This window comes from Alosa sapidissima, chromosome 11, assembly GCF_018492685.1.
Source record: "Alosa sapidissima isolate fAloSap1 chromosome 11, fAloSap1.pri, whole genome shotgun sequence".
In the NCBI taxonomy this organism is placed as follows: Eukaryota; Metazoa; Chordata; class Actinopteri; order Clupeiformes; family Clupeidae; genus Alosa; species Alosa sapidissima.
The window spans coordinates 15,859,578-16,147,935 of record NC_055967.1 but is presented as its reverse complement, the minus strand read 5'-3'; the positions used below and the strand labels follow the sequence as shown (position 1 = coordinate 16,147,935).

The 288,358-nt window shown below is 42.8% G+C and overlaps 13 protein-coding genes and 3 long non-coding RNA genes across 29 annotated transcripts; 5 read left to right on the top strand and 11 right to left on the bottom strand.

The window, feature by feature from the left end:
* Positions 1–11,612: 11,612 nt before the first annotated feature.
* On the top strand, positions 11,613–30,748 carry fanci (FA complementation group I). Of its 2 annotated transcripts, none has more exons than XM_042110031.1 (38): positions 11,613–11,726; positions 12,969–13,145; positions 13,244–13,316; positions 13,398–13,528; positions 13,629–13,782; positions 14,903–14,960; positions 15,056–15,097; positions 15,251–15,374; positions 15,607–15,692; positions 16,023–16,155; positions 16,271–16,360; positions 16,485–16,621; positions 16,821–17,001; positions 17,255–17,342; positions 17,699–17,829; positions 18,698–18,768; positions 18,905–19,019; positions 19,114–19,236; positions 20,085–20,153; positions 20,260–20,361; positions 20,534–20,722; positions 20,829–20,950; positions 21,064–21,222; positions 22,183–22,362; positions 22,628–22,794; positions 23,782–23,855; positions 24,084–24,200; positions 24,584–24,635; positions 27,553–27,680; positions 27,951–28,016; positions 28,212–28,308; positions 28,596–28,777; positions 29,195–29,236; positions 29,367–29,426; positions 29,699–29,770; positions 29,892–29,987; positions 30,159–30,266; positions 30,377–30,748. In XM_042110031.1, exons 2-38 carry the CDS (start codon positions 13,053–13,055, stop codon positions 30,437–30,439), a joined length of 3,975 nt encoding a protein of 1,324 aa, XP_041965965.1. In that variant the 5' UTR covers positions 11,613–11,726; positions 12,969–13,052; the 3' UTR covers positions 30,440–30,748. The 2 variants fall into 2 exon arrangements, with proteins under 2 accessions (XP_041965965.1, XP_041965964.1); XM_042110030.1 differs by lacking the exon at positions 11,613–11,726 and adding an exon at positions 12,478–12,583.
* polg (polymerase (DNA directed), gamma) lies at positions 29,580–44,410 on the bottom strand. Its single transcript, XM_042110032.1, has 22 exons — positions 43,676–44,410; positions 43,361–43,556; positions 43,029–43,196; positions 42,592–42,738; positions 42,420–42,499; positions 42,102–42,284; positions 41,738–41,880; positions 41,418–41,541; positions 40,966–41,190; positions 40,733–40,850; positions 40,565–40,645; positions 39,658–39,774; positions 38,584–38,744; positions 38,366–38,419; positions 38,142–38,259; positions 35,025–35,160; positions 34,669–34,915; positions 34,270–34,392; positions 33,987–34,155; positions 31,331–31,539; positions 30,904–31,064; positions 29,580–30,582 (listed from the first exon to the last, which is right to left on the bottom strand). Exons 1-22 carry the CDS (start codon positions 44,245–44,247, stop codon positions 30,518–30,520), a joined length of 3,597 nt encoding a protein of 1,198 aa, XP_041965966.1. The 5' UTR covers positions 44,248–44,410; the 3' UTR covers positions 29,580–30,517.
* A 4,963-nt stretch (positions 44,411–49,373) lies between these two features.
* LOC121724256 lies at positions 49,374–56,955 on the top strand. The gene is made up of 4 exons (XR_006035171.1): positions 49,374–49,630; positions 50,926–51,122; positions 52,358–52,599; positions 56,631–56,955. It is a non-coding gene; the product is annotated as an uncharacterized LOC121724256 (long non-coding RNA).
* Positions 56,956–64,602: 7,647 nt separating this feature from the next.
* Positions 64,603–81,421, bottom strand: rhcgb (Rh family, C glycoprotein b). Of its 3 annotated transcripts, none has more exons than XM_042109508.1 (11): positions 81,400–81,421; positions 68,145–68,337; positions 67,845–67,995; positions 67,423–67,570; positions 67,097–67,263; positions 66,709–66,846; positions 66,091–66,227; positions 65,873–65,994; positions 65,715–65,788; positions 65,275–65,351; positions 64,603–65,013 (listed from the first exon to the last, which is right to left on the bottom strand). In XM_042109508.1, the coding sequence occupies exons 2-11, from the start codon at positions 68,315–68,317 to the stop codon at positions 64,980–64,982; spliced, it is 1,221 nt and encodes a 406-aa protein (XP_041965442.1). In that variant the 5' UTR covers positions 68,318–68,337; positions 81,400–81,421; the 3' UTR covers positions 64,603–64,979. The 3 variants fall into 3 exon arrangements, with proteins under 3 accessions (XP_041965442.1, XP_041965440.1, XP_041965439.1); XM_042109506.1 differs by lacking the exon at positions 81,400–81,421 and adding an exon at positions 71,133–71,499 and having other exon boundaries at positions 65,250–65,351; XM_042109505.1 differs by lacking the exon at positions 81,400–81,421 and adding an exon at positions 71,133–71,499.
* A 2,338-nt stretch (positions 81,422–83,759) lies between these two features.
* Positions 83,760–86,198, bottom strand: LOC121723640 (tubulin polyglutamylase TTLL13-like). The gene is made up of 3 exons (XM_042109510.1): positions 85,846–86,198; positions 85,155–85,311; positions 83,760–84,875 (listed from the first exon to the last, which is right to left on the bottom strand). Exons 1-3 carry the CDS (start codon positions 85,869–85,871, stop codon positions 84,696–84,698), a joined length of 363 nt encoding a protein of 120 aa, XP_041965444.1. The 5' UTR covers positions 85,872–86,198; the 3' UTR covers positions 83,760–84,695.
* A 17,059-nt stretch (positions 86,199–103,257) lies between these two features.
* On the bottom strand, positions 103,258–104,474 carry LOC121723641. Of its 2 annotated transcripts, none has more exons than XR_006034994.1 (3): positions 104,326–104,474; positions 104,019–104,120; positions 103,258–103,923 (listed from the first exon to the last, which is right to left on the bottom strand). It is a non-coding gene; the product is annotated as an uncharacterized LOC121723641 (long non-coding RNA). The 2 variants fall into 2 exon arrangements; XR_006034995.1 differs by having other exon boundaries at positions 104,028–104,120.
* A 130-nt stretch (positions 104,475–104,604) lies between these two features.
* LOC121723642 lies at positions 104,605–110,637 on the bottom strand. The gene is made up of 3 exons (XR_006034996.1): positions 110,518–110,637; positions 105,006–105,102; positions 104,605–104,699 (listed from the first exon to the last, which is right to left on the bottom strand). It is a non-coding gene; the product is annotated as an uncharacterized LOC121723642 (long non-coding RNA).
* On the top strand, positions 106,158–149,318 carry LOC121723637 (meckelin-like). Of its 4 annotated transcripts, none has more exons than XM_042109502.1 (30): positions 106,158–106,468; positions 141,268–141,588; positions 141,681–141,754; positions 141,909–141,996; positions 142,222–142,297; positions 142,401–142,467; positions 143,230–143,274; positions 143,389–143,454; positions 143,556–143,674; positions 143,782–143,860; positions 144,013–144,090; positions 144,182–144,247; positions 144,350–144,494; positions 144,610–144,715; positions 144,924–145,020; positions 145,140–145,196; positions 145,310–145,408; positions 145,594–145,692; positions 145,813–145,908; positions 145,993–146,083; positions 146,265–146,422; positions 146,937–147,077; positions 147,300–147,380; positions 147,476–147,592; positions 147,697–147,813; positions 147,955–148,053; positions 148,151–148,253; positions 148,509–148,598; positions 148,768–148,823; positions 148,902–149,318. In XM_042109502.1, exons 2-30 carry the CDS (start codon positions 141,408–141,410, stop codon positions 148,980–148,982), a joined length of 2,772 nt encoding a protein of 923 aa, XP_041965436.1. In that variant the 5' UTR covers positions 106,158–106,468; positions 141,268–141,407; the 3' UTR covers positions 148,983–149,318. The 4 variants fall into 4 exon arrangements, with proteins under 4 accessions (XP_041965436.1, XP_041965437.1, XP_041965435.1 ...); XM_042109503.1 differs by having other exon boundaries at positions 141,263–141,588; positions 144,368–144,494; XM_042109501.1 differs by having other exon boundaries at positions 141,263–141,588.
* On the bottom strand, positions 139,579–142,074 carry gdpgp1 (GDP-D-glucose phosphorylase 1). Its single transcript, XM_042109509.1, has 2 exons — positions 142,063–142,074; positions 139,579–140,857 (listed from the first exon to the last, which is right to left on the bottom strand). The coding sequence occupies exon 2, from the start codon at positions 140,840–140,842 to the stop codon at positions 139,697–139,699; it is 1,146 nt and encodes a 381-aa protein (XP_041965443.1). The 5' UTR covers positions 140,843–140,857; positions 142,063–142,074; the 3' UTR covers positions 139,579–139,696.
* Positions 149,319–152,692: 3,374 nt separating the features above from the next.
* urahb (urate (5-hydroxyiso-) hydrolase b) lies at positions 152,693–154,992 on the bottom strand. Its single transcript, XM_042110782.1, has 4 exons — positions 154,848–154,992; positions 153,665–153,821; positions 153,184–153,319; positions 152,693–152,980 (listed from the first exon to the last, which is right to left on the bottom strand). Exons 2-4 carry the CDS (start codon positions 153,799–153,801, stop codon positions 152,891–152,893), a joined length of 363 nt encoding a protein of 120 aa, XP_041966716.1. The 5' UTR covers positions 153,802–153,821; positions 154,848–154,992; the 3' UTR covers positions 152,693–152,890.
* A 535-nt stretch (positions 154,993–155,527) lies between these two features.
* On the bottom strand, positions 155,528–197,226 carry si:dkey-234i14.2 (RNA-binding Raly-like protein). 4 transcript variants are annotated; one of them, XM_042111060.1, is made up of 8 exons: positions 196,986–197,225; positions 188,129–188,204; positions 169,240–169,290; positions 166,974–167,149; positions 165,300–165,413; positions 164,366–164,508; positions 162,052–162,101; positions 155,528–156,284 (listed from the first exon to the last, which is right to left on the bottom strand). In XM_042111060.1, exons 1-7 carry the CDS (start codon positions 197,020–197,022, stop codon positions 162,066–162,068), a joined length of 633 nt encoding a protein of 210 aa, XP_041966994.1. In that variant the 5' UTR covers positions 197,023–197,225; the 3' UTR covers positions 155,528–156,284; positions 162,052–162,065. The 4 variants fall into 4 exon arrangements, with proteins under 4 accessions (XP_041966994.1, XP_041966993.1, XP_041966995.1 ...); XM_042111059.1 differs by lacking the exon at positions 162,052–162,101 and having other exon boundaries at positions 196,986–197,226; XM_042111061.1 differs by lacking the exon at positions 162,052–162,101 and having other exon boundaries at positions 197,048–197,226.
* A 7,239-nt stretch (positions 197,227–204,465) lies between these two features.
* LOC121724472 (fibulin-7-like) lies at positions 204,466–209,295 on the top strand. The gene is made up of 7 exons (XM_042111055.1): positions 204,466–204,685; positions 205,550–205,721; positions 205,990–206,160; positions 206,259–206,435; positions 206,644–206,781; positions 207,330–207,465; positions 208,237–209,295. The coding sequence occupies exons 1-7, from the start codon at positions 204,626–204,628 to the stop codon at positions 208,595–208,597; spliced, it is 1,215 nt and encodes a 404-aa protein (XP_041966989.1). The 5' UTR covers positions 204,466–204,625; the 3' UTR covers positions 208,598–209,295.
* An 877-nt stretch (positions 209,296–210,172) lies between these two features.
* glg1a (golgi glycoprotein 1a) lies at positions 210,173–238,934 on the bottom strand. The gene is made up of 26 exons (XM_042111049.1): positions 238,519–238,934; positions 229,100–229,129; positions 228,392–228,478; positions 226,821–227,036; positions 226,358–226,561; positions 225,847–225,918; positions 224,642–224,828; positions 224,284–224,495; positions 223,322–223,443; positions 223,007–223,108; positions 222,442–222,595; positions 221,697–221,834; positions 221,514–221,600; positions 221,295–221,357; positions 220,608–220,721; positions 220,298–220,386; positions 220,009–220,126; positions 219,291–219,383; positions 218,883–219,020; positions 216,822–216,945; positions 216,298–216,440; positions 215,107–215,208; positions 214,811–214,918; positions 214,364–214,484; positions 214,109–214,215; positions 210,173–213,937 (listed from the first exon to the last, which is right to left on the bottom strand). Exons 1-26 carry the CDS (start codon positions 238,834–238,836, stop codon positions 213,770–213,772), a joined length of 3,417 nt encoding a protein of 1,138 aa, XP_041966983.1. The 5' UTR covers positions 238,837–238,934; the 3' UTR covers positions 210,173–213,769.
* A 1,119-nt stretch (positions 238,935–240,053) lies between these two features.
* Positions 240,054–257,436, bottom strand: rfwd3 (ring finger and WD repeat domain 3). Of its 4 annotated transcripts, none has more exons than XM_042111054.1 (13): positions 257,419–257,436; positions 256,179–256,477; positions 253,470–253,825; positions 253,252–253,313; positions 252,567–252,767; positions 252,338–252,429; positions 252,089–252,203; positions 251,735–251,933; positions 248,387–248,537; positions 244,755–244,931; positions 244,292–244,506; positions 240,717–240,913; positions 240,054–240,371 (listed from the first exon to the last, which is right to left on the bottom strand). In XM_042111054.1, the coding sequence occupies exons 2-13, from the start codon at positions 256,457–256,459 to the stop codon at positions 240,228–240,230; spliced, it is 2,190 nt and encodes a 729-aa protein (XP_041966988.1). In that variant the 5' UTR covers positions 256,460–256,477; positions 257,419–257,436; the 3' UTR covers positions 240,054–240,227. The 4 variants fall into 4 exon arrangements, with proteins under 4 accessions (XP_041966988.1, XP_041966986.1, XP_041966985.1 ...); XM_042111052.1 differs by lacking the exon at positions 257,419–257,436 and adding an exon at positions 257,190–257,389; XM_042111051.1 differs by lacking the exon at positions 257,419–257,436 and adding an exon at positions 257,224–257,389.
* Positions 257,437–259,039: 1,603 nt separating this feature from the next.
* Positions 259,040–265,845, top strand: ctsd (cathepsin D). Its single transcript, XM_042111056.1, is given in 10 exon segments — positions 259,040–259,197; positions 260,270–260,426; positions 261,870–261,993; positions 262,858–262,976; positions 263,152–263,351; positions 263,526–263,541; positions 263,543–263,649; positions 264,296–264,440; positions 264,683–264,781; positions 265,253–265,845. Coding segments are annotated over 10 exon segments (1,191 nt in total). The 5' UTR covers positions 259,040–259,135; the 3' UTR covers positions 265,415–265,845.
* slc6a15 (solute carrier family 6 member 15) lies at positions 265,719–287,593 on the bottom strand. The gene is made up of 12 exons (XM_042111050.1): positions 287,436–287,593; positions 285,608–286,106; positions 281,904–282,061; positions 281,449–281,575; positions 280,442–280,623; positions 275,477–275,587; positions 274,066–274,307; positions 273,387–273,579; positions 270,736–270,928; positions 270,382–270,541; positions 269,111–269,273; positions 265,719–268,278 (listed from the first exon to the last, which is right to left on the bottom strand). Exons 2-12 carry the CDS (start codon positions 285,906–285,908, stop codon positions 267,898–267,900), a joined length of 2,211 nt encoding a protein of 736 aa, XP_041966984.1. The 5' UTR covers positions 285,909–286,106; positions 287,436–287,593; the 3' UTR covers positions 265,719–267,897.
* Positions 287,594–288,358: the final 765 nt, after the last annotated feature.

Sequence of the window (288,358 nt, the reverse complement as noted above, 5' to 3'; positions counted from 1 at the left end):
AAACCGAATTTAGCCTACTGGAGGAATTTACCTAGCGTTTTGTCATTCAATGTTGACACTTGCTCAGTTGCTTCTAGCGCCACGGTGGTTAAAAATGGTACGGTCCACAATAGGGGTTTCTGAAATCGCTTTACATTAAAATGTTCCTACAGTGAAAACAGGAGTTGACTTGTATTGTAACTGTAATGATATTTTTCACAATATCAGAAAAATTATCTGACCCCCCCAAAACTGATATTTCTGTCTCTTTGGGGGGGGTACTGAGTCTTCATTGGGGGGTATAGTACCCCCTGTAATTCGAACTATGCTATAGGCTACATTGTATTTGGGAAAAGCAGAAGGTAGCAGCATAATGTATTTATTTATTATTTATTTATTATTAAACAAAACAATCCCTGTCAGTTCCATGCAGTTTTCAACAGCTATCAAGAAGAGAGGTCATGTCATGGATTTTTGTGAATGTTTCTTCTTCTACATAATGCAAGAGTTTAGTCATCTAGTTCATATGATATTCAGCTTTATTGTCAATGCACAAATTAAATACCAGTAGTCTAAAACAAAATGCAGTTTTACCCAGTGGTGCAAATAACTGACATGTCCAAAAGGGCCTTCATGATGCGTCGCTAGACTATTCATACACATTTTAACGGGCCAAGTGTAAGAGCTGCTGTCCGTTATTGTTCGTGCAAATAATAGGCTGATTCATGTTCCCTTGCATCTTGCTACTGTGAGGTCCATGGTTAGTCTGGCTTTCGCCAGACCAAGCTCAATTTTTAAAGAAATCGCCGGCAGTAGTCCATGGTAGGTATGGATATCCACGCACTGGCGCCCCCTCTGCGACGTGTTCGCCCCCCGGTTTCAGAGCTATCACACCCTAAACACGCACTTCGAACAAACAAATAGCAGTCTCAGTCTCACGGTATAGCCATAGGCAAAACTGTATTGGACCGGTGTAACGTTGGTACTAAATCATCCATCGCAAATAATGATTTTTGTAGCACGTGCAACAAATATGTGTAGATACAGCCCTGCCCTGGATACATCTCAACGTGCGCTCTAAAACATTTGGTTTAAATGGAGATGTAGATCATCACGGGTGCGTTAATAAATCTACACTGCGGCGAGTTGACACAAATTCACTTTGACGAATTTATGTAGTTTCAGTCCTAGTTAGCCTACTTTACTTTGAGCCATGCTCTTCCTTACTTGAATCACCTTTGAAAATAGAGGATTGAAGTAGTGGGTGTTTGGGAATGAACATCGACTCAGATGCTTTTTGAGACTTTGAGCAGAAATGTCCCAGCCCGGTGATTAGGATGCATCATAGACAGGTTCTCTTTTAGGTAGCCTATATATTTTCCATTAGAAAACCATCACGTAGCGAACGTGTTGTGGCTAACTCACTTACAGTGTTGGGCAAGTTACTTCAAAAGCGTAATGCATTATTTATTACTTGTTACTGTCATCTCAAAGTAATTTGTTACATTACAATATTACTGTCTTTGAATTGTAAGGCATTACACTACGTTTACATTACTTTCACCAAAATAACAGGAAATATGGATTTGGTGTTCTCAATAGATCTTCATGTGTTCATGTGCAGCTCATTACACGGCAGGAGGTGATGTGGTATGGCATAATGACTGAGCTAGGCTTAAGGCTAACAAACAAACAATATAATGGTTGCAGTTATGGCTCATGGGACAATGTAGGCCCCAAAGGCCCAAAGGTCACTCACAACTTAATATAGTAAAATATAGCCATGGTAAAATATAGCCATAGTGAAATTGTATGTTGACTTTAAATGGTTCTCATCATTGCTGGTTGCCTTTCCTTCCACTTACAGTGGTGTAGACTTAATGCAAATAGTTTGAGAATAATGGCTATGATCTTTGTCTGTAAAAAAAAACATTTTAATTATTCTCACTGCTTGAAATGAGAAGTATAGCCTAACCATGTTAGATCTGTTGCATGAATGGCAGAGATAACTCAAATTCCCTTTCTACAGTCATCTAAACAAGGCAATCAAATTCCAGGACCAGCATAGATGACTTTTTTTAATTCTTGGATAATCTTCTCTGGTGCCAATTGAGTATTTCTCAATTTTGGATTAAAAAGCAAAGTAACTTCAGTTACTGAGAATTGTACCGAGTAAAATATTACTGAAATTTTATTGGTAATGCCTTCTATTACTGCATTACAGCAAAAAGCAATGCATTACTGTAATTACATTACTTTTTAAATGCATTACTCCCAACACTGCTCACTTAGCTCCTGTTAGTAGCCTAGGTTATGGTCAGAAGAGAATGAGATGACAGTCGAAAGATACAATTAGTGCGGTTATCAATTTGCTTGGTAGCCTATACCGCATTTATGGTTTTCTACAAATACATCAATAATCAAATTGGCCTCCATCACTGAACCAATGCTAACGGTAACATTATTTTACCTAGCCTACGTCCTAGGCTATAACTTGTATAAGATTAACGTAGCCTACCTGCAGTAAAAACCAATCATGTCCGATAAACATTCTCAGATTTATTTCGGCTTCAAGAAGAAATGGGAATTACATGTCACGCGGAAATTATACACTTATTAGAAGTTCTCTGCGGTAAACTACAGTGTTGTCCTTGTAGAAAGCGTCTATTGTCTTTCCAACCCACTTTAGATTAACTTCCAACAAAATTACGTCTCACTGCAACGATGCGCCATCTGGTGGACAAACGACTACGTAACGCCAATACTGGAAATTCAGCCAAATGATGATGAATATTTGGTTTTCCTTTAATCCTACTGAATTTGTAATTATGTATCGGCCGTTCTAATTGCCGATACTGATAGTATGTGCGTGCCTGTGTGTGTGTGTGTGTGTGTATATATATGTGTGCACCACCATCTACAGGCCAATGAGTGTACAGTCACTAAATGTACACATAACTTAATTTTTTAGACCCCCCCCCCCCCCCCATGGATGAAATTCTAAAAAACTTGGCATACCCCCAGAGAATGTCAGGTTAATCATACACATAACATTTGGTGCAGTTCTGAAAATTAACTGAAGAGAGGGGCGATTAAAGCAGAATAATATTGGATTTTCATTTTTTACTGGGGGGGGGGGGGTGCAAATCACAAATGAGTGATTATGGGCTAGGTTGATGTGGGCCCTTGAGACCAACATACCATACCATAAAAATTTCTTCATCCTCGATGCCACGGTTCAGCAGCGCGGGGGGGAGGGGCCCCTGGGGACCAAACAATTTTTTTCCGTAAAAGTGTAATGGGGCTACATACTCACCAAATTTCATGTGCCCCGGTGGTTCGGTGTCCCGGGTATCGTTGACCAAAAATTCAGGAAGTAGATGAGGGAAAGTTAACGTAACCGCCCCCTTCTCTTGCAGGTGTGTTCAGCTGATGATTTAGCCTCCGATACCTGGCCGCAGATTCGTCTGGTTAACTCAAGTTCAAATAGACATGTTTGTGATGCTCCACTTTGTTGTTTAATAAAGCTTTACAACACAATGTGTCGGCGTTGGAAGTGTCTGTAGTAGGCTAGGCTACATGCGCTGGACCGTGAATATGCCACCAAATAAATAAAACTAAATAAACTCCACGTGGGTCTTGAACCACTACTAAATTAAACTGCTTGCATGATAACCTGATATTTACCTGCTTGCGCCACTAAATAGGCTAACACAACCTAGTGAAATTGACCATACTTATTTACTAGGCCTACAAGTAAAAGATGGCTTTCCCATCCATCTTACTCACGATCGATGAGGGGATCTCACTCATTTTCAGGGGCCACATTACCCTCTGGTAGAGTGTAAATTGATAGCACCAGACCTTATACTTCCCAGGGAGTTGGCTTTGGTCGATCCATCACAGAGCTGTTTCACGACGGTTTTCCCCATCTGCTTGTCAGACAACTCTGTGGTGTACTGCCTCCCCAGGCTTTTGATGGATTGCTCTGCGAGGAGTGGTGTCTTCTCCCCTCCGACTACAAAGGTGGTGTTGTCGTTCCTGACTCCTCTCCTGAGTGACAGGCTGCGGGACTTGGAGGGCTTGATCTTCATTCTTGCCCATGACATCAGCTCATCCAACCTCTTCAGCAGTCTTGCTGTACATGCTGCTGTCTGAAGGAGGGTGGTGACGTCGTCCATGTAGCTCCTTAGTGGGGGAAGCCTCTGACCAGTTGGCAGTTTGATCCCTCCTACCATTTGCCTTGCGCCGATGAGGATTCAAATGCTTCTCAAGCTTCTCTTCAAATGCATCTCAAATGCTGCTATGAACAGTATCGGAGAAATGGCACATCCCATTGCAATTCCGACTTCAAGCCGCTGCCACCCAGTAGTGAAGTCCTGTGCGGAGAAGCACATCTGCAGGTTGTTAAAATACTGTGCTACCAAGTTCTTGACGCAGGTGGGCATGTGGAAGAAATCCATGGCATAGTTGATCAGCTGGTGCGGGACTGATCCATACGCATTGGCAAGGTCAAGCCAGATGACGCGCAGGTCGGTCTTCTCCCGCTTAGCTTTCTGGATTTGGTCCCAGATCATTGTGGAGTGCTCTATGCATCCGGAGAATCCTGGCACTCCTGCTTTCTGGCAGTTGGTGTCGATATAGCCATTCTCAAGCAAGTAGTTGGTCATCCTTCTGGCAAGTACTGAGAAGAAGATCTTTCCTTCTACTTTCAGTAGGGCGATGTTACGGAACTGGCCGATGTCTTTGGAGTTTGTTTCCTTGGGGATGAAGACTGCTACGGCTCTTTGCCACTCAGATGGAATGAGTTGCTTTTTCCAGGCAGTTCTCATTAGGTACCATAGCAGCTCTAGTACCTTGGGGCAGTTCTTATAGAGCTTGAAGGGGACTCCGTTGGGGCCTGGTGCAGAAGCGGACCTTGCCTTCCCCACGACTTGCCTGACCTCACTGAGCTTGGGAGGCATGGTGTTAAACGCAGCTGTTGGCTGTGCGGGCTGAGGTACGTATCCTGGTGTTCCTAAGGGGATGCTCCTTTGCGGATCACTGTACTGTTCTCTGACATGCTGTTCCAACTGCTCCCTGGTGGTTTCGAGCTTGCCAGTCTTCTTTTCCTCCAGCCAGGCGCGTAGCAAGCGTGGGGGATGTGGGTGTTATAACGTATACACTTTTGCTGGAACACGATTCTATCCCCCACACTTTTTGTCAAATTAAAATGAAAGTAAAATATAGAAATAAACGCTCCCGTAAAGAGTTGGAACCGTATCTACCATAACGCACACACAGAGACACAAATAGGTCTGTTGATTTGATTGAACGTCATCCAATCACATCAAATTAGCCACTGAAGAACCAGCGCCTCTCTGATCAAATTCAAAGTGTGCGTCTTTCAAGGCTGTGCTGCTGCTTGGGTCTGCATTATAACGTCTGCAGTGAGCAGATTTCAGGTAGAATTGAAATGATAATTGTTACCGCATTACGCTAATTTAGTAAACCAAAATTCACTGTCTTTATTCACAAGTTTTTGTCGTCACTGTCGTTATTCACAAGTTTTTGTCACAATGTAGAAATGCAGGGAGTCAAAGTGAAAGCGGGGGTGCGGGGGTGATCTTCTCATTTCCTGGAGTTCTGGTATTCTCGTAATCCATTTCCGTTGCCGTTGTCACCGTGTAGTCCGTCCTGTTGGGCCCATCTTTCATCCCGCCTCTCGGAGGGCCCACGGGTTGTTGCTTCTTGCGATTCTTCGTAGTTAGCGTTGGGTGTCTCTCTACTGAGAGACCAGTGGGTTGGGTAACTAGCCGCCCACGCCCGGTGCGGTCTTTCCATGCTGTCATCCAGTCTCTCCTCTGATATTACATATCTTTTGTGATATGTAAACTTTTGTGTAAAATGAAGACACATTAGACTTCTCCTCCACATTGTGCGTTTCAATGCGTGTTTCACGTTCGTTGGGATATGCATCAGGTTAATATGCAGATTATAGTTCAAGTTTTGTCATTCGAGTTCGAATCTCATAGTTTTTTATTTTATTTATTTGCTGGCGTTCATAATAAGACACTTCATAGAGGCGGCCACAGCCTGGCAGCAATCAGTGAAACGTTTGTAAACTGAACCATGATAGGCTACTTTGGGCAACATTGCAAGATAACACAGTAGCCAGTCACCATAATCCGCTGTGTTAACCTGCTAAACACAATAACATACTAGGTGTGGTGTACTAGGCGTACTAGTAGGCCTAGTATATATCACCAATTTCACTGAGAAGTATCAACTGGTTAGTGGCGCAAGCAGGTTGGTGTCAGGTTATCATGCAAGCAGTTTGATTTAGTAGTGGTTCGAGACCCACATGGAGTTTATTTAGTTTTATTTATTTGGTGGCATATTCATGGTCCAGCGCATGTAGCCTAGCCTTCTACAGACAACCTGACACTTCCAACGCCGACACATCATGTTGTAAAGCTTTATTAAACAACAAAGTGGAGCATCACAAACATTTCTATTTGAACTTGAGTTAAACCAGCGTTTCTCAAACTGTGGGTCGCGGAGACTTGCCAGGTGGGGCGCGAACTGACGTGAAAAACAGGAGTTTTTTTTATTTATCTGAAGCCTGGGCCCAGGTAGCACATGCGCAATGGACGCACTGTGTTATTCAGACACGCAGCGCTCGTGTCAAGGCAGCTTAGTTAGTCCCGACCTACATGAGATTTTGAGCGTTGTTGTGAGAGTGGTGAATTTCATCAAAACCCAGCCCTTAAAAGTGCGTCTATTCTCCGCACTTTGCGAAGAGATGGTAGCTGACCAAAAGCTACTGTTTCACAGCGAGGCAAGGTGGCTTTCCCGAGGTAAAGTGCTGTCGCGCGTGTTTGAGCTCCGAGTCGCCTCTTCTTGGAGGAAGAGCGCATGTTTGAATCTGCAAGCACGTTCACTAATGAACATTTCTTGACGAAGCTGGCCTATCTTAGCGATATATTTGATATATCTTAGCGATACATTTGAGTTAAATGTCCAGTTACAAGGCAAACACAAGCACCTACCTCACCTAGCAAATAAGACTATGGATCCATTTAATGCAGCATGTTGGTATTTCATTGAATATATTGTACAATGCTGTAAAATGGCCTATGTTGCTGGAAAACAGAAATATGTGTTATGTATTTATTTATTATTATATCTGCAGCACCAGCTGATTTTAACTCTGTTGAAGAGGATATATTTAGAACTTTAGAACTCTATATATAGAATTTAGAACCATTGACCATTTTAAGCTTGACCTACCACTTTCTTAAAGCGATGAGGGACCGGTGGGGCTCGAGAATGCCCCCTTGATCAAAGTGGGGAATGAAAGAAAAAGTTTGAGAACCACTGAGTTAAACAGATGAATCTGCGGCCAGGTATCGGAGGCTAAATCATCAGCTGAACACATCTGCAAAAGAAGGGGGCGGTTACGTTAACTCCAGAGGCAAAGTAAACAGTCCAGCCAGTTAACATGAAAGCCAGTTACCGTATAACACCGGGATTAGTGTGTGCTTCACCTCACTGTGTGCTGTGTGTGTTTCACTAATTCATGGATTGGGATAAATGCAGAGACCAAATTTCCCTCACGGGATCAAAAGAGTATATACTTATACTTATACCTGTAGTAGCTAGCCTACAACTACTGTAGGCCTATACTGTCTATACTGTCTCCAATATGCCAAGTAGGACTACAGCAGGCTTTCATGTGCTCACACAAACGTTTTTTACCAGCCACTAGAGATACAGTATGAACATTTGATGAAAAATCATGACCAAAATTATCACGGTTATTGGTATTATTACGATATGATTAAAATGTGCTGACTTTTTTTCTAAACCTATGCCATCAATGTTGGACAGAACTCATAATTGGCCTGCCCTTCATGCCCAGTAGCAACAAAACTAAAGGACAACAGAACAGCTAGTGTCATAAAAGTGGTGTGGCTCCTTTAAGACACAATCCACTGGTGTGAGTTCTGGAGCCATCCAACTTTATCTAACTCTATACCATCTAATTTTAATATTATATCTAGGCTATATTTAACATTTATTTTCTATTTGGCCTGTTATGAAATCATGCATTGCCCAATTTAAACACACTTTTTTAAGACACTTAAATACATGCATGCTTAGCATTTTGTGAAAATAAAAATCATGGCTCTTAGCTCTTAGCTCAACTCTTAGCCATGAGCTGTATATCCTCTGATTTTAATATTTACAGATATATAGGTATTTAAGCACAGCTCAGTTTTAAGACACTTAAGGCCCAAAGTTGGAGACCATATAGAAATTTGCTACCATTTCAAAACCTATTACTCTGGAATGGCTTATTGTACAGGGGATTGCATTACACCTTTGTGTTCGGTAAGCTCTGCTGTTTATTCTGGTTTACGGTTTGTCATGTAGTTGAACGAAAAGTTTGTGAGATATTCCACCTTATATGAATTGAGATGAGCGCAGAGCTGTAGAGTAATAGCCTATGATTATTTCTTGAAAGTTAATTTTCTCGCGAACTAGTGTTAATTTTGTCACCTATTTTTAATTTAGTCTTAGTCTTAGTCTTGTGACGAAATGTCCTTTTTAGTCTTTGTCATATTTAGTCATTCAAATATCATTTTTATTAGTCAAGTTTTAGTCGACTAAAAGTCTCGTCATTTTAGTCTAGTTTTCGTCAAAAGAAAACTAAAGGTATCTTAGTCTTAGTCAGTTTTAGTCAACACATTTTAGTCTTTTTTTATATAACAAATTATTTCTGATTACCATTTGAGTCAAATAGTGTTTCACACGTCTCAATTTTCCAACAATATTGTGTGTCCACAGGGCTACTCGTCTGTTATAATTACTCATTCTGATTTTTTGTCAGTCAGTATGTTTACATGCACAGGTAAGTCGAGCTACAGTTATAGCTCGGCTGGGATTTGACCATAGACAGTAAAAGATTTGACTGGACCACTGTCATATTCGTAGACCAGTGTTTCTCAAAGTGTGGTCCGGGAATCACTGGTGGTCCACAAGCTATCCCAAGTGGTCCGCGAGCAGACGTGGTAAAATATAATATAGATGAGTTGTTTGCAATATTGAGTATTAATGTTTTACTCCGCCTCGCTAGATGGCGATATGCGCCCAAACACAACACATTCCCCAAACAGACTCTCCATCTTAGCCATAGCTAACTTGCTAGCGAACTTTCCATATTAGCTTACTTGCTAGCAAACTTTGCATCATCAGTCTAACTAGTTAAATAGTTGACATTACATGATGAACATTTTCGTATGGACATTCTGGTGGATGTTAATTTGTATGAGAGAAGCTTCAACTTCTGGGTATGTAGCATTGTGGCATAAAGCTTAGGTAGTTAGTTTGCTAACTCTGGCAGAAATCTCCAGTGTTCTTGTTCCATGTAGTTTCGTGTTGCAGCCACAGGGTTGCAGCAACAGCACGTAGACTAGCCTACAGGAAAGCTGTTGCGTGTGAACTCATTCGGAATATTTTGAAAACGTAACAGCTAGATATTCTGTCTTCTCATTTTGTAGACGAAAATGAAGAGAGATTTTATCTTAGTTTTTATTTCATGCAAAACATTTTAGTCTCGTCTTTTTTCGTCAACAATAATTCATCTTAAGATAGTCTTAGTCAGTGTTTCAGGACATTACTGCCGTCTCGTCATCGTCTCGTCTTAGTCATGAAAAAAAAGGTTGTTGACGAACATATTTCCTCTCGTCTCGTCTGACGAAATTAACACTATCGCGAACCGTTTATCACAGCAAATAGCGGCTATAGCACCGTATAAAAGTTATTTAATGTGATATCTGTGTGATGACTAGGCTATGTGAGTAGTTCAACCGAGAAGAATGGGCGGCCACACTTTGCGTCCGTCTGCCTCATAGGTCTAACTAGATGTACCGCATAGCTGTAACTAACAAACTAGATCCTAATAGAAAGCTGTTAGCTTCCCTAAGCTACAGGTAGGCTTATAAGGTAGGCCTATTTACAACATAAATTGTCAATAGACTATGCTGGCGACACAAATAAAATCTCCTTTCCGCCACTTCTAAATGGGACCCACTACACAGTAGCTTAAGGTGTGTTGCTAAAGCAGCCATAATGAAATGAAGGTGTCATTGTTTGGATACTTCACACACACGTGCTTTAATTTCACAGACTACAACTACCAAGCTGGAATCAAAGCACATCGATTCCCCTCTCACACCCTGCACGCACTTAAAACAAAATAAACAGGCGTCTATATGGCTGGGTGCTGGATGGCTGGGTAGCTGGGTGCTGGGTAGCTGGGTGCTGGATGGCTGGGTGGCTGGGGTGCTGGATGGCTGGGTAGCTGGGGTGCTGCATGGCTGGGTAGCTGGGTGCTGGATGGCAGGGGTGCTGGATGACTGGGTAGCTGGGTGCTGGATGGCTGGGAAGCTGGTGGCAGGGTAGCTGGGCAGATGGTGGCTGGGAAGCATGGCGGCTGGGTGGCTAGGTAGCTGGGTGCTGGATGGCTGGGTGCCTGTGGCTGGACAACTGGGTAGTTGGGTGGCTGGCTGGGTAGCTGGGTGTCTGTGGCTGGACAGCTGGGGTGCTGGGTAGCTGGATGGATGGGTAGCTGTGAAACTGGGTGCTGGGCGGCTGAATGGCTGGGTAGCTGGGTGCTGACTGTATGCCATTATGCACTAAGAACAAAACAGAAAACAACCGGAAACCATGATTAGTTTAACTGCAGTGAAAGGGGGGGTACAAAAACGATGTTTTAGGGGCATGATTTGGAGAGTGTCTTTGTGCCTCTCAACAGACACAAAATGCAATTAAAATTTCTGTGCAACATGAACAGGGCCTTACATGACAACAAGATGCGTTTTAAACTCATACATTGCGAAGAAACCATAGGAACATAGGTCGGTGACAGTACAAACTTTGAATTTAAACGATTTCTTCGCAATGTATGAGATGAAAATGCATCTTGTTGTTCATGTTGCACCGAAATTTCAATTGCATTTTGTGTCTGTAAGAGGCCCACAAAACTGGCAATATAGCTAACTGGGAGCTCCCCGCTAACCCTGGCTATCGGCTCAATTACCTCTCTAAACCACAATCTTGTTTCGTAATAGGCAGGTATTTGCTATTTCTTTTTTATGCTATTAAAATTTTTTCTTTTTTTTCCAACCCACTTTTAACTTCCAACAAAATTACGTCTCACTGCAACGATGAGCCATCTAGTGGACAAACGACTACTTATCGCCAATACTGGAAATGCAGCCATGATGATGATGATGAATATTTATTTTGGCTTTTTTTTAATCCTACTGAATTTGTAATTATGTATTGGCCGTTCTAATACCGATAGTATGTTGGTGCCTATGTGTGTGTGCATGTGTATATGTATGTGTGCACCGCCATCTACAGCCCAATGAGTGTACAGTCACTAAATGTACACATAACCTAATTTTTTTTATTGCAAAAAAATAAAATAAAAATGGATTTGGCGTGACATTTCTTGCATGTGCGTGAAAGCGTGAGATTGGTGCTGAAAGCGTGAGTGTCACGCCAGATGCGTGAGAGTTGGCAACCCTGCAGTAGGCTAGTGATTCTTGGTTGAGGGCGGCTCTCTCACATGCTCATGAAGTTCTTCGAATGTGGTTGGCCTCCGATAACCACGAATGCGCTGTTCGACAATCTGCTGCCCTTATGCTTATAGCGCAGGGATGACTGAAAGTTTCCTGTTTATCTGTTATTGCAGGGTAAGGAGCTATGCATGTCTTTCTCATAATTGTGACGTGAGCTATTTTCAGACTTGGCATTACCAAGGGTGGTTCTGTCGCACACGAGCCTGTTCATTTGATGTATGTAGGCTATCTGTATTGCTTAATGTAGTGCTAGGTCAACTATGTCAATACTAGGAATCGCTCTGTCAACACAAAGCAAATTACACTGGCTACTCTCAAAATATTGTTGGTATTATATTAAATTACTGCAGATCATTATTTAATATAGCCTACTACTTAATAAAATGGTTTCAAGCCCGTGTCTACCCCATGGTCGTGTCTACCCCATGATCGTTTAGCTGGCAGTGATAGCTGGCGGACTAATGTGTAACTGACAGATAGGTGGCGCTGAATTCAATTGGTGATACCATAGACCTTCTGTGTCACTTGAGCATCTTTCATTGTAAAACAAACCAGTTTTTCAGATTTTCTTTCCTCAGGTTGAATATGAACACAAAAAGTTTTCGAGCCAGCCAGGAGTCGAACCTAGAATCTTCTGATCCGTAGTCAGACGCGTTATCCATTGCGCCACTGGCCCGATGATGGGCTTGAACATAGCATTAGCATTTAGCATCGGCAATGATTCACTATAAGTGGTGAATCGCTTTGAAATGACAGCACTTCACATAACAAATACATTGTTACAACATTATTCATACCGTTGTTGATACCATTTAAATCCCATTCGGTGTTAATACGTTAACATTAAATTAGAGAATCGTAGCCAATGGCACACATACCGGAAAAGGAAAGCTGTGTTCCGTGTTCACTTGAAGTGCTGCTGCTGGCGGGAGTTTGAAGTGGGTTGGTTTACAGAAGATATTGGAGATTTGGTAAATTATCTTAATCTATATACAAATGATATCAATGACGAATTATTCACAAATAATTTCTAAACTCTATATTGTCACATCCGTTAATGCTATGGTACAGGGTTGTTGCTGATTTGGCTACCCTGGCGAGTTCGCTAACTTGGCGATAGTTGCTTCAACTGCACTGTTCAACTTTATTAACGTTAGCTCAACCTGCTAGTGCTAGCCTGCTGTCTTATCTATCACTAGAACTAACAGGAACGTTATTTAACTCTCTTGACCACCCACATAACGTTTTAGATGACATTATCTATGTAGCAGTCTATAAAAGTAGAAACTAACGTTAACACGTAAGTTAGTTAATTTTTATTAAACGGTAATTGTACGTTAACGTTTTCATTCTCAGTTGCAGCACGTACGTCTCAAGTACGCACGGATGAACCATAAAATCAAAGCAGTGCAAAGAAAAATAGACCTATAGAAATTCAGCATGGATGTTGACATTGAAAAGATCACCAGCCTGTCGGAGAGGGACAGTACAGGCGAGCTACAGAAATACCTAAGCTCTGTGACGGCTGAGCAGGTGGGTGTCCCATACTGTGGTCAAAAGTTGCTAACCTTGCATGCATGCATTCATTTGAAGCACACTGAAAAATATCCTTTACTCACCATAATTTTCAGCTCACTACATTGATTACAAACACTGCACTTAAAGGCAAAGATATTGGGGCCCTCATCAAAGCCATCTTTAAAGGTAATACAACAGCACTAAATATTTTACAATTGCAGTGGATTATTATGCATTTGTGAAAATACCCAACACTGTTTTACTTAGGCTCTCCACCCAGTGTTGCTGATGGGGTGTCGAGGCGGGCTCTGCTGTACCAGCACTGCATCTCTCTGTGCGACTCAGGGGACTTGCAGACTGAGGTGGCCTCCGATATCATGGGCTTGCTGATGTTGGAGGTAAGTGTTTGATGGAGTCGTTTGCATATTCACCTTGATCACATTGATTGATTGATTGGTTGATTGATTGAAGTTTACAGACTCTGCCTCTGTTTCCTAGACACACAGCCTCCCTGGGCCTTCCCTGGCCCAGCTGGCTTCTCTGTATGTAGATTCCATCAAGGCAGGGATGATGGGAAATGGAAAGTCATTGGAGCTTTTTCCAACCATTTTAACCGCACTTGCAGGAACCGAGGCCCTCGCCTATGGCAAAGGTGAGAGTGCAACAATTACTTCAGACAAAATTTTAGGAGAACAAGCAGAAATTTAAACTGACCTGCAACACCGTTATTTACATTTCCCCCCATTTCAATTACTGATAAATGCTTTGAAATGGCAATGTGCTGTTAGTTCCAGTCAAACTATTTACTAATTCCACTGAGGTGGCAATATCTCATCCCCACTTTAACTGGTTTCCGCTAGTAATCACTCTGCATTTTCATTCCATTCATTCAAAACCAGAGAGCAGCAATTTCATAACATTACATTTGACAGTTTTGGAGGGAGAAAATGAAATAGGTTAGCCTAGAAATCTAGACGCACCCTAGCAGCAGCAAATATAATTTGAAGCCAGGGTAGTCTAGCAACTCTCTGTTGGCTTGCGAGCTGGAAAAATGAAACAGGCCAATCACATCGTTTATGGAGTCGGCGACAGTGAATTTCCTTGTGAATTTCCTGCTACTTGAAAACAAAGACGATGGATGCTGCTGCTGGCGAACAGCGGTCTTTGAATTGTGATTTGAGTTAAGCTTTTTTTCAAATTGGTAAAAGTTTGATGAACTAGCCAACTAGCTCTGCTGGTGGGAAAATGCAAGGGACTCATCTTGATGCAAAATGCAAGGGACCCTACATCTTGATGTGGGTCTGGCTTGTCAGGCTAGAAATAGGGTTCAGGTTTAAGGGAAACTTGGCAGGATTAACTAACTATATTTCCCCCTCTGCTGGAGAAGTTGTGCATTATGCTATTTCAAACTGTGGAAAAAGGTAACGCTAAAGCACATGGATTTATAAGCAAGCAAAACAGTTAGCATAAGTTCGGCAGAATAATGTGGATGTTACAAGGTAAGAAACACGATTTAAAACGAGTTTCTTGTTTATCACTTCTCTTACCGGGACGGTAGTCCCAATGTTGCAAGGTTGGTTTTCCACCTGGGGACGCTAGGGGGAGCTGGGAAAGTAATTTTCACTGGAACAGGTCATTTGACCATCCAAATGATTTCTAAGCGGGTTTATTAAGTTGAAATAGTTTCCAAGTTTCCCTTTAAAGGAGAAATCTGGCTGATTTTTACATGGATCTTGGAAAAATGGGGCTTCTTTTGTCATCTCTGTCTGTAGGAGAACTGAGTGGGGAGGAGTATAAGAAGCAGCTCATCAATACTCTCTGTTCTAGCAGGTGAGCACAGCCCCATTTCAAATACTGTGTTAGAACACTTTAGGTTAATAGAATATGCATAATGCATCTTCATATCTTGGTTGTGTCACATATAGGTGGGATCCACAGTGTGTCATACACTTGACTACCATGTTTAGGTAAGAGCCTAAGGTCATATGATTTCATTCTCCAATACTGCTTGAATCAACACAATGAACTGGCAAACAGGGGCTATTCAAAAAGTGTTGTTGTCATAAACATCATTTTTGTGTTGTGAATCCTAATTCAATGGTGACTTTTCCTGTGACCAGGGATGTGCCCTTGTCTCCAGAGGAGCTGCAGTTCGTTGTAGAGAAGGTGCTGAGAATGTTCCAGAAGATGGAGCTCCAGGAAATCCCCCCTCTGATCTATCAGCTCTTGCTGCTGTCGTCCAAGGTTAGGAAATTGCATTATTGTGACTGAGATAAGTTCTATATGCACGGTGTGTATATGATATTTATTTTTAGCATGTAATACAACCAAAACAATTTCTCTCTCTCTCTCTCTCTCTCTCTCTCTCTCTCTCTCTCTCTCTCTCTCTCTCTCTCTCTCTCTCTCTCTCTCTCTCTCTCTCTCTCTCTCTCTCTCAGTCTTTGAAAAGTCAGTCTTTTGCTCTTCTCTGTTTCAGGGTTGTAAAAAACAGATTCTGGAGGGAATTGTACAATATTTTAAGCACCAGGATGAACAGCAGAAATCAGAGCAGATGGAGGGGGAGTGAGTATTGCTCTGGGAGCTCTTACTTTTATTCTGTGTGAAGCTCTTGAAAGCTGTCACTTGTGCTGTTGACTCGTGAATACAGTGAGAGTACTGGATGGATTCTAAACTTTAAGGACAGCTGATGTCCTTTAAGTCACATACCATTTCAGTTAAATTACAGTAAATAATCTTTATGGTACCTGTATGTCTATGCTGTTCATGAACAATCTAGTATTAAGTTATTGTTGTATTGGCACCAGTTGGATATCCGTTCGTGTCCCTACTGTTAGGTGGAGGTTTTTCATTACAGGAAAATCTGTGAGTTCACACTAGGCTCATGTGTTACAGGAATCTGGATGTCGAGGTGCAATCCATCCCTCAGGACCAGCTGCGGCACGTGGAGGGAACGGCCATCTTGCACATCGTGTTTGCTGTCCGGCTTGATTATGAGCTCGGCAAGGAATTCCTCAAAACCATCAAGGTTGCATTCATTGTTGTTATATCTGCTGAACCAGCAGTCTGGCAGCTCCTTGTTCTGTTCATATGGGCTCAAAGGGATCTGTGGTCACAAAGTGTTAAATCTCTGATGTTTGCAGGCAGCTCTGGGTGAGCCGTCACGAGTGCTCTGCTCCTTCAGCATTGCCCTGCTGCTTTCCTTGTCTCGGATTCAGCGTCTAGAGGAACAGGTACTGATTCCATTCCTGCCACTGGCTTCTGTGCTGTGTAGTGCATTGCTGCCAGCACTCCAGCATGAGTGTGACATGATGATGTCTGATAAGCTGTGCGGGGTCCTTGTCTTTCCCTGGGCAGGTGTTTGACTTCCTAAAGGGGGCCATTACAAAGTGCTTCAAGGATGAGCAAATGCAGCAGGGCTCCAAGTTCTTGCAGGATCTGGTGGCTCCACCCTGTAGCGTGTCCAGCATGATCCTCGAGACTGTGAAAAACAGGTCAGAGTGATATCTTGAAAGCCAGTAGTTGTGGGGTAATTTAATGTGTAATTGAATGTTTAATGATTGTCATGAGGCTTCAAATCATTGGATTGATTAATTGATGCTAATTTTACCATCAATGTGTGTATTTATGTATGTAGATTTCTATATTACTGTGTAGGAAGGTGTGACGAGTCAGATCTCTTGATGTTTTCAGTGTGTTTGGTTGGGACCATGTTACCCAGGGACTGGTGCAATTAGGCTTCATCCTCATGGACTCATTTGGGCCCAAGTCTGGGCCCTTTGGAAAGACTGCAGAAGTCCCCAGCTCCTTAGCCAGGAGCCCAACTCAACTGGCCTGTCAGCTTGGTGGCCAGGTCCTCTTGGAGGGCTTCAAGGTAATACTCCAGTCTAATACTACAGAACCACACTTCTTCACTTAAATCTTTGTACGCATTAAAAACTCATTTAGCATTTTGAGTCAATAACATCTTGAGCAGTTACAAGGACTTTATTTTTACATATGGCATGTTTAGAAAAATACATACTCTACAGAACTTGTGGGATAGGCAGATTTACAATAATGAAAAAAGTAAGCTGCAAGTTAGTTATTGTATTTTTAGGTGTGAAATTGTTGTTGTGTGTCTGTAGATGCATGAGCAAATCAGAGGAGAGATTCTTGAGCAGGTCCTGAATCGGCTGGTCACAAAAACAGCATCTCCAGTAACTCATTTTATCGGTGAGGTTATCTTCTACCTCTACAATTGGATGTGCATCTGTTTTTTTGTTTTAGATTATACAGTGTCCATTTAAAAAACTGAGGGGGGGAAGCAAAAAAAAATGTTTGTGCCATGTTTAGGTCCACTGTCATGATAGATAGATAGATAGCCTTTATTGTCATTGTACAGTTGCTTGTACAACAAAATTTGTTTTGCTACATCTGATAAAGTGCATTTGGGATAAAAACAAGAATGAATAAATACTTAGGAACAGTGAAAGTGGTGTTGTAATAAATAAATAAAAATAGAGAAATAGATTGTAGCCTTTAGTACACTACTGTCACCCTTATTGCTCACCCATTGACCCCCATCCTAGATCTTCTCTCCAGCATGGTCACTTCTGCTCCCATGATCCTCCTCGAGTCCTCCTCCAAGGTGTTGGAGACTTTCGACCAGCTGTCTTACCTTCCACTTAGCACCGTGGAGGGGCTTCTGAAGGCTGTCCAGGTGAGGGCACATCCTCCATCTTGACATTTACTTCATGCCTTTGGAGAAGGTTAAAGGATTTTATCTGGAAAAATTTAACTGCATGACCAGGTTGGTCAGCAATGAAAGTTGTGTTAATTAGGTTTCAGGGCATTTCACAGAATTTGTTCTGTTAAAAGTAACAAATGATATTTTATGTAGTGCTAATTCTGGTGATTGTTCTATCTTGGTCTTGCTGGACTTGAGAGCTGCATTTGACACTGTTTCAAATGTTCAATGAGTACATCGTGGTCAACACTGTTGGAATCAAAAGTTTGTCTCTGAACTGGTTTAAGTATAAGTATATATACTCTTTTGATCCTGTGAGGGAAATGTTGGTCTCTGCATTTATCCCAATCCGTGAATTACTGAAACAGACTCGGCACACAGTGAACACAGTGAGGTGAAGCACACACTAATCCCGACGCAGTGAGCTGCCTGGGGAGCAGTGAGGGGTTAGGTGCCTTGCTCAAGGGCACTTCAGTCGTGCCTACTGGTCGGGGTTCGAACTGGCAACCCTCGGTCACAAGTCCAATGCGCTAACCAGTAGGCCACGGCTGCCCCCCAAATCTTCAAACACAGGACTTTTTTTCCCATTCCTCTTCTGCATCATCTGCTATTGTTTTTGTGTACACAACATTTCATTGAATTATTATGCAGATGTCTACAACAGTATTTACCTCTTAATCTTGCGAATCTTTAATGTGTCTGACAGGCCTCCAATGTGTCTGAAATACTGTGTGTGGTGTGGTTTCTCATTTATTGTAAAGCTCTTTGGTTTTACAATCGCTACATAAATAAAATGTAATTCCTTACTTAATTAATGGGGTTGTTTTCTCCCTTCTCCCAGCCACTTCTGAAAGTTAGCATGGCGTTGAAGGACTCCTTGATCATTGTGCTCAGGAAAGCCATGTTCTCTAGGTACTGAACTGCTTCTGTCATTTTGTCATGCTGCAGCTATATGTGCATCTCAACCATATATTAATCAGCTGCGTACTGTGTCTTTATAATTTGTCTTCTTTACTTTCTCTAAATGTTCTGCTATTGGCCTCTGTAGTCAGCTGGATGGGAGAAAGTCTGCTGTGATGGGTTTCCTCTTGCTGCTGAAGAACTTCCGGGTCCTGGGCAGCATAGCCTCCAGCCAGGCCAGCCAGGCTATCACATCCAGCCAGGTAGGCCATGGTGGCTCTGCTGGAGCTCTTGCTATGCTCCTGTTACCTTGACTCCAGTTTTACTTGGCGTGTTTTTAAATGGGTTTTCTCTCAGGTCCAGGCAGACGTCCACTCGCGCTACAATGCAGCGGCCAACGAGGCCTTCTGCCTGGAGATCCTCAGCAGCCTCCGTCGCTGTCTCAGCCAGCAGGCCGACGTGCGCATCATGCTGTATGAGGTCACTATCTATTTTATACAGTCCAAATTCTGTACCCCCTTATTTACTAGGGACGCATGTTATGAACGATATCGGTATTAGCAGATAACAGTTTCAGAATTGTCGGCATCTGCAAATACGAATATTTCTGCCGATATTCCTGGCAGGTAAATCTACAAGACTGTAGTTGGCACAGCCTATTGGGGTTTCAGTGGAAGTGTCATCATACAGATCTGTTCATGTTTCGTCAAAGAACAGAACACACTAAGCAGGAGCACAACCGCAGCTTTTCCAACTCCAGGCCTGAAGAGGGCAGAGAACCCAAATGCATGAGTGGACCTAATGATTTAGCCAGCACTGCTGGAAGGACTGCTTTTATCTGCGCACCTGCCAGATAAGCGTGGGTATACAATGTTTGGGGTTAGCTTAGCCACCCTTGTGCTTGGATTCCTCAACCTGAAAACAAGAAACACAGCTCATTGTTCAACCCTAAAGACGCAACTGGTTATCAACCTATTCCCTAGTCCGTAGTCCCTAATCCTATGTCATTCAATTCATTCAACTCTATTCAACAATTCAACTGTTTCAGCATATTACCATTGGCATCAAAACCATCTGGAAGAAAAATGCACCAAAAAGGAACTGAGTTGTCCCTTTGCATCCTTCATGTGTTGAGCAAGCCATTTTCAAGTTTGGGCAGAGCTGAACTGATTGTAACACCAGGACAACTTGACAGTTCAAATAGGATTCATTTTTATTTTCAAATGTCTTATATCAAATTACATATTTTACATCCAATATTCAATCCAATTCACTTCCTATTCTGGAGTCATTAAGATAAGTACATTAACATCAGGTGTCCTTCTCAGGGTTTCCATGATGTTCTGCGACGCAACTCCCAGCTGGCCAGCTCCATCATGCAGACCCTTCTCTCCCATGTGTGTGAGCTCTTCAGTTGGAGGGGGGGGGGGGTATTCAAATAGTTGTTGTGTATGTCATGGACAGGACAGCATGTTGATCTCCTTAATATTGACTGTGTTTCAGTTGAGACGCTACTATGAGCCAGAGCAGGACTTGCTTCCTCCAATGAAACTGGAGCCCTGTATTAGTGCACAAGGAGACCAGGTGTTCCTCCAAGAACCTCTGGTAATCTATAGCCACCAAGTCTCATATTTGTATTGACCACGTCTGTCTGTATATGTGTGCAGCTTGTGCCAGGCCACTTCTTTAAATTCTCTCATTGCTTAAACTGTAATGCAGTCCACTTTGGTCCACTCTGACTGCCAGGCCAATGACTTTCTGTCTTTCTGTCTGTCAGGCCCACCTGCTCTCTTGCACAGTCCACTGCTTGCTCTGGCACCAGGGGCTGCAGGCAAGAAAACCTTTAATAGAAGACGAGGAAGAGGACGACAATGATGATGAAGGAGGGTTTCAGGCAGAGCTGCAGACGATGCTGGAGAGCATGACCAGACGCATGGTGAAGAGCGAGCTGGAGGACTTTGAGCTGGTGTGTAGAGATGGTCTTCAAAGATGCATGAGGTGGTCAGTTGAAGTTAGAATAAGTGTTGCATGTGCCCAGCTTTACTCAGTGGAACGTGATGGTCTGTGTGCAGGACAAGTCAGCTGAGTTCTCCATGGCCTCCAGTGTGGGCGTCAGGAACAGCATCTTCGCTACGCTGCTGATGGGCCTCTATGAGGTTCTCATCGAGTACAACTTCACTACCGCCAACTACAAGTAACCCCCCCCCCCCTTCATGATTAGCTAGTTTCAACATAGTAGTGGTGATGAGGAGGAAGATGATGATGATGATGCTGATTATTGTTTGCTCTGTGTGTTCTCCTGAGCAGCAAGAACTGCTTTGAGGAGCTCCTGCAGCTCTTCAGCCGGTACCAGAAGCTGTGTGAGATCGTGAAGGAGAAGGCGGGAAAGGGCAGGGCGTCCAGCAAAGCCCCACGCAGCCTGCTGTCCCTGGGCTTTATCTCCTCACTGCTCTATGCTCTCTTCAGGTACCAGCCTCCGTTACTATTGTCTGCCTTCATATCACCACTGACTACATTATACTGTCTGCCTCTGCTTGCACGGGTGAAAGCTGGCAAAGTTAGAATCTGGTATGTTAGTTTGCATGAGTGTATGCATGTGCCAGCACTCCAGACTTGTAGTTAGGGATGTAACGGTATGAAAATTTAACCTCACGGTTATAGTGACCAAAATTATCATGGTTTTCGGTATTATCACGGTATTTCTAAAAGTGTGTTCAATATGTTAAGATAGCACTGATAGGCCTACACAATCTGAAATAGTTTCAAAAAGTCTCCCGTTCACTTTTTTCTTCATGTTTAATTGGCTATGTGCTTATAGCTTAACTTACCCTACCATAACTTGGAGTTTGATATTTCTGTTATTTGGATCCAATGAGTGAGACCAAAGTAAGCGTTCAAAATAAAACTTTGGGCTACTGTATTCTCCTGATAACGTGAGTGGAATGGATTTAATGTGGACGCAAACATAAAATGACGCAGAGTGGCTACATAATACAGTGCACATTTTGCGGTGAAAATGTTTCCCCTTTTAAAATCAGGTGTAGCCTAATCCGAATTGTAGTTAAAACCATCAATTAGGCAACAGAATCAGTAGGGTACAAGTTTTGTCTCATTTTACCAGGCCTACTGTATGTCAAGCAGGCTCGGATAAAGCTGGGAAGGATTAAACACACGGATTCCACACCGCGGTAATCAACCGTGATAATTATGATATTTGAAAAGAAAACGGTAATTGTTATCGTCAACATTTTTATTGCGGTTTACCATTATACCCGTAATCGTTACATCCCTACTTGTAGTATGTATTTCTATGTAGTTACTGTATATAGCCTTGCAGGCGCACGCATGTATGTGTTCAGTATGTGTTGTAATGTTATACATTTAGACTGTCAACTGAAAGTGTGTGTGTGTGTGTGTGGGGTACAGGGACAGCACTCAAAGCCGAGAGGAGAGTCTGTCCGTGCTGCGGGGTAGTGCGGACTTCATGCGCCATGCAGTGGGTGTGGCTGTGAATAAGATCCAGCAGCTGGAGGAGACTGGGCACACAGACGGCCCAGATGGACACCACGCGGACAAGACATTCCACCACCTCTGTGACATCACTAGGTCTCACTCACATCTGCAAACATACACACATATCATAGACATATACAAACATGGCCAAACAAGACAAAAAAAAGCATACAAGACAAAACAAATATTTATGGTCTCTATGGTTTTGAAATATATTGCCTCTGTTTTAGTTTTTTTCTTCAATATTATGCACTAGATTGTTTAGGATTATGGTTGCCCAAAACCACAACGTCAGACTGGGTAAACTATTAGAAATAGTTGAGCTCATGATGGCTGTCTCTCTTTGCCCTGGGTGTAGTGTGCTGATGTGGAGGTACACCAACGTCCCGCCTGCCGTGGAAGATGCTGGGAAGAAGGCTGGCAGCCGCAGTGTGTCTGTGCTGTGCCTGGAGGGGCTCCTGAGGGTCTTCACCACCGTGCAACAGCGCCACCCCGCCAGACTGGCAGAGCTGCTGGGCACCATTGGTCAGAGAGGCCGCCAATCTTCTCACACCTTGGCATCTCCATAGGCTCACACTCAATACCGTCAACTTAAAGGTTGTATCAGTGATAGCGGGGATACGTCACTTCTGTTGATGTTCAAACAAAACAGAGAGCTAGCTCGCTACTCCCTCCCCCTCCCCCTCCCTCCCGTGCAATTAAAACTCTCCTAAACATCTGCATCTCGTCGGTTATTGGTTGAAACACTTTATTTTGCCTTTGAGGGGTTGCCAACCCTTATTGGTAGCAATTGTTTCTGTGTACAGATCTCGGAGCCTAGGCTGCCTACAGAGACACGTTTTTTGATGGCCTGCTTGTGAGGCAGGCAGCTAGCAGATCGTTAGGAAAGATTAGATGAATGTGATCATTTATGTTTGGGCCTTTTTTTGGGCCTGAAATCGCTGATACAACCTTTTAAACCGTAAATGTTTTTTGTCCCCACTTCCCCTCTCTACTTCCTTCTCTCTCATTGCACCCTCCATTGACTGTGCTGAGTAAAGTAGAAAGTATGTGTGCTTAGTTGGCATGACTGAATACAATTCCAGTGCAGCATCAATACACAGGTCCTCCCAGTACATCCGATCCTCCTGATCAGAGACTTTCTAATGAGGAGACACAGCACTCAAAAAAGCCCTCCATAGAAATGCATGGGGCTAGATAACGCCAATATGGCCGTTGTCTACACATATCCCACCCCTTCCTCAGCAAAACGTCGACATGTGAATACATTGAGCCAATCATATGGTGTGTTGTGAAGATATCTTGCCAATCATGTCTTGTAAACTCGCCGCTGGAGCAAGATTGGTGTTGTGAAGCCTTGCGCACGTGCATTTCTGCGGAGTAGGATGCCCGATGAGTGCCCAAAAAGCGTTGCTATATGGCCGCCGAGTGGAGGGACTTGCCTAAAAGGATTTTGCTATAATGCTGCCCATGGACGTTTCTGTGACATACATTTACCTTTCTCCCCATCAGATGCTTTGGAGGAGGAGGGCGAGCCAGGCGAGGGCCTAACTGAGAAGCTGTCTTTCTACTTGCGCCAGTTTCAGGTGAGGTCATGGTTCAAACCGTCTGACAGAGGTGTGTTCAAATTCGCAAACATAGGTGAACGTTTGAAAACGGTTTTCTGTTAGTTCCCAAACGTTCGTGGAGAACTCGAGGCACTTCTTTACGCCACAAACGTTCCCACTGCCGAATTTGAGCACACCTCAGGTTTTGAAGCTGAGGTGTGCTTGTGCGTCTCGAGTGTGAGTTGTGTTTTGTCTGCCCTCCATCAGCGCTCCTTGCTGACCCAGCTGAGTGGAGGTGAGGAGGACTTCAGTAGTCGGGAGGCCCAGCTGCTGGTGGGCGTACTGGCCGCGCTCGCATCCCGGCTAGAGCCCGGATCCCCACAGGTACTGAATGATACAGTTAACCTATTAAAAGTCTCATCATAGATCACAGTCATCTCTTATTTGACCCAGTCACCTCATCTCCTTACAAATATGATGTTAAAGACCCTGTAAACTAAAAATAAATGTCTTTCTGAGTCACTCACATCACAGAAAAGGGTCATTAACCATCCAGACAAATTAATAAAAACATTGCCAAGTATTGTATCAGGTTTCAGAATCATGAAATAAATGGCCGGTATACTCTACTTTCAAATGCTGTGGGCAGGTCTGCTGACTGCTAAAGCCATGCCCCATTCCAAAAATTTTCTTAACCAACAGATTCTAACTATCACAACTCTTCTGAATGCTGAAGATGGGTCTCCTAATGTGTTTTCTGTTCTCAGTTGGACCAGATGATTACCTGGACACTTAAAATCTGCAAGGAGACCAGCTTTGGTAATTTCTCACCAACCTTAACCAGAATAGGCTTACGTTATTTAAAATAATTTAAAATCAAATGACAAAAAACATCTTATGTATGCTTAAAGGTACTCTAAGCGATGCCACGTGTTTTTTAGGCTAAAACATTTTGTCACTTACTGCCAGGGGCGGAGCCAGAGATTCGATTGGCCACCCCAGGTGCCACGCCCAAATCTTAGTCTACGATTGGCCATTAACATGGTCTAAGGCAGGACCTTTCATGATGCACTTGCAGCAGTTTGAAGTATCAGACGTCAGAAATGTAAGTGGCAACCACGCTTGCCTTTATTGGCCTACAGGCTACTGCTTGTGCGAACACGCAAAGATATCTATTTACCTATTGCATCTGCCAGTGCCTATTTATCTAATCACACACTTAAGACACATCGCTGACATTTGATAGGTCATTAAGTGTTAACTGTAGGCTAGGCCTATACTTTTGTAAAAGTGTTTAATGGCAATAATGTCCTAATGTAATGTTAAGAAAACTTTTCATTTATGGTTCATCAAGCTTAGGCCTACTCACTAAACACTCGTCGCATCTAGGCTACAGGTAGCGATATTCTGATGACATGTATGACCATTCAACCAGTCAAGCATTTGTTGTAAAATATTGAAATTATGGGAAGTTTACATAGCTTAGGCTAAACTAAGCTTCTTTCGTCCCCCATGCCTGTTTTATTCGTCCCAATCAGGAGGGATAAATGAAACATTGCGCACGTTCCACATTTGCTTAAATAATTCCTGAACGCAGGGCTGGACTGGCCATCTGGCTTACTCTTTTTCTTTTTTTGGCCGAGTCGGTCTTTATAAAGTTCATTTTCCATATTAGCGCGTGACAACAAAATCATATGCCTGCGTTCTGTTCCCGGAGGTTTCTCTGTCTATGATCTGCAGCATTTCTCAAATTATGAGCCTCCTTGACAAGTAGATTGCTGGTCTACGGAGTCATGAATTTAAATTACGCCCCACTTCTGTCTGTTATTTGCGGCACAATTTAATGATATTATAGAACCTCGGACCAAAAGGTTTCCCCGATCAGGAAATACTCTTTAATTTGCAACTTTTTGTAGGCCTAACAGAGGTAGCCTAAATATCGTAATAATAACATTTATTTCACTTCGCTGGATTGAACGCAGAATGTGAGCTGTTGCGCAAATACTGTAGATGAATGAGGGAGGGAGATTCAGTTAACAAAAACCTTAAGTTTTGCCAACATTTTCTCCATTATTATCGTAAAATATGTCTCCATGCAGGGCAGGGCTGGTTCTAACCTAGGCTAGGCTACTATATTTGGGTGGGCTGGTAGAAATTTTGAGTGGGCAACATAGCAAAGCTGTCAAATTGGATCAAAACTAACAAACACAAAACAAACACAAAACAATCAGTACTACCTAGCTTGAGTTGCTGCAGCCAACAGCCAGGGATAGGCATGTCTGATACATGTATTTAAAATACAAATTTGTATTTTATTTAGTTGGAAAAAATGGCATTATATTTTGTATCAAAATACGTTATAGGTTTGTAGTTTAAAAATACTGCCAAATACTTTTGGTAAAACCAATAACCTACTTTTGGTGATGTGATTATAAAAGTGCAAAACAATGAATGCAGCACTGGTAAAAGTAATTTGCCCAGAGTTGTTGTGATCAGAATATTGAGATTCAGGCAGATAAGTAACATGTAGGTTGCTCACACACACAATACACTCCCTCATACCAACCTCAAGTTTCTTGAGAACTTTAGTCATCCAATTCGAACACATGTGCAATGTGAACAATGTTTGCTCACATACACAATACACTCCTTCATACCAACCTCAAGTTTCTTGAGAACTTTAAAGTTCTCAAGAAACTGATAATTAATCATCCAATCGGAAGACATGGAACCGGTTATGTGGTTGCCCTGCAACAAGTTACCCCACGTGAAAATGTAATTAATAATTTGCCCACACTTGATGTGATCATAATATTGAGATTTAGGAAGATGAAATTGCTCACGTACACAATACACTCCTTCATACCACCCTCAAGTTTCTTGAGAACTTTAAAGAAAATAAACAAATAGACAAAAAAGCAGGTCAAATTATTTTAACAGCTACAAAAATAGATGTGCATAGATGTAAGTTATTGTGGGGGAAAATGTCTTGGATGAGTATATTTGTATATCTTCATTTAATAGAATAGAATACAATGGATTATATTTTAATGTCCCCATGATGGAATTTGTTTTAGCACAGCATAGCCCAGGAACAGACAACTTAGATATTTAACTTTTAATATGTTTGTATTATTTTATTCAAATACAAAGAAATTTTATGTAAGAGTAAGGTATTTGTGTTTTTTTTTCCTTTCAATTTATGAGTATGGTGTTTGTGTCTGGTTTCCCTAATGTATTTGTGCTAATTTCACATCTTGAGCGTGTTTCTTTTTATCTGGATGTTTTGCCTCATGCCACCCTTGAATTAATTAGTGCCTCACCAGTGCCATCCTTGTTAAAAATGTCTAGAATCGCCACTGCTTACTGCAAACATCACCTAACCATCCGTTAGCTGTCTGTGTCCTGAATACACTGTACACCGCAATCTCTGTGGACAGCCCAGGCTCCAAAAACAGCAACAAAAATAACCTGGGTAAACCTAGCCCATAAAAACATAACATACTGTTCCAGCAAATCACAGACAAGATGCGTGTTTAGGAGAGTTTCAATTGCACGGGAGCAGAATGGGAGGGAGGGGGAGGAAGTAGCAAGCTAGCTCTCTGTTTTGTTTGAAGGTCAACAGAAGTGACGTTACCCAGCATCGCTTAGAGCACCTTTAATGATCTTATCATTGTGTATAACTTGTTGAGAGTTGGGGTTAGCGGCACAGACTTAAGCTGTGCTCCATCCTTAGAGGACGTGGCTCTGACCAAGGGCCTGCTGTCACTGCTCTTCTCTCTGCTGGCGCTGCAGAGGAGCCCTGTGACGGAGCTCTGGGAACTCTGCCAGGACATCCACAGCCAACTGGGAGACATCGACCAGGTGAGCGACCGCTCTCCCGCCCACTCACTGGACACATGTTGGCCACATTACAGACACTATTGCACGTCCTCACCACTCTGTCATATGCTTTCATGAACTCTAGTCTGGATGTTGATGTAGGCTGTTCCACTTGCTCCACTGATCGCATACACTTGACATGAGAGAGTCTTAGCGCCTGTGGTTTTCAGTTCACGCTGTGTGTTGCAAACATGAGGAGGATGGATTATTTTGCACAGTAACTGGGACTGATTGTGGTCTTTTGTCTTCCAGGATGTTGAGCTGGAGAAACAGTCTCATTTTAATATTGTCTGCATGAAGACTGCTGCCCCAACAACAGTGAGCACACACTTCTACATAATCAGGATTACCTGAGGCCTTGTTCTTTATACTCGACACATGTACTTTCATGTGTGTTAAGTTAGATGAATAGCCTCATGAATTACTTCTGCATGAGTATCTCTGGATACACACACTCAATCTCTCTCCATCTCTTCCATTTCTGATTGGCGTTGTGTGATTGCTCTTTTGCAGCTGCTCGTGTTGGCGCAGGTGGGCCGTTTGCTGGATGAGGTGGACTGGCTCATTGCACTGAAGAAAAGCCAGGCAGCTGTGGACAAGAGCAATGCAGGTGAGTCTGACTATCTTACAGCTCTTTGCTTAGGGAAATATTTTCTATTCTGTCAGAGTGATATGAGCAAGGATGTAATCAGATGTTTATTGGCAGGGTGCTGATGTTAACAACGTTAATTGAGGTTTTCTTCTACATAGTGAATATCATACTAAAATATTTAGTATCACCCACTGAAAAGTTTAGTTTATTGCAAAGGTGTGCAAATGCATACTCATTTCACAGTTGTTCTATGGATACAGGTGTGTATGTAGGATTTTTATTCTGTGTGTGTATGTGTGTGACAGACCTCTCTCAGGCGCCGGGGCAGCAGGATTGTGTGCTGAAGGCGGTGACGCTACAGCTGGGCACGATGCTGACCGCCCTGCACGAGCTGCTGCAGACAGCGCTGCCCCCTGGTGTCTGCAGCGACACACTGCTGCGCGACCTGAGTCGCACCTACGGCCTCCTCACCGCCCTGCTCAAATACGTCAGTCACCTCATCTGTCTATAGAGCTCTGTAACACACCTGCCTTCTCCTCAGGCTGCCAGCTGTAATGCATTGTCAAATATGTCCAATATGCTGTCCAGTGTATGTCTGTAAAATCCATAAACTGAGACAACCATGGTTGTGGCACAGTTGGTGTGTACTTAATTTGAAATTTCTTAACCTATATTCCGGTAGTCTGGCTTCAGACATGTGGGGGATCATCTCAAGAAAAATACCCAGTTCCATTCATTTCATTTAACTCTGAACACCATAGTTTACATAAGACTAAATACAGATTGTCAGAAAACTTTCCCTAATGATTCATTATCAAATAAATATGGTTTTCACTGATCTATGATGAAATGTTATAGGTCTGTGGTCTACACACATCACGTGATTATGCTTCTTTTCTTGCAGTACATCCAGCTGTGCCAGGTTCCATCACGCCTGGAGAAACTGGTATGATGCACAATTTTGCCCACCCTATTTTTCCCTATTGAGTGTGTTGAGTTCAAAGTTTGATGGATATACATGAGTTCATGGTGGTAGCCACGATGTGTAATGAACCTGCGTGTGTGTTCTTCTACAGGTCAAACTGTCAGGGTCTCATCTGACTCCCCAGTGTTACTCCTTCATCACCTATGTGCAGGTAAGAATAGAAACCTGCACCTTTGGATTAATGCATCAGCCAAAATGTAAGAATAAATAAAATATATTTTAACTTGCTTTCTTACACCATGAAAATATGCACATTTTAAGTGCTATACTACTCCTCAAAATACTGACATCCAAAATGGAGAGGTCAAAATATATAGTTCTTTAATTTCTGCAACTTTAAACACAGTCGTTGTTTTTTTTGTTTTTCTTTAAATGCAACAGATTGGTTTTGACTTAAATGTGCATGATTAATGTCTCTTCCAGAGCGGTGAGGGGAATGGAGGAGGAGAGAAGAAAAAGAAGAAAAAAGAGGAGGATGCTATGATGGCAGCTTCTGTAAGGATCCCATCTCCACTTCTCTGTTTTCATTAGGGCTGTCCTAACTTGCTCCAGTAGTGGTTGTAATGTCTCTCTCTCTGCATCCTCTCTGGCTGTGTCTGTTTCACTCCCTTCTCAGGTGAAGGTCCTGCGTCAGACCAGAGCCATTCCCAACCTCATCTTCAGCATCGAGCAGTACGAGAAGTTCCTTATTCTCCTCTCCAAGAAGTCAAAGGTTGGCAGGCACTTCTCAATTCACCACATGTCTACAGTATTTAACAGTGCATTTGAAACACAGAAAATATCACACATTGTCCCCCCATTAAAAGGACACTCACACTTTTAATTTAAACATCAGTGTGCATATAAGTCAGATGTACACATCAGAGGTGTTCTTTTTCGGCAGGTAAATCTGATGCAGTATATGAAACTGAGTACTTCCAGAGACTTCCGCATCAACGCAGCAGCCCTGGACACCATGTTGCAGGAGCAGCAGGAAGCTGACAGTCAGCAGGTAAGTGCAAAGGTTTGACCTCACAACCGCTCCCTCCCTTGGCCTCTTCCTCATGACGAATGTGAAGAGGCGGTTTGACGGCTGTCTTACTAACACACCTCTTCCTCCAGACAACAGTCACCCAGAGCCCTGAAGTGAGTCAGCAGCCCAGGAAGAAGAAGAGGAAGGTGTGAGGACGCTCATGTCGTCGTCTTTACCCATCCGCCGCACTACACCTCAGTTACAGGAGGATCTGGTCCCGGCTCCTTCTCCTATCTGGCCTTCTCCAGTGAGCCCTTGGTGATCTCCATGATCTGGTAAATATCCAAGGCTTCACCTACAGAGTTTGCACCACAATATTAATTGTTTTGTCTGTGTGTTTCATTCATGGATTGTTGACTTTAAAAAATGTTCATTGTAGAACATTTAAAATATTTTATTGTAATAATTTTTTTTTCATGTATTTTCATTTTTAACTTAATTAAAAACATCCTAGTTCTTAAGAATTTGGTGTGCAGGACTTATTTGGTGTTATTGTTAAAATAAAACCTACTGAGACAGTTAATTCCCCAAGCTTATGCTTTCATCAACTAGAAATGCATGTGTTTTCCATTAGAAGTGGACTTGGGATCGGGGTAGGGTGCTCTATACTGCTCACCTTGGGCAAAGCCGTATCTGCGCTCCAGGCCCGTGGGGTTGGATGGAGTGACGCAGTCCATGGTCACCTCCTTCCGCAGACACTGGTCCACATCTACAGCACTGAAGAAGGCCACAGACTGGGGAAGGTCCTGCAGGTCCAGCTTATAGGCAAACATGCATCTACAAAAAGGGATACCACAGACTTCAGTACTAAGAGGTTATGGCAGAACAAGATACAGTGGGGTGATGATTATGATTTGAGTGGGTTGAGTTTAGGATGATGAAACTCAAGCAATTCTCAGAAAGTGCTTAAGGATGACATTATCGAAACACTGGCTGAACAAATCCACTTCACATGGTGGTGAGACATGGTCCAACAATGTCAATCATTCCTCCTGCATGTGGGACAAGGCTTGTGAGCATATTTTAAATGGTCAGGTTCTGACCTGGTCAGCAGGTTGGTGATCTGCAGGGCTAAGGCTGCTCGATAGCGGTCCTCGCTACACACCAGGTAGCGCACCTCATCGTGGATGCTGATGCAGAAACGGCCGTCGATGTCGTACTCCTCTAGTAGCCAGCGCATGGCAACCAGCATCAGGTGCAGATAATCCACGGCTGAGCTCTGGACTACCCAGTTCACTCGACTGGTAATGAACTGATGGCACAAAAACAACACTACTGCCATACCTTTGGCTACTATGTACTTACTGGACTACAGTTTACCTGTGTAAGGAATGGCATTCTTTATTACACATGATGTTTTCATTAGGGGTCCAAGCAGAGAAAACTGGGTTTTTCCCCCCCATAATATTATTCATATCTTTTTTGTCATGTGCTAAACATTCTTTAGACATTTTCAGATTTTCAATTTCATCCATAATAATCAGTTTTCACTATTCACTTCCATGCTACTCTATATATAGTCAAACACACAAAACTCAAAATTATGAGCTTGTCTGTGGTAATGTCTCATACCATGCCAGGTTTATATAGATAGATAGTAGTGCTGCCACTAACGACTAATTTTTCGATTAGTCGACTAATTTTAGTAAAAATCAAATATTTGTTATTTTGTTTTGTCCGTGTATTTTGAAAATGCTACCTTCAGATCTAATGTCAGACCTTTGATAGACTTTATTTGTATGCCAGTGTTGCCATGGACATAGACAACTTCTTTACCTGTGGCCCGGTCATGGCATAATTTGGGGTCATAGAGCCCACCTACATGAACCCACCTCCCATCAAATTATCATATCACAATTATTATTGTTATGCTATATTGCTATATTGCTATACATGCACTTCAAAGCAGCCAGTGTTTAAAGTGCTAACATTGTTTACAAAAAGTTTGTGAAAACATGCACATCAGAGCTTTACTAATTTAAAATATAATTACAATAGTTCCATTGCTGTTGCATGATAATACTTCTCAAAACAACAGCAATTATATGGGTGTCATCGTTTTGGGATGTTTCCCTCATGCAAGCATCATACACTGGTAGGCAAATGGAAAGAATATTGACATATTTAATTATGCCACAAGCTTTTGGCCACGTTATTCAAATTTGACTAATACACTATCTAGAGTAGGCCTATTGTATATAGTCTGTGCTCTGTTTTTTATGGAAGTTGCACAAATCCACATTGTTCTATTAAATGTAATTTCATAATTAAATAGCCTTCCAATAGGTTGAATTGGAGCTTTGCTACCAACGTTATCAAGTGGTTTCAGTTTCTCTCGCGCATTGAATGAACGCCCATACCACCATTTAATTGTATGCCTCTATTTTTGATGACAAAATTAGCAAGTATTTCCTACTGATTGCAGAAACGTTTGTTTTCTTTTTCTGTCGGTCCGCGGTTCCTTGATCAATTGCGCAGCAAATTATCAGACGAAGACCCGGGAATAATTTCTCTCCGCGGTTCCGGACCAGCAGTGTCCACGTTATGGCCGGTGCTGGTCCGCGCGGCCCATAGTTCGAGAAACGCTGGACTTTGAAAGGCGACAGTAGTTGAAGACTTTGCAAATGAGCAACATCAGCATGTTCAAAACAAGTAGGCTACAGGCACTTTGCGCGTCTTACCACATAGGTTACCTCACTTTATCAGTTGGCTTGAACGCTCTTTTTTTTTTGTATGAATGAATTACAGTAATGACACACCGTTGCGTTGTCAACGTGAGACACTTCACTTCATTTATTTCAATTTCCACAAAACTACTGTATATTAGTCAGAGTCTGGACTAGCGTAACCTACTAGCTCCCCCCACTTAGCTCTGCCTAATAATGAATTGGCTGAAAGCAGGCAGGCACGCAGTGTGCATAGCTGGGTTTAAAACATGACTGCTAAAGTCTTAGTAGCCTGTTTAACATCCAAAGACAGTCATTGTACTTTTCAAGAGTTAATAACATAGAGTTAATATAACATTACAGTGAGCCGTTTGAGACCAAAAATAAATAGGTGGTCAATAGTAAAACGACTCTTCGACTAAAAAAAATTGCCGTCGACTAATTTTCATGGTCGATTAGGTCGACTAATCGCGGCAACACTAATATATAAGATACTTTATTGATCCCCAAGGGGAAATTCAAGAAAACCCCACATGTCCTGGAGTGCTTTTTGTCTTACCCATTGATTTGTAAATGTCTACCATGCTAAGGGCCAAATGTTGCCATTGAGACAGTCTCAAATACCTCAATTAAGTCAAGATGCAACTGCGAAAATATTAAATTCTGGACCAATCTAGACAATTCTAAATACTGGTATATGCTCTCTCAGTGCCTTCCTCCTCTTTTGTGTGTGCCTTTGGTACGAAAGACTGTGTACTGCTCATCTGCAAATTGCTTTGTTATCAATGTTTACTCAATCATAAGGTGGTGCCTCTGAGAACGCAACATGCTTGCACCCTGTTAATCTTCCGTAAGTACAGTGTACTTACAGCCACTGAAAGACTGCAATGTTTTTTGTTCAGTTGAACAAACAGTGAGTTGAACAGAAGTGAGTTGGTAGGATATTTGCTTTGTTGCTGGTGGTAACTATTATAGAAAAGAGGCCTTGTAGATTAAAGAATGAGGAATTTGTTGGTATTGTTACTGATCTCACCTCGTCCCCCACTGCGGAAGGCTCCAGGGCTCGTGAGATGCGGCACCCCAGCACAGGGGTGGACGGCTGAGGGGAGTGGGCGATGCTCTCCAGCTTGTTGAACATCTCGGACTCCGTGCCTCCTCCCCAAACACGCTTACCAACTATATCCCACTTACGCCTGCGGGAACTGCAGAGCAAAGAAAAACTGCCATCATTCTCATGGGAGCACCACCTGCTAATCATCAGTCGGGTCAAGACCAGACCAGACTCTCAAGTATCTTGTCCTATTTGGGCCGCTCACCTCTGCGCTGCTGTCCGTTGGATCCTGTGCACGTCCTGCATGGAGACGCTCCCGTCCTCGGCTTTCTGCACATCCACGCCCAGCTTCTGCAGTAGCCACTCCCCCTCCTCATTCAGATGGCACCTGAGCACAGGGTCATCCAGGAATGTATGAAGCACATAAGACGATCTTATTATATTTATTATGACATGACCCAGAAATGGGTCAACAATCTATGAAAGCAGTGGAAGGCTGAAAGGGCCAAACTAGTTTTTTTCCCCCATTTCAAGACGATCATTTGGGCTTACTATCCCAAGATAACAAAAATGGCTCTTCTAGTATCTAAGCCTTTGTAGATTGGTTTGTTACAGTTTATTGGCCCATTTTAGGACCTTGAGACAACAACGGATGGAGTCCTACCTGCGTAATCCTTTGGTCAGCGCATACATGTGCCTGGCCTTGTCAGCGGCGTCGGGCTGACTGAGCCGGTGGTTGAACTGCATGAGCAGGCGCTCTGCAAAAGGCCGTCCGGCACCATAGATTCGGCCGTAGTTGAAAACCTTTGCGTGCTCACGGCTGATGCCCACAGCATCGGCGGTGCGGCTGTGCAGGTCTGTGCCCTGGCTCTTCTTGCCCTGGAGGGTCATCCAGCCGAATGCCGTGCAGCCTGGAAGCACGCGAGCAAAATCAGTTTAATTTCACTCACACTAATGAAGGCAAACTAAGCCAGACTGTAATCTGTGGAGATGACATGCTGTCCACTTCCAGCATCTCACCATGCATGGTGGCAAAGTGAGCCTCTCCTAAAACTGCCGCGATCCAAAGCTCCTGGGAGTCCACGTCAGCCCCCACCAGGTGATATCCTGGGGGTACCTGCACCATGGCCTTCAGCTCGCTGCCCACTCGGTCACGCTGATGGGCAAACATAAGACACCAAACGCTACCAGTCAGTACCTTGATATGGCCAGTAGAACCCAATACTGTAACAATTTCCCAATAATGTAATAACTCCCAATAATGTAATAAAAATCTTCTCTGAACTCCATCAAATGCCATGTAATAAAACCTGATCATATAATAATTTCCCAATAATGTATTAAAATGTTGGTTTTAGAAAACAATGTGATAATTGTAATAACTTGGTCAATGTGTTGGTAGCATGCCATCAATATTTAGGGGCCATCCATTGTTTGTCTACCTTATTCATGAGGGTCAAGCAGAGAAGTTGCCACCTTTTCTTCTACATTTATTAATTCACTTATCATTACTATTATACACCTTCTGCCATTGGATTTTATGGCAGGCTCTAGAAACGTATGGTAAATAGTACTTAAATAGTACTTAAGTTTCACCAAAGCTGCTTTAGACATAGATGTAAGTCCGCATGCTCTGCAGATATCAAGCAGTTGGGCCTTATATCTGAACAACATAACCGGACATTTGGAACTCCAAATTTAGCCGACTCTTACACTACTCCCTTCCTAGTATTTCGGACGGGCAGTATGTAAGCAAGCTATGTAAATGAGCTTATGTCTGAACAAAGCGAAGAACGTGCGGAGATTCTGTTCATGTGCACGTTCAACCACACAGAAATTCTGTTAATGTGCGTCGGTGTCATTCACACATAATGTCCGCATGTAAGCAATAAGCATCATATCTGAATCACCCCAAGGCTCATTCGTTTGACAAAGATCCGCATATAGTGCAGAGGACATGTCTGAAAACGGTTCAAGTATCATGTGTACACCTTGAGGGCTCCAGCACCACCATTTTGGAATTCACTAAAAGGTTTAAAATGTTAGTGCCTAACGAATGCAAGCAGCGATGGGGTGGCCACACTGCCCAGTAGGGCATAGTTGCTATAGAAATGTGATGCCAGCACATATAAAGACATCTTATTACATTATTGGGAAGTTATTACATTATCAGATCTTATTACATTTTTGATGGAGTTAAGAGGAGATTTGTATTACATTATTGGGAGTTATCACTTTATCGGGGAGTTACCGGTACATTATTGGGTTGTACATGGCAGTGTTTCCCCTACAATGTATTTAACAGCGGCGCAGCGCCGCCGCTGGATTTTCAGCGCCGCTGCAACATAATATCACGAGATTCACTTAACACACTGTAAAAGCACAATGGCCAACGTCATCTCGAAATTGTTTTCTGAAAGTCTTGAGTAAGTTAAGTGCATCAAATCCGCACTTAGCCTCTCATTATTCAGGACATATATGCGGCATGATGTGTCAGGTGATTACAAGCCCAAAGACAAGTCTGCAGCCCATATGGCTAGCCTACGTTCTGAACACGGTTACATTGTTTAGCTATCCGACTGATGGGGTCTTGCTCCGCCACAGTGTAGCCTATGGTGTCAACGTTCACTTGTAGGTTACACAATAAATAGCCTACTTATAGGCCTGGTGACAATAAAAAATGATATTAGTTATATTTCATCACGAAGCTGTTTGTATGCCGTGAATTCGCTTGTAGCCTATGCCATATGTTAAGCTTGAGCAATTCCTCTGATCCAAAGCCTGCTTTGACACATTGACACTAATGTGAAACATGCATCCTCCTCTCCTAGCCTACATCAAATAAAAGAAACCAATTCATGATTACCGAAATGAATTTAACATGGGGGGAAAAAAGTTTGTTGCGATTTAGCCTACTGTTGTGATGCGGTTCTTTCTGCTGATTGGATTTACCCCCCTGTCGTCAACTCTGAGAACTCTTGCTCCGGCTGACAATTTTATCCAGAGAGCTGATTTCCCAAAGATGAGCCTCCATCAACATTCAACGACAAATTATTAAAACGTAAGTAATGCAATAGAGTAAACCAATGTGCTACAAGGTGTATGGTCTTAACGTTAATTGTAGCCTAGACTTGTAACGTTAGCGTAGGGCTATATGTAATGTTTGCATGGGAAAGCTAGGCGAACACAGTCTAGGCCTGTTTAAACTGTCTGATAGTTAAAGGAAATATGAGCATATGTTGGCATATACGTATAGCCTAAATTCTGTCCACTTAGCTATAATAGGCTATCACAAACAGACCTTTTCTACGTTTACGGCATTAGACATATAGGAGCCTATATTCTCTTATCAGAAAGACATGTTCTCATAACTTCAGCGTTCTCTTGACGGTGAGACGAACGGTCGCACTTCAATCAAGTAGCCTAGGTCTTTTTCGAGTTAATTGTGAGTGAGTTGTATGGTAACTGTGGGAGTGATGTAGAAGAAAAGTGAGTATTTACTTTTTTATACGTGGGTTTGTTGTTTTGGGACTGAGAATTAGACTACAAGGAGAGCATCTGGCTACGTGCATGCGTGTCAGCATTAATGGCCCCCCCACAATTCAATTCAATGCCCAGAAAAATTAAGTGCTCGCAGATTGGGTGTGGCCTTTGCCATTAAGACAAATTTAAATAAATTGTAAATAATCTTTTAATTATTAAATGGTCATTAAATGGTTGTGCCATTTAATTTTTCTTCTATCATTTTTAACCAATAATGTAAAAGAAAGCTGAAAATGTCCACAAAAGAAACACGAAGGTATGATATAAAAAAAAAAAAAAAATGCGCAACAACCCCCCCCCCCCCCCGCCAAGTAATAGCACCGCTGCTGGAAAAAATTCTAGGGGAAACACTGCATGGCCTTCAGAGTTTTGATGGTGACCGTTTATATTACATAGCCCTTGTTATAATGTAACTGCTCTATGAAATGTCTAGTGATATAACAATAGATGAGTTAATGATCATACTTAAATGTAAGGTTATGGGGTAGGATTAGAACTGGGGCTATTGTAAGAGAGATTGTCAAAGTGGTTTTGATTGAAAATGTAAAAGTATTATGCATTATTTATATGTTACAGTAGTGCTCTGGACATTACCCGAGCATTGCTAGCCGTCAGCCATGTTGGTTCCACAGCTCTACGGGTCACCGTTCCTGCAGTGACGACCTGTGGCAGGATGGCACCATACTGGCCTTCATCATCATACTCTTTATGTCTGTAGAGGGGGTGGTTGGGGTGGGATTATTCACGGAGTTGAAGAACAGCACACCATTATTTAATTAAACTTGTGTTACTGCCAAGTCCTGATGGATATTACTGACCTCCTCACGGTGAGAGGAAAATCTCCCTTCCGCAGCCAAACCACCTTCTGGGAACTACAAGAGTGAGATAGGACGTCGATTTAACACAAAAAAGATGGCTGACTCATGTCCATCACATCATTTAAGACAAATTCATGAGCATTGGTGTCTAAATTTCCTCTTCCGTGAAGTGCTCAGGATCTATTTAAGAGGGCGGCTAACGTCTGACGGGTCGGTACCTGATACGGTTCTGGGCATTTCTCCAGAATGAGATCATCTTATTAATCTCGAGGGCCCGTGTGGCATTTGTGCCCCCTCTGCCTGCCTGAAGAGTCCCATCCTCCATCTTACTTAAGAAATCCTTGGAGAAAGGACTGCCAACATTGTTCTCATTCCCATCCTGTTACAGGTAAAACAATGAGAGCATATTACTTAGAACACCATTGTTGGTACCGGGTCATTGTACACACAGTACACTCAAGTACATTTACTTGATTACTGTAATTAAGTATGATTTTTGAGTATCTGTACTTTACTTGAGTATTAATCTTTTTGGAAACTTGTGACTTTTACTTAACTACATTTGAAAGACAAATACTTTTGACTCTAGTACATTTGAAATATGAGCATGAAATACTTGTTACTTTTAACCACATTTGATTCTATAAATGTAATAATGCGATAGACTATCTTAAAGTTATTTTTTTCAATAGTTCAATTTGAAGTTGGCTGAATTGACTGTGGTAATGACAACAGATTCTTCATCAGAACATCCTCCATGTAGCCTGGGAGAACCCAGATGAACCTGTTAGGAATTGAGATTTGAAAAGTGGTCTGGTGTTAACCAGGCTATCCTCCGATCATTGCGAAATTGGAATGAAATTAGACAATCATCTGACATTCACCACATTACTAGATCTACATCACAGAGCTACATTATTAAACGATAAATAATCTATTCATTATTGAGTTTTCTGGTTTTGTATTCGGGGGTGAAAATGTTTTAGATTTGTGAACAGAGAATGAATAATGATTTAAGTTATATTATTGCATCCATTTGAACAGTTGCAAAGTTATGAAAATAGGTGAAATGTTTTTGTTGGATGTAAGGAACTAAAGGTCTCTTGAAGTCCTATGACCGACCAAAGGATGTATACAACATTACATTTCAATACATTAGTAAAAATGTGACTTAGCAGTTTTCACTTGTTTTAGAGTAATATTTGACATGGTGTATCTATACTTTAACTTAAGTAAAGGAATTATGTACTTCGTCTTCCTCTGCACACCAGTACAGTTCATCAACAATATACCTTATGAGGAAGTTTGAAAAACCAGCACCCTGGAATATTGACATCATTATATGGACCATTTCCATGGTGATAAGGACACTGGCTTTCCTCTGGAGGACCATCGGGTAATCTGGATTCCTAAAACACAATATGAAAAGCTTCTGAATGGAAAAGACACAAAAAGATCATTTAAATTAGGGATGCAACGGTATACGGTATATTATCGCACCGAACGATATGCCCCCACGGTTCGGTGGCAGACGTGAACCGGTGGATCTGTCATTAATGATTTGCAAACATTTATCATTGTGCTGCAAACTACACGAAAGTTAGACATTCACAAAACACCTCCAGAGAACCCTGCTCATGTAGAAAAACACAGATAGGTTGATGCACTCTGTATGCAAATTAGTTCAACAAACAACAGCTGACTGCTCCAACGTGAATGGACTGAGCTTAGCGAGAGACACTAATTTTGCAAAGGTGCCGCCGTCTGTCATCCACTATAAGGGAATATTTAGAATTTCAGTACAAACTGAAGACCGTAAAGTTTAAACCAATAAAGCATGCTAGGCCTACAGCCCACAAGCATCAGGCCTGCTTTGCTAATGCAGGCAACCGGAGCAGGCACTTTTAAGTTCAACGTGATGTAGCCTATCGCTCAGCCGGATTCGTTGCTAGTAGCCTGCAACGAGAATCTGTTTCTCTCACTGTCGCTCATCAACAACAATTTGCGATTAAAATATACAAAATAAACGTTGTTCGCTGCCAAGACACGTCTTTCAAATGTATTTAAAGGGAAACTGGGAAGTTTAATGGATAGGATTTTTTTATCCTATGATACATACCGAACCGTGGGAACACTGTACCGTTGCCTACCGTTACCATCCCTAATTTAAATACAGGTCATGTTAGACTGCTAAAGTACCTTGACCTTCTTGACCCTTGACTTGCTCTTGACTACAAACTCATCCTCAGCCACATCCTCCAGACGGCTCAACTCCTCAGCCTGCTCAAACACACACACACACATTGTATTTTTAACCATTTCACAGTTGACAGAGAGACGACAGTTTCTATGTCCAAAATTGCTTACAGTCTGCCACACAGCGCTGTCACTCAGCATGAGGGCATCAGGCAGAGGTGTGTCCAGACACTGCGGCTGCTCCTCCCCCCTCTGCTCACAGTACTCTCTGTAGATGCTTTCGATGGCCCTGTAAGTAAGCATGTATTTTCAAGGTCAAAATCACAACGCTTCCAAATGCCAAGGCCACCATCCCTGCCATATCCTCACAGTGGAGAAGATCATGATGTTTCCCCATGGTTCACCTGTGGGGACACACTGGGCCAACTTCCTCCTCGTCCAAGTCCAGGTTGTCCCTGCGACCTGGCACCAGGTAGCCCCAGCCATGCTGGTCCGTGTAGTGCAGAGGGAAGCCATCCCAGGTCATCCCCATCAGCTTGGGGGTCACCCGCATCTGCAGACTGATCAGACTTGCTCCCGGTGACCAGTCCTCACTCTCCGACAGCTTTACACACAGCTTACGATACCAGCTTGAGTTATGTAAAGAGAAGAGGACAGTTGAGAGGACAGAGGACAGTTGACACTAGGTGAATGTCTCATTGTTTACCTATGAATTGAAGACTAGGGACACCAGATATGGATATCTGCTAAGAATAAATCTATTCATTGGAAATCAATGAAAATCTTTTCTTATACTTTTCCTATTGACATTTGCACTATACTGTATAGTGTGAAATGCAGGTCTGTAAGGACACACCTAGGATGACCAGGCAGATGTTGTCTCCTCTTTGGTAAACAGCTCACTGTTTGCTTCAGTTTGTCCAGCAGTTCTTTACTGGGGTCCACACCATTCAACTCCTCCTCAGACGGGGGGCCAGTGTCTGCCAGTACAGAAACAAGAACATTTTCACTCTCCCTCACAAGATGTCTCCTGAAAAAAATGAGGTTTCAGTATGTGTCATTTAGAAAATAATAGTTAGCATCCTGAGTAGTAACGTGTGTTCTCAATATACAAAAAGCTGAAGCTGTTACCACTACAATGCATTTGATGTTATTCTCTTTCTGTTTCTGTCTTACCCATGTCCCAGTCAACTGCTGAAATGGTAGGTGCTTTTGTCTCTTCTGCTTTATTTGCCTTTTTCTTTTTCTGAGGCACCTTCTTCTTTTTAAATTCCTGAACCTCCCAGTCCAAGTCCCACAGCCAGGGGTCGTCTTTGTATCTTATGGGATCAAATGGAAGAGACCCATGAGGTTTTTTCGAGGAACATTAAGTACTACCATGAATATCAGATTAGCAAGAATAAGAAGTTATCAAAGAGTAACTTCTCATAGTCAACAAGGGAATAGCAGGATGTTATGGAGAACTGCAATAAGTACAAGTATGAGTATAAGTATGAGTAAGTTTCAAAGACTTTCCATGAGCAAAACAAACAGCTTTCACCTCTGGCCTTCTAGAAGCTGACATGCATCATCTGCCAGCCGCATCAGGGACTTTTTCATCTCGAGCTGCAGTTCCTCATACGTGTCCTGGGCATCCTCTAAATAACGTTGCCAGTTCTGATTGACAGGCAAGTAACTCACCCCCATCTCCAGCATCCCGGCAAATGTGACCGGATGAGGGCATCTGAGAGCAGAGAGAGGAAGTTATGTAGTATTTACATAATTTAATAAAAATATGAGAATCATGGAAGGATACTACCCCAAGGATGCGAGAACATGCCATAGACAAAGAATATGGGTATTGTTTAAATGGCCTGACCTCTCCATGAAGAGGGGCAGCTGCTGGGTGAACACCTCATGTGTCGCCAGCACATCCAGGGCACAGTACTGCATGAGCTCCTGCCGAGGACAAAAATCAACTGTCTAAGCTGAGCACCTTCTTTTTGTATATCTGGGATTCGCCATTTTAAGATGTGTATGTAAACACCTACCTGAAAGTTCTCCCGCACGTCAATCATGCTGCCCTTCACAAAAATCTCCCGGGCCTCCTTCTTTAAGGGCTCCCCACCGACATACAGAGCATGGACATCACCTAAATTATTGATACTGCTGATCTCCACCCAATCCCAGGAGCCAATCTACAGGAACAAGGTAAAGCCATCCATACAGACCATAATGAGCTGTCTTTTCTGTTACAGCATTTGTGCGATATACTGTATTTGATTGGACTGTACGTGCATGGCACTATATGTAGTGCAAGCAGGTATGAACAAGCAAATAACTCTAATTCAAACTGCATTTCAAGAGCTGTAGATATAAAGCAGATGAGACAGAATTTGATCTAATTGTCAAAGGGTTAATGGAGGAGAAGAGGATGTCCAAAGTGCCGTGTGTAAGTAATTAAAAAACAAAATGCATGGGGATAAACCTTTGGCCCCTCAGTCCGCCTCCCTATTTTCTTCATATGTTCCTTGACTTCCTGCAGGCCTTTGCGCTTGCCATATTTGCTGGCCATCCAGAGGGAGCGCTGGAACCCAGTCAGTCCAGAGATGGCCATGTGGAGACTCATGGTGTCCAAGAACCGGACTTTGGAGCCCTGAGTTAGTCAGAAATGTTGTTCCTTAAAATATCTGAACAAAATCTTTCATGCACTTGAATCAGGGGATGAGTCAGGGATGAAACACTGAACTTCACATGGAAGTTGGTAAAATGGTTAGTAGGCATGTATGAGTGACCAGGGATCACAAAAATCAGACTTACCTTTAACAGGTACTGCTCCTTAATGTGAGCACGGTCAAAGCTGACATTGTGACCCACTACCAGTCGTTCCTGCCACATACCCCTTGGAGGTCGGCTGGAGTTGACGGTGGTCTCCAAAGGAATAAGGTCAGCTAGTGTGAGCTGATTAGACCAAGTGTACCTGTCCTCAACGAGCCGTTTACTGCACCATGAGTACCTGATGAACAAAGAAAGAACCGTTACAAACGACTAGAGTCTAATAGCTGTAAATATATTGTAGTTCAATCACAAACAGGCACACTGTCGACGACAGATAACTAGTCGAATGTTACTAACCAAGCACAGGGAGACACAGCTACGGCAAGTGTGGGACAGTGACCCTCTGCCATGCACACCTCCACGTCAAAAACAAGGGCCTTCTCGTCAGGAAAATCCACTTTTCTGCACTCCCCGTCCGGTCCATAGCGAGTCCATCCTACTTCCCATACCCAGGTACAAGGCATTGGGGGCAACTGCGTGAGCTGAAGCAAACTAGCCGCCTCCAGGTAAGGCAAACTCTGCTTCTGAGCCAAAATCCGGAAGTGTTCGTCAATATCGCTGCCATACATCTGAGGCAACTTCAGCTCAACGTCGGGAAGAAGCGCGGCTTCTTTGCCCCAAAGTTGATGCTCCTCCAGGTGCCTGACACTCCGCTCCACGTTCTCCTGCACGTACACTGGCTCCGTTCCGCGGAATATCTGCTCGTGTAGGTTTGTAGATAGCATCTGAATGTTGAGTGGGTTCACTCTCCTCTGAGGACAGTTGTGCGCTTGTTCCAGGTGAGGCTCTGTCGAGGAACTTTGCCACCTCCTCAGCTCCAGCGCAGGGTACCATCGTGGTCGACACCGGAGTAACAATAATCGCAACATCAGTTTTGTCTGATGCACGTGAAGTTCAGAATTTCATCCGCAAAAAGACCGCATCGTGTCCAACTGTAGACACGTTCGAATAACGGTTATCACAAAAACAACCTAGGACAGGGCAGAGAAAGGTTTACCACTCCTCAAACACGTTGGACATTATATCAACAAACGCGCTGAATCCAGAGTAGATCTAACCTTAAGTAGCATAACTAGTGACACCTTGTGGCGCGGATGTCTCAGAGAATTGTTACACTGTAACATGTTAAATTGTCTTCCGGGTAGAATATTCACCTTAATCCAATGTGAATTTTAAATATCCACACATTTATCACGCATTAGCCTACATTATATTTACCAATGAATAAAAAAGTGTGATTTGGATGCTGTGCATTGGGCCGCGTGGCCTAATGGATAAGGCGTCTGACTTCGGATCAGAAGATTGCAGGTTCGAGTCCTGCCGCGGTCGATTATTTTACCATAACTATTTGTGCAGGTGTTGCTGGGAAACATTGTGTAGAGTGCCAATGATGACGACGGAATAATCAGCCTGCAGATCACGCTCTAAAAACACGCTCCATTGTGAAGTTTTCAATAGATATTTAAGTCTAGACCAGAACCATTTTAAGAATGTATGTAGCCATACATCTGTAACATTAAATTAATATTGGTGATACCTTACAAATTGTAGCTGCGTTACATTTTAGCCTTTGGCTCCAAATCCGTTTCCCATTCAATCTTTAAACAACAACGGAAGCGGAGCGCATACACGCTGCTCGCATGCATAGACAGTAAAGGGGGGGAAAACTTGCTCGTCTGGTGTAGCCAATGGAAACATATCTTTGCAAAAGTTCTGTGGCCATTCCATGTTCGTCAAATACGGTTCTTGCATGATTGTTCAAGGACTGAAAAACAATTGCTTTAGCTCACAGGCCTTTTCTCCTCCGTAGGCTACTGCCGTATAACAGCGCTACAAATTGTGTGGCATGCATGACTGAGCAGGACTGTGCATGACCTTTTTTGTCAGATCATGGAGAGATTTCAGATGTGCAATAACTTTAAAAGGAGTTTTCATATGTTAGGGTGGAATGGGCGATTTCTATTGAAATGTTAAAACCGAATTGTCCACTGAAATCAGGACTTAAACAACCCCTGAATTCATATTGGTGGGTGGGTATAAATTGGGTACAAATTGTAACCCAAATTATTAATTGCACAAAAATATAGTTTTTTTGTTAAAGTGTTGCATAGGCTATTGATATTAGTCTATTAGTTTTGCATAGGCTATTGATATTAAAGTTGAAAATACAGTTGCTTAATATATAAAGACTTATAGGCCTACACAATATTGATAATTTAAAAGTAAAAATCACATAGGCCTAAGACTACCCTCTCAAAAAAGGGGTGAGGGTATGTTTGTTTCAAATGAGTAGCCCTCCATATGATTTCGGGTCTTCAGGTAGCCCTCATTCCCAAAAAGGTTGGAGACCCCTGGCCTACATCGTCTTGTAGATTTCTAGGCTAGGTGTTTGCATAACCTACAAGACGTATGCATGACAACTACTCGTCTCGGCTACAACCCCAGGTAAATCTATCTGAAATCTGAACAAGTAGGCCTAGCCTACGGCATTTTTTTTAACCAATTACCGTACTGCCCCCTAGTGGTTATTACGTAAATTGCTTTCAGAACTGAAGCAGTGGGCCTTCGACAAATATAATAGCCGAAAAGTCAAGTCAGAGACGGTTGATAAAGGATATTTGGTAAAGTTAAAGAACTGTGTTATGAGTAATGTTATGTAGGCCTATATTACACAGGCCTACATAAACTTAGTATGTTTTCCTGCTTGATGACTGACATGATTGGAGTGTAAATTTTAACTTTAGGCTACCCTGCATTTTAGGCCTCTCATTTGCGTGAAATAACGTTAGCCTCTCATGGATCATAAGTCTCTTATTAAAATGATATGCTGAGGAATATGATAAAACACTATGTTAACGTTACTATTTTATTTACCCTACATGATTTCAGTTCATCTTGAGCATGAAGATAACATTTGTGGCATAACTTCGCTTGCAAATGTAGGCTATAGTCTAATACCTAGGCCTGTATTGTCATTTTAAACATTTTTAGCTTTGAACTGAACAAAAAAATGAGATCTCTCCTGTACCGCACAGGGGAAATTGGGTCTCCTTTTCTCTGCCAAAAGTTAACCATTGTCAAGCACCTTGAGTCTTTCTTTCATGCGTTTGCTTGTCCTCCAAGTTCCTTATGACGGTTGTTTGGACCTGAAACCGGTCCACAAAGATCTCCATAATTGGGAGTAGGCCTAGGCAGTGAATAGCATTTCTGAGAATGTTAACTTTTATAAAATATTAGTTTTATTTAGATGGATTTTGATTCTGCAAAATGGAACTTACACGCACAGGTAGGCTACATTAATAACATTTGAGAAAACAGTTAATTGCCCTTAATTGTGTTGTCCGTCGCTAGGGGGCGGTATTGTCTTGTATTGCGGTGGATTTCATCCAGTTATTGAAAAACGTGAACGTGAGCGCAAACTATTTCCAATACACCTCTCTTTTTGTATGCTATTTATGCTATTTTATATGTAGGCTAAGATGGTATGGACTCAGTTGCTACAGTTAGCCTAGGCTACATCTTCTGACACAAAAGTCCAGATCCATTATGAGTAGTCATATGAGTTGTATGAGTACTTTACCATCAGATTGCACATAATTTTAAGGCAAAAGTATAAGCATAATTACACGCACACGTGTAGAATGTGCCTAAGCATAGCCTAGGCCTACTTCTTTATCAGACACCACAATTAACAAAAACATTACGATTTATGGAAGCTGTATCTTCTTGGCACGTAAGAGATTTGATGAGGGGCCTTACAAGCCAGTTTAACCTTTAAACACTGTTCGTTGCTACCCCCCTTAATTTACTGTTTGACCGGACAGTTTTAACTGCTCTTAAATACCAATACCATGACAAAAAATATTATTTAATAGAACATTTATTGTAAACAGAACCTTATTAGAACATTAACATCTGGGCAATTCCATGGAAAGTTATGTTTTTTTGTAACATCCATAAGGCCAATAAGTGATGGTATGATGATTACATGAAATTTGAGCATTTGCTATTTTTGGCTGAAGAATGTACATGAGAAAAAATGAATGTTATCATTCACATCATACAAATGCCAAGGCATTTCACTGGCATTATGGATGTGACAAAAAGTCAATTTTCCATGGAATTGCTCATTTACAACATGTGTGTTTGTGTGTGTGGGTGTGTCTGTTTCTGTATGTGCGTGAATGTGTGCGAACACTCACTGGTGGTTCACATGTACAAGTGGCAACATGACAATATGAACTGTGTATGTGTGTGTGTGTGTGTGTGTGTGTGTGTGAGAGAGAGAGAGGGGGTGTAAATGTGTGTGTGTGTGTGTGTGTGCGTGTGTGTGTATGTGTGTGTCTGTTTGTGTGTGTGTTTCTGTGGGTGTGAGTGTTTCTGTGTGTGCGTAGGCTACATGCATTTGTGTGCAAACATTGATGGTTCACATGCACATGTGACAACATGACAACATGAACTGACAACATGAACTGTGTGTGTGTGTGTGTGTGTGTGTACATGTTTGTGTATGTGTCTGTTTGTGTGTGTGTGGGTGTGTTTCTGTGTGTGTGTGCATGCATGTGTGTGCGAACATTGGTGATTCACATGCACAAGTGGCAACATGAACTGACAAACCTGAACTGTGTGTGTGTGTATGTGTGTGTGTGTGTGTGTGTGTGTGCGTGAGTGGGTGTACACGTGTGTGTGTGTGTGTGTGTGTGTGTGTGTGTGTGTCTGTTTGTGTGTGTGTGGGTGGGTATGTGCGTGAATGCATATGTGTGCGAACATTCGTGGTTCACACACACAAATGGCAACATGACCACATGAACTGACAACATGTACTGAGTGTGTGTCTGTGACTGGTTGTATGTGTGTGTACTTTATGTGTGTCTGTTTATGTGTGTGTGGGTGTGTGTGCTTCTGTGTATGCATGCATGCATGTGTGTGGGAACATTGGTGGTAAGTTGCAGGAGTGTGTGTAAGAAGTGTTTCTAAGTTGTATAAATCACTCAAAATTTCTTTTTGTAAAGGATATCATAAGATCTTGACACAATCTGATGAAAAATGCCATATTTATGGTACAGGGAATGTGTAAATCGGTCATTTTTGACCGGAAGAGTGTTAGAAGGTTAAGATAATCTCTCAAATATATAATTAAAGATGTCTTTTTTTCTTTCTTTCTTTCTCATTTGCTTGCCTGTTTTTGAGGACTTCTCACTGCATCAGACATGGAAGAAAACTGCTAAAGCCTACACGTGCTAATAGTCTATTAATTCAATTGATATTCTTTGTTTGGGGATAATCGACTAAGTCTTTATGCACAGTCATCCTGCTTAGACCTACTGAACAGAAACAAGTTATTGGGCTATTTTAAAATATGAAACAAGTTGACTAGAAGGCTGAGTGGCTTTTATATCGAGCAACCTCGTGTAAAAACGGTCTGTTTTTACAGCAGTCTGTGTTGCTTTTAGAAATAATGTGACAGGAATTCTAAATGACTGATAGAAGCGCAGGATAGGCCTACTGTAGCAGCTTGTTGTAAGCTTACACACACCCATAACTTTAAGCTATGATCAGGCTACGTGAAATGGATGGTTTTGAGCGCTTGTGATTTTATGTGTGCAATAGCTAAATAATACATAGACTAAAACGAAGAGCAGATGGCTTTGATTGGTTTGATAAAATTGAAGAAACCTATTAGTGAACCATATGATATTTTCTCATTGACAATTATACTCGTAGGCTACCATTAGTGGAGTAGGCTATGATATTAAATTGAGAATCTTTGAATTTCTGTCGACTCTGATTGGCCAAAAAGAACCTCTGTACTAAAATGACGTCACTACAGGCTAGAACTATCAGAGGAGGAGGCTTAAGAGTCGCTCGCAGAAGAGCCCATGAGCATGCAGCTCTAAAAGCAGAGACGCAAACGAACGTGGAGTGACAGGACCCTGGAGAGGGTTTGCGAGGGTGCTGGCTGTGTCTCCAGACCTGTTACACCTGCAAGTGTATGCCTGTAATGAGGATACGTTCCTTTTCTTCAGAAAAGATTACAAATAGAAATCATTAATCCCACAAGGAGAGACGCACCCTGGGTACAGAGGATGGACTGCACCTCACAAGACAGGTCCACGTGCTGCTGCCAAAGACACACCAATTCTGCTGGGCGCGAATGGATTCTAGTAGCGCATCTGTTACCGGTCACTTATGACCACAATTTTCATTATTGTCTGGATAACTGCAAGGAATGTACAACCTTCTACACAGTTGGTACGTTTTACAGAAGGTTTTACTTAATGGGATTATGGAAAATGTTCTGTAGCATCTAGCTCACTCACAAAACAATGTTCTTTCAAATAATTCATGTTTGAAGGGCAGTGAAGGTCCATTTATGGCCGTTAAAATTAAAATATGGGAAATATGATTTGGAGAAATATAGCCTGGAAATGTGAATAGGCTACTATGGGCAATGCATGTTAACCCTATACAGCGAGTCACGGGTGGTTGATCGGAGCTCACGAGTGCAAACATAGGCCTATGAATACAGTTATTTTCCAAATTGTATTTATAACATTACAAAGTATGTGAATGTAAGAGAAATGTTGGATCTGCCCAGTGCTGCTTTGTCATTTCTAAAGCTTTCAGGTTCATCTCCCTTATTGCTTAACTAAAATTAATATAGCCTACCCAAATCTGTGAGTAAGGGCCTGTGCGTTTTGTGTTTCGTAATTGTTTTAGACAGTTATTTGTACCCTAGAATAAACTTTGCTACATCTAAACGAAGGCCTAAATTGACGTAGAAAATAATGAATGCATGTCGGCTATTTGATAGTGATAGTGGTTTTTAATGAAGGACTTATGGATCATAGTAGACTACAGTATGATGAAATCCCACTGAAAACGGATCCTCTTGTATGCCATACAACAAAACATAATTTGCAATAAGTTGCAGCCATAAAACAGCCAGCCTCAGTGCAGTCTGCTTGAAGTGAAACTATCCTAATCAACTTTATCTTATTACAATAGACAAGCTGGAGCGAAATCGAATTGTTATCCTATTACTATGATGATTATTATCATTATTAGTAGTAGGCCTAGTAGTAGTAATGGTGATATTTGTTGTAGCAGAAGTCTGTTATAGGTATAGTCAAGTCAATTGGGCATTGGTCACCAAGAGCTAGGCAAGACCCATATTTTTCTTGAAGTCATTCTATCGTGTCAGTGATTTAAGACCTAAGAAATTAAGGCGATCATGGACCTTCTCTTACATAAATGGTAATGCTGCTGAATTTTCGATTTAGGCTTAAAAGCCATGGGACTATGCAGGCCTGTTATGCTATTTTGATATCTGGCCATGAAGCGACTTGAGAGTTAACTTTAAAGTGCGCTATTGTGCGTAAAGCCATACGTTGGGAAAAAAGGTGTTCAATTTTTAATTGTTAACGAGGGTGGCATGTTTATACGGGACCTTTCCTCCGTGCAATATCTTTATAATATTTAAGAATTAGTAAGGCTTTACGTTCCCATTTTTTGCATTCATTAATGCCTTCATGTTGTTCTTTCAGATGGCCAAGAGCTTTGTCTGTCTCTCAGCACCACAGAGCACCGAGAGAGTGGTTTCTATCTTTGGTTTTCTAGCTGTATGAGTGTACAGAACCTTTCATAAAGCTAGATAACCGAAAGTAGGAATGATTCTCATAGTCGCTTTATTTTACTGGAAATGCAGCTGACGAACATCTTCTGCGCTCAAGGCTCATCCAAGGTACGGTGGCTTTCAAATGTCAGTCGGCCTTTAATGACGAAACCATTTTTTAAACGGATACAGGCTTTGTTAATCATGTTAGGCTATACTTCATGGTTCTTTTTTTATGGCCGAATGCTTGTTATAAAATGAGGCCTAGGAACTAAATCATTACTTAGGCATATATAGATATATTCTCGTAAATATTATGCAGTGTTCTTTTCAAATGCATTGCGTCTGTAGGCTAAATTGGCTACGATGATACAAATTCTCATCAAATACAAAGTCTATTATACCCAAGTCGGTCAAAAAATCCCAGAGATGTTCGATGCATAACTACATGACCCAGCAACACGTTGTTCACATGGGCCAGTGATGTTGTTTCAGTCATTAGAATCTTTACCTTGATATATACATATAAATATATATTAGAATAACCATCTCACAAATCCAGAACAATTTTGTCGAAAGGCCTAACACCTGAACTAACACAGCCAAACAAACCAGAAAGCATTGTATCAGTCATTTAAGATAGCTTTAGCATAACTGACCAAACCATTCCAGTTGTTGAAACGAATGCAAAAATGGCAAAAATACAACGCAAGAAGAGATTTCTTTTGGCAATCAAAAATCACTTGCGAATGACGTGGCAATATAGGATTTGCAAATGGTCATAATAACACATATTTACAGGTTACAATGCCACAAACCTCACATTACATTTCTAAGTATTCAAATAATTGTTTAATGTAGGGTATGGTTGAAATTATCTAAATTAACTGGGAGCCCACTGTGGATTTGAGACCATAAAGAAGTCATTCAGCACCTGTAGTCTAGGTGCATAAAAGTCAAATATTTCTTGTGGGCATTGATAACAACATATCAGAATAGACATGTCTTGTCTTTGATGTAAACTTTATATTTCTATATGAGTTGATTCCATCACCATAAAATAAAATGTTGTACTGATGTGTTGAAGAATGTCAAATATTTTTTTGTTATTTGTGGTTGTGTAGAACAGTTATTTTATTTATCTCTGTATGTTTGAAGAGTGTATTGCAGACCTTTTTGCACCCATTTTAGCATTGCATTTCTTTGTTTACACCATGCTTATACGTAATTCAGTCAGCTGACTACAGTAGGCTACAATAAATATACTGTGTTAACTTGCACCTACTTGCAATCACAGAGGTTGTCATGACATGAAGATATGTCTGTATTTGTTATGTTTTGGCTTCTTCTCCCCTGTCTCACAGCTGTGCTAACCGTAGGAAGAGCCTGGCTGTGCTGGGAGAGATAGAAGGGAGCACATGTCTGTCCTCGGCTCTCAGCTCCTTACCCACAAAACCATGGGTGCCATCTGAGAAGAGAGAAGCTATGGCAATGCCACAGTGGGAGATACAGGCCGCCAGTCTGCGGGCATAGGGGTGCGGGCAAGGAGGCCATCTTATGTGGGAACGTCTCTGCAGTGTCTAAGATGGCTGAGCTGGCATCCGAGGTGCGTTGCTTCATAGTCTTTTCCGCCAAGTGTGTGTGTGTGTGTGTGTGTGTGTGTGTTTGTTGGGGGTTGTTCCTGATGTCAGTTTAATCGACAGTACATTATATGTCGTTTTAATTACCTCCCTATCTCATGGTGCTAATTATCTCAGGAGTCCTCCGTTAGGGCATTGCGGAAGCGAGAAGTAATAGAAAGAGCTCAGATCACAGTGAAGACAGGAAGCCATCTTTGTTTGTTTGGCTGGCCGGGCATGATCTAGAGGGAATGCTACCCTTTAGAATCAGATATATTCTAGAATGTAATAATATTCCAGAATTCTGTTTGCAGAATAAATCCTCTGCTAGTGGCAGCAGTTAGAAAGGATCATGGTAGCTTTTCACTGGTGCTGAATTTCAATATAGACACATACCACTTCTGAGAGAAATAAGAGTTGAAAGAGTTCCTTAATGCAACATGATTTGGCACATTGACCACATGAAAAGCATTGTAAATATGCTGCAACTTCTTTTTGTTGTGATGAAAGCTTCCAATTATTGTCAGAGTGATGTCTATTCCAGGTTCATACCTGTCTTTGTCTATGCGTCCTTTACTGTTATTTGGTTGGCTTCATACAGAAATCACATTGCATTACTCTCAATATAAGGACTCTCAACTGTATATACACTCTGTTAAACATATCAATAGTTCCTTTAATTTATGTTCTGCTCAAAAATATCTCTCTCTGTACTCTTTGTATGACTTCCATGTGAAGATCAAAGATGTCACTACTTCCAAATACTAAGTAGTAGAGAGATATGCATGTAAAGTCATATTTGCATTGTTTTTTGTTTTTCATTTATTTTACCAAGAATGCCGTATTGGAAGGCCGGAAGAGATGTGTTTGCCTATAAGAGATCCAGTAAGATCATGCTCATAATCAACATGTTTTTTTGTAAGCTAATCAGACTCAATCAAAAAATGGCAACAAAGTAGATATCCATGTGGAAGGAAGATACAAAAGGTTCAGCAAGCACAGCATAGTGAAAAATATATGTTGTGTATATCTTTTGTTCAGATAAATAATTTGAAATCTGTTTTTTGTTACTGGTGCAAAACCAGTTGTTTGAGGAAGATATTATTCTTTCATTACAGTTTCTAAAAATAAGCATATTACCAGTAGTTTGTCCTTATTGAACACAGCATTGTTCACATATGCACTTCCCCTAGGGATCAATAAAGTATCTATCTATCTATCTATCTATCTATCTATCTATCTACTTGACACAGGGTTTTTATATTTCTGAAGATGTGTGTGTTGTAATTGTTTTAAAACCACCTTTAAAAACCATTCATACTGCACTGACAGGTCATGGTCACCTTTTGCTTGTGGGAAGTTTCTCATTCTGGGTGTCAGGATGTCTGGTAATCTTGTGTGGCTATCACTGCGGCCAGTCCTCTGTTCTTAAGGTGGCCAGTACACCTGCTGCCTGCAGCCCTTACTCTACGGCATGTGATATTAGGGAAATTAACTGCTAATTTTCAGTCAGACCACTGTATTGTAATGTTATGATCTTAAATAAATGGGTGAACTGCACCCAGCTCTGTGATACATCGACGTTTGGCTATTATCAGATACTGCTTGACTGCAGTCACAAAGTGGATAGGGATGTACGTGCATCCACCATATGCCAATCGTGTGAATGTAACGAATGTACAGATGAAAATCCAAATCCGAGCCTGTTAACCTCATCTGGGATGAGATGGGGTGGGATTTGTAGACAGTGCTGTCGCTGGTGTCTGACGGAGGTCTGGCGTGGCTGAAAGGGTGCTCTGTGCCCCAGGTGGGCGAGCGGGCGGGCGGGCGGGCAGTCTCCTCGCGAGCTCCCCTCTGAAAGCGAGCGTGTGAGTGGCTGGCTGCCTGCACTCAGGCACGCCATGTGCAGCTGCACCCTGCACTGCCATGAACAGAGCCCCAGTGTCACATTATTATTCTGCCCCACTCGCGCCGGCTCCCCATCAATAGTACCCCCCCACCCCACCCCACCCCACCCCACTCCCCATGCACACACTCACTCACTCACACACTCACTCACTCGCTCACACACTCAGGGCTCTGTGTTCCCACCATTGTGAGTGCTAGCGCTGGCGCAGCGCTAAGGGGGCAGGGTGGGAAAACCCAGGATGAGCAGACGCGCGCGCATGCCAAAGAGACTGTTGGGTGCGAGAGGCCCCTTTGTGTGCGCATGTACACGGATAAGCGATGCGGAGTGCCACCTGATCATGCTAATTAGTCTCCTGCGTTCATAATGCGTGTCTGGGCTGCATGGAGATTTCAGTGGGGCCATTCCTAAGCTAATTCAGTGTCGTGTGATCCATCCATGTACCTACTGTAGTATTGTTTCAGATTTCCCACACTAAGGGTTGAATATAATGCCTTCATTTTACTAAACTGCGAGGTTTAGTATCTCTGTCTTAAAACCAGCTCCAGAATGAACACTCAATACACTCAACATTCAATACATTGTTTCAACCTGTGCTGTGTTCAATATTATTTGTACTGATAAATAGGCCGATTTTATTCTGCTCTGTTAAGTTCCAATACCGTTGAATCTGAATGGTGTCATGATGAAATCATGAAGTAAATAGTGTGAACGCAGGTGAAATTCTATTGCACCTCTAAATGATGTGTGGGAAAGCATGAGAGAGAGTGAACTGTAATGTGGTTTGATTTTGGGCAGTTGGAATGCACACAAAGTTAACATGCGTTGAGCAAGACAAAGCTGTGCAATGGAGAAGAATCCCAACACTTCTGAAAGGAACTCTGATGTATTGCAATGTGTCGTGCTTTCAGGATGCAGTCGAAATGCTCGGACTTCAACATTTCCAGTCAAGTTCAAGTTCAGGTCTGTGGACATGTCTAGACAGGGTCTGTCATTGCTGAAGTTTCTGCTGTCAGACGCTTTAGAGGGTGTGTTGAACTTTGACCCCCAAGGAGGTTGCTAGGCTGGCAAGGCCAGCCGGCTCAGTAATGTGCGGGTAAAAAGGCAGCGCTGTCAGAGTTGTGTGGAGGGACCGTCAGCCCCCCGCCGCTGGTGGGAACCTCAGCTCAGGGGGAGCACTTTAGACTCAGCAGACTCCATTCTCATTCCCACCCACAGTCTAGCCGCCACCACCACCCCCACCCTCACCCCCATCCCCCCTCAGAGAGCCTGTCTGGCCGCTCCTCATGCTGGCGTATAGCACCCCTCACCACCTCCACACAGTTCCCATCCCAAACTCATCCAGGCCACACAAAGGCGTGTACAGCAGCAAGCACCTCACCTTTTAGAGAAGTTCTGCTGTGAGATGCTAATGGGCTTCTGCAGCCCTGCGAGCAGCACTCTCTCCATGAGAACAGCCTCGTGGACCAGTGCCAGACAGCAGAGCTGCCCCACACACCCATTTGCACCAGCCGTAATTAGATATTAAATAATATACAACTCACTTATAGGTGTTATGAATTGGCATGTTCTCTCTCTCTCTCTCTCTCTCTCTTTCACTTGTGTGTGTGTGTGTGTGTGTGTGTGTGTGTGTGTGAAAGAGAGAGAGAAAGTTCTCCCTCCCTCTCTTTCTTTCTGTGTGTGTGTAATAAAAGGCTGCCTATTTGCATAAGCTGCATGCAGTCTAAAGATATCAGAGAACAACAAAGTGGGAGAGACAAATGTGCTTTGTGCTCCCTGAAAGGGAGAAAAGGAAACTTTGCGTGTGGAACTGGATGGAAATTCAATGAGTTTACAACTGCTCCCCTAGAGAGAGAAAGGCCAATATTGCCCACTGAGTGTAAATTTAAAGACTTTGAGAGAGCTGACACATTTGTTTGTCAGGCTCTATGTCAGGAGGAAAAGATTGATTGATTTTACTTTTAAAGCCTTACGATCAAGAAAAAATGGTCGAAGACTAACGCCATCTGCGCAATTTGCATCTACCCTTTTTGTACAATGTGCTACTGTTAATCAATAAAAAGAATAGACCAATTTGTGGTATGCTTACATTACACTATTTTTTTTCCTTAGGTGTTTTCCATTAGATTGATGGACATGACTTTTGAAGATGGACTGGACATGCTGGCCCTGTGATATGATGGAAAAGATGGACATGACAGGAGTGTGTGTGTGTGTGTGAAAAGACAAGATGAGACCAAAGACTATTCTCAGCTGCCCTCTCAGCCACCACAATTACAGCGAAGGATCAGGAAACTGTATTTTGTTGAATAACCAGCAGTTGTTTGTCGTCTATACAATACAATTACATAATTCTATGTTACTATATAATTTGAGCATGTTTTATGTTATCTTTTATGAATAAGTTAAATTTGAGACAGTTTACTGTCCTTGCATATGCAGTTGTATGAATGTGTTATTTTGATGCAAATTTCACAACTGTTGTAGTTATTACTTTATGTGACAAATGTCAAACAATAACAACTAATAAAAGTAATATACTGTAAATGAAAGTTTTTCTTTATTTTCCAATAAACTCTAGTCGGTGATTTAAATGGGAGTTGATGTTAAAATCCAGATTAAATAAACTGCATTACAGCATAATAACAAATTGACTAATTATTTGTTTGTAACACAGAAGGTTGACATTTTTCTTGGATTTAAAATTAAAGAGCAAAAAAAAAGATTTTCAATGAATAACAGAATGGATTTGGCAACACATTTGTTTAGGCTATCATGGTCACAACCCTATTGAGTTCAAATAGAAGGTCAAGGTATTCAATTCTTTGGTGGTCCAAAGGAGTCTGTTCATGACAAGATTACTGATTGGTTAGCCAAGTTCATTAACATTGGGTTACTTGGCCTCTGTCCATGCCACACAGAACACATTTGAAATCAAAATATGCATAAAGATGTATGCAAAAAAATAGAGAAGAAGAGAGAGAGAGCAATTATACCAATGGTCTACACTGAAAAAAATCCTTTTTTTTTTTTAATAAAATGGCCTTCAATGTATTTCTCAGTACATCAAAAGGTGCATGCCCACTGTATACTGGGTACTGTGATGTTGGATGTTGGCAACAACAGATACAACAATAGGTTAATACCATAATAGTAATAGTAATAAGAATAATATGCTAATAATTTCTGTATATTCAAATAAATAGGCTATATGATAATAGATAAATGGGTCTAAATTCCTTTGATGACGGAGGACTGATCATGAGAATCACGGAGGAGAGGTCATTCTCTTAACAGATGGTCAAAGAGCTATAAACAACCGAAAGGGAGTATCAGACCATAGGCCAAAGCTATAGGTCAAGAGCCAGTAATTAAAAAACAATATCCCCTTAATCCCTGGTGACCGCTTTCCCGATGGTTGGGGAGGTCATCTTTAGAGAACATTAGTTTGCGAGGTGTCCATCAGAGCATCTTAAAGAAGCTCTTAAAACGCCTTCGGTCGCGGTTATAAGGCTTTTGTCTGACCGTTATTAACAAGATCAAATCACAGGCCTACTCGAGACACAGATTAGACCAACTGATTTTGGATCATAAATTTGGGTCATCAGATTACATAGTCTAGTATGCAAATCATGCCAAAATCAGGTGACCGTCCACAGTATAGCCTAACCTTTAGATTTTCTCTTTTATGCTGTTCAGTTTGGGATTCTCCCTAACAAGTAGGCCTAACTAGTGTCCTCCAAATCATGCATTATTACGTGTTGGTGGTCTTATCAATTTGCAGTGGGTTATCTGATCTAGGAAAATTATAATCGATTACCCATTAACAGAAGTCAAGAATATCAAAGTATTTTTCACAATCCTCTAACAAAAATCAAAAGATTCGTTGTCATTATTACCTAATTCATTAGTTCGTTCGTATTGAACTTTTTTTCAATGTGTCAGCGCCTTTGCAAAAACATTTTGCAGGACACTGAATCATGGCAAGCATTCGATTATTAATTTTCTTTTCTATGCTATGTCCAAGCAGGGCCTTTAAGTAGCCTATATGTTGTCTAAGATCAGTGTCTGCAAAGTCCGGCGGCGTGGGGCCATGTAAGACAGATTCCTTCTCGTTATCGAGAAAATATAGGCCTACAATAATTTGATTGAGTTGAGTTGGGATTGAGTTGATATTAAATCTGTCTAACTAATCTCCAAAAAATATCGAATTTAATATGCATTCTTTTGTGAAATCAGGGTATTAGCGCTTTAGTCTCGGCCAAAACACAACACATGATGAATGTTTCAAAGACAATTCATGTCTGATTTGCAAAATATTCTGTGATTTGATCAATCTGATCAATCGTCAGAATCCATGCGCATTTTCTGCTTTGTTCATTATATGCTACAATCCTTTATTTTGTGTATAAATGTTTGCTTGAAATATAGGGTTCTCCCATATTTTAAGTTTGTTAAGTATTTCGAGGTAAACCTCCATGTCCACCATTACGTCGTTTTGTTCTTGCTGTCTATGATGGCGTTAAAGTCTTAAAAAGCCAGGCGCTAAAAAAGGCGCGTCTCTTTTTTTTTTTTTTGTCAAGAGCCAAATAAACGGTTCAATGGAGAGAGCCAACTTGACTGTAGGACTGAAAAGGATAAAGATGCCCTGGATCAAACTGCTTATGAACTAATAGTTCATATAGCACACATAGGCTATATAACAGGGATAACTTTGGTCTGGAAGGTATTGTTGGCTGGATTTTGGATTTTCTTACATTGAGGACACAAAGAGTCAGAGTAAATGGCCATTTCTCTGATCTATCTGTAACATCTACTGGCTCACCTCAAGGGTGCGTTCTCTCTCTCCCCTGCTGTACATAATGTAGGTACACAAATGATTGCCGTAGCAATTTTGAAAACCGTCATATATTGAAGTTTGCGGATGACACAGTTATAGTGAGCCTGTTAAATAGCACGGAAACATCGCATGGTCCTGTGGTTGATTACTTTTTAAAATGGTGTCAGGAATATTTTTTATCCTTAAATGTTTTAAAGACAAAGGACATGTGCATTGATTTTAGAAGTGTGCAGCATTCTCCGGATATCATAGTGATTGATGGTCAGACAGTCGAATCTGTAGAGTCTAGTATAAGTACTTAGGCACTTTTCTTGACAACAAGCTGACATTTGAGAAAAATACTGACTCGATCTATAAGAAAAGCCAGCAGCGTCTTTTTTGTCTTCGAAAACTCTCCAAATTCCAGTTTGACTCTATACTGATGACTATGTTTTATCGTTCTTTTATTGAGTCTGTTATTACGTTCTCCTTTATTTGTTGGTTTCAGTCCTTGAGGGTAAAGGAGAGGAACCTGCTGAACAAGGTTGTTAGTGTTAGTAGCAAAATGATTGGTCTTGGACAAGAAACTTTACAGGATCTCTACAACAAACAGCTATTTAAGAAAGCAAACTCCATCTTGTCTGACTGTTCTCATCCTCTACATCAACAGTTTCAGTTTCTACCATCAGGTTCATTGCTCAGACTCCCATTTGCTAAAATAAATCGATTCAAACACTCCTTTGTTCCTTCTGCTGTCTCCCTTCTAAACGCTATAGGAAAAGGTTTACCCACATGACAATGATGTGCACCATGTTATTTATTATATTATGTGTATTTATGTATTTTTTGTAATTGTGTGTGCTCGTACTGCTGCAAAACTAATTGCCCCACTGGGGGACAAATAAAGGCATTACATATGCAGAATTTGACAGGCTACAAATTCGAGTTTTGTGTTTTGTGCATCAACATTTTCTGTTCATCCTCCTATTCGTTCAGAATGATTGCTGTCTGCCAGTTATGGAAATATAGCCTACAATGGCAATTTACACACTAAAATTAGTGGATAATTCCAACCAATTTCGTTTTGATTTTTTTCCAAAATTACCAAACACTTTCCATTTCATACATCATTTTATGGAACAAAAATAAGATATTGCATAGTCAGTTTTGCATTAAGAATGAATGCCATTACCATTACCAATAAAAAAGTTGCATTATTATACATGTACTAAAAGATATGTTCTTTTCACCAAAGGGACATTATTTAGCAGTAGTTATTACTAAGAATAAGTTGTGATATGTTTGGAAGGAAACAGTGAGTATTCTTCACACCATTCCCCCTCTTTTAAATTCCACATTTAGTTATTTAGGCTATATTTTGAATACCTGTAGAGAAGTGTTCTCAAATGTTCTACTAGCCTTATTAAAATAGCCTACATTTGACAAAAGATGTAACAGTATTAAAAGGGAAATAGAGATTAAAATGTTCTTTCTTTCTCTTTCTTTCTTTCTGTCAGTCTTTCTTGACTAATCAACTTATTCAGCTTAGCCTAAAGTGTAATCACACACACACTAGTGTGTTATGATTGATAACAGAAAATTGGCTAAAGTGCAATATGTGGCACTTTATTGTGATGGATACACCATTTCAGAGAGATTTGTTGTATGTCTGTTGGTATGAAGTTGTGTGAATATTTAGGACTAATAGTTAGGACATTGCATTCCATCACGCAACCACTCTCATTTGAATACCTCACAGTCAAAACGACCTTTGACCCTGTTGTCTGGGTGCCTTGTGTGACGGAAGGTCAAGGTCATCAGTTGTCCTGTGGTGTGGAGTTCAGCAGAACAGAGCCAGATAGAACAGAGTGTCTGATTGAGAAAGTAACAATAACACCAGACATCCGTGCCCCACACAATGTCTGACTATTCCAGACCACAGAGGTACAGGCTCACACAGAACTGCTATGTTCATCTAGTTATTCATTTACATAAGTTACTTTTTTAAACTCCCATATGCCACTCTGCTTCCCAAAAAAGTAGCAAAATATTTATTAGAAATATTAGTTTGGTTGTGTTATTAAAACGGCATAGTATTTTTTATATATAGAGCACAGTTTCCTCTTTGCAAATATCTACCTGTCTGTTTCATTGTTAACGATTCTAATAGTATGATAATGTTTATATTAATTTTAAATCTTTCACCATAGCACAAGGATGAGCCTACATAATAGAAAATATTATATGGCCTTACCTTCCATACTGTAAGTATAATGAGCTCTGTAGATGTATTTACACTCAATCAGTCTTCAATCAGTGTTTGGATGAGAGTGTCATGTGTAATTCTTACTCAGAGGGACAATTCTACCATTTGCTCTGTATTGGTAGCACACACATTTCACCAATGTAGCAAATGGTCAAGCGCAATGCTGATAGGAAATTTCAACAAGTAATACACAGCACATGAAAATCCAGCAAAAATGTTTCCTCCATTACCCAGCAGCACATAAACGAGAGCAGAGGAGATCTGAGTGACCGGTGGGCTGGTGGTGGGTGAGACCTGGGAGCTGGATGGCAGATCGGGCACCAGTAAAAGGTCGGGTGGGAGACACCCCACAGGCCACACAGAGATGGAGCTCAAGCCTCCAGTTATCAGGGCACTCTCGCTCGACCCTGCCTATGAGAATGTGGTGGTGTGGCTTATCTGTGTCCAGATATCCATACGGCCATAATGATAATGCAATAGCTTATGTAGAGGTGAGTTCATCTGCATTGCATGTTCCTGCAATAGGCCTACGTGATTTTAACCTCCTGTCAGCAAGAGAAGAGCAGCTCTTTAGGTTTGAGGGTGTGTGCCACCCACTTGCACATGGTTCTGCCACATGTAATGGTCCAGTGTTAAGTTTTAAAGTGTGTATTGACATCCTTTGGCGAGAGTGTATGGTGGTCTTTGGGATGCCCTTAAATACATACATCATTCTGAGACACAGTTGTATGAAGCCTGCATGTATGTTAAATTCTGTAAAAATAAATTTGAAGCTTACACAAACAAAAAGTTAAAGAAAAAAAATATGCTAGGACAATGATGAGACAAACAATTGACATTATCTTAAGGAGGACTCATAATAGTCTATGTGTCTAAGTTCATTCGAGTTTTATAGACTTCAGTAACTTTTATGAGCATGTCAGTAACAGCAGGGAAGAAGGTACGTTGAGCTCTAACGTCCACCCTTTCCCATCTCATAAAGAACCAGCAAAAGATTACAAGTGAGCCTCTTAAACAAAATGAGTCGTAAACATTTTACTTACAATGACTTTGTATTCCTATTAATTGCAATTCCTTGGACAATTCAACGAATACATATTAATGCATTACATTATCAAAGATTCAAAGGATAACCTGAATGTCACTGTGCACTCTTCTAAGTTAAACATACTCTACAAAGTCATTTCCAATCCTATATCTTCACAACATTCCTTCTCTGTTCAGGCCTTCATTTGCATGTCATCTGCAACTCCCCCTCCCTTTTCCAGGAAAACCACCAGGAAGGCTGCAACACCAGGCATTGCTGTGTGTGTGTGTGGCTGGCCCCCTCGTTAACATGCTCATTGTGGGACCTCCATTCGGAGGGCTGTTTTCTCACACTCGTGGCCTCATCCCAGAGATGCACGCTCGGCCCCCTCCCTCCACAAGCCTGTCACTCACACACACACACACACACACACACGCACATACACATATACACACAAACATCCAGACAGGCAATCAGTCATCAGTGGTGAAAGGGGGGCCTCTCTTCTCCCTCTCCCTCCTCTTTTAATGCTCCCTGCCTCTTTTCTCTGGCTCTCTGTGTCTTTCTCTTTCTCTGTGTCTGGGCGGGTTAGCCTTAATCCCCTCTCTCTCTCTCTCACTCACTCACTCAGTTCCCGCCATTGTGACTGCGCCTCTTCCACTGGTCGGAATAGTAAACAGGGTCATGTGTCTGAGGTCTAGTCCAACCAACACCACCATCATCCACCCCGACCACCCCCACCTCATTCTCACAGGTTATGGCCCATCAGGACTACCGCCTCCTTGTCCTGCAAAGTCCTCTTTGACAGCCACAAAAGGATCATATCATGAAAGGGGCTTGATTTAGTTTTAACAGGGTCCTGTATCTTACCGTTAAGGGGCTAATGAATAAACATGTTGAGCAGTCATCTTAAGGGTGGGGTGTGTTTGTGTGTGTGTGTGTGTGTGTGTGATAGGAGTGGTGATTGGGGAGTCTGGGAAAAGAGGAGTGGGGAGACAGTATGGTTTAAATTGAGTACTTGTACCATACCTGCTTAGCTGAAATGGGTTAACACAGTATGAGAAAGTCCATCATTAAGCTTTCTGTAGATTATTGGAATTGAGGCCAGGTTTATACAAAGGACTCAGATAAGAGAATTTCAGCTTGATATGGTGTAGGGAACCTTTACGAGTTGAAGTTTAATTTTCACAAGCAAAGCAAATAGAATGGTAACTTGTTAAAGAGTTATAGTGAAATTATGCAGTATATTTGTGACCAGAACCAGACAAGTGTGGCTTACAAAGTAATGACCTGAATTTCACACGAGACCCAATGACTTTTGTACAAAAAGGTCATTAAAGTAAAAGTACTTCCTCATCCCATCAACTCAAACAGCCCAGAGGGACGGCTTTTTCACCTAACCTTGACCTGGGAGAGACAGCCCAGGAGGACAGCACAACCAGAGAAAACATCACAATATTTTAAAAGCCACTAGAGCAAGGACCAAAAAAAACAATGGACTGAACTTCAGAACAGCAAAGGAGTGAGAGCGAGAGAGCGGGAGAGAGAGAATGTGACTTTGCTAAATTTGGATGTAAACATCATTATATTTAGCATTATATAGAGGTTGGTATTCACTGAAGAGAACATTCTAGATTTTTAAAGGCTGAATGATAGAGGACTTTTGATCCAGTACTACGAACAAATAAAGCTGGACAAGACCAACACTTTTGAACCAGGTCTATGACTACATGTATTGATTGAATTGGTTTTAAACAGCAATAGATGCCAAGACAACAGGTCCTGGGGTTTGCCGATGACATTTTAATACTTCAGTAGTAGGACTTCTAATATTGAATTATTAATACTTCAGTAGTAGGACTTCTAATATTGAATTATTAATTATTTAATTATTAAGTTTTACATTCATATGAAAACAATTTACACATTTCAGAATGGTACAAACACACAAAATCAAAATTCCACCTCAAAGTATTTTAGATTTCATAATTTATATTGCAATTTTCAGCATTTCCATAATAGCAGTATTATCATTTGTAAAATCCTTGGTAAAAGGCTCCATTCAATTACATTCAAACAAACAAAGTGATTATTATATTCAAATATATTGCATTCAAAGCCACTTTGTTGTGTTACTCTTTTTGGTAGGCATACATTTGTGTTATTCTTAAAAGAAAATTCCAAGCAGCTGACAGTCTTGCACAAGGATCAGCATTGCAGCATGTATGTGTGAGTGCATAAGTGTGAAGATTGCATGGTGTTTATATGTGTGAGTGTATAGTGTACAGAGTGCATGGTGTTTATGTGTGTGAATGTGTGTTCAGATGTCTGCAGCATTCTGATGCTGCTTTAAGTTTGCGGTTCTGAGAAATTAGACTCCACCCTGTTAATGAGAAAGGCAGGTTAAGGCAATGACATCATGGCCCTCTTTCATACCAAGGGGATCTAGTGACACCTTGTGGAATGAAAGTGCAACAGATCTGAATAGATTGGACAGGGATATCAACAGTTAAGTTCTGAGTAAAACAGTAAGCCCAGATACAGGTTTTGTTGATATAAGGCAATTACAATAAGAAAATAGAAACAGTGGAAAGCTTGAAAAATATCAGTCTGGCTTACATGTCTGTCTGACAGTCAGACTTACATGTCTGTGCGCTTGTTTATCATCATGTGGTTGTTGTACTCCAGAACGGGATGAAGACTTTCTTCCTCTTCTGGCACCTATTCAGACAGAGAGACAGACAGACAGACAGACAGACAGACAGACAGACAGACAGACAGACAGACAGACAGACAGACAGAAACTGTATCAGGAATGTACTTCTCCTTTTGGGCCCTCATGTGCCTCTTGGCAAAAACAAATCCAAGGAACCATTACAACCATGACTGGACAGTTCTTTAAATAGTGGTGCACACAACAGAGTGAAGGACACATAGACACGTGGAAAGTTTCCAACAGGCCACCTGTTTATCCTGTAATCACGATCAGTGCTAGATCAGTGGCACGTGTTTCCATTACAAAGATGAACTCACTTCCATGAAAACACAAAAAAGCATACAGTCGGAAGCAGTTTGAAGCCCTACCTCCCAGTAAAACTCGTCATCAAAGCAATGTTCATCTGCAACATCGCCCCATATGGGCAACTTCAGGATACAACCTGTAGAGCAGAAACCCTTTTAACGTCATGCTTTTAATATGCTATTGAGGGGCTGCACCAAATTCTACTGAGACTGGTACCCACCTACAAAAATACCTCCACCAATGGCAAAGACTATGGCCACACACAGCCCTGCTGCCTGGTATCCTCCCTGAACCGTAGGCGATCTTTCAAAATGCCCCTCAAAGTCAAAAGTGTTTATCAACCTGCATCAACACAGAGAGGACACAAGCCATGCTGCTCTGAGGCCATCAGTCATCACTTATGAAAGCAAGCCGGCTCAGTGGCAGAAAGGCACTCACCCTTCTGTCCCATAGACTTCTTTGCTTGCTGCCGCGGCGGTGATGGCGCCAACGATGCCCCCGATCACGCCGGGCATGGCATGAAGGTTGTGGATGCCACACGTGTCTTGGATTTTGAGCTTTCGCTCCATGAAGGGCTGTAAGCCACAAATGTAGTAGTTTAATTACTTTAATTTCTTCAATCGCACAAAACCAACATGCTCTCAGTAGATCCTGAATTCAAACATAGGCCATTTAAAACATAGAAGACAGGAATCATTTATGCAATGCTATCCTCTGCTATTTTTGATGGGGTCCTGTGTCAGTAGTAAGTAAGTATAAGTACTCTTTTGATCCCGTGAGGGAAATTTGGTCTCTGCATTTAACCCAATCCGTGAATTAGTGAAACACACAAAGCACACAGTGAACACACAGTGAGGTGAAGCACACACTAATCCCGGCGCAGTGAGCTGCCTGCAACCACAGCGGCGCTTGGGGAGCAGTGAGGGGTTAAGTGCCTTGCTCAAGGGCACTTCAGCCGTGGCCCACTGGTCGGGGCTCGAACCGGCAACCCTCCGGTTACAAGTCCAGAGTGCTAACCAGTGGGCCACGGCTGCCCACTCACTGTACAGTACTCACTGTGAGGAAGATGTAGCCTAAAGTGGAGATGATCCCGCAGCAGAAGCCCACAATCAGAGACCCATATGGCATCAGCATGAACTCTGCTGCTGTGCCCACAGCAACACCCCCGGCCAGGGTGGAGTTCTGGATGTGCACCTAGGTGGAGGCAGAGAGAGAAGGATGAACTTCTCCACCGCTGGTAACAAAATTATAAGCCGACCATTTGGATTAAAGCTCCAGCAGTTTGTGCTTTATATTCATGGATTAGTGTTTGGTTTTATGGATGGAAAGTTTTTTTGTTTTTGGAAAGGGCACCCATTATACACGAAGAGGGAGAGTGTAGTGTTATTGTGTCATTGGCTAAATCGGCTAAATCAATCGGCTAAATCAAGGCAAAATGACTTACCATGTCAACTTTGCCTGTTTTCTGAAAGAGACTGGAGATGGCGAACGTGGTGAGCACCGTTGAGGCCAGGGACAGGTATGTGTTGATGGCCGCCCGGTGCTGCCCGTCCCCGTGGTCAGTGATGGCTGAGTTGAAACTGGGCCAGAACATCCACAGAAAAAGGGTTCCTGGAAAAATAGGGATATGAATGGTTCATATTTATGGCAATCAGTTTAATATACCTAGTACCTACACTATATCATTTCTATCATAAGGCAAAAACAAAATAGATGGTCCAAAGGTTTTCTGTTGAAGGTAAAATGTGCTCTTTATTTTCAGTAGCTCACCGATCATAGCAAAGACATCTGAATGGTAAACAGATCCATGGAGACGCTTGCTCTGCTCCAAATTTGGTCGGTATAGAACCCAGGAGATGGACAGACCATAATAACCTCCAAATGTGTGAATCACCATGGATCCCCCAGCATCTTTGGCCTGTGCATCAAACATATCCCATCATACCCCCTCAGACCCTGAATACATCCTCTAGCCTTAAAAGGTAACACCTTGTTTGATTTCTTTTGTAATTGAAAAATAAGAAAATAGGCTCATGAGACAGATGATCAATACACAGCTCAACATGTAACAGGAGACGGAGTAAAAGTGCATTCATGTGCAAGTGCATTTGATATCTATTGTATAAACTGTAGTCTCTCTGACAATCACTATAAATGATGTACCTGCTGAATATGTAATTGTTGGCACTTACATGGATGATGTTTAGGATGATGTATTCCTCTATGGCAAACAGTGTCACACCAAATAATGTCAACACCATCAGCTGAACTGGACTGACTTTTCCTAAGATGGCTCCGTAAGCGATCAAACAGCCCGCCACACAGAAGTCTGCGTTGATCAGGCTGTGGAACAACAAACTTAAATAAGCCAAATCGTAATGACTTCTGTGACAGACAAAGAAACCACAAAACAACAGCTATCAATCATATCCATTCCCAACCTATCGATCCTTCCTCCACCATCCCCTTTCATGGTCACAAACCAACCCTACCTCTCCACTCCAATTTTGATCTTGCCGTCAGTGTAGTCCAGAGAGTGGAACCAGCCCTGCATCAGCAGTGCCCACTGGATGCCGAAGGCGGCGATGAGGAAGTTGAAGCCCACGCCGCTGAAGCTGTAGCGCTGGAGGAAGGTCATGAGGAAACCGAAGCCCACAAAGATCATCACATGCACGTCTTGGAAGCCTGGTGGAGACAGGAAACAAGCAGCGCTCATTGAGCAATCTGAAGCAGGGGTCAAGGCAGGGATGTTTGACCCATATGGTGATCCATCTGACCAATCCAGACATGTGGAACTTATAAAGCATAACTTGTTTGTAAAGTTCCAATGACTTCGCAGATGGATGAAAGATAAATTGAAAATCTATTAACTGGAAGCACGGAATCTAGATAAGCTGTTTAGCCATGATGACATCATGTTTTAGTGTACATAGAGAGCCGAAGTCACTCCCTTCTACTTCCGGTCCATGGGACCTATCTTTCCAAAAAATATGAACGGGAGTTAATGGAGAGATAACAATTATTTTTTGGTCCAGTTTGAATTGTGCCACGAATTTCACATATGATGTGTGTGAATTTAATTCACGTCAAGAAAGTACTGTTGTTCGATAGACTTCAAAAGTTATGTTGGTTTTGTGCGAATCCGCTCAGTGGACTACATCTCTCGTCTCGAACGATGTACGTCACCAACGTAGGCTGTTATGGTAGTTAACGGTTGCATCTTGCTGCCTGCTATGTCACTTAACAGTATCTAATGTATAGTCTATGGACAAATACAACTTACCTGATGTGTTTAATCCTCTGACTCATGGTATTTTCATCGGCAAGGAAAGCCCAATTAAGATCTGTTGCTGGTATGCTTGTACAATCTACTGTGGCTGTGAATGAGCTAACGTCACTAGCGCGACTGATGGGTTTGTAGTCGTTGGAATTACGATCTTTCACAATGTTGTAATAGGCCTTTATCACGGCAGCCGAAGTAGGAAGTGAACAGCCCTGTTCCTGTGTGAGCACAGGTGTTTCTAATTAAGTTTCAGATTCGGCCACAGTTACTTCAACCAGAGGCCTCGTTAATGTTTTTAGGAACACCTGTGGTTTGCCTGCCAACAGGAAATTGAACAGCCCTGCTTCAGCTGCCCGTGGGCTGCCGTGATAAAGGCCTATTCTATAGTTACGAAACAAACTGCAAATGTCTTTAAAATGAAAAATTGTCTTTAAAATGGACAAACATCATATGGGTAATTCAAGGCACAAGTCAACCGGGACCAGAAAATAATTTCTTTTTCGCCATAGACTGGCGTTCAAATTTTTTTGAAAGATAGGTCCCATGGAGGCAAACGGAAGGGGCGGGACTTCGCCTCTCTATAGGGTACAATGCTTTACCAGAGAGGGTTAAAGCGGAGCGAGAGGCTAGTAATCAAGGATCTTTGGCTTTACTGTCTATGGTACAATGTCAGGAAGACAGGTGTGGTTGATGGCCATCACTGCAGTAGCCTTTCCAGAGTGTTTCAGTGAAAGGGGTCGAACTACCACAAAGAGGAAGGTTACAAAACTTTATCAGACTAATTCTACAGCATTTTATTGTCACAGGGTAACTAGTAGTGTTAGAAACCACCATGATAAGAGTAGCCATCTTGTCAAGCTTTGTTATGGTTATGGTGAGAGTTACTGTTACATATTAGGCCTCTCTCCATAATTAGGTGTATAAATGACATTACAGTGATCATGTGTATAAATGACATTAGTGATCATGAAAACACTGAGCACTTGAGTGCTCAAACATGATACACTACATTCTGTATCTGTTTGGGCTTTATTGCATTTGGCTACATTGCCATTACAGAAAAATCCAAGCTCATTAATAAAAAAATATCTTTCAATAGCCTACACATCTCCTATCAGTTACTGATTCAGAACGCTGCATACCTACACACAAAAGGCCACCTGTTATGCCACGTTCATACGTGGGGTGGGGGGTTGGGGTGTTGCACATTTTGTATCCTTTTACATTTGTCATTTTGTTTTCTGAAAGTAAATTGGTTCTGCCCAAGGTAAAAGTGTATTTCATCTTAATTTTGTTCTCTTTCATTTAATTATTATTTTCTAAATTATTAATTTTGTCGAACCTGGTAGTAGTACTACCATTATTCTCACTCAGAACATCAACAGTCTGGCCTGTTTACACAATACATCTCGTTACAGGTCCAGGGTGACTGGAACATGAGGGAGTGGCTGTATTTCACCTTTGTAGGATGAAACCTATACCTCAGCATTAAATTCAGTCCCACAGATGGGTAGTCTTTTTAAGTGATCTCAATAGTCCGCAGTGACCTGATGCTATATCTGAGATATAATCTTTATAATCTGACACTGCCACCAGAAGAAGTTAGCTGTGGTAGACCAGGTAGACCCACCACACCCAGTCAGATCTTGAACAAGCGGAAAATAACACCTACGCTTGTGCGAGGTAAAACACAGGCTGTGTTGGCAGTACTCCTGTGTATCACAAGCACATCATGTTAACACACAGTGGACCATAGTAGGTAGCATAGCATAGTCTTCACTTTCAACAGAGGTTAGGCTACTTAATAGCCTATGCTTATATAATTGTAGAAGGGTTCTCCAATGTTCTCTCAGTTAGCCATTTAAAATGATTTCAGATTAGTAAACAGAATGTGCCTTTGGAACATTGGATGAATAGTTGCTGATAATGGGCAATGTAGACATTGCATTAAAGATCAGCCATTTCTTTCTACAACAGTCAAGCACCCTGTCCAGAAAACTGCTGCCCCGATTAAAAAAAAACAATGCAACTGATCTCAGCTGGTATTCTGTCTATAATAGAGTGGACATTTCTAAGTGATCCCAAACATTTGACCGCGTATACTGTAGGCTATAGAGAGATATGAGAGAGAGAGAGAGAGAGATCGTTCATATTTAATTAACATAGGACTACGTAAGGTAAAAGGTAGGTTACTCACTTGGATATCTGAAGTAGAAATCATTTTCAGCATCACTCGTGATATTTTTTTCCTTTTTGTACTCTACCCAGTGAGTGTCGGATTCCTCATCATAACGGATGAAAACTCCAAAGAGGATAATCATCGCAGTCTGCCAAACGAAGCAGACGGCAGGGAAACTAATTCTAATATTTGTGTTTTTCGGCCTGTCACAGCATTCTCTCATGCTGTCCAAACACCCCATCGTTAATGGATCAGAGTGACTTGGAACAGTCACAGACGTCCGGCGTATAAGCTAGAATAGCAGCACTGGCGAGTCAAATCAAGTCTGATGACGAACTGGACAACCTGTTGCACGCTCACCTCGACTGTGAGACGTAGCCTATCATCATCTTTGACAGGTTAGATAGTGAGCAGGTTAACTTGTGATATTTGCATAAAATCCGTGAATATTCAACAAGACCTTGCCTACTTGTTAACAGCGCTTTGCTCTGCCTCCGCCCCTCGAGTGACGGGAGATTCACATTTTCACAAGCCCACAGTGAGACAGAATATGAAGAAAGATCTTGCCGAAAACAAACGGAAATCACCGGTTCGTGTATAATGCATGTCCGCTTAAGCATTATCCGCACAAAATGCTCTGCAAACTGCAAAGTGTCAAAGTAAAACAACGAAGGTTTTGTTGGGTTTCGAACAGGAGTCTCGCGGAGGCAAAATGTACATTTCAATCAGCACTACCACTACACCACAGAGACGGGCAATAACTTCAATGCCATCATCAACCATCTACCTAGCTACTGATGTCCATGATAACTGGTGACATGACATTGAATGCAAGCCTTGAATAATGCAGATTAATTTTGCCTCACATACCAAAACAGTTACAACAAACTGCATGCATGACCCCACTTCAGACGTTTTTTTGTGGGCAGGTCATCGTGATTATAATGCACAAAAATAATGATCACGTGTGGGCCTCGAACTGCTCACTAAAATAGCAAGCCAGCAATAGGCCGCCCTGCTAACCAGTTGCACCACTGGTCATTTAACATATAGCATGGTGTTCCCATTAAATGAATGGGTACGCCTATGTTGTCTTGTGACAGCTTATTTGTCCATCGATCAAGATATTCTTTATAGCAAACACATCTACGTGAATGTTTTGCAATAGGCTGCTGAACGAGCAGTAGGCTAAACTATTTTCTAATTTAGGCTATGAGGAAATCTGAAATAGCAACATCTGTCATCAAACTCTCTCATAGCTGCATCAAAGTTTTGTAATCCATAAATATGCTTCCATGATGTCCATTTTGTGTCGTCAAATTAGGACCAACAAATTAAACAATATAAGTCTAACTCGGAGAAAATAAATTTCATATGTTCACTTCAAATCACAGCTCACTGCATAACTTCACCGAGACTAGTAATAACACTAAGTTATGATAACTTTTGCACATAGATAGATAGATAGATAGATACTTTATTGATCCCCAGGGGAAATTCAAGGTCACAGTAGCATACAGACAACATACACACACATACACTAACAGCAGAAAGTAATTAAAAGTATATAATATAATATAAAAAACACAACTAAGCAATAAGGACAGTAGAAGATAAATATATACTAAATACTAAATATACTAAAATACAAATTATACTAAATAACACAATTCTAAAAAAACAGTATCCACATAGTGGGTGATTAATCAAACAAGATGCGCTTGCAATGACAGGCAGGGACTGAGCCTGTGATTCTCTGTGCATAAGGTAAGGTAAGGTGCTCTGTGTGAATCAGGGTGTGTCATGGTGATGGTGCAAATGAGTAAGTCAAACAGTGCAACAGTGCAAGAATAACGTCTATATATCTATATGTGACCCCTAGGGGGCCTTTTAACCAATTAAAGGTTGATAACCAACAATCTGAGTTTTTAGATGTTACAAGCAGGCTATCCCAATAAAGGGAAATAAATGGAGAGAGGGACTGGAGTATTATAAAAGTAAAAAAAAAAAACAGTTTATTTTATTATACACATAGATTACACATTAGCACACATTAGAACAGACACTAGATCTCTGGGCAGCAAACTCACAGGGACAACAACGTGCAAGATTAAGGTGTTTGGATAAGTAGCACTCAAAGATTCAGTAAGTTTCCATCAACAAACACAGAATATATAGATAGGGCAAGTCACAGGTCACACACACAGCAATTCATTTACTATACACAGCAATTCATTGACTATACACAGCAATCTAGTGGCCACACAACAAGATTGCTACCCCCCCGAATATTGCACTAACCCAATGGCCTAGAATACATACAACAGACAAACATGAAACATATAGCAACACACACAAGAGACTGATGGGCAGCACGGTGGGCCTCCCTCCCACACACACGCTCGCTCACACACACACGCACGCACGCACGCACACAACTGAATACTAAAACAGGGCACAGGAAAAACAGTGGCCAAGGTGGCGTACGACGGTCCTCCTGTATGAACACGGGCCGCGGCGTCTAGCCAGGAGCTTGTTTAGTTGTAATTCCGTAGCGATCACTTTAAGCCGTCTGTTTTTTTTTACTCGTACATACCCAGGCCAAAAGTTTCGGTACAACCAACAGCACTCAGCAAGTTAGTGGTCACTCTAAACCGGTGAATTTTCATTGACACACGCAGACACAATTTGTAGCCGGTGAGGGCTTGTGGAGACAAGGAGCTGGACGTCAAAGTCAAAGTCAGCTTTATTGTCAATTTCTTCACATGTTCCAGACATACAAAGAGATCGAAATTACGTTTCTCACTATCCCACGGTGAAGACAAGACATATTTTACTAATTTAAGTCCACAGACAAACATAACATTCAAGTAAACAAAAAAGTAAGTAAATAAGTAAATAAGAGGGCACATATAATAATGAAAAAATAAGAGCAGCAAAATTTGGTTGAAATTGTGCATAGACAGTCAATAAAATACTAGTGCAAAGTCAGGCCAATAAAAGGCTTGGGTAGTTCTGTTTGACCTAAGTAAGAAAGAAAGTGGCATAGTGGTGCAAGTTATGTAAGAGCAGCAGAAGTGTTGTGTTTTCAGGACAACAACAACAAGTTGTAAAGTGTACAAGTGTGCAAGTGTGCAAGTGGAGTAGTGCAGGCGGCCATTGTGGGTCCAATGTCCAGGATGTTATGTAGCTGAGGGTGGAGGGGGGAGAGGAGGGAGAGAGTTCAGCATCCTTACAGCTTGGTGTATGAAGCTGTTGGTGAGTCTGGTAGTGCGGGAGCGCAGGCTTCTGTACCTCTTCCCAGAGGGCAGTAGATCAAACAGATTGTGAGCGGGGTGACTTGCATCACTCACAATTTTGGTCGCCTTGCGGGTGAGGTGGGTGGTGTAAATGTCCTTCAGGGAGGGGAGTGAAGCACCAATAATCCTTCCAGCTGTGTTCACTATGCGCTGCAGGGCTTTCCTGTTGTATTCAGTGCAGCTTCCGCCCCACACAGCGATACAGCTGGAGAGGATGCTCTCAATGGTGCCTCGGTAGAATGTGGTCATGATGGCTGGTGGAGCACTTGCTCGCCTGAGTTTCCGCAGGAAGTACAGGCGGCGCTGAGCTCTCTTCGCCAGTGATGCAGTGTTGGTGGTCCAGGAGAGGTCTTCACTGATGTGCACCCCCAGGAATTTGGTGCTGCTCGCTCTCTCCACCACAGCACCGTCGATGGTCAGTGGCAGGTGTTGGGTGTGACCTCTCCGGAAGTCAACAACAATCTCTTTGGTCTTGCTGACGTTCAGCAGGAGGTTGTTGTCCCTGCACCACGTGGTCAGATGGTCGACCTCCAACCTGTATTGAGTCTCGTCGCCCTTGGACGTAACCACGGCACTAACCGCACAAATACCAGGCCAAGATTAGCTTGTGACCAACCAAGAGTCCAAGGAACCAAGAGTCTGGGTGGCGAGACACACTTATGAAACACTGGCATTTTGCTGGATTTAAAGGTGTAGCACCAAGCAGCCACCACCTGATTCAATTAAGGCATCCAATCAAGGTGCAATTTCCACTGCCTACGTCCTATACCGCTACATATATATATATATATATATATATATATATATATATATATATATATATATATATATATATATATATAACTATATTGCAAGGCAGTGAGCGAAGTCTCCAGCTGATCAGGCTCTTCTGCTTAACAATAGTGTTGTGGAGTGGATGACACTCATTGTCCAAGATGTTGATCAGTTTGTTCAAGGTCCTTTTGTCAGATATTGAAGTGATGCACTCCAGTTCAGCTCCCACTACAGAGCCAGCTTTTCTTGCCAGCCTGTCAAGTCGCCCCGCATCCTTCTTCTTTGTGCTTCCTCCCCAACATACCACTGCATAGAAGAGGACGCTGGCAACAACAGACTGGTAGAACATCCTGAGGAGCTTGCTGCACACATTGAAGGAGTGCAGCCTCCTCAGGAAGTACAGCCTGCTCTGCCCTTTCTTGTAGAGTGCGTCAGTGTTGGCTGACCAGTCCAGTTTATTGTCCAGGTGGAGACCCAGGTACGTGTAGGTGCTTACCACCTCGACATTGACCCCATCAATGGAGACTGGTAGCAGAGTGGGCTTAGACCTGCGGAAATCCACCACCATCTCCTTGGCCTTTGAAGTGTTGAGTTGGAGATTGAGTTTGCACCATTGCACAAAGTCCTCCACCAGGCTCCTGTACTCCTCCTCCTGCCCGTTCCTGATACACCCCACAATTACAGTATCGTCAGAAAACTTCTGCATGTGGCATGACTCAGTGTTGTAGCAGAAGTCAGATGTGTACAGGGTGAACAGGACTGGAGAGAGCACAGTTCCCTGTGGTGCTCCGGTGCTGCTGATCACAGTGTCAGAGAGACAGTTCTTCAGTCTGACGAACTGTGGTCGCTCAGTCAGGTAATCTGTAATCCAGGTTACCAGGTGAGCGTCCACACCCATCTGCAAGATCTTGTCTCCCAGTCTGAGGGGTTGGATGGTGTTAAAGCAACACCAAAGAGTTTTTTGTACCTTAAAATAATGTTTCCAAAATCGTTTCAGTGGTTCATCAACTCATAACAGGGTGAACGGCACTTTCTGCATTCCCTTTGCAGCCCTCTATTGGCTATAACCGCACTATGTAAGTTTGCCGGATCGGGTAGCGGATCTGTAGTTCGATGGAATGAGACATAAGAAACTAAAGTTTGACTTGCATCTAATGTCGCAATACATTATACTTTCATAAAATCATGCAACATGTTCTACCTTGTCTGTGGACATTGTTATTTGCAAAGCCGGTGCTGGATAAACAAATGGTGCGTGTGACAGAGGAAAAGTTCTTTGGTGTTGCTTTAAAAGCACTTGAGAAATCAAAGAACATGATTCTCACAGCACTTTTCCCCTTGTCTAGGTGAGAATGTGTCCTGTGTAGAAGATAAGTGATGGCATCGTCCACGCCCACTTTCTCCTGGTATGCAAACTGTAACAGGTCTAGTGCATGGCGTACCTGGGGTCTGAGCCTAAGACCAATCGCTCCATTGTCTTCATCACATGTGATGTTAGAGCGACAGGTCTGTAGTCATTAAGTTCACTAGGATGTGGCTTTTTAGGGACAGGGGTGAGACATGATGTCTTCCACAGTGTTGGAACTTGTCCAAGGCGTAGACTCAGATTGAAGATGCACTTCAGTGGCTCTCCCAGTTCAGCAGCACAGGCCTTGAGTAGCCTTGGACACAGTCTGTCAGGCCCCGCTGCCTTATTTGTGGGCAGTTTCTTTAGTTTAGCTCTCACTTGATTTGCTGTGATGATGGGGGTTGTAAGGGGAGGGAGGGGGAGGGGTGCATCTGGGATCTCTGTGTCTGATGGCTGTTGACTGAGGTCGTTGTCGCCTCATTTTTCGTGATGGCCATGTGGGGGAGGGGTGCAATATCCCGTGATGGTGGGGGTACGATAGCCTGTGATGGTGGAGGTGAGTGTTGCACTGGTATTGAGGGGGTGTGGTGGTGGGGGCTGGGGCTGGGGGATGACCACCTCCTTGATGTCTCTGTCAGGCTGCCAGAGTCGTGGACGCCTCAACAGGTTCAGGCAAGGAGGCGTCAGGCGGGGGCAGGGTGTGAGGTGATGGTGGCTTAGGTCATTGGGTGTCACCGGGATGCAGAGCTGGAGAGACTGGGAGGCTGGGAGGTGGGGGTAGGGCAGGCACGCAAACAAGAGCCGTGTTTGAGTCAGCCGGGGGTGGTGGACAGACCACTCCAATTGGAGCTGGAGCAGGGCAGTCAAACCTGTTGTAGAAGTGGTTCAACTGGTTCGCCCTGCCTAGGTCCCCCTCCACAGAGCTGCTGCTCTTCTTCAGGCTAGTTATAATTTTCATGTCGTCCCATGCCTCCTTCAACTTCTGTTCCACCTTCCTTCTGTAGTCCTCCTTAGCCTCCTTCAGCTTGACTTTGAGTTCCCCTTGCACGCGCCTCAGCCATGTCCCCCTCTCTGTACGCTATCTTTTTCCTATTAAGAAGGGTCTTGACATTGCTGGTTATTTAAGGCTTGTTATTGGGAAAGCAGCATACAGTTCTGGTGGGAACAACAATGTCCATACAGAACTTCAGGTAGTCAGTTGTGCACTGTGTGACCTCCTCTAAGTCCTCTCCATTCTGTAACACACTCCAGTCAGTGTACTCAAAGCAGTCTCTCAGAGCCTCATCCGCTTCAGCTGTCCACTTTCTGAAGGTGCGTGTGGCAACTGGTAGCCTCTGTACTTTGGACTTGTACATTGGCTGGAGATGAATGAGGTTGTGGTCTGACTTTCCCTGTGGAGGAAGGGGATTTGCATCTCCGTAAAGCATAGCAAACTACATTTCCTGTATAATCTCTGGTTTCTTACCAGGGCAGCCAGTTCGTCAGTCTTGTTAGCCAGTGAGTTCACGTTTCCCATCACAATTGATGGAACTGAGGGCTTGTATCTCCATTTCTTCTCCCGACGCCTCGTCTTCACTTTTACTCCCGCTCTGCAACCTCGAAAGCACCACAGTTCCTCTGGGATGTCAACATGACTGACGTGTTTCATATTATTAACCCCCAAAACGGAATAAAGTGTTAGTGGGGACATGCCAGTTTGTTGTACATCAGTTAGGTTTTGGTATGTGAGGCAAAGATTAACCTACTTTGTTGTTTTGAGGCTTGCATATGCCCATGTTAAATTGTGATAGCACCAGTTAACATGGGCGTATATTTCTCACATATGTTAACCTGTGTTAACTTTGACTAAAAGTGTAATATATACATAGAAATCCAGTATCAATTTCAACAGCTCGTAGTGTAGTGGTATAGACGATATAGAAACTAATCTGATCAACTTTCTTGTCCATGTGTTGTTCGAATCCCAGCTAGACCGCTAGTTTTATTTTTTTCCATTCATTCAGTATGTGTCATATTTGTGGATAATGCTTAAACGGACATGTATTAGACATACACTGGTGATGTTTTCAGCGATATCCATTATGTCTCACTTGCAAACACTTTGTGAAAATGTAAACCTGCACTATTGGAGGCAGAGCAGATAAGAAGTAGGCATGGTCTTGTTGAATAGTCACTGATTTTATGCAAATATCACCAGTTAACCTGTAGTCCTCCTTAGCCTCCTTCAGCTTGACTTTGAGTTCCCCTTGCACGCGCCTCAGCCATGTCCCCCTCTCTGTACGCTATCTTTTTCCTATTAAGAAGGGTCTTGACATTGCTGGTTATTCAAGGCTTGTTATTGGGAAAGCAGCATACAGTTCTGGTGGGAACAACAATGTCCATACAGAAGTTCAGGTAGTCAGTTGTGCACTGTGTGACCTCCTCTAAGTCCTCTCCATTCTGTAACACACTCCAGTCAGTGTACTCAAAGCAGTCTCTCAGAGCCTCATCCGCTTCAGCTGTCCACTTTCTGAAGGTGCGTGTGGCAACTGGTAGCCTCTGTACTTTGGGCTTGTACATTGGCTGGAGATGAATGAGGTTGTGGTCTGACTTTCCCTGTGGAGGAAGGGGATTTGCATCTCCGTAAAGCATAGCAAACTACATTTCCTGTATAATCTCTGGTTTCTTACCAGGGCAGCCAGTTTGTCAGTCTTGTTAGCCAGTGAGTTCACGTTTCCCATCACAATTGATGGAACTGAGGGCTTGTATCTCCATTTCTTCTCCCGACGCCTCGTCTTCACTTTTACTCCCGCTCTGTAACCCCGAAAGCACCACAGTTCCTCTGGGATGTCAACATGACTGACGTGTTTCATATTATTAACCCCCAAAACGGAATAAAGTGTTAGTGGGGACATGCCAGTTTGTTGTACATCAGTTAGGTTTTGGTATGTGAGGCAAAGATTAACCTGCTTTGTTGTTTTGAGGCTTGCATATGCCCATGTTAAATTGTGATAGCACCAGTTAACATGGGTGTATATTTCTCACATATGTTAACCTGTGTTAACTTTGACTAAAAGTGTAATATATACATAGAAATCCAGTATCAATTTCAACGGCTCATAGTGTAGTGGTATAGACGATATAGAAGCTAATCTGATCAACTTTCTTGTCCATGTGTTGTTCGAATCCCAGCTAGACCGCTAGTTTTATTTTTTTCCATTCATTCAGTATGTGTCATATTTGTGGATAATGCTTAAACGGACATGTATTAGACATACACTGGTGATGTTTTCAGCGATATCCATTATGTATCACTTGCAAACACTTTCTGAAAATGTAAACCTGCACTATTGGAGGCAGAGCAGATAAGAAGTAGGCAGGGTCTTAAATGTTGAATATTCACTGATTTTATGCAAATATCACCAGTTAACCTGCTCACCATCTAAACTGGAACACCGGAGGTGGGGTGAGGTGAATTTCAATTAGTTCGCTAATAGCCTAAATACTCTTAGACTTAGAATAAAAGTTCTAACTGTACTTGTAATCAGAGAGTACATTTGCCTAGAATAAATTAACAAAAAATGACTTACAGGAAAAATGCAGTGTCAGAATAATGCGTTAGACCTATGCTTTTGTTTTGTTGTCATAATACATAGAAATAAAAATGTCACATCAATACCAATACAGTTGTTAGGCTGAGAGCCGGCTCAACTTAAATAGAAATAATAAATAGAAAATACAATATTTATATCTGGCAACATTGACCTTGAGCTGTAGGATGGCAGTTAAGAATTGTAGCCCATAAACAAATTGGTAGGCTATGTATGCCTATTGCATGGTTCATTTGAAACTTATACTCACAAATGCTTCAAAACAATTGATTCTCTGGTTGTACTTTGTCTTATGTTGGATTATTGCTATTGATACTTTTAATGTTATTGCAATGTTGACTGTTATTGTTAATTAGTTGTTCAAAAGCATCTGCAAGATACACATACTCATCATTAAAACTATGATTTGACATCACAAACATATTGTATGGTTAGTTAAACACTTCATAAGAGTGCTGCCATGGCTTAAAAACAACAGTTTAGTAAGAATTGTGTCCCTTTTATAATGAAGGATGTGTGGTTGCACAGTATGACAGGTGCACACAGGCAGACTGGTAGAGAGCAACATAATCAGGATGGCAACCACTGTGACTAATGAGTCAAGTGATGACCCAGTTCTCTGGGCAGTAGCCTCCACCTTGAGGGAATATGGTATGAGACTATATTCTCTGGAGACACGTAGATTCGGGGTCACGTGCACACACACACACACACACACACACACACACGCACACACTATATTTCCTGAGTATATAACTTTCCAACTTTCCAATCCTCCACCAGATTTACTGTGCTGCACCGTAAGCCCACGCTGATACGAAAACTTACACATACAAGTTCAGACCCACCATCCATGGCCAGATTGATAGAAGCTTTGCGTGGAAATAACACCATCTGACATTCTGACATTTTATGCTTTTATGCTGTACGTTTGTTTCGTAAATAAGAGAGAGAGAGAGAGAGAGAGAGAGAGAGAGAGAGAGAGTAGAAAGTACAGAGAATGGAATCAGTTTATTGACCAAAAAATAGTTATTTATTGTAAATATGGGTTAAACACAGTTATGCAATCAGATGTGGTGTTCAGAGTTTGTAACAGGTCAGTCAAATCTGTAAGAGATAGATACAGATTGATTAACTGTCGTAGTTATATATATATTGGTCATGACGCAATGCTATTGTCAGAGACCATAAAGAGTGACCACACTGCACAATTGTTTCTGAACAGTCTAAGTCTTAGTTATAGTTGTAGCTTTTTATTTATGTTAACTACTCACCTGCTGGGTCTCAGGTCTGTTGCATCCCAGTACTCCAGTAAGACTGAATCATCCATGGAGCTGAATAAGAAGCAGGCTTGAGACTCAGTCAGGTGTCCTCGACTAAAGTGTTTATTACTCTTCTGCAGGCCTGCAGAGTGGCCTGAGACTATCACTCACACACACACACACACACACACACACACACACACTGTCTGTGTTCCAGATTCTCGGAGTCGGGCATGTCCAGATTGATCACACGGACATGGAGTTGATCAGGTCTGGACCCTTTAACCACCTTTTTCTGTCGTTGGCACAGCCTTGGCAAGTTGATCTGCATCGGCATATGTGACACAGAAGAACCGTGGGTGGAGTTGTGGAGAAGCGGCCGGATTAGGCTGGATTTACGGGTGACAGTGTGGCGGGGAGAGGATGTCTGAAGCTTTGAGTTCATGAAGTTGTGCTCCTGCAGATGTAGGCTCTGGAACACAAGAAGGAGGAACCACATCAGACAGGTATTCAAGAAAAGGATTCATACTCAGCACAACAATACACAAATGAATGAATGAATGAATGAATGAATGAATGAATGAATGAATGATCGATCAATGTACAGTACAAAGAGCTCAAATCTCAAAAATATATTTAGCATAAAAACTATTTATGAAAAGCATTTGGGGTAGAGTTTGTTGAGGAATACAGTAAGTCAAACAGCACAAACTTTATTCATTATGAGGGAAAATACAAGGTGAAAAAATCTGGACTCATCTTTTCCTCTAAACGAGTCATAAAACAAACTCTGGCAATTTACCGGTTCTTGGCTGACTGGGTGGTGAGTCTGGGCTGGTATACAGTAATAAGTTCTGGGCCGTAGGAGACTCTGGATGGCATTCACCAAGCCCAACTTCCTCACAAGTATGTCCCTCTGTGCCACTACGCTGTCTCGCCAGCTCCTCCACCTCACTAATCTCGTATGACTCCCACACCGTCTACAGCAGATACAGATACACACACACACACACACACACACACACACACACACACACACACACCCAGACACACACACATGAATGCCTCTCTCTGGCTTTCCAAATACACTTTGGACGGACGAACAGTCAGACAGACAGACAGACACAGACACACACACACACACACAGACACACACAGACACACCAGAGTTTCCGCTAGAAAAAAATGGTGCTGGTCAAAGTGACCGGCAGAGGTTTCGTTTTCCGGACATTTTGATGATATGCCGGTCAAATATCCTATTATCTTTTCTTAATTAGTCAAGTTGAGGAAAACTGGAGACAGGCTATGTAGCTTAAAGAATGACATAATCAGGCTGAATAGAATGCAACATGTTCATTAGCCTAACTTACGTAAACATGCCTAACAAGATCTAGCCAGTATCTATGTTTGCATGGAGAGCAAATTGTGAATTTCCAGAGCGTGTTACAACACACTCAGCAATCGACTCCTACGGACTTTCCCCTAAAGATGGCAGCAAAGATGGCAACATTTCCGGAAAGGTACTGGCTTGATGAAATTCATTCTGGACTCTCTATCCGACCACATAAAGACCTCGGGATACTTCGGTTTGGCTTTAGGGACCCTCTACTCACTACCACGTAAGTGTTATGTTGTTTGGAACTGTAGAAGAGGTATAAAAATAGTGTTTTGTAGCGGCGAAATTGATATGCCCTGCTCACTTCCAGGCTACGAGTTTTGACTAAAAACGGTACAATCGAACTTTCTCAAAACACATCCGAATTACATGATTTTGATGTCAACTCAACGTATGTACCCCCAATCATCCGTAAATCGATCTAAAGTGCATTTTACTCTGGATTATTCCTTTAAGGCTAGTCTGCCTGGGCCTGGCCATGTTTGAACCGCCTTACTCATTTGTTCGTTGTTTAACATGGACGTTATAAGCGTGCGCTTCCTATTTGAAATGCAGCATAGGCTATGCGTGTTGTTTAATAGCTTTCAAACATAGAGCCTGCACATTTAAAAACATAGCCAGAGGACGTATTGCTTTAATATAGGCTTACATTTTAAGGCTTATTCTCAAATTCAGATTGCGTTAGGGGGACGGGATTATTAGCCAATTTCAATCGGACAATTTGACCGGAGAGATTTAATTTTGTCGTACATTTCATTTTTTTTCCGGCCAATGTCCGGTAATTACCGGACAACGGAAACCCTGACACACACACACACACACACACACACACACACACACACAGCTTACACAACTGCTTGAGCCAGACTGGTTGGCTCTCCCTGTGAAGGCCCAGTCGCGATGAGGGCTGCCTCCGCACGGGCTTCTCGTCCCCCTGGAGGCCACCACTGCTCTTCCTGCTCTGTTCCCCTAGTTCTTTAACCACACGCTTCTCCTCCATGAACACATACAGTACATATCAATTAGCCTGACCACCTGACACTGATAGTTTATGTAGTAGTTACTTATTTATGACTGAGAGATACACTCTTCATCTTCAGATGGGCCCCCATCCCCCACAAAACAATCGTAACCGGTCACCTTCACTCTCGCATTACTGTCAACACTTAACCAGAAGGTGACCTGTCAACATACAGGTCACCACATTCCTTGTATACTGGAAGAATTTTGCATGAATGTCGGTTGGAAGGAAAGCATTTATACACTTTCAAAGCAATCCAAAGTTTCATCAAGATAAACCTCAAGAACAACACAGATTCAAAGTGAAATACTGTATCAATGTTGAATGAGGCTTTTCTTGTGTTTAAAAGACAGATATTAGTAGATATTGGATCAATTGTATTAAAAAAAAACATAAAGATAAAAAAAACATAAAGAAGCTACACCTAATTGTCCTTCCATAGCATTAGCCCACCTCCAGCAGTATGTCAAAGCCCAGCAGCTCAAAGCAGGAGCTGGGGCCCACGTGCTGGGGAAGGCTGTGCGGTAGTTCTGTCGGAGGACGGGTTCTGCAACAATAATCGTCTTTGTAATCACATCCTCAATGTCGTTTTCACATGGACTGAGCATCATATGAGTGTTGTCCTAGCCAGGACCTCAGCCATGAGAGCTTTCTGATCCAAAAATTGTCATTTAACAACAGCAAAGATTATTTAAAAATGACCACCCCCTTTTGGTGACTTGTCTTTACATTAACAGTTTGAACAGTTACCTCTTGCTGCCTTTTTGGTGATCAGGATCAAATTTCTCACTATGTTTGTTGATGGCATAGTTGGTGAGATGCATGCACATGTCACTCCAAAAAATAAGAGAGTACAACCAATTACACATAAGACCCAGGTTACAGAGAAGGCTATATCTTCCAGGACAGTGCTGTCGTAAATCTTACTATGTTGTTGTTATGAGGGTTCCTGTATTTAGATGTCGCAAAGCGCACAAGGCCCTCTTTGTACAAAAATATCCTGAGAGGATCAGATGACGTCACCAGGACATACAGCCGTAAATCAAATTTGTAGTCATCAATGATGAAGGGCTATAACAGACACACAAACAAAAACATGTCCTCATATAAGTGTTAACAAAGGGAGAGAGAAGCACATGTTATAACACAAAATGGAAAATGTCAGCATTAAATACAGAAAAGTCTAATTAGTTCCAGCAGAACCTATACTGTACACTTCCATATATACACAATTCAAAGGAACCATTAAAACACGTAACTGTGTGATGACTGAAAGATGTGATGTCAGCATCAGCCTGTAAACAGCTGAGTGGTCACAGTGCCAGAAGGAGCTTGCCTCAGGGCCGTTACCTTGGAGATGTAAGCCTGGCAGATGATGTGCTCATTGGGGCCAATGCTCTGGGGCTGGCGAGTGATGTAGATGCCTTTGCCTTGGCATCCGCTGTCAGGCTTACAGATAAACGTTCTGTGCTTCCACATTCGACAGTATCCTTGGAACTCAACATAACTATAGTGTGAATCATACTATAATACTTAAAGGTCATGGTCATTCAAGTCACAGAGATAATGTTCCATAATATATCTAGGTTTCCCATTTGCCATTTCTGTCTAGTGAGAGGCTTTTCAATATGTATGTGAGAGATAACTATTCTCTTACAAACGATTTACAACTGACGAAATGTAACTTTACCAACATAATGTTTTGCATTACACAATAATAATTGAAGTAGGAATCATCAGCTCAATATTTCATAGGCTACTCTTCAATCTGCAGCACACCCCCACCCTTACTAGCATCAGGCTCAACTGTGTGTGTGTGTGTGTGTGTGTGTACAGTAAACAGTGTACTGTCCACACACTGAAGCTGTGTGGGGGTCTTATCTGTAGGTAAACACCAGGTTTTTGGGAAGATGTTGTATTCTTTGGGAAAGAGGCATCGCATGCGATTGAGGTTTCGAGGTTGGCATGATTACACAGCAGCAATCAGTAAGCAGTCAATAGAGAGTGTCCTTCAAGTTCACTCCCTCACCTGATAGCCTACCTTTTCATGTCCATGATGCGGTCCATGAAGGCAGACCAGTCAGTCCAGAAGACAATCCAGTCCTCTGTGTCCCCAACATCATGTAACCCCACCGCAAGGGCTGCTTTTCTAACTGAATACACAAATCACTTACATCTCCCACAGATTTCCATTTTCTTTACCTACTGTAGCTAGAATATCAATGCTATTGTTTTTTTTTCTTGAGTTCTTCATTTATTACTAAAATTAAGACTGAGGTACAGACTAAGACCCTTGAGAAATGTTTAGCAGGAAGTTCTAATTAAATTTACTAATGTGCTCACCACATCATACTTGCAACAAACAAGGTTGATTCCAAGTGCCCTGGGAAAATGGGTAAAAACGCAGACATGTTATTTTTGCACTGAAACTTCATAAAGGCAAAATTTATAGCTGATAAACAAGTTTCTTTTTGTTCTCTGGCAATTTCTGTTCAAGGTTATACTTGCAGTTTTCTGATTGCCAGTTGTCTGTGGTGTTTATGCCACACATATGATTTATCTGGAATTCTGTCTTGTAAATTCTATTCAGCATTTCAGACTGGCGTAGCCTTTGCTCACACTACAAAAATGATGTCCATCTTGTACAGAGAATCACAGGCTCAGTCCCTACCTCAGTCATTGCAAGCGCCTAGATTGATTAATCACCACTATGTGGATACTGTTTTTAGAATTGATTTAGATTAAGTGTTAGTTAGTATAATTTGTATTTTAGTATATTTAGTATATTCTTTATCTTCTACTGTCCTTATTGCTTAATTGTGTTTTTATATTATTATACTTTTAATTACTTTTTCTGCTGCTAGTGAATGTGTGTGTGTTGTCTGTATGCTACTGAGACCTTGAATTTCCCCTGGGGATCAATAAAGTATCTATCTATCTATCTATCTACTGATGTAAAATACAAAAATAACCAATTTCCTATTTACCAATACAAAAATAACCAATTTCCTATTTACAGTCCCCTTTCCTCTATGACAACAGCATGCTCGTTTCTCTGGAAATCAAAGATTCTAGAGCACTCAGCTCTAAGATCTTTGCTGGAAACTCCCATTGTTACATGGTTGGGGGGGGGGGGCGCTTTTTGGAGTCGGCCTACACTGTAAAACATTTTTTGTGGAATTTACGGTAAATTACTGGCAAGTAACTACTGGCAACTACTGGCAAATTACTGGCAGCTAATACCTGTAGAATTATAGTAATGTCCAGTAATACTGAATTACAATACATTACTGTAAAATAAAAACAGTACCTTACTGTAGTTGTGTTGCGATTTATTGACGTTATTTTACAGTGTTTAACTGAATAAATAATGTTTAATACTGTAGTTGTGTTGCGATTTATTGACGTTATTTTACAGTGTTTAACTGAATAAATAATGTATAACCTGTGACTAATTTGCTTTACAATACTTTATTGTAAGTTACTGTAAAAAAAACTGCATGCTAAATGATAACATGCCTAATCTTGTTTCTCATTAAATGCTTTTCAACTAAACTAATCCCCTGGAGTTAGGCTAATCCATAATGATGACTGAGAAGGTTCAGAGTTAAACTTCAACTTTATTTCGAATGTAGCAAAAGAATGCCATTCATTTAACTCAAACTCAGCATAATTTCACCATTATTCGATCCATAGCCCTGCTGTTTAACGTCACTTAGTGCTATCTGTAGAAAAAACAATAACAACATTTGGGACAACATAGACCGAAATAATGGCCCGGTAGCTCAGGCTAACCTTTTTTTTTTTTTGTGATTAACATTTTTTATTAGAAAAGAATGAGATGTTACATTTACAGTCACATTTAACTTGAACATATACACCACAAACAGTACATACAGTACGACACTCAATACATAGTTCTGATAGACAAAAATTATATAGTGAAGGATATTAAAGATAGCAGTCACATTGTCAACATTAGTTAAGAAGTATAAAGCATTCCCCATAAAAAATAAATCAATTAAAAAGTCAATAAATAAATAATAATAATAATAACAATAGTAATAATAGTAATGATAATAAATCCTACATTCAGGTCAGAATATTCTGTTTCACAAGGAGATCTTGTATGGACCGTGTAATCCACGACCATGCCTGGATAGTTGTTAGTTTGGCCTTGTTGAGGCGCGCAGTAGTACACTCAAGAGAGGTAATATACTGGTAGGCAGTTAGCCAATATTGTGTTAAGGGTAGATTAGAGTGGAACCAAAGCCTTAAGATGGTCTTTTTTGCCGCCGTAAGCCCTGCCAAGAGTAGTCTACGTTGGTTGAAAGTGATGGATAGCTGGGAATCATCATTAAGAAGGCAGAGGGAGGGGGTAGGTTGTATATCAACATTCAGTAACAATGACATTATAGAAAATACATCAGTCCAGAAGCGTCTGATTGGGGTGCACTCCCAAAACATGTGCATTGTTGTGCCAAGTGCCAGCTCAGGCTAACCTGATGGGGCACATTGAGTAAAACTTTAGCTTTAGCTGGCGGGCCACTAATTCGGTCTATGTTGCACCAAATTTTCTCATTGTTTTTCCTGCTGCCAATAGGGCTTTTAACGCAGCCAATACACCACAAACCGGACACAAACATTCTGGGGTTGGTAGCACGCACTTACAATAACAAAACATTGCGTGGATTTTTAGAACAAGAATACTGAATGTTAGCAAAAGCAATAAACGTCTAGCCTGGCAGGCCATCCTATATCATTGAAATGTATAGTCTGGAATCGAACCATTCACCTCGCTAAATCCAAGGGGCGGGCAGAGAATTGTCTTTCAAACTGCCTAGGCATGCAATAGGCCAGCGCTACGACCATATCCGTATCCGGTCGGCAAAACGGCAAATACATCCTTCTTTGAAAGGAATGACTTAAGTGCATTGTGTTGCTCAACTTTCAAAGAAAAGCACAAGTCCAACTCCTCCAAAGTTGACGCCAACGCCAACGCCGATTCAAACAATCGTTCAAACTTCGTTCGCCATAGCCACCTTCCTTGTTCACCGTCGCAGGACTGTCGTCATCCTGTTCAGATTTCTAGGCTAATAAACGTCTGGAAATTGAAATTCTATCAGAAAGACTCAGGAAGGTACAATGAAAGATAACACGTTTTAATCCATCAAAGGATATACAAAAGGCATAAGCAACAATAAGACAGTCTTTGGCATAGGCCCCGTCCTCAGTCCAGGTCACCGAGTGTGCAGACCCTCGCAGATCCTGCCGGTATGAGATGGCAGGGGCGGAGCCTACCCCCTGGACATCTGGACAAGGCCAAACTGGTGGTGGTTAGGGAGGGAGGGTCGGAACATCGAAAATCGGCACCTGAAAGCAACAGGCAGGTGCAAAGTAAAGTGATTCAGAGTAAGTTCAGAGAGAAAAGGTGTTGAGAAACAGATAGAAAGCTTGAGCTCTCTCTGGTGAAAAGAAGAAAATGACCAGCATTGGTCTATGTGGCGGTTGCAGCGTCGAGGAGCTTGCATAAGCTCAGAGCTTGCGTAAGCTCGGTTCTTGCACGGCAAGAATGTAATGCAATGTGGTGCAAATCCCCGTGGAAAAGTGCTTAATGATCGTTCGGTTCGATAACGATCGAGCTTCGATGATGATTGCGATTCGAGTCGACTGTCGAGTCGAGTTGCGTATGTATATGATGAGTGAAGTGTTGTGATGGTAGGATATAAAAGACATTAACTGTTGTGATGTGAGATTACCCAAGGTTTTGCTTGCAGAAGCTAGACCAAGGGCGGCGGTGCGAATGTGTCTAGAATGTATTAACACTTTATTCTGTGCCTAAAGAGCCGGCTGTGCGTAGTGACTGGAGAAGAGTGGCTCGGTCCATCATAATTAAAATAATGCTTTAGCTGAGCCGAATAACCACCACCAGACCTTTGCAAGGTAGCTTACCTTAATGGACACTTGCGAGAGCTATTTGCGTAGCTAGAAGGGCTTTATCCTGAGGTCTTATAGGACTCGTAAGCCGACGAAGACCATCTTCCGAGCAACTTGATTGAGGATGCAGGTAATCCTAGAGCGGCTGCTGATGTTGCAGCACCTATGCGAAAGAAATGGCCAGTGTAGTGGGAGGTTGAGAGCCCACAACTACCAACCACTGTAGACAAGTAGATTCTGAACCATTGTTTAGACATAGATAACCCAGTAGGCAGAAGAAAGAGAGGTGCATTAGGATAAGTGTGTGGGCGAAGTTTAAGATAGTTGATCATAGAAGTATAGGGAGAGAAAGAGTTATTACTTTAGAAACTCTAAACACCAGACACCAGAACCTGAGGTGTCTATTTAAGAATGTTTCAGAAATACAGTGCACTATAGAAGTGGGAGAAGAGGATGGCTGAAAAAGCCAGATCCTGAGAAGGGTTAAAAACCTGGTTGTCGGAGCAAAATCCCCGGAGCGCATAAAACCCATAGAGAGCCATGAGGAACACGGCTTTGAGGAGTGAATTGATATAGGGAGTGAAAAGAGAGCGTTCGTGTAATTTTGATACAAAAAGACGTAATAAGTGAGGGGTTAAAGGCAGGCGTTTATCGGGGACTGAAAGAGTGGATTTAGCGAGACCTTTGAGAAGCCAGGGTTAACTAACCAGCAGCAGACCTAAGGACACAACATAACTTAAAACAAGACAAAATACAATCAACAGATACATAGCTGTATACTGGCACTTATGGCGTCGTGCGGGAGGAATGATAACGCCCTGTTGGATGCTTTTTTAAATGGCTTGTCTGATCCTGTCAAGGATGAACTGGTCTCAAGAGAATTGCCCTCAGATCTCTCTAGTCTAATGGATTTGGCTGGTCGAATCGATGCCCGCATCAGACAGAGAGTGAGGGAAAGGACTCCCGCTCCTCTCCGGTTTCAACCTCCTGCCTCTCCTTCACTCACTGCTCCACCTGTGGAGCCCATGCAGGTTGACCGTGCCCGGATTACAGCAGAGGAGCATCAACGCCGGCGGGACATGAAGGCATGCTCCTACTGTGGAAAGGTGGGCCATTTTTGTCAGGCATGTCCTTTAAAAGTAAATGCCCACCAGTGAGAGTAGGGGGCCTGGCGGGCACAATCCAGCATCACTCCCCTATTAAGCGCTCCTATCTTCCAGTCATGCTCATTCATGAGAATCAGTCCCATGTCCTTCACGCCCTCATTGACTCAGGTGCTGATAGGAATTTAATTTGTTTAACTGCGGCCTACCGTTTTGGCATTCCTGTAGTTGCTCTTGATCAGCCCCTCACTGTCCAGGCCCTTGATGGTAGCTGTTTGAGTTCGATCACCCACAGAACAGTTCCTGTTTTGTTGAGAATTTTAGGAAACCATTCTGAAATAATATTTTTTCATGTCATTGAGAAACCCCATGTCCCTATTGTTCTTGGATTCCCCTGGTTGTCTTTGCATAATCCCCACGTTAACTGGTCAGATAACACTATCTTGGGATGGAGCCCCTTCTGTCTGTACTCCTGTCTCAAGTCTGCTTTCGCTCCTGTTTCTCCTACCCCAGCTATTGAGGAGTTCCCTGACCTGTCAAAGGTTCCCCACGAGCCTGTATTCAGTAAATCACATGCAGTCTCCCCGCCCCCCATAGGCCATATGACTGTGCTATTGAGCTCCTTCCAGGCACCTCTCCACCTAAGGGTAGACTCTACTCCCTTTCTCCCTCAGAAAGGGAGGCCATGAGCAAGTACATTTCAGAGTCACTGGCGGCTGGCATCATTTGTCCGTCATCATCCCCTGCTGGTGCTGGCTTCTTTTTGTTGGGAAGAAGGATGGTTCCTTGCGCCCCTGCATCGACTACCGTGGACTGAATGACATCACTGTTAAGAACAGATATCCCCTACCTCTTATGTCAACGGCATTTGAGCTGCTCCAGGGGGCCCAGATGTTCACAAAGCTTGACTTAAGAAATGCCTACCACCTTGTGAGGATTAGGGAGGGGGATGAGTGGAAAACAGCCTTCAACACCCCGACAGGCCACTATGAGTATCTTGTGGTCCCATCGAATTAACCAACGCTCCAGCTGTTTTTCATAAATGATGTATTGTGAGATTTCTTGAATATTTTTGTTTTTGTGTACCTTGACGATATTTTAATTTTTTCACGCTCTCTTGCTGACCATAGGATCCATGTCAGGCAGGTTCTCCAGCGGCTTCTGGAGAACAAACTTTTTGTCAAAGCAGAGAAGTGTGAATTCCACAAGGACTCGGTCTCTTTTTTGGGCTATATCATCTCTCCCTCCCGGATCCAGATGGATCCCTTGAAACTGAAGGCAGTGGTTGACTGGTCCACTCCTTCCACACGGCGAGAACTCCAGCATTTCCTGGGTTTTGCTAATTTTTACAGGCGGTTTATCAGGAATTATAGTTTGGTTGCTGGCCCTCTCACTGCTCTCACTTCCACCTAGACCCCTTTCCACTGGAATGAGAGGGCAGAGAAGGCTTTTGCTGATCTAAAGCAGAGATTTACTACGGCCCCTATTCTCGCTGTTTCCGATCCCACTCTCCAATTCGTGGTTGAGGTCGATGCCTCTGGGGGCATTCTGTCTCAGAGATCATCTAAGGACAACAAGCTTCACCCATGTTCTTTTTTTCTCGCCGTCTTTCACCAGCAGAGAGAAACTACGACATAGGAGATTGGGAGCTGCTGGCTGTTAAACTGCCTCTAGAGGAATGGAGGCATTGGCTGGAGGGAGCTGACCCTCCTTTCCTGGTGTGAACCGACCACAAGAATCTTGAGTACCTGCGAACAGCCAAGCGCCTCAATGCGCGACAGGCCAGGTGGTCCTTGTTTTTTTCCCGTTTTAATTTCTCCCTCTCTTATCGTCCAGGATCCAGGAACACCAAGCCAGATGCTCTTTCTCGACAGTTCTCTGTTCAGGACACGCCCTCCTCAGGAACAATCCTTCCTTCCCATTGCCTGGTGGGAGCAGCCTTATTGGACGTTGAGGCCCTGGTCCGGGAGGCTCAGGATCAGGAACCAGGACCAGGTAAAGGACCAGCTAACTGCCTGTTTGTACCTTTCTCTATTCGGTCTGAGGTGTTGGAATGGGGGCATAGCTCCAGAATTGCTTGCCATCCTGGGGCTTCTCGAATCCTGGGACTGGTCAGACAGCGCTTCTGGTGGCCGTCCATGAAGAGGGATGTCCAGAGTTTTGTGGCAGCCTGTGACATCTGCACCAGGAACAAGACAGGTAACAGGCCTCCTGCTGGCCTCCTAAGGCCCCTTCCCATCCCTCACCATCCCTGGTCACATATTGCCATTGACTTTGTAACAGGGCTCCCTAGTTCTCATGGTAATACATGCATCTTGACTGTGGTGGACCGCTTTTCTAAAGCAGCTCACTTTGTCCCTTTGCCTAAGCTACCCTCCGCTAAGCAGACTGCTGAGTTGCTGGCCCTTCATGTGTTCCGTCTGCATGGCCTTCCTGTTGACATTGTATCTGATCGGGGCCCACAGTTCTCTGCTCAATTCTGGAAGGCGTTTTGCAAATTGATTGGTGCTTCTCCCAGCTTGTCTTCAGGTTTTCACCCCCAGACAAATGGACAGACCGAGCGTGCAAACCAGAAGCTGGAAGTAGCTCTCAGGTGCATGACCTCTCAGGACCCTGCCTCTTGGAGCAAGACTCTTCCCTGGGTGGAATATGCACACAACTCTTTGCCCACATCTGCCACTGGTCTCTTCCCATTCCACTGCTGTTTGGGTTATCAGCCTCCCCTGTTCCCCACCCAAGAGGAGGAAGTGGCAGTCCATTCAGCCCGGGCTTTTGTATGTCGATGCAAGAAGACTTGGTCTCGGGCCAGGACCCAGCTTTTGCGCTCAGTAGATGCCTTCAAGAAACAGACAGGCATCGTTCAGCAGCCCCGACGTACAGAGTGGGTCAAAGGGTAATGCTCTCCACTCGTGATCTGCCTCTCAAGTCCACCTGCCGCAAGCTGAATCCCAGGTTTATTGGGCCATTTTCCATCTCAAAGGTAATCAACCCCTGCTCTGTTCAACTTACCTTGCCTCTGACTATGCGGCGTATTAACCCAACATTCCATGTCTCCCAAGTCAAACCCCTTGTGTCTAGCCCCCTATCCCCTCCCTCCAGATGTCCTCCTCCTCCCAGGGTTGTTGATGGTGGTGAGGTGTTCTCGGTGAGAAGGCTCCTGAAGGTACGTCGTCGAGGCAGGGGCTTCCAGTACCTCGTTGACTGGGAGGGTTATGGTCCAGAGGAGCGCAGATGGGTTGCTGCCCGGTTCATCATAGACCGTACCCTGATCACCGACTTCCACCAACAGCATCCAGAGGCCCTGACTGGGACACCTGGTGGCGTCTATCGGAAGGGGGGGTACTGTCACAACCCGGTCCAGAAGCCTCGTTTCCTAGCCTGTGACTTGAAATGCCTTTGCTGCTCCAGTCCGGGTTTTCCTTCTGCCTTGGCTTTTGGTTGACTGACAAGGGAGGCGTCCATCCAATTACCTGTGTTTGCTCTGCTACACGTGCTGCCACTCTCCTCATCAGCCATGGCTTTTAAGCCATGCCATGTGGAACACTCTTTGCCAGATCGTCACGTTCAGTGTGGATTCTTGCGTTGTCTAATGTTCTTGCTGGATTTACTGTTTTTTGACCAAGGATTGTTTTTTGACTTTGTAATTTTGCCTGAACCTTTTTGGAAACCTTTGCTTGGACTTTGCTTGCTCTTTGTTACCGACCTCTGCCTGTTCTGACACGTGAGTCTTGCCTAGCCCCTTTGCTTAACTGCCTGCGGCCTACCTGTGTACCGAACTCTGCCTGTTTTTTGCCACTCTGGAGATCTGCTTGAGCCCTGCCTGTACTGCTGCCTATGTTTTGTCTGCCTACCTCTGTACCGAACTCTGCCTGTTTTTGCCACTCTGGAGATCTGCTTGAGCCCTGCCTGTACTGCTGCCTGTGCTTTTTTCGCCTACTAAGTTGACTCTGCCTACCAAGTGGTTTTGCCTGGCTGCCTATTTTTGTGTTCTTCAACATTAAAACCTAATTCACCTTTAATCAGCTTCTGAGTCTGCTTTTGGTTCCACAGTCCCTTACCTGGCCTCACCGGCCCTGACAAGTAGGTCTTGTCTTGTCAAGATTATGATTGTTAGAGGGCCAAGTCTTGGTTAAAGAGGCTTATTATCAGAGCACAAATGTCCACATAAGTAGAGGGCTCCCCAGTATTCTTAGGTAACATATACAGGCTACTATGTTATCATCCAGCATGAAGCAGGCTTGAGTGAGGTTGTGTATAAATTGCATCCAGTCTAGTGTGTTGGTCAATAAATTAATCATACCTTCACAAAGTAGGCGCTCCTGGCCCTTTTTGTGCCCTCCAATATATTGGTCATTACATAGATAGATAGATAGATACTTTATTGATCCCCAGGGGAAATTCAAGGTCTCAGTAGCATACAGACAACACACACATTCACTAACAGCAGAAAAAGTAATTAAAAGTATATAATATAAAAACACAACTAAGCAATAAGGACAGTAGAAGATAAAGAATATACTAAATATACGAAAATACAAATTATACTAACACTTAATCTAAATTAATTCTAAAAACAGTATCCACATAGTGGTGATTAATCAATCAAGAGGCGCTTGCAATGACTGAGGCAGGGACTGAGCCTGTGATTCTCTGTGCATAGTAAGGTAAGGTAAGGTGCTCTGTGTGAGTGAGTGTCATGGTGATAAGTAAGTCCAACAGTGCAAGAATAGAGTCTATAGAACTGTTCAATAGAGTCTGGGGAGGCTGGAAGGTGGGGGTAGGGCAGGCACGCAAACAAGAGCCATGTCTGAGTCAGCTGGGGATGGTGGACAGACCACCTCCATTGGAGCTGGAGCAGGGCAGTCAAACCTGTTGTAGAAGTGGTTCAACTGGTTCGCCCTGTCCAGGTCCCCCTCCACAGAGCTGCTGCTCTTCTTCAGGCCAGTGATAATCTTCATGCCGTCCCATCCCTCCTCTAAGTCCTCTCCATTCTGTAACACACTCCAGTCAGTGCACTCGAAGCAGTCTCTCAGAGCCTCATCCGCTTCAGGTGTCCACTTCCTGAAGGTGCGTGTGGCAACTGGTAGCCTCTGTACTTTGGGCTTGTACATTGGCTGGAGATGAATGAGGTTGTGGTCTGACTTTCCCAGTGGGGGAAGGGGGTTTGCACTGTTTGCATCCCTCACGTTTGCATACATGAGGTCTATTGTCCTGTTTGTCCTTGTAGGGCAGTCAACAAACGGGTAGAAATTCGTGAGTGTGGAATCCAGTGTTATGTGATTGAAGTCGCCAGAGATCACAAAAAAGACTCCACATCCTTACAGCATAGTCTCCTTCACTGTAACATGTACAGGGTTGCACCATCTATTGTTAATGTACAGCACCAGTCCACCTCCCTTCTTTTTGCCAGAAAGTTTACAGTCTCTGTCCAAACGAGCTACACTGAAGCCGGGCAGCTCAACGTTAGAAGTGGGGATATGGCTTGTTAGCCACATCTCTGTAAAGCATAACAAACTACATTCCCTGTACAACTTCTGGTTTCTTACCAGGGCATCCAGTTCGTCAGTCTTGTTAGCCAGTGAGTTCACGTTTCCCATCACAATCGATAGAACTGAGGGCTTGTATCTCCACTTCTTCTCCCGACGCCTCGTCTTCACTTTTACTCCCGCTCTGTAACCCCGAAAGCACCACAGTTCCTCTGGGATGTTGTCGCGAAGCCAGCAGCCAGACCAGCAGATACCCTAACTTTGCTGAATTACTGAAGCTAAGCAGGCTTAGTTAGTACTTGGATAACAAACCTCCTTGGAAGAGTAGGTTCCTGCTGGAAGCGGTGTTGGTGGCTGGCCAGTAGGTGGCACTCTTCCCTGTGGCCAAAAGCCACCAAACAAATATCAATCCCAATGTCCTATTGCAGTGACAGGGACACTGTATTGCAGGAGATGTTTTCCTTTGCATGAATGTTAAATTGAGGTCCTGACTCACCATGGTTGTTAAAGATCCCATGGCACATATCGCAAAGAGTAGGTCGTTCCCTGATTTGCTTTATTTATGTACACATACATAAAGACACACACACATGCACACACACATACATGCACACACACGACACGCACAAACACGCACACAAACACACATGCACCCACACATACAAACACACCTACATACACAAACACACGCACACACACACACAAAAAAACACACACAAGACACATATACACAAAAACAACCACACACTCTGCACACACTCAATTACAAACACACAAAAAAGGAACAAAGTAGGAAATGAACACAATTTGACAAGCGTAACTTATTTTTCTGGAAAAAATGTGCTTGACTGGGCGGCGGTCATATTTTGTACCGCTCTGCAGTACATCTAGTTTTTATTGCTTTTATTGTTTTTACTTATTCTACTATTTTATTGCTTTTGGGGTTGTCCCTATGCAAGTCTGTTGGCTAGTCAGCCTACTGTATATAGACATCCTGTTACACAATATATTTGTTTCTATTTATGTATCAATAGAAGCAGAGACCACAGAGGAAGTAGTTGCAGGTAAAACTTTTTAGTTCTGAGATTTATTCTGTGAGTTACAAGATCATCCCTGTTCATGAGTAACTATACCAGAATAACAATTTCACCATAAAATACGACATTACGTTTATGTTCCAAATGACACTTGATTAGCTTACACTTATTCTGGTCTTGATTAGCCTAGGTACACACACACACACACACACACACACACACACACACACCTATCTACAAATGCACCCAAACACACACACACATACAGAGATCTTTGAAACTCTTTGTTCCCTGAAAGCTGTTCTCTGATTTGTCTTAAAGATGGTGGCCTGGCACAAGAATCAGCGGCCGCAGAAGGGGAACAAGGTAGGAAGATACTGTATTTATGGTCAGCATAGTTTTGGGCATGAAATGAGGTCACATTAAAATAACAACAATATTTTTTCACTTCTATAGTATTATTCGAAGTGGAGAGTGTTCTCCGAATATCTGATGGGACCAAGGCCAAAAGGTAACTTTGTATGTCATCACTATCAATATTTCATACATTTACATAATTATTTCTAATGAATAACTAGTTCGCCCCTCTCCCCCCAAGCATGCTATTTGATTTTGCTCAGCAAGCAGGGATGGAATGGAAGTTAAAATCTTTGCCTCAGATAGGTCCAATCACAGAAAAGGGTGTAGCATTAATCTGATTGACCATACGTTTGTCTAATATACAGTCATTTGATCGCCATTTGTTAATGCCACCTCGAATATGAGCTTCCACCTAGATATACTGGGCCAAAGCTGAGAATACAGAGTCATGTATTTAAGAAGCTGTTGGGAATGACTTATGTAGAACCCTTTTAAGGTATACTTTATGTGTTGTCCTGTACCTAAAGTGTTACCTACTGACATTTCTTCAAGGTTGAAGATTGTTTTAACTCAATATGCCTGCTTAAAATCTCCACTGATATTGCAGATATACAGTGACTAGGGAGGAACTGTTTAGAAGGTGTGGGCCACCAGAGTGCTATTCATCCAATGCTCTGGTGGCCTACTTAAGGAAAGGCATGAGCCAAAAAGAGGTGCTCATGGCCAAGTTACACAAGTCAGAGGTCAAGCCAGGACCACAAATCAAGCTGTCAACAAGTGTCAGCAAGTTGTGTGAAGGTAACTGTGAGGTTTAGAGGTTAAGAACATGATGCGCAAGAGTGTAATCTTGGTCAGAGAGAAAGAATTCTATTTACTGATTTACTGTAGTCTACTACACTGTAATTAAAGCAACACCAAAGAACTTTCCCTCTGTTGCACGCACGCTATTTGTTTATTCAGCACCGGCTTTGCAAAAAACGATGTCCACAGACAAGGTAGAATATGTTGCACGATTTATGAAAGTACGATGTATTGCGACATCAGATGCAAGTCAAATTTGTTGCTGATCGACACCTGTCTCGAAAAAAAATTGAAATTTTGGAGACCCAGAAATAAAGTAAGATATTGATTGTACACATTTATAATTCTTTATTTGCATTCATATACTGCATTGATGTATTGCATATTCTCTGCATATTCTCTTGTTCTTCTCCTACCATAGAGACACACAAGCCCTGACCACTGCTCAATAACTGTTCACCAAAACTGTTGTTCAATAAAATCAGTCTTTTGAGTGGAGTCTGTTGTGTATCCTTGTTCTTCTTTTTAGTTGGAAGTTATCATGCTTTGTTCTTTTCATTTGTTGCCTACACTGTAAAACCCAATGTTGCTTGTTTGTTTTCATAACTAATTTTTCCTTTTTTCCGTTTTGCGTCTTGGGTCATAGTGGCTTACTAGCGCGCGTTCTTTCGGTCGGTGCAGAGTGAAATGGATGGAAATTCGTGGAACAACACCACCAGAGACTGATACCCATCATCGTATTTTTACAAGGTGAGTGTAAATGTTAACTTGCAAGTAATATTTTACATGTTTTACGTTTTTTACTTGATGAAATTGTCGTCCGTGTTGCCCCGTTTATTCAAGTATATTGAAAACGTAACAGCAAAACTTGCTGGCTGAAATTCACAGCATAGCTAACAGCGTAGCAGACCGAATTAGCTGCCCTAGACATTATTCGTCGACGATTTCGAAAGGAGAAATTATTAAGCCCAGGACAGGAGACCCTTTATTTAGTTTGCTTGCGGTTAGCTTTCTTTAGGACACAGCTAGCTAGCCCTGAAACATGACGCTCGGTGTACTTCATAGTGGGATAGCGGGGCTCCTATTCGCCATGTGACATGCGTTTCAGCCACTTCACACGCTCAACCCTCAACCGATAGGGTCGCCTGCAGTGTTGGCAAAGTTCACACTTCAGTTCAGTTCGTTCAAAAGAAAATTAACGAATTCACGTTCATATTTCACCAATTCAGTTTTAAAACTAGTTCATGTTTAGTTCATTAACAGTTTTGTTTAGAAGCCGAGGAACTCTGGGAGTCAGTTCAAGTTCTTTAGTTAGAAATATGTTAAGTTCAGTTCAAAGTTAATAGAAAAATGAATTAGTTCATGCTCAACACTGGTCGCCTCCTAGTAGAAAGCATGGGGGTAATACAGTGCTATTTTGTTGTTTGCTTGAGGAAAATAGCTGTGTTAAGCAACAATTGCTAATATCTGCTGTCATGAAGACTTTAAAATGATAAATATCAGTGCTATTGAATCCCTCGGCTTGTTATTTGCTTCTTTTATGCCTACTAGAGTTTGCTCGCCTCACCACTGTTGACCTGAAAGGCTGTCTCTCTGCTGGCCTTGACAAGTCTGCAGAAGTTTATTGATCTCTACAGAGCCAAGTGTGGTGGAGCTGAAGAAGCTGTTGACAACACTGGATAGTGATGTAAGTAGGCTTGTGTGATATTTTAAACAATATGTTTTTCTGTTTAAACAAAAGTTATTATAGTAAATATTACTACATGGTGTTGGTTCAGTAACAGGGGTCTCCCAGTTCCTGTCTTTTTTCCTGTCCTCTCTTTAATAAACAGCAAACGTATTTTCACACGGGTCAATGGTGTCATCCAACCAGAAAAAAAAACGCTTTATCAGTTTCAAATTTATAGTTTTCCTATTTTGTCTGCTGCTTTCTTTGTTTCATGACTTATAATTGCTCTTGTTTATCCTGTATCTGTGTCTCTCTCTGATTGGATGAAATTGGTATATTAGGAACATAGAGCTACAGAATTTAACACTTTCACACACACACACTTTATTTACTGTTAAATACTCTCTTCTGATGCTATCTGATTGAAGCTGTTCCATTGATTGTGTATTATCAATTGTTTTTAGTGTTTCAACCAATGGAAAAGGACCATCGGTCTGATGGGGCTCCCCGACTACCTCAAAGATGTTGCGTCCAACTTTTACAAGAAAGTTCAGGTATATTTTATATTTTGTCAATGCAGATCACCCCCCCCCCCCATTCTTATGGATTTACCCTTACATGTACATATCCTGTATTTTAGGACCTAAACAGCGGGTTGGGACCAATCAAGAGTAAATAGCCCTATAGCGCTAACCGCTCCAACATGTGTGTATGTCCATACCAGCATGGCCTCAATGTCATTGTCCAGGCTTCACATAACTTCTGTGGCACATAAATTAACTCAGTAGCCGGCTTCAGGTTGTCGAGCCAAGTGGCCTAACATTTTGGGTGGGCCAGAATTCAGGGGTCTATAGCCCTAAGTGGCACCAGTTAGCGCCCGCACCTAAAGGTGCGAAAGGAATTAGCCTTCGCACGGCCTGGCTAGCTTGGCTTTGGCCCTATGATCTGAAGGGGGCTAATGAAAGCACTGCTCATTTCACACTGGGTGTTATTTGTTAGTTTTTTTAATAATTGCCTTTAAAAATAGGTTTTTAAGTACTCAATAGCTCACATTGTGCTTTTAAAAAAAAAAAAAAAATTATCAATATTGTGAAGTGTTGTGATCTTGCAGGTCAGCCGTTTTGGCCACAACAACAGAATCAATGAAGGTTTATTTTATCACATGTTTGTCCATTTTTTTTAGGCCACAGTTGCTAAGGAGGACATGACGAGAGGAATGACTGTGGGCATCCTCGTGGTGGCAGAAGGGAATGATACTGTTGGTTTCGCTGTGGTCATTGAGGAAGAAATCATCCTTCCGTCGCTCAGTGATTTTCCAACGGCTGTGGCACTTCTGATGGATCTGCTCTATGCACTGAACATTGACTACCCCAAAGACACAAGGTACACATTTGAAGTCATTCAGAAGGTGCTCATGGACATTGGTGGAGGCCATTGCACTGCGTTGGTTCATGGCTTGAGAAACAGACTCTTGAGGAAAACCATGTAAGCTTAAAGCAGAGTTTAAGCTTTGCCCAAATGTGAACAAAATGTGAACTTGATTGAGAAATGGACTCTTTGTTATTTTTGTTAGACGTCTTATAGATTGTGTACTGTTTGGGGGACACAATAATACACACGGTATGGATTTATTTGGGGGACACAGTAACACACACGGTGTGGATTTATTTGGGGGGGACAGTAACACACTCGGTGTGTTTATTTTGGGGACACGGTAACACACTCGTGTGTTCATTTTGAAGGACGGTAAAACACACAGTATGGATTTATTTGGGGGACACAGTAACACACTCTGTGTGTTTATTTTGGGGACAGGGTAACACACTTGTGTGTATTCATTTTGAAGGACAGTAAAACACACAGTATGGATTTATTTGGGGGAAGGTAACACAAACTGGGGTTTTATCCACAGTGTGTATGTGATCAATCTTGTTATTTGTGATGCACTTTTTTATTCTTTGGTTAATTGCTCTATTATTTGTAACTGGCTGCACATTGTTTAATGCCAAAACATTTGTTTAAGAGGTCATCAAAATGGAAAATTGCCTTAAATTTCTATAACTTACAATGCAAGATACATTTTAGTATTGGTGATTGCCTAAATAAGATGCATTAAATAATGGATGCATTAAATAATGGACACCTAGTGAGATGGTACAAATGTTCCATTTTGATGACATCATGTGTTGGTACTGTTTTAAAGGAGTAGCTCACTCAAAAAGGACTTCTTTTCTATCACTTACACCCCTCATGAAGCCTTCAATTCATTTATGTTTTATTTTTGTTGCATTCCTTATTGAGACAAAAATGTGAGTCTTCACTCTTTAATCAAATTATTGGCTCAATAATGCAAAAGCAAACAATCTTCATGAATTTAAGCCTTCATGGGGTGTGTAACTGATAGAAAATAAGTATTTGTTCCAAAAAGTAATTGTATTTACTCATCTGTTTTTATTAAAGAGGCTTGAGTTAGATCTCAGTGTTTTTGGTTTATGAAGCTATATCTTCAATAAAACAAGAAACATATTGGGCAGTATTAATTGTTAAATTGTATTAGATGTGTGGGGTGAGAACTACATTACATTTAAGTAGTTGGTGTATGTAACTCACTAGCATTGCAGTGAAATCATCCAAAGGTTTAAGTAGCTTAAGGATAAGTTATATCAACTAAAGCTACCAAGTGATGAAGTTATATCAACTAAAGGTATGAAGTTATATCAACTAAAGGTATCAAGTGCTGAAGTTAAATCAACTCAAGGTTTCAAGTTATATCAACTAAGGATATTAAGTGGTGAAGTTATGTCAACTAAAGTAATCAAGTTATATTAACTAAAGATATCAAGTGCTGAAGTTAAATGAACTAAAGATATCAAGTTATATCAACTAAAGCTATCTAGTCATACAAACTAGAGTTAAGTTGAGTCAAATAGCAAGTTTTATTTGAGTTAACTCCATTGTCTTTGTTGTCGTAACATAAAATTCTTTCGCAGCATGGTTACATAAATATTTAAGTTCAAACAGCAAGTTGGGTTTTACAGTGTATAGGCATGTAAAGCCACAATTTTCTTTTTTTTTGGACACACTGGTGAAGTTGCTGAAAGCCAGCTTGTGTGCTCTTTGTACAGTGTTATACAGGTCATGGCTTGGCTTGAAACAATCTGAATTGCACCACTCTAGTAGGTCTGTCAACATGGCATGTATAGACGGTTTCTATTCAGCTTCAGGCTTTTGTGACTGTATTGTGTTTTCTGAGTGTGTGGGTAGCTCTTGAGGTTGGATGATATTTACAACATGTATACAGACACATTTTTCTCTGTGACTATTTGCTGTACACGTGCACAAAGTTGGACTTTTCAGACTGACAATACTAATGCTTCCATCACTATGGAAGACGGTTATGTTGTCATCATTTTTGTGGTACAGTTGACTGTAGATTACTTTTTCTGCTTCTGTATTTCGCATGTTCTCAATGTCCATGCCTCTGTCTTCACTAAAATTATGTGTTTACACAGGTTACCTATTCCGAAACTTTCGCAATCACACATAAAGTTAACTAAATTGACTGTGTAGCAGTTGGGACCAGATTCAGATTTTACATAACATTTTCCATTTTCGTCAATGTTTAAGTTTGAGCCAAGACCCTTTTCAAACATGACTGCAGCTTCCTTAGCAGCAGCGGAGGTGTCCACTTTCAGCCTTCCAGCTTCTGTGAGGTCATCCATGTAACTGCAGTATAGGGGAAAATATATTATTTTCAAAGATACAAGAGGGTATGAAAGACTAGGACAACAGAACCATGACACTAAAGTAAAATAACTAACCTGTAATACTTCTGCATATCTCCACACAGCAAATGTAGAAGTTGGTCAACTCTCTTGTTGGCCTGGCCCCGTAGAAACTGATACTTCAGTGTAAGGAAGAATCTTAAAAATAAAAAAGGCAGTATGTAATTCACATGTGATGAGCAAGGTATTTTCAGATTTGACAGCAAAACATCCACCATGTCAGCTATACTTTAAAGGAAATGTATATAAGGTAATTGTCACCATATTCATATGAACAAAACAATACATAAATGTATACAGTATTGTTTTTTAAAATATGAATGATAAATGGTTAGTATAATACCTCTCTGCCTTGTTGTTGGTCTCACTGCTACAGTGAAAGAATGTTCTGCCAAAATAACCCACAGCTCAGCATAAGGGAACCAATTGGTCTTTAGGTAGGTTGTTACATGTGTACTACCTAAATAGGTGTCAATCTTGCTGCACTTTTTAGCAGACACACTCAGAAATTCTTCTTCCTGAAAAACAGATTTTTGTCTCAGCAAAATATATCATTTTGCTTTTGTTGACCACTTAATTGGTACTGGGCTTATGAATATTAAAAAAAGAAGAATATTTTAGGCATGCTTTCATGGACACTATGGCATGTATGACCTCATTTCTCTGGTCAGTTGTCAAGTGCCCTCCATCAGTCTTCACAAGCCATCTATTAACAGCCTATAGCAGCATACAAAAATAGTTTTAGATGAGCTACCTCTCTGGCGTGTTTCCTTTGGTCCTTGGCTAAAATATCATGTATGTTTTTGGCACAAAACCGTCTGCTAATAAAATTAAATTTAAACATAAACACAAACAAATGTGGCTTCTTGTGAAATCCCTGACTGTACCTTTAACATAATTAACACTGTTACTTCAGAAAATACCTACCAGCTTCACTTTTTCTGTTTGTCTATTTGAATTTTAACTGCACAATATTCTAAATTTCCCTGTCAAAAAGTAATACAGTGTAATCATTCACTTTACCTGAAGCACATGGAACCAACAAAGGAGAACCTTTGCATTTGGAAAAACATGTTTGACGGCATTGAGCACCTTTAGGTCACGGTCAATCATTACGGACCTATAGCATTTAAAAAAAAAAAGACAAAAGGAAAAAAAAGTGAGTTGTACCACACCCTGCTTAGGAAAGAGTACAAACAGGCCCTCAAGTCATACATTTCCAGAGGTACAATATTTTGCCTAAAAGGCCTACTTTAGCTACTAAAGTACACTACCATTACACATTCTAAATAATAGAAATGCCGAAAAGACGGTAACAGGCTTCTTTTTGCACGCAGTTTCTTAAAATAAAATATTGCATGTTTCCAATATTTGTCCATGGGCCAGAGCAGAAGTTGGTATCACCAAAGGTGGCAAAATCTAGCAATGATTTTCGTAACCCTCTATGTCTGAGAGATATGTTTTGGTATGATAACCTTTTCTAAGTGGTAGCTTAGTTGTATTTTTACTGGCTTTTATACCCATACCCAGTACAATTCAGAATACATGCCTATGTGGATGATGCAATATGTCTTAATCTATGTTATATCATATGTAGATGGCATAGGCTTTGAGAATATTTGAGAATATACAGTTTACATGGATAACTTAGCTTTCCATGAATTACATAGGCTAAATGTATCAGTCATACACTTTTTCACCTATACTGCAAAATACTAAAATTGGGTGGGTCAAATCTAAACTCTTGCTATATCACATCTAGAGAGTATGGGCTTTTAGAAAATATATGGGTTAGATAGCTGAATACACTTTACACAGCTATTTTAGACCTATAACTGATAGCTGATCAATGCTTTTCAATGTAATGCAAAATACATTACAGAACTAAGGTAAAGTGGTATGGAGGAAGTTGGGAAATGTCTCAATGCACATATCACACCTAGAATATATAGACTTCTCAGAAAAAATATATTTTAGGGTAAGTAATCTGTTTTCCTTAATGATACCAGAGCTATAATGATCGGACATGCCATTATATTTCAATTCTAAAGAGAATGCATGTAGATCTTGTATAACTAGGCCTAAATTCTGTTTTTTCAATTTGTCTGGAACTAGATTTGTTTTCTGAACATTCTACAGTACAAATATAAACTGCCAACTTTAGAGTGTGTTGATCAGTGTTGCCAGATTGGGTGGGTGCCCGCCCAATTGGGCTTCTTTTGACTTCGTCGGGCGGGGGAAAATAAGCTTTAGTCGGGCAAATAAAATTTTGAGTTCAATGGTTCTCTATAACAAAATCATTGTTGGGGCGTTTTTTTGCTGAAGAGGGCGGGTTTTTGAGCGTGAATGGGCGGAAATCACTCAACCCAATCTGGCAACACTGGTGTTGGTGTTTGCTGGACCACAGGGCCAGTATGTGGATGGAAGCAGTTTAGTTAGACTACAGAACAACAATGGCTGTTGTAGTGTCAAAAACAGATTACAAGGTGAGTCCTGTTTATTTTTATTTGTGTTTCAGATGTGTGAGAATGAGTAAGGATATGACCAATGACTAGGCTACTTGTGAAAGACTAGATATAATAACCCAACCGGCCCAAGTAAGGTATTAACATCATTATCAAGCAATGATGTCTGCTGTAAACTGACTTCCCCAATTTGTGTGTGAACAAAAGAAAGGACAAAAATAATATACAGAGATGTAGCCTATGTGTGAGAGAGCAGTTTCAGTTGGTAGGCTAACTGAATTTACTGTATTTGAATTTGGAATTTTGAGTGGCGAATGAGTTGAGAATACTGATGATGCACAGTCAAGCCACAGCCACTGCACTCTCACTCTCTCTTCCTCACATACACAAACATGTTCTCTCCCTCACATACACACACACTCTCTCACACACTCACACACACACACTTCATATATTCCCTCTGTCTCTCTCTCTCACACACAGTCACACACACTGTTGGTGAGTAGAAAGGCCTCATTTTAGCACATCATTCCTGATATATCTCTGTTGCTTTCAAATTGTTGTACATCCCAGAATAGAGAAGCATGGCACCTACTGTATGAACATAAAGTAATGGAACACACTACTGAGAGCAGCTGAAATAAGAGCCTATCGCCCCATCTTTGATCTTGCTAAAGGTCTCCGTGAGGGTAGAATACCATCCATATTGTATCACAGAAAATGTCGTAGCATCTTTACTATGAAGAAACTGCTTGACAAGATCCTTGCAAAAGACATATCTGCAGAACTGTCTGTCACAGAGGACCTAATAAAATCCGCAAGGGAAGATCTTAAGAGTTTATGAGGCCAAATGTATACAGGTGCTGGTCATATAATTAGAATATCATCAAAAAGTTCAATCATGTCAGTAATTCCATTCAAAAAGTGAAACTTGTATGTAATATTCATTCATTACACACAGACTGATATTTTAAATGTTTAATTCTTTTCATTTTGATGATTATAACTGACAACTAATGAAAATCCCAAATTCAGTATCTCAGAACATTAGAATATTACTTAACTCATTGAATGCCAAGCTGTTTTCGGAAGCTTTGTCCTAGAGTGCCAGCAATCTAGACCATTGTTGATGATTTTTGTACAGCCACAGCATATTCTGTGTTATAGCTATGAACACATACAATGGCTCGTTTAAAAGGTGAGACTTTAAGCTCTCAGTGGGTGCAAACCGTGTATTTCTACACACCTCTGTTCCTGAGAAATCCCAAGCTAAACAGTGGCTAGTTTTCATCAAAATCACTGTTTTTTTCTAGAAATGGAGATATAACGTCTTTCATGAAATATGATAGCCTAGAAATCTAGACGCGCCCCTAGCGGCAGCTGCCAGGGCTAGTCTAGCAACTCTCCGTTGGCTTGTGAGCTCCAGAAATCGAAACTGAATCAGGCCAATGAAATCGTGTATAGAGTCGTTAGGTGGGCTTAACATAATGATTGATGGCAGAGTTGCAACGGTTTGGCTTGAATTCCCTGCTACTTGAAAACAAATAAGATGGATGTTGCTGTTGGCGAACAGTGTGACACGAGTTAAGCTTTTATTAAGTTGGCAAACGTTTGAACTAGCCAACTAGCTCCGCTGGTGGGAAACGCATAGGACTCATAGCGCTGCCGCTGCTGCAGAGGGAATTTGAAAGACAACTGATTATCCCGCCCCTCGGACTGAGCACTGCGAACGATGAGTGTCCAGACCCTACATTTTGTGTCTACAACAAGTGTTGCCTGTAAACTTTCCGGGAAGTGATCAGCGAGACCTGGCGAGACTGCCACCTAGTGATAGACCCATGAAAATGGCCTGGTTTTCAGCTGACGTGCATGAGTCACTGATTCGACCCAAAGCGGCAATCGAGTTATGATAAAATGTCCAGATTGTGTGTTTTCATGAGTTTTCGATCGTCATATATTTCATTTCCATTCATTACAGAGTTCCCAAAATCACATATAAGGTGTGTTAGAGTGTCTAGTTCCGTATTTTTTTTTTTTTGAAAAAGCTAAAAACGTAATATTACGTTTTTTGGCACTCAATGAGTTAAGATCAATACAAAAAAAAGTTTTTTTAGAAATGTTGGCCAACTGAAAAATATGAACATGGAAAGTATGAGCATACAACACTCAATACTTAGTTGGGGCTCATTTTGCCTGAATTACAAAGCGGCGTGGCATGGAGTCAATCAGTATGTGGAACTGCTCAGGTGTTATGAGAGCCCAGGTTGCTCTGATAGTGGCCTTCAGCTCTTCTGTATTGTTGGGTATGGCGTTATCACATCTTCCTCTTCACAACACCCCATAGATTTTCTATGGGGTTAAGGTCAGACGAGTTTGATGGCCAATTAAGAACAGGGATACCATGGTCCTTAAACCAGGTACTGGTAGCTTTGGCAAAGTGTGCAGGTGCCAAGTCCTGTTGGAAATAAAATCTGCATCTCCATAAAGCTGGTCAGCATGAAGCAAGCATGAAGTGCTCTAAAACTTCCTGGTAGACGCCTGCGTTGACCATTGGAAATGCAAAATTTACTTTCATCAGAGAACATAACTTTGGACCACTCAGCAGCAATCCAGTCCTGTTTGTCTTTAGCCCAGGCGAGACGCTTCTGATGCGGTCTCTTGTTCAAGAGTGGCTTGACACAAGGAATGTGACAGCTGAAACCCATGTCTTGCATACGTCCGTGCGTTGTGGTTCTTGAAGCACTGACTCGAGCTGCAGTCCACTCTTTGTGAATCTCCCTCACATTTTTGAATGGGTCTTGGACACAGAGCTCTGTGAACAGCCAGCCTCTTTAGCAATGACCTTTTGTGTCTTACCCACCTTGTGCAAGGTGTCAATGGTCGTCTTTTGGACAACTGTCAAGTCAGCAGTCTTCCCCATGATTGTGTAGCCTACAGAACTAGACTGAGAGACCATTTAAATGCAGGTGTTTTAAGTTAATTAGCTGATTAGAGTGTGGCACCAGGTGTCTTCAATATTGAACCTTTTCACAATATTCTAATTTTCTAAGATACTGAATTTGGGGTCTTCATTAGTTGTCAGTTATAATCATCAAAATTAAAAGAAACAAACACTTGAAAAATATCAGTATGTGTGGCACTTTTTGAACTGAATTACTGAAATAAATCAACTTTTTCATGATATTCTAATTATATGACAAGCACCTGTATTTTGTGACAAATGTAGCAAGTATTTGAAAGGTCAAAGGACAAAAGAGACTCTAACAAAATGCACAGAGTTAAGAGCTGATGACAAAATCAGAAGAGCAGCCGTCAGGAAAGGTGACAAAAGAGTACTATCCATAGTCAGTCGTGACTTAGTAGCAGCAGAAGGCCATTACCATAGATCCTGCTACAGGGTGTACACAAAGGAAGATTCAGACATAGACAAAGATGAAACTAACTTGACTTGCAAATGTGTATGCCTAAAGTTGAGCCATTTTTGCAGCCAAGACATTATGGTCTCTATCAAAGCCAAACATGCCTATTCAGCCATTTAATCTATATATTTTCTAAAAGCCCATACTCTCTAGATGTCACAAAACATGAGTTTGGACTTGATTCACCCTTTTCCATCCTTTTGCATGTATGTATTAATGTATTATATAGGTGAAAATGTGTACATTTTATTTAATTTAGCCTGCATCATTAATGAAAAACTAAATATTCCATCTAAATGTTATATTTTCTACAAGCCTATGTCATCTAGATGTGATATAACATGGATTAAGACATGTCCCACCTTCCTCCAGACTTTGAGGCACCCACATCTGTACATAGGCTTGTATTGTATAATTCACTGTGTGCAGGTATAAAAGCTATGGAAAATACAACTAAGCTACCACTTAGAGAGGGTTATCATACCAAATAATGTCCCTCAGGCATGGAGGATTACAAAAATCATTGGTAGATTTTGCCACCTCAGGTGATACCGATATGTGATTTTTTAGGTCCTGGCCCATGGACTATATATACAGTGGTTTACTTTTAATAAAGAACTGATTACAACATACACATTCACTAACACTGACCTTGGATAAAAGCTAGGATTGCTTCGCTGAAGCTCCTGTAGGCAAAGGCTTAGTGTTTCACTTGATTCCTTGCTCATGATAAAATATGCAAATGGTACATCTCTTCCGGTTTTATTGATCAACAGCAGTGCGTAAAAGGCATAGCCATAGGCTGTAATGCCTTTATAGGAGGCGTCCATGAAAACCATGGGATGGGGGTTCTCTTCCAGTAGTTTTTTTTAGCGATGGTGTTTGAACAACTATGATAAGGGGTTGCTGGTGGATGAGTGGCTGATAAAAACAAATGTTTTGTTGAAGCTCTGTGTTGACCAAATAGTCAACACTAACAGAATCATTATGATGCGGAAAGGTGACACCATGGAGATTCTTTTTGATGAGGCGTATATCTTCAGTGGTTAGATAACCTTCAATTTTGTTTATCAACATTGCCATTTCTGTGTGCCCAATCACAGCTCTTCAGGAGGGTCTCTGATGTTGAGCAACCCTGTGTAAGCCACATCTCTACAAATCCAAGCAGTTCTGGGTGTATACGATTTTTCATCCCATCCTCTTCATTAGACACATCATGCCCAGTGTGTTGCAGCATTTTATGGATCACAACACCTCTGAATCCGGAATCAGTGATGAATTTAAAATAAATGTACTGTATGCCTCACGAGAATTTGCCCTGGTCTTTTGGGACTCTCCTTTACTTTGCCCTGGTCTTTTGGGACTCTCCTTTACTTTGTCCTAGTCTTTTGGGACTCTCCTTTACTTTGCCCTGGTCTTTTGGGAATCTCCTTTACTTTGCCCTGGTCTTTTGGGACTCTCCTTTACTTTGTCCACTGGCTTTGCCCTGGTCTTTTGGGACTCTCCTTTACTTTGTCCACTGGCTTTGCTGGCTCTTCCACAGGCATAGTAATGATAGTCCTTATGGGTGGAGACTGGAGCTTTGAAATACATATTCTGCTTTTCCTGCACCTCATTTAAAAAACTGTTCATGAAGTCCTTTTCCTCTCCTTGGACAATGACGACCTCTTGCTCAACCCGGGCATCATGTATCTTCTTCAGCCTTTTGGAAACACCCTTCAGCCAGTATTTCTTCATTATCTAAAATAAGAGAACGTCAACGGGGCATGCAGATTTTAGAGGCCCACAGAGTAAGCATGAAGCTGAACTGTGTCCTTATAGAAATTATGATTTAGGTTAGGTTACTCTGCCCTGAGAGCAGGAGAATATTACTTCAGCCCTGGGACCAGCAGAGAGACTGAACTGCCCTCAGACAAATGATGATTTAGGTTACTCTGCCCGGTAGGCCCTTGCAAGTAATCCATCCCTGGGACCAGTGGGGTATGGGGGTCCTCCCCCAGAATTTTTTTTGGACTAGATGCAATTTCCTGAATTCTGGTACATTTTAACAGGTTATTTAGATACTTCTATATAACAAAATAAAGCCAGCCTACGAAATTAATAAAACATAAATCTTGCATAATTGCATGCATAATTTAAAAATGACTCAATATATAGGCTACTTGGCTACGCAATAAGGTTTCCATTACAGCACCGCGGGCGTTCAATGAATGCATGAAAGCGGATGGTTTGTTTGAAATCCCAACACTCTTTCAACTACGAACGTAATAGTGATCATCAAATACCTCCCCAGATTTCAGTGCTCATCAGTCCCAACATTTAACAATATAATCAAACAGTCCAAAAGTAAATTAAATATCAAACTAAACCAAAAATGTCATGCTTTTGAAGCCCTACCAGTATGCCACTCCAAGAAACGCATGTCTCAAAATAAAACTTGCATAAGAAATAAAGGGCTGTCTCGAATACAATCCTGCCCCTAAAGGCCTGTACTTTGTCTTAAGACCCCGGCCATAATTTGAGGATTTACAGTTTCTAAGTAGACAAACTGGCTTCAGATATCCAACAGAGTGAATACAAGATTGTGCAGTCTTAGCTGTGGTTAGTGACGTGATGCTGTTAATGAGGAGTTTTATATAGCCTAGCGTAAACCTATAGGTTATTATTTATTTGGCGTACCTATAAGGCTTTTTTCCTTATCAAAAGTGAGGGGGACGACTGATCTCTTCAACACTGCGGGGGATTTGGCGGGGATTGTGTGTGACAGAAGCGGAATGGGAGAATGCGTGTAACAAAAAAAAGAAAAGCTTACAAGCGATTTACGCGCAAATGGGAGAATCCAATGAAAATGACAATGAAGCACTAAACAGATGCTCAAAACAGCACTGGTATTTCGCACGGCAAAAGTGGGGGGACCCAAACTAACAATTTTAAAAAGTGGGTGGGTGTTTTGTAAGAATTTAAGAAATGTTTGTATATTTTAACTTTTAAATGCATCAATCAGGTGCACTTTCAAAATAAATTCAGAGGTCAGACTTGCTTATTTTTATGGAAATATTTGTGCTGTAGCCTAAGCTATTTTGCACTTCAGAATTATAACCATGCACACACAGGTGGAATAGTTATGGTGATATTGCAATACATTCACAACCACAAAACATATGCTACATTTCACAGTTCAGAAATGTTCAAAAATGTGTGTACATTTCAGCACTCCATGAAATTATGCAGAAGTGGTCACCTGTGTTATTCAGCTAGTTCATTTAAGATAATGTATTGGTCATTGTAATGGCCATAGCCTATATGCTCTTCCTTCTTCAGGATGTACCCATATCTGGGAACGTATGATGTGAATGTTTGCATATGGCTTTATATCAATATTTGTGTCTCATTATTTGATTTTCTTCATATTTTTGCATTAATGTCACAAGGAAGCATGCCAATATAAATATATTAATTTATCTGTGTAAGTGAGATTGGCTGGAACCTGACAATATAAGAACCATGATAGTGGGATAATCTATGGCTGAGCAATTTACAAAAATGTATGTACTGACAAATAGTTTACATTAGAATACATTATAATTTCGCCCCAATGAGGCTATGTAGAAATGTGTTGCAATTTCAAAACCGGATTACTCAGGAACCACTTATTGCACAGAGGCATACTTTGTATATGTAGCCATGGGTGTGGTGAATATAGCCTACCGAATGCAGATGGCTACAAGCTCGCTTTGCCTGGTCTAGAAGCTTATGTTTCAGATTTAGAAGCTGGACACGTAGCGCTCCAGAATCTTATAGCAACCCCGCCCCCTGGTAAAACAAACGTGTTTGTCAGAGAGAAAAAAAATCTGATCATAAAATGTATCATAAAAAGGAACGATGGTGTTGTAGAAATGTAGCGGAGTAAAAGTACAGATAATTGCTGTAATATCTAACAAAGTAAAAGTCAAAAGTATGCCGTATAAATTCTACTTAAGTAAAGTAGCTACAAATACGTGGAAAATTTACTAGTAACAAAGTATTTGTAGACTACTTCGTTACATTCCACCACTGGTGAAGGGTTAGTGAGATATTTAACCGAGAGTAATGGGTGTGCACTGTGTGCAAAATGCAAATATTAGCCTAAATTGCACGTCGGTTCAATGTTAATTTTCTCGAACCATTTATCACAGCAACTTGGCGCTAATATCATTGGAAAGCTTAGATTCCGCTCGTTCACATGATGTGTGATATCATATGTATAGGTTTAGTTTAGTTGAACCTCATCTGCCAGGTATTTGACCTACCAGGTTGACACTTCAGCGTGAAAAATACTCAATACTCAAAGCTTACCTGAAGCCGGGGAAATGCGGGGGAAATGCGACTGGGATGGCTTCTGAAGTAGCATCGCAAATGAGAGAAAATTTAGAAAATTCCACAGACAGGGGGTGCTCTTGAACCCTCTCACCGTTGTTGCTGTTTGCGGGTTCGAGTCCGGGCGTGTGCAGGAATGAATCGCGCAGGTTCAACACAACGCAGGTTATGGTGCCGTGACCCGGATCGGGAGTGAGGTTTAGGGGGGGTGAGTGTAGTTAGCTGTGCTTGTGGAACGTTGGTAAACCTCACTCCCCGACGCCTCAAGAGTGCTGCTGGCATGTGAGCTAGTAGCCTGGGCTGTTGGCTCAATTGTTAGCGCGCTCGCCTCCCGATCCGAGGTGCTGCTGTTTGCGGGTTCGAGTCCGGGAGTGTGCAGGAATGAATCGCGCGGGTTCGAGTCCGGGAGTGTGCAGGAATGAATCGCGCAGGTTCAGCACAATGCAGGTTATACCCCTGGTTACACCCCAAACAAAAGAAGCAACATGCGGTTTCCCCCAACCACTACCACTCTTACACCTGTGCGTTTCATTAGGCTACTCCAACGTCATAGGCCCACGTATAGTTAACCCACGGTAAACGCAGCAGCTTACCTACCCATAGGCGCATCAAAAATGCATGGAAAAAAGGTCCAGATTGTAATTATAGGACGAAGCCCCCATATGTTGTGCCTGTCCGGCTCGAGGCAAACACCACATAAAAGGGGAGACCACACGCTGCTCAAAATTAAGAAGATATTTATGAACTATGTACAAAAGTCAGTGAATGAAGAGTAAAGCAAGACTGTAGTGTATGTCAGCATAGTGAGGTGAAGTGCAAAACCAAAAGAAACGAACAGGGCGCAGCCCGCCCGGCCGCACCCCGCAACTCTGGATCTATAGATAGGCTACACTCATTTTTCATGCATCTGACCAACCGGGTTGACACTTCAGCGTGAGAAATCGGGGGTGTGGCGTGTGAGCATGTGAAATTAATCAAATACGTGTGTCTCACGGCCAATGCGTGAGAGTTGGCAGCTCTGCTCTCATCTCACCCACACACACACACAGACAGGGCGAAGTTCCTGTCTGTCTGGGTGCACACTTGTACTCTCTGTTCTTAGAACTCAGCACAACAACATTTAACTTGAACTCTCTGTTCTTAGAACTCAGCACAACAATATTTCTGCTAACACAAATGGTTATACAATGATAATAATAATTTCCTTACAGTAACGTAAACGTTTCTTCAGTTAGGAGCAGTAGCCTACTGTTTTTTTTTTATGTTGCATTCATTTTCATTGGCAAAAGCTAGCCTAATATGCATGAGAACCTATATAGATTTGAGGGAGCTGCAGCTGTTAGCTATGGAAGCATATGAGTAGCTTTATTCAAATGAGAATGCAATCTGCAATATGCAATTCAAAAATACATTACATTAAGCAATTGACAATTCATTATGCAATTTAATATTGCAATTTGCAATAATATCCAACAAATTGTATTTTAATCTGCAAAGTGACAATGAAATCCTAAAATCAATTCCAATAATTTTGGTTAAAAAATAGAATAAACATGGATTGAATTGCATTCCATTTTGCCATGGTACTTCAGTCTCAAAATTCAAATGGCAATTCATTTTGCATTTTAATTTTCAATATTCAGTTTCATCATTTAACTGTCAATTCGTTTTGCAATTTAATATTTAAAGTGCAATGTAGGATTGCATTTAAAAAACATATTTGGCAAAACTGTCAATGCCAGCCTGAAAAGATTTTGGATTATTTTGGGCAAAGCGTTTTGCAATCGTTTTGAGGCATTTTATTCAAATGGAAAAGAAATAGCGCCCCCCGTGATTGCATTGCACTTTGGTCACGCTCTTTGTGTTGCAAAATTCAAATGGCCATTCAATCTGCCAAACGCATTGCAATCTGTCAAGTCACTCGTCAAGGCGGGAACTAGGCTACGTCACTTCCGTGTTTACGTCTTACCCAGTTAGCGCTTGCAGTGGAGGAGTTTGCAGCCGCACTAAGGTCTCTGGCTGATTATGTAGAACACCACCGTGTGAACAGACGGACGAAAGAGTGGGCTATCTAGCCCTACTTGTCCGATTTGATGTCAACCTGGTCCATTCAAAGATTTCTGAGGCCTTACAGCTAATGGGCGCTAGCCGGTGGGGAGACCTGTGGATTCCACTGGAGGGAATAGAGGGTTACCTCTATTCGCGGAGCTCTTTAAAGTTCACAGGACAAGTAGGGCTAGATCGCCCACTCTGTCGTCCATTGTCGTTAGTTAGGCTAAAACTCACACAGCCTTTCCTTGCCCTGCTCTCTCTCTCTCTCTCTCACACACACACACACACACAACGGAGACTCCCCTCCGTGGTCTGGCTAGCCTCATAAGCAGACCGGGGGGTGCGGTTGCTCCGGGCCCACGTTTGGCCAAATCGATCTCGCTGAATTGTTGTATACGATGCTTATTTGTAGGCTACTGATTGATGGGGGGAGGGGGTGCTACTAAAGATGCCGCTGGTTGGCAAAGTTATCAGCAGCAATGTAAGAGCCTTAATAATGTAAGAACACAGCTGGGTCTCGCGGACACTAGGCCTACTCGCGGTCACGGTTAACATTATTCATCAACTGTGACATGATGTTTGCGCCGCCAACACCCCCCACCCCCCCAATAAAAAAAATGTGCCCCCTTGAAAATCGCAAATGTCCCCTCTGTCACTGTACTCTGCAGCCGGGTCTGTCGGCCAGAGACTGCAAACTCCTCCATTGCAAACGCTAACTGGGTAAGAAGACGTTAACACGGAAGTGACGTAGCCTAGTTCCCGCCTTGACGAGTGACTTGACAGATTGCAATGCGTTTGGCAGATTGAATGGCCATTTGAATTTTGCAACACAAAGAGCGTGACCAAAGTGCAATGCAATCACGAGGGGCGCTATTTCTTTTCCATTTGAATAAAATGCCTCAAAACGATGGCAAAACGTTTTGCCCAAAATAATCCAAAATCTTTTCAAGCTGGCATTGACAGTTTTGCGAAATATGTTTTTAAAATGCAATCCTACATTGCACTTTAAATATTAAATTGCAAAACGAATTGACAGTTAAATGATGAAACTGAATATTGAAAATTGAAATGCAAAATGAATTGCCATTTGAATTTTGAGACTGAAGTACCATGGCAAAATGGAATGCAATTCAATCCATGTTTATTCTATTTTTTAACCAAAATTATTGGAATTGATTTTAGGATTTCATTGTCACTTTGCAGATTAAAATAAAATTTGTTGGATATTATTGCAAATTGCAATATTAAATTGCATAATGAATTGTCAATTGCATAATGTAATGTCTTTTTGAATTGCATATTGCAGATTGCATTCTCATTTGAATAAAGCTACCCATATGCTTCCATAGTTAGCATCAGCACGGTCATATTAACACAGCAGGCACTAGCCCAGTGAAGGATCGTGTAAACCCCATCCCCAGAAACCAGTTCAAACCAAGCTTGCGCTGATATGATGCTAGCCTGACGAGCCAGACCCACATTAAAATGTAGGCTCTGGGCACTCACCGTTCGCAGTGCTCAGTCAGAGGGGCGGGATAATCAGTTGTCTTTCAAATTCCCTCTGCACGCAATAGGACAGCGGCAGCGCTATGAGTCCCATGCGTTTCCCACCAGCGGAGCTAGTTGGCTAGTTCAAACGTTTGCCAGCATAATAAAAGCTTAACTCGTGTCACACTGTTCGCCAACAGCAACATCCATCTTATTTGTTTTCAAGTAGCAGGGAATTCAAGCCAAACCGTTGCAACTCTGCCATCAATCATTATGTTAAGCCCACCTAACGACTCTATACACGATTTCATTGGCCTGATTCAGTTTCGATTTCTGGAGCTCACAAGCCAACGGAGAGTTGCTAGACTAGCCCTGGCAGCAAATGTAATTTGCTAGGGGCGCGTCTACATTTCTAGGCTAATATGATGCATGATCACTGATCAAATTGCTATTTTCTGACAGGATGAGCACAACCATGCAGGTTCTCTGAATCTCAAGCTCTTTTAGAGAGAGAGCAGCTTCACAGAAGAGAACTTCTGACGGCAAATTTGAGGAAAAGTTGGTAAACCACCCTTCTTACCTAATTTGAGGGTGCTGATTCTGAATGTTGTGTTTACCAAGCTGAATTCTAAGTTTTAAGCCGCATAATCAGCATTTTAACATAAAATAGCGATTATTTTTGCTTATTTTTCCCTAAATTGGGTTGATTTCAAAAGTAAATCACTAAAACCAAATAAAAGTGTTCTCTAAATACATGTTTGAGCATTAAGCTACTATAGTTTATTAACGTATTTAATGGGAACATGATTACAGTTAACATGTAATAAACTCGGAAATTCTAATCAAAACACCACCATATTTTTATTGCTAACATAGTGAGTCACTCGTGGTGTTTAATGCATTTCATCACAATAACAAATTGCACAGATAACCTTCAACTCAGAATATATACAGTAACCTACATATGAACTTAGATAGCGGGAATAAGCCTAATGCAGAACTGCATATACCATCAGCAACAACCGGCAAGTAAAAAACATTTTACTTCTAGTAACACTGGATTTGGTATGTGTGCTTGCCTCCATACTAGAGCTTATAATATGCTCTTCTAATATGCCATTGAGCAGCATCACTTGTTGGTGGTAGAGCCTCTGATCCTCGACATCTAGAAAACAGAGTGGCTCTGTCATAGTGTTGTCACGATACCAAAATTATGACTTCGATACAATACCTGCCATAAATATCTTGATACTCAATAAACGATATCCAAATCCTAAAATATCTGGAAAAAGAAAGGAAGCAGGCCTCCTCCAAGTGTATTGAGTCATTTGTGTTGAATTTGGTGCACTTTTGGTCAATTCTGGGTTGACCAAAGGAGAGGAGTTCTAAACTTCCTACATAATTATTATTTTTGTAGTCAGTAAAATAGTAGTTTGTGTGTGATTAAGTCCTTTAGGCCATCCTTAAAAATATTCTTGTTTGCAGTAACAGCCAAAAAAATAAAAAAATGGGTCGGTAGGTAGGTCAATATTTTTTTTTTCAAGATTCAAAGTAAAAAAAAAAGTAAAATTTTGGTCATGGTGATTACGTAGGTATGAATTTAAACAATTGTGCATATTGTGACGTAACTGACTGGGTCCTCAACCCGTGCCTTCAGGCGCATCACTGCAAACCTCAATCTGATGCAGGTTATGTAGACCAGCCTTTCTCAAACTTCTTTGACCTGAGGCCCAGTCATGGCAGACTTTGGGGCCATAAGGGTCATCTACACGTACCCAACCCCACTCCCTCCAAATCAAATTGTCATTATCATTATCACAATCATTATTATGCCTAGATTGTTATACATGCACTTTCACTTAAATATTTTGTGACATGCACATCAGAGGACTGCTTTAGTAATGTAAGATATAATTAGTTTCATTACTTTTGCATGGTTGCATGATGCTTGCATAAGAAAAGAAATACTTCTCAAAACAGCAACAATTATATGGGTGCTATTGTTTTGGGATGTTTCCCTCGTGCAAGCATCATACATTGGTATGGAGAAAAAAAAATACATGTTTTTTAATGAAGTTTAATTTGAATGCCTGAATGTAAGTGTAAGGCAGTGTATGTGTAGCGCCACTAGGTGTCACTGCAGGACTATGTATTATTTATATTTTCGTTAGTTTAACTCTGATTGTTCCTTTTGATACACCGTAGGGTTGATGCGTGTTTAGCTTAGAACGCCATCTTTTCTTTAGTATATGCCATCAACCTTATAGGTAAGTCACGTTAGTTTCATGAGTTTATAAAATAGAAATTATCTTGAGTAATACTACTTAGAAAGTTCGTTTTGTTGAGCTATTGTTGATACCTAGTTATTGAAGACTTAAATGTTGAGTCATTTTGAGAAAAAGCACTTTTTATTTTCGTTATAAGATCGAGTGTAATGTGGCCACTAATACAGTGCTAAGCTATGTGTTACTGTGCTAGTTAGTTAGTGTTTTGGTATTCGTTAGCACTTGAATGTAATATGGGGATTCATTAACATGTGAATGTACAACTGAAGTGCATTAGGATTTTTCATACTGGTTATAAATGAGAGTATATGCCATCAACCTTATAGATGCTGTCTATGAAGCCCAGTAAAGTACGGTCTGCCACAATCCCGAACCCTTCTGTGTCCGTGTCTCCCTTCCTACCGGATGCACCCTCACGTTCACGATAATAACACAACGCAGAGTAGCAGTGGAGGTGCTGGAAGCCGGCGGCGTGCGCGGATGGAGAGCTAGAGGGCTACATCTTTGGTGCCGTGACCCGGATTGTGGCACTTCAAGACCCAAGCGGGCGAAAATTCTACAGCCAGGCCTGTGTTTTGAATGCTGAACTGTATCACCTTAAATGAGCGGACTGACATTCTTAACCAGATTTGTGATTCTGGGTATTACATTCATCATCGTCACTATATCCTTTACAGACTGTTTTGAATTTTGATTGTTTGACTGTTGCTATTGGAGGAATTTTCAATGATGGCAAATGTATTTGACTGTTAGTTAAGTGATATTAGGGAATATTTTTGAATAATAAGGTTTTGGTGATTTATGTGATTATTGTGCATCTAATTGATGTCTAGAGAAATACTCAGGTCGAAATTTAAGTTTGAACTGACATCCTTTTCAGTTATGTTTTTTTGCTAAACTGCATAATTCACTATACTGATTGCATTGAAGTACATGCTTTATAACATTTAATATCTTACAGCTTGATATATACTCATAACCCACATATTACATTACACTGTCATTTAATTTACATGTCACATAGCAAACATAGCAAAATGTCACAGAGCTATGCAGACTCTCCCCTAAAGTTGCGGTGGCGCTCCGCTGGGGCGTCCAGCCTCCAACCACCCGCAGGGCCTGCAGAAGGCGACACCCTACCGCCCCTGGAACGACATACGCCACCACCCGCAATGCATGCCCCCGATGCTGACCAGTACTACACTCCAGCCCATGCAGCAAGACAGCCAGGCTCTGGAGCTTCAGGGCAAGTACCACCACTTCGCTTTGACACTAGCCCAGACCTAAAACAAGGCTACCAGGCAAACAGGTTGGTGGACACCTCTGTTCCCAAACACAGTGGACATGGGCCTGTAGCTACCCTGCCTCAACAGAGCTCCCCACAACATGTCTTTATAGGGATGCCAGCTGTCCAGCAGCCTGCCATGACTTACCCAGTTACCACCCCCTATCCATCCCAGCCTTTTAGGCCTAGTCCCCAGGTCTATTCAAGCTATACACATTCCACCCCTGTCCCCCACATGCCCATACCAAATTTTCAGACACCACCAGCGGCAAACTTTACAAGTAGGCCCGCTGTTGCTGGGCAGACCCCCCAAGTGCATTTTTCTGATGACCCATTTCCCAGTGCTCAGGATCCAGGCTATAGTGGAGCCACATCAGTGCCTTTATCGGTTGCCAATGGAGTACCCCATACTACCGCAGACAGCCCTCACATAGCGTTTCCTGATCCAGTTCTTGAATCACTGCATCCACAGACCTCAGTTCCAGGTCCTCACCTGAACAGGTATGCGGGTGTTCTTTCTCAAGCAGTCCCTCCACCCACCTCTTCTAGCCTGCATATGTACACCCACCCATGTGTGGCACAATCTCGGACTCCTGTTCGAGCCAGCCCAAGCCTTCCAATGACAGCCTATGGTGGTTTCATGCAAACTCATCAGGTAAAAAATGTTCAGGTCTTCACTGGAAATCCAGACTGTAAGATACTGGTGGAGGACTGGATTCGTGACATGCAGTACCTTCTTGAGGCTATAGAGCTCCCCACACACCTTCGTTTTTCCACGGTGGTGCGACACCTAAGTGGTGAAGCCAGAAAGCTGATCCTTAATCTACCTCCCCATGACCAGACCCCAGAGAAAGCATTCGAGGAATTAAGGTCAGAGTACAGCGACACACGGGGCTCCTTAGACCCATTAGCAGACTTTTACGAGCGGAGCCAGAATTCAGGAGAGTCCGCCTGCTCTTACGCTATAGCACTGGAGGCGAAATTGCGAGCGGTGGAGGAGAAACAAAGGGGAGGTAAGCCTTTCCTTGATCGAGATGGCAAACTTACCCGGCAGTTCATGAGGGGCCTTACCGATGAAGACGTGTATATGCGAATCGCACCAATGACACCCAGGCTCTTGAGCTTCCGCGAGCTGCAGGCTGAACTACGAAACCTAGCTAGGGAAAACAAAAAGTTCCAGCCCCAAAACAAAGTGAAAAAAACATATGCACAGGTACATGTAACCTCAGAGGGTGGTGGAAACGTGAAAACAGAGAAGGCAAAGCACACATCTGAATTATCAGAGCTGACTGAGATGGTCAAGAGATTAGCCCTCAATCAGGAGGAACAAATGGCCAAGTTATCCCACCTAGAGTTGAGAATCACTGCTCCACCACTTATCTCCTCACCAACGGTCCAGCCATCACCGGGAAAGGCAAACCAGAGCTTTACCTGTTACCGGTGTGGAAAGTTAGGACACACAGCCCGAGTTTGCAGAGCACTGCTTCCAGTTCCCATCCCAGCCGAAGCCTCCCAGACCCCAGCTGAGAGGCACACACCCCCTTCCGCTCAACCTTTAAACGCTTAAAGCCCATGGTAGCTGGGGCAACCATGGGCATGCAGCAAGGGCCCCACCCACCGGTAAATCAGATTAACACTGATGGAGATGAAACACCCCTAGTAGGTCCCAGGAATGAAGGAGTGGTGGAAGTCAATGGCAAGGAGTGCAGAGCTCTCATTGATTCTGGCTCCCAGATAACTAGTGTCACTCACAGCTACTGGCGAGGCCACCCTGTCCTGCACAAGCAGAAACTACGCTCTTCTAAAATACCCATTGAGGGTGCGGCAGGTCAGACCGTGCCCTATCACGGTGTCCTGCACGTGGACCTGAAAGTTCTTGGGAAAGAGTATAAGGCTGTGCCTACCTTCGTCGTTCCTGATTCTGACTATCGCTCCTCAGTCCCCCTGCTGGTGGGAACCAATGTCATTCGAGCCTCCCATTGCCATCTTCGAGAAGCATATGGCCAGCAGTTTCTGCATCAGGTCAAAAAGAATCATCCTGAATGGTATACGGCTTTACTGAAGGTGGGGAGCGCTGAGCAAAGTGAAATGCATGACGTTGTGGGTCCTGCTGTTTACACCGGCCGTAAGATACATATCCCTGGTGGAAAAGAGATGGATTTAAGGTGTAAAATTAAAGCTGGCCCTCGAAGGAAGACCTACACCGCCCTGATAGAAGGCCATGCCTCCTGGCAGCTCCCCCAGGATCTCTTGGTCGCCAAAGTCCTTGTGGATGTAAAAAAGGGCTGCACTCCAGTCAGGGTGATGAATCTTTCCCAACGTGGCATTACAATTAAACCACAGACATGTCTGGCCAATGCTGTTCTCGTTAACAATGTGGTGGAGTTCTCTGCCAAAAAGCAGCGTGAAGCAGGGAAGAAAGAGGCATGTCTCAGTCTGGACCAAGTGGTGGCTAGTTGTAGTGTTGACCTAAGTGCAGCGGCAGTGGAAGACGAGAACCAGCGTGCTCTTCTCAAGGAGCTGCTGGACAAGAACGCATGTGTGTTCTCTCAGACTCCCCTGGATTATGGTCACACAACAACCATACAGCATGAGATTCCTCTGGTCGACTCGAGGCCCTTTCGACTGCCATATCGCAAGATAGCCCCATCCCAGTGGCAAGACGTGAGGCAGTTGTTGACAGAGATGGAGGCAGCAGGAGTCATCCGCCCTAGTAAGAGTCCGTATGCCTCTCCAGTGGTCGTTGTGACCAAGAAAGATGGGTCACTAAGACTCTGCATTGACTACAGGAAACTGAACTCCTGCAGCACCAGAGATGCGTTTCCCCTGCCGAGAATAGAGGAGGCACTAGAGGCTTTAGGGCAAGCAAAGTACTTCTCCACCCTCGACCTTACGTCTGGTTATTGGCAGGTGGAAGTCGCGGAACATGACAAGCACAAGACAGCATTCAGTACCCCCATGGGGCTGTTTGAGGCCAACAGAATGCCTTTTGGGTTGCAGAATGCGCCCTCCACCTTTCAAAGGCTTATGACCTGCTGTTTTGGGGACTTGAATTTCACCCATCTCCTTATTTATCTGGACGATATCATTATTTTCTCTAAGTCCTTTAATGAACATTTAGAAAGGCTGCAACTGGTGTTTGACAGGCTTCGGGAACATGGCTTGAAGCTGAAGCCCTCCAAGTGCCAACTTGTGAGGAAGGAAGTCCAGTACTTGGGTCACTTGGTGTCTGCAGAGGGGATCAGGACGGACCCAGAGAAGATCAGCAGGGTTAAGGACTGGGTGAGGCCCATTAATCGGAAGGAAGTCCTTCAGTTTTTAGGATTCGCGGGCTATTATAGGCGGTATGTGAAAGGCTACTCCAGTATGGCTGCCCCTTTATACCGTCTTACCTCGGGTGACCCTAGAAAGAAGAAAAGAGGGGCCCAGAAAAGCCCAGGCCCTGACCAACTCTTTTTATGGACGACTGAATGCGAGGAGGCCTTTCAGTCGTTAAAAGAAAAGTTGGTAGATGCACCAGTGCTAGGCTATCCAGACTACAGTTTGCCTTTCTTGCTGCAGACCGATGCGTCAGGAGAGGGGCTCGGCGCTGTGTTGGCACAGATCCAAGGAGGAATGGAAAGGGTTATTGCATACGCCAGCAGAGGCTTGAGCCCACCTGAGACGAGGTATCCTGCACACAAGCTTGAGTTCCTCGCTCTCAAGTGGGCCGCCTGCGACAAGTTCCATGACCATCTCTATGGACGCAAGTTCTCTGTTCTGACGGACAATAATCCCTTAAAGTATGTGATGACCACAGCCAAACTCGACGCCACTGGCCAGCGGTGGGTTTCTCATCTGTCCATATTTGATTTTGACATCCAGTATCGGAGGGGACAGGACAATTCCAACGCCGATGCACTCTCACGCATGTCCAATCAGGAGGTGTCGGAGGCCCTACAAACCTGCCCTCAGCAAGTCAGAGAGAGTGGACAGATACAGGATGAGACGCAAACCACTCAGGAAGCCGAGGAGGCCTCAGGGGAGAGCACGGCTGTCATGGAGGAGTCTGAAAGTGGCCAGCTGCTGGTGACCAGCGAGCCATATGGAGATGTGGGGATGGAGGCACTGCCTGCTATGACCACACAGGAGATTCGGGCAGGGCAAAAGGAAGACCCAGTCATCAGCCCCATCTTACACTACAGGAGCAGGAACCAAAAGCCGAGCCGTAGTGAGAGGATGGAAGTGGGCGTGAATGGGGGCCTTCTTTTAAAAGAGTGGAGGAGGTTAATGGTGAGGAAAGGCATCATATACCGCCGGGTCAGAGACTGTCATAGAGGGTTGGTGGAGCAGTTAATACTGCCCGAGAGGTTTCGTGCAGCCATCAAAACAGCTCTCCATGACGATTCAGGGCATTTAGGATTTGAGCGAACACTGCAGCTGATAAGAGAGAGATTTTACTGGCCAAGAATGTTTCAGGAGATCAAAGCCTGGTGCGAACAGTGTGAGAGATGCTGCCTTAGAAAGACCCCCACAACCAATGTCAGGGCTCCCCTTGTCAGTATCCATACCAGTGCCCCCATGGAACTGGTTTGTGTGGACTTTTTGTCACTAGAAAAGTCAAAAGGTGGTATAGAGAATGTGCTTATTGTTACTGACCACTTTTCTCGTTACGCACAGGCCTACCCCACCAAGGACCAAAAGGCGGGCACAGTGGCTCGGGTACTGTGGAAGAATTTCTTCTGTCGGTTTGGCTTCCCTGCCAAATTACATGCCGATCAAGGACGCAATTTTGAGAGTGCGATTGTAAAGGAATTGTGTAAGTGCATTGGCATCACTAAAACACACACAACGCCCTACCACCCCCAGGGTAACGGGACCACCGAAAGGTTCAACCGTACCCTGATGAACATGCTGGGAACACTACAGCCGCACTTGAAGCCCCGGTGGCATGAGCATGTTGATGCCATGACACATGCCTATAACTGCTCACGACATGACTCCATGGGATACAGCCCATACTACCTAATGTTCGGTAGACACCCCAGGCTCCCAGTGGACCTAGTCTTTGGGTTCCCTACCACCAGCGAGGCATGTGAATACAGTGAGTATGTTCAGACTTTGCATGACTCTCTGTCGCAGGCCTATGCCCTGGCTAATCAGACGTCTCAGCAGGCGAAGGAACAACAGAAAAAGTATTACGACCGAAAGGCCAGGAGTGAAGACTTTAGTGCGGGAGATAGAGTCTTAGTTAAAGTTTGTCATGTGGAGGGGAGGCAGAAACTGGGAGATCGATGGGAGGCACGCCCGTATGTAGTGGTGAAGAAGCAACCGAGCTTGCCTGTGTATGTTGTGCGACCAGAGGACGGAGGAGCAGAGAGAGTGGTTCACCGGAACCTCCTTACTCAGTGCATGTTTCTTCCGGTCGAGCAAGAGGCTGGAGTTGCCATGGAAGAGAGCCAGTCAGATAGCGAGATGGGTGAAGCAGATATTGAGTTGGGCACAGAAGAGGAAACCGAGGGTGAGAGTACCGAGGACATGGTGGAAAGAGTTATGCCTGAAACAGTAAATGGAGAAGAGGAACACGTGGGTACAGAGGAGGCTGATGTGGGGACAGAAGACATGACTGGAAGAGAGGAAGTGCTTGTGACTGTTGGTGGTGCCACCTCCACTCAAGGGACTGACACTCAAAGGAGGAACCCAAGAAGGAATCGTCATCCCCCCGTAAAACTCACCTTCGAGTCCCATGTCATGGAGCTAGAAAATGACCAACAAAAGATAGAAAGAGGGAGAAAGTTGTGGCTTAGGGCCAAAGCAAAAAGAGCTGCAGGACATTTGTAGAGGCATAATGAATGCACCTTGATAACAGTCATCTGCACACACTTACTACACACACTTCATATCACACATGCATTCACAACATGTTTATTGTTTTCATTTTCTTAGATAATGCTGTAAAGGTGTTTTTAGGTAGATCTGATGGCTGGGACGCCATCAATTAAAGAAGGGGTGGATGTAAGGCAGTGTATGTGTAGCGCCACTAGGTGTCACTGCAGGACTATGTATTATTTATATTTTCGTTAGTTTAACTCTGATTGTTCCTTTTGATACACCGTAGGGTTGATGCGTGTTTAGCTTAGAACGCCATCTTTTCTTTAGTATATGCCATCAACCTTATAGGTAAGTCACGTTAGTTTCATGAGTTTATAAAATAGAAATTATCTTGAGTAATACTACTTAGAAAGTTCGTTTTGTTGAGCTATTGTTGATACCTAGTTATTGAAGACTTAAATGTTGAGTCATTTTGAGAAAAAGCACTTTTTATTTTCGTTATAAGATCGAGTGTAATGTGGCCACTAATACAGTGCTAAGCTATGTGTTACTGTGCTAGTTAGTTAGTGTTTTGGTATTCGTTAGCACTTGAATGTAATATGGGGATTCATTAACATGTGAATGTACAACTGAAGTGCATTAGGATTTTTCATACTGGTTATAAATGAGAGTATATGCCATCAACCTTATAGATGCTGTCTATGAAGCCCAGTAAAGTACGGTCTGCCACAATCCCGAACCCTTCTGTGTCCGTGTCTCCCTACCGGATGCACCCTCACGTTCACGATAATAACACAACGCAGAGTAGCAGTGGAGGTGCTGGAAGCCGGCGGCGTGCGCGGATGGAGAGCTAGAGGGCTACATAAGGATTCAGGAAACACAATACCAGCTTTTTTGGCGAGCAGATAGGCGTAAATCACTGATCTGTTGATCTTTAACAGATAGAAAGAAGGCTACAATAGCTTTTGGCCACGTTATATTCAAATTTGACTATACAATACTCAGTGCTATACAGTGTATTATACAGTCTCTGCTCTGTTTCTATGGAAGTTCCAAAAATCAACGTCGTTCTATCAAGTGTCGTTAAACAATTAAATAGCATTCAACAGGTTGAAGCGAAGCTTTGATACCAACGTTATTGATTATTTTCAGTTTCTCTCGCGCAGACGCCTGCATTGAATGAACGCTCATACCACCACTTTATTGTATGGCTCCATGTTTAATGACATCGATAGCAGAAACGTTTGTTTTCTTTTTTTTGTCGGCCCGCGGTATCTTTATCAACTTCGCAGCAAATTATCAGACGAAGAACCGGGCCTAATTTCACTCCACGACTCCGCGGACCATCAGTCTTGCGGACCCATATTTTGAGAAATACTGAATAGACTTCAACACGGTCACCGTTAGACTAGAGGTGAGAAGGAATGGGAAAAGATCTGGGCACAGTTCTTCCAGAACTTCGTGCCAAGTAATGAGCGTTGTCGAGATGTTTGTGTGAACGAAGCGTATAGGCCATAGTGTGACATGCGTAAACCAATGGTGTACAGATGACGCCACAGGGTTTTATTTAAGAGAGCCTACGTTTGTATGTAGGCAATTTATATTCACAATACTTAGGCCTACTAAAATAAATAGTATTTTATTTGTATTGGTTGTTTAGAGTAAAAAAAAAAAAACGGTCGGTCTTAACGCAAGTTTACAACCGGCAAGTCGGTCGGACTAAAAGGGGAAAAAAATAAATATGTGGGTCGGTTCTAAATTGACAGGGTCGGTCGGGTTACGGCAAACGAAAATATTTTTAAGGATGGCCTTATTGTTTGTTATAGCTCATTTATATTGTGTGATGTTTTGGCAATAAATTACCTTTAAATAGCCAAAATAGGCTAGATCAAGGTCAGTGTTCAGATTACTGCATACCAATCACTTAATGCTATGCAGAAGAGCCTAATCTTTAGGTCATCTGATGTAGGATACCCTAGGCCTTCCTGTGTTTATGGGATTTCTTTGACAGTTGCAAAGGGAAAAAAGTGAAGATAGTCTGTTCTGTAGTTCTGTGCTCCCAGTGTTATTTAATAAGTATGTTTCAACCACTCTTTGGGTCTTAATCAGATAGGCCTATACCATTATTACATTACATTTGGCTGATGCATTTTTAACCAAAGCAACTAACAAGATGGTAACAGTTAAGTTTTAAAGCAATTCTCTCAACAATTTTAGGACAATTTAAAAACGGTAGAGTACAGTAAGAATAAGTGCATCAGTGAGTGCTGTTTTTAAACAGTTGAGTGTCAGTTCAAGACGGCTGGTAAGTGCTAGCATCAGCAAGACTTGTAAGTGGTGCTATGAAAGGAGATGTTCTCTAAAGAGCTGGGTCTTGAGGAGTAGGAACTGGCAGTGTGTTCCACCAACGAGGAACAACAGATGAGAAAAGTTTGGATTGGCCTGAGTGTATCTGTTGCAATATCTGTGTGCATTCCTACATTAGGTCTATTTCTTTGATAGTCAACATCATTTGCTACCACATAACAAATACCAATTAACAATACAAATGTTTCTTACAAACTTTCCTGCATACTTCTTAAATGTGCTGCAGTCAGATGGGTGTCCTAAAGACATAACTAGATCTTGAGCATCTATTACCAGTGTTGAATGAGCAGTTTTTGCAGTGATCACTACTGGACATTCCACATTGCTAGACAGCACTTGAGTGAGGATAGACTTATTTCCACTTCACAAATAACCATCGCTATCTGCAATAGCTACAGTACAGGGACATTAATCAGTTCATAGCTCAGGATTTGTCCTAGATCCACTTCCCTTTCAGAATCATATGTAGTAATGATGCACTGGAGAATGTTTCTCTTTGTTGCACTATAAAGGATATCTTGTCTAATTTTTTTGCAAATAATGCAATCTCCATAGTACTCTTCAGCAACCCTCAAATATGCACTCTTCCATTTTTTTGCATGGCTGGAATTTGAATGATAGGAAAGAGCACCAGTGAGATGTTTTAACTAGGCAAGCACAGTCGCCTTTATAGTAAAATAAAATACAGTGTAAATCCTCTGTAAAGACTGACAACTCTTCATAATAGTTAGTGACAAAGTACTTTCTACAGAAAAATGAGCAGTCACCTACAATTCTATCAAGGAATCTATTTTGCTTCTAAACGTCATACTGCATTTTAGCTATTATTTCAATTTATATTTTAATTTTAGCTTATTTTCATTTGCTACTTGAGTCATTGGGGTAATTCCTGTCCTGTCCTACAACATATCTGATACATAAAGAGTATATTAATGCCTTATGTTTTGGGTCAATGACGTGACGCTCATTTTTTTGTGTACATATGGGTTACATACATTTAAAATGTATTTATTGTATTTATTAATACATTTATTTTCAAATATAATTTTCATCAAACCCTAATCTTAAAGTTTTGGATTTATTTAATTTTGAAAGAGTATTAACTGAATTTGGGTAAAATTGTCAACACGGTGTAACCACAAAAACATGAACCAAATAATTACACCTTCTGAAAAAAATGTGAAATTCTCTCCAAAATCCCTTCTGAAATAATCTGGCATGATCTTGCACAAGAACTTTTCTATATTTAATACAAGTAATGAAACCCCATTGTTCTGAATGTTTGAATTAATATGGGGAATCGTGTCTGTCACATCAACCACTTAAAATGTCAAGCCATTTAAGGAGCAATTTTGTATGTATTATGTCAGAGAATCATGTGAAATTATGTCATAGAGAAGGACCCTTCAAGACCCCAACTGCTATGAGTCAAGGTTAGCAACTCTCTTAAAGTAACATAATAGTGTTTTTAGGCCAAGGCCAGGCAAGCTTAGGTTACATGTCAAATGGTATGACCTTTTAAAAATGTTGATAAATCATAATAATCATAAAATATTCAATTTAATGTAAAAACTGTGTTTGAATATTCACATAAAGGTGAAGTGTGTACACATTTGTCCATAATAATGCCTGCAAATTTTGCTTTTAAATAGAAATGTCAAATGGTGTAACCGGTTACACTATTTGACTCTTACATCTTTTATAATTTAAATAGTGACTAACTGTTTAGCATGAACAATAGCTTTAAAAGGGTTTAATTAGATTGCAATTTAAGCGATTTTTGAAACACAAAGCTTTTCATTTTAAATTTAAACTTCCATAATATTTTTTTTATATTTTATTATGATGTATGTAAACAGTATATTCAAATTATAAATAAATAATATAAATACATTTATTATATATAAAATGTACCTCTTGTCCCCCAATGGATGTCACTTACAAGCAAGAAGAAGCAAAAAGTGAAGTGTAAGATATGAAAAAACTTTGCGTCGGAATAATAATACGCTTTGCGCCAGGTTTTGCATCGCGAAAATAGGGCCCTTTATCTCACTGTCTTTGAAAATAATGGGTATAAACTGAAATTGTATGAGAACTGAATTGAAATCAAATAGAACAAAAGTTTCTTCATTGATGTTATGAAATGATATTTGATATGGAATATGATGAATGACATGAATACATATCAAAATATCCAATTCAGTTTACCTTGATGCCTATTTTCTGTGTCAATTTCTTGTCCTATTGCTATAAACGTTTTTTATGGTCAATTGGTGTAACCGATTTATGTCAATTGGTGTAACCAGTATTTTGTCTAAAATACTAATAATGTACAAAAAATTATGTTAAAAAATAGCATACACATCATATTAAATAATATGAATACAACAGAAATACAAAGTATACACTTTAGCAAACTTCAGGCATGTTTTGTTTTAAAGGTTTAAACATATTTTTAAATTTCTCATCTTACCAACCCTTATCTGTCACTGACCCTTTTGCAATTCCAATGATATCTGATGGCAAAACCAAAAAGTATGTGAATTATGCTAATTAGCAAGCTTAAAACTCAAAATTGAGCTTGGTAAACAAAATATTTGAATTCAGCACCCACAAATTGTGTGAAATAGCCACTTTACCGACTTTTCCTCAAATTTGCCAACAGGACTTTTTCTGAACGTTTGTTAGCTCAAACCCCCTCAATACCAGCGCAACCAGTTTGTTAGCTGTTTGTTACCAGTTTGTTAGCTCACACCCCCTCAATACCAGCGCAACACTCACCTCCATCATCACAGGCTATCGTACCCCCACCATCAATGGATTTTGCACCCCTCCCCCACATGGCGATCATGAACAATGAGGTGACAACGACCTCAGTCAACAGCCATCAGACACACAGATCCCAGATGCACCCCTCCCCCTCCCCTCCCCTTACACCCCTCACCATTACAAAAGATCAAGTGACAGTCCAACTTAAGAAATTGCGCAGCAATAAAGCAGCTGGGCCTGACAGACTGTGCCCAAGGCTACTCAAGGCCTGTGCTGCTGAACTGGGGGAGCCACTGAAGCACATCTTCAATTTGAGCCTACGCCTTGGACAAGTTCCAACACTGTGGAAGACATCATGTCTCACCCCTGTCCCTAAGAAGCCACACCCTAGTGAGCTTAATGACTACAGACCTGTCGCTCTTACATCACATGTGATGAAGACAATGGAGCGATTGGTCTTAGGCATGCTCAGACCCGTTACAGTTTGCTTACCAGGAGAAAGTGGGTGTGGACGATGCCATCACTTATCTTCTACACAGGACACATTCCCACCTGGACAAGGGGAAAAGTGCTGTAAGAATCATGTTCTTTGATTTCTCAAGTGCTTTTAACACCATCCAGCCCCTCAGATTGGGAGACAAGGTCTTGCAGATTGGTGTGGACGCTCACCTGGTAACCTGGATTACAGATTACCTGACCGAGCGACCACAGTTCGTCAGATTGAAGAACTGTCTCTCTGACACTGTGATCTGCAGCACCGGAGCGCCACAGGGAACTGTGCTCTCTCCAGTCCTGTTCACCCTGTACACATCTGACTTCTGCTACAACACCGACTCATGCCACATGCAGAAGTTTTCTGATGATACTGCAATTGTGGGGTTTATCAGGAACGGGCAGGAGGAGGAGTACAGGAGCCTGGTGGAGGACTTTGTGCAATGGTGCAAACTCAATCATCTTCAACTTAACACTTCAAAGACCAAGGAGATGGTGGTGGATTTCCGCAGGTCTAAGCCCACTCTGCTACCAGTTCTCATTGATGGGGTCAATGTGGAGGTGGTTAGCACCTACAAGTATCTGGGTCTCCACCTGGACAATAAACTGGACTGGTCAGCCAACACTGACGCACTCTACAAGAAAGGGCAGAGCAGGCTGTACTTCCTGAGGAGGCTGCGGTCCTTCAATGTGTGCAGTAAGCTCCTCAGGATGTTCTACCAGTCTGTTGTTGCCAGCGTCCTCTTCTATTATTATTTCGTTATGCCTCACTGTTTGCGTGCTATATTAGCACATCAGCACATATGCATAACCCCCCCCCCCTATTTTAGCACATTAGCACATATGCATAACCCCCCCCCCCCCATGCCACAGCCGAACTGTGGCCACACTTATACATTTTCTTAAATAGTTAAATATATAGATATATAGACTTTACTTTACTTTATTTCTGCATTGTTGCACTGTTGACTCATTTGAACTATCACCATGGCCACTATCACCATTGCACTACCACCATGACACTCATTCACACAGAGCACCTTAGAGCACCTTACCATACCTTACTATGCACAGAGAATCACAGGCTCAGTCCCTGCCTCAGTCATTGCAAGCGCCTCTGATTTATTAATCACTACTATGTGGATACTGTTTTTAGAATTGATTTAGATTAGTGTTAGTATAATTTGTATTTTTGTAATTTGTATTTTAGTATATTTTTATATATTGTATTAAGTGTTAGTATAATTTGTATTTTAGTATATTTAGCATATTCTTTATCTTCTACTGTCCTTACTGCTTAGTTGTGTTTTTATATTATATACTTTAATTACTCTTTCTGCTGTTAAAGAATGTGTTTGTGTTGTATGTATGCTGCTGCTGAGACCTTGAATTTCCCCTGGGGATCAATAAAGTATCTATCTATCTATCTATCTATCTAGCTATCTGCTCTCCCTCTATTTAGCACGGTGAATGACCACTTATGGGGTGGGTGCTTTTGCGTTTTCTAAAGAATCTCCCGTCTTGGTTTTGTACAGAAATTAGCCTAAGTGACACATCTCCCGTCTTGGTTTTTTTGTACAGAAATTAGCCTAAGTGACACATACTGTACTGTAGCGTCGGCGCAGAAAGACAGTGTTAGCGTTCTCCCGCGAAATGCATGCTGGGATACGAGAGAGAACATTTGGGGGGTTTATGTCGTTATTCTTGTAAGTTATAAGTGTAAGGTTAGTGTCTTTAGTGTAACATGTTTCCCTTTTAGTTTCCCCTCATGTGTGTTCCTTCTTGTGTGGGGGGCTGGACCTCCCCTGTAGGTGTAGTGTGTGTGTCTGCTTGACCTGCCCCGTGTGTATTAAGTTTTGGGTCTGTGTGGTACAGCGGTTAAGCCCTCAAATCAAGGGGAATTGTGCACTTTTTGAAAGAAACATGAAACCTCTACCATAGTTAGGTTATACCATAAGGTTTATTTTCAGATTTGGAGGGAAGTCAAATTTGACCTCTGAGGCCCGGGAGAGGTCAAATCCAAGATGGCCGCCAATAATATTCAAAAGTGCCTCACATTGGAACCAAATACAGTAGAAAAACACTTAAGGTGTCATTTCCCACTAACCTTTGGGTGCCCATTCTGTATCTGATTTGAAAACCACCAGAGTTCAAGAAAACCACCTACAGTAAGACCAAGTTGTTCCAGCCTGGTCTTGTACAACTGAGCGATGTCTGTCAATTTGAAGAAAGGGGCACTGTTCTCATCACTGTTCATGTCTTCTAGATATGCCACTAACTGTGCAAAGGCTATGCCATGTAGACAAGAATCTTCTCCATCATTTCGTTTAGATGCAGCCTGCCTTGCTCTGTTGTACAATGAAGACAGACAGTGGTGATGGTACTTGGCCTCAATGGAAAGGCACACTTAATGCGAGCAGCACAAGTAGTGCGCAAAGAGATCCTAATTCATCTTTCTCTTTTGACGGGTCATTCAAAGAAAACTGCCAGCAGAGGGCTGTGCCACCATCTCTCTTGGCCTTCATCAACATGGTACTTGATGGTACAAACATTGGGCATCAGTCCACCACAAAACCTGCCCTAACAATCTCCCAATTGATAGTCTTAACAGTAAGAAGTAATTAATTAAGTAGTAATTAAAGACACAGCCTTATATTAACATGCTAGCTACAAATGTGTTCAAGCCCGGTTGACCGACTATTTAAAGGGACACCAGGCAAGCCTGCTGCTTTTTCTCTACGAAACTCCCCCTCGCTCGGTCTGAAGCTCTTTTCCTTTTCTTTGCGTCTTCTGTCAAGGGTTTTCGTTGCTTCTTCGCCGGCTCTGCCATACGCACGTTTTCAACAATCTCTAGCGTTTCGTTAGCCTGCCTGCTTCGGTCGGCGGGTAGGATACACTGAACTTGCAAGCGGGATATTCTTCCTACAGGCAATAGGGGCGGGCGAGAGAGTCTTCACTCGCCCTGTAACGAGTCATTTAACCATATACCGACTTACGAAGATGAGTAATTAACACGAAAACGTTGCCTGGTGTCCCTTTAACTAGGCTACTCTGTTAACATTACCTATTTCAGCCATAACAAATTTCACATTACCAAGCTGACATATCTACAATATACTCTGTTCAATCATTAAACTAGCTTCAGCTCACATAAATGTTCCAGACTATCTTCTAGTTTAGCTAGGATAATTATTTTGATCAATGTCCATGATTTTTAACTCAAAAGCTAACTACCAAGGAAAACTCCTTCCTGGCTATGGTTAAATTAATTTGCAACATGAATAATATTATGTAATTATGTAATAATATTGTTTGTTCATAGTCAATATGTTTACCTGTTAGAATATGTCGATTGAAGTGCTCTCTACATTGTGCGTACTGTGGCCTGTAGCAACAACTCTCTAAAGCAGGGATTTTTCAACCAGCGGTGGTATTGCAGGTGGTCTGTGAAAATGGTCTAGTGGGGTCACCTGTGGATAATTCTGTGCTGTGAAGAAATGAATTTAGCCACACATCTCATGAAATAACAACTAATAACTGAATAATACAGCGACAACAAAGAAATTAATTTGTTAGTGTAATAAGTTAGTGGGAAATGACACCTTAAGTGTTTTTCTACTGTGTTTGGTTCCAACGTGAGGCACTTTTGAATATTATTGGCGGCCATCTTGGATTTGACCTCTCCTGGGCCTCAGAGGTCAAATTTGACTTCCCTCCCAATCTGAAAATAAACCTCATGGTATAACCTAACTATGATAGAAGTTTCATGTTTCTTTCAAAAAGTGCACAATTTTCATGGTTATCCGCTGTACTATGTGTCCCTGCCCCCGTTCTCAGCCAATAAAGCTTGCTCTGAACAAGCGTCCTGAAACCTTCAAACTTTACAATACGTAAAATGGAGAAAAAAAGATCACCTTCCGATATTTAGCAGGCTACGGTCTGTAATTTAATTTAATATTGTTGTAATGGTAGGATAACTACACAGTTTACCCAATAATTACACTGTGTTATAAATATTGTATATCAATGCATTTATTGTCTGTCAATTACCCACAATTGTGGCTCTGTCTCTCATTGAACAGTAGCTTATTTAATGCATTCTAATCAATTGTCAATCACTTCCGGGAACTTTTTGAAGTTTACATGAACCACGTGACTTTAACGAATTTTGAACACCCATTGTCGCCATAGACATAATATACATAGACGCCGCATCGACCGCTACTCCTTACTAGTGCTGACGAGATTTGGAGCCGCCATCTTGGACCGGTCATCCACTCCACTCAGTGTAATCTGTTTGGCCGGTGAGATGAGCTGTCAGCGCACTTAATTAATCATATCTCACTGAATACCGAACAGATTCTCACGCGTTTTTTTTTGCTGCAAAGGTCATACATGTAGCTATGATACAGGACACATGATTTAGCGTATTTTAATATTCATAGTGGGTTTAACAGTAATAGAATATTCTGATATATGATATAAAGTGACCTGACGTCCGATATCAAAACTGGGAACATAATCCATGTTTGACAGCATAGACAAAACTAGTTTGATACAAGTTTAATGAGTTAAATATAGTTCACAGTTGACAGAAAAGTTCCATCAACAGCATTATTCACAGTCCACAGAAAGGTTCCATAAACATTTAAGTGAGATCAGTGCCATTCAGACATCTGAGGGGTATTCCAAGTACTGTAGGCCTATGTAGTTTAGTGACAAACTTGGGTAAATTGACTCAGAATAAGTTGTAAACCTCCCAGTAGAAAAGCTGTATGATACAGGAAACATGGTTGTGTGTATTTTAATATTCATAGTGGGCTTAACAGTAATAGAATATTCTGATATATGATATATTATAAAGTAATGACATCCAATATAAAAACTGGGAACATAACTAATCCACGTTTGACAGCATAGACAAAAACTGGTTTGATACAAGTTTTAATGAGTTAAATTTACAGAAAAAAAATCCATTAACATTTTCAGTTCAGTGCCATCAAAAATAAAGTGATGAACAGACATTGGTGTGGCATAAAGGAAATGGAGTAACTGGGTTCAATATCAACAGCATTTGTTAGACAAGTTCCATAAATATTGTAAAGTGCAAGTTTGTAGGTTTGTTTCTGATCCTTAAAAAACAGACATTGGTTTGGCATAGTAAGTGTAACAGTTCATTAATTCAAGACAAAAAGGTGACTTGTCACTTGTACAGTGTCAATGGGTTCATCAACAGCATCTGTTATTTACAGTTCACAGAAAGGTTCCAGCCCCAATGAAGAGATTAAATAAAACATTTTAGAAACTGCTAAGATCAACCCGTTCATTGCAATCAGTAAAGAATCAGGGAGTGTCTTCACAGGCTCAGTGAGACAGAGTTACCGTGATGCAGTTGGTTCTATGATTTTGACAACTGGTGCATGTCATTTTGTATGTTCCCACCTTGCTAAAATTGCTTGGGTACACTTTGGCTGAGAACAAAAGTGCTTCAGACAGCAGGTGGGCAAATAAGATGGCATAGTAAACTGGGTACTCCATAAAAGAGGACTGAGTCAACCAGACGATGGGAAAATGGGACACAGAGTGGCGAATGCAGGTGATGAAGGTGGAGCTCATAAATCAAACATTCAGTCACAGTGTAGCAGATGCCCTGCAGTACTGCAATGAAGAGCTGCACCTTCCTCAGTTCCAGGGGTGTGAGGAGACCGTTCAGTTCATTCACAGTCTTCTTGAACAAGGCAGTTGTTCTGGAGAGATACAAAATAATAAATAAATGAATGAAAAGGAATTTGAGAGGCATCTTATTCTTGTTAGGGTAAATGACATGTGAATAATACAGTGTTGGGCAAGCTACTTCGAAATTTTAGTGAGCTAAACCATCAGTTACTCTGCCATGAATAAAACACTACACAAAACTACCACCCAGTCAAATGTATTAGTAGCCTAACACAAACACAGCAGTAGGTTAGTTCACTACATAGGAAGCTACTTTAAATTGTGCTAATTTCACATGACAAGAAAAGTGTAGCTTGTCTGGCTAAGCTACTTGATAAATAAAGAAGTTGAGCTATTGAAAAGTTACTTTATTCAGGAAATAGTGAGGCTACCACCAACACACTTATGCTACAAGTAGCAGCTAGCGATTGCCCAATAGGCTAGTCTGTGCCACTTGTGTAAAATTTGCCAGCCAAATCTAGTATGATTTATTTCTACAATAGCCTTCTTGTGTCAGTTGTAATCTAAGTCAGTGTTATGGAATATGACTTATCAAGTCTCAGTTCATAGCCGGGTGAACACCGAGTAAACATAGCCTAGCTAGATGGCTACGATTTTCATACAGTAATATCAAAGATTGCTCCTTCTCAGCTCTCTGGTAATATTCTATTCACAAAATACAACCAATAGTACGGTTATGTTAAATCTTACTTCTGAAAAGTAAATCCCCCGAGTATGGTCCGCCGATTTGAGAAGGAACATGCTGCACAGTGCTGTCATCTTGTGTCTTCTGCTGCAACGCAACGAGGAGTATGACCGGTCCAAGATGGCGGCCGCATTTCTTGTTTCCAGCAGCCAATGCGGCGTCTATGTATATTATGTCTATGATTGTCGCAACTATGGCTCTGCAATTTCCTATTTACAGTCCCCTTTCCTCTATGACAACATCTGGTAACCCGTGCAGATCAGGTAGCCTACCCACACACGTTCGTTTCTCTGGAAATCAAAGATTCTAGAGCACTCAGCTCTAAGATCTTTGCTGGAAACTCCCACTGTTACATGGTTGCCAAACACAAACATGATGCCATAGTGTGTAGCCACCCAACCATTTAATTTAACGTAATCCCGACAGGCCTTTTCTCCAGTAAATAATAAACCAAAAACATAAAATACGTAAAAACTGTATACAGATTAGACTAGGCTAGGCTTCTCATTCGCAGTGCTTCGTGTCAGACTCTAATAAAGTTAAATGAGAAATTATCTGAGCCTGCAAGTCAAGAAACATTTCCGGAGAAAGTATATATTTTTTGATAATGCTGTGCACTTTCTCTTCCGTCGTAGTCTCGTAGTCCTCTCGGTTCTTGAAAGACAGGTGGCCTGCGAGCTCGCATAGTGCCACATTGAAGGCAGTCTCCTCCTTTGCCCCAAAGCACGACAACCTGGGCCACACAATGATGCGCACTCCTGACCTTCTGGTGTCATGTGCGCCTTCTGCGTCGGGCGGTGACCCTCGGGTTAGGAAAAGGTTATGTGCAACATTATGGTTCACCAAGAAGTCTGTAAGTGTATGAATTGTACTAACAACTGAATGTAGGTCTCCCCCTTCCGTGTATAACAAGAAGCCTCTCGGAAAAGTGCTCAAACAGTGCAAGCCCCTCGCGTTCATCACCGACTCAGCGGGGGCGCTTTCTATGGCCAACTCATGGTTCAGGTAGTATGCGTGCAAGTGAAGGTGATTGACGGAAGCAAATGCCCCCATGCTGTTGAATCCAACTCGAAAGCCTGGGTCTGTGCTTAGAAGGACACTTTCGATCCCCACTTGAATAGAATGATGTGTCAGTACCTGGGGATAGCACTGGTTTGGTTCTGGAACGATGAGGCTATGTCCAAACTCCAGAGGGCTGACGTTTATTATCATCCTGCAGCCTTTGATAAATCCATCTTCATGGATTGCTTCAGGTACTTCGTGTTTACGTAATTCGAACATAGTTTCGTTGGTGTTTGCTTTGTTGAAATTGAACAACTTTGGGTCAAAATCCTGTTTGATACTCAAGATCTCCTGAGGTTTGCGTCTCTGTTGTCCCCTCTCGACGTTTAACTGAGCGACCAGACGTGCATGGCCAGGAAGAATTCGTGTTTCTAAGTGGCCGAGGTGATACCGGAAGAGTCCACGCTGCATTCGTTCCACCCAGGCTGATCTCAGATACATATCGAATTTGGACAGATCTGGAGGTTTATCATTTCCTCTAAATCGAGACACATGATTACTGTAATCGGCGTTACTGTAAACAAAAGCGGAACAAGGGCTCTCCATGGCGAGCCTCACACAGTACGACAACCGAGACAGACGGGGCATAAATGAGTAGCCTATCTGCTCTCACTACCTTTTACCACCCTCGGCAGTGCTGATGATCCTTTTGACTAGTATTACATCGGTGTTTCCAGATATTTTGTGGTCGCCGAGCGTTATATTGTCATTCGCGTAATCATTCCCAAAACTGTCACAACGAAAAACGCTCAGCTAAAATGTTGTCTTTGACCAAATCATCAGATTTTGCTGTTGAAGCTCGTGCATAATGCTCTTCTTCGTCTTGACCAAGTTTACCTTTACCATACTAAACCATGAAAGTATTGCCACCTACTGGTGTGGCCGTTACACAACAATGGTTATGTTCCATGCTAGTTTCTTCCCACCTTTTGCTGTACTATTTTGCTTGCATATACTTCCCCCAACTCTGATTTTGAATTAAAACCCCTCCTGTTTGTCTTTGATAAGAGAAGATTGAAAGCACAACAGAGATGTATGCTGTCTCCAAGGACACCGTTGGCATAGTTCCTTCCACCCGGCATAGGTGGACTTTGGTCAACTGCAACAACAGAAGCTTTCCATCAAAGGTGTTACTGCAATACTCCATTTAGAGATGACACAGGCAAGACTGGTGGTCGCTTTGATGCTGGCCATTTCAACAGGCTGTGCCTCGCAAGGACTGGACACATCTATCCCTCTTCAGTTTCCAAGTCAGTGCAATAGAGACCAGTTCTTCAACTCCGCATCCCTGAGATGCCAGGCCTGTGGATCCAATCAGCACCGAAGCCCAAGTGGTGAGTCTTACAGACAGAGAGATATCCTCTGCCACCACTGCCTGCTGAGCACTGTTTTTTATGTCTGACATACTTATTTTTTCTCTCAACAGGTCTAGCTTGTACCTGTGATCGTGGTTTTACTATGATGAACCTGGGCAGCCCTGTGGTGCAGTGCTCTCCGTGTGTAAGAACTTAAGCTGTGACTGACCAAACATCTTCTGACAGGAGGCACAGGGGAAACTGAAAAGAGAGATTTCCATACTTTCCATGTACTTTTACAAAACAAAAATAAATACCATAACTAATGGCATACTAGAAGTACCATATTTTTGTTGCAGAATGGCACAGTGTCACACGACAAGCGGAGGTGTCTGAGGTGCACAGAAGCAGAGGGAGACTGCCAGTGTGGAACTGGGCAAACCCGTGGTGAGTGAGTGCTACTGCTGCCTGGAGATTGGTACTCAACACACCAAACAACAAACTGTCTCACACATTCTACTCTCATGTTGTTGAAATATGTATGTTCCAGGAATCTGTCAAGCATTTCAAACTAAGGAGTAGCTCTTACTGTCTACCAAAATATATTTTGCCTTTCGCAACATTTCTGTCTCTAAGTGTTTTGGCCAACTGGTGTGTTCACTGTCTTTCCAGTTGAGAGTCTGACTAACCTGACTGCTTCCTGTTTCACTTGTTCCCCTGACACCCTTGGGATTCCGGCAAGTCCCATGTGAGTACCCACTGTGGAGTAAGAGAATAAGCAGTCAATTTTCAATACTTGGTGAAGTTTTTAACTCTTACTGGTACCTGTACTTTTAAAATATAATTTGCAGATGTGGTCTGTGTCGAGATTCATTCTACAAAGTTACGGGTTTATGTCATTGTCCTGATGCTCAGCTCGTAAGTAGCTGTCATTGTGGCCCTATATGATTGTATTTCATTGGCATGTCTCATACCCTATTTGCATATAATTATTTAGGTGACTAGACGCACTAGAATCCTGGCTAGAATAAAGTTATCCTTGTCTTAAAATAATTGATTGTTATCTTCCCAGATCTTTGGAAGTACATTAAATATGTTAATATATAATATAGTACATAATAAGATAATATGAATGAATACTTCATATTATGATCTTGAATACAGTGATAGCATAGTACAGTGCAGTGGTAAAAAAAATGTGTTCCTCCACTTTATGTGAATGATACACTGTAAGACCATAGATGTCAGGGTCCAAGTAGCCAATTGAAACTGGGGTGTATTTTCTTTAGATATCTGCAAGATGAGACAGTATGCTGAATACGAATTCCTAACAGTAAAGGTGTGCCAAAGATAGCCCCTAATAAACTCAGTCCCAAACAGAGTAGGTGTGTCAGCGTCTTTTTAACTGTACACCATGTAGAGTCAATGTGTCATGAAACCTAATTTGTCTGAAAACGATAGTGTGCCTGGGGCACTATAAACATATCAGATAGCACAGAAGGCAGATTTGAGTCCGTAGAAATGTATACCAGAACATTATGGCAACAATGGCGTTTCTGCAGGCCGAGGATCATATTTCTGCTCAAGTGCATAAAGAAGGAGGTAGTTTGAGGTCATTAAACATCTGATCTTTTCTAATGTAATGTACTGTTTTTTTCCATGCATATTTTTATTTCAAAGACAGGTGGAGTCTGTTTTACTAGTACAGATGCAGCCAGTGTGCCGGTGGGTAATATAATTCAGAATTAAACTAGAATATCATTTAAAATAATGTAAATATAATATGACATGAATCTTTCATCTTAAGTAATGTTCAAGCTCTGCTGAACCTCCTCACAGGGAAGTGTACCGCAGGACTCCGTCTGGTTTAAGACCTACTTAGACTCCAGCCTGTTGGGATGTCTGGTGAGGAGTCGGGTGGAAAACACTCAAAACATGATGCTGTATGTCAAGCCCTTGTGTTCAACACTCACATGTGTTCTCCACGCTCCACATGACTTCTTTAGGATTACAACAACCTCACAGCATGCCAGCTTCTGGCCAACATGGTAGCACTGGCCGCTGGAAGAGCCGACTCCAAAGCTGTCCACCTGTATCAGCTTGCTGCTTCACACCAGCCACCACTGTATGTCAACTCCTAATAATCTAAACAATGTGTTGTAAACGATAAAGTATCCACATGACATAGCATGTACTAAAAGATAAATGCTAAATGTGTCTTTTTGTCCACAGTCCTTTCCTGCCAAGACTATACCCCAGTACTGGAACACCAGCATTTCCAAGAGGACTAACCTTCAGAAGCAATGAACAGGTCTCCTCAGCTCCCTCTCCCTCTAACTTCACAGTATTTCATAGAGTTGATGCTTCTTTCTTTTCCCTTAGTTCAGAGAAACCACTGAAGATTTTGTTGAACAACTGGTTGTTTTGACAAAAGTGAATAAATAATATATGCATTCATTGCAGCTGCCTTTGATGCTGGCAAGCTACAGTGCCAGCGGTCAGTTAGTTGGTTGGGAGGATGTATCTGGTGGAATCCTACAGGTGAAGCACAATATGATTTTCTAGAGAAAAAATCATGTGATCAAAGGATGTCTATTGAATAATGTCTCACATACCTTGTTATATAACCCAGCTTTGTCCAGACACCCAGTCAAGACTGAACACAGCTTACCTCTTTGGAACAACCTTTCGACAGTCTGTAAGATTCCTTCTCTGATCTGATGCAGACAGTGATAAACAGTGTGTGTGTGTGTGTGTGCCTGCTGTCTTCTGCTATATGATCTTCTCACATCTCCCCCAGTGTTCCATCTCTGTTCAGGAGCTTCTCATCAAGTATCCTGAGCCAGTGTTTCACCAGCTCTTCCTTCGACACACTGACAGCGATGGAACACTGATGGTGTGGCCAGTCCCCACTCAGAGCCATTTTCCAGAGTCCGGAACCACAGGTGCTCAGGGAACAGTCCCCAATTCACAATAATGTTCCAATTAGGAAATGAGAGACAGAGCAAAGTCATCATCATCAAAGGGTCCACATGTCTGATAGTTGATCTCCTCACTCAGTCCACAGCATACAGAGGTTCTTCCTGGTGGATGGACTCACAGGCAGAGCAGACAGCCTGATGTCACCACCAAGATCCGTCCACTACCTCAGCTCTCTCATGTTCAGGTGAGGTGCCCACACCTAACCTCAGAATCGACAGTGGCCCAGTGCCTGATTAGGTGGAAGTCTACTGCTTTGTGTGGTAAAAAAGTCTCCACACCTTGGTACGCACCTTGTTGGGCCTCAAGCTAACCTGGTCTATGTCCTGAGAGGGAAACTAAAATATGGCGTGTACACCAAATTCTATCCTTTCTCTCTTTGCTCCGTGGGGTAGTGTGCGCATCCCAACCAGCAGCCCAGGGGCTACTCCAGCTCTCCAGCTGAGCCTTCAGTACAGGACAGCCAGCGTTGCTGACAATACCAGTGTCCTGGTGAGCACTCTCATACTCATGCTGAAATGATTTTGTGGCTATTTCAGTACTATTCATTTGAATAATTCGTATATAATTATGGTAAAATAATTCTTAACATTTATTTCCCCCCTTTAAAGGTGTCATTTGCTGTGGCTTACAGCATGGATGAGGCCGCCATGCAATTGGCCACCACAGTATGCACCTTATCCTTTTTATATAATCAGTGTGGTATATGTGTAGTCTTTTAAATAGTGAACATGTCTGAATCTGTGTGTAGTTTGCTTAGACTTCTCTGTTCATTCTGTAGATCTCAGTGGTAGTGTTGAGTGTCTTGTCCCTCCTGGTGACACTGCTCGAGACAAGCAGCTGGAGTCGGAGATCGGGACAGCACACACTCAACTTCACAGTGAGTTTGGATATGTATATGGCGTGTGTGTGTGTGTGTGTGTGAGAGAGAGAGAGAGAGAAAGAGAGAGATGCAGCTGTCAATCTTCCTACTGTGAATGCACCTCAGTATTCCATTGTAGGGAGGCACACTGGCCCTGTCCTGTACAGACCACTATACTCCTGTTTCTTCCCTTTATTTTATAGACGTTAATGAAGTTCATGGCCTTTTTGAGTGGTAATCTGGCAAATACTTTCTTCCTGGTTACTTTTGGGACAGGCATTTACTGGCTTGTGGCTTTTAAGGTCAGTATGTACACAGCTTTAAATCCTTATGTGACACTGAAATTATACATTGTCTTGATACACGGAATTCACTGAAATTAATTTTATATTGAAACTTGATTTTTGTCATTGCTTTTCAAGGCCCAGTTTTCCATTGTTACTGCAATGCTGCCCTCTCCTGGTGGTACTATAGAAATGCATTTTAAAAGCTATGTGTCTCTGGCCTTTATTCTTAAAGTAAGTTTAAAGCTGTTTACAAACTTCATCATATCTTCCTCTTGCTACCTGTATATAAATGGTTTACTGCTCCTGTGTGTATAGGCCCTGCAACTCATACACCTGCTGGTGGTGCAGCTGTCCATTGATATATTTCTTATTGACTGGGAGAGACCTCATAAACCCAGGGCCTCAGGTCTGTTGTTCTACAATTAGGCTAAATACTACTTATTATCAGGTTCAGAATAGCATATTTAAAAAGAGGCATAAAAGGCATTCTTTAAAGCAATTATTGTGACACATGGTAATCTTTTGACACACCATATTCCTCATGTGGTGTAATGTGGGATAAGGTATGATAATTTTGTATGATCCAGGACCCTCAGCTCCTCTGTCTGGTCTGGTGGCGTTCACTGCTCCAGCTGCTCCCTCGGCCTGGAGGCGTCTCCTGGTAGCCAACGAGTGGAATGAGCTGCAGGCGGTTCGGAGGGTCAGCCCGGTGCTCCAGCTGCTGGCTGCACTGCTGCTTCTACAGGTGGGACTGAAGGCCAGCGGCTACTGCTGTTGCTGCCTGGAGCAATGGGAAATGGCTATGAGAGGATGGTGAAACCCTGGCTATGAGAGGATGGTGAAACCCTCTTACCAATGTGAAATAAAGAGTCAGATGAGTTAAAACAGTAGTTCACTCATCGTCATTTGTCTAGTTGAATGATATTGTAACATCTGTTAGCCTGGAAACCAGACTCTCTGACTTCGCAGGGAAAAGAAATCGAGCGGAAGTACGTAGGCAGGCGTATAATGCTGTTGAATCTATAATGACAAGATAATATCTCTGGAATATACTCTACCATTCTGTGTGACCGTGTTAATGTTGTCTCAGTGCACCAACATAGAGCAAGGTCCCACCTTTGAAAATTTTAGAATATTTTACTAGCATAGATTTTAAAAAACATATTTAAACTTCTCTAACTCACAATGCTCTGGCCGTTAAATAGCCAACAAGCAAACCAAAGAGCCTGTTCTGACAGAGTGACCTCTTCCACTCTCAGGTTGTGGGCCTGGTGAACATGGCCACCAGAGACTTTCGACTAAATCTGCATACTGGGGGAGATGACCTCTCCTCCCTAGACAGCCCCATCCTCAGATATGGCATCATCACCTCAGTGTGGCTAGGACTGGGACTACTCCAGGTAAGCCCCAACCTTATCTCAGGTGGACATGCTTCAGGTAAAACACTACCTGAGGAGTTTATCAGAGCAGTTATGTAAAGGCTGTATATGCCGTCCCTTTTATTGAGGCTATCTTTGTGCAGAAGGAACAAAAAAAGAACACAGGGATAGAGATATATTTTCAGCATGTCTGGATGTGTGTTTTTCATTCATGTTACTGACAGTGTCCTGTTTCTCTTGCAGCTGCTAATCTATCACCTGTTGTATGAGCGCTGTGTTGAGGACAAAGTGCGCCAGTTTGTGGACCTGTGTTCAATCAGTAATGTAGGTTTCCAGCAATGTCATCTGAACCATATCTGTATTTACAATAACAGTGGAGTTATGTGTGATTGGTCTTTTTGTTTGTTTTCTTCTCTCAGGTATCTGTGTTTGTTCTCATGCACCGTTGCTATGGATATTACATACATGGTAGGTCAGTCCATGGAAATGCAGATGTCAGCATCGAGACTTTGCGAAATAACCTTAGGAATGAGGAGGTACACTTGTGGACATACCTAGACACACATGCAATAGAGCGCACACACACACACAGACACACACTCACACACACACACACACACACTAACATTCTTTTCTGAAGGAGGACCGCTGTGCCCAGCGTGGTTTGGAGCCCCACTCTGACACCCAGGTGTTTGAGGTTGCGCTGACGGAACGTGTCTGCCAACAGCTGAACAGAGTCACACTGCCTCTAACTGAGGTGTAGTCATCTGTCTATCCATGATCTTCCAATAGAGCTCAGATCCATTAAAATGATTCAGACTGAAAGATAATATGCTGTAAGTCTATGATCAGAGTTTACAACTAGAAAATAAAATGAAAATACCTATTTATTTTGTAGCTCAACGAGAGAAGACATGGTGACCGAGCAGAGAGCCAGACCCAGGCAGCCCGAGTCTCCCACAACATGAACACTCTCCTCTCTTTATTCCTTCAGCATGTTAGTGTGTCAAAGACATCATCACTGAAACAAACAACTACAGCAAGTTATATTCCAACCATGATATCAGTGGATAAACGTACACTTTTCCCCACAGTCCCTGAAGGACATGGACTATATTGTGAAAGATAAACTGGCCCTGGAGAGGATTCTAAAGTATGAATTTCAGCAGCCTACTGAGAGGAGTGTACTCTACAAAGGTATTCACCTGTCATCTTACCACTACAGTGTACAGACACATAAACATGAACTATTTAGTCTGGCAATGGCAATGTGCAGTGTCAATCATGTTAGTGTAATCGTATATGTTCACACACTGCAGTATCTGGCATAAAGGACTTATGTTTTCAGTGTCACAGTGGTATTATTTGGGCCCATATATGAAACGTCATAGGGCTTGGTGGTAGAAGTGACATGCATGTATGCATTAGCAATTTATCTTTGTCTTTCTTTAGACCCAGATGGTACTGTCTTTGGTGAGGTGCTCTACTATGGTAAAGAACTGCTGCTTCTGATCTTTGACACCCTCCTGTTCTGTGTCATTGGTAAGAAACATCCTTAATGTGAAGCATTGCATTTCCTGGTGTCTTATGTTCCAAGCATAAACATCCGCTTCAACAAACATGAAAAACATTTGTGCTTCCAGTAGCCTGTTCCATTAACTTGAAAAAACATCATGGCCTTTGGTGGAATTTCCTCTCTTTTTTATGGCAGATATGGCGTCACAGGACATAGTGCTTGCAGCAGTACTCACTTACACTGTGCAACAGGTATGTCCAAAAAAATAATAATCTCACACCTTTCGTCACATTGTGCTAAAGGCTGACCTTTGCTTTTTCTTAACACAGGTACTGGATATCATACGTTTCCGTGTCTCCAGACGCAATTTGTCTTCCAAGACCCTGGTGGATCAGTGCTTTCTTATCTGAAGGCTGAGGATCAAGATTTATCTGGTCTTCATTGTGCCAACTGTTGTACAGAGTTCACTTTTGCAAGGCCAGGTTGCAGTATCTAAGTATCTAAGTGTGATAATAATCAGCATTGACAAGTAGATCTGTTTTCATAGATAAGTAAAGTAAACAAGAAAAGTTTGTGAGACCCTCGCTCCATGCAGAAGGACAAATCTGATTGATTACAGTATCTGGCCCCTGTTGGAGGGCAAGGGTAATGAGGTTAGACATGCTTCTTGTTGCCTATTTCTTTTGCATTGTATTTGTGTACACAATCTATTTGAAATATATTAAATAGAAATGGTAATGGCCTAATATATGGGTGGTCAGATGGAGAGAATTCACTGTGGATTCACTCACTGTGTGCCAGTGATGTCAGTATTGGCTGACATTTTAGGCCATTTCTATGTGCATTACAAGGATACAAGGATACAAGGAAGTTTATTGTCACATGCATATAGTTACTGGAAGTAAGAAATGCAGTGAAATTATATCTGGTGTCAGCCTATTTGTGCATTTATGGGGGGGGGGTAAAAGTGCAGTAGAAGAGGGGTTTAGTAGATTAAGTGGCAGGGGCTGCATAAGAAAGGTGGGGGAGGATTGGGATTGGGGGGGCACCAACAAGGAGCACCCAAGAGCAACAGGGGCAAGGAAAAACTCCCTTACCAAGGAAGAAACCTTGGGCATATCCACGGCTCAAGGGGCTAACCCAACTGCCAGGGGTCTTGGTGTGTGTGTTGGGGGGGATGACAGGGAAGATGGGATAGTGTGCTGTGTATGTGTGGAGAAGGCAGTGTGCAATATGTGTTTTGGAGAAGCTTCCTCATGTGCTGTGTATTGGGGGGGGGGGGGGTGGTGGTATGTTGGGGATGTGTGTTGGAGAAACTTCCTGATGAAATAATGTGCTGTGTATGTAGGGGAGGGGGTGTACTGCAAGTATGGTGAAGGGACTTACTATTGCAAGCAGAGTACTGTATGATGTATGTGAGTGATGACTTTCTTTTACTGTCTATGGTGATGACAGTGACTCTTGTGTGTGTGTTGGGGATGGGGGGGCAGAAGGCTAGGCAATCAAGGACATGGGTAGATAGATGGAGGAGAAATTAAAAATAATAAATAAAAAGTTCTATGGAGATGTGCAAAAGTTGGAGAAAGTCAGATATATGTGTGTGTGTGTTTTGATGTGTGATGAAATAAGAAAATAAATAAAAGGTCTTTAGATTAGAAATACATTGTGGACAATGGCAGCTGACAGCATATGAAAGCAGGCTTTGAGGACGTTTTGGTCGATAAAGGATTTACTTTCCTCCAGAAGCTATCAAAAGGGACTTAATTGCTATGGAGGGGTGTATTCAAAACTTTAGAATAGGCTACATACAAGGTGACAAGCCGTTGTGGCGAGTAGCCGTGCAAATCACCGTGCAAAAACCACTGCTAGCTTGATACTAAGATAGGTTACGTTAATATTTGATGTAGCCTAGTAAGAATATAGTAGTTGGTTAATGAGCATTTTCATCTTGTGATTTAACAGGGAACCTGTGCCCACGTTTTTGGCTTAGTAGCCTACATTACGTCGAGCTGTTTCAAACGCGAGAGACGTAGGCTACTGTTGATGAAAATATACCCCGTTTTCTAGCCTCTCGGGGTACCGGCTAATCAGTATTACACGTCCCCCATGCAAAACATTTGACCATGGTTATGGGGTTTTTTGAATTAATAAACTCCATAAATAACCATTAATTTGTCATTTTATGCCTCCTCCCCGAGCTGATGTCCGAGCCCGTTGAGACTGGTCTGTCATTGGTTCATCAGCGTTCCTCAGGGATTTTCAAGAACACTGAAACTATAACGTTTGCGTAGAATTCTAGAAGGAGCCAGGAATAGAATTCACTCAACAGATGTTTGTTTTCAGTGGAGTGTGATGTCTAGGCTACGTTGCTTTGGACGAAGGCGTCTATCAAATCGCATACAAATAAATATAAACTTCAACAGTTTCAGACACGAGTTCATAGTGACGTCACCTCGCTCAGTAGGGTGTAACGGTTCTATGGTGTAATGGTTAGCACTCTGGACTCTGAATCCAGCGATCCGAGTTCAAATCTCGGTAGGACCTGGGCTTTTGAGATCCGCGCTATTCAAGGCCAAAGTGCTTAATATGATCTAGAATTCTTCCACCGCGTATTAACATGACATGTGGTGGCAAAAAGGCTGTCGCTAGGCGAGTCGTCCGTGTTGTCATTCTTTAACGTTTTATGTACCTTAGGGATAGGCTACAACGTCATAGGCCTACAATCACGTAGCCTAATGTAGAGTAGAGTGAGGAATATGTGATATTTCTGTGAAACAAAAAGCTAAATATGTGTAGAATTGCTATCTTAGTTTTGAGGGACAATGTCATGAATTATAAACCAAATATGAAAATTGTCCAGAGTTAACAGTTAATTAGTATTTCAACAACAACAAAAATTGAGCAAAAGGGGCGTTTTGCCCCAGAGGTGGGGTAAAACGCCCCCCAAGGGTGGGGTAAAATGCCCCCACCCTGTCAAAGCAATGCCCCTCATACATTAATAGCAAAACCAAAAGTAAACAACTAAAGTAAACACAATATATTGTGGAGCAATAAAATATAATCAATAAATTGATTGCAAGCTACTATATTTGATCAATATATTGACAATAGCCAACTCTGTTTTAGTGACTGCTGAAAATGAGAACACTTGCCTAAAAATCCATTTTTCTTTTGTTTTCTTGAAGTACAGAGCATGCATCCATTTTATGGTGGGTACTTGTACATCACCATTGTCAACATAGTGCATAGAAATAAAAACAACAACATTTTACTTCATCTAGTGATTAGTTTGTGAAATATAGGAGGGGGGGCGTTTTACCTCAAGGGGCGTTTTCCCCCACTCTACCCTAACAATAGACGATGAGACAAAGTAAGGGATAGTATTGTCCCCCGGTAATTATCAGAAAATAAGTTATCAAAAACAGGGAGAACAGAACCCCGACGCGCAGCCATAGTCTATAGGATACCCTTGCTTTAAAACGGAGAAAAAAAAATTCCCCAGTGCCCACGCACACATTCAAATAACATTTCCTTTTAGGGTATTTATTTAATTGTTGCAAGTGTCATAAATATATATTTTTTTTTGTAAAAAAAAAAAGTTAAATATAAAACATAGGCCTATTTCATTGACCATAATGTTGCATAGCCTAGTATACACTATCCTATAAAGAGTATATAGGCCTACTTATAACATCTGGTGTGATTTTATGATTTACGATCGTGTGATTTATTACAGTAGGCCTAGGCTATTACACATTTTCCGTAGGCTATAGAACGTGCTCAAATTACTTTTGTGTTGTCAGCACTAGAACTAGGACCATAAAAGAATCCATAGCTAAAACTCTATCGCTGCCTCTGCAAGAGCACCAGCAGATGGGGCTCACACTCTTCAGAATTATAGTGGTGTGTTTGCAGTGGGGACAACAAACTACCAATTGTGAGGACAGCGTAAGTCATCATATTTCCTCCTATTGGGCTTTACTGTAACAAGATTATTTTAACCTTAACAAATATAAAGAGTCAAGAAAAAGACGTCTCACCTCAATGTTGAAACCAGTGATCTTTTATTGCCACCTATCTGAAAATGCAACAAAATCATGGGAATCATGGGAAAATGTTCCTATATTCCTATACACAAAAAACTCACAAAAGTGTAGGTGTTTTGACTGAAATTTTTAGCCTTTTTTGGACTAAATAGCCTACTTGAGTTTTACTCCATTACAACAAAGCTGCATCATGTACAGGTGGCAGGCAGACAGACAGATTTGCAGCAGGAGCAGACAGACTCTTGGCCCAGGGTATAGGACCCCTGGGTTCTCTAGCTCCCCTTGTAGGTGCTGTAGGAGAACCGACTCAGAAGCAGGGGAAGGTGAACATGCTGTTCAAGGCTCGTTATGGAGAAGACGCACTGAGGGCAGAAAAATACAGTATTTATGACGATTCAGAAATATATCAAAAATCAATGTTAAAGATAATGAGAACAATACATTGTGTTACATGTAACATAGTCTATTTTTATAGGCAATTGTATAGGGTCAAGATTAAGAATGACTGGCCTGTCAGAACAAAACCTTCAACAGGAATACCCACCTAACACCCCACAACCCTCACCTCAACATAGGGATAGAAGCAGGTCTGGCCCAAGTTCTCCCAGTACTGTCCAGTCTCAAAGCGCAGTTTGTACATGCCCAGGGACAGGTTTTCGCCACTGATCAGCCCTGCACATCGGCCCTCTTCATCCGTTGTTCTAAAGGGAGATGGATCCATAATGGAAAGTCATACATCTCAATTCAATTACAAGTGTCAGCAGAGTCCGTGACGGTGAAAATGTTCTGGCGCAGTTGGGTGTTCCTCTGATTGATTGTTACTGTGGGGATGGAGACGGCTCCAGCAACCCCCCATAATAATTACACGAATGTAGAACCTACTGAGAAGCAGCTGTTAATGCCCAGGTCCACTTATGTGGCATAATTCAATACTATTGTAATTTACTATTGTTGCCTGTTCATCTTGAGGCAAAGATATAACCACAGTTGATAATGATAATGCTAGATAATGATGACAAAACATCCTCTAGAACTCCGCAGCCTACCCCACAGCCAGAAGGTTCCAGATCATCATGTGTGTGTTCAGCCTGTGTAGACTGAGTGCCATGCGCGTGGCAGGGACCCCGTCTGCTGTGTTCAGCACATGTGTGGTGATGGGTCTGTTGTCCTTGGATGGATCCATTTCTGCAAAGAAGTATTACACTGGGGAAGAAGTACAGTAAAAGTAATGGCGTCATTAGTGAACTGTGCAAATCAATTGGATCCAAAGCAAGGCACCAAGGTAAACACACATATTTACATATTTATTGAGTAGAACAGCTTCTATTCCAGAGCCATACAATAACAGAATATATTTATGTGACTATCAGTGATTTTCTGCAGTTGCAGTTAGATTATTATAAGATATACGATTATTATAAGAATATTATAAGATATAATTATTATAGATATAGTTCCTGTTATTATTCCTGTTGGTTGTGTGTGAATTCACTGTCAGCATAGCAACTCAATTTTGTTGTACTCTGCAATGACAATAAAGTAAACTATCTGTTTAACACAAGCTTTTGCTGATTATCACATATCCTGTATCCTGTATATTTTGGAAGACCTAAATGATTTGCCCAGAGCATTAAACATGTTTGTGTTACTCCTTGTAGGAACAGGGAAAACCCATATACCGGTAACACAAAGAATTGAACACCTTTCCCTTGTATGTCTGAAACTCACTGCAATCTTCACCACCATATCCAGATGGATTAATGCTGACAATAAGTTTGTTTAAGCTAGGTAAGAGATGGTTAGAGTGCATCATAAAAGACACCACACAGTTGAAACCAATGTCACCCATGCCTCGTTTCAGGAAACTTCAAAGATGTGAAGGTGCAGAAGTATACATTTCCATGCCTCAGGTTAGCATAGACATGAAAGCTGTAGTTGTAATCGATTGAATGCATTGCAAAGGCTATAAACACGGTGGAATTACAATTCTGGCAGCACTCCCATATCCCAGATGATATTAGGCAATATATGAAATTGACACAATTGATATAGTCTTGAGTTCAATTTGAGCCTGAAGTCTTAACTCTACTGTTGTTGATTACATGCAGATATAGGTTTGAGAAAATACACACATGTCTAGATTTATACAAAAACACTAGCTGTGGTTCTGACTACCCATGTCTTTTTACCACCACAGCATGACAATGCGACTCTGTTTTGTATTCTTACCTCTTATTTAGATGAAGAATTGCCAACACTTTTCCATGTACTTCAGTCACTCTGCAGACAATCAGTGAGGTTGGTGTTTTAAGACCTAACATCATGTGTCAAACCAGACTCAACTAGTCAAAGTGTAGGGTCCATGAGAAGAGCTGGTCTGGGGCTGAGAACTCCAATCACAAAGCACAAAGAGACGTCCACGTTGATCTAAGTTACTGATTAAACAGTTCTTTTACTGTTGTAATCCTTTTAAGTACACTAGTATTACAAAGCTCTGTGTCCTTAATAAGATCAAGTAGGTCTCGGGTTCCCTCTGATCTTTTTAGCTAATCTGGGGAGTTGATGGTGCAATAAGCGACTATTGTTTCAAAAATGAAAATGATCTTTGTTTGACACATGTTTGTTTATGAAGTATGAAAGCACCTTTATTAGTCTCACAGTCATATACATTCAATCTCATATGATTATAAACTAAATAAATATATTCTAACATATCACTGTCACCAAACAGTATAGAAATGATATCAAGTGCTATGAAACAAAATTGATTAAATAATTGCATTCTAAAGCTAAGCTGATGAAGGACAAACATTTTACAATAGTTTTACACAAAGGTACTTTACACAAAGGTACACTTCGACTTTGCCCATTTTGTCTTCTGCCTGTGCGGAGAATAAGATTATAAACCATTTGTGTAGTTGTTGTTGTGGATGGTGGTAGTGGTGTGTGTGTGTGTGTGTGTGTGTGTGTGTGTGTGTGTGTGTGTGTGTGTGTGTGTGTGTGTGTGTGTGATTAAGAAGTTGTACAGATGAATAAGTGAGTTAGACTTCTCTCAGAGGAAAATCTAAAGTTATTCATTTACTTGTAAGTCTAGTAACAAAGTTGTCACCATTTGCAAAACAAATGCATTTCTTCTTTTTATCTATTTGTCACTTAGAAATATAGAAGATAGTCTGAAGTTTTCATCATCATCTTAACATCTAGTGGGCATTCAGAAGATCTGAATATATATAAACAAGTTTCTCTCCATCTTGATCTCTCTGTCTAATGCTAAGATCTGGGATAACAAATCATATCTCAACTTTTTTTAGACACAGTCTATTGAATAACTATTTTAAATGAAGGTGCAATCACATTCTTCTTTCAGGAGTAATACCAAGATTTATCTCATACTGTGTAACATTCATTATTTTTCAAATTTGAAAATTAGGTATATTTTCCCAGAATGTGACGCAGCGCATCAGGAAATCAAATAGTGCTGGTGACCAGGCTATGCAGAGACGTCTCTTCCTAAAGATTCCAGTGAGATGGCCAGACATCAGTGCAGAGCTTCATATAGTGACTGCTAAGTTGTACACAACCACCAGCGGCCCTTGGGTGCTCCTTCTCTCAGACCCCCGTCTCTCCTCCAGCGGCTCCTCGTGTGGACTCCTCCGGTCTCTCCACCTGCAGGGGACAAACCCACAGGCACAGCTGCTCACCATTGTGCAGCACTTGTACACAGTAAAAAAGTAGGGTATATTAGTTTTTTTACAACGCTAATATTTGATATAAAACATATTATTTTAATGTAGATTCTGATAGTAACACTGACAGAGTAATCCAAGTAATCCAAGTCCTGAGCCAGTATCTGATATACTATATAGTCAGGCCATTCTTCTGCTGTAAACGTCTCTGACTCTACATCTGGAATTATGATTTCAAGTGGTTCTGATACATCATGTTTGAATAATCTGGTTTCTTTTAATAATAGGAAAAGCTTTGAATTAATTTCCAGTGAGCCACTTGTCCCTCCTCAGTGTACCCCTTCAGTTTTTAAGACCAGAAAGGGCCTAGATCTTAGGCCATCCTTAAAAATATTTTCGTTTGCCGTAACCCGACCGACCCTGTCAATTTAGAACCGACCCACATATTTATTTTTTTCCCCTTTTAGTCCGACCGACTTGCCGGTTGTAAACTTGCGTTAAGACCGACCGTTTTTTTTTTTTTTACTCTAAACAACCAATACAAATAAAATACTATTTATTTTAGTAGGCCTAAGTATTGTGAATATAAATTGCCTACATACAAACGTAGGCTCTCTTAAATAAAACCCTGTGGCGTCATCTGTACACCATTGGTTTACGCATGTCACACTATGGCCTATACGCTTCGTTCACACAAACATCTCGACAACGCTCATTACTTGGCACGAAGTTCTGGAAGAACTGTGCCCAGATCTTTTCCCATTCCTTCTCACCTCTAGTCTAACGGTGACCGTGTTGAAGTCTATTCAGTATTTCTCAAAATATGGGTCCGCAAGACTGATGGTCCGCGGAGTCGTGGAGTGAAATTAGGCCCGGTTCTTCGTCTGATAATTTGCTGCGAAGTTGATAAAGATACCGCGGGCCGACAAAAAAAAGAAAACAAACGTTTCTGCTATCGATGTCATTAAACATGGAGCCATACAATAAAGTGGTGGTATGAGCGTTCATTCAATGCAGGCGTCTGCGCGAGAGAAACTGAAAATAATCAATAACGTTGGTATCAAAGCTTCGCTTCAACCTGTTGAATGCTATTTAATTGTTTAACGACACTTGATAGAACGACGTTGATTTTTGGAACTTCCATAGAAACAGAGCAGAGACTGTATAATACACTGTATAGCACTGAGTATTGTATAGTCAAATTTGAATATAACGTGGCCAAAAGCTATTGTAGCCTTCTTTCTATCTGTTAAAGATCAACAGATCAGTGATTTACGTCTATCTGCTCGCCAAAAAAGCTGGTATTGTGTTTCCTGAATCCTTACATTCAGGCATTCAAATTAAACTTCATTAAAAGACATGTATTTTTTTTTCTCCATACCAATGTATGATGCTTGCACGAGGGAAACATCCCAAAACAATAGCACCCATATAATTGTTGCTGTTTTGAGAAGTATTTCTTTTCTTATGCAAGCATCATGCAACCATGCAAAAGTAATGAAACTAATTATATCTTACATTACTAAAGCAGTCCTCTGATGTGCATGTCACAAAATATTTAAGTGAAAGTGCATGTATAACAATCTAGGCATAATAATGATTGTGATAATGATAATGACAATTTGATTTGGAGGGAGTGGGGTTGGGTACGTGTAGATGACCCTTATGGCCCCAAAGTCTGCCATGACTGGGCCTCAGGTCAAAGAAGTTTGAGAAAGGCTGGTCTACATAACCTGCATCAGATTGAGGTTTGCAGTGATGCGCCTGAAGGCACGGGTTGAGGACCCAGTCAGTTACGTCACAATATGCACAATTGTTTAAATTCATACCTACGTAATCACCATGACCAAAATTTTACTTTTTTTTTTACTTTGAATCTTGAAAAAAAAAATATTGACCTACCTACCGACCCATTTTTTTATTTTTTTGGCTGTTACTGCAAACAAGAATATTTTTAAGGATGTCCTTATTCACTGGAATATTAGAACCCTTCTCCACCCTCAGAAACTGGATCATGTGAAATTACTTATTGCTCTAACTGATCTTGATATCCTGGTTTTCTCTGAGACTTGTCTTAAGAATACTATAAATGACTCTGAAGTTGCTTTAAATTACTTTAATATTTTTAGAGCTTGTAGGGGAGGAGGGGTTGCTATATATATAATATCTTGTTTTACTTCACATATCCTCCATGCTATTACAGTCCCTAATTGCTTTGAATTCATTGCTTTGAAAGTCAACTTAGGATCAAACACTAAAAATCCTATAGTTATTATTGGGGTCTATAGACCACCCTCAGCCACTGCCAGTTCCATTGATCAGCTACCTGATTTAATATCCACCTACTCTAACTCTGAAGTCGTTATCCTTGGTGACTTCAATATCGACTGGTCATCTAAGGCCTCTGACCACCTAAAGGAAATATCCGCTGGTCTTAACTTAGCTCAACTAAGTTAAGCTCAACTAGTGAGCCTACTAGACCAAACATTTTGAATCCTTCTAAGTCATCCACCATTGACTTAATTTTCTCTAACAAACCTGATAAAATCACTGCCAGTGGTGTCTTTGACCTTGGTATCAGTGATCACTGTCCTATAGCTTGTATCAGGGATACTCACCTAAAGAAAGCCCCACCTCGTATTGTAATAAAAAGGAGCGATACAGTGATATCCACCTCTGAAATCTGTGATGTTGAGCACGCGCTGGACTTCTTCATTAAAACCTTCCTTTCAGTGGTAGATATGCATGCCCCTCTTAAGAAGTTCAGAATAAAGAACAGAACCAACCCCTGGTTCTCGTCTGAGTTATCTGTTTACTCAAGTCCAGAAATAAAGCCTGGACCCTGGCTAGGCGCACTAAAACTTCTGCCGATTGGGCCTTTTTCAGGGGCATCAGAAATAAATTCACCTCTTTGGTGAGGAAAGCTAAGTCTGACTACCATCTGAACTTGCTCTCCAGCTCTTATTCAAATCCCACATTATTTTGGAAAGTGTTTAAATCCATTAGCTGCAGCTCAACCATCTCTGCTCCACCCTCTGTAATGTCTGGAAACTGAAGACTGCAAGACCTTACAGATACTTGTAGTGCTTTTAACAAACATTTCATCAGTGCTGGCCACATTTTTAAGGACAACATAAATGGGCCATACAATGTTGCCACTGTTCATAACCTCCCTCACACTGTTGACCAAGCTGGTACCCCACACCCTGATGCACTGTTCACCTTTACTCTCTTCAGCAGAAATGAAGTCCTTAGGGCATTGCATGCCATTGACCCTAGGAGCACCACTGGAGTGGACAAGTTAGACCCTTTTCTTCTGAAGTTGTCTGTTCCTCTCTTAACAGAGCAACTAACCCATATTTTTAACCTTGCTATCTCATCTGGCACGATCCCTCAAGTCTGGAAAATAGCCTATGTAACCCCTTTACACAAAGGTGGTGACAAGGATAATTTAAATAATTATCGTCCAATTTCCAAATTACCCTGCTTAGCAAAAGCACTGGAATCTTTAGTAAGCAGCCAACTAAAATAATTTCTTTCAAGACATTCTCTATTAAATCCATGCCAATCTGGCTTCAGAGCAAAACACAACACAATCTCAGCTGCTACCTTGGTCACAAATGACATAATATCTGCCCTTGACAGTAGAAAACATTGTGCTGCCCTCTTTGTAGATTTCTCAAAAGCATTCGATACCATCGATCATACTTTACTCCTACAAAAACTAAAAGACATAGGTTTTGATTCTGCTACTAGTAATCCCTGCTGGCATTTCAACAGTGATTCAACGGTAAATAAACGTTATAAACGTTTAAAAAAAAAACGTTATAACGGGTGAATCAACGTTGAATTATGTGTTGGATTTGCAAATTGAATCAACGTTGATATCGCAACATTATTTCAACATCCGCCATTTCAACATTGGTGCTGATTTCCTTGATTTCTTATTTTACAACCATTTGTCAACATTTTACAATTAGCATTAAAACAGTGTTTCAACATTGACACAACAACTGACATTATTTCACCTATAATTCAACATTGATTTTCTTGACCTTTTTACAACCAACGTTGTTTCAATGTTTGTCTACATACCCTTTTACAACCATTTAGCATTAAACATTGTTTCAACATTGTTTCAACATTGACGCAACAACTGACGTTATTTCCCCTATATTTCAACATTGAAGGTCGGTCGTGTGCCGGCTGGGAACTGGTTTCAAAACTATTTCTCAGATAGATTTCAATGTGTTAAATCAGGTAATGTACAGTCTGACTTTCTACAAATAAGAAAGGGTGTCCCTCAAGGCTCTGTTTTAGGTCCGGTCCTTTTTACCATTTACATTAATGAAATAGCTTCCTCTCTGAAAAACTGTCATGTCCATCTCTATGCCGATGATACCATAATATACTGTATACTGACTCTATCAAACCTGGTCTTTTTGCTGTTTTCATGTCTGAAGAAGGGTATTCAGCCCGAAACGTCACATGTGGTGATTAAAATCTTTTAAAATGGAGTTCTCAGTGTGCGGACTAACGTCATTTTTTATTTTTGACTCTATCAAACCTGCCATGACAAATCTGCAACAATCCTTTACTGCTCTACAGGAAGCCCTGACTGATCTTAAATTGGTTTTAAATGTGGACAAAACAACATTTATGTTGCTCTCTAGAGCCAGAAGCACTGACCCAAATGACCTGCGTCTTCTTACTCTTAAAGGTCATGATATTGAACAGGTCTCTGAATATAAGTATCTGGGAATCTGGCTTGATGAAAAACTAAAATTCTCTTTCCATATAAACTATCTCACCAAAAAGCTAAGGCAAAAGATTGGTCTTCTGTACAGAAACAAATCAAGCCTCCCCATGTCTTGCAGAAAAAGGATTGTTGAATTGTTTTTATGCCTATGCTGGATTATGGGGATGTAATCTATAGGAACGCTACCCCATCCTCCCTTAAAGCTCTAGACACAGTCTATCACTCCGCTATCAGGTTTGTGACAGGTGCCAAATTTAATACACACCACTGTATCTTATATGACAATATTGGTTGGGCATCCCTAACAGAAAGACGGGCTAGACACTGGATACTGTTCATTTACAAATCCCTTATTGAAGAACTTCCACCTTACATATCTTCTCTGTTAAGCTGGCACTCAGGTCCTCATTTTACTCGCTCAAATAACTATCTTCAGCTTAAAGTTCCCAGTGTTCATTCTGAGTTGGGAAAGTCAGCTTTTTGTTTTGATGCCCACACCACTTGGAACTCAATTCAACGCACATTTAAACTAAATCAGTTTCTTATGGTCAATTCAAATCATTAGTAACAAACCTCCCTGTCCCAGTCTGTAACTGTTTTAACTGATTGTCTGTATTGTATTTTTATCTATTCTTATTTATTTTATCTATTTTTATGGCTGTGATCTCAGTGGTTGCTGTTATTATATTATTGTTTCATGTTGTATCTCGGCTACATTGAAAATGAGGGCTGCCCTCAATTGTACACCCGAGAAGGAAAATAAAGGTGAAAAAAAATAATAATAATAATAATTTGGCCACGATTTTACAACCCACGAGTCCTGCACAATGTTCTGGAAAAGGATCATTATTGGAGTCTGGAAAGAGTATCAACAATCAGTCCTGCACTTGGCATGGAGGATGGTTTGCTGTGTGACAGGAACAGCACTCATACACCTCAGAGGGGGAGAGGTGAGTAATTGTAGGTGCTAGTTTGAGGTGCTGCTTACCTCTCCATCACCCTTCACATGTACTCAAAGTCAGAGCTGTGATAGGTCATCTGGAAAAGAGGAAAGAGGAAACTCACTATCGAGACACACCATACAAAATGGAGGTGCATGAGAACTGAGTCAAACTGTTCTTAGAAATATGGAACGTACTGTGCTGTACTGTTTTGTACTGTATGAAATTCCGCTATTATGCAAGATATTGATAGCACAACTTTAAAAGACGAACAGAAAACAACGATTTAGGCATTTGTCGAGGAGAAGGATGGTTTGGGTGTTCTCCCTAAGGAATTCACATATTTCGTTGCTCTGATTGGTTAAGTTTACCCAATTGTGTGCAGAGGTCCCCTCCTATATCAGTTGAAACACACCCCATAATCACATCCCAATGGCATGATACCAGACTCATATTCTGATAAGAATTAAGCTAAGCCAGGCTAGTTTGCTGCCCCCACTCTTGTGATGGGTCTCATTTCTCCTGCTGACTACAAGCTAGTTGGTGAAATCTGCATCACATGTAGGCCTTCTGTAAGTCCATCACACTTAGGAATGTCTGGAGTTTGATCTGCAGATTAGGTCTTTGGACTGGTTTGTGTTTTTAAAAAAGACTGTTCGTAATGTAGCCTTTGGGCAATATGCAGTCTGCGTAGCCACAGCAATTATAGTGAAGTTCACTGAACATTATCATTAATCTAGTCTTGCCCCCGCTGCCACCCCATGTAACAGGCCGGATGTAGCAGAGGAAAAGCGTGCAGCTGAAAGATAAAAAAGAGATATCACTCCCTCCAGTGATAAAGCTCAGACTGCAACACAATCAATCTGCCAAGTCCGAATGTGTCGTTTCTCTTTTTGTTGAGTTGGCCAAAACACTGCAGTTTTCTCATCTTGCCCATTGCAGTGTTGGAGAGTACAATAATGGCCTGGCGTACCGACATCATGCCCAAAACCAGGCAGCTGAGGACACGGATGCTGTGCTAACTTCAACAGTTCCCTCCCCTCCTCTCTCTCTTTCTATCTCTCTCTTACACACACAGACAGACACACACACACACACACACACACACACATACATACATACAGACACACACACACACATACACAAACACACACACACACAAAGAGAGCTGAGAGGAAGACCCAGCGTCATTGCTGTTCTGATCTCATGTCATCTCACAGGGGGTCGTAAATACTCCCTTAGGCCTGCCAGTCAGTCTGTTTCTCTGTGTCTACTCATCCTGAGGGACAGTTTGAGAGAAACCTATCCAGTGTGTATTCAATAGTTAAAATACACCATTTTGCTGGCTATGTTGGAATAGTTTTGACACTAAGGAGCTGATGTACAAAGACATTAGCACCTGTTTCAATGCTTTATTTGCACCTTAAAACCTGGCATTATTTATACGAACAGAATGCACATGAATGAAAGCACACTTTGCCAGGCACAGGAGAGCTGTCAGGCAAGCTGTGATTTTTTTTTACTAATGCATATGCATTTATGGGAAGGCTGAGGAAAAGCTGGGAGTACTGCTCAAAAACATGGGAGGGGAAGTGTTAAGAGCGATTGATTAGGCATTTTGGCATATGTATGAAAACAGCTCACGCCTGTTTTGCGGTGAAAATGCATCAATAGGAGAAACTTTCAGAACCAGTATTCAGAGCACCAGTTCTACTTCTTTGAATCATGTCGAAAGCAACCCTTAATCCAAGTCCCTATGCCTGATAGAAAATGTTCAATCTTTCACGGCACAAATCAGGTGTGGTGGAGCACGGTGGTGGTGGGGACATCTGTGTTGCTTTGGATAAAAGCATTTGCTAAATATCTGTTGACTTTAACTTTAAATATTTTGAGTATTTTTAAGTGGAGTAGAACTGCTTCCCTGCATTACCTTGCTGTTTGTTGACATAATTCCATGATCAGTAAACCCTTGATTCCTTTTCATTTGTGATTGAGTGATACCGTTTACTTGTGGGCACAGAAAATGAACATTGGGGGGCGATGGCGAGTGCTGTTTACCTGATGCTGAATATTTAGTACATTGCATGTAATATGGCAAGGCACAGCGTGTGCTTCCTGCGGAGTGAAAAGGTGCTAATTACACTTCCTTTGTCCATCTGGCCCTGAGTATAATTACCTCAGAGCCTTGTCTGTCGAGGCTCGGGTCAGGTAGGGTCACGGTTATTATCATTATTATTCCATGCTTCTCTGTATTTCCCTATTACTGTACAAAATATCATTATCCTGCACAAAACATCTTTTTTAATTCTGGCTTGTTTTGACTGTACTCAGTTCTTGTCTGTGTGCTGAGCGGTGCTGTACCTGGGAGCTGTTGTCGTCGCTGGCCTCCCCGGGCTCAGGGCTCTCTCGATCTCGGCGTGGCCGGCCGAAGGGGGACGGGACCCGGGGGGAGCCGGCGGTGCTGCCTCCTGAGGCAGGGTATGAGGAGCATGTCACACTGCCCTCTGACACACAACACACACACACACACACACACACACAAATATTTATACACAAATATTTACACACAGAGAATGCAAACCAACATATTACATGTAGCCAAAGAACAACACACAGATCTCAAGAACTTGTGTAGCAGGCCTACAACACTGAACATTTTGAGTAATGGTCTGAATGTAGCCACACACAAACACACAGATAAAGCCCTTTGCAGAGACTCCATCACTCCTGCTGCCTGTCACCGTGTGTGAGAGGCATCCACCGGTCCCAGACAACACAGGCCCGGCAATTCATTTGTGAAAAGGCAAACAGATGGAGCCAGTGACAGACAGAGCTCGGCACCGTAACGAGAGGCGAGAGTGAGAGTCTGATCAATATGTGAGGGAGAATGAGCGACGCAGCATGCTCACTGCGGCTCCTTCAGCAGATAAAACATGTCCATTGCGTGCGGGGTGCTGCTCTGATGCTATCAGCCAAAGGCAGACATGAAAAAGGCCCTCCGTGGACTAGCTCCCCGAGGGAGCTCTGCACTGTTCCCCTCGGCTCCCCAACACACGGTGTGACAAACGAAATGAATGTGTAATTAAAAAGACATTTAGCGCGCACGCTCTGGATATGGGTTTGTGTGTGTGTGTGTGTGTGTGTGTGTGTGTGTGTGTGTGTATGGGGTTGGAGAGCTGATATAGTGGTGGTGTAGAGGGAACTTTCGTCACTTGGGCCACTTGGGCATGGTGGTGAGAAGGGGCTGTTGATACATGCAGTCATTCACATCTACATACGCACACCGTGATGCTACCTGACTGATCTCTCCTCTGTCTGTCCATCTCGTCCAGACTGTCCAGCAGTTCGTCGATCTGGACCTTAATCACGGTCAGCTCCTTCTTGATACTCTGCAACTCCTCCATTTTCACTGGAGAGGGACAGAAAAGACACACAGAGATGAGAGTGAGGCGAGGAGAAAAAAGAAAGACAGTGACATTTTTGATGAAGAGATTGCTCCATTCAAAGCCAAGAGATAGGGGAGACGATGGTGGCTTCATTTGAGAGAGAGAGAGATAACGCGGCGGATAATGAGAAAGAGGAGATCCCCACAGCTGATCATCATCACCACCATGCACACACACAACCCACGCACACGACTAAGAGGACCAGAAGAGACGCACGAGAGGAGGAAGAAGAGAGACGGCCGATTGATGTTCGCAAACGAGACACGCAGGCGGGGGGACGACAGGGAGGCTAGTGATCGGCGCCAACCAAAAATATAAAAAGATAAAAACGAAAAAGAAAAAAAAAAAAAAAACAGCAATGCCGGCATTGTATCGTGTCTTTGATTGCAGAACGAGGCATTTGGAGTCGGGGCCGTTCCTCCCTGACGGTCAGAGAGCTATCAGATGGAGCCTTGTGGCCCCAGTTACATGCCCTGACGTCCTCCCCTCGCCCGCGTAATGGCGTTTTTAATGACGTCCCCGTCTCCCGAGCGTGACCCCACTTGCTAGCATTTATCAGCGCCCCAATCGGCATGGCTCACCCCGGTCGACGCACGTCAGCCATTCCGACCCGCCTCACACCATTAAAAAGCTGTTTTGACCTCCAGGCTACAAAGGCAAACTCATTTCACTGCGATGTGCCGGCACTAAAAACTATTAAGGCTTGTAATAAAGAATATAAACACTTCTTATTGGTTACGCACTATTAATTTGGTATAATTGCGTGCCCTGATAGGCTAGGTTTGATTACGGGCGGGAGCGTTCGCAAGTGGAGGCGGTTGTTAATGAAGGAACCATCTGGAGCATCATTGTACACACACTCTCTCTTTCTTCCTCTCCCTCTTCCTCTCTCTCTCTCTCTCTCTCTCTCTCTCTCTCTCTCTCTCTCTCTCTCACACACACACACACACACACACACACACACACACACACACACACACACACACACACACACACACACACACACACACACACACACACACACACACTTTGCCCTGGGGATGCAACTTCACTCAGGGAAATAATAATCTATTACTGTTCCACTGCAAAATACACATAACAGTGTGATACACTCCAGCACTGACAGAGAAACCACTATGTTGTACTGTTTAAATCTTTCTAAAAGGTTCATAAAGGATCAGAAAAAGGTAATTACTTTATAAACAAATGCAGTGGGACAATATAAACACACAAACACACACACACACACCCACACACACAACAACAACAACAACAACAACAACAACATTGAGACATTAGAAACACACCACTTGCTACATATAGTCTTTCCCCAAAGTTCCTGGCCTCAAATCAAACTCAATCTCATTCACCATAATTTAATAGCATTCCATTTAAACTGTGTCTTCACAAAGTCATGGTCACCATGCAACCATTAGATGTGTAGTCTAATGTTCTGGATTGCCTGATGCCCTCCCTCCCACTCACTGTCCCCTGATCAGTTTCAGCTGGAGAGGTATTCTCACATTTGGCAGTGCTGGAGCTGCTCCCACTGATCCTGGATCTGTGCCTGAGCTGGAAGCGCTCTCTGCTGCTGCGGTGGACCGCCGAGGAGGAGGAGGAGGAGCGGGGGCGCTTGGGAGGGGTGACATCTCGTGAAATGGTTGCCATGGAGACAGGAACACGCTGGTAATCAAAGACTCTGTGAGTGCACACAGACACACAGACACACACACACACACACGCACACACACACACACACACACACACACACAATGTCACTGATGAACAGTAAAGTGTCAGGCTAATTTAAGTCATAGCCACCTTTACCTCTCTTCAAAAATCCTCCACTTATACACCATACTGTAATTCCTTTCTCCTCTCCTGTTTAAAAGAAGGCTTGACCTGATGGTGCCATATCTACTTCAATATGAATTACCTTCTTTATAATTCCAGAAAAAATATATTCCAACACAAAAGGCCCCTGACTGTATGTCGTAACAAGAAAGGTGCCCTTTTATTGCAAAACCACAAAGGACATCTAAAGTATTTATCTCTCCTTCTGCCTGCTGCTGAATACACACTTTCAATGGGCAGTGTCACCTTCAGTGATGTGGTTCAATCTTTGACCAAAGAGCCAATCTACGGTGTAGTCATTGGATGGGGACAACGTGCATCTTGCAGCATGACTGAGAGCCTGTGGCGGATGCTCCTTAAATCACACATCTCATATAACCTTGCCTGCACTCAGACAAAACACACGTATCCAGAATTAGCTACTCTGCCTGGCTAGATGACAGGCCTTTCTTGTGGCTGTGCTTTCCTGTGCCTCTTCACACTATATAACTGTCACTGCCTGCAGAGGACTAAGTGTCACTTTGACAACAGAGTGGAACGGTTAAAGCTTTATGGCAAATTCCAGCCCTCTGTTTCTCTACGCTTTCTGCCTCAAACATCTGCCTCCCTGGCTCTCTCTCCTCTCTCGTTCTCTCTCCCCTTCTCCCACTCTCTGTCATGTTTTCTCTCTCTCTCTCTCTCTCTCGGTTTCTGTCTGCTCTCTTATCTCTGTCGCTGCATGAGCCGTGCGGTTCCATGTGTGCTACACTAATCAGCGGCGGGCTAATCACGCCGTTCCCATGCAGCTGCCCCTGTGGAGGGCTGCGCGACGCCACAGCGCAAGCCCCCCCCCCCCGATCCCCCACTCTCCACCACTCAATCATTCCAAGCTCGCCCGCCACAGACAGAGAGAGAGAGAGACACAGAGAGAGACAGAGAGAGAGAGAAGAAACAAAACAGAAGAAAGACTTAATAGTTTCAGTTTTTTAAGTGCTGTAGCTTTGTTTGTTTTTTGTCTTGCATGTGTGTCTTGCTTCTTGCTCCGGAGATAGCTCAGATGTTACATGGTGTGCCCAGGGGTTTGGAAGCGCATAGCAGTTAGTGACCTCGCTACAGAGTCTTAAGATTTGCGAGGAGCAGAGCAGTCAGATGAAGCATGTCTGCCTTACACAAAGGAAATACAAGAGAGAGAGAGGGCTGGAGAATAGAGAGAACATAACATAGAAGTACAGAAAATACAACACAGAGAGGGCTCAGGGATGGAGGGAACATAAGATAGAAGTAGAAAAAGGGGCAGAGAATACAAGGAGGAGAGGAAGAAAGGCATAGAGGAGAAGAAGAAACACAAAATATGTGATGGATCAAAAACAATACTGATAGACAGGTGAGTAAGAATCCCTCCAGACAGCAGAGGGACAAGACAGATAAGGGCCGAACAGGAGATGGAGAGGAGAGATGGGGCGTCTGACCATCACCCTCTGTGTCCCTGAGAAACAGAGCGAGGGAGAGGAGAGGAGAGAGGGAGTAAAGGAGAGAGAGCGAGAGAGGTAGAGGGCGAGCGACAGAGCGAGAGGACCACAGCGAGGCAGTGAGGCCCCATCAACTTAAATGGAGTGTTTCTGAAATGGTCCTTATAAATCTAAAAAGACAGCTGAGACATTTTTCAGAGGTGACGAAAGAAACCATCCAAGAGATTTCATACAACAATTTGAGCAGAACATTTCAGGGGAATGTGTGGCATATCAAGCACAGGAGACAGCGAGGACACAGGGGAGGATGAACGACTCGCTTTTGACATTTCCTCTCCCTCTCTTTCTTTCTCTCCCTCTTTCTTTCTCTGTCTCTCTATCTTTATTGCTCCTCTTTTTTCTCTTGCCCTTCTTTTCTTCCTCGGGCAGGTGGTGCCGGTGGCTCTCAAGGCTTGAGGGAAACATATCTCAGGGAAAGTGACAGCACCTGTCATAGAGCTGCTCCGAGTAGCAGTCATAGTCCAGGTCGTGGTCAGATCTGCAGGGGGAGAGAAACAGGGCACCAGCTCAGAACCCCTCGCATGGTACAGACACAACATGATCCTGACCAAAGCTGCTGCCTATTTTGACCACCAAATTCATGGATGGGAGCCATATTTCCACATTACCATTAACACACAGAAACACTTACACATACAAATGTACAAATACATCAAAGCTAGTATGTTCAGATGATCAGATTTCTGAGATGAAAAGCGGGGACATTTCCAGTTTGGCGGTGAATATCAAAAAAAAAAAAAAAAAAAAAAAAAATATATATATATATATATATATATATATATATATATATAAATGTATCTACAGAAAGAGGAGACAGAACTGGTTTTCATGTATTTTGGCCACCAAAAACAGGGACATCTGGTCACCATATGTAGTACATATACAGTACCAGACAAATTCCAAACTTACTGGCTGGCATAATCTATTTGCACATGCAAATACAGTATGATGTACACCTATGTCTTGGGTGGAGGTGGTGTGTGTGTGTGTGTGTGTGTGTGTGTGTGTGTGTGTGTGTGTGTGTGTGTGTGTGTGTGTGTGTGTGTGTGTGTGTGCATGTGTGTGTGTGAGTGGGGGGGGGGGGTGTTAGCTTTATTCAACATGAATAGATAATGTCCAAATCCTTAAGCCATTTTCCAGATCACTTCCTTCTCTAATTACATTCAAGTATGTGATTGAAGAGTGCGGGAAGAGATTGCACCCAATCACGTGCCTTGTTTTCTATGAAGTGGGAGTCCACCCCAGGGCTGCAGCTGTGTCAATCTAATTTCTGTTGTAACACAAATCAGATCAACCAATACAGTTGTTTTATGTCTATTGGTGGGCCTAATCTATAGGAAATGCCATTGAGACCTCCTCAGCTCAGAGTGCAGGCCTATATGTGCAGTCACATTCTGGGTTTGTTTGATGAACATGGTAACACTAGAAACCTGAGAACAGAGTAAGTAATTGTCTTCTCCTGGTCAGTTCTGCTCACCTAAACTATGTTGTACTTTTGATCAATAAGTAAATAAAAGAATTGATCTCAACTCTTGCTTTGACAATAATTTTGTGGTAGGCTATTATTTACTTGAGTAATATAGGGTTGGATTATGTAAAGGGCTGTGAAATGACCTGGCTAGCAACAGCAATGTTTTTTTAATCCAGGGGGTGATACCTCGGGAATCCAAGATAGTGTTTTATTCACACAAAACGATGGCATGTTAACTGTTGCTCGCTAGATTGTGAAATCATATTTCCTGCATTACTTGCAAGCAACAGCGTGAGTTGCAGTGTTGGGAGTAATGCATTAAAAAAGTAATGTAATTACAGTAATGCATTGCTTTTTGCTGTGATGCAGTAATGTAAGGCATTACCAATACAATTTCAGTAATATTTTACTCGGTACAATTCTCAGTAACTGAAGTTACTTTGCTTTTTAATCCAAAATTGAGAAATGCTCAATTGGCACCAGAGAAGATTATCCAAGAATTAAAAAAAGTCATCTATGCTGGTCCTGGAATTTGATTGCCTTGTTTAGATGATTGTAGAAAGGGAATTTGAGTTTTCTCTGCCATTCATGCAACATATCTTGTTTAGGCTATACTTCTCATTTCAAGCAGTGAGAATAACTAAAATTTTGCTTTTACAGACAAAGATCGTAGCCATTATTCTCAAACTATTTACATTAAGTCTACACCACTGTAAGTGGAAGGAAAGGCAACCAGCAATGATGAGAAGCATTTAAAGTCAACATACAATTTCACTATGGCTATATTTTGCTATATTAAATTGTGAGTGACCTTTGGCCTTTGGGGCCAACATTGTCCCATGAGCCATAACTGCAACCATTATATTGTTATTTTGTTAGCCTTAAGCCTAGCTCAGTTATTATGCCATACCACATCACCTCCTGCCGTGTAATGAGCTGCATTGAACACATGAAGATCTATTGAGAACACCAAATCCATATTTCCTGTTATTTTGGTGAAAGTAATGTAAACGTAGTGTAATGCCTTACAATTCAAAGACAGTAATATTGTAATGTAACAAATTACTTTGAGATGACAGTAACAAGTAATAAATAATGGATTACGCTTTTGAAGTAACTTGCCCAACACTGGTGAGTTGTAGCAATGGCACTATTAGACAAGATATTGTATTTTTTCAACATCATAAAAATTTGGTTTGGGCAAACAAAACCTGAATAAGCCTACCGATCCATTTTAAGGTTGTTGGCATTTATTTTCCCATTACCCAGAGAGACACTGATGTTTTTGATAGATTGGGCCTCCTCATAGAAATGGAGCAATTTGATTGGCTAATCACTATGATGTGTCTGACGATCAAAATTACATTTTCTATGTCCTACTGTAGTAAAGGCTTTGGTGGTTCTTGCACAAAATGTTCTGTTTAAGAATAAAATCTATGTTTTGGATGAGTATTACTACTGCACATTTTGATTGGCATATTTTGAATTTCAATTTCAACTCCATTTTTTAAATAACTTTTATCAGGCAAAAACTGGTAATTACCCTTTTTGCACACACACCATACCACAGCGCAAAACAAGACAGAACAGTCTACAATCAGTGTAGTATATGTGTGAGACTGTAAGTGTGTGTCTATGTTTGAGTGAATGTGTGTGTACCATTGCCATGATCTGAACCAGGGAGCATGAGCCCAATACAGATCAGCTAAGTCTAACGCTCAGTTCTGCATTCATCCAGTGAGACTCCCCAACGCTCTCCACGGCCTTGCCTGCATTTGTGAGGCGTAAGGTATAAACAACCCATTAGGGTGAATCTGACGGAGGGTTTGTGTGTGCCTCCATGTTGAAATCAAATGAACTAAATAACAGCAAAGGTTCACTGAACACAAATATGTGAAAAATATTTATGCTGGAATTGGCAGATCCTCTCGGCTGAAGTTAATTTTGAATTCACAATCTCAAGCCTTGTAGAAAATGTGATTCCCGAGCATGACATTTCATTTGTATTGAAGCCCGTGTAGAAAATCCATAACTATTGGCTGCAGAGCCAGCCATCAGCGGGTTATAGACATTCTATTTCATTCACTGGAGAAAACCAATTCTGTAATGAGTATGTCTGAGAGTGCGAGAGCATAGGTGTGTGTGTGTGTGTGTGTGTGTGTGTATGAAAGTGTACATAATATGCGTGTAGGCACAAGTGTTCATTTGAATAACCCTGAGAGAGAGGCGTTCTCCGCCCTTCCCCAGTCCGTGTGCGATTAGATGGAAAACACGCGCAGCCTGGTGTAGCGGTGGAGTGCGGTGCAGCCACCCATGTGGTGTCAATCTCCTTAAAGGCCACGCAGAGTACTCTACACCTGAAAGGTCGCCTGGCAAAATAAGTCACGGACATTCCAGAGCCGTTTCCTTGCAGTCTATGTCCATATCAATTTGTGTGTGTGTGTGTGTGTGTGTGTGTGTGTGTGGTGGTGGGGCATTGCGTGTTCTTGCCGGCTGACCTTTAGTCTTCCGAAACGCTTTGGCGCAAAGCTCCCCTGCTTCACCAGTGATTACCGTCAGCGGTGCTGATCGTTCACGCAGGGCGAGGGAGGCCTGAAATGGCTGTTTAAATTACAGAGTCTACACCTCTACAGTGCTCCCAAGTAGGGAGACAGAGAGTGAGAGGGAGCGAGAGTGAGAGTTGGAAGAACGGTAATGGCTGCCATTACAGTTCTCTCTCTCTCTCTCTCTCCTGAGGAAGGACTAGCATGTCGGGGCTTTTATGGTGTCTCGTTAAGAATCCACCTTTGGGCTGGCTTTCTCCGGCCAGTGGAGCGTCTGTGCAACATTTACAGTCATGCAGGTTACTGCACTACCCAGGGACAGCCTCCAACCTAGTCATATCGACAAGAGTATATTTACGAGTAGCACGCTCACAGAGATGAATACTGAATTTTGGGCCTATTTCACCTTACCCCCACCCCCCACACACTGGCTATTGGCTGGGGTGTCAGGTTACATGGTAGAGCTACCCATTAAAATGCTCTCTCTCTCTCTCTCTGTTTCTCTCTCTCAGTGCAAAAGGAGGAGGGACACACTCAGCTGGACGGCAAGGTCTCCGGAGGCTAATTAGATTTTTTTTCATGAGTTCACATGCGACAAGGCCATCCCTCAGACAAGGCTCATTATGCTAAATCTGAGCTCCGTCCCTCTGTTCATTCACTGCTCTGTCTGCCTGGTCATCAGCTCCGCTAGAAGTTTCTCAGGCGCCCAATGTATCATTCTTTCTCTGTCTTCTTCTCTGTCTCTTCATCTATGTGTCTGTGGCCTTGTCTTCACATTTTTTAGGCTCTCCATCTGTTGTTTCTTTCCAGACAGTTGGACTCTGTGTAGTTCTTTCTTTCTCTCTCTCTCTCTCTTTCCCTCTGTCTGCCAGCGTTCCCATTCTTCTGTTGCTCTCTGCACGCCATGGGGAGAGGAAGTGACCTCACTGAGCATCCCCCATTTGCATACGGCCTGGCGTGTCGCGCCGAGGCGGAGAGCGTCTGACACTTTTCTGGGCGGACTGGGAGAGGGAGGGGGGGGCCTTCTTCGCTCCGAGCCAGAACGGCCCATGCCGCCAACATTAGTGATGACGGTGGTCCCTGTTCTGAGATTCCCCTCCATACGTCACAGGCCCAGGAGAGACTCATTGCGAGCAACTGAGCCAATATGATTTATGTCTCTGGGGGGGCAGTGGGATGGCGCCGCGCACGCACACACGCATGCACGCACACACGCACGCATCCGTCATCCGTGCTGTTGGCTCATTAGTGCAGCTGTTGGCTCCTCTCCCTCAGGGGACATTAGGCTCTACAGTATATCTATAATTTACAACACATAAGTGTTTGCAGAGAGCGAGACCATTAACTACAATGATCTGTACAAAGGAGGCGGAATCCATCTCCATTTTTCAGCATGGCGTCTCTCCTGCCGTGCCGGCACAGGAGCGCTGCGGATCCATTTGTTTGGGTACATTTGTTAAGAGATCATTACTGCACTAATCATCCGGGAGAGCTGGAATCACAATCAACAGTCGGATGGGGCCCCTTATTTCACTCCTCTCTTTGTTGTTGTCGGTTTTGTTTACGTTGCCCTGTGATTCCATTCCGTTCTACTCTGTTGCCCTCCTCCTCTCACTATCTCACCTCTCCACCTCTTCTCTCCTCTCCTCTGTCTCTCTCCTTTTCCCCCTTCCATACTAGCTAACTTTTCTCTCCTCTCTTTCTCAATATCTCTCAATCCCTTCCCATCAATATTAACGCTTCCCTCCTCTTTTCTGCATTCGGTTCTAGCCCTCTCTCCTTCCTCTCTTCCCTCTCCTCTGCTTTTCTCAGCTTGGCTCTATTTGCTCCTACTCTTTTTACCTCATCTCTCCTCTTCTCTGCTTTCCTTTCAGTGTGTAGTTTACTGCTACCCCCCCCCCCCCCCCCCAACACACACACACACACACACACACACACACAGCCCATCTCTCCCGCCCTACTCCAGATGTACTGTCCCCTGAGGAGGGCGGATTGATTAATTCAGATTCAGCGCTCCCTCGTGCTTCTGAAATGAATCAGGATCAGCGCGGCGTGACTGAGCTTAATGGGCTGGAGAGATCATTTCCTGCCACTTCAGCGCTGCCGCCTCAGCCCGGGCAGAAGGCCTGAGTCGACCGCCTCAAACACTGCGGACCACCACCATCAACCCTCACACTGCAACACCACTGCAGACCACCACCAACCACCATCAACTCCAACACTGCAACACCACTGCGGCTAACCCACAGATACCAACATGACAAATACAATCCTGTTGGCTACCATCATCAACAATGCAACAACCAACCTGCAACACTGCAACAACACAATAGTGTACTACAATATAATATAATATAATATAATATAATATAATATAAGTTAAGATAAAATAAGATCAGATAAGATAAGATACATATTAATATTTGCACACATATTCAGACTAACTTTTGGACTATGAAGGTTAAAACTATTACCACCAAACCACTCTAGTAGCATTAGTAGTCATCAAAAAATACACTGAAATGTACCTACTTTAACTTATGGAGATATCTAAAAAAAATAAAGCTTGCACTTCAGGAAATAGACTGCGAATAAGCACATTCTGATAATCTGTCTAGCCTTCATTCATTTAAGCTGAAATCACTATGCAGACAATAGAAGAAAGCCCCATAATCTTATAATGTTAGCATTGTCATAATTGTTTGCTGTATGATTTAAGATCGCAAAACTTTAAGTCTCTTCATACAAAGACAAATAACAGGGAAGATTGTCTCAACTTTTCCAACAAGTAAAACTTTTGTCTGTGCTCTGGAGAAATGCTGAGTCACTCTCTATCAGATAGACACCTCAGCAGGACTTGTTTCAGAGATTGGATCACAGCTACACCATGCACCACACACACACACACACACACGCACGCACGCACGCCACACGCACGCTCACACACACACACACACACACACACACACACACACACACACACACACACACACACACACACACACACACACATCCATTTACATTATGGATTCCTAATCTTTTATTACTCTGTTGGGAAACTGTTTTTGGGTGCCAGTTACACTAAACAGGATTGTGTGAAACTGCATCACCAGGAAATAAGGCTCTCTGCTGCTCCCGAGTTTCAGGAGAAACATCAATGGAAAGTCCTTTCCACCCAAGAGAACCTTCACAGAGGGGGTCATTTGCAGAGGTAGTTGTGGACAAGACTGGACAAAAGGAGGCCTTCTTGTAGGACAAATTGAAAATAGGAAAAAACCTTTACTTTTAAGAGTGTTTCATGTGTCCCCCAAGAGCACAAACACACACACACACATACATTTTTGACACGCACGCACACACGCACGCACACACACATACACACACACACACACACACACACACACACACACAATTACATACCCCTCCATCTAGATACACAAAAGATTCATCAAAATGTACCTTGGCCGTCCTCTCTTCACCATCTAGAAAACAGGTCTGCTTTTTGAGAAACGTCAAAGTCAAAGGTGTCATCAATCATCTCTCGTGTCATTTCTGCAGACATCATCATCAGTGCTGACATCGAGCATGGAAAAGCAATTTCACGATGCCAGCACTCTTCTCCAATTCTTTAACATCTCAAGTCTTTTATTGCACAGAAACTGTGTGTGTGTGTGTGTGTGTGTGTGTGTGTGTACTAGTAGGTGTAGAAACATTTGGGAGGACAGGTTGTGGCACACAAAGACAGCAAAGGAGGACAAACAGGAAGAGGAGCTTTGAAGGAGGAGACCCAAACACCCCCCTCTAGTAACACAGCGTCTGTCTGTGCCGTGGTGCCAAACATGACCACTGTGCTTTAGGGACATTTCTACTGAGGGATCGTCCATCAGTGCTGGACCCATGCTCAGCATGTCTCCATACACAAGCTGTGACAGCGGCATTGATCCACGATAGTAATTACTGTATTTACTGTCTGGGTCAATAGAATGGAGAGGTGTGTTATTCTCACACAAGGGTTTTATTTATGTCAAATTACCCACGAAAAACAAATTGCCACTCGGTGACTATTGCTGCACCCCAAACAATCCTCCCGGGCTTTATCCAGACCCTCTCAAAACAGGTCACTGTGTCTGCGCATGCCATTATTTTACACCATTTTTTTGTCTTTTAGGAAAAAGTTGTTGCTAATCTGAAATTGACTAGCCATGGCTGCACCAGCCTCTCCAGAGACTGACTCTAGATCAGCCGTAAATCCATCAGTCTGCTGCTAAATGGGCATCTACTGGTTCCTTTCACACAAGACACAGTCTGTTCTCGTTTGTGGCTCCTCGATGGTGGAAATGCTATCCGCGCTGGGGCATCCCTGTCTACTCATCTCTTTCTTAGAGCACCACCTTTTCGGACACATTGAATATCTTGACATACCTAGCTCCACTGTTTACACATTTTTCCCTGATCCCCTTGCACTCTGCCAGATTGAGCAAGTACTCAGCACTTACTCCAAGGTCTCCTAATTTACTAAAGTCGTTCCTCAATTGAAAGACATTACTTGATTGTTGTTCCTCAAAACATCTGCCATATGAATACATGCAATGTAATCTACAGATAATGAGAGTGGGAGAGAGTAGTAGTACATTCACACAAGAGAAAAGGTCACCAGGTCCATTTAAGCGATGGCACTACACTGAAGAGGAGGCCAAACAGAGTGAGCAATGGGACTGAATGGCTGACCTTCACATGTTCAAAGGCCTCTGAGAGGACCTCATCACACAGACAGATGAGCCCATCACACTTACACAAACTGAAATCAAGGATGGATGCCAAGTCCATGGTTCCCTGGGCCAGAGCAGTTAGGGACACGCTGGTATCACTTTGGCACCCGGCAAATGAGAGAGAGAAACCAACCGTGCAAAAAGGGAGGGGTAAGATTTATTCAACTGTGTGAACAGTGTGTCAATTATGTGTACCACCTTCCTATGTTCCATTCCCTTCACGTTTACAACTAGCAATCACAAGGACTTTGTGACAGATAGTGTCTCTTCAACCCAGCAGGAACCAGACCTGCAAACTTTACATCTGTTCGGGTGTTCAGAGAGTTTTTCCAAGCGGTAGTTACATGACTAAACATAAACTTGTTTGCTTAAATGGAATCTAAAAGGGAGCAATTGTTATACATAAAAAGGCTTGTGAGGTTTTTAATGAACCATCAGGTGCTTTTGCACCTGCTTAATTACAGTTGTTCCCAGTTGCTTTGGCATATGTCTAAGATTACAATTAACATTCTCAAAACAGCTTGTTCAGTCTCCACATCATCTAGTCACTTGTGAACATTGTGAAACAGCAATTTCTCATTCTGTGAACAAATTGTAAGAGCTTTGGCATACAAACAAGTATGGGCAATGATCTGCAGAATCATTTATGTGATTTTATGTTGACGAAAATGCATTACACTGCTTCTCTGAACAGTATTCCCACTCAAAACATCCCGCCATCTATTCAAGTGTTGACAGCCCAAATGGTTAAACCATTAAACATATCAAGCATAGCCTATAGCATGAGAATATAGCATGAGAATCATTTACATTGTATTGTTTGACATGTCTGCTGGGTGATAAATTACTTAGCCATTTGAACTTTGATGATTAAATTCAGGATGATGAGATTTGATTCAGTATGATCAAAGGCGGGAATTGTGGGAAATGACATAAGCCACTGAGCCAGAGTGAATGTGCCAGACCACCAGGAGGGGGATATACAGTGTAACAGTATCCGCCAGTGTATCCGACTGAAATGTGTTCAGTTGTTTCTTCACCATTGGGCTTTACAGCACAGATAATCTTACCCTGCATGGAGTCATCTACAGGGAACCCATCCCTGAGAATCACAAGTGGTTGTGTAGGAAACATCATGCCAAATATGCCACACGTACACCATCAGGGAATGATTTGGTGGCCTCAGATGCAGGGCTCGAATGAGCACACCCCGCGCATAGCCTAACAAGGCGATACGTTGAAATAGCCTAGGCGCAAGTGGCGCTTTTGCGCAGTATATGCGCACGGTAGGCCTAGGCTTTACCTTGACACACGCACACAACAGACATAGATTTTTCATAGAAATTGATTACTTTTAATTCATTTCAACATATTATTGATTGTAATAGTCCATATCTTATTTCAGTTTCACAATACAAAGACATAGACTAAACGATTTAGTCTGTGCCATTCTCTAACTCATTTAAACCAGACCACCGTCTCAGATAGGCTATCCTCAGTGTCAAACACAATAATGCATGTAGTGTAACTTATACACAGGGGAAAACTGCCAGAAATGAATAAAGCCAGCCAAACTATGTTCTAGTAGGCTAATTAATAGACGAACAATTTTGGAGTTTGCACTGAGATATTGTCAGGTAGCCATTGAATATTCCGACATCAGAGATTGCTAACAGGTGTTTCAAAATAGCTGGGAACTTTCCGGAGCTAGGGTTAGAGGATAACTAGATCATCAGACAACACAATCGTTGTAGGCTGCATTATGGACCATAATTTATGGCTTTGTCAATCAACATAGAATAGGTGAAGCGCAAGTTCAACAGCAAACAGGACATTTCAGCACGTACCAAACCACGTAAACTAGCCCAATGAACGCAAATAGACAAAACACTCACATCAAAGCAGTGTGACTTCTTCAGATTTGCGAGTGCTGTCAAATCGATACGGTTGGCTCATATAGTCTAGTGGTGTGGTGGTGAAGTGTCATGCTGCGTTCAAGAGCGTAGTGTATAGGTCTACGTCCCGTGAGCCTATATTTTAATTTAACGTCTTTAATGGTAAGAGATCGCACAGGGATGGATAATGAGCGGTTGTTTAAGATTAAATTACAATGCCAAACACCTTCAGATATGAGAGACCCCCTCAGGTTTTTGACTTTGTTGCTTTCATGGGAGCCAGTCCTCACTCTATGGGAGCTCGGCTCCCTCTGGCTCCCACGTAATTCGAGCCCTGCTCAGATGAACACTGATGACAGCACATTCAATCAAATCCTTCATCACTTTATGTAATATGGGTGCTCTTACCTCAGAGTTAAGTGCAGATGGTAAGAAAATTGGCAATATATGTAAGCAATGGTAAAGACAGCCTAAGACCATATTAGACTGAGGCATGAGGGCTAATCTCAGATCAGTAGGAAAAAAAATAAACCCAGCAATGTCAATTTTTATATAGAAATGTATTACCTAATGGGACTAATTTTATTGTTTTGTTCATCAACTACAGTTAGCACATCTGTGAGTGGCATTTAAAATGAAAGTGGTAGTGAGCTGCCTGGTTTTACCACCCTCGGGGTTTCTAATAAAGGGTGCATATAAACTCAGCTTGATGGGTTCAGATGGTTCTGAGATCCAACAATCCTCCTCATTGGCAGTAAAGTTAAACCCAGTCGACCTCAAGCGCTGGCTCTGTCAAACTGCAACAACATATCTGCTAGGTCCACTAGCTAATGGTAACCTGAGGTCGCCAAATAACAATTATCATCCTCAGTCAGATAATAATTCGTTTTCAAAGTGTGATCTTAAAATGGCATCGAAACTAATCAATCTGTGCTTATAGTGTTTTCACTTCAAGAGATGTTTTAGTGATTTACCCCCTCCTTCCCTCCCACGCAGGTTGGACAAAACAGCAAGTTAAGGCCGAGTTGTGAGATGAATGACAAAGAGAAACAAGCCAGTCTCCCCTTAAAGCCTCTCAGTGCATTTAATACACTCTTCCCCTCTGCGGCGCGATTTCCCTCTTTTATCAACTAAAAGCTTAAGTGCATCTCATCAGAGAGAGACAGCGCTGGGCATCTGTCTCTGAGAATCCTCCTACCCCCCCCCCCCCCCTCCAACACACACACTCACACACACAGTACGTCTTTATCATGGGTCTGCATTGACATACACAGCCGTATGCCAGCCAGCCAGCAGCAGTCTTTTGAGGGATAGGCCGCTTGCTGGGAAGGGAGTAGGGGGTAACCGAGGGGGCATTATGTGGCAAATCACCCCGGGGGCCTGGAGAGCAGAGCTGTGCATTCGTCCGATCTGTTAGGACTCAGGAAAGGCTGTAAACAACCCGATGCCGAATCTGGTATTCATGTTTCCACGGAGGTCCCTTGTGGAATTCAGATTGGGTTGCCTTGGGAACGGCAGGATATTACACGGCCTCCTCATTGCCGTTGTGTTTGGAAGATATGATTCAGGCTCCCTATCATGAATGGCTGTTGGCTATTACTGATGCTTCCGAGAGCGGGGTGAGCATTTACAAGCATGTGCCGCATTGGAGCTCCCCGAGGGAGGCACAGGTCAACAAAGACTGAAAGACAAATAGACTGGTACACACGCACTCACATGCACACACATACACACTCACTCACTCACAAACACACAGGCACACACACACACTCACACAGACACATGCTCATAGCCATGAACACACACACATACACACACACTCACATGCAGGCACGTACACACTCACTTACTCACAAACACACAGGCACACACACACAGACACATGCTCACAGTCATGAACACACACACACACACAGACACATGCTCACAGCCATGTATACACACACACTCACATGCACGCACGTACACACTCACTCACTCACAAACAGACAGGCACACACTCACACACAGATACATACATATACACACACACACACACACGCACACACTTGCAAACCCACACCAAATCAAACAGAGCTGTCCACAGGAGAACCAACCCAGCCGCCACCCCACCCCCTGCCCCCCTCTCCACACCTCCACCCCCACTTCCTCTGGGTCCCCCATGTCAAACTCATGCATACGGCTCCTCTTGAAGCCACGAGCAGCTGTCCTGCGGGAAGTCCGTTTAAAATGCAGACTGGATACGGATGTTTTCCCCATCCCAATCCCTCTCAACACGCTGCCTCTGATGAGTTTGGTTGGAGGGTATGAGAGACAGAGAGAGACAGAGAGAAAGAGAGAGAGAGAAAGAGTGGAGAGGAGAGAGAAAGAGGGGTCACCAGAGGTGCTGAGGGAGGGGTTTTTAAAAAGACAAGGAGCCACACTCCTGCCTGCATCAGGGCCATGAAAGCGTTTTAAGGGAGGCAAATCAGCCCAATCAAACAGCATAAATCAGGCGGAGCCCACAGCTATGCAGGCGAACATAAGAGAATCACATTTACATAAGTGATGGAAGTCATGCTCCCACTTTGTTGCACTGATATGCAAATGTGGGTGTTAAAAAATGGGCATGCATGTGTGTGTGTGTCCATGTACAAGTGCATATGTGTGCACATATATTAGGTGTGTGAGAGGGTGAGTGTGTATGAGAGTGTGATGCATCTATGTATGTGTGTATGTGAGAGTATGCGGGTAACAATGCATGTGCGTATAAGAATGGGTGTGTATGTGTGTTTGTGTGTGTGTATTTGTGTGAGCTGTTTGTTTTCCCACTGGCTGGTCAGATCCTCAAGGTTGTAAATGATGTTAAATGGAGCGTGGAACAGCAGTTGCGACACAGCCAGAGAGGAGGTATGCAAAAAAAGAGAATGAGTGTGCAAGAGGAGTGGAGGGATGACGATAGAGAGAGGGGGAAAGATGGAGGAATCAAGGGGGGGTGCAGGAACAAAGGTTAATAGCTGCAGCACACTCGATGTAAACAAGTTGTCTGTCTGACTGGAACCCTGTGAATCACTGTGAACCTGAACAGAATGCATTGCCTTACCATACACATCTCATTGCTCATATAAGTAATTCCATACAAAAAGTTCCATACATAGTTAATGACACTTGAAAAGGCATTTCACTATCAATGCTATGGCCATTCAGAAATGCATCTATTTGGTAGTTAAGCTATAGTCTGATCATTCAAGACCACCTACTCATCGGTTCAGCTCCAGAATCTGACTAAAGCACACCCAAAGCACTGATTTCAAATATAATACCCTGATTTACAAATATACAGCACTGACTATAAAGGATTATATACAGTACATTGTCAGGCCATAAATATTTATTCAAAAATTATGCAAAACATACAGGAAGAACACACACACAAACACACACACACACACACACACACACACACACACACACATACACACACAAACACAAGCATTCACAGGAAGACATTTTAGTTTTGAATGACATCAATTGACCTCTCACAATGCAATCAAATTAAACTAATACTTATACAAATTTGATTTCAAGACCATAACATTGCAATTCAAGGCATTATACTATCACAGAATACATTAGGCCTATGAGTTTCCATTTTAATTAACTTGTCATTATTTGTATAATGCTACCGCATAAATTCTTAAGTGCCAAATGAGTTGCTGCATGTAAATGTTCTGCCTTTATGTAAATGTTGCCTTTGTTTGACTTAGATGTGATTGGGGCCAAGACATTAACACTAGCTAACCATTTCAAGGAGTTATGCAGATCAGCCATAGCCTGGAAAATCCAGACCCTGGTAATCTAGAAAGATTAAGGGTCTGGCCATGAACAATGTAATGGCCAAACTCGAGGGGTGGCAACAAGCATGCATTTAAAAATCTCACTGCACGCAATTGGATAACACTAGACCATGTTTACTCTGAATGATTTCGGAATCAACGCAATCGGATAACACTACGACCAATATGTAGCCTACTGTCCTCCAACGTTGCAGCGCTGTCTTCATCAATTTAGCTGGTTCCCAGGAATGTGGGGTAAAAGTAACGTGCATCATTACTCATTGCCAGAGTGTCTTGCAGAGACAATTCCATTGTGCTTTCGTGAGAACTCTGGATTTCCAGGGTAGATCAGCCAAGCTGTTGGTTGGAGAGCTAGCTAATAACTCCAAGGGGAATTGAGGGCAGCATACAGTATCACTACACTGGGCCACCCCCACCTCCTCTCCCATCGCATCAGGTTACACCAAGAGATCAAATGGCTTAAGTTAAGTCTACGTGTAGCATGAAAACATTTATATGATTCAAAGGTATTTAGGAGACAATTATTGTCTGTATCAACATCTATTGATATTCACGTTACATTAACGTAGTCGAGGCAAATATACCTTATAAGTCTTTTAAGTACTCAGTGTACTGTAGCCTACTATTGAGCTAGATGACAGGTTAATCAATGGGCTAGCTATTAACTACATGATTTTGTTGTTAATTTTTGAATGTTTCAAATTCAATCCTCTTTACTGTAACTACAGACATGTAAATTCTAGTTATTCTAGTTGTCTAAATTGTAGACAAGTCATAAATACATTGGGTTAAGCCTAGTGTCACTGAAATCTAAAAACGGCCTACCATAAATATCACTACCACACTCTCTCGTTCGTTTACATACGTTCTCTTCCCCACATCACTGCTACCCACCGGCATCTGTGTTGGCACCCGTTCCAAGGCGTCCAGACTGCGCTGACCAGCCTGGCCCATAATGACAGATGGGGCCTGGGCAGCCAGTGCCTGGTCTTGGCACTCCTGGAGTGGGCCTCCCCTCACTGTAATGAAAACTAATGATGGGCCATTAGAGGGCCACAGCGAGCTCCACAAATATAGTCGCTCTAGCTCTCGAGAACACCGAAATACAACACTGCTCAGAGAGAGCACTCAGAGGAGACATCTACACTACGGCACAGTGCACTAGCACAACACCTCCAGAGAAGGAAGGAGGGAGGAAGGGATAGAGAGAGAGAGAATGAGAGAAATGTTTGATTTGAAAACAACTGTAAGGTCAATTAAATCAAATCAATCGCGTTGATGCTTGTGTCAACTCTGACATCACGTTTTCAAAACAATTAACACCTGTGTCTGAACAAAAGCACTCTTGCCAAAATGACACATTTTGCTTGCAAAAGGCTGTTACCCTCTCAAAACACTTAAAACATGCAGCAAAAGCTAATTTTGCCTTCAAACAACACATCCTGTCATTAAATCACTGTATGATTTCAATCAATCATTACATACTGGACAACAAAATGCGAAATATAGTTCTCAATACATTTCTGCTATGTCTGTTTCTGTTTCTTTCTCATTTTTCTGGTATCAGAAAAAACAGTGAAAAGACAAAATGTACTGAATAAAAAATAATACAAGACAATACTAGACAAGACAAATTTAATTGACCTACAACTTGTAATTTTTCATTGAAATAGACCTACACACCTTTTGTACTGTTTTCTTTACAGTACTACTTTCTCTAAATGTGCTGATGATTACTGATTGAAGAATTGTGCAAAGGAGTTTCATACAGGTGTATCAGAGATTCAGACTTATGCAAGGAATCTACCACCTGTGAAAAAGTTTTCCTTTTGTTTAGCACAGGGAAACCAATAGAGTTTGGGGTCTTTGAATGTGAACCCAATGAAAATGTGTGAACACATTCGCAAGAGATGACTTCTGCTGTGCAAAGGTGTTCATGAAGACCAAGTGGATCCCAGTTTCTTTAAGCAGGTCAAAGCAATCGAGAAAAACTATAATTGCCTTCTTTACCCAGCATTTCTTCTCCAGCTGAGCCAAACAGAAGATGCACTCCAGGCGAAAGTGCACTATTCTTGCTTCCACTATAGATCTAAATATCTATCACGTCTAGAACTGGTTTTTAGTTTTGTGAGATGTGAAACTTCTGTAAGAATTGGGTAGGTCTATCTGTACATCTGTGTGTGTGTGTGTGTGTGTGTGTGTGTGCGTGTGTGTGTGTGTGCGTGTGTGTGTGGGTGAAATGAGGTATTTTTAGAAGTGTCCTTTTAGTAGGGGTGTAAAGGTAAATATATTTGTACCAAACCGTTTAGGTACAAGATGTTAGGTTCAATACAGATGCATACCTAATGTGCCAAATGCAGTCTTTAACAGTAATCAACAGTAAGCCTTTTTGCTTGCAGACCATGTTTCAAATTCATGTTACCACACAAACATTAAGTAGCGGACCATATGTCAGTTAATGTAAGTCAATTACAGTAACGGCAAAAAACATTTGACACCTTTTCAAAATACTATTCCCATTGTGCATCAAAAATATTGTCAGTGAATTTTAGGTTAGCAGTACCTACAGGGTTATTGTACTGAAAATGAACTAAACCGTGACTTCAAAACCGAGGTACACACCGAACTGTGATTTTTGTATATCGTTATACCCTTTTAGAATATACTGTATGTGCATAACCGGCAATGGTGCTGTTGTTTCACACCTGTTCGTGCCTATTGTGGTCTGTGGTGGACAGACATGAGGCTACATAGTTCAACAAGATGAAAATGGATAATCACAATACATATTTGCCATATCCAATAATTCTTTTTGAGTTTCAGACAGTATCTTCACAGTGGCCCTATATTATTGTATGGACAACAACATGTGTTTGGTTCAGAGCACTGTAGATAACTTTGTAGGCAACCCACACAGAGCCGGTGAAGAGGTGACTCTCTCTCCCTCTCTCCAACCTCCCCGCTCTGTAACACACTACGATGTTAGCATCTCTAGGTGTTTTAGGTGTAATTTCATTGTGACCTTTTGCCTAAAATAAATGACAAATGTGTTAATTACGCAATCGTTCCCGTATATTCTTTCTAAAAGCTGCAGAAAAAGACAGAACATTTTGTCTTGTATGTTCAGCTATAAAACCTTTAATTTCCCCCATTTGAGTAATGCATTTCACCTTTACACATGTTTTATAAGAGCTTTTCAAGTGAACTGAACTGAGGAGGAGAGATGAAGAGAGAGAGGTACAGGAGAGACTTTTTCATGAACAGTAGATGGTGCAGAATCAGGACTAGTGCTGTCAGCATCAGAGGTATTAATGGTACACACAGTCACAACAGACCATTGAGAATACTAAAGGAACATGAATTATACATGCCCATAAATAAAATATGAACATTAAATTAATTTGTCTCACCATTTCATCCCCTTTGTTTATGACAAACATGTCTCCTGTCTATGAACGTGCCTTCACAGTAATACACAGGGTACTCCACATCTAAAGTGGGATTCTATGCACAACTGAGCCATTTTGTGATGTTGTTATGCAAGGGAACTGAGTGTTTAGTGGCTCACGTTGTAGCAGGAGAGTGCTGTTAGCATGTCATTAGGTGGCACTAATACATTGCTTGCTCTTTCATGTCAAGCGCGTACAGTGGTATGCATAGTCCCAGTAGGTGGGCTCTCTGGGACACTAACCCTCCAACAGCCTCTGGCTCCAGCACTTAAGCTGCAGGAGCTCGTGAGGCAGTGCTTAGGTGATATAAATATGTTGTAAGGCTGCACAGGTATCCTACAGGTGTGCAGCTATTAGAGCTCCCCCTGAATAAAAACAGCAGTGACCAGCATTTGATGGTTTGTTGGTATTTTCTTTTGCAATGCTAGTTTGTCCTATATGACTATGTTAAGTTATAACATTTGCTAACATGCACAGTTGTGTTCTGTGCATGTTAAACAGGCTCTACATATGCTGGTGACACTAAATACAACTGGACAGGTTATGGTCTATTCAGAATCTGCAAAATTCAGTTTTGTAAAACTTAGACCACAATGGCCTAGTTAGAGTGTTTTTTCTTGGCATAAAGCAATATAAAAGCAACATTGCCCAGTGAAATAAGCACAGATCAGCAAAAGGCTGATTCTAGTGCTGGAGTGTGTTGTTTCTCTGTGTTGCAGCATGGTATGTGGTAGCACAGTCTATCCCTCTGTCTGGGCTATGCGGGTGGGAGGCGAGATGTCTCATTGACATTACTGAAACTAATCTCCCTCTCCCAACACACACAGTTCCCGCCTCACCACTTTACATAAAGGGAAGTAATGTTCCAAAAAAGTGGCAATGCAGAGAAAGCAATGAAAGAATAAGTCAAGGGCTAGGAGATAGCATTGTGTCTGTGTGTGTGTCTCTCTCTCTCATTATGTGTGTGTGTGTTTGTGTGTGTGTGTGTGTGTGTGTGTGTGAGAACGCCGACAGGAAAAATGACGGCGGCTCACAATCCCATCATGCAAAAACACAAGCGCAGCAGCTAACAGAACATCGCCTTGATTCCGGCACTCTGTCACAGAGATTGGTGGACTGTTGTAAAAGTGTATCAAAAAGATGTGGCACGGCATTCATAACATCTCAGGAAATAAACTAGTTCTGGCGGGAAGGAGAAGACAAAGTGAGCAGCCAGGAATGGAGCTTTATGCAAATGACGAGAGCGCAGAATGCCTTGTGCGCTGTGGTTGCGTGGCTTGCAGAGATAAGTGTAAGTAGTCTGGGAAGCGGTTACCATGGGGATGCAGGTGTAGTGGAGGAGAGGAGGCTTACCTGTACAACTCGCTGCTGGACCGCTTGCTTCCTGCCCGGGGTCGACTGGACCTGGTCTCACCTGTCATGCTTATGTCTGCAATAAATGAATGAAGCGGTCAAAACAGAACAGTCTAGTCCTGTTGATCACTGAGTATCCTGTTTAGGTAAAAGTTGTGTGTGTGTGTGTGTGTGTTTGTATTTGTGTAAAAGTAGTGTCTATGTGGAGGTGGGCTACAGCAACTGTGTGAGAAAAGGTAGGAAGGTATGCAAGAATTGAGACCTAAAGGGGATAGACAAATGATGAGGAAGACAGACAATCAATGTTGGTGAAAAATGAGAGAGGGAAGAGACATTGATGGAGAAAGATAGAGCGAAAGAAACAGAAAAAAGAGGGGTAGCAGAGGAAGAGAGAGAGACGGAAAGAGAGGGACACAGCGGGTCCTGATAAATGAAGGCCTTTGGAGCCTAATTGCACTCCATCTGCCACTGTGAAATTAATTGCCTCCGACTCCCAAGTTTAATTCCTTCCCCCCTTTGGTACCTGCTAGTCATGACAGAATGCCCATCTACCCACCTTGCCCACCCAAACCCTTAGTTGTCTCTCTATTGCTTTCTCTGACCCACCCCCAATCTTCATCTGTATCCAGCATCTTCGCAAAGCTCATCGGACATTCTCCAAGTCTCCTTCACTGGCTTCTTTTTCCACCTCTCTCATTCACGTGGCTCCTCTTGTTCCCTCACTATGTGTTGCGGCCATGTTTGCTAGCAAGTGAACAGATCGTGTTGGGGAGAGCAGGGCGCATACAGATGAAGGTTCGAGCTCTGCCTTAAAGGAAAATTCTGGTATTTAGCACTTTGAGTCCCTTTTCTGATTTGTTTTGGATGAACTAGAGTGGTGGACACCGAAATCTTGACAATTGGTCCTGTCTCGACTTTTCTGACTCGTTTTGAATTGCCTTTGACTAGTCAGAGTGGCTGCCTACAGGCATGCTCAAACATGTCCTAAAACAACCCTTAACGTTCGTTTTCAAAACTGTGCAACTCACCGAGTGGCAGTGTTGTAATCAAGTGTTCAAGTCCAAGTCAAGTCCAAGTCATTAAAAAAAAAATTCCACGTCGAGTCCGAGTCGAGTACCTATTGATCAACTCGAGTCCAAGTCCAGCACTAAGGTAAGCATAGCCTACATGTCGTTCCATTTTTTCCCATTGCAGATAAAAATCCTTAAAAGCAAAACGGACAATCTTCTGTCTCCAAGCAGGGGTGGCATCACTTGTGTGAAAGTAGTATTGCCAAATTTCTTGCCAAACCCAATGTGTTGTATTTATTATATCGGAGAGAATGCCATTATATAGCCATACCATAGCCTATAGGCCTACTCATAATAAATACCATAGCCTATAGGCCTACTCATACTTCTGCCTTAAAGGCACAAAAGGAAGGTCGTGCCTTCTGCCATTTTTGTTTATGGAGAAAAAATTTTGAATGCAAAATAAGGAAGTTTACAACATATTCAAGTGAGCTGTTATCAGGGTTTTCATAATAAAACAAAACACCTTTTATAGTTAGAGAGTAGGAGTCAAAAAGATGCCTGGATAAGTTGTTGATAAACAATGTGGTTTCCTTACAATAAAAAAAAAGGTGTTGCAGTGTTTCATCCTCATTACCACAAAAAGAACAAATAGCACTGACATCTGCATATTTAGCTATGATAACATTCACTGGATATACCTTATGAAGAATTCTGAAGTGAACTTCCTTAATTTTATTAGTGATACAATATTTATAAGGTAAAAGCCAAGCTTTATGCCAGTTGATGTCCTGAACAACAGATTGCCAATAGAACTTGCCCCTTGGTGTAATTCTATAGGGCCCGTTTGGTAGCTTCTTTCTGACTCCCGTGACCTGAACATTGGCTACCTGCAACTGCATAATGTTATCACTTCACTGACACAATGGAGACATATTTCACGTCAACAATGGAGATGAAAACTAGCTTTCGGTTAACGGAGATGCAGATCATCTGCCTAATTAATTTCTTTGCGCAACAGGCCACATTCTACGTTCATTTCAGCGAGATGAGTGAAATAAATGTTTTTTAAGCTGCCATCGCCATAGGCTACTATTTGCTATGATATTCACCTGTTAGAAATAGAACAAGTTGCTATTTCCTTTTTTTTGTGCAGTGGATTAGGCTATCAAATCGCTTGTTTGAACAGTTCATTAATCCACTTCATTCGTGGTTTATAGTTGTTTCTGGCCTACCCACGAGAGGTTCAGTTTGTCAGTTTCACTTTCGCAGACACGTAGTCCTACACTGACACTCTACATGGACACTCTACTATAGGCAATTTAATGTTATGCTTCTAAATTTTATGACACCAAAATTAAGAAGTATGCTATACCTTCATCGGGAAAACTTTTAGTTTATTTTTCTTTCGATCCGATAATAGCCTGCTGCAAATTAACAGACAGAAGCACGGCAGGACACGCCACAAATGAAAATGAATGAATGGAACCTCGCTTCTCGCATCAGTCAGGAAAAACACTGTTCACCAAGTCACGATGATCAGCTATCCAGCTGCAGTGTGTGATGTTTAGCCTAGGCTGAGTGTAATCTTAGGTAATCATGTCATGTATGAGAATTAAAGGAATTATCTGGAGTAAAATGCACTTTAGATCGATTTACGGATGATTGGGAGTACATACGTTGAGTTGACATCCAAATCATGTCATTCGGATGTGTTTTGAGAAAGTTCGATGTTACCGTTTTTAGTCAAAGCTCGTTAGCGTGGAAGTGAGAAGGGCATATTATTTCGTCGCTACAAAACGCTATTTTTATACCTCTTCTACAGTTCCAAACAACATTGCACTTACGTGGTAGTGAGTAGAGGGTCCCTAAAGCCAAACCGAAGTATCCCGAGGTCTTTATGTGGTCGGTAAGAGAGTCCAGAATGAATTTCATCAAGCCAGTACCTTTCCGGAAATGTTGCCATCTTTGCTGCCATCTTTAGGGGAAAGTCCGTAGGAGTCTATTACCAAGTGTGCTCTGGAAATTCACAATTTCGTCGCCGTTTAAAAAAAAAAAAAAAAAAACATAGTCCAGTCCATACAACTTCATTTCAATTTCAAAAGAAATACTGGACTATGTTTTTTTTTTTTTTTAAACGGCGACAGAGCACACTTGGCAATAGACTCCTACGGACTTTCCCCTAAAGATGGCAGCAAAGATGCCAACATTTCCGAATTAAAGACCTCGGGATACTTCGGTTTGGCTTTAGGGACCCTCTACTCACTACCACGTAAGTGCAATGTTGTTTGGAACTGTAGAAGAGGTATAAAAATAGCGTTTTGAAGCGGCGAAATAATATGCCCCTTCTTACTTCCACGCTAACGAGCTTTGACTAAAAACGGTAACATCAAACTTTCTCAAAACACATCCGAATGACATGATTTGGATGTCAACTCAACGTATCTACTCCCAATCATCCGTAAATCGATCTAAAGTGCATTTTACTCCGGATAATTCCTTTAATATTGCCTGGCAATACTACATTGAAATGGCGGTGGCCATGTTATGTCTCCAGGCATTTTGGTGTTAAAGTTAACGTTAGTTTGCTTTGCATGTGAACATGACGTGACTTGCGATGTATGACACGAAGCAGTAGCCTAACATTCCCTTGCACTAAAATTAGTATTACATATAGCAAATTATAGCCTAATGACATACTACAATTATAGCCTTATGATATATTACAAAAAAAAGTCGAGTCCTCGACGAGTCATCTCGAGTACGAATGCCGAGTCCAAGTTCGAGTCATTAGGTTATTTTTTCACTAACGGGGTAATCTAACTAATTACTTTTCCCGTCGTTACAACGCCGTTAACGTTACTGGACGTTAAATGCGGTGCGTTACTATGCATTGATTGAATAAACTGTGTAATCCGATCGCACCCTGGCTCACAGCTAGTGAGGAGGTGGGTTAATAACGACGTAAGCGATTATGATTGGCTAAGGCAGAGTCATGTTTTATGATAGTCAATCAGAGCCAGTGTTTTTACACACTTGCCACACACACACATGCAACAGCTAAAATAGAGATTCGACGAAACAGCAGAGGTCAGGAGCAATCCGAAAAGTTGGCATTTTCAAGGTGGAGATATAAGCACTACTTCAAATTCATCAAGGCAAGAACGTGCATGTAATGTGTAGCCTACATTATGTCCAGGAGCGAAGACTTTGTCGACATCCGTTGTAAGCAACTCTAATTTAATGAAGCATCTCACACACGCATCTAAAGCTAGTGGCCAAAAACACCGATACCTCCACCACAGATGATAGCTCGTCATCCACTAGCAAAGAAGGACTCGGAGCAACGTCCTCCAAGCAGCAAAAGCTAGATCTTTCTGCCTCACAACAAAAACCTATGACACAGGCTGAAGTCAACCGTAGGTCTGTCGATGTGCAATATCTTGAATTTCCCCTTGGGGATCAATAAAGTATCTATCTATCTATCTGTCTAATAAATATCTAGTTATGTAGCCTACAAACACCTGTCTGTTCTACTCATTTCAACTGGCTGCTCAAAACTGCTCAAAAAATCCAAATTCTTTGACATATCGCAACTTTTTTTATTGTAACAGTAACGCAAATAGTTACTTTCCCTGGTAACGAGTTACTCTTATCATAGAGTAATTCAGTTACTAACTCAGTTACTTTTTGGAACAAGTAGTGAGTAACTATAACTAATTACTTTTTTAAAGTAACGTTCTCAACACTGAATTTAGCTAATGACACTGAGTCTCGGACTCGAGTACTACAACACTGCCGAGTGGTTAGTGGTGTTCGTTGATGTTCCAAAACAAGCAGCGTAGCGAAATACAGTTTCTGACGTGTTTTATTTGGCATTTTGTAAAATCCCATTGATTTCTGTTGGAAGACTCATTGCACATTGATATTACTGCGCCACCGTCTATGCTTCAGACTCAAATATTGAGCGGAAGTTTATACACGGTTGTGAGGTGTCTGAAAAAATAGTTACACAATAGCAAATAAGACGGCTGGAAATCATACATTGCGCCGATATATTTGATTTTAATAATCAACGAACACCACTAACCACTCAGTGATTTGCACAGTTTTGAAAACGAACGTTATGGGTTGTTTTAGGACATGTTTGAGCATGCCTGTGAGCAGCCACTCTGACTAGTCAAAGGTGATTCAAAACGAGACAGAAAAGTCGAGACAGGACCAATCGTCAAAATTGTCCACCACTCTAGTTCATCCAAAACAAGCCAGAAAAGGGACTCAAAGTGCTAAAAACCGGTCTGGCGAGGCGGCGCTGAGTAGCCCTTTGAGGTGTTGTCTGACAGAGCTCAGGTGGGTCCCCTGGCTGATGGGAACAAAAGTGGAAATCTGCACGCTGGCCCCCCTGGCTGTCTGCTCTCCAGTATTAGCATTCATCGAGCTCCTGTGAAGCTGCAGCCAGGTAATGTCTGGCTCAGAGGGAGATTTACCTGCCTCATGTTATTTTACCTGTCGCCTTGCTTGTGGTTCACTAGTGACTCTGACTGGCTCTTACTCACTGACGCTTTTTAGAGAGAGAGGGAGAGCAACCGAAAGTAATAAAATACATCCTCACAAAGTGCGGGTGCAAACTCGCGAGCACTTCTAAAAGAGTGGTGTGTTTTCACTGTCACTTCCAATCGCCTTGACTTTTTAGAACGCAGTTATACATGTTTAAGGAATTTGACGACGCGCATACTGTTTTTCATTGTCACTGCTGCTGTGTGCTCAGTTTAATTGAATCACACACAGGCTGTCAGATATTGTGTCAGCAGCTGCTTCGCCCAGGCGCTGGCAGAGTTTTGCAGAGTTATGAGCATGAAAAGACATGGCCCTTGCAGACAGGGGGCCGGAGCTGGCATGGCCTTGATGGTGCTTTGCTCTGTGGAGGACCATGAGAGAGCTGGAGGAAATGGCAGCTGGGTAACTGGCAGAAATGAATTGAGTCATGGGATGGGAACAGCGGCTGAAATCTGCCAAGTGCCAGGGTACAATTAATGTTATTTTTCAAAAAGAGAGAGAAAAAAAGAAAAAGGCAAGGGATCTGGTTTCAGCAGCCTGACAAGCTGTAGTCTGAAGGTGAACTAATTGGGGGTTATTAAATGAAGAGAGCATCCACAATCATGCTCTTCTATTTTAAGAGCCAAGCAAGGTTAGACATCTCCAGATGCACTGGAGGATTTAATATATAAACACATAAGAACATTATATCTGAAAAGCTGTGGAGTACTCTCTTTCAGTTTCTCCATATTTTTCCATCACTCTGTGCCATGTTTCTGGCTCAGTGGCTCTTGGCTCAACCTCACAAGACCACAACTCTCCTGGAGACGCCTGGTGGCTCACGTCCAGATAAACACAACTGACTCAACCGCTCAGAGCTCTGCAGATCATCTGCCCAGTCACATATCTGAGGTGTTTTGTTAAAGCTGCATAAAGCTGGCTGTCCGCACCCTCTTGGATCTGCGAAATACTCAAGTCCAGTCTCCAAATGGGGAGGGAGGGGGAGTTTTTGGCAGTGACGAGCAGTAACTCTAGTCTTTGCGTCGGAGAGGGCCACGCAGGGCGGCTTAGGCCGTGCAATTTCCTGTTGAATCCGAGCAGCAGATCTGCAGGCTTGCTCTGCTCCTCCCTCCTCAGATCCACTCCGAGGCCGACAGCTAGTTTTCCACCTCCTCACACCGTGCCCAGTGAATATCAATATCAGATACAGAGCACATGGGGAGTTGGGAAGGGGGGGGGGGGGGGTCGTTGCTGCATGCAGACCTGAAGGATGCCTTGGTTAACAGCAGTGGAGTGGGAGAGAGCTTTGGTGGTAGCCCAACTCATCACCTATTGACTCGCGACGTGGCGGTATCGACGGGGTGGCTCCGCTGCTAATTCGGCGCGGACGGCCGGACGCGCTGGAAGGGGATAAGCCAATTCATTTGCTTTTGTTTTGGATTGATTCGGTACGTCTCAGCGATTCCTGTGCTCTCAGCAAACCATCTCGGGAGTCAGTCAGCTTTCATAAACAGTAATGGCCGTCAAACCGAGTCCGGAGGCGCCGTATGCCGCAGCGCTGTCACTGTCCATCAGGGCCACACTTACGCATCCCTCTGCCTGGCCTGTCCAGCTGGGGGTCTTCACTGGTGCGCCTCTCTCTGCACTTAGGAGCACCCGTGGCGCCGAGGGGGTCAAAGGGAGTTGATTAAAAGCATGTATGGCATGCTAACATTTCAGCAAGCTCCACCTCACACGCAGCACTTGAAACATGGTGTAAAAGACACTTTTCGAGAGGTGGTGGAGGCCAACCACAAATAAACTGACATTTACAGTACACATGAAGCTTTTAGCAGGAAAGGTTGACTATTCCATGTGGAGGCTGAGCAACATTGGTTCTATGTGGGATTTGTCAGAAGTTGTCACCTACAGGCATATCTAATGTGCACTCCTCCAAAGTGCTATCACAACATCAGCACCTCATTTGACAGTTTCTCCAGTGTTAGAGAAGGTAAGCAGATATGCATGCTTAAGTCACCTATTTGGGCAGGACTCATTTAGTATTTGGGCTACAAACATTTCTTACACGTCTACTTTTTGAAACCCTCTTATTCTGGAATATTCCAGAGACAAAAGATTAAATGGTTGCGTGAGCACACACTCCATCTGGATGCACCTCTTAAGCCCGTGTTCTTGTTCAGCACATACTGCACTTGTTTTCTACTCCAGTCCTGGGGCGTCTCTGGTGCCAGCCATTTAGAAAATATTTTGTGTACGAGAAAAAGATTTCGTACTGAAGTACTGTTGCAGTGCTCTCAAGGGCGGTTGGAGATTTGGGGTCGGAGGGGTCGGGGGTAACGTTTGGGTGCTGCATATGGAGGGCTGAGTGGAGAGCTGGCAATCTGTGATGCTTGCTCATGCACAGGCTCTCCGCCGGAGAAAGTGCAGCACACCTGTCCTCTGCAGATGTCAGGGGGGAAGAAAAAGCCCTGGAGGCTTCCTCTCTCAGGAAGCTAATCTAACACGACACCATTCGGGCGCTTGGAATGGCCTTGTTATTGTTGTAGTTATTTTTTTGGCCATATCATTTTAGTCAAAAGAATGTTCTTTATAACAGACATTATTTAAGTGCATGCTCAGACTTGTCTGAGCCGGGAGGGCTGTTGCGGGAAACTGGAGCACAGAATGTAATTGCTGCCTGTTACGGACGAAGCTGTCAGGTCCACTCTATGCAGAGGTCCCCAGCTGAAGGAAGGGCACATGGGAAGGGCCAGTGGCCATGGCCAGTTGCCAGATGAAAATCCCATTGTGATGGATACAAGCAGGCGGGGTGATTACTGTACTTTATTTATCTGCTTCTGCCTGCTCGTCACACGTAGACAAAAGGTATAGTTACCTGGTAACCACAAGCATAATATTCTAATGCATAGACAGATACATATATCATAAGAACTTTCAAAATATGAATAATAGTCACATATTCCTACAATTTTCTCATCTTTAAGAGATGCTGTTACTTTAAAGTGAGCAAAGTGCTTTGTGCTGTTTCTAGTCATTGTCTCCTCACTTTTATAAATGAGTCACATTTTCAGGCATTTTCAAACCACTTGTGAAGTAATAGCTTTGGTCATCTCCAACTAACCTCCTCTGCAGTGATTACAATTAGACACATTGTAAGCGTATCTACAGTCCTCACTGAACCTATTCCACATGAACAAGCAAAACAGGTTTAGTATGCAAAGGCTTAAAAAGTAGACACAGTGAGGGGAGTATGAGAAAGGGGTGGAAAGAGAGGGGGTGGAAGAAAAGAGAGGAGAGTCTGCTATACTTACGTTTCACACTGTAATGCTCGCTCCTGAAGAGGGTCATACCAGTGGAAAAGCTGGAAACTCACCAAGAGGCTGCCGCCAACCACGAAAAATCCTTCCCTTCTGGACCTTCCTTCAACTCGGACAGAAAGAGAGGGAAGAGCGCGAGCAGGAGAGACACGGAGGGAGAGAGAGAAGGAGAGGACAGAAAGGAGACTGCTAACAACTGAATCAACGCTTGTGCTCCAAGAACTGTGCTGGCAGGCTGTACCATCTCTCCCACCACTGCACAGAAAGAGGGGGGGATGAGACATTGGGCCATCCCACTTTCACTCTGCCAGGAAGGGGAGAGGGGAGAAAGAGGTTGAGATGGAGCAGGTTCATGCCAGTTCCTCATAATTAAATCAGTCCAGTCTGATTGTAAGATGTGCCTCTGGCCCATTTGGACTAATTTCTTGAAGCCATTCCAACCTCTGCTATGGAGCAGACTTCACTTCAAAAATAATCTTTACTATTTTTACCTCACAGGCACACACTTATACATTCACACACACACACACACACACACACACACACAGAAAGAGAGAGAGAGAGAGAGAAACCAAAATTACTTCTCTCAACTCAGCTGTAAGAGGCCAGTGTAGTAGAAACACATACACTCCAGACTTGTCCTTTGTGCCCAGGACATATACAAACATTCTCTTCCACACACACACACACACACACCTCCAACTGGCTGTAAAACCAGCCTCCGTGGATGGCAAAGTTAATGAGAGTGGGCATCAGAGCCGTTTTAATGAGAAAACCACTGGAATGATTACATTTAATCCAAAGCTGTCCTTTCCAATTAGGCCCTAATGTTCTTCAGACACGCACAGACTTATTGTCTATCTCCGCTTCTCTCCCCAACCTCCCCAACTTCACTGTCATCAGCCCTGTAATGGCTTCCGATTAGGGGAAACCTTTGTTGCAAATGATGCATTTTAACACTGCCTGTTCAGTGCGGCTCTGTGGCTGACTCCTTTCGTCAGCCAGGCTGTATAAAAGCGCTTCCGAGCCAGAGGAGCTCTCGCAACTACCCACTGCTGGTGCAGCCCACTCGCATCCGCCCGCCTCGCAAGCGCTAAAATAAGCGTAGTGCGGGGCGTGAAATACCATTTAAGAAACTGCTGATTGAATTAGCATATTCCTTAATGAACCATGACACACCGCTGTCATCTTTGATTAGAGCGCTGGCAAAGGCAACATCCCTATATGAGACCTGACAGTGTTTGAACCCTGTATCGATGGAAGGCATTTTACTCTCCAGCCGAGCCTCCAGCAGGATCAAAGAGGAGCAAAGTGTTGCGCAAATGGAGGCTTCCTGCAACACACAGAGGCAACAACATGCTAGTGCAGGTCAGCGGCACTGTGCAGAATCCCATTAGACGAGCCTGATGGACCAGGGGCTCGCCGTAAATGGCAGAGTGGTCACCTGGCGGTAATCGCGCCTCAATTAGTGGTCAAGCACAGGCTACAGGCAAAACCTATAATATCATACAGCGTTCTGCTGCTGGCCAGCAATTTGTTATGGTTTGGGAGTTGAGTGCAATAAAACATAGTTGTTCAGTAAAATAGTGTGAGATAGCCTGAGCTAAGCACATAAAATATCCTTGCTGCAGCTAGAGACCGCTCTGAAACAGATTTCCCTCGTTTCCACCGGTGGCAATTTTAGCCTTATGAGCATGAGAGGGAACAAATGAAAAATAAAATGCATGGTGATTCACCAGGATGACATCGTTATCCACTAGTACTGTTTGATGACGACTTTACAAAAGGGCCGTAGGTTGTAATAGATCTCTGAGCTGTGGCGTGATTCTGACAGCACCTCATTGCCTTATAACCAAGCCTTTCTGACCCAGCTCCAAAAGTCCTCTAATTAAATGTCAGAGAGGAAGAGGATGTTCAGAGCTGCCAGGGCCTTATTATTACTAGCTCTGTGTGTGTGTGTATGTGTGTGAGAGAGTGTGACAGTGTGTGTGTGTGAGCGAGTGTGTGTGTGTGTGTGAACAAGTGTGTGTGTGTGTGTGTGTGTGTGTGTGTGTGTGTGTGTGTGTGTGTGTGTGTGTGTGTGTGTGTGTGAAATCCAGTTCCTCCCATTAGGATGAGGAAAAGCCTCCCTGTATATCCCCATGCCCAGTCTCTTGTACTGTCAGAATAGTGGGAACAATCTCTGAAACACAAAGAAGCACAATAATGTTTAACAGTGTCAAAATAACACTGCTGGAACGGGATTGTTGATGGTCATTTAAGATTGCAGAGATGAGCAGTCACTGACCCATTACCAAGGGGATTTGGGCTCAATATCTCTGCCTTCAGCTGGGCTGGACACACAACCCAACGCCACTGGCAATGTTTGGTGCATGGGCAGCTGAGCTAGGGATAAGATCCCCACCAGGGCAACAGCGACTCCCGCTGCTGTGGCCGTCTGCATGTGGCAGGCCTGGTGTGGCCTTAAGTGCGTGTTCCAGCTCCCTGGGGAAAGCCACCACTGTGCGCCGATAAGAAGCAGTAGGTGGTTCCATGTGTCCTGGAGGAGGCAAATGCTAGCGTACAGCAACAACAGGGAACAGTTCAATACACAAGGAACGGGCAACAACTCAAGAACTAAATTGGGAAAAAGGGGGGATGGAGGTTCGAGGCAACAAAATGTATCCAACATTCGGTGAATAGTGGATGTGTTGTGTACGTGCATGAACTTGTGTGTGTACGGTAGGTGAGCACGGTTGTATTACTGCATATGTGTGTGCACACAGTCGCGTAGAAGTCAGAGAGGACTCCCACAGTTCATTACCCAAGCTCAATAAAGGTGTTGGATCCTTAAATAACGAGAGGCCACGCTTCCCGTGTTGGCATAATGCACACACTTTAATTGGTTCGTGCCCTCCTCTCTTCGCCTGAATGGAAAGCCATTTGCAAAACATTCATTTTCAGAGAGGGCTGCAATTGTCATCCCTTTTTTTACAATGGCCGCCTCCAAGGGAATGACATTACGTGTTGCCAGATTATACTGAGTCCATGTCCAACTCTGCGGCAAAATACTGACTCCATTAGCATAACAATTGTGGCTAATCCTTCTGTCACTGTCCTGCTGCCAGCCACCTTAATTCTTAAGTTTTTGTCCACCCTTATCAGAGGAGCTTGACTGAAGAAGAGGCATTGGAAGGGAAACTTGTGGCTCTCTGTTCTACTCTTGCTGAGCCCTGCTTAAACCTATCACACACACGCATGCGCGCACACACACACACACACACACACACACACACACACACACACACACACACACACACATGGACACGCGCACACGCACACACACACACACACACACACACACACAGACACAGACAGAGAGAAAAAGACACACACACACAGAAAAAGACACTCACTCACATACTGTACTCATGCATCAGCATGTACACAAAGATAAATGGGCTTATGTACACACATAAGACATTATGAGATGAGAAAGATGACAAAGATGAGAAAGCTGCTCATCAACTGAAATATGGTTCATGGCACTCCTCTTATCAGCATTCAGGAGATAAATGTCATCTAACTATGATCACTTACATAAGATGAAGAATGAAGATGAAGAAAAGGCTTTTACGTAAGACCCTTAAGTCCACCTCCGAAACTACAACCCCAAATCAGAAAAAGTTGGGACGTTGCGTAAAATGCAAATAAAAACAGAATGTGATAATAAGTCTTGTAAAATTTAATATAAATATTTAGCAGCAAAAAGGACATAGACAACATATCCATCCATATGATATTAAATCAAATGTGAAAATGAAAATTTGGACTGTTTCATGGAAAATATATGTTCATTTTGAATTTGATGCCAGCAACATGTTTCAAAAAATGTTGGTACAGGGAATGTTTACCACTGTGCTGCTTCACGTCTTCATTTAACAAAATTCTGTAAATGTTTAGGAACTGAGGAGACCAGTTGCTAGAGTTTTGAGAATGAAATGTTGTCCCCGATATAGGATTTCAGTTGTCCCCGATATAGGATTTTCTTGTAGTATAGGAGTATTCTTGTAGTCATGTCTTTTATTCCATGATGCACCTAATATGACAAATCTGGACTGCAGACAGGCCATGTTAGCACCTGGACTCTTACTCTATGGGGAAATACTGTTTAAATATGTGCAGAATTCATTTTGGCATTGTTTTCCTGAAATATACAAGGTCTTCCCTGGAGAAGACATTGCCTGGATGGCAGTATATGTTGCTTAAACCCTGTATACACCATTCAGGGTTGCAGAATTGCTTTGCCAAATGTGGAAGATGCCCATGCTGTAGGCACTAATGCTCCTCCACACCCTCATAGATGTTGGGTTTCAAACTGAGCACTAAACAAGTTGGATAGGTTGGATTGATTGGTCTAACCACAGGACTTTTTCCATGTTACCTCAGTCCCTTTTAAACAAGCTCAGGCCCAGATAAGACAGTGGCATTTTCTGCATTATGTCTCAATACAATTTTAGCTGTTTTGGCTGTTACAATTTTGGCTGCAGTTTTTGAATTGTGTATCAAACTGTGCACATATATGGTTATCAGAGGTTTTCCTGAGCCCATACAATGACAGGTCTGGAAACAGGTCTGGTTTTGATGCAATGCCATCTGAGGTCCAAAAGACCACAGCCATCCAATATTGTTTTTCAGCTCTTTCCCTTGTTTGCAAAGATTTCTCTGGATTCTCTGAATGCTTTAATAAGATTATATCCTATAGATGATGAACTCACCAAATACTTCACAATTTCATGTTAAGAAGCATTAAAATTACATTGTTTCATCAGTGCACACAGGTTTACACAGAGTGATGAATACCCCTACATCTTTACTTCTAAGAGACCCTGCCTCTCTGGGATGCTCTTTTTCATACCCAATCGTGCTGCCAGTTACCCTAATTAGTTGCCAGTTACCCTAATTCCTCCTTTTGTTTTCTTTATCATCACACAACTTTCCAGCATTTTGTCACCACCGTCCCAACTTTTTTTGAAACATGTTGCTGATATCAAATTCAAAATTAACATATATTTTCCATGAAATAGTCATTTTCAACATTTGATATGTTGTCTGTGTCCTTTTTGCAACTAAATATGAGTTTAAGAGATTTACAGATTATTACATTCACATTTTACACAACGTCCCAACTTGTTCTGATTTGGGGTTGTAATGTAATGCACAGGCACCCATGGCATGCTCACAAACACATACGCAGCTGCATGCTCATCTGCTTTTGAACCCATTCCTCTTGGTCTGAGTCTCTATCTGACTTTCATCTTGCATCCAACACAGTACAATCAATACTCCATTTGCAGGTTAACTGCACAAATGAGGTCATCAGTATATTTCACCCTCGCTCATTTGCTTGTGTGGGGGTATTGAATACTAAGGAGCTCTGCTGGAAGCACTCTGGATGGAGAACGGGTTAAACACAGTCAACACATTGTTTTCACGGTCGATGCGGGCGTCTAAGCATTAACGAGCTGCAGAACAGTTGCCCTGTTCTTACATCATTGTTTATGAACTGAGTGAAACAAAGGGTTTAGAATAACTCTGAGGCACATTGTTAAAAAGTCTCAATAAAACACAAATGTGGCCCATAAATATCTGCCATGGGCTAATGCAGAGCTCTCTGGCTTCACATAAAGATCCCTATCTTAGAGGAGCTACTGAAGTAAAAAACAAACTTTGCTGTTAAAGGTCTGGGGAAACTGGGGTGAGAAATTGTGTGGTTTCTGAATGCCAAAGCAGCAGTTTATATGCCAAATCTCTTTAAACAATTTGGAATTAAAACTAATATTTGTCCCTGTTGATGTAAAAAAATTGGTCAGAAACATTTGTCTGTAAAATGTGTTTGACTGTCTCTACCCACAGCACCAGAACCAATATACAAATCACCCATGGCTCTCCAGACTAATGACTGAAATAATCTGACATGGCTCGAAATGTAAATAAAGTAAGACTAATTGAACTCATTTAGTTATAGCTGAGAAACTGACAGTAGGGCCCATATAAATGGAATTCATTGCACTATGTTGCCACCTTGTGGTTCCTGCCATTGTGTTTGGCTGGTAATGCTCAATAAAAGTACTACTGGGACATGAGGTCCTTCCTCTGAAAAAAAGAAAGAAATGATCTATTATTCTAGAACTTAAAAAATCCAGAAATTAAAAATGTGGTTGGGGACATGCCCTCAGCTTCAATGGGCATGACATCACTGTACTGACATACAAACTAGGCCTGCACTTCTGACATTGTGATGTTTAAGGTCTGACACTGAATTTCTCTTGGACACAGTGCTACCTTACTGGTGTGTTGGGGAGGAAGTGGGAGGAACAGGAGAGTTTGCTATATTGATTTCAGATGACAAGGGTAAATCTTTCTAGGTGACTAGAACTTTCTAGAATTCTATAATTTCGTTTTATGGTAGGTTACTACCAGAGCCGTATAAAGGTACCTTTATATGGCTCTGGTTCCTACTGCACAATGACAATTAAAGTCTATTCTATTCTATTCTATTCTATAAACTAAAAACAGAGAGGGTTAAAGAGGAGCTTTAGCTTTGCTAAAAGTTTGCATCTTAGGTCTTACCTCTCAATCCAGTTGTTGTGGCACACGTGGCTGCTGTCATCACAGCCCTTCGCCAACCATACCATCGCCATACCACATGACCCTAGGCCAACTGACCTTGTTAGATCAAATGAGATGTTATGATGACAGCTTTAGAAAAATGCGTGTGTGTGATTTAGAAGAAACTGTTTATTTCCCATACGATAGGATAATTACAACGTTTGAGTGAGAGGCAGTCATTGCAGCCCACGTGTAGTGAAGTAGCCTACACAAAAGACTGGGCTTTAACGCCACGAAAGCAGTTTCTCACAAACGATCATAGGCCGTCATGCGTCTCTCTCTTTTTCTAAGCCTTGAGTGTCAGGGTTCTCCACTAACCCAAACGCAAGCAATTGCTTATCTAAGAAAGGCCAGAAAAGTGCAATATCTCCCTTCAATACCAAGGCGGATATTCAGTATCTTCACATAGCTAACAAACCACGCAGATCATATGAATAGGCTACAATTTTCAAATTATTTTGCACGATACATATTTTTTCAGAATTAGACTAATAATTTGGGTCAGGGCTGGACCTTACCATGGACACGTCACTGTGGTGCTTTCTTTCTTCACATGTGGAGTATTACAGACCAGCAGTAAGCTACTAGTTCATGTAGGCCACATGCCTATTTTAGGCTAATTGCGTGAAATGTTGCAGTGGTCGCAGCCCAGAGGACCTCCTCACAGATGTGAGTACCATTGCTTGCTTAGCCGCTGAGTTCCTTTTCTGCGCGTAAAAATACCACAACTGGGCGGCCAGCGCGAGGGGAGAGGATCCTGGCATGAGATTGGAAGAAAGGAGCAGAGCTAGGAGGCAGGCCAGTGACCGCTGGCGCTCCCTGTGCGATGCTGTCTCCTCTGACTTACTGTACAGGGAAACGATCGAGCCTGAACTTCAACTGTTATAAGCTCATTCCAAATTTTATAGTCTAGCCAAAAGTCGTTTTCGGTTTAGCATCAAGATTTTTTGTGCGTTTCTGGGTGCAACATCCCTGTTCTCAAGATGAAGGAGTGTGTTTTTTTCGTGGTTGCTGTCTGTGTGTGCCAGCTCAGCTTCGCTCAGGTGAGTGTAGTAATGCTTTATTTGATACGTTACACATCTGATAACAAAACTTTTTTCTTTTTTTCCTATCTTTATATTACTACGCGCTCTTCAACAATATTTCCAGTTCTGAATATGGATGTGTATGATCAATTGTGAGTGGTAAACTGATTCACAAGTGAACGGTACTTACACTTTTTTAAGATTATCTGATGACAGCAGCATTCTCAAGTGTTGACAGTCGGCTCATTATACTATGTTAATAAATATCTTGTCTGACGTGAGGGTGGTGACCTTAAGCCAGCTAGCACACCACTGAGATTTTAAGAAAATTGGGTCACAGAATTTCGCAGGTTGGTATGTCAACTTGAGAGCCCTGTAAATAGACCTAACACCTGAGACATGTGCTCTGTTTAAACAGAGCTGAGGCCAAGGTGCCAAGGGTCTTCTGGACTGTTTGTACAGCCTCACCTATTACACACTAATGAGCGTTTGACACAGGTTCAGGTTCACAGCAGATGGCATTAGTGGAGACTGTGGGTTACAATGGAGATTCTTCAAGCTCATGCAGCAGTGTTATTATCTACGTCAGGGATGTTTGCATCTGAGATACATTGCAGATGGTATTAGTGATTGCTGAGTTGTATTATACGTTATACGCTCTGTGGTGCAACTAAAAGTCTGAAGTCTGAAGTCACTAGTCATTTACTGTGACATTAAGCATCTGGAGACAACTTATTAAAATACCACTAGTCCCAGACACAATTACACCCACAGTTTGTGTCACTGTCTTAATTTTTTTAAGCACTGTTGCAGTCCATGCTATAATGGACCCCATCCTAGGTGAAACAAAGTCCAGTGTCTGAGTGACTCTGTCTGATGCAGATGGACTGTCCCTCCAGTCAGGAACTACAGACCGCCCTCCGTCAGGTCCACAAGTTGCTCACTGCCCATGAGACCTCGTATATCCAAAGCCTCCGCAACCTGAGGAAGAAACTTAATTTGTTGAAGAACAACACAACTAAATCCAATGTCAAGAGTGGCAGCAACAGAAATGGTGAGATACCTGTAAATCATATTTGCTCCTCAATGTTATGTTTACTTAGATTCATGCAAAACATTCTTAAAAGTATGTGTTTCAGTTTTTTAAATATTAGACAGGCAAACAGAATATATTGTGCATTAACTGGATTGGTCAGCTGTTCATATGTAAACTACCCATACCTGCTCAATGTTTCTCAAGTAGACCACTGAAACCTACTCACCAACTGATGCATATGCTTGTAACCTGAACCTCTCTGTCCATTCTTTATTGTACTTTATAGCCACATGCCCTCTCCCAGAACCACTGGAGAATGGCCGGAGGTTGGGTGGAGTCCTCACTGTGGGTCACGAGGTCCACTTCCTGTGCAGTCCTGGATATGAACTGGTGGGCTCTGAGACCAGGGTCTGCCACGAGTCTCTCAGCTGGAGTGGACCGGAGCCCTACTGCAAGTGTAAGCAGCTCTCCTGTGACAATAATAGCCGTTCTATTACATGCTTATAAACACAGTAAGGGGTAATTAACAAGGGGGAATATCCTGCCGTTTTGTAGTGGCTGGGCAGGCTGACAGCTCGGTTACTTCGCCAGTCACCCCAGCTCCTGCTCCGTCTCCTGCCCCCCTCCCGGACTTTGTGCGAGCCTCCCGCTGCATCCACCTGCAGGGCTCCACCCACTGCACCTGTGAGGTGGGGTACGCCCTGACCGGCACGGACAACAGCATCTGCACAGGTGGGGCCATGACCATGCCCATGTCCATGCTCATCATTATTAAATGAGGAAGTCCTTTAGGACTCCATTTACCCACCATTCAAGCATGTTCATGGATGTTTTTGACTTAAATAGATTCAGTTCATTCAAGATTCCTTGGTTGCGTGTTTTAAGCAGTGGACATAGCAGCATTTTTAAATGTGTGTGTCTGTGTGTGTGTGTGTTTCAGACATCGATGAATGTGAGCTCTATCGCAAGACTCAGTCTGTTCGGCTGTGTATGCACAACTGTGTAAACACAGCAGGAAGTTATCACTGCGTCTGCCCTCACGGCTACAAACTCGGCCGAGACTACCACAGCTGCCAAGGTCAGAGATTGTTCCTACAGCCAGTGGCTCATCCTCTTATAGGGCTTTATCTACTCTGCAGGAGTTTCATTTTGATCAAGTCTTACACTTTCACAAAGTAGTTCTTATGTGTCACAAGTTAGACTTAAGTGGACCTGAAAGAGGACTTAATATACAGCCAAAAGTGGCCAGCAGCTGCCCTCTACAAGAACAAAGTTGAACATATTTGAGATGCAGCCAGATGCAGACTGAATGCTAAAGGGAGGCGGTTCTCTGTACTTTTACTGGAACCAGACTTTAATGGGATTTAATAAATGAAATAGCAACTGCCCTATTATAAAATGCTCTCTTTGCGGTATAATGTGTAGTGTACAGCAACTTTTATTAGCTGTTATTTTCTGACTGCAATAAAACTGTCCTTGGTGGTGAAAGAAATGGTCAGAGGCCTACACAATTTACTCCATTATTCTAATGGTGAAGGAGCTGATGTGTACAAAACTGTTTTTTTTTAGCAGAAGACCTTAATTCTTTATAAAAAAAATGTATCCTATCCAATATCCTTATTGCAGATATTGATGAGTGTGAAACAGGGCAGCAGAACTGCACACAGGCCCAGGTGTGCGTGAACACATACGGGGGATACGAGTGTGTGGCGGCCCAGTGCCCCCACTTCAGAAACGCCACCTATGTCAAGACCTCCGCTCTGTGAGTACCGGCATTCTTCCCCTCTCATCACTTGGTGCTTTCACAGGTCAAGTAGTTGCACAGATGGTGCATCCTTGGTCAAATGAATGGAATGTATGAAACTAGCATTGAATGCGGTCAACACCGAGTGTTGTTGTTGTTCTGAATGTGAGACTGGATAACTCCAGAAAGAGGTTTGTGGCAGACAGAAGATGACTCACTGCTACAAAGCCATCATTCTGTTTTTTGAAGAGTAAAATTGCATGTTTACGAGTAGCGGAGTGAGTGGCTCTTGTTTGTCATTCAAGCAGGCGTCAGATTGCAATTTAACCTTTGTGATCTTTTCAGATAGTGTTCTTGTAACTTACAGAAAAAATTGTACAAATGTTTGACTTGCTGAATTAGCAGAATTCATTGTGGATTAGACCAGGTGTTCTCACACTTTTTGGCTCCAAGGACCCCTTGTGGGGGAGAACATTTCCATAATTGTAACAATTAAGCATATGCCATTTGTTTTCTTTGACGTGGCCTGGTTCAATATCCTTAGTATTCTGGCAGGCGTGCAACTTGGTCTTTAGTCAACTTTGGATTGTGGACAATAAATAAGTTGATTTCCCAAAAAGTTGTCATGTTCCTTTAAGAAGATTAATGGTTGCCATATGGGCTTACAGATACTTTCTCCTGGTTGCACTGATAAATTTGAAGAGCTCCACAAAAATGTAAATTTAATACATATGCAAGAGGGAAACTTCTGAAACTACCACTTATGAATGTTTTCTCCCCTGTCCCTAGACGTTGTGAGCGAAACCCCTGCATGGTCTGGGACAAGGCCTGCATCCAGGCGCCCAGCTCCGTGTCCTTTCAGTACATGGCAGTGGTGTCCAACATGTCCGCCCCTCGTGTGCTGTTCCGTGTGTCGGCCGCCCGTCTGCTGGGGGACACGCTTCGCTTCGGGCTGCTGGGGAACCGCGGCCGGCGCCACTTCTCTGTGCAGCGATCGGGTCAGACGATGGGCCAACTGCTGCTGGTGACCCCCCCGCAGGGCCCAGCCACGCTCTACGCAGAGGTGGAGATGAGCGAGCTGGAGAAGCGCAAGCTGCTGGGCCGCTACGTCACCAAGGTCACCCTGTTTGTGTCGCCATACACCTTCTAGAGGGGGACGGATGAATAAACGGGGAAATCCAGAGCCAGTGACAATCAAGACCTAGGGAGTGGGTAGTGTTTGCCCTGTTTCAGGGCTATGATGATGGAATTAATTAACTGTGTGGTCCCACAGTTTAAGGGAAACATCCCGATCTTAACGACTATATCAGATTTCACGTAGTTTTGTGAAAATCAATCAAAAGAGACTGGATCTTACTATTTATCTTTATTTTTGATAGATACATTAAGAAAGGTTTGAAGCATGATACATTTTTTTTATTTGAACCTTTGAAATGCAGTGCAATTTTTTGCCCTTATTTATTACCATCTGTAATCTGCTTTGGTGTTTGGTCATTATGTTACCTTAATCCAGAAGCTGGCATATTTATTGACATATGAAAAACACCCTAAATCAATTAAAGTAATCAGCCTTTTTACTTCTGTGTCTTACCAATCTGAAATTGTGACAGAATAATGATGGCTATGTAGGTAGCTTTGTAATGGCTCAGCAAGTTACAAAGAGTCGTTGTTTGGGTGATCTAACTCCAGATTGTTTTTCAAGTGTGTAAAGAGTAGGGAGAGCAAAAGAAACGAGGACATGGATACGTATGCTCTCAAAAATGTTTCACCTTCGTGGCAAGAAGCCCTGTATCTCACACCCACTGTGTGAGAGAGAGCTTTGCCTCCAGGGATTTTTTAAACACAGAATAGGTCAAGTAACATCACTGTCAGATGTTTAAATTTTAAACATTAAATTAGCAGGTTTCAAATTAAAGTACATCATCTTAATTTTGTTTCTGAGAATCCAAACTGAATGATGAAAATGTTTTGGTCTAGTTCTGAACTAGACTTTGACCTGTTTGATTTGTAGCCTATAATATATAGTTATAGAGGGTTGTATACTATGTGTAATGTTCTTTAGGATTAATAATTTAAAACCATGACAGAAAATCACTTTGGTTTATTAGTGTATTTAATTTCCTGAAGTAAGACTTGGCAAAATTAAAACAATGGAAAACTTCCAGACCACTCCTCTAAAGGCGTACCCAGAGCCCTATAGACCACTCCTCTAAAGGCCACTTATACCCAAAGTCCTATAGACCACTCCTCTAAAGGCCACTTATACCCAAAGCCCTGTAGACCACTCCTCTAAAGGCACACCCAGAGCCCTATACAGGCCCTATCTTGGCGATTTGAAACGTTTGGTCAGAGGCGCAAAGCTTAAAGACATTCAGGGTGTGTCCAGTCCACATGTGGCATGATTTTGTGATCAGACGTCGGGTGCAATCTTCAAAAGGATGTGGCGTAACATCCTATAAATCAATGATAGTGATATGTCATTCCCTTTCATTTCAAACAGCGCATAGGTATTTTGACAGTCAGCGACGCATTTGAAGGAATCTGCTTGCACACGAGACCTTGTATGGAACACAGGGATTCCACTAATGTCACCACAGTGCCTGTTTTTGAGCTTTTGTGTTGTGATGTTTGTCTTGAAGACCCTCCACTCTCAAACAGTTATTATCTAGTAAACATAGTACAAGTAAACATAACAAATCTGCAATGACTGACTTGAAGTACAATATAAAAAGCAGTAGACTGATTTTATTAACAACTTTTCAATTTGACCTGTACAGAAAGAAAATACAAGAACAAAGAAATGCACAATGTTATTCTGTTACATCTCAATAATACATGGCATCATCATCTTTGAGAGAAAAAAAGGTAAAAATACAAAAACAAATGTTTTAGAACCATTTACCACTTGATCAGTAAAGTCATTTTATATTTCAGCTGGACTTCAAGGAACTCTCACTTTGTACGTACACAGACGGTTAAAAAAAAAAGCCTTTTCCACACCTGCAACAGTACATGTAAGCGAGTGAGACAGCCATTTTGTCCAGAAAATGACCAAGAAAAATTAGGATCGGAAAACTTCCAGTTGACCATGTTTTTTGTACAGTGTGAGTAATGTACCTGTTTGTCCGGTGTGTAGCTCGAGTAGCTGACATCAGCTGAGGGCTGAAGCAGACGGGGGCTGGGAGTTAGGCCCCCCCCCCCCCCTCACTCCTCCGGGGCATTCACAAGGCACTGAGGCCCATGGGAGGGGGGGGGGGAGTGAGAGGTTTCAGATAACGTTGATAACAAATGCATAGAAAAACGCACAAACACCATCAAAAGCCAGAGCGTTAAACAGAGCAAGGTCCGAAACCTTTGGGTTGGCGAAGGAACGATTCATTCATGCACAAGATTTGAGGTGCCGATAGGCCAAGTCGACCTTTTGCTCGCTCTTTTAAGTACCGAGTTTAAAACAGATATCCCCACAACGTCAAATGCTGAGCATGAATCAACACATTCTTCACAGTAAGGAGGATCCTTGAATTGCCACAACACCTGGATGTTTGGGGCGCTTTAATAGGTTTTTACTCATTTATTTCTCCTGATGCAAATGTTTACAGCTATTTACAAAGGCTTCCCTCCCTCTCGTGACGTCAAGCAGGAGTCAGAAAGCACATTTAAAAGTCTGAAATATAAATTTGCAAGGTCCACTTTATGCTCTGTACAGTAAAAGTACATGTTCCAGACAAATGACAAGGCCAATTCAGCACAAGTGTGCGGGGTAGGAACAGGGCACTCAGAGAAGACAGCTGATTGGTTGCAGTAATGGTCAACATACCACAACAGCGAATAGGACCCTGGGACAGTGGCAACGGGGCGGGCTGGAGTGGTGCGAGGGGAAATCAAGGCGTTGGAGGGGAATACAGCAGGCACACACACAGACGGGGGAGATGGGGAGTGGGTCATAACCAGGGTTGAAATGAGACGTCCTGGACCACAGGTAAGCAGATGGTCTGGGAGACAGGCCTATGATCTATGAGAAAGCCCCGCTACGGTAGCCTATGAGTTGAGGCAGATCAGAGAGAATGGTCTCTGTGTTGCGAAGGCTATGCACAAACCACAGTACAGTCCAATAAGCTGTGCATTATGAACACGGAGCTTGAAATTGAGAGGCCATAGCTTAATCCTTATTTGCTGCCTTCATGGTTTTCTGTCCCTCAGCACACTGGCCACAGTCTCCACAACTCAACCTCGCACTGCTGACTAAGAGCAGAGCCTAAGCAGTCAGCTGGTATATCCAGAGGGCATCACGGCAACATTCAAAATCAGTCCAGAACATCTCAACCCCAAAGCAATTCAATGTCAACCCAAACTTAATTCATCAATGAATAATCTCAACAATCTCAATGAATCAATCCCCCCCCCCCCCAAAAAAAGAAATCAGCTTAGAATCTCAAACCAGCCATTCTATTCAGAATAAATAAGGCTAGGACTAACCCCTACCAAATAAGGAGGATGAATTGTGCAGTTAAATACTAGGAAAAGGAGGAGAATTCACTTCAGTTTTGTGCAATGAGTTGATGTCTTCAATACTAACGTGACACCCATGCACAGTGCAGCTCTGGTCAGCAGAAGACCATCCAGAGCACCATAACAAGCCAATAATCGAGACACAGGAACATGGGCTGAGGGTGGTCTCTGTTCACGATCAAGTAACCATGGCAACCACGCAACGGCCATCTAAAAGGTTCTAGGAGGTCTAGGTGAGCGGCCGTATGCATATCTTATGAAACTATGGCAACAGGTCAAAACACACGTAGCCATGATGTGGGATAAATCCAGAAGCTGCCCATGGTACCCTGTTAACTTCACCTGGCCAGTGCCTAAAACTCGTACCAATCCTGCACTGGACCACGGAAGGTTACGTAACTCCAGTGCCTTATACAACAGGCCTGAGTGCATCAATGTCTCAACACATCTAACCGCTTTGGAAGATGTTTATAACTATCATTATTAACAATACTGTAACAGTTGTATATATTATTCTTAGAGCACACACACAAACCACTGCATGTGCGGATCTGAGACTTTGCTGACTTAAAAACAAACAAACGAAACATCAAATATAAATCAATACATTATCATCACCATTTGTAGATATTCTGGTAAGGTTCTAGTTGTTGTGGTCACTGTGACAGGAAGTGACACGCGGTGGGGATTGCCCCAGGTACCCCTCTAGTGGGAAACTGCAGGGACTCCAGTGGCTGCTTACGGCTCACAGGCGGCGAAGAGACAACACCAACACTCCTCAGCCAGCAGTTTCAGGGCAACTAATGAGATTAACACTCATGAGACGAGCCAACGACCACCACAGTTACCTCTAACACCACTCAAACACGCACACAATTAATGGAAAGGTCATTTAGGCAAACAAACCAAGCCATTCCTCACGCGCACACACACACAGGCACACACAGCCATGCTGCTAAACTGCAGCCTTTCCAAAACAACAAACAGCATGATTTCTTCTGAAGTTGCATATCCCAAAATCATAAAATCTAAACAACTTATAAAAACCCAAATAATCAATAAAATAAAAAAAGGGAAAGCAGCGAGAAAAAGCCAGTACAGGTGAGGAAGCCGGTGGACAGGAAGCATAAGATCCATAAATAACATAAAGGGCAGGTACTGTAGAGTGGCTGAGTATCAGTCTTGGATCAGTAGTGCAGTGTAGTGGATCTGCAGTGTAGGAGTACATTAGTAGTGTGCTGGAGTGAGTTTGGAGTGTATTAGGGTGCATCTGTGGTGAAAGAGTATTTCTGTAGCATGTCTGCAGTGTGTTGTAGAGTCATGACTGTTTATGGAAATAAATAATCACTTCCTTAACACATAAAAACACAGAGATGGAGAAAGACGAACATTAAGACAGAAGAAAAGAGAAAGAGTGACAGAGGCGGGGAGGGAGAAGTGGAAAGTCTGTTCATTCGGAGGGGGTGGTGGGGCAGGTGTGTCCCTCCTCCTCGGTGTGGCAGATCCAGGTGGTGCCGGGTGGGGAGCAGGGGGCAGGCGTCCTCTGGGTCCAGTACAGTCCCCTAGTCACACGGCACACATCACACCAGTACAGCAGTCTCTGCCTCCTCCCCTGGCCCTCCCCTCCTCCAGACACCCACCGGAGCCTGGGATGGGGGGGGGGGGGGGTCCAGGGCATGGATGGGCCAGCTGAGGGTGTGAGGAGAGGGCAGGGGGAGGACAGGAGGGGAGGGGTGGAGGCAAGGGACAGGAAGGGCGGGGGGGGGGGTGGGTGCTGGGGCGTGGGGGGCAGTGCTCAGGACTGGGCTGCCCTCTACCTGTCCTTGAGCTGCTGGGTGATGCGCTTGGTGATGCGGCCACACAGCAGCCCCATGAGGAAGAGCAGGGTGACGGCCATGCCCAGCATGGACAGGAGGTAGTTCTTGGCCGGAGAGGTTAACACCTCGCCCGCCAGGTCAGCAAAGCCCTCCGCCGGAGCCGCCTGTGGAGAGAGAGAGTCAATAAAATGGAGTCAGAAAAACGGAATGTCTGCATGAATAACTGTTTTACCGTTTGCCTCAACATGCTTCTTAGAGAAGTCCAAGTATGAGTGGGGGTCAGTGTGTAGCTGTGTGTGTGTGTGTGTGTGTGTTTAGCATGTAAATGTTTGAACCTTGGCGGCATAGCTCCACATATCGATGCGATCCTGCAGTCTCTTCTTACACTCCGGCTGCAGACGCACTCGCTTATCCTGCAGAGCCTCCATTAGACACGACATCTCTGAGGACACACACACACACACACACAAAACCAACGTGAATTCCTCCTTGGCCCCGCTCCACATCCATTAATCATGCAGCTTGTGGGGATTCCAGGGGAGCTCTGCTCCAGTCAGAGGGAGTGCTAGGGGGAGAGACTGTGTACTCACGGCGCCCTCTGCCTGGCGGAATGGAGGCGCACTGGTGTTTGATGTCCAGAGCGCAGGCCGTGTGCAGCACGGGGTCCACAAAGATGTCGGCCTTACTCTCCTTCAGGATGTTCAACACCTCCTGCAGAGCGAGAGAGGCAGAGTGTGAGACGGCCAGAACATGAAAGGGTGAGAAAGAGAGAAGAGACCAGACGGACGTGACCTCAAAACCTCCAGCTCACCCCCAGAGATGAAGGACATGAATTAGACAAATACAAGGATAGTTTGGTTCAGTGGGCTTTGTTCTGAGAACCTTTCCAGACACAAATTAACACTAGAAAATAATAGAGGCAATAGTACCTATTGATTTTGGGCTGGTGAGCAATATTTGTCTTTATAGTAGCTTACTGATGTAAGGCCAGTGCTTTTATTTGGCTGCATCATTTGTTCAGTGTGGGGAGGACTTGCCTTTTTGCAGCCGTCATGTTTGATCTTCAGCAGGTTGCTCTTCAAGCACTCCTCCACCTGACCCGTCTGCTCCTGCGCCGCCACCTCCTCCGCACACAGCCGCGAGATCTGAAATACGCACGCATATGCAGAGAGAGAGAGAGAGAGAGAGAGAGAGAGAGAGAGAGAGAGAGAGAGAGAGAGAGAGAGAGAGAGAGAGAGAGAGAGAGAGAGAAAGAAAGAGAGAGAGACTATGACAAAAGATATGCAAAAATGTATGTGTAAAGACCTGTGGAAATGCAGGTGAGCACACTGACCTCCTCAGTGCACTGGAGCTGAAGCTGAGGGTCCAGTCTGAAGTCCAGAGCAGACTCCTGCAGGATCACCCTGATCTGGTCCTCACAGTCAGGCGAGAGACGCTGGACGAACACACACACACACACACACACACACACACAGTGTAAAACATCTTGCTGGACACACACATTTTACATATGAGTGCAAAACATCTTGCTAGTAGAGATGCACTCTTGTATTGCAACTGTGTTTTCTAATGTGGAGAACTTCAGGTCAGGAATGCCTGTGACTCATTGTGAACATTCAATGACAGGACAGCGCTGCCAACCTTATAAAACCCTGCTGCTCCAAAGAACAAATCTCAGATTCCAGCAGTAGCAGCAGCACTGGGCAGGTCGCATCACACGCATGACGGATGAAAAGAATTCCCACCGCACTCGCCCCTGGTGTATTTGCACACAGGGAAACGGACCAGAAACAGTCCAATGAAATGCCTCGCTGGTCAGCTGAAACAACAACAACCACGAGCCCAGCCACCCAGCTGCAGAAGCGGAGCGTGCTCCCAGGCAGCCTCTGGCCGCGGACAGTCCCAGCTGGGCAGCGCTGTCAGAGAAGCAACCATGGGACATGACAACAGAGGACTCAGAAGAACAGGGCCGAGCGCCAAGAAACCGCAAAAACAAACTGAACAAAACAAAATGGAGGCCACTACAGAGGCAAACGTTCCCAACTGCTAGGAGTTGCCTCATTGCCATCTATTCTTCTCTATTTATCTACCTACCCATCTATCTATCTATCGATCTATCCATCCATCTATCCATCCATCTATCCACCCATCTATCCACCCATCTATCCACCCATCTATCCACCCATCTATCCACCCATCTATCTATCTATCTATCAATCTATCTGGTGTAAACACAGCTGCTGCAAATCCCTGGTTGTTTTTGATGAAAAAATACGTGTTGACATGGCAGGTAGGGATGTGTGCAGTAGTGGGTGTGGACATTTGAGGTTAAGTGTGTCATTGAGACGGAGCAAATATAATTTGAGACAGGAAAAAAGGACCTGGAAGTGTTTCCAGGCCCGTAGGTGGGTACAGCTGGGTGAATGGAAATGTGTATGGGTATGTGGAAAGGCGTGTGTGTGCTTTTGTAGATTTAGATAGTTCAATCATGCGTACGTGTGTGTGTGTGTGTGTGTAAACAGACCTGATCTGCATATTTGAGTTTGAGGCAGGAGATGACCTGTCCCTCCAGCTCATTGTCGTCTTTGGCTTTGGTCAGGATGTTCTGGCAGAACTTGGGAATGTCCGCTTTACAGGCCTTCCTCAACACTGGATTCAGCCGGTAATCTAAATATGGCACAAACACACATGCACACTCACAAAGGGCAAAGACAGTGACTTAACAGAGACGCATGGCGATGGTTCAGCAACTCTCCACATCACAGATCAGCTTAGCATCAGCGCGCACAGCATGGATGGATGAGCCTCGTAGCATTGTGCTCCTGGGTTATGTGAGCATCTGTGTACCTCTCTATAGTATGCAAGTGATCAAAGGTCACCTGCATCTCCATGCTGAGTGTCTGTGCACCTTTGGGTAACGGGACAGTGAGGGCCCCCAGAGGACCTGTGTAAGTGGACAGTTAGGGCCTAGAGGACCTGTGTAAGTGGACAGTGAGGGGCCAGAGGACCTGTGTAAGTGGACAGTGAGGGCCTAGAGGACCTGTGTACCTGTGTTCTGGGTGATTTGGCGCTTGGTGATCATCTGTTTGCACTTGGGATCCATCATCTCGCCGTTCTTGTTCTGAATCAGGCACTGCAGCATGTTCTTAGCGTCCGCCTCAGCACAGAACCTCTGACCAAACACAGACCACAGACAGAAGAGTTAGACCAGTGGTCCCCAAACGTTTTCTTCCGAGGGCCGAGGCTTGCCAGCTTACTATGCCTGGCTGTCAGAGACTCGGAGTATATCAGTAACCATAAATAGCTTAGTGCTGTGAACAACAGCAGTCTACCTTAGTTGAATATTCCATTACATTTAATCTATAGGCCATTGTTAGCTGTGTTTATATTGCCATCATGCCATATCAGTGTAAAATGTAACTCAAATTAAATAATACTAATAAAAAAAAACATTTTTTATTCCCAAAAGTATTAGCAGGTAGTCCCAAAAGTATATTTCATTAAAAATGTGTGAACTCTGAACTCTGAAAATGTAAAGTTCTCAAACTATGAGAATTTTATGAAGTGCTGAAGTGGTCTGAAATGACCACCATTCTAACTTTCACTCAACTGAACTTGTGAACATTGTATGAACATTTGAACAAATAAAAATAATTATCCCAGAAAGTCCCAGAAATATGACTTGAATATAAGTTAGTTAGTTAGTTATTAACAATTCATTGATAAACTTTTAGAATACTTTGAGCACTGATGCAGTCAGCATAGGCCTCTTACATTGTTTGCAGATAGGCCTACATTTCATTCCGTTTTTGATGGCAAACGCGAAACAGCGCCAAAACAACCACCAGTGGACAAAAAGAGTATTACATGTGTACTGTTAAGACTCGCCATAGAGAATGAACAGGGGAAATTGCGGAGGTTATAGTTTGACGATGTCGTACTCCCGTGCGGGCCGGTTGTTATATACCACGGACAGGTTTTGGGGGGCCACCCAAAATGAGGTGGCGGGCCGTATCCGGCCCGTGGGCCGTAGTTTGGGGACCGCTGAGTTACTCACACAACTCAGTGGAGGCGCTGAATTCATACAGCTGGGGAAAAAATAGGCAGAGCACTACAGACACACAAAAAACATATCAGCCCTTATTGGAAATATTACGTTTGACTTGGTTTGTAAATTGCTTGGTTTGCAAATTGTCAAATGTGGATTTCAGCATGGGTTCATCAATATGAAAAGCAGCGATAGAAAAAAAAAACAAACAAAAAAATAGCTAAGCTCTGTGCAAAGCAGTCACAGTGGACAGGTACAGGTGTGTGTGTCAGTTGCTAAATCAGTCTGATCACAGTTGCATGAGAGTGGCAAGTAAACAAGCCTCACCCTGACCAATCCATTCTTCCTGTCAAAGATTCAGCCGCTAGACAAATATCAAAATTAGGTCACCCGTCCAACGCTTTCCATCAGACACTCAAAGTGGGTCGACATCCACAGTTCAGCGGGGCACAAGAGCACAGATGGGTTGCACTCTCACATCTACACTACACAGGCTTCAGAGCTCACAAGCGTGAGAAGAATCCACTGACCAGAGCCTTGCAGCTCTCACCTGAGAATCCACTCTCTCTCTCTTAATACTTGCTGTATAGTACTAAAGCAATCAAGTTAGTATAAACTATTTGAAATGGAAGGTACTGTAGGTTCATTTTCACAGCACAAAAGTTAGGGGAGAAAGGAGAGGAACATTGTTTCAAGTGCTTTTTGAAAAGAACCACCTAACCTCTCTTCAGGGTAGAGAAAACATGTTTTTCTAACCAATGACAGGATGCTTGACCTTTCCTTTTGTCCATGTAGGCCTACATTTCTACTTGAAGGCTATTCAGAATTTTACGACAGTATAAATTGTTTCCTTTCATTGATGCAGAATATACCCATGCTAGACAGGCAAACATGGCTAAGAATTCTTATTCTTAGAGTCTAGAGCCCTTAAAATAGTTTGTGTTTTAAGTGTTGATACAAGACTGAAGGGCTCTGAGCACAGCAGGTGTGTGTGTGTGTGTGTGTGTGTGTGTGTGTGTGTGTGTGTGTGTGTGTGTGTGTGTGTGTGAGTTGCTGCCCACCCGGATCATCTGCTTGCAGACCCTCATGAGCTGAAAGTCCAGTTCAGGGTCCATCATCTCAGTCTCCTGCAGCTTGAACACCTTCTGATGGCACCGCTGGGACAGCTGTTTCTTATTCTCCTTCAGACACTCAATCACCTAACACACCCACACGCATGCACGCACATGCACACACACACCCACACAGAAAGAGAGGGAGAAACATCACACACATTTAAAAGGATATTCTGTGACAGAATATGAATATTATCGTTTGTCTTTATGTGTCAATGTCTTGTGTGTGGAGCGCTTTGGATTGTACTAAGTACATGTTAAATACCCTTTATAAATAAAAATTACTTGACTATTACAAATAACCCCCCTTGCATGAATGCCATGCAGGCCCGTTCAGGTGTTTTGTCGTCTCACCTGAGCGTTTCCGTACGGCACGTTCTGACACATCTTCCTGATGTCGTTCTTGCAGTTGTCAAACAGGTCCGGCTCCAGACGAATATCTTCGGACTGCAGGAGAACACAGCAGAGGGGCAACAGCTCACACAATGGTCCAGAACTGACCCCGCATGACCCATGAAACCCGTCTAAGCTGATGGCCGGTGTTCTGTCAAACTGAGCTACCTGTCGAGTTATGCTACCACGCAGCGCAGTGCAAAACAAAACTTACAATCCACTGTTAGAAGTACACTTACTGTAATGTTGTGCTACCTCAACGTACAATATTTAATAGTTCACGTCTGTCAATCGAAATCGCCAAGCTAAGAACAACAACAAAAAAAATCTCCTCTCCGTTTTGAAATAAGTGTTCAGTAGTGCGGTCATGTACCACCTGGAATTATTCTGTCAAACATTTAATAGTGTGTTGATGGTAGAAGCATTTTAGCTTGCAGAACAGCACCATATTCATAAAAAATGCTATTGATTCGCGCTACAGTAGCTTATCTTAACAAGGTAGCATAACTCGACAGAACACCGCGAGTGGCTGACTGTATGTAGTTTGTGTGATTCCCTCATAGACTGATCAAAGATTGTTTGAAGTTGAAGTGACACATCCTGTTTATTGGGTGACTTTCAGGAGGAGGGTGAGACGCCGAGTGAAGTCAACGTGACATTCTCAATGGTGAATTCTCACCATCTCCAGCTCCTCCACTTTGAGCTGTCTGCGGCACTTCACAGACACACGCTGGTCTTTCACATCCTGCAGCGTGTCGTTCCTCACTGTGGTACTCAGGCAGATCACCACATCCACCCTGAGAGAGACAGAGAGAAAGAGAGACAGAGACAGAGAGAGAGAGAGAGACAGAAACAGAGAGAAATAGACAGGGGGGTATGACAAATAAGTTTGATCTTTTAAGTTTGGCCTCATGAGCCCTGATGAGTTTGGGGGGGGGGGGGGGGGGGGGGGGGGGGGGGGCTCTCACTTCTTCTTGATGTTGGGGCAGAGTTTGAGTACGTCCTCCTTGCAGGCCATCTTGAACTTGTAGGAAAAGCGGAAGTCCTTCATCTGGATCTGAAAGGTTGAAGGAAAAAATGGAAGTAATTTAGAGGGAGCTTTTATTCCCTTCATTATGAGAGTACAAAAAAACCCTCACCAAATGATGTATCTGTAGCAAATTATTTTTCTATACTAGAAAACCTTGACAATCACAGCCTTCAATCTCAACTGAGTCCCCCCTGCCTGACTGGAGGGTGACTGGTCATTTAGTGTGGATGCGACGGCGTGCTGCTCACCAGCTGGAAGTGAGTGACCCCCACGGTGCACTTCTCATTCATCTCCTTCTGGTGCTTATTGAGCACCAGGCACTCCATCAGGTCCCCCGTCTCAATCTGGTTATCCGCCACATCCTGAGGGAGGGGGAGATGAGGGAAGAGAGAGAGAGAGAGAGAGAGAGAGAGAACAAAGAGGAGAAGAGGAGTGAGGTGAGAAGGGGGGCCTGGCCTTTAACACTCCATATCTGGCTTCAGACAGTAGAGGGTGCTACAGCTACAAAAGAAGACAACCTGAAGCCACATAATGACTTTCACAAACACTGACAGTGACAGAGCAAGGAAGAGAGGGGTCCAGAGAAAAACGAGAGAGAGAGAGAGAGAGAGAGAGGAGCAACGACGTAAGGGCCTACCACATTACATGCTGCATGCGCTATGAAATGCATTATAGTCAACGGTCTGCTGCTGCGCTGAGCAAGCACCATTTTGCCGCTTTGCCGCTCTTGCGCGCACCACGGTCAAAGTTAAATCAGGTTGAACTTTGACCGCGGCGCGCTGTAAGTCATTGGTATTTTGCGCTGAGCCCAGCGGCAAGCACAACAAAAATCTTTGAGCAACCTAGCGGCGAGCGCAGCGCATACCGTGTACAATGTGAGAGGGAGAGGTGAAAATGACACATGGGTGAGAATGTGACGTTTATTTCTGACTCACATGGCAATGGGTCTGGATCACAGGTTCACAAGCACGGATCAGCAGGGCATCAATCTGAATGTCCTGAGAAAGAAGAGAAGAGAGAGTAAATTGAGCATCCAAATGATAATAGACTGCTCAGATGCGCACTTTCTACACACCGAGTGTTGAGGGCGCTCAAGATATTTAATCACACTTGAACACACACACACACACACACACACACACACACACACTTACCTCTGACTCCAGTTCTGTCAGGTTTCCCACCACATCCTTACAGTCCGGGCCCAAGTCATCCAGATGATCCTGCAGACACACCAGCTCCTGTGCGGCCCAACACAGAACATGCAGCTCTACCATGTGTACAAATAAACATTTTTCAGATTACTTTTGTGTGTGTGTGTGTGTGTGTGTGTGTACCTGTCCAGCCTCTGTCCTCTCGCTGCACCATTTGCCCAGGTCGGTCAAGCAGCGTCTCTGCAGGTCAGGGTCCAGCTTCACGTCCATAGCCCTCTGGTGCAGGATCCTCTGCACCTCTGTACGACAATCCCGCGAGAGCTGCACACAGACACAGACACAGACACACACACACACAATGTAAGAACATGCAAGTATACTGTTATGCCTCGTAAAAGTCATTAAGTTCCAGCACAAGATCTTATAGAAAATATCAACAATTATGCCACCACAGGCCACCTCTCCATGTTAATTACTGCTTCCACCACAAACTCAACAACACATCAGTATTCTCAATTAAGAGAATTTTGATTAATTCATTTTCATAGTCATTCTCTTGTCATTTCTCAGTGTGATGTTCTTGCAAATTTAACTTAATGCCCCTGAGGGGTCAAATCACCATACTCTGATCACCATTATGATCCGCAGGCCACAGACACATGATCATGCACACATAGGCTGCTTCCACACTACTCACTCCTTAGTCTGTATCTCCATCCCCCTCCAGGCTGTAGTCAAAGCAGTGTGAGACAGACCACTATCACCTTCATATCAACCAGACAGTTCTTTCAAAGCACCTACACCACACAGATCTCACTGTAGGATCTGACACTCTCTGGTGAATGAATATCACATGAAAGTCATTCTACAGGTTCTACAGTGACGTGACAGAGGTGGTTCCGATCTGTCCTGAGTGGACCACACGTACCCGGCGGCCCTGCTCCTCGGTGCGGTAGGCGTGGCGGTACAGGCAGGAGAAGACGGCGCCAGGGGGCATCGACTCGCTCGTCTCGTTCCAGCCGTGAGTGTGGCAGATCCTCGCCGCATCGTTCTGGCACTTCTTGTACAGAAGTGGGTCCAGTCTGCAGAAGAGTCACACACACACACACACACACACACACACACACACACACACACACAGAATTACATACCCATATAAAGACACAGTACTATGAGGAAACTAGACACTTTTTCTAGGAAATTATCACTCTCAAGGGGAGACAAGAGTCCCCTTCAACACAGCCAAACAAGGCAGGCATATACATTTGACTAGGTCTGGAGACTCAACGTCCCTGCTGAATATGAGCTTGTAGTTCAGACCAAGAAAAAAAAAAACAGCTAAGCCAGCTGGGTGTCCCTGAAGGCTTCTAAACTAAGATCATATCAGCTGAGAAATAGCCCAGAGACATGTTCAACATGTTTCATAATCCAGCTCTCTGTGCTCCATTATTTAGTCTGTAGGTGTCCTGTCGGCGTGGTGTGCTTCTGCTCACTTCCAGTCTCTGGAGATGAAGTACTGCAGCTCCAGCAGGCGCAGCTCACAGTCTTCCACCATCTTCTCAGTGTACAAGTGCTCCATCAGACACGACAGCACCCTGGGGGACAGACAACATGTATATTTATTTAAATCTCACATACACACACACACACACAAACAAACAGATACATAAACACAGTCATCTCAAACCACTTGCATTCACAAACTATATTGCTTCACAAAAAAAACAGATGAAATACTATGGAGAGGCCTGTTGGTCTCACAGGAGTGTGTGTGTGTGTGTGTGTGTGTGTGTGAGAGAGAGACTCACATGGGGTCTCCGTTGCGGATGTGTTTGCAGGCGGTCTGGATGACCGACTCACAGGCCTCGTTGAGGGCCCGGTCGATGCGGTAGTCTGCCCCTGGGTCTGCCTCCTGCACCAGACTCTGGAGCTGTTACACAATACATAACAGCATGAATAACCAACAGTAAACCAGGTACGGCTGCCCTTTTTTTCCTTGTCATGTGTACAAAATCCATATTTCTCATATTCATGACATTCATTTCTAATGTATTCATAAATCTAAATTCAGCTCATGTTCATAATGATTCCTTAAAAATGCATTTTCACCCTTGTACGTGCCTGCTAATATTTCGGCTGTATTGATCGTCACCTGGCCTTTTTGATGCATTATTACCTGGGTTACGATTCTCCTACTCTCTTGTACATCCTCAGCTACCACACTTTACTGTGCCTTTCTCACTCCCTCTTTGGCCAGCATCACACTGGGTGCCTGCCTTTGAGGTCTAAAAAAAGAGCCGTTCCATGAAAAAAAAGAGTCGTTCCATGAGCTTTGTGTGTTAAACAGAGAACATACTTCGATCACAAGCGCAGAAGCTGTCAAGATGGTGACGTTAATTCAATCTTAACAGTGCCATTAGCTCATGACAGATAATATCCTGACCGCAATGAAACTGTGGCCACCTCATACTGGGTGGTTAAAAGGGTTTTAAAAATAAGAGCACTGCTGATCTCATTCTATGGTGTTTTATGTGTGAAAGTGTATGTGCTGACCTTGAGCAGGCTCAGAGAGGAGCGTGTGCATGCATTAATTTGATGACACCCAGCCACCTTCTCTCAGAGCCATTTATTCAGGGGCTACTGCCTGCACCTTAAAGAGTGAGCAGGTGAGAGTGCATGTTTCTAGGCATGTACAGATCTCTCTTTGTTTGAGTGTGTGCATGTGTGTGTGTGTGTGCGCGTGTGAGTGAGTGTGTGTGTGTGAACTCACAGCCTTCTGGCAGAGGCTGTCCACCGGACCCTTGTCCCCACGGACCACCCTCATGAGGCAATGCAGCGTGCGTCCCTTGTGGTGCAGGCCGCAGTGCGCGTCGATCTCGCCCCGGCAGTGGAGCACGATCTCCGGGCTCAGTGAGTAATCCTCCATCAGCATCCGCCTGTAGTCCAGCATCTCGCCCTGACAGTCCCCACTGACCGGCCGACCTGGGGGTCAGAGAGCGGAGGGGAGGTAGGGAGGGGAGTCAGGAAAAACAAACAAAGAGACTCAGTGTTGAAAGGAAATCCAGGAAGTATATGAACTTCAAAGCACACGGCACTGCTTTGATGAGTGTTTGAACGCACATACGCACCTCTGTGCAGAACCGACTCGAGGCAGAGGAGCAGGTAGGAGAGCTTGGCTTCGCGGGCGCGGGGCATGTTGGTGTCCTGGTTGCAGCGGTTCTTGCGCAGGTCCGCGCGGCAGGCCTTGGCCAGCGAGTAGCTCACCTTGTAGTCCTGAGCGATCAGCTTCTGACGTGTGGACAGGGAGTCCCTGCACTGCAACCCCACAGGAAAAGAAATAAAACACTCTCTTTCATAGACAACAACAATTTCAGTACAAAACCTAAGACAAAGCCTGTTATACTAAAACATACAAACGTCAATCATGCCAACGTGGCAGGTGCCAACCAGTGTACAAAAACCAGCTCTGGCCAGATGGAGATACTAGCCCGAATAGGCAGACATGCTGTCTCCCTCGGCCCATGTTATCACTGATGTTCCTCGGATGTTCCTAAACACCGGGCTGTATAACCTTCCTGCTGGTACACAGGCCTAAGGCACAGTTATGTACAATAGTATGGACCTCTCCCTGTGTATGCTACACACAGAAGTAACATATGAACACATCAGAATAAAGTAAGAATACCCCAGAATTCTTAGGTCAGAAGAAGAAACGCCACAGCAGCAGCCCTTTGCAGACAGATTAGACTCCCCTGCAATAGAGCATGTATCTGCAGAAGACACTTAGCACTTTTAGTGCTCCATCTGGGCAGAGCACTGAGCAGGGCAGAGTGCCCAGAATCAGATCAATTCTCAGGGAGCACAATGCCCAATAAACTGCTCACTCAACACTGAACCTCACTGGGGGAAAAAACTGTCTTGGCTAGCTTTAAATGCTAGCTGCCACGCTAAGCTGCATTCACTTGTGTTGCCACAAAGCCTTCTTGAGCTGCGAGAGGTGCATCTAGCCTTAACAGTTTATCTCTGTAGGCCTCTGATCAGAACACAGCAAAAGCATATGGAAGATAGAGCACTAATAAGGACAAACCCTGTCCTTGGCTTGGTGATCAGTTCTTTTTACAAACACCCAACAAGCAACAAAAGAAGAGAAGATAACGGTTACTACAGTAACTTTAAAAAAGGGAAAAGTATGAGCTGAGTGGGAATTTAAAACACAGCAAGTAGGGGAGTCATCCTCATCACCCACTGGTCTATTTAGTAATACAGCTCTTGCATGCAGCTGTGAGAGACAGAAAGATGCACATTTGAGAGGGTGAAATTTCAGCAGTGTTACCTTTTCTGACATGCCATCCTCAAACTTGTGGTTGAAGAGACACTTGTAGACCCGCCCCTCTCCTGCCGCAGTCTGCAACACAACAGCGCTGATGTGTTGAGACAAGTATCAAAGCGCTCACATTTCAAATCCAGCATTAATACTTTCATCATCTTGTAAAATGAAAATACCCTCAACAAATCCCTAGTTGTTAAAGTAGGTGGGATGATGCCTACCTACAGTATGTTTACTTGAGAGGGCATTAACAGTAATTCAATGAATCTGTGCCAAACACCAGTGCCCACTACATAAATGAACACTGGTGCTACAGTTTCAGAATTAGTTTTGCACACCACACCTATGTTGCTCTGTACACAATCTCTGCAGTCAAAAACATCTCCCCATGTCCATAAACCATACATGCTTCCACCATCTTAACCAGCCCTTTCTCTATCACACTCACTCTTCACAGAAGTTGCAGAGGGCACTAGATTAACGCCACCACAACCTTCTGAGAAAACAGGCAACATACATTTTCACAGAAGCGTTCACGATCATCACGGCAGGCGAAGTACAGGTGGCGATCGAGGTGGAAGTCATCGGACGAGAGTTCGGCCACTCGCATGATGGCCTTCTTGCAGTCCTCCTTGATACCAGTGTGACCAGCCTGCTGCTCTGCCTCCGTCACCAGCCCCTTCTCCAGACAGGCAATCACCTCGCCCTGAGAATGCACATCCTGGCAGGGAGAGGGGGTGGGCAGATAAAAAAGTATTTTAACATTATTTTTGCTTATTTATAAAACCTTGGACCTAATACTGATCCAGGTGGAATGGCATTTAAAAGATGTTTTACCATTTTTAGATAGAGTTTTAATTGTAAGGTATTTAAAATATGCTTCACTCAAGAGACATCGGTACATGAACTGATAATAAATCTGAGAGGGAGGGAGGAAGACTGAGAGACACAGGGAGAAGCATGAACCAGGGGGGACTTGCCTTCTCTCCTGTGTTGATACTCCCACAATGTAGCGTGTTGATGTCTTCACGACATTTGTCCATAAATCCGCAGATGAGCCGGTAGTCGCTGAAGATGATGGTGGTCATCTTGGTGATGTACTGATTGCAGTGGTGTTCACTGATGTTGCCACGGTGATCTACCAGACAGGACACCAGGTAGCCCTTCCCCTTCTCCTCTTGGGCACACTCCTTTAACTGTCCAAGAGAGTTTGGAGAGAGAGAGAGAGAGAGAGAGAGAGATTCACAACATGTTAGTTTAGTTTATTTGTCCTTACATAGGAAAATTCACATAATACCATACAAGCCTCGCAGACATGAAATACATAGGTACACACAGTTACGGTTCTTCACCCACCACCCTCATCAAACATCAAGTTACTTTCAATCATGACAGGCCAATAACACTTGACTGGGCATACTGGTAAGCACACAAAATGACAGCCACTTTTTAATTACTAGGTAGAATGGTGGGATACCAGGACACCAGGTGAGTGTCCACACCCAAGCTCTTGCAGATGGGTGTGGACGCTCACCTGGTATCCTGGATTACAGATTACCTGACCGAGCGGCCACAGGAGGAAGCACTAAGAAGAAGGATGCTGGGCGACTAGACAGGCTGGTAAGGAAAGCTGGCTTTGGGTTGGGAGCCGAACTGGAGTGTATCACTTCAATATCAGATAAAAGGACCCTGAACAAACTGATCAACATCTTGGACAATGAATGTCATCCACTCCACAGCACTATTACAAAGCAGAAGAGCTTGATCAGCTGGAGACTTCGCTCACTGTCATGCACAACTGACAGACTGAGGAAGCCATTTGTCCACAGGGCCATTGAACTGTTCAATGCTTCACTAAAGGGAAGTGGAGAGATAGACTTCTCTGCATAGTCTGTCTGCCTCTCCACCTTCTCCATGTTTGTGTATTGACTATCCACTGGCCTACTGTTTTACTGCTACTTTATTTACATGCTATATTAGCACATATGCAGCAGCCTTCTCTCCCTCCCACTCCTCCAATACTTTATACTTAATACTATTACATCAACCTATTCTTGCACTAATATAGTTGTTTATATTACTTTGTCTACATTATTCTCTTATATGTCCATATTTATTTTTATGCTGCACTGTTATTCTTGCACTTATTCTTGCACTGTTGGACTTACTTATTTGCACCATCACCATGACACTCACTCTCAGAGTACCTTACAATGCATACAGAATCACAGGCTCAGTCTCTGCCCTGTCACTGCAAGCGCCTCATGCTTGATCATCCTTAAGCACACATTGTGGATATTTGATTTAGTTTATTTCGTTTTTTAATAGTTTAGTATTTTTCTATCCTCTACTGTCTTTATTGTGCAGTGGTGTTATATTACTTTTTCTGCTGTAAGTGCATGTTGTGTGTGATGTCTGTATGCTACCGAGACCTCAGTAGCATACAGACAAGATCAATAAAGTATCTATCTATCTATCTATCTATCTATCTATCTATCTATCTATCTATCTATCTATCTATCTATCTAGAACCTCACAACTCATCACTCACTTCGCTGATGGTGCTCTTGCACACCTCCATGGCCACGGACTCGAACTTGGGGTCAGTCGTCAAATTCAGCTTGTAGTTCCATAGTAGCTAGAGAAGGATTGACACACAAACTATAAAATTAATACTTTCCCACAATATTTTCTATTTTTAATCAGTGTAATAAAACACACAGGTACAGCCCTTCATTTCCAAGAAGTAGACGATCATAAAGAGACGGAGCCAGAAACTGCTTAGCCATCATGCTGTCACAAATACCCGTGACACCACCTGGCTTCCTGACATCCGCTCTGTATGGTAAGCTGAACTACTGCTCCACTTGAGTGGAGGAAGTAATCATATTACATGTAATCAACAACACTTGCCAGATGTTATTTAATCTGAATATGGGTAGGGCAGCTTCACTTCCTCCACAATATTGATTCAGCCCCCTGCAGCTATACACACAGCAGAGGCAAGGGTACAGTTTGATGAGGGATGATGGGGGAGTAGACACTCTCTATAAGCCTGCCTGTGAGAATCTGAACTAGGGTGGTGCATTTTGTGAGTATTTAACATTTTGCGTTACTGCTGATGGCCCTAAGGAAGATGGGGGATTTGCTTCCATTAACTTCCCCCTTTCAGAGAGGAGAGACACAGGGAACTACTAACTGACACATTAGAGAAGACAGAAGCCATTAAGAGGAACTTGGTGAGCATAGAATGACTTACATGATTGCAGTCAGGAGCCAGCTCTGTATCCTGTAGGGAATTGGAGAGAGAGAGGAAACAGAGAGAGTGAGTGAGAGAAAGGGCAGAGTGAGACACAAAACATCTTTCCTCATGCCTGAGGCTTTTTCCCATGAGCTGGAGAGACTATTCTGAAATAGTCAAACCTCTGACCGACACACACACACACACACACAAACGTTGTGGTCCTAAAATAGTCTACACCAAACATACACAGCAATCAGTGTGGTCAGCTAAATGAATTCTAAGCTTTTGTGCGATGGCAGAGATGATGGTAGCTATTCAGACACTCACCCACACACTGGCCATTCACCACCCCAACCTTTTCCAGTCACACAAAGCTGTGATACAATCAAGCAAATCACACAAAAACACACACATAATCACGCGGGGGTTGGGATACACCACTCATTCATGCTTTACAGATACACAGATACACAGATGAGACAGTCATGGGGTAGGAGTCTGGGTATCTGAGCAACAATCACAGTGGCTCTCTACACACACACAGCCTCTGAAAGGTGCTTTTCTCCTCTCACTCACATTCACCTGACAAAAAAAAGAATCTACAATCAGGCAGGGACAAAGAGCACAGGTAGAGACAAATTCCTTGAATTTCCCCTGGGGATCAATAAAGTATCTATCTATCTATCTATCTATCTATCTATCTAGGTACGAAAGAAACACAGAAACTGGAATTGACATGACAGAATCCTGTCCAGTGTTTCCCATACATTGACTAATTTGTGGCGGCCCACGACAATACCAAAACTGACCACCACACAATGATTTTCCATGCTATACTATTGAGATGGGATGAAGTCCTGTAGAATAGAATACTGTCAGAACACTGTTGGGTTGTCGAGGTTAGCACACTATAATGTTACCGCTAAGCTTACTTGTCAATATCGACTTCTCATGCAAGGCAAGCATAACTATAGGCTATTTTATTAACTCCCGACAGAGAACCACCTCCCACCCTCACCTACCACCACAAATACAATTCAATTCTGTGGGAAATACTGCTGTCCTGTCTCTGTGTGAAAGTGTGAACATCTGCTGGCTGCACCTCAGCCAGTGATGACAAGACAGCTTCCTCCCTAGAGGGGACATGCATTTTAGCGACTTCCAGTAAGTCGTCGCTATAGCGACAGTCTAGACCTCGACACCCACTATGATGGCTGATGGAGCTTGTTGTCATCTTAACAGCGTGTACATAGCAGAGCAGGGGCGCAGGAGATATTTTCAAAGTGAGGGGGACCAAATTGTGAGCAAAAACCCATATAGTGAAATCAGGCTTCCAGATATTGGACCACGACTTCTGAACCACTGTCAACCATCAGAATATTTTAAACTTGCAGGGTACCCACGGTCATGGAAAATCTGGAAAAGTCATGGAATTCACCCTTCGCTAAGTCCCGCCCTCCTTAGTTACTGTTGCTATGCCTGACAAGCTTTAGCACCCTGCACGTCTATTACATAGGGGGAGAACCGGGACTTTTCAATGAAATGTAATTTAGAATTTCATCTCTGAACAAAACCGTTCATGAGTTATTTAAGCAGAAGTCGAATGTGCGTTTTGTTTCATTCGACTCTCCTGGCCAGAATGAATGGAACAGGCATGGGGGACAAAAGAAACATACCATTTAAGCTATGTACTTCCCACAACTTCAATATTTGACAACATATCATGAATGGTACTTCAAATAGGTGTTATTTTAAATAGATTGCTGATGGGCTACACATCTTGGTGAACGTCTGTTAACAACTTCTTGCCGTTATCGTGAAGCGTGTATCTCGCGGTTATGGAAATATCATGCAATATGCCATTTTTTATAGTTAGAACAATATGTGTTCCTAAATATATCATGTTTCTATAGTGTAACATGTTTTTTCACTGTGTCTTTACGTCGGTTAGGGCACCACACATCCAAATAAGTGCCCTTCATGACCCACAGGCCTTCAGTCTCCACAGGTTAACATGGCAAAACTCGAAAAGCTTGTCAGACCTCCCGTGCCTAGTGACGGGTTGCTAAGCCACGATTGGCCTGTGGCGGTTTTCGGGTGTGGCTCAGCGAAGGGTGAATTGTAAAATCCCATTTTCCAGGCCTGGAAAAATCAGTAAATTCATTGAAAGTTTTGGAAAAGTCATGAAATTTCATTTAGTCATACCAGGGACGTAGGTAGGAGATGGCGTACATGCCATTCTATGACTTTCTTCATGGAAATGGAATAGTGGGGGAGAAAACAGAGAAAGCTATTTTTTCCCAATGTCGTTTAAGTCACATAAATTGTAGTAACACTCACTGTTGTGCAAAATAATCACTTGTCACAAACTGGAAAAAGTGCAGTCAGGGATTTTACATGATTTCAAGCCCATAACATTTTTTGTCACATTCAGGAATCATTCGCTCACGACCGCTAGATGCCCATTCTGTTAGTACACAATCAAAAAATGCTCTCTGTAGGCAGCCCAGGGTCCAAAAACTGGAAACAAACAAAGTGGGGGCAGCCTGTCCCTCAAACAAAAACGAAACCCTGCACCCCCTGGAATTTCTCTTGGAATACTGAAGGCAGGGTTGAGCACAAAGGGTTTTTTGCACAAAAGTATTTGTTAAAAAATGTAAAGGGACCCTATGCAGTTTTGGCAATTGTTTCGCTCTTTCCTCGCTTTTTGTTCAGTTTCTCCTACAGAGCTCCTCTAGAGCTTTAGAGTATATATATTTTACAATACTCCTTGCTCGGTCAGTCTGCCGTTTCCTCTTTCCCTGTTCCTCTGACAACGGCTTAATCACTTTCTGCTTATTTTTCGCCGGCTCTGCCATAACGAATGTCTGAGAAACTCCATTGCTACCTTGTTCTAGCCAGTGCCTGGCGGGTATATGTGTAGTGTCGTAAAGCAATTCGGTATTGCGAGACCGCGAGCCTTTCTGACTCAGAAGCCGGCGGCCCACCGGACCAAAGTTGCAAGGCTGGTTTTTCGCTCAAAGATGCTAGGGGGAAGCGAGACTGCCACCATTCAACCTGGAAAAAGTCATATAACCATTCCAATGACTCCAAAGTTGTTAAGGTAAATTAAACAAAAAAACTGCTTAATTCACCTTTTTTTTATTTTTATTTTTGGGCTTTTTATGCCTTTAAATCAGATGGGATAGTGGAGATTGACAGGAAGTGAGTGGGAGAGAGAGTCGGAGTGGGATCCAGAAAGGACCACGGGGCTGGAACCGAACCCGGGTCGCCAGTGTACGGTGCGGGTACCCCAGCCAGTCACGCCACTGCTGGGGCCTTAATTCACCTTTAAAGGAAAATTCCGGTTTTTAGCACTTTGAGTCCCTTTTCTGGTTTGTTTGGGATGAACTAGAGTGGTGGACACCGAAATTTTGACGATGGTCCTGTCTCGACTTTTCTGACTCGTTTTGAATCGCCTTTGACTACTTCAGAATGGCTGCTACAGGCATGAACAAACATGTCCTTAAACCAACCCTTAACGTTCGTTTTCAAAACTGTGCAACTCACCGAGTGGTTAGTGATGTGAAAACGAGTTGATAAGCAGTAGGCTAGTTGAGTTGGTTATTAAACAGAATAGCTAACGTCGGGAGGAACAGAAGATGGTACAGAAGTAGCCTGGCTTAGTTTATGATGCTTGTTAGTAGACAAACTGATCAAACATTTCAGATATCCGACTGTCACTAGCAGAGTGAAAGTGAGATTGTGCAGTCTAGATGGCTGTGGTAATGCTGTTAATGAGATGGTTTATTTAGCCTAGCATATAGCCTAGGCTATTATTTAGCCTGTAAGGATTTTTTTCCCCCATTATCAAAAGTGAGGGGGACGATTGGCGTCTCTTTAAAACTGCGGGTGTCATATCCCCCATACAGCCGGCATGCCTGGCGCAGTGCTCTGATGGGAAGACATGCGAGATCCAGAGCCAGACGTGCCAAAGCCTATTACAGGTGAGGCTCTTTAACCCCCTTTACTCACTCTGGATCATAAATGTTCGTCCAGACTTGAAAACGTCAAGCCTCGAGGGGAAAGGAGCCACATGGATACCTGTTCCACCTGGTCTGCACACAGACATAGACTCGGGCCCGATCCGTGTCCAACATCACAGCAGATGATGGGATCCCTGCCTCCAGGAGAGGTCAAGGGATGGCGGCAGCAGCGGCAGCAGCAGAAAGCCTGACTCAACTCTTTTTTTTCTGTTCACCTGGGCAAACGGATGAGGATTAGGCAGATGTGTAGGGGTATTGGTTTTGGGACTCTCTGAAGGTCATTAGGGAGATTCTAGGATGTGGTCCTTAGTCACACAGCACTAGTACACCCATTAGGTCCACAAACCTGGGGGATATTGAGAAACTGTATGGATCCATTCCTAACTCAAAAGCAAATAGGTTGTAATGCAACCACATTACTAACCACTCACACCCTTTAAAAACAATACAGACTCAAAACGAACTTCCAATTACATTGCCTATAAGCCTAATCCAGCACAAGACTAAACAAACACAAAACCAACTCAACACACCCACCCACATCTTAGCAGGTACTCCATCCCTGTCTGTCAGACTGATATGATAGCATCTCATGCTTTTTATTGCTCAACCAAATTAACACAGTTCTCTGACAGCATGTCACCACACACTTTCACATATGCGGTCTCTCAAACGCGCTCACACACACACTCCCACAGCAAAACCAAAGTAGAGTAAAGTACCAGAGTAAAACCAAAGAAGCATGCCATTACAGAAAAAAACCCATCTTGCCTCAGTTCTGCAGCAAATACTTGACTGAACCTTCTTCACTGACCGATCAGTTTCTGCCCCAAAACTAGGATTTAGGTAAGGTCTTAAGTCATTCAGAGGTTTTAGCCTCATTTTAAAAAAATAAGCCATGAAATTCACTCCATGATTCAACTGAAGCCAACATTTATAAGCCACTGCACAAATAAGCACTATGAGCCACTTCGCTTCTCTACAGCTTCAGAAAAGCGCCGGCGTGAACCGAACTGAGGCCAGAGTAAATAGGAGCAGGAAATGGGGGATAAGTACAGCGAATGGGGTATGGGGTGCAAGTATGAGGTCAGGTGCAGGACACGAAAAAAATCAGGGGAAACAGTATCCGCACACAGGGTCATGTACTGAGATCATTGGTGTAACATTTCTGCGTTATGTCTTCATTAGGCATTATCAGCCCAACATATCCAACTAGTTATTCAACGTTTTCCTTTTATCAACATGAAATCGGCAAGACATTGCAGTGAATGCTTCAGTCCTTCAATCATTTGGCTCAAACTGTTGTGTGAGCGTTCTGTCGTATAATGGCTGCAGAGCATCGCCCAGGTGAGTGTTACACTAGTGGTGTATATATTAGTGGTGTCACGATTCTCCAAATCCATGATTCGATTTAATTTTCCATTTTAAAGTCACGATTCAATTCAATTTTCAATCTATTTTTTAATATTACTATTAATGCATTCCTTATATGTTATTGACTTTTTTTTGTCCTTTTCCTTTTCTGTTTCGGGTGGCTTTTATTTTGAAACCGCTTTTTATTTTGACGCCGTTCCGACAGCGAGGTTGTAATGTAAACAGAACAAACAGGCTAAACAGAGACATGAACATAGTGAAATGAAACAACACTGATAATTTGATTGTTTCAGCACACTCCGAAGAGACCCAAGGTTAGTGTTCATGGAATATGTACTGTATGTATCAATGTGCATTTTAAGCCTTAAAGTAATTTTGGACTGTAGACTAGATCATCTTTTCACTTGCCGAGTAGGCTAAGTGAGTGTTAATTGATGTGAATGAACGACAAAATACTTCCACACCGGTGATTTCAGAGTAGCAAGAGGGGCTTCGATTTCGGTAGGTTGATGTGTATATTTTAACTGTGTTGACGCTGCAGTTTAGCACGTGCGTGTACATTTGTGCGTTTTGGCCATACATGCTGGACGTGAGGGGGTGATTGGGGGTGTGGCTGCATCGTCGATTCTACTTTTGAGTTCGAAGTTTGAGATTGAGATGTAATTTCAAGCGATTTCGATATAAAATCGGAATCGTGACACCCCTAATATATATATAAAAAAGTTGTCGTCATTCAGTGAACTTCCCCCCTTGTAAGTTGAAACTCAGTCAGTCTTGAAGTGCTACATGTAAAGGTACAGGGGCACACCCACTTCCAGTGATGTTTAAACATTTGGGAAATGTCTTATGCACACCAACCCTAACCCGGATCCTGGCCTGACCTCACTTAACTGGAATTTCTTTCCAAAAGAAGAGACCATGGAGCAGGCAGGAAGCAGCGGAAAAACTGGTTCAGCTGTTTCACCTGGGTGAGGGTGAGGATGAGATTAGGAAGGGTGGGTGGAGGGGCTGCACAGCGTGGCTTCCTAAAGGCCTGCGAGCCTCTGGGACATGTGGATTAGGAAGTGGCGGGGCTCTAAAAGGGAGCCAACCATGTACATCCGGCCCACACGCCACAGCCTCCACGGCAGCAGATGCCAAATCCCGGGGAGCCGGGAAGCCTGCGAGCCCAAAGCCCCGGCACAGCCACTCAGAACTGGGAGAATCTGCTCAAAGTTCTTCCTCAAAATCCAACGAGCCCATTTACTTTAGCTAAAGCAGCACAGATCTAAGTTATTTTCATCCCTCAGTTCTCATTTGGTTGCAGCACACAGATCTACCTTATTTCAGCTATGTGCTACAACTCCCAACTTCATTTGATTCAAATCACTTGAAGGAACGTGATTTGCGTATTTCCCCCTCTTCGTGAGATCTTACATCCTACCCACTTACTGATTTGTGTAAAACCAGGGCTGAATACAGCACTGTATATAAGTCAAACTATAGCTTGGTCATTATCACACATCTTTAAGCAATAGCCTATTAGTGTTAAATTCTACAAACAAGACTGCATCACATCCTTTTGGAAAACCTCAGGCATACTCAGAAAGTTTGAATGAGCTATCTTAAACACTTTTGTAGTTAAAGCAATTTGAAAATGGCTCTTCAGAAAACACTGCTTAAAAAGCGTCTGAAAATGCAGGGGGGGGCTAATATTTGGGACTATACCTATATTAAGAAGTGTGTGAACAACCTTGATTTTTTTCAGCCAAATCTGTGACGATCGAGTGGGGAGATTTGTACGTTTGGCATGGAATGACCCTATGGTCCTTTGGCATGGTTCCCATATGCAGCAAAGATCCATCACTTTACCCATAACAAACTGTTTTTGACTTCATGTTATAAAGCCATCACTTAGACAAAACCCAGCACCTCTTGCCTGGAAAATCTCACTTGATGAGCAGTGCTATGGTCACCACAGAATCAAAGGAATGACATGGCCTAACAGAATCAGCACATTTTTGATTCACAAAGAGAAACCTTGATGAGTGCAGCAATGGTCTAAATACAGGCTCTCAAATCCAATCAAACTGACAGCACAACCTGCTGTGACCCCGTTCCACTGCAAAGCCTTTTAAACTCCTCCTGTGGCAGGTCTTAAAGTCGTCTGGAAAAGAATAGTCTGTATTGTATGACCATTGTCTGATGTGTGTTTACCATGAACATCCAACAGTGCAAGGAGGGACGAGACATTAAAAGATGGACACAAAGCAGCCAGTCACCTGAGTCTCTCTCAGGGTCTAGAAAAAGAGCATGCAATGTTTTTCAGAGAGCGAGTGTCACTCTCAAGTTAGGTCAAGTTAGGGCTGGCATGAAATTTGCTGCTGAAAAGGATGCAGTGAAAGACATTTCAAAGCCAGGGACTAGCTCAGACAGCAGGGAGGGGAAGAAAGGGCGAAACACAACACCCATGATCAGGAACCCCACAGCCTACCCACATCAGACGCCTGGGCCAGAGACGGAGGCTGATCCTGGCATTGCTCTCCATGGCTGCATGCCTTCACTCTGCCCACAGGCCTTATTATAGAATCTGCACTCTGCCCTGTGATTGGGGGGGACAGCTCTGACAAATAAGCTAACCCCTGTCAGAGATGGGGAGCGAGGGCGGGATGGGACCGCAAAAGTCTCTCAGAGAGCCCCTGTGAATGGGATGTTTGGTGACGCGACCCGAGGACAAGTAGGGTCCAGCACAACTTCACTGCTGACCTTTAATTGTGGAAGAGAATATTTGAGAGACAGATATGATGATAATCCTTCCGTCTCCTAGTGTTCTCAGTCCTGGGAAGCCTAATATTTTTCAGGAAAATAAAAACAGCAACACTTTTGTGTTGGATTGGAATACTTAGACTTTTCTTCAGATACAGTTTACTGCATCTGACTGCTGGGTGGATTTCTTCAGACCCATCTTCATGGGCCACACAATCAGTCTGATTTACTGGGCAGAAACCACTGATACACTCTGATTGAGCCTGACCACACTGAGGGAAGTACTGTATCTTCCATCACTGACTGGCCTACAGAGATGGGCAACTCATATAGAGGTGTGCTGCCATATACTTGTCATCGGTGCAGAGGCAAACTTCCCCAGCAGCCAAAGGAATCTCCCAGTAGCCAGCTGCATGACAGATGGAGACGCCGGAAAATTGATTTAAATGACAACACTGACGGCCATGTCCAGAGTCATTTCCCATTACAGACTGTACTGATTGCAATGTGTGTGTGTAGATTTCAGTGTAATATATTGTCCTTTACGAGAACTTTAGGTTGGTTGGCATCCATATAACAGGCAAATACACGTCACTCAAAGACACCATTCTCAGCTGGCCAACCGGCAGATGAAAAAAATAGACCGTATCGGCTGGTAATGGGTTGGCAGCTGAAATATTCTATCCAATCACTGAGACCCGTGCACACTGCACAGTCATAACCATTGAGCGTACAAAACTTATTCTGTTAGCTAATGTTACCATCACTGACAAGCGTGTACCAATTCATAACTCTAACGCTAGCCTTCATCTCACGTAAAGGAAAGGTGATACCGTTATAGCTGCTACCGTTACGTTGCCAGTGTGGCTAGCCGTTAGTGATTCACTTATTCTGTCCAACTGGGTGACAGACGATAGCTTTCTTCCTACACGATTTATAGGTAAATAGAACGATTTCTTGTCCGGCAAGCTTAGTTTAGCGAGTGTTAGACAACGTTAAAATATAGAACTAGCTAATATTAGCTAGCTTGCTAGCTGCTGACAAATTTGACCCAGAGACAAAGTGCACACCTATCCTTCATTCAATAGCGTTAGCATGCTAACAATCACACAACTGCAACTGCCCACGAGATCAAGCCTTGGATGTGTAGCCCAGATGTGATCCGCTGACCCACAATCAATTGACAACCACTACACTCCACATCTAGCCAACTAGCTATGTTAGCAAGCTATGCAGCGGCGACTTACACAAAGCTTCACGTTTCACACAAACATTCTCTATGCTTCTTACCTCCTTATGATCCTGCAGACATTCCAGCACGGCTAAGTTGTTTGACCAAGAATGCTTATTTGGACAAAGCCTCAACAGATCTTCCCGACAGGCCTCCTCTTCAGCCAGCTTCCAGCCGGTAGAACGACGGGGCTGCGCTGCCACAGCCCCGGGAGCTGCATTCGCAGCGACGGGTAAAACTCCTTGATTTCGGGGGCTTCCAATATTCTCGACATTTCCATTGGCAGCAGCCTGTGTTTTCCCTGCGTTAACGAAGTACACATATATACACATGGATAACAAAAGCAGGAGAGAGTGAACACGTCTACAAGCCGCCATCTTCAGCAATTAGCTGGCGACGCGGTGGCGACTGTAGAGAGAGGCGGCTGGCTAGCTAGTTTTTTTTGTGTGCGTGTGCGTTGCCATGCGCATAGATGTGCATACAACCTCTTCGAAGGTGTCGCACAGGGTATTTTGTTGTACATTTACATTGTGTTTTATAATAGTTAACATGTCGTGTTGGACAATTCAATAAATCAAAAACATTTGAATTCCAAAGAAGATAACACATATCAATTTAATTATTTCTAGCATACAAGAAAGCCAGAGGAATTTGACTTCAGAACTGCTGGCGATTTTTAAACCACGTCACAGCATTAACGCGGAAGACTTTATAAGTGATATTTTTCAGTTTCAGAAAGATTGTATTTTTTTGAATGACTGATAAAAACTCCACAATAAATTCATATTTGTTTTATGAATACAGGCACACTCAAATAATATCTCAATGTAGGAACTTTCCAATCTGGCCACTGGTGTCAGTCCAGACAAATACTGTTTATTCAGAGGCTAAAGGTGGATGTAGTGTAGGGTATGTAGTGTAGGTTACTTTGCTATCGTTTTCTTCTCAGGGAGAAATTGTTACCAGAGGTAAGACAGTGCAGTGACTGTCTGCAAGTATTTGATCTCCACATAAAATATCATTGCTCATCTCAAAAAAATGTCCGAGACAGTACAGCTGATCATCCGTGCTAGGGACGTCATAATGGAATTAAGTATCGCCTATGTTACTTTTGCGAAAAGCTATATTCCCTGGCTTGTTTATCACATGTAGCCTAGATGTTTCCGAGGATTTGCATGATGCAATGTAATTACAACTGTTTCCAGGCAGCATTGTGTTCAGATTGCCCGTCATCCCACACACACAATAAAAACCAATTTTAGGATAGCTTAATCTTGGACAAACGTATGCTTTTTTTGATGATTCATAGCTTTTAAAAACAAAGTCAATGAACAGAGATGTACATCTGCCAGAATCAATTGTTAATATTCATCTTCCAGAGGGAAAAAAATAGAATTAAGATATTTAAATCTGTTGGTTTTTTTTTAGACACTCCTGGCTCAAGGCTTCCTGATGGACTGTGTGGTTGCCACTTCAGCTTTAGGGTTGGCTGGCTTTGTACAGTCAGCCCTTGCTGACTGATATTTTAAGGTTTTGAACAGTCTCTAGTGATGGTTTGTCTCAAGTCCCATTAAAAAATAGTCAGATCCAGTAGTATTATTCAACACATTTATTTTAGCAACTGAAAAATATACATATGTACAGACTTATTTTATTTGGCATGAATCACAGATATAAAAGCTCTTGTCAATATGGTACAGTTGTACATAAAATAAAACATAATTCTATAAGGTACAACACTCAGCCATTCTGCTGATATCTCATCGTCTCATTCCCACTTGTAGATCTTGACCATCTTCTCTGTCAGTGAGGCGAGGTAGTGACCCTGGTTCACCTGGAAAGGGCAGATGTCCAGGACTGGGAGGTCAGATGGTAGTTTCTGCAGCAGAGCCCCACTGCCAGCGTCCCATACCTGCAGAAGAAAATAAAAAACTGAGTTCTACAGCCACGGCATCACCACCACCACATGGATAGGAAGGCACTACTCATCATGTGATTAAAACCAAAACCATTGCATGGTGCCCTGTTGAGTGTAAAGGGCTCTATGAGTTTACTAATTAAAGGCAAAGACAAAGGCAACATTGTATTTCATAATGAAGTGGAATCATTTCCAGTCTCACATGACATTACAATTACAAGTTACAACTGGAACAGAGCCAACATGGAGTGCACAAGGAAAGCACCATATGACTTCCTAACGGTATAGACAGATATATGACTGATTTAAAAAAATAAATAAAAAAAAGAAGTGTCTAACCATGGTTGATTGTGAGGCTTCATCGCCTGCGCACACCAGCATTGAGCCGTCACTGGTGGGGTTCCTGAAGATGGAGTTCTTGGTGAGCATCTTAGAAGAGGCTCCTGCAGTGAAGGTCTGCACTGGCGAACAGGAGCACACCTGAGCTGTGCGGTTCATCTCCATGAGGACACAGCGCAGAGACGGGTTAGAGCGCCCTGCAGCACAGACAAACAGTTGACAAACAGTCAGTTATATGGAGATAGACCACTACAAGAACACAATGTATGACCTATTTTGTATTATTTAAAGCTAGTCATCTTTAACGTCAAACTTTTCCTGCATCGTCTTGATCCGACAAGACAACAGTGTCGGAACACTGAAGACGTGGACGATCAAGATTCTATTGAAAGCCCAGCACATCAGTTTGATCTGAATAGATTGCACAACAAAATGCCTACTTAAATATGTAATATATGATGTTATATCTAAGAAAAAGAAAATGGACAGATCTTGCAGAGTACGGCAACGGGTTGGGTACCCGCATAAAAGTTGCTAAAATGGGAGGATTGTGACATTCCTAAAATTCACGGGCGGGGATGCGGGCGGATACTGAACTCCTTGCGGGCGGGTAGTGGATGAGAACCAAAACAGTATTTTAGTTTGCTGAAATAAAACATAAATGAAAAATATGTACAATATTTTTATGTCTAAATTACCATTACCACTTTGCAAATATGTGTTTTAGTCAACGATAGGCTACGACCTTTGGCCATCACGTCACTCCTGCGACTTTGATTTCTTCGATGCATCTCGAAGTTGGAGCGTTGCCAGCATAGGCATAGGCCTATGTGACATCAAAAATGCTGTTTCTGAGGCAAAACCCAGAAATGCAGAGGAATTGTGGAATGTAGTTCAATCGTCCTGGGCTGGAATACCTGTTCACAGGTGCCAGTAGTTGGTCGACTCCATGCAACACAGATGTGAAGCAATTGTCAGAAATAATGGTAATGCAACTAGATATTAGTGCAGGGATTCAAAGTAAAGCAAAATCTTGAGACATTTTTCAATTTATACAGTAAATGTTTGAATTTGTAAAGAAAAATGCAAACACTGCTAACAGCTAACATTCCTTTTTCTTCACTTTCTGTAAAGGTATAACATGATCAATTTTGGTCATGTTTTGATTTGAAATTGAATGTGCAATGTTCCCAATGCATTGATATTATGTATTTAACAGCGGTTCTAAGGATTTTGAGCTTTATTCATTTTTTTAAAACACACTGCTGTTATTAACATAACTAAACCATATAACCATATAGGTTTAGTCAGATTTTTTTCTTCTTTTTCGCATGTCCAAATTTCCGTCAAGGATTCCCGGGACACTGAAAGACCGGGGTACACGAAACTTGGTGGGCATGTAACCCCACATGGATAGCATGGAACCATCGTTTTTCGTTTTGATCTGTAGCCCCCCCCCCCCCCCCGCTGGACTGGACCCCCCCGAAAGGAGGGTAGGGCAGACACAGTTTTCTGTGAATATCTCGAGAACCGTAGGGTTTAGAAGGACCATTTTTTTTTCGTATGTTGATCTCAAGGGGCCATGTCAACCCATTCTATAACCACTCATTTCATGTATAGCGCCACCTAGTTAAACACAAAAAAGTAAAAATGAGGTGTTGTAATCGCAGGTATCTGTGACCTAACATAGTCAAAGTTTCGTGGAATTCCGTTCATGGGGGGCCACACAATAAATTAATTTATGTTACTATACACCAACTGGCCTGTAGGTGGCTGGAGACAGTTTTCTGTGAATATCTCGAGAACCGTAGGGCCTAGGAGGTCCACCTTTTTTTTGTATGTTGGTCTTAAGGGGGCATGTTAACCCATCCCATTACCACTTATTTCATGTATAGCGCCACCTAGTTAAAAATTAAAAAGCAAAGAATTAGGTGTTTTCATCACAATATCTCTGGCTGACATGGTCAAAACTGCACGAAATTGAAAGTGTAGGATCATTATGACACCCTCCGAATGCATGCCAAGTTTTGTGAACTTTCGTTCATGGGGGGCCTTACAATAAAATAATTTATGTGTACATTTAGTGACCGTACACCAACAAGGATTCCTGGGACTCTGAAAGACCGGGGTACACGAAACTTAGTGGGCATGTAACCCCACATGGATAACATGGAACCATCGTTTTTCGTTTTGATCTGTAGCCTACTGGACCCCTCGAAAGGAGGGTAGGGCAGACAGTTTTCTGTGAATATCTTGAGAACCGTAAGTCCTAGGATGACCAATTTTTTCCGTATGTTTGCCTCCAGTGGTCATGTTAACCCATTCCATGTGCACACATGTGCATAAACAGATACACACGCACACACATACATTCACAGTAATCATACGTATGACACATACTCACACAGTAGACATATGTACGCATGCATGCACATGCACAAACACACATACGCAGACAAACACACAAGCACGCACACACACACACCCACACACATAAACATAAACGTGTGCACGCAGACATGCACACAATTCAAGAATTTCTCAGAATTATGAACAGGCAAGATGGGGGTGGGGTTGTATAAAATCAATTTTACATGTGAAATCTATGAACTAATCATGTTTTGGTACTTGTTGTCTAGCAGATACCAGTGAGAATTGAGTGTGGATAATGCAATTTAGTGAGACAGTTAGAATCATATAGGCCTTTCAGTGTGATTTATTTTTGGGAAAAAAAATGTGCTGGACTGGGCGGCAGTCATATTTTCTATCGCTCTGCGGTACATCTAGTTCTGCACATAACTGTATATATAGGCTACCTATTGTTCTTGTAACATTCATTTCTGGTTTCTTGTAACATTGATAGGTCTATTTGTGTAATGCTCTGATGCAGCAAGCTTTGGGCTATGGTTCGTTATTGTAAGATTTAGCCCTAATGCAAAATGTTGAATAAAATTCATAAGTACCCAATGCGTCAGGTTCCATAGCCTATTTAAAGGTGCCAATGGTAGGCTACTTGAATGGCGCAAAAGAAAGCACACTTTAGGCTATATTGTTCATTAGCTTAAGATTTAGATTTAATGCGAAATACTCAAATCAAATGTGAAAATTGACAGGGGCCAGTTAAATGTTTGTATTAGGCTATTTTTGTAGCCCTACGTGCTCCAATAGCGCGGAAGAAAGGGTCTCCAAAAATGGACCCGTGCAGGACTTGAGATCTAAAAAGAGAGCATATTTATATACACATCCTTGTCGCACTGTACATTGATTATTCCCTTTTTTGTCACTTTGGGTGGGTGTCCCCGACGTTAGCTATGCAAATTACTTGAAGTATAACCGTAACTTGATTGGCTGGTGCCTTCTGTTGTTGTTCGTCGGTGCAGCAAGAGTTGAACTTTGACGCAAGCGACGGGAGCAACACGACACAACGGACCCACAATTCAGTTTGCCAACGGATGACGTAAGCCCATGTAAATGGATGGGATGCGTCTCCTGCACTGCACCACATGCAACTGTGTGTGGGAGCCGTAAGTAGGAAGGGAACTGCTGCCTGAGTGCACCTCAGCGCATCCACTCACCCGGCCTGTACGTCACCAAGCAGTGGCGGCTCTCTGGCTCCACCTGGATGTCCATGCAGTTGCCGGCCTCCAGGGGCAGCATGTTGGGCTGGTAGTTGGTGCCCTCCTGCAGCTCCCAGAAGCAGCCACCCTCCAGGGAGCCCGCCAGCAGGCCGCCCATGGGAAATGCGCTGGAGGCCGCGCGAGGGAGGTATGTCAGAGAGGCCACTGGGCACCTGAGGAGAGGTCAGCGCACAAGATGGATTGAGCATCTGAGGGAATCGTGCGATCACAGATTTGGAACAGAGTACATAAGACTGTTATTGATGTCTATACGGCCATAAGCACAACTTAATCTTGGTCAATACCTACAATGCATTTACCGTCTGTTTATTTCATTTATGTACTAATAAGTTAGAAATGATTGTTTACGTTGTAATTTGTGCAGACATGTTGCAGGGTTTAAGAGTGCAGTGGTCCTGACCTGGTGCCCTGTGGGAGCAACTCACGCACGTGTGTGCTGGTGTCACGCATGTCGTAGACCCGCACTGTGCCGTTAGTGAGGCCTGCGTACACGTAGTTGTTGTTGTCATGGCACCAGCAGCAGCTCCACACAGGCGCGCCAGTGTTGTAGGTCTGGACCACCGTGTTCGTCAACAAGCTACAATCACATAAATACAGAACTTCAACACCAGCTGACAACTATTTACAATCCTGTTGGCATGCTTTAGGCATCAGCATTGTGTCTGGTTTCAATCATCAAAAATAGAAAATGACATTTTACATAAACAGCAATTTTGAAAAACCTGCATACGTCCTAAAAAGTTCTACATCTATGGTAAGACCTCAGCAGGCCCCTGTGCACATCAACACATCAAGATGACAGCCTATGTACCAGTGGGGTATATTACGAAGCACGTTAGACATATCTAGGCTATCTAGACATATCCAGGCTACACAAAGCCTTGACTCGGGTATAAGTTAAGTGATACTACGATAGCAGTTATGTGATATATTTGTCAAACTAGGCTTTCAGTTCAGATCTGAAAGTGTTGTGAATCAGAATCATTTCTGTAAATGTACATACTGTGTACTTCTTATGGTCATTTGTGATTTTTGTACCCATGTGTACCCATGTGTGTCTTTGGTCTGTATGCAGTGTATCCATTGTTTATCCTTGAATGATTAGAATTCAATGAAAGCCTGTCTAGAGGCTTTTTGTTTATCACCAGGTGTGAAACATTAATGTTTGTAGAAACAGCATGTGGCCAGGCCTCTGAAGAACTTCCCAGGAAAGGGGGTAGTTTTAATTAAAAGACAATAGAAGCTGACCAGACTTGATGGCACCAAAAGGCCACATCCCCTTCAGCCACACCTTTACATTGCATATTCATAGTAAGTCACTCCTCTTTGTGTGTAACTTAAATATGGTAGACTTGTTTCTGTATAGTCAGAGAATACTGGTGAAACCCATGATGGGGTGACACAAACATGCATCTCTCCCTTGAGGGGCACTGGCCCCTAATTGAAAAGAATAAAAGCCTGGATCCTGATTTTCCATCGTCCTGACTGAGTCTCCAGAGAAATATGGTAGTAAAAAAATATGCCATCAGATCTGTGCGCGTTCTCAGTATTGGAATGATGTTGGCCAATCATGAAACGTGGAGATGCACAAGACCGCCTATATTAAAAAACTTCCGCATTTATGAGAGATAGCATAATCTACACTACGGTCATTTTTAGTGTCTAGCCCAGGGGTCTTAAACCTTTATCAGTCCAAGGACCCCTTGGCTGAGAGAGACACTGAGCACGGACCCCCCCACACATGTTAACATGTACATTATCTGTAACATATGTCATTTATAGAACTCGTTTAAATTTATTCTGTTTATTATTGACATTTTTTTCTTCCATTGAGATTGGGCAACATAATTTCTATCTGAACGATTTGGATATTTATGGGCAACGAGACCATCCATGAATCACATAACCAACCATCTGTGAGTTTCTGAAATATTCAATAAAGATACCAGGGTCACGATAGTGAAGCGAGGGAAAGAGAGAAACTTTTTACTCCGCTAAGTGTTTATGTTGAAACCCAAAACGGATATTTTACTTCATTAAATGCTTAAAAATGCTAAAGTTGTTAAGAAGACATCGTATTTTTCCAGTAAACTGTTAGCTGCCATTATTGAGATTGAATGGGATTTAGCTAAATAGCGGTGGTTTTACTAACAAAGTTGCTAGTTGTCGGCTGCCCTCTGGTGTCTCATCAGCTATACAGTTAACAATCACAGTTTGAGTATGGATGCAATATCTCATTGCCTACCTAGTGAGAGGTCGTCCGACCCAGGCTGAGTGGCACCAATTCTGGGGCAGATGGACGTCACCATCTGGTTTTGACGCAAAGATAACTAAATGGTGCATGTTTCCACTGTGATGCATGAAGACTCATATGTAGCCTATATGATATTTTATAAATGAATACAAATCATCTTTTCTACATTCTGTTTATGTTTATGTAGCCTATAGGACGTTTTCCACATAGTTCGCCGTAAAAATGTCAAGTTTTTGCCTGAAATTGCACTGTGCCTATTTACAAGGGCATTGTTCCCACCTCTTTTGAGGACAACCATCAAGTGCTGGACCTCTATAGAAAGCTGAGAACCTGTAGCTTTCGTAGGAAGCAGTCACAATAACTGTGTGATGTACTGACAAAGAGCTACAGAGGCTAGAATATATTTTTTTCTTTCTGCCGGATTACAAGCATCTCTGAACTGACCACATTTCAGCCCTCTAGGTCACTTGATATTCCTTAGAAACACAACTAAGCCCTAGCACCAGGTCTTGTGAAGCTGTGTGCAAAAGTTGATCAATATAGAATGAAAATATGAGTGCTTTAGACTATTATTTGCCAAGGTATGCCCATGCGTTTTGCGTACGCCAAAATGCATACTGACAATCAAATGCTTACTGCACATGAACCCCTTTGTGTAGAAGCATAATCCTGGTCTCAAATGAAAGGTAACACTTTGAGGTTTCTTGTGGACTATTTAGATTGTATGTCAGGTGTTCTGATATAGACTGACTACACAAAATATGGAATAATTACAAAAAAGTCTCTATTTTTGCATTTACTTTGTTGGTTCAATGAGTGTGTATAAGATAGACTATACATCTGTACAACTAATATTGGATAATACAACATGTAGATTCAATTTCTATGAATTCTTGTAAATATTTTAGTACCCAATATGATGCATCTACTTATTGTGCTGCAGCTACACTGCAGCCAGAAGTCAGGGTATCACCAAAAGCGGAGGATCCCCGGGGGGCATTTTGGATCAAATTTAATTGAGACATAATAAAATTAATCTGAGAATGTAAAGCACTATACAGATTGTACATGAAATAAGTTGTCATTTTTGGATTCCCAAGAGTCAAAGCTTTGAAATGGTGTATAACATTACTATGCGACATAGCAATATGGTGCATACAATTGATTTAGAATGTTGGGGGGAGGTGGGTAACCGTCCCGCCGGCGGGACACTGAAATTTATTTGGTTAATTTTTCTGAAGAGGAAAAAAAATGCTTCAGATTGGCGGACCCCCTGCAGTAACTCCACGGACCCCGGGTTGAATATCACTGGTCTAGTCTATAACATCAAATAAATCGATTGTCATCAGTAGTTGTATGGTATGCACGTCCATAGTGGGATATTTGCACACACAACACTATTAAAGCGCATGCAATATCCAAAATGTTTGTAGAGGCAGAGCTCCACCTGTAAGATATATGACAGAATCCTACACGTGAGATAACTTCGTTTTTCAAGATAATTGATTGGTCAGTGGGCGGTAGTTTTACACGATTTAAGCTATAAGTTAGCACATAACCTGCTCCCGACCAGGTGTGGTTGACAGCATAAGACACCATGGTGATACAGCGACGCTGAAACAGAGCCACTTTCGTGTCACAGCATACCCTGGCTTTGAGCGCAACATACCTCGCTAACCCACTAATCGAGATTCGTAGTATAGCCCACAGAACCACCTAATGCTAATCCCTCACAGGCGTCCATGTTAAAGGGGCATTGTAAAGTCTGCTGGTCTGACCTGGTGAGCTTGATTGTGTTGTCCAGAGCGCCGGAGAGCAGCAGGCTGTCCTGCTGGCGGCTGAAAGCCAGGCCACGGATGGGCTTGATGTGGATGGGGATGTACTGGCAGGCCTTCATGGTGGCCGTGCTGATCTTCTTCACCCCAAAGCCTGAAGGAGGAAAAACACAGTGAGCACTCCATATATATATATATATATATATATATATATATATATATATATATACACACACACACATACTGACTAGATGTCGCCGTCAACACCGCCGACATCTGGGATCGGGGATCTGAAGCTCTAAACCAGTGTATGTGTGTGTGTGTGTGTGTGTGTGTGTGTGTGTGTGTGTGTGTGTGTGTGTGTGTGTGTGTGTGTGTAGGCTATAAAAATGATCAGTATTGATCAGTATTGATCAGTGAAGTTGGATTTAGCCTCTGCAATGATCAGTAAAGTTGTATTTAGCCTCTGCAGTAGACCTGCATCACTGTGTGAAACATTACAAAAACATGAAACATGACATATTACATAGAACTGTAAATCATCTGATCATCTAATATTTACAGATATCTAGGCTATATTTAACATTTATTTTATATTTGGCCGGTTATGAAATCATGTATCGAACAATTTAAGCACAGCTCAGCTTTAAGAAACTCAAATAGCCTAGATGCATGCTTAACATTTTGTGATCATTAAGGCTACTTTCACAAACTCTTAGTCGGCTTGAATTATATTATTTACTTTTCTCGTGAACCGTTCACCACAGCAATTAGTGGCTAACATCGTTTAAAAGCTGAGAAAAAGCTCTTTCATGTGATACTTGTGATGTCTGTGTGACGAGTAGGCTACTTCGCGAGTAGTTCAACTGAGAAGAATGGGTGAATTTGGACGCACTTTCTTTCTTGCGCTGTCACTTTCCACTGCGTAAAAGACTAAATTAATTGGACATACGCTGTGAATGCTAGCACAGCACTCAAGCAAAGAGGCAGGCCACTGTTGGTGGGGAGATACGGAGTAGAGGCTCAACAACAGTGGGATAAATTAAACTTTTTTCTACTACCTATTCCCACTGATGTAAACAAAGCATTTAAGCGATCATAGTTGGCCCTCTGCTGGCTGAAAGGAGTTTATGCTGAGCTGGTGGTGTACAATGCACCCTTTAAACAATCACTATTGACCACTATATACTTTATTCGCCGCTAACATTATTAACCTTTTCCTAAACATCATTGTCTGTAAGGAAATAATGTCTTTGCATTAGGGGCCCTTCAGCATGGCACAGTAGCACTTCCAAAGCGTTTCCAGACTAAACATAACCATTTCAAAACACTAACTCTTTCATTCTGAGCATGTCCCAGATCACATCATGGGTGAAAGAGGTCTACAGTGACAATTACATCACAGTCCACAGGAGGCATCAGTCCAGAAATCACAGTGCTTCACAATGATTGCACGACAAGCTGGTGACACCTGATGCCCCTGAGAAATAAATAACTACACGAAGCCTTCACACAAACAAGCTCGGCGAGCCAGCAATGGCACTGGCGCCCAGCCAACAGCAACTACTAACACAGGCAACAGTCCAACATATCAGCACAGGGGCACCCACAGAGTTGACATGCCGCTCCAGTGGAGTCACTGCGCCACACACTACACCGTTATCAAGGTTCCCACACCTTGTCAAAGGCTAAATTCCAATATCTTCTCCCAGGGCTAAGGCTTTCAACAGTTACCCTTAGACAAAGCGGCAGGCTAGCTTTGGGAAGTCACTAAGGTATGCACAAGAAAGCCTACATAGCCACAACTCAGTTTGTTTACAAAAACACATAAATGCCTAGTCCTTGACATTAAAATGTCAATACTTACTGTGCTTCCCAAGTCACAGTTATCCCATACTACTTCCAAGTACATATACTGACACATTTAGTAATTACAATTTTAGTAGGTAGGCCTACAATCATCATTATCAACAATCATCATTAGAATATCATGGGAAAGAACACTGTCCTGCACAGACTGAGAGATTAAAGGCTCAGGAAGGAAACCATTGCTGAGGAGTATTTCACAAAGGCAGACTTAAGACATCCAAGATAAGTGATAAAGCGAGGATTGATATATCGATGTCTGGTCATCCTAGCTCAACTCGTTTCACTAATGCCAATCCAGGATGAGTAGGAGCGACTATGTCAAGCCAGGTGTAAGTAATTCAGGATGTGTGCGCATTCTCGTTTCTGCTCCAAAGTGCCCACGGTTGGAATAAAAAAAGACGCGGAAAATAGCGTCATTCACACAAAGTGAACAACTGCTTTTGATATAGACTAACAATGAAGTAAAGTTGTCCTTTTTGGGATGGGGAATCATGGCTATTTCTGTAAAACAGCAGAAGACGTGGTAGACCAACTGAATGCAAATTTACGTATGCACCCACGTGCGAGTGCTTCCTTGTCTCGGCACGCAACGTCATTAAGAAAGCACTTGCCACTGCAAAGATGCACATAGTATGATATACCTTAATATTATAGTTGAAAATACCTTCGAGAACTTGCCCCTCCACTTCCAATCAACTACAGTAGGCTATTCATCAAACGTCTATCAATAAAATAAGCAAACAATGAGTACCTAGGTCTATGTTAATAATTATAAGGCTATCAATTAAAATAATAACTATATGGTAGTAGGCAGACAATCTGTTTTGTTTTGCGAGCAAATACATTTAGCAAATAGTTTATAAATGGAATAAAGCTCCTTAAAAATTAGCACGGAGGTCTGATGTGAATGACAGCTAGCTGAACCAATAAGACGACATAATTACCATTAGAATTAACTTAGCTTGGCTGTTAGCCTGGTCGGGACCAGGCTAGGTGCAGAGAATAAATCCCCATGGTAACTTATGTGCCATTTCTTTTGTGAAACCAAGTCAAGGCTAAATTCATCTAGGATAACCTAAAAATGCCAGCTTAATCCCTTATCTAGGTTTTGTGAAATACCCCTCTGGTGTTCTGACCTTTGACTAGCTGATTAGAGCTCATCTCAGGCCAACATTTCTCCATCATAGATTCTTAATTGTAATATTTTGAGAATCTGTTTTTTTTTTATTTCCATGAGCTGTACACCATAATCATTACAATAATGAAGATTAAAACAAAAAAGGGCTTGGAATATGTCACTGTGTGTGTAATGAATCTAGATTATATTAAAGTTTTACTTTTTGAAATATATTACGGGAAAAAAAAAAATCATGGAAACTTTTCCATGATATTCACATTTCTGAGATGCACCTGTATGTAGGCTAACTGATTTCCACAGAAGAATAGAGCTCAAGCACACTACGAGGGGGTGGGCAGTCTCACCAGGGACGAGTGAGGAGTGGGCAGAGGGCTGGGAGGCCAGTAGGCAGCCCAGGGGCTCGCAGAAGGCCATCACCCTGCAGCCGCCCACCTGGGACACCATCACTGCCGTGGAGAAGACGTAATGGCCCTTGGAGGACACAGACTGGCTCTGAGACTGGCTGAGGCCCAGGGCCACCTGTGCTTTCAGCCTCCTCAGCTCCTAAAGGAGGGCATGAGAGAGAATCCAATTGAGCCATATTTGTTAGGAAGCACCTCTATTCTTCCAATCTAAGAGGCGTTCATGTGACAAACACAAACAAAACTTGAGTAAGGGTATGAACAGGTGTAGCGTGAGGTAACAGGAAGGCCACATGCCTGTAACTGTTTGCGCAGTTTGCTACACTCCTCGTTTGCCACCTGCAGCTTCAGCCGACACTGAGCACACTCGAGCTCAGCCTTTCTGCGCAGAGACTGCTCCTGTTCCAAGGATCTAAGCAGACACACGCAGACACACACACACACACACGTACACACACAATGAACAAAACAACTTCAAAAAGTGTTCTCTTAGTCATTATAGAGTTTTGAGAGAGCCAAGTGTAGAAGTTCGTATGATGTTTGTACCTCTTCAGTGTCTCCTGTTCCGTGTTGTCTACAGCTCGAAGTTTCCGAGCGTATAGCAGCACGATATCCGTTCGTTTGGCTTTTTTGTTGCACTGCGGAGACAAACATCAAACCTGGGTTGCAACCTAGCTTTCTGAGCTGTGAGTTTGTATGCATCTGTGAATGAGTGTGTGAGTGGACAAGAGAGGTTGGAGCTGGACATTAGTGTCAGCCCTGTGAGACTGCTGACCTGCGGGCACTTGGCTCCATCCCCCCTCAGCCAGCGGTTAATGCAAGTGTGGCCAAACAGGTGGCCGCAGCGTAAGGCAGCCAGGCGGTGATCTCCCGACGTGGTCCAGGGCTCGAAGCAGATGGGGCATGACTCCCCCTCCCCCTCCTCTTCTGGGGGCACGGGGGAGGCAGCAGGAGACACAGCAGGTGTTGGAACTAACTGGAGGGCAATGGAACTATGTTACTACACCTCCAAATGATACAACATTCTCTCCAACAGAATTACCATATACTACAAAGATATCAGATTGAAGGACTGCAAAATCCATTTCATTTGTTGATCCATGCTTATCACACTGGTTGGTGGTTAAGAAAATAATTTAGTGAACATGGACTTAACTTCACATCAGTCAGAAAGTGTACAGTTGACAAAAATCACATCACCACAACATTAAACATCTAAAAAGTGATGTATTGTTCACTAGAGGGCTTGATAGAGCTAATAAGGGTTCAGTAAATAGTCATTCAGCTTTTTTTTTACAGCAGACAAAACTGCCTTTGCATGTCCCAGGAATATCTATAGCTATGTGACTAGCAACAATTGAGAGATGTCAGCAATGTTTAGGATCCCATATATTGAAAAGCAACACTGACATAGAGATTTGTCACCGTAGGACTTTCAGCTCATGACGAGACCTGCCTACCTCTGTAGCTCCTTGCTGAACTGTAACCTCCACGAGATCAGGTGGAGCTCCATCAACTGGCTCTGTAAGCAAAACACAAGCAGACCCCACAGTCCTCAATAACCACCAACATACACAGACATTCAAATAACACACAGAGTCAGACAAACTGACCACAGACCAAAACCTCTTAAGGTTGTAAAATAATTCCCACTGCATTGTCAACAAAGAACACACACCTGAGAGGGTCACTCCCTGCAGTGGGGCCGACTGGGCTGCGGAGCCCTGGCTGGAGCTCGGTGGTGGCCCAGGGTGTGCCTGCGGGGCAGAGGCTAGCGGAGGATGACCGTGGAGGTCAGGAGGAGGAGGCCCTGGTCCTGATGCTTCTGTTGCTGCTGATGCAGCGGCTGGTGGTGGTGGTTCTGCTGCTGGGACTATGGCAGCTGCCCCCTCTTGCGTCTCTTCTTCTTCAGAGTCACTGATGACCTCTGTGGTGTCGGAGAGGCGTTCGGGGTCACTGGCAGCAGACGCCCGCAGGAGGGTATCCAGAGGACCCCTGGTAGGGTGTCCTGACTGAGAGTTAGACAGCACACGCCTGGGGTAGACAGAAAGAGGAGGTAAACAGTTGTTTAGAAAAGAAAAGAGTAAACTAGTTTTGTAATCAATCTACTTAGAACCCAGACAGGCAATAGAGCTAAAGGCCATCTTATAGGACAAAAATGTTACTAATGATGGAAAGCAGCCAACTGGAAGGCTTACGTTTAGATCTTAATAGCACAACATAATAGCCTGGGTTTCCCCATGCTACCTTACGCGCGCAATTTTATTCACGCTGCTAGGCAGCCTGGATTCTATGGACTTCGTTTTCACCTCCACGAAGGAACCAATCACAGAACGGAGGGAGGGCAGCAAGACGATGACGACACACCAAAGCCATTATGAGCTACGCACAGACGCATTTGATAGACATTCAGAGCGCCCAATTAACGGCTCTGGGCATTCGTAAACCACGTTTCAAATACGAGAAAATGAATGCCTAGTTCCCAGACACCATCTCAATGAGATGAGGTCTGAAGTTAGCCAGGCTAACAACATAATACATCAGGGTGGTAAATATTTGGTTAAAACTTTAATAATTAAAACATAAATGCATCAAAACAAGACACACAAGGAATTACTAGTTTCACATAATGCAAACTTCACTTAAAGTACTGACTAAACTTGCGGTGCAGTAAAACCCACATTAATAAAACCACATAAATAACAGTAAATCTGACAGAAAGACAGATTCAGAGGAAGTGTTGTTATGGCGAGGGGTGGTAATAGGCTACAGGGATTAAATAAAAGGGAGTCATTTTGGATACATCACCTAAATGCTATAAAGTATCCAGGTCTAAATGAAGATATTGATTTTACTTGTTTATTGTAAATGACTTGGATGGAAATGTTGTCTTTCTTTTGTGTAATGTTGAATTTGATTTTCTTTTGTTATGGGACCTGTTGAGCTATGGTGTTTATTCTATGGGGAGGGCACCATGGTGTGATGTGTACCTTTCATTTATTGCGGTCACATGACTTGATATCCAGACATCTATCTGTATGAGATAGGTTGATATGAGGGCCTATGCCCTCAGTTGTGAATACTAAGCCCTGATGAAGACCTCAGCGTTAGGTCGAAACATGTTGGCTTTTTAATATGAAGTAGCCACTTACAATAAAGGCTTTTTAAATGAATCCATATTCCTTACTCGCTGTCACCACTTTTGGAGTGCCTGGATTGATCTCTTTCTCATCATGGACTCTATCCCTTATCTAAGAGCTGTCGATACCGTGGATATACGACTACAACTAGAGCTACCAGCCATCTGTTCCAAAGTGCCACAACATGTGTTTGGAAAATAACTAGTCAATCAATAACTCTACAGCAGGGGTTCTCAAACTTTCGTGGGCCGGGGACCCCTCATGGAGTGGAAAATTCTCCAAGGACCCCCTCATAATCGCAACACATAAAACTTAAGTTAATCATGTAGCTGTATAGCCTTTTTTTCTGTTAGATGCTTATGTTATATGTATTCTAAAAACATAAGAGTGCTAATACCACAATAGTCATGTTAGCAAACTTATCCAGTATGTAGAATTTTTTATATGATTGTTGTTTCTTTGTCAAATGTAGGCCTATTGTGTTGAACACATAGTGTTTGCTTCACATAACTTTCATTTTGTTGGCGGTTAATTAATAGTAAAGTGTTTTGACGTATTGATGTAACGTATCAGCAGATCAATTGGGCAAATACTGATACTGTAGCATTTTTCGCCATATAAGACAATTTCATATTTTGTAGTAAACTTTGTCAGGGACTCCCTGACAATGTGCTCCGGACCCCACTTTGAGAACCAATGCTCTACAGAATACCACAATGAGGAGGTATTCTTCTAGCCAAGACAACATATTTTCTCAAACAACCCATTGGTTTGCTGAGATAGTGGTGTTACAGAAGCTCATTTACATACAGAACTTTGGTCAAACTGTGCACATGCTGGAAGTGTTGATTCTGCCTACATAACAATACATCAGGAAAGACATTCAAGGATCTTTGATTCTACTTTGACCAAACGACTGGGTGGTGGTGTGACTGACTGCACCAAATGTGTGTGTGTGTGGGGGGGGGGGGTTTGCTGCTGATGCAAGCAGTTAAGTGCTTAAGTGAGAAGAGCTGACATGACATGTGACTAAAATAAGATCAGTTGAATGTCCATTTACTAGCTTTTGCCATCATCAGAGAGAATTTTCAAGAGTCATGGTGATGGTTACTTAGCATGTGTGCAACATCCCACACACATATTGACTAAATCGATTGTCATTGCAAATGTTATGTCACCAAACTGCAAGGCCATTCACACCCCAGGAGGAAACTCGACTGACATTTAGTATTTCTCACAATGCTTACCTAGCCATGCGTCTCCTCCTAAGCGCGAGAGTAGACCTTTGCGGCTCGGCTTCAGCTCTGCGGTTCAGAAGCCAGCTATTTGGTAACTGGCTCGGTGCTGTCAAAACTGGAGGAGCCTGGTCTCTTGGTTCTTCTTCTTCCTCCACTTCCGTGCTGCTACCGGAATCGTCTATGATCTCTGGCAAAAGAATCCCTTGAGCGGTGCTCAAGGTCCGTAGAGAATACCAACCTGGTGCGTTGATCCCTCCCAAATGGACATCGACATCCATCGCCTCATCCATATTAGAGGGACACAAAACCTATGAAAAGTAATCGAGAAAGAAAAAGATTGACAAATTAACACTTGTCAACCTGATAGAAAAGTGTTAACACCAGTATTCTAGTTATTAACATTGATATTTCCTGTGAAAAGTGAGTGTGAGCGACAACATTCATTGTACTTTAGAAGGATGTTACGAATTAGACATCTGTGGTCGAAAAAGCCTCCAATCTACCACTACTCTGAATAACACAACCCGCGGAGAACAGAGAACAGTCTGAGATGAGAAGAACCCACTGATGGCCTCCAGCATAAAGCTCTAAACAAGCAGACTAAGTACAGCCAGGCAGGATATGTGAATGGATGGATATCATCTGCAGCGGATAATCCACGAACCAGGCCTTGGTGAGAAGATGTTTGCTGTAATTCTGCTGTTACCCCCTTGGGAGTCCGTTTTTATTCTCGGAGCTGGTGTTCGAACGCCACCTCTTTCTGCAATATGACCAATCATGGCCAGGTGTCTACCCTTTATGACTGTTTTATACAGTCTGCCCTTTATAACTAGCGTTAACTTGTAAAAATACTTCCACGGGACACTGACTGAAACAACCAAATAAGTTACACCGAACAATAAAATGGAATTTAAATCTGTGCCTGGTGCCAATTCATTCAGCAGGATTGCAAGAAGTTGCCGTTTGATGAAACTAACGTTAGCTAACGTTGGCTGGCAAGCTAGCGTTAAACTAACTTACTTAAAACACAACACCGCGGTAACAGTACACTTTCTTGTTCAGGTTAATCACGGATCTGCAAAGAAATCGAATTGTTACATATGGAGGGGTTTCTTGTTACCGTATACTCATCATTATTTCCCTGCTAAGAAACATTATTTTGGTAACCTAATCAGATCGAATATCCCCGCCAGTTCATCGCTTCTTCTGGAGAAAAAAATGTGTTTTTATGTAAGATGTGCCTTCTCACCGTGGATCCATTAGCGCCGCCTGTATGTACGGAGTGGAATCGTGGTTGGTTGTGAAAATGTAAAACTTCCTGAAGGAGATAGGCTATGAAGGAGATATAGGAGATTTCATTTCATTACAACATTTCATTACAACATTTCACCCCCATGTTGAGGGGCCACAACTTTGTTATCTCAGCTCAACTACTTGAATGTCATGATATCATACCATTGTATGGCGTATGACGCGGTTGGCACATGATGATACCAGAGAGGGTTAAAGCAGAGCCTTATTAGACATTCTCTGGAATTATATCTGGGTCATTCCACCGAATCGGTGCCTTTTGCGTCCCACAACATATAATCAGTTCTAAAGTTGCTTTAACAACATGTGTAATTTAAAAAACTTAATGTTACTATAGATCATATGCATAAATATAAGACCAAGTAAACCCAATAAAATACAAGTTAAAATGATTCATAAATATTTGCTATGGGTAAGGATTTTGGTTGATTTTGGCTTGTCCCACGCTATGTTTTTTCTTTTTCAACAGCACTTCTCAGTTGTAAAATGTTGGTAAAATGATACAATTTTCACAGTTTTATATTGTCTTAAGTGTAATCTCATTGTTAAGCAATGATTTTGACATAAATAGATATGTTTTCTTAGAAAATATAAGTCATTTATCATTGTCCCTTAATTTCATCTCAGTCCTGTTACTTTCACTAAAACCCCTTATAAAATAATGGTACAAACTAGAAGTGACATAATTTCAAGGAAGTGACATCATTTAGAAGAAGCAGATTCCACAGTGTAAGAAAGGGTAACTTTCTCTCTTCTTAAATGTCCTATTTTTCATGTTTTATCAGGGTTGTGAGAGAGGGGCGAGCATACAACATCAGTCCTGTTACCATTTTTTAAAGTGTATATATAAACAATTATTTATCAATACTGATATTACCTATATCTAGAAGTAATAACCTTTCAGATTACATACCATGTGCCTCCCTAACCTTGACCTGTTAGCTAGAAAGGAGCAATTTACCATGAAATCATCAGTCCTGTTACCATCAGTCCTGTTACTATCCTACAATATTCTATGTAATAAGTGAATGGTAAAAAATAAATGCATAGCTTGAGATGGCCCAACACAATTTCTTGTCATGTTAAGATGTGTTAATTAAATGGGCATTGAAAAAAATCAGTTTGAAACAATTATATTTTTCACATTTTTAAAGTTGAAAAGGCACCGATTTCATGGAATGACCCATCTGGTTAAAGCTAGTAATCAAGGATCTTTGATGATACCTGTAACACCCAGACGATTCAAATTGTACATTTTCAGAAAGCTTGTTTTAATCAGAAACAAATGCAGCAAATACATGTTAAATCACTTTTACAATTATTGGCGATTCAATGCCAATTTACACAATTGGCCATCACCACAATGTGCTATGCCAAATATGAATAGAGCTAACTGGCTCAGTAGGCTGATAAGTGATAATGATCAATTTTCATTAAATGTACTACAGTAATATTCATCGGTAAAACGAGACAGAATTTGAGAACAATCAGAGGGAAAATATTTTCTTTCCCCTGTTCGTCTTGAACGCGCCTTGAAAGGTAGTCACATGACATGTGACTCATAAACATCACCTGACCGAGGAGCTTTTGTTAGTAATCTCGACGGCACTTCTCTCGGTTCAGAAACGTACAGGTCCTCCAAAGAAGTCAGCAACATGAAGATATTGTACCTGCTTTTGTTTGCAGTTTTTGCATGGACCTCCGATGCGATCGTGCGGTAAGAAAACCTTCAGCTGCTACATCGTATGAGCAAGTAGCAGCTTTATAATTTGGCTAACGTTATGTTGCTCTTTGGCGTTTAAGGGCACTAGAATGGCTAAGTTGCCTTGTTAGCTCGATGGTGTTGTCATTTTCGCAGAGTCACGGCTCTATGTAAAGCTACTCTAATTAAACTAACTACAAGAATTGAATCTATACGGCTTTTCACTAGCCTACAACACCGTTAGCATAGGTAAGAATTTCTCCAAAACCAAAGGAGAAATTTAGCAAAGTGTAGGCGCGCGGCAACGTTTCACAGCTTATCCAACTCTCAGCACGCTGCATCACACATTGTCCCAACTATTTAAATCGTGATACAATAGGGTTCCCACGGGCCGTGGAATATCATGGAATTTTGCTAAAGTCTATTCCAGACATGGAAAGTCAGGGAATTTTACCTTTGGGCAAAGTGGGAACTCGGAATATAATATTCGCACGCGTAAGACCGCAATATCATGCACATAAAAAATATCTGGCACAGTGTGCGTCCACTATCAGCTTTTACACCACACCAATGAGGTGAAGCCGTGGCGACTAGCATTATCTTAAAAAAAAAAAAAAACTTGCTATGTGTTTAGCTTATCCCACGGCGTTGTCTAGTGTGCACAGCCTAGAAAAGGTTGAATTGCTGAATATCAACCTGTTTATCAGGTCTACATTAAGTCACCAAGTTAATCGCCAACTGTTGTGGCACCTCATTCATGGTGTCCTAGTTCTTGACGCGCCATGACCCGCAGTTTAAACGTCTGATACACAGCACCGAGTAGACATGGCGTTGAATAGTTCTTATCTAGAACATGCAATGCCTGCTTCCGTTGAATAATGGTCGAGAACATGGTGGTAATAATAGTACTCATTTGTCATATCGTTGGGGTTGTATTCAGTGCTCGTTCAAAACATTCAAAGTTACATAGCGCTTTAATGTTTTGTATTTCCTCAGCTAGGCCTAGTTAAAGCACATAAAAAACGAGCATAGCTTAAAATGTTACTTTGAGACTCTGATGAATAAAGAATGCTGTCCATGTCCACAGGATTCCACTGAAGAAGTTCCGCTCCATAAGACGCACGCTCACTGACTCTGGCCTGAAGGTGGAGAAGCTGCTAGCTGGAACCAACTCCCTCAAGTACAACCAGGGCTTCCCCTCCAGCAATGAGCCCACACCAGAGACTCTCAAGAACTTCATGGATGTGAGCGAGCGTCCCTATTCCTAATAGGATCTGTCTTAATTAGATGCCTGTGCCTTTTTGTTGTTGTGGTGCACTGTGCTGGCTAATCTCATGGTCACGGTGAGAATAGCTGGTGGGAAAGCACCAGCCTTTGGCCTAATAATGTTTAACAGGTGCTCAGTGTTGGCCTATTTTTTTTTTTGTGTGCACAGAGATGAGTGTTGGCCTAAAGCAGAGAGGGTTAAAGCGTAAAGTTGGTGAAGGGCTGCAGATCTATCTATCTATCTATCTATCTATCTCTCTCTATCTCTAATGTGGTTTCCTTTACGATGAAGTAAAGTTGGTGAAGGGCTGCAGATATATATCTCTCTCTCTCTCTCTCTCTCTCTCTCTCTCTCTCTCTCTCTCTCTCTCTCTCTCTCTCTCTCTCTCTCTCTCTCTCTCTCTCTCTCTCTCTCTCTCTCTCTCTCTCTCTCTCTCTCTCTCTCTCTCTCTCTCTCCTCTCTAATGTGGTTTCCTTTACGATGAAGTAAAGTTGGTGAAGGGCTGCAGATATATATATATATATATATATATCTATCACTCTCTCTATATATCTATCTCTCTATATATATATATATATCTATCTCTATCTCTATCTCTATCTCTCTCTATCTATCTATCTATCTATATCTCAAACTCCTTCCCCTGTAGGTCATGTACATACTGTTCCACAAATCATTAGCATTGAGGTAGAGAAAGTTGCCTTGTCATTGTATTGAAGAAATGAGTGATTATTTTTTTTTTTAAGTCATGTGAAGTGCATGACTAAGATGTCAGAGGCATTGTCACGGGGTCTTGGATGTCCACATAAGCTTAATGTGTCGTCACGTTTCTTTCCACAATGCCACTTTCACAATGCATAAGATTTTGCAATGACCATGAGTGGTGAGATGGTCCCAGAGTTATTTGACACTTTTTTTTATTTTTTTTTAATCTCCCTTTTTTGAATGTGGCCCCCAGTCTTCTTTTTTTTTATATTATTTTTTTTTTTTTGTATAGCTCAGCCTTGAACCAAAAAAACAGTATTTCCTAAACCATATGCTTGTAGTCTATTTGATTATGTGTTTGCATGTTTTTTTTTTATATTTAGTTGTCTGTTTGACAGTCAAATTGATCGTAACTGTCCAGTCCTGACTTGGGGCTGTGGGACTTGGGCAGACAATAACTTGCTGAGTCATGGGGATATGTACTGCAGTGGAGCTGTAGATTAATTTTATTAGAGGCACATCTGTCTCAATGTTTTCATTAATGAAACCAGCTGCTGTGTAATGTTTCCCCAGGCTTTCCACAGTATTTAAAGCAGGTTATTGGTTATTTACATTGATTTAGCACACTGGGTAATGCAGAGTAATGATTATGGCTACACTTGCAGTGCTACGAGAGCAGTATGATATAACAGGTTTTCAATATCCCTTCCAACAGGCTCAGTACTATGGGGAGATCGGACTAGGCACTCCTGTCCAGACATTCACGGTGGTCTTTGACACTGGATCCTCCAACCTGTGGGTGCCATCTGTTCACTGCTCATTCACTGATATCGCTTGCTGTAAGTGTTTCTTCTGCTCCCTTTGGACGAAGGTCCTCTATCATGAGCACCATTCATTCCACAGGCACAGGGGCTACTCGGTGACTTCCATAAAAATGTTATACATTTTATAAAAATTAATTATTAAGTGTGTATGCATAGTAATGTACGACAGTGTTCAGTTCCCAGAAAGTAATGCACATTCAAGGTGGTTACACCTCATAACTGCACTATTGTCTGAACCGAACAGGTGTGCACTATTTTCTGTGAGGTGATCGTCCACTGAGTCTGCCACCTCAGTCAAATGCTACAATTTTGCAATGTTCTCAACATCTGTCAGGTCGCTATTTTATAGCTCTGATGCAATGTGACAGTTCATTTAAACTTCAATTAATTCAGAGAATTAATATACAAGTGATACGACCAAAAAAACTGGAGCTACTTCATAGGTTTGCACAGACAGTATTGACGTTCTAAACACCGCATCATATCAATAGGAAATTCAACAAAGCAGTGGTATAAATACAGTGAGTTATTCCCATTTGTTTAGTCTTCAGTGCATAGTGTCATCGTGGAGATTATGTCCAAAGGTCAGGCCAAGTTCATTAAGTGGTGTCTGCTGGGTAAAGTGGTGTCCAGGCATGGGCTTAATCCCTCGCTGGCTGATCACCATCTGCCTCCTGAAATAAGCCAATGAGAAGAGAAATTGTGAACAGACAACTGGTTAAGTTTGTGTTTGGCCCAGTCAATAAATACAGCAAGATTAATTTGTTTTGTTCTATTTTTCCCCAAGATGGGGGAAGTCCCTTATTTTAGATTTCACAAGTGGTATTAAGTGTTTCACCAAAGCCACAGTAATATTAAGGAAAATGTCGTCTTTTGCAGTGCTGCATCACAAGTACAACGGAGCCAAGTCCAGCACATATGTGAAGAATGGCACAGAGTTTGCCATTCAGTATGGCTCTGGGAGCCTCTCTGGCTATCTGAGTCAGGACAGCTGCACGGTAGGCATTTAAATGCTCTGGTTACCATGGTAATGATGCTAACCTTTGGCAAACAGAGGAGCCTTTTCTGCAAGGAGTAGTGTTTTGAAGGACTAACACTCTTCTATCTTTCTCTTTTTCTCGCTCTATCTATCCGGTCTCCCTCCATACTGCCTCCTTGTTGCTCTGTTGTCAGATTGGAGACATAGTTGTGGAGAAGCAGGTGTTTGGTGAGGCAATCAAACAGCCTGGCGTGGCCTTCATTGCTGCCAAGTTCGATGGCATTCTGGGCATGGCCTACCCAAGGATCTCTGTGGACGGAGTGCCACCGGTGTTCGACATGATGATGAGTCAGAAGAAAGTGGAGCAGAATGTGTTCTCCTTCTACCTTAACAGGTGTGTGAACGTTCTCCGCATGGCTAGCAGTGTGTGCAAGGGAAGAACGATTAAAGTGTCAATGTCCACAATGCTTATTGTATAATAACAAACATACATCTTTGTTGGGATTTGGTTGGCTTAACTACAGCTCTGTTCATGGTTTTCTTTTCTCACCATCTTCCATTGTTTCAGGAATCCCGACACTGAACCCGGGTGGCGAGCTGCTCCTCGGAGGAACCGACCCAAAGTACTACACCGGAGACTTCAACTATGTGCCTGTCACTCGGCAGGCCTACTGGCAGGTCCACATGGACGGGTGAGCGCAGAAACCTCTAGCTTTTGGTCACACAGGGCTCATTGAATGAGATTTGTCTGGAGGTTTTCTGGGATGTAATCCTGGTGTTTGGCATTTTGAGATTGTTTTCAAGCACAACAAGCATCCCCCCCCCTTCCCTCTTCTTAGCTAGTAAAAGCCTAGCCAGTAATTAAGGAGTTGGCGAAGGAGAAGGAAAGTCCCCTTCAGAAATCCAACCCAGCCAACCCCTGATGCTGAGAAGACCTGAGAGTGAAGGGCAGTGTTTGTTCCCAGCGCTGTGTGTTGTCCACAAAGGTGCAGTGCCCTTTAGAAACACTGGGCAGTGTCCAGGCCAGGAATCTCCCTTCAGAGGACACAGAGCTCTTGGCTGACATTTCCATGGCCTGGTGCGATAACTCAAACACTCTGACCACACAGCTTGTCCTCTTGCGTGGTGGCAATAGTCGTGTGTTACCTGTGTGAAGTGTGAATACGCTTCAGTCACAGAGGTGCTTGAAACTTCCCCTGCATTCACTTCTCCAAAATGTTACTCTTATCTGTCAATGCGACACAATAGATCTCACACAGGTGCACACAGGAATCTCCCTTTACTGTTCCCCAAGTCTTTTTTTAATCATTGCTGTCTGTGCTTATGTTTAATATACAGAATGGGCATTGGCAGCCAGCTGACCCTGTGTAAGGATGGTTGTGAGGCCATTGTGGACACGGGCACCTCCCTCATCACTGGACCCCCCGCCGAGGTCAAGGCCCTGCAGAAGGCCATCGGAGCCATCCCCCTCATCCAGGGAGAGGTACCCACTCGCTAATGTTAACCCAAGCACATTTCATGCAATAAACAGTCCTATATGATTACTCAACCCTCAGTTCATGAATCTATCATTAGTCATTCATTTTATCCTATTCATTTTGACGTAACCCACAAAGTTTAGAATGAAAGCCATTTAACCACCTCTTGAGGTATTGTACCGTTGCAAGAGGAACTAGCACGGATGACTGCCCACGTCTGAACAGCGTTTGCTTTTTGTTTTTACAGTACATGGTGGACTGCAAGAAAGTGCCCACTCTCCCCACCATTTCCTTCGTCCTGGGTGGACAGACCTACTCACTCACTGGAGAGCAGTACATTCTTAAGGTTGGTCCTGCCTTGACCTTCCCATTTGTGTTTGTTCTTTTCTTTTCTTTGTTTGATTACCCCCCCCCCCCCTTCTGTGTTTGTTCCCTGCTAGTCTTTCAAAAGAATGTGTGGCAGGCATGTTGTGAGCTTGTGTATTACCAACATGGTGCCTTAAGCTCTTTTGTCCACTAGATGTCAGCATATGATCTATTATGTTGTGTGAGGGCTGTAACGGGAACAAAGACAGTCAGGCTTAATCCCTCAACTATGGTGATTGACTCTAGAACAGATCCGCCACAGGTCTGGCATGGATTGTGGCGTGTTCCCTCTACAGTCTACCACTTTCTGGAAGTTTGACTAGCTGACTGCAACATTCTAGATGGTTCTGTCACTGTGTGCTATTTCAGTGTGTTCATCTGTCCTGTATGGCACTGGAAACAGACCCTCCCATGTAGCTGTGAAACTCCGCTTTTGTTCTTGTGCATGCAGGAGAGCCAAGGCGGGAAGACCATCTGCCTGAGCGGCTTCATGGGCCTGGAGATCCCCCCTCCTGCAGGGCCCCTGTGGATTCTGGGAGATGTATTCATTGGCCAGTACTACACTGTGTTTGACCGTGAGAGCAATAGAGTGGGCTTTGCCAAGGCCAAATAAGTCCATTTTGACGTAGGCCGTGCGTCAGTCAGTCAACGGGTAGGAGAAGAAACAAGGAGAGTGGTACAAATCTCAGCGAAAACTGTGTCATGTCGGGACTGGAGAGTAGCATTATAATGTTGTGAATTTGCACTGATCTTAACCTAGCCTGCAAAGTGTTTTAAAACCAATTTTAAGGCAAATAAAGCTTGTGGAATTTTAATCTGTCAAGATAAAACCAAGTAAATTCAGCATCTATGAGAATGCAATCAGGGTCTGTGCTAACTAGCATCAACACTATGGTTTGTTGTTTTTGTTTTTTGTTTTCTCATTTGTGGTGAGGGGGACAGGCTCTTGATTTTAAAGAACTGCTGTTGATTTTAATTGCCTTTGATTGCCTCAAAGTGGTATGGAGCTCATGATGATGATGAAATAAACACTTTTAAAGTCTACTAGGTGAATGACCATTACTCTAGTGAAGTGCTACTGCACACATTCCAAAAGTTTTTCCTATATTGTCATTTTTCTGTAGTTATTTTTGGCGTTACGAAAGGCAGTAAATGTAAATGCCCTCCTGAGAACTAGCACAAGGAACTGAACATCTTGTCCTGGGTATTACTGGAAGAAAAGAGGAACTTTGTCTGCTCATGCTTCATTTCCAATCAGGCCAATCTGGATCAGTTATGGTGTTTTTAATCTCAATGCAAGGAAAAAGAAAGACATTGCGCGTCAAAGCAATTTCATGGAAAAATACAATATGTACAAAAGAAAAAGATTTCTGAAACTTCTGATGACAGCACGTCAGTGGACACAAAAGACGGATGGGACAGAACGAGACCAGCGTTTCGGATTTTCAGCACTTCTTACCAAAAACAACATGTTCTGATATCGAAACTATTAAGTCAAATATATTTATAATATACATATATATTATTTACAGAATACCGTAAATATACAACATCCACTTTGAAGTCTATAAAGAAATATCAGAAATTAGGCACACATTTTGCTTAGAACAATCATTTGGAGTTGTTTCTTATGCCATCCGTTCGCTGCAGTGCTACGTAGTGAACCCAGTAGAGAAACAAGTCAGCATTGCATGTTTAAAAGCACAATGGGTAACTTAATTCATGAGAGACTGAGATCTATCGAATAAAACAAACCACCACTTTCATTTGGAAGTGTGTCTAGATGCCAGGCACTGCGAATCTGATGCTGCCAAGCTACATCCCAACTCTGTTACTGTTGGGATAATAGCATAGAAACTCATTTTAAGAACAGTTTTGTCAGCCATATGAGCTTTGGAGAGGGGTTTAGGTGAAGATGAAGGTATCTAAAGCTACAGCTGCTGTTGAAGAGCCTGAAGCAGAAAGGTCAGTTTGGATCCTCATCACAAGATGCATAACAAAAGGAGTCACTGTTTCTAGCTCTGCCTTACACTGCCAAGTGAAATGTTTGCAAACTCCGATTTCCTTCAGAGTCTACAAGCTGATTCAATCAATTTCAAAGTGACTTGGAGTGAATCTCATTACAGACTAATTGCAAAAAAAACATGTGCATACGTAGCAAACAAATACTGGAGTGGCAGCACCAATACTCAAAGAGGCTCCAGTAACGGAGCAATGCAGACTTGGCCACCCACTTGCTTGACATGTTGGTAATCTTCAACTTCACTAGAATTTGACTCGCTCAGCAACAAACTAAGTTACATTTTCATTTCCTTGTCCCTTTCTGTTTGTTGAGCCCAGTGTTAAGTCTCATTCTCATGCGAAAAAAGTCGCTAATTGTGCCTTAAACATAGATCAGCACATTCTACGCTCACTGGAGAAAAAGCGGCTACGCTGCTTCTAACAATCATGAGTTGGTGGGCAGTTACTGCACTGACCCCTGACATGATCAGTATACTTCCTGCCATTCTATGGCACACCCCTACCATCATACCAAACAGTGGGGCGCTAACCTATCTACAGCCATACGCACAAACAGTATCATATATACAAGTTGAAATACACAGTATTGTTGTCTTTTGTTCCCAAGACAATGAAATGCACAGCCCAAGGTGCAGTGCAAAAAGGGGATGAAAGAAGCCGATGCATGTGATTTAAAGAACCTTTGCTGATGTGAAATGTAGGTGGTTGGGACTGGATTGCTGAGGGAGTTTCCAAATTTAACTGCTAAGAATGGGGAAGGGTTAGCATGTTTTTTTTGTGTGTGACTGTGACATGTGTAAGAATTGTGGGATAAGGGTTGCTGTTAGGCCAGGACAGTGTGTGTGTGTGTGTATGTGGTGGAGGTGTGTGTGTGTGTGGTGGGGGGTATGTGTGGACAGAGTTGTGTCTTTGGGTTGTAAACATGAGTAAAAGGTTGTTATTAAGTGAGCTAATGCTCTTTTTTGAGTTGAAGTGTCATCAAGATTTGTGTAACTTTGCAGGAAAATGTTATGATGTTATGAAGGAAAGACAATGGGGTGTGATACACAGGCTCAGGTGACACAATGGCACCCTCTACAGGTCAGACTCAGGCATGTCGGGCATGTCGGCCATGAGGTAGCCGATACCATAGCGTCCATTGGGGGCCGTGTTGACGTCCGGCAGCGGGCAGCCGCTCTGCTTGCGGTAGATGCTGTTGGCAGGCATGGGCGAGGGCGCTTGGCTGGGGGTCTTGCCGTTGATGAGGCTGGTGTCATCGTCCTCGTCGTGACGGACACTCTCCTTAATGATGCGGCCCTTGCGGTAGGAGACGGCGGACAGGCCGCTGGCACTGTCGTCCATGATGTTGAAGTAGCGCAGCAGGAAGACGAGCGGCACGGGCAGCACGGCCATCACCACCAGGGAGACGCACACGGCCAGGCCCCATGGGGGGTAGCTCAGGGACACCTCCTTGGCCTGAGACGGACACAACGCAGTGTAAGTACACACATACACACGCAACACTCAAGGAATGTCTGATATCATTTCCTCATTTCCTCATTTCCTATTCATTCTTGAAATGCACATTGAAATACTAATAGTCCCACATCACAAAAAACACTTAATCTTCCAATAAATGCATTCAGAAAGCTCAAATACTCGTGTTTAAAATATAGTTTAGTATAGTATAGTATAGTATAGTATATATATATACTCTTTTGATCCCGTGAGGGAAATTTGGTCTCTGTATTTATCCCAATCCGTGAATTAGTGAAACACACACAGCACACAGTGAGGTGAAGCACACACTAATACCGGCGCAGTTAGCTGCCTGCTTCAACAGCGGCGCTTGGGGAGCAGTGAGGGGTTAGGTGCCTTGCTCAAGGGCACTTCAGCCGTGCTTACTGGTCGGGGCTTGAACCGGTACCCTCCGGTTATAAGTCCAGAGTGCTAACCAGTGGGCCATGGCAGCCCCAAATAAGCATCCAAAGCTGCGGTGCCCTTGACTAAGACACCTAATTCCCCAACTGCTCCCCGGGTGCTGCAGCATGTGTGTTCACTGCTCGCTGTGTGTGTGTGTGTGTATGTGTATGTGTGTGTGATAGATAGATGAATAAGCTTAACTGATAGATAAATAACAGATAGATAAATAAGCTTAACTGTCTGTCCTAAACAAAGACATTTTTTTTCCTTTGACAAGGACAAAATTGCTCAGAATTCACATTCACAGATTCTTGTGTTCAAAATGTGATCAGTAATTCTCATCACGCAGCATGCTAAATGTGAGATGCCCAGTGGTCGTGCTCACCTGGTCCTGGATCCAGGCGCTGTAGCTGGGCGGCGTCATGCCCAGCTGGATGATGCTGGCGCCCAACAGTGTGAGCAGCAGCACGGGGGTCACATACTTCCACATGTAGTAGTAGTAGCGAACAGGGGTGAAGCCCAGCATATCCCTCAGGTCCTCAAAGAACCTGACCGAGAGAGAGAGAGAGAGAGAGAGAGAGAGAGAGAGAGAACCGAGGTAAGCAATCAGCAGCACTCTGGAGTTATAGTAACAGTGAGGTTTCAAACTGAGGTGGGTAGACAATGAGCAAATAATACTAATATGATTCACATAAATACATAAATAATATAATAATATATATTAAGTAATGTTAAATGTAGGCCTTTTTAGTGTATGGCATGTCACTGAAAATGTTCAATGGCTACTATTCACCACTGAAGGTCACTGTTAAAGAAAGGGAAAGAGAAATTCTTTCTCTGCAATTTAACCATCTATGGTTAGTGAACACACACACACACACACAGACAGACAGACACACATACACACACACACACACACACACACACACACACACACACACACACACACACACACACACACACACACACACACACACACACACACATACACACAGCGAGCAGTGAACACACATGCTGCAGCACCCGGGGAGCAGTTGGGGGATTAGGTGTCTTAGTCAAGGGCACCGTAGCTTTGGATGTGGACATAGGAGAGTGATGTTCAACCTTGCCCAATTCTTTTCTACCGGCCACCCCTCTGATTCCCTGACCAATTGGGCCCCGGCTGTTACAGGGTTCCCACTCTAGGTCAGATGTAAATTTCCATGACATTTCTCTGACTTTCCCTGACAAAAAACCTGAATTTCCATGACCTACTTAGAATGAATTGTACAATATACCAACCAAAGATTTCAGAGTAGCTGCGTAGCATTCAAGAATCTTTGACTTTTTTTGGTGAGTGGGAGATGAATAAATGGGCATTGAATAAGCAAAGTTAGGCTAACCACAACCACTCAAGCAAGCAGTAAAGCTAATATAGATATACATCAATTCTGCGTGGACATATATTTACATTAATGTATATTGGCACGTAAATTTTAAACTGCGACTACAAAATTCCCTGATATTCCATGACTTTGCTCCACAAATGATACAATTTCATAACTTTCCATGTCTGGAATAGACTCTATCAAATTTCCATGATATTCCAGAAATTTCATGACCCGTGGGAACCCTGCGGTTAGACTAACTAAATAACAATCATAGATGCAGACTCACTTGTCTGTGCCATAGACCCAGGCCACAGCAATGTTCTCTAGGATGACAACGATGAGGAGGGGCAGCGTGGCAGAGTAGTCATCAAACATGGCCACAAAGTAGTTCCCTGAGCGCTGGACGAAGAGCAGGCCAATGCTGAATGCCAGCAGACAGCAGCCCACTGGGGAGAGAGAGAGAGAGAGAGAGAGAGAGAGAGAGAGAGAGAGAGAGAGAGAGAGAGAGAGAGAGAGAGAGAGAGATTTAGTTAAAGACAGACACTATCCACAGCATCAGAAGCCTGATTGAGGTGATTTCAAGTCCACTATCTCCCTAATTCATATCAGAGCCCTCTAGTGCCACCTGCAGCGGTCTCACCTGTGAGGAACTCCTTGCGCACTTTGAAGGTGTCCACGAGGGGCGTGATTATGCCCTCAATGGTGCCGAACATGCTGCCCAGGCCCAGGTTGACCAGCATGAGGAAGAACATGACCGACCAGAAGGGCGACGCTGGGAAATGAGTCATGGCCTCCGTAAAGGCGATGAAGGCCAGCCCTGTTCCCTGCACCGCCTGAGGAGGAGGATGAAGAAGAGAGATACACAGAGTTAAGTTACAATTTCATACAACTGTGTTCTGTTACGTTCCCAATTACAACAGATGTGTTCATATTAAAGGTATACTATGCAGGTTTAGTGTAGAGCTCCCTCTAGAGTCATGTACATCTCCCTCTAGAGATGTATTTATATCTTACTCTGCTATTTTAAATAGCAAACTTCTCGTGACTTATCCCCCCTGTACACAATGCAAATGCTCCAAAGAGCTATATCTACTGACAAGGTAATGTTTCAGAATTCTCGCGTGATTTGTCGGGGCGCCGCTCTTGGAAGTTGCATGGCTGGTTTTCTCGGTAGGGGCTCACTACGTCTATGTTGTTTAGCTATTCTAGGTGAACGATTCGCCTATTACAAGTTCGTTTACCTTCGTGAAGGTGAAAATCTTGCATAGTGTGCCTTTAATCCAAAGGTCCAAAGTGATCACGGGTAAGTACCGATCTTCCTCCAGGGTCATGGATTCTGAGTCATGATTTAGCGGTCAGGGCCAGCAGCATATGTGTAGCACCTCCACTGTGGAGTGTTCCAAGCGCACCGGTCGTGACTAGTGTCTTTATAGGAACCATTGTGTGTGGGAGGACCGTGACTGGCTGTCTGGACGCCTCTGGTGTCCCTACAGGGCACACTGACTCCTCACATTCCACCCAAGAACACTGCCAGTCACATGGCTTGGGCCACACATACAGACCATAGATACAGACACATTCGTCATACAGAGACAATAACGGCCTTGAATGTGAAATAATCCAAACGAAGAGATAGGCTCTCCAACAGGCGTGCCTATGTGGGCTCACTGTGGACGGAGCAGGCCAGAGAACAGGCCCTTTATGGGGTCTCTTTTCAGTGATTTCAGTCTTTGCCAGTGCTGATTACAATACAAACCAAAAACAATCCACGGGCCTACTGTGTTCCAGTGAAAAACAAATACATTATGAACGCCATGCAAAAATATTTCATGTTCAGAGTTGACCCTGTCAAACGTTCAGCAAGTGACAGTTATGTGCTTCAACATGGATTCCATTCCTTCACCTCCCCTGCTACAATAAGCCTTTTAAATCCCAAAGCAGTCAGGCTGGGAGTTCTGTGGCCAATGTTAACACACAAGCCCCATAAAGTGTGCCACTGGTGGGGCCCAGTATACAGCTGCTCTAAAGAGATTTGGCATAGGCATGGGTTCATATTCTAATGTTGATAAATATAATAAAAACATGGTTATGACTGAGAGCTTTGTAAGGATAGTGTGTGTGTGTGTGTGTGTGTGTGTGTGTGTGTGTGTGTGTGTGTGTGTGTGTGTATTGACCCAAAGGGGCCCATGATCAAAACCCAAAGGAGTCCCCTTGTCTTCCCATGTTCACACCCAGTGAGTCACAGAGGGGGAAGCCCAAATGAGATCCCATTTCATGCACACACTGGGTAGTTTGGCTTTGTACCAGTGACCGCAGCAGGAGACACAAGTCATCATATGTAAACACCGCCAACAGAAACAGGAGCTTCTATCCGATACACCATCCATGCTGCAGTGCTGAGAGGCTACACATGTTGTGGCCCGTGCAAAACTCCCTCTAGTATCTGAGCCATGAATTATTCACAGCACTTTAGCACGTCGTCAATGCACTGAGCACGGGATAGAAACAGACCAAAAATAGATATCAGATAAAAAAATCAAAGCACTGGAGGGCAATCTGAATGGGCGACGTTCCTTGGAAGTGGTAAACACTTCACCATGATGTGACACACTGTCATTTCTTTTCTTCAAACTAAATTTAGTGATTATCACGTCTGTTTCTGCTAGAAGCACCAGGCTTCCCAAGCATTCTGTCCATAAACCATTCTGTTATTTCAATATTACAAAAGGCAGGACCTTTACATGTTTTTTTATGAGACAAATGTGCTGGATTAATTAACTAAATAATTGAGGGTATTATGTTGATTTGCTGCTATATATCTGTTTTCATAATCCTTAATTAACCAAACCTTCCTAATACATGCATTTAAGTTACATCAAAGCCTACAAAGCAGGAGAATGTACAGTATATATCACATTTGTTCTCACAGAAATGATACACCTCCACTGTCTAGTCTTAATGACTGAGGTCTAAAATAAAGGCAAGCTGTCCTAACCCAACAGTTGTAAAGGACAGTCATTGTAAAATTGGATATATAAATATAAATATAAATATAAATATGACAGAACCTGTGAAATAAACTGAGAAACTGTCAGGGACACATTTGTCTACCTGAGCAAACACCACCCCCAGCTGTTGTGACAGGCATCATTCATATGCTATCTCTGCCTTCAATAGAAACAATGGCTGCTTACGGCGCTATGAGATTAAAGAGTCTGTTTATTGACTCCTGATCCATTAGTGGCGAAGGCCTCTGTTGTGGAACGTGAGCTGAGTGGGGACGCTGTGTACCTTGTTGAGCTCGTCCTCGATGCTGCAGGAGTCTAGGCCCAGGCTTGAGTAATCGTTCTCCATCACGCCCTGAAGGACCTCGGTCATCTGCTTGTAGTCCTGGTGACTCAGAGTCCTGCTGAAGTTGATGTGATGAGGGATCAGGTCACGACTGATCCCGTTGCCCAGGAAACCCTCAATCTTCTTGGTGTTTCTAACAGGGAGTGAAAGCAGCATCACAGTAATCAAGACAAAATAATGGCAAATTGCATTTTCTTAATGGACAAATAGCAGTAATAAAACCAATATGTTAGTTGTGTTCTTTGAGTCATGGACACTGTTAACACAAACATTCTTTCTCCTAAATGACATGAATGACCACGGTCTTGCATAAGTAAGATGTTGCATAAGTGTTATCACAACTGGCTTGGACTACCTGTAATTTTCTATTTTTAGCTGGATGAAAATAGCTATTATATCTATTTTCATCTGAAAAATGGCACAGGAGCTTGGTGATGGTCCGGTATAGAGAGATGTGATTATATATATAAGCCAGTGCAAAAACATGCAGATTGAGGGGTTGTGGGTCTCCTTGTGTCTCCTCTTATGCTTGGCTAGGACAGAAGCTCTGCTTGTGGTCGGTTTGTTTTTGCCTTTGTGGGGGGAAAAGGAGAAAGCAAACAAACAAATAAACACTCACTCGGCGACACACTTGGCGCTCATGACGTTGGCCTTGAAGCCGAGCACGGCGAACACCACCAGCGTGGCCAGCACGGAGGTGAAAAAGTTGATGAAGGACACCAGCACGGCGTCCAGGTGGCAGTTGTTGTCGCGCTTGTTGTAGCTGGAGAAGGCGATGACCCCACCGAAGCCCAGGCCCAGAGCGAAGAAGACCTGCGTGGCCGCCTCGCGCCACACCTTGGGCTCCAGCATGATCTCCAGCTGGACGAGGGGGACAGACCATCAATACCGGACTCACTCAACAAGCCAATCATCACTAGCTGATGGAAATCTACCAGCTACAGGATGAGGTAACATGTTATGTCTTATAACATGTTTAATAGTCTTGTATAAAGTGTTATGTAAATGTAAAAATAAAGTAAAGTAAAATAAAGTGAATGTTTTAAAATCGCTATACTAATCTCCATATACATAAATATATCATAACATATACATAAATATATCATAACATTCCTGATATGACATGCAGATGTGTCTAAGCAATAAAAGCAGAAACACGTAGTGGATATGAAATATGCAAAGGACAGAGAAAGCCTTGCACAAATGATCCATTAGCAAATGTTATAGTCAATATATCTATCCATGAACCTACAGTTGTGTGTGTGTGCGTGTGTGTGCGTGTGTGTGTGTGTGTGTGTGTGTGTGTGTGTGTATGTGTGTGTGTGTGTGTATGTGCGTTTGTGTATATTTCCACCTCTGGTTAAAAAGATGTCATCATGGTTTTAATGAAACACCACATGAATAAAACTCATCACATCCTCCAACATGCAGCCTGCCTTCTCTCCCCATGACATGAAAGTCTCTCATGTACACAGACCCCCCCCCCCCCCCCACACACACACACACACACCCACCCACGGACACCCACACACACATCCTTTGATGTGTGAACATGTCTGTGATCTGCGACACAGCAACGTGACAGGAGGGGTAAAATACTGTATAGTCAGTTACGTAAGTCATAGAGTGGAACACAGAGGAATGAGATTCACCCAGTGTAATGTGCCAGTGTGTGTGTGTGTGTGTGTGTTTCTGTCTGTGCGTGTGTGTGCACTCATTCATTCACCTCCACACTGCCATAACACAGGCACTCTCATGTAATCTGGGTGATGGAGCTATTTCATTTCCAAGGCTATGTTTTCTACAGTCATCACTCATGACACACTTATTCATTAGTGCAAGAGGCCTGAAGTGGACTGACTGATCTGTGGTTTATGATGACAGGTAGAGTAGGGGACAGTTGAAGGACAGAGAAAACATTCTCTGTGATATGAATACTATTGGTATTTCAAACCAATGAGCACTTGTGAACCATTTACCCTTATTCCCCCTTACATAAACCACGTTCATTCACATACACACAGACTTACCTTGGGTGTGAACATGTGACGGATGCCATCCACGGAACCTTCTAGGAGGAGGGCTCTCACCAGGAAACAGATCAGGACCACGTAAGGGAACAGGGAGCTGAAGTACATGACCTGCAGCCAATCACAGTGAAGAATGTCTTTCTTATTATGTGGCCACAATACCAAAACATCAAATACAGAAACCAACTAGGCCACTGAGAGGAAAACCATACTCTAGGTTGATCTTTGAAACCACTTGCAACCACTCGCAATACTATTTAAGTGCAAAAGTGACAACACTACTTATGATTTAACAGAATTTTATATTGAATTCAGTCTTACGTAACACAAGTCAACCAGTGTTAAATATATGTTGCCTAAAGCCGCCAAGAATGTGGAATGATGCTTTCACAGGCAAGCATCTAAATCAGATATAGAGGCCAAACTAGATTGTTGAGGACTCTTGGAGTCTGCCCATTTGGAAACATGACACATTTTTCAAGCAAACAATAGACCTCTGAAGGTGGCATACAAAAAAGTTGCCATCTTTGCCCATATAACGAGATCTGGGTACCTACGATTTTTCCTATCGGAAAATAAATGGATTTTGAATAATTGCACCTTTTCAACTGTCGCGATGGCGACGAAGTCTGAAATACAGACCTATTGCTCTACACACTTTTGTCATCTGACTTTGAGTGGGTTTTGTGATCTTCAGTATGCTAAGATGGCAGCTCCTTATATCCTTATCTCCTTATATGGGCAGATGGCAGCTTTTTTGTAGGCGAACTTCAGATGTCTATGCTGCTCTGAAGGTGTGACCATAACAATATCCACACCTGCCACCTGCCTTTAGCACCTGCGATGATGAGGAACACAAGAAGGCAAGGCATAGTTACGCCCAAAGTTCTAGAATCCTGCCAGGCAGGAAACTACCAGCTTTTCTAGTAAGTGAATGTGTTTCACAGTCAGAGCAGAGGCTGCACACACACACATTTCAAAATGACTCTGGAGGCCACACAGACACACTTCAAAAGAAATGGACTGCTATTAACCCTCCTGAATACATTCTTGACCAAACCCAAAATGTATGATAAAACACTACACACCGAACCTTGATAGCATTTCATGCTATATAATTATTCAATTCCATGCTGCTTACATATGTAGACACACTGGGCTGGGCTGGGCTGTGCTTGGCTGAGTCAGGTGGAATCGAATGGGCCCATGTTTTTGGTTAACCAGAGATGAGACCAAAGAAGGATAATGGAGAAGAGATTGGTCACAGAGGAGTTAATGTTGCTCTCTCTCTCTCTCACTCTGTGTGTGTGTGTGTGTGTGTGTGTGCGTGTGTGTGTGTGTGTGTGTGTGTGTGTGTGTCTGTGTCTGTGTCTACTGCTTGAGTGAGTAATAATAATGGTGCACACTTATGATGAGTCAGTGTGTCTTGTGCACTCACCTGCTCAACAATTACCAGCTGAAACCATAACAGATACACACAAACCCTCCTCAGATACACACACAACCTCCTCAGATACACACACCCTTTTCAGATACACACACATCCTCCGCAGATACCCACACCCTCCTCAGATACACAAAGTCTCCTCAGACCCCCCCCCCCCCCGCCCGCCCACACACACACACACACACACACACACACACACACAGTTCCCCCAGCTACACACATGGCTGACGGTATGTGAACAACTGATATGACGCCACCTTTACCTGTGTCACATCTGTTTTGTGTTTTCTATCTACTGAATTTCAACAAAAGTATATCCAGTTTGAAATAGGAGTCTATGCTGAACTACTGTATGTTGTGGCATTGGAGAAGTGTATCTTTTTCATCATTCTTTTCTCCTCTGTGCAATATGACACTTCTAGGGTGATGAAACAATCTGCAATTGAATGCACCTTTTCTTGGGGGACTAAAATAAGCATTTACACCATATGCTCTTGTGCTGTAAAGGGTTTCATGATGTTGGACTATTGAATGAAACCAGTCCAAACCCACCCTAAGTAGCTGGAGGGTATATGACGTCTTTTTGACAGGACTAGTACAGAGTTTAGAAAAGATGGAAGGCTATCTTGAGGTAAACCTGCCCATTGCTGCCCATAGAGTGTCCTCATGCTCGGGTTTTGTAGCGTATTTCATAAGCATAACTGAGCCCAGTGGACAGATTGAGAAATGAGTCCCCCCCCCCCCCCCCCCCCGCCACACACACACCATTCTCGCCAGGCTGGAAAGAAGTGCGCGAGTAACCATGGCAACCACAATGGATTTCTCCCCTCCATTCATGTACAAGCACACTCACACCCCATGCACATGCACACAAACACACACACACACACACAAACACGCAAACGCAAACACACACACACACACACACACACACACACACACACACACACACACACACAAACACACACAAAATGCAGGTCAGTGCAGGGATATTCCAAGAACATAAGCTTTGTGGAAACGGTGAATGGGACATTAATATTCTTTTGTATAGCAAATCCCTGATCAGGCTTCAAAGGACTGCTTTACTCCCTTCTGTGGGGAGCCCCACTCACTCTCTTATTTCTACTCCTAGGCTATCTCTCTCTTTCTCTCTCTCCTACTCTACTCTCTCTCTCTCTCTCATTCTCTCTGACTTGTCAACCTGCCTCTTTTACCTAATGTGCACGTTCTCTCTCTCCACTTAATCTTTATCCATCTATGTCCATCAGCATGAATTAATGTTTTTATCTTGTGGCCACATGAATTCTTGATGCAATTTGTAATATCAGCGGGACACAAACAAGTGTTTAGCAAAAATTCTATAAACTCTTTCTCTCTCTCTCGCCTCAAACACAAACTTTCACAAGACTGACACCTCAGAGATGGGTTTCTGCAAATGGAACAGGTTGAAGGCAGTGGACATAGAATGTCGCTTCCACCAAGGCCAAACCTGTAGCCCACAACAATGCATCCACCCTGTATCTTTAACTTCTGTAGAAGCAACACACAGAACCAACAAGACAAAAACTAGCTGAGACAAATGAGGTGGCCAGAAATAAATAGCCACCTCCTGAGGATGTAAAAAGTAGCGAGTGACAAAGAGATAGTGAAAGACAGACAAAGAGAGTGATGCTGGAGGCAAGGACAAAGGCTTGACCAAATGAACCACCTTATCTCAGCTGTACAGGCCTATGGTGTCCACTGTAACACAGCCAACAATGCAACCCAGCCTGCCTAGGCCTGTAAGCAAGGGGCAGCTAAAGGTAGCACGGCCTCAACTTGCGGATTAAGGGGCCTTACTCATAGAACGGCTTCTTCTATTCTTAAACAGTGACTAGCAACGAGTATTGGGGGAAAAAAGTGTTACAACATTAAGCTGCAATGCAATTTCAACCAATTTTGATTTAAGGTTGTGACATAAAAAAATGTTGCGTCTGTGGAAAATGATGCTTGGGAAAGGCAATATAAGGCGCAACAGCCAAAAATGGGTCCATGGGTCTACCGTGCATGACCAGTGCAGAAATAATGACCTAAAAGCACGGAACGGACCAGAAAACTGGGCTATGTGCTGTGTGGTGATTAGCACCTGATATGGCATGAGGGGAAGATGAGAAGGATAATCCTCCCATCTTCCTGAGTAGAAAAATCAAGATGACGTTTGAATGGTAATGATTCCAACTTCTCGGAATCATCTCTGGCCTCACAGAAGCTCTGTGAATTAGATGTACCGCAAAGCGGTACAAAATATGACCGCCGCTCTGTGTAGATGTGTGCTTCTGAGTGTGCATGTGGTGTGTGTGTGTGTGTGTGTGTGTGTGTGTGTGTGTGTGTCTGCGTGTGTGTCTGCGTCTGCGTCTGCGTCTGCTTCTGCTTGCCTACATGTGTGTATGTTTTTGTGTGCGCACGTGTGTGTGGATGTGTTTATGTGTGTGTGTGTGTGTGTGTGAGTGTGTTTACTGTATGTGTTTACTGTATGTGTGTGTGTGTGTGTGTGTCTGTGTGTGTGTGCATGTGTATGTGCCTGTGCATGTGTTCTGTGTGCATGTGTGTGTGCATATGTGTGTGTTTATGTGTGTGCATAGGTGTGTGTGAGTGTGTGCGTGCCTGCCTGTGTGTGTGTGTGTGTGTGTGTGTAGCTGATATGGCCCCCCATGAACCAAATTCCACAAAACTTAGCATGCATTCAGAGGGTGTCATAATGATAAAGTTTTGTGCAGTTTTGATCCTGTCAGCCAAAGATACCTGCCTTTTTATTTTTAACTAGGTGGCGCTACACCTCAAATGAGTGGATATGGGATACGTTGACATGGCCCCTGGAAACCAACATACCAAAATAATTTGGTCATCCTAGGCCCTATGGTTCTTGAAATATTCATAGAAAACTGTGTCCGGCCTACTAACAGATCAAAACGAAAATCAATGGTTCCATGTCATCATTGTGGGACTACATGCCCACCAAGCTTCGTATAGCCTGGTCTTTCAGTGTCCCGGGAATCGTTGACACAAAATTACTAAAGAAAAAAAAATCCGGAAGAAAAAAAATGGTAACACTTTACTTGACAGTATCGACATAAGAGTGACATGACACATGTACTCTAAACCTAACCCTAACCCCTAACCATAACTTGTTATGACAAAAACCAAATGACACTTAATGACAGAAGCATTATGTCATAAACATTTATGACTTGTTTATGACACGTTCACGACAGTGTCATGTCACATTATGTCAATACTGTCAAGTAAAGTGTAACCAAAACAATTCTGGCTAAACCTATATGATAGCTATGCTAGCTGCAGTCATAATTATGGCTGTAACCTGGACCTGGATTTGAGGTGCACCTTAATACTAATCTCATGAAGGATGGGATCGGGGGGAGACCGTGTGGGGTAGGAGCCAGAGCAGGGACCAGTGAGTCTGGCAGGTGGATGGTGAGATGTTCGCCACTGCAAGCCAGAAGGATGTGGACTCTCCTCACCTTCCCAGAGGACTGAATGCCCTTGATCATGGCCAGGCACACCATGGTCCAGGCCGCCAGCAGACACAAGGTCATCCTCCAGTTCAGGCCGCCGCTCTCCGATATGGAGCTGGAGATGTCCAGGGCCTCGCGGTACCAGTAGTAGGTGGTGGCTGAACTCTTCTCACACTCTGGCACCACAACTGACCAAAGGCAGGCAAAGAAAGGGCGGGTCAGTGAAATGTGAACACTCTTTGGGTTGTGTCTTACTCCATGTTTCTATTAGTATTGCTTATACCTTAAACATAACTTTTATGGCAAAGTTACTTCAGTAAAGCACACTTTAGAATGCAAACTAGATGTACCGCATAGCGGTACAAAATATGACCGCCGCTCTGTCCTGCACATTCTCTCCACAAAAATAAATCACGTGTCAATTTGTCTCCTTCTCCTACTCCGTCCCCTACTCCTACAACTTTTGAGTATGTAAATGAGTGTGCATTTGCTTCTGTGTATATGTGTACGCTTGTGGGGGAAATGGATGTGTATGTGTGTAACCTGCGTTGTGTTGAACTCGTCTGCACACGTCTGGACTCGAACCCGCGAACAGCAGCACCTCGGATCGGGAGGCGAACGTGATGACAGTTGAGCCAATAGCCCAGGCTACTAGCTTGCATGCCAACAGCACTCTTGAGGCGTCGGGGAGTGAGGTTTACTAATGTTCCACAAGCACAGCTAAGCTAGCTGTCATCTGTTACATGTGTGAGAGAGTGCGTGTTTATGTGCGTTTGTGTGTGTGCATGTGTGTGTGTGTGTGTGTGTGTGTGTGTGTGTGTGTGTGTGTGTGTGTGTGTGTGTGTGTGTGTGTGCGTGCGTGCGTGCTTGTGTGCGCGTGTGCCTGTGTGTGCGTGTGCACGCATGCCTGTGTGTGTGTGTGTGCATGTGTGTGTGTGTGTGTTACAATGCCTCATTTTTGCTTTTTAATTTTTAACAAATGACATTAAGAGTCTGCGGAGATGTGGGCTTACAGGTGGAGTTGCTGGTCTTGACCAGTGGGCACTCGTTCCAGGGCAGTGGCTGCTGGAAGGACTGTGAGAAGTAGAACAGACTCCAGCTGATGATGACGTTGTAGTAGAGGGCCACGAAAAAGCACACCTGTACAGGGAGGCCGAGAACTGGTCAGAAAAATCAAATCAACTCTCTCACAGCGATCGACAACTCTCTCACAGCGACTTCACCAGGCTTCACACTTGTGCTCTTTGTGAGGGGGAAAGTGTCAGGGCTATATATTTCAAGAGCTCGCTACTGTCTTGTGGAAGCACAGTCGGAATACTTCAGAAAACATGATATGATGGAGTATATTATACATATAGTCTTTTTATGATATATGATAAAGAATGCAATGTGTGTCCATTACACTCTGTGTATGCACAGCATGTGTGAGTGTGTGTAAACACAGTCATGTGCTGTGAGTGAGACTGACCACACAGCTTGCAAAGCCGATGCCGCCCATGCGGGGGCTGATGTAGTTCCAGACTCCGATGCTGCCACGGCGGATGCGCTGGCCCACAGCCAGCTCCAGGAAGAACAGCGGTATCCCGATCAGTATCAGCAGGATGAGGTACGGCACCAAGTAGGCCCCTGAGAAGGACACAGGAGTCAGTCAGTCCACACACACACACATAGGGTTGCAAAATTCCGGGAATTTTCAAAGTTGGAAACTTTCCATGGGAATTAACGGGAATATATGGGAATTAACAGGAAACGGGAATTAATGGGAATAAACTGGGAATTTTTAATATGGCAAGTTAGTTTATAACAGGGAACTTAAATGTAGTGGACAAAACCCCATCTTGCAGCATAATATTAGTTAAAACAACCTGATTTAATGCAATTTCAGTCAAATTTCTACCCTGCACATATGTCAATCACATGCACACAGCAATCGGCATAGGCTGCTAGACATAAAGGAAATCTATGGTGCGTTCATATGCATGGGGAAATTTTTTTCCAACCAATCAGATTTTGTTGTTGAGTGGTGTAGTGTATCTTGGGCAGTTCAGTGTTGCTAGTTTAGCACACTAGTAAACCATAGGCAGAGAATGGATTCCTTTGTATGCTAAGCTAAGCAAAAATCCGAACATACAAATCATATTGCTTATTACGAAACAAAATGTTAATGTTTGTATATGAAACAGTTTGTATGAATTACCCAAAATTCCATGTTAATTTCCGTAAATTCCCATTAATTCCCATAATTTCCTTTAATTCCATGAAAATTTCCAATTTGGAATATTTCCAAAATTCCCCAGCTTAACTTCCCATGGTAAGTTTCCGGAAAGTTTCCGGAAATTTACCGGAAATTTTCCGCCCCTTTGCAACTTTACACACACAGTACCGGTATATTATATACACACGAGACACACACAAACACATGTGGTGCAAGGGCTACAACACATGTACGATTCTACTCCATGGACTACACTCTGAATGCAGGCATGTCACCCGTGCCTGGTCAGAAAGCATTGCTGTCTTCTGGCTTCAGGCACCACATGCAGCTAACCCATAATAGTCATGTTGTGACCATTTGTGACAGAATTAGAGAGAGCGAGAATGTGAAAAAGTGTTGCTTGTGTCCTGAGGCTATGGTGGGTTGGTGCTTTAGTTCTATTCTCTCTCCCTGTTTGTGTGTGTGTGTGTGTGTGTGTGTGTGTGTGTATCTGATTATTGCAGAGTTACATGTTAAATTTGACCCCTGTTCCCCTGTTGCTGTTCGCACCAGCTCTATGTGATTACACACACCAGTCATTCAGAGTCAAGAGGCTTCTAAACTGGTGAACATGACTTGCCACGATTTCACATCACAACAGCAGCCAGACAAGTGTCATCGCTGCAGATGAACACACACACACATACACACATACACACACACACGCACACACACCATGAGCACAAATGTATACTTCTGCAGTCAATCTTTCCATCCCTTCCACCAAAAACAGTGTAGACCTTCACTACATCAGCAACACACTCCCACACATTGCACACACACTTCCGGCCTTTCTACGCCAAAATGACTTCGGTAAAGCGTTAAGAGACACATGAGACAACACACACATCATTACATTGACAGACAAGGCTGTCATTCACAGGATTTACATGCAGTCAGTGTGACTGACGTAGCTCAGATGACAGCTCTTTAAGTGCCTTAGGACTAACTCCTATTATTCAGTCCTCAGGAGCACATGGCATAACCTTGGGGAAGAATATATCTCCTGAGCATTTTGGTTCGATTGATTCAGGTTCTAAAGGTTGCTGGGCAGCCACATAACCAGTTCCATGTGTTCTGACTGGATGATCATGGTAATTTGCCTACAGATGATTAACATTCTTTAGAAAAAAATAATGGTGGTCACTGGTCAATATCAATGGAAACATGCCAGAAGCACAATGCTGACGAACATTGCCCAGCAATATTGCTCAAAAGTTGCCTTGTGCATCATCAGCTTAAGATTCACCCATTTAAACTCTTTAACAATGGTAAGAGGAATGAAGATCAATATGAAAGTCAGATTTTAAACTAGTTCCTGCCCAGTCAGTTGTATCACTATCACTGATTTGCTTATGTCAACAAGGGTGAAATATTTCCAGTTAATCTGGTCTTGACACATGGCACAAACATTGGCATCTGAAGTCGCCAGCCTCTGAGTTGAGTTACAACTGTTCTGACCTCAGTGTACAGCAGTTTCTCACAAGGGGCAACCTCTATCATCCACTGTGATTTATGGCCATGAACTTATGACTATTCAGATATCATGTGTCAGTTCTAAAACATTCCACAAATAATGTTTTTTACATTCTACTGATGGACTGTAAAAAAAAGAAATCCATGGGCAAAGTCACACTCATCCCAATGACTTATTATCAATAAGGCATTTGGCAAATATTTTCCCCCATTTATTTCATTCAAGTCATTGTGGTTATCCAACTGTCAAGTGCAACGATAGCCTAGAATCTGTAACTCTTCCTCTGAAACCCGATGCCCTCTGTCAGGGTGCCATGTGAAGGAGTAGGGTGTGGCTGTGTCTAGCTGACCTGGAGTCAGCATTTGCCTGCGTCAGGAGTCGATGTGCACACGGTGCACAGGCACACGGCGAGACGAGACAGCCGTGGCTATGCCGCTGCCAGCGAAGCAGAGTGGCGGGCCAGCCTCTTTTAATCTAATTACAGAAGAGCCCAGTGGGGTGGCCAGCATCACTTCAAAAGGCCTGGAGCACACGCCATGCTGCTGCTCGCCCGGTGGTGGAACACATACAGAGACACACACACAATCACACCAGACACACACACACACACACACACACACACACACACACACACACACACACACACACACATACACACACATACAGACAGATTCAAAAATCATCCGGTTGAACACTTTCACTTTCTCTCGGTTTCACACACACACTCACACACACACAAATGAGTAAGCATTACTACCAAATATACACATGTCATCGCCACCATTGGCGAGCCTTGAGTATTGCTCTGTAATCAGCTTTCAGTTGCCACTTACTGGCTTTGTGTAATCTCAGATGGAAATATACCCTGCTATTATCTTCCAGTCACACGTAGAAGATGATTCATTATGGTAGGGTCTATAAAGGATACATGTCTCAATACGCCTGCCCAGCATGGTGTGATAACACATACTGTAGACATCTTCGCCAGACTTCCTGTCAGACTTTCAGACAAACTCGGCTTCCTATGTGAAACAACACGTGTTGGCATCGAAACGACAGCACAAGGCATCATTTAAGAATCTGATGCAATACAAACCATCATTGTGGCATCTTTTAAGAATCTGATGCAATGAAAACCATCATTGTGTCACATCATTAATGATCTTAAAGGCATTTGTTCCTTCTGCTCAGACGGTTTGGGGTGGTGAATTGACACAGCAAACCTTGTGATGTGGAGAGAACAGCAGAAGTGAAACTAGCCACCTATCCTCTGTAAAAAGAAGATGAGTTTCTAAGTGCTCAAAGTCTAAATCTCTAACAGCCCTAAGTGAGATGACACACAGGCAACTGAATGACACCCCTGTCATTACACAAAAAAACAAAAATGACAACTAGCTACAGATAGTGTGAGACTGTGTCTGGAGACCCTGTCGAGACTCACCTCCACCATTCTTTTGACACAGGTAGGGGAACCTCCACACATTCCCCAGGCCAACGGAGAAGCCCACCTGGGCCAGGATATACTGGAGCTTGCTATTCCAAGCAGGCCTTTCCTCCTCAGCATCATCGGAGGCCTCCTCAACATCTTTGACCTTCTCCTTGTCCACGGAAACATCATTGACGATCAGTGAGCTCTTCTTGAAGGAGTCGTCACAAGTGTCCTCGTTGGAAAGCAAGTCTTTGACTGACTCTGTGACATCATCGTCAAGCTCTCTCTTGACGGCCTTGCTGTTTTTGGGCATTTGATTAATAAACCACGGCAGGGGTGGGTGTAATGTCTTTCTGGTGGTTGAAGGGGTGGAGTGCGATGGCTCGAAGCCTGTTCACTTGGAGGGTGCAGGATTCCAGTCAAAGTAAGGCAATGATTTAAACTAAGCTGAGTTTCAATGATTATGATGAAGAGTTGGTGGTGGGTTTAATTCTTCATTGTCACAAGATGTCTACAGAAAAAAAAAGAGAAAACAAAGTCAATATCGGCTTTGGGACTATTGCAATGTGATGAACAAAGTATTCATATAAACACTGATCTTCTTCCACATTTGTTCCCTTGTGAAGAGTCTTCCAGCTGGACATGAAGGCAGACAAGTACAGTCGCAGACAAGTACAAACATTCCAAGGAAAAACGCGCTGCCATTAACAAGTGCAATCTACTCTTCAATGTAGACTACAACCACAGACTCGTCAGAAGAGCACATGGCCATGTTTTAGAATGTAGAGGATAACTGTGTTAAAATTAATAAGTAATATCAGACAGATAGATGTCATTTTGTACACCCACCATACAAACCACGACACGACAGATTGTACAGTCTGCTTTAGAGGTGCAGTTACTTAAAACTAGTCCGCCTGCAGTATATGAAGCTATGTAAACATCTAACATGAATCCAAGTGCAGTGACAGGTGGAAAATCCTTCAGAATAGTGGGTGTGCTCTGGAGGACTATCGCGTTTCCGCGCGCCTAAATAATTGATCCCCAAAGCAGTGCACGAGGTGATTTGCATACGAACCCAAACACTAGACGCCATCTCTATTTATACTGTCTATTTGGCGCGTTCAGGCATAAACGAGACTTGTATCATCAACATGCACAAACATAAAAATGAGGTTCCCAAATCAAGCCACGGTCAGTTACCAGAACAGTGAACAAGAGCGACCGCGACAGCCTATCGGCTCTCCCCTGTGCGGCTTAAGTGATTTAAATAGATTTTCTTTACACCTCAAGGATTAGCTTCCCCTAAAATGTGGCCCTGCGACATTTCTTCAAAAAGGAAGAAGGAAAGGAAAAAATGGGAATCATAATAATCCCAATTAATTGAATTAATACGTAAAACGAATTTCTACAAGCATTTCTAACACTGGTTGATGGACGAAATAGCGTGGGCTATTAGTTTCCTTTGTGCCCAATGATAAACTGGATTGTATAATTAATGGTGGGCTCTAGTGGCCTAAATAAAAATGAAATCAGGCCATTTTACCTCATTTAAACCAGTAGCCTACATGAACACATGATGTTACACAATTGAGCATAAAATCCTACATAATTCTTGAGATTCATCAAATTGCTGTATAATGCGAAATTGTATTGTGCGCCCTAGAGTGCAAATCTATTTCTCCAAATCGCTTTGTCACCTGAATTAAGATTCAACCATTTCCCCCGCCCCGCGTCTCTGCCATCCACGTGCACTATTTCATCAGACACCGCATCCCTCCAACACCGGAGTACAAAAAGAGAAAGGATTAACCATCCATAAAAAATAATTGTACATTACCTGATATGGCAAAGAAATTGGGTCGAGTAGGTTTCCCAACACTAATGTTAATTTCGGGTTTTTCCCTCAATAAATTTCCAAACAGGTTATAACAACGCCAAGAGCACATGTGCCAAACCCTACATACTAGACATCATCACTTCATCTGATTCAGAATAGCCGGCGCTATGCGGAGACGCTTCTTCATCTTTGAGGGTGCGGGGTATTTTGCGATACATGTAGTATTACGCATACGGACAAGCCACATACAAATCCTCCAGAAAAATAGTTGAAGTAAGAATACGTTTAATTTGATAACATCTCTTAAACGAGGCGACTAGATGTCCATAAAAAGCTTTGTCAATTATGCCAGAGAGATATCAAATCCCCCTATTTTTAAAAAGTGGTTTGTCCTTACTACTGTAGGCTAGTCTGTACAACCGCACTCCAGAGGGGGTCTGGTGTGTTCGATCTTCTTGCTGTATAGCCTACTATAGCAATAGAATGTGAAGATACTATTTTTTATCCACTTTTTAAAATCGCACTAAAATTCTCTGGTAAAACTAAACGTTTTTTTTTTTTTAATAGTACATCTACATATTACTATTAAAAAGTATTATTAGGCCATTATATAGTTTTTAACCGCGTTTGTGTGTGCATGGGTCAAAAGGTAGTGGGTATGGGTGGCAAAAATAAAATGTACTGATATGCAAATACCTGAAACCAACATCAACCTCGTGACTGTGGCATTCGCGATTTCTCGTGTAACAGGATGCATTCCATTCTTCGAAAAGAAAGCTATTGGCACGAGACCTTTTTACGAGCTCGTGTTCTTGCGTGGATGTGCGAGCTGTTTGGGACGCAAGGGATGTAAAGGTTTGGTCCTTGCGTGTTCTGTGTTACTCATGTAGTTCTCCTCATCAAAGTAAAGCTCAAATCACTGA

Coding starts and splice junctions, on each gene's coding strand:
- fanci (XM_042110031.1), top strand. CDS start 13,053: ATGGATGTTGACATTGAAAAGATCACCAGCCTGTCGGAGAGGGACAGT. Junction 17,830..18,697: donor GGCTTCTGAAGGCTGTCCAG/GTGAGGGCACAT, acceptor CCCTTCTCCCAG/CCACTTCTGAAAGTTAGCAT. Junction 24,636..27,552: donor CTGCAAGGAGACCAGCTTTG/GTAATTTCTCAC, acceptor CTCCATCCTTAG/AGGACGTGGCTCTGACCAAG.
- polg (XM_042110032.1), bottom strand. CDS start 44,247: ATGTTGCGATTATTGTTACTCCGGTGTCGACCACGATGGTACCCTGCG. Junction 42,285..42,419: donor CTGCCCCTCTTCATGGAGAG/GTCAGGCCATTT, acceptor CTCTGCTCTCAG/ATGCCCTCATCCGGTCACAT. Junction 38,745..39,657: donor TTTTCAAACTTCCTCATAAG/GTATATTGTTGA, acceptor TACCTGTAACAG/GATGGGAATGAGAACAATGT.
- rhcgb (XM_042109505.1), bottom strand. CDS start 71,355: ATGGGGTGTTTGGACAGCATGAGAGAATGCTGTGACAGGCCGAAAAAC. Junction 66,847..67,096: donor AAACAGGCAAAGTTGACATG/GTAAGTCATTTT, acceptor GCCTCCACCTAG/GTGCACATCCAGAACTCCAC. Junction 65,995..66,090: donor GAAGTCTATGGGACAGAAGG/GTGAGTGCCTTT, acceptor GTGTTGATGCAG/GTTGATAAACACTTTTGACT.
- LOC121723640 (XM_042109510.1), bottom strand. CDS start 85,871: ATGGACCGCATCATGGACATGAAAAG. Junction 85,312..85,845: donor CGCATCATGGACATGAAAAG/GTAGGCTATCAG, acceptor TTCACACTATAG/TTATGTTGAGTTCCAAGGAT. Junction 84,876..85,154: donor GCCAGGCTTACATCTCCAAG/GTAACGGCCCTG, acceptor TGTCTGTTATAG/CCCTTCATCATTGATGACTA.
- gdpgp1 (XM_042109509.1), bottom strand. CDS start 140,842: ATGCCCCGTCTGTCTCGGTTGTCGTACTGTGTGAGGCTCGCCATGGAG.
- LOC121723637 (XM_042109502.1), top strand. CDS start 141,408: ATGACACAGGCAAGACTGGTGGTCGCTTTGATGCTGGCCATTTCAACA. Junction 143,275..143,388: donor CAGATGCAGCCAGTGTGCCG/GTGGGTAATATA, acceptor ACCTCCTCACAG/GGAAGTGTACCGCAGGACTC. Junction 145,197..145,309: donor CCATGCAATTGGCCACCACA/GTATGCACCTTA, acceptor TTCATTCTGTAG/ATCTCAGTGGTAGTGTTGAG.
- urahb (XM_042110782.1), bottom strand. CDS start 153,801: ATGGATCCATCCAAGGACAACAGACCCATCACCACACATGTGCTGAAC. Junction 153,320..153,664: donor TGGAACCTTCTGGCTGTGGG/GTAGGCTGCGGA, acceptor ATCTCCCTTTAG/AACAACGGATGAAGAGGGCC. Junction 152,981..153,183: donor GCTTCTATCCCTATGTTGAG/GTGAGGGTTGTG, acceptor TTCTGCCCTCAG/TGCGTCTTCTCCATAACGAG.
- si:dkey-234i14.2 (XM_042111059.1), bottom strand. CDS start 197,022: ATGACCCTCTTCAGGAGCGAGCATTACAGTGTGAAAC. Junction 167,150..169,239: donor TCGGAGCAGCTCTATGACAG/GTGCTGTCACTT, acceptor GTGCACTCACAG/AGTCTTTGATTACCAGCGTG. Junction 156,285..164,365: donor GCGACGACAACAGCTCCCAG/GTACAGCACCGC, acceptor TGTCCCCTGCAG/GTGGAGAGACCGGAGGAGTC.
- LOC121724472 (XM_042111055.1), top strand. CDS start 204,626: ATGAAGGAGTGTGTTTTTTTCGTGGTTGCTGTCTGTGTGTGCCAGCTC. Junction 204,686..205,549: donor GCCAGCTCAGCTTCGCTCAG/GTGAGTGTAGTA, acceptor TGTCTGATGCAG/ATGGACTGTCCCTCCAGTCA. Junction 205,722..205,989: donor GAGTGGCAGCAACAGAAATG/GTGAGATACCTG, acceptor TGTACTTTATAG/CCACATGCCCTCTCCCAGAA.
- glg1a (XM_042111049.1), bottom strand. CDS start 238,836: ATGGCGGCTTGTAGACGTGTTCACTCTCTCCTGCTTTTGTTATCCATG. Junction 224,496..224,641: donor CGAGTCGGTTCTGCACAGAG/GTGCGTATGTGC, acceptor TCTGACCCCCAG/GTCGGCCGGTCAGTGGGGAC. Junction 214,919..215,106: donor AGCTCCAGTGCACTGAGGAG/GTCAGTGTGCTC, acceptor TGCGTATTTCAG/ATCTCGCGGCTGTGTGCGGA.
- rfwd3 (XM_042111054.1), bottom strand. CDS start 256,459: ATGGATGAGGCGATGGATGTCGATGTCCATTTGGGAGGGATCAACGCA. Junction 252,430..252,566: donor ATGGAGCCAAGTGCCCGCAG/GTCAGCAGTCTC, acceptor TTGTCTCCGCAG/TGCAACAAAAAAGCCAAACG. Junction 251,934..252,088: donor AACTGCGCAAACAGTTACAG/GCATGTGGCCTT, acceptor GCCCTCCTTTAG/GAGCTGAGGAGGCTGAAAGC.
- slc6a15 (XM_042111050.1), bottom strand. CDS start 285,908: ATGCCCAAAAACAGCAAGGCCGTCAAGAGAGAGCTTGACGATGATGTC. Junction 282,062..285,607: donor GTGTCAAAAGAATGGTGGAG/GTGAGTCTCGAC, acceptor TGTCCTTCTCAG/GGGCCTACTTGGTGCCGTAC. Junction 268,279..269,110: donor GCGCCTGGATCCAGGACCAG/GTGAGCACGACC, acceptor TGTCCGTCTCAG/GCCAAGGAGGTGTCCCTGAG.